General features: G+C 39.5%; 3 protein-coding genes, 2 long non-coding RNA genes and 2 pseudogenes across 26 annotated transcripts, besides 26 other annotated features; 4 read left to right on the top strand and 3 right to left on the bottom strand.

Annotated features, from left to right (window-relative positions):
• Positions 10,665-10,834: an enhancer, noted in NCBI's record as "experimental_86269 CRE fragment used in MPRA reporter constructs". NCBI's record gives its function as "activates a minimal promoter by MPRAs in K562 erythroleukemia cells, with activity observed for both the introgressed and non-introgressed 5:56285134 variant alleles {active_cell/tissue: K562}" and the evidence as "EXISTENCE:reporter gene assay evidence [ECO:0000049][PMID:34662402]".
• On the top strand, positions 23,780-24,572 carry LOC100130001 (small nuclear ribonucleoprotein polypeptide B2 pseudogene; annotated as a pseudogene).
• Positions 31,675-31,844: an enhancer, noted in NCBI's record as "experimental_86248 CRE fragment used in MPRA reporter constructs". NCBI's record gives its function as "activates a minimal promoter by MPRAs in K562 erythroleukemia cells, with activity observed for the non-introgressed 5:56264124 variant allele {active_cell/tissue: K562}" and the evidence as "EXISTENCE:reporter gene assay evidence [ECO:0000049][PMID:34662402]".
• Positions 47,652-48,071: a silencer, noted in NCBI's record as "silent region_16028". NCBI's record gives its function as "represses an Ori minimal core promoter by ATAC-STARR-seq in GM12878 lymphoblastoid cells {active_cell/tissue: GM12878}" and the evidence as "EXISTENCE:reporter gene assay evidence [ECO:0000049][PMID:35858748]".
• On the top strand, positions 47,847-80,453 carry MIER3 (MIER family member 3). 7 transcript variants are annotated; one of them, XM_047416840.1, is made up of 13 exons: positions 47,847-47,945; positions 49,404-49,428; positions 52,985-53,130; positions 61,039-61,173; positions 62,358-62,478; positions 64,305-64,390; positions 64,556-64,628; positions 66,658-66,809; positions 69,311-69,392; positions 71,195-71,289; positions 76,014-76,141; positions 76,223-76,365; positions 76,471-80,453. In XM_047416840.1, exons 3-13 carry the CDS (start codon positions 53,032-53,034, stop codon positions 76,926-76,928), a joined length of 1,572 nt encoding a protein of 523 aa, XP_047272796.1. In that variant the 5' UTR covers positions 47,847-47,945; positions 49,404-49,428; positions 52,985-53,031; the 3' UTR covers positions 76,929-80,453. The 7 variants fall into 7 exon arrangements, with proteins under 7 accessions (XP_047272796.1, NP_689835.3, NP_001284528.1 ...); NM_152622.5 differs by having other exon boundaries at positions 47,933-47,962; positions 71,198-71,289; NM_001297599.2 differs by having other exon boundaries at positions 47,933-47,962.
• Positions 48,102-48,211: a silencer, noted in NCBI's record as "silent region_16027". NCBI's record gives its function as "represses an Ori minimal core promoter by ATAC-STARR-seq in GM12878 lymphoblastoid cells {active_cell/tissue: GM12878}" and the evidence as "EXISTENCE:reporter gene assay evidence [ECO:0000049][PMID:35858748]".
• Positions 48,272-48,441: a silencer, noted in NCBI's record as "silent region_16026". NCBI's record gives its function as "represses an Ori minimal core promoter by ATAC-STARR-seq in GM12878 lymphoblastoid cells {active_cell/tissue: GM12878}" and the evidence as "EXISTENCE:reporter gene assay evidence [ECO:0000049][PMID:35858748]".
• Positions 49,012-49,101: an enhancer, noted in NCBI's record as "active region_22575". NCBI's record gives its function as "activates an Ori minimal core promoter by ATAC-STARR-seq in GM12878 lymphoblastoid cells {active_cell/tissue: GM12878}" and the evidence as "EXISTENCE:reporter gene assay evidence [ECO:0000049][PMID:35858748]".
• Positions 71,156-90,796, bottom strand: SETD9 (SET domain containing 9). Of its 13 annotated transcripts, none has more exons than NM_001171990.3 (6): positions 90,313-90,460; positions 88,520-88,887; positions 86,922-87,045; positions 86,067-86,182; positions 85,090-85,195; positions 71,156-74,723 (listed from the first exon to the last, which is right to left on the bottom strand). In NM_001171990.3, the coding sequence occupies exons 1-6, from the start codon at positions 90,408-90,410 to the stop codon at positions 74,720-74,722; spliced, it is 816 nt and encodes a 271-aa protein (NP_001165461.1). In that variant the 5' UTR covers positions 90,411-90,460; the 3' UTR covers positions 71,156-74,719. The 13 variants fall into 13 exon arrangements, 9 of the variants coding, with proteins under 9 accessions (NP_001165461.1, XP_005248483.1, XP_011541442.1 ...); XM_005248426.5 differs by lacking the exons at positions 71,156-74,723; positions 90,313-90,460 and adding exons at positions 82,708-83,241; positions 90,596-90,704 and having other exon boundaries at positions 87,798-88,887; XM_011543140.4 differs by lacking the exons at positions 71,156-74,723; positions 90,313-90,460 and adding exons at positions 82,708-83,241; positions 90,596-90,704.
• Positions 88,978-89,799: an enhancer, noted in NCBI's record as "H3K27ac hESC enhancer chr5:56206084-56206905 (GRCh37/hg19 assembly coordinates)". NCBI's record gives its function as "activates a minimal SCP1, AML or CMV promoter by ChIP-STARR-seq in naive H9 embryonic stem cells {active_cell/tissue: H9 hESC(naive)}" and the evidence as "EXISTENCE:reporter gene assay evidence [ECO:0000049][PMID:30033119]".
• Positions 89,895-89,944: an enhancer, noted in NCBI's record as "active region_22574". NCBI's record gives its function as "activates an Ori minimal core promoter by ATAC-STARR-seq in GM12878 lymphoblastoid cells {active_cell/tissue: GM12878}" and the evidence as "EXISTENCE:reporter gene assay evidence [ECO:0000049][PMID:35858748]".
• Positions 89,985-90,194: a silencer, noted in NCBI's record as "silent region_16025". NCBI's record gives its function as "represses an Ori minimal core promoter by ATAC-STARR-seq in GM12878 lymphoblastoid cells {active_cell/tissue: GM12878}" and the evidence as "EXISTENCE:reporter gene assay evidence [ECO:0000049][PMID:35858748]".
• Positions 90,375-90,584: a silencer, noted in NCBI's record as "silent region_16024". NCBI's record gives its function as "represses an Ori minimal core promoter by ATAC-STARR-seq in GM12878 lymphoblastoid cells {active_cell/tissue: GM12878}" and the evidence as "EXISTENCE:reporter gene assay evidence [ECO:0000049][PMID:35858748]".
• Positions 90,735-90,824: an enhancer, noted in NCBI's record as "active region_22573". NCBI's record gives its function as "activates an Ori minimal core promoter by ATAC-STARR-seq in GM12878 lymphoblastoid cells {active_cell/tissue: GM12878}" and the evidence as "EXISTENCE:reporter gene assay evidence [ECO:0000049][PMID:35858748]".
• Positions 99,990-103,619, top strand: LOC105378980 (uncharacterized). The gene is made up of 3 exons (XR_948347.4): positions 99,990-100,059; positions 101,760-101,806; positions 103,476-103,619. It is a non-coding gene; the product is annotated as an uncharacterized LOC105378980 (long non-coding RNA).
• Positions 100,152-100,321: an enhancer, noted in NCBI's record as "experimental_86245 CRE fragment used in MPRA reporter constructs". NCBI's record gives its function as "activates a minimal promoter by MPRAs in K562 erythroleukemia cells, with activity observed for both the introgressed and non-introgressed 5:56195647 variant alleles {active_cell/tissue: K562}" and the evidence as "EXISTENCE:reporter gene assay evidence [ECO:0000049][PMID:34662402]".
• On the bottom strand, positions 103,904-184,507 carry MAP3K1 (mitogen-activated protein kinase kinase kinase 1). Of its 4 annotated transcripts, none has more exons than XM_047417219.1 (21): positions 182,940-183,128; positions 179,240-179,823; positions 143,306-143,456; positions 140,141-140,341; positions 135,122-135,322; positions 134,600-134,716; positions 134,079-134,227; positions 128,025-128,146; positions 127,334-127,415; positions 127,051-127,231; positions 124,746-125,024; positions 120,955-121,076; positions 119,254-119,345; positions 118,784-118,973; positions 117,190-118,486; positions 116,377-116,529; positions 115,230-115,392; positions 113,993-114,124; positions 112,536-112,678; positions 111,699-111,830; positions 103,904-106,525 (listed from the first exon to the last, which is right to left on the bottom strand). In XM_047417219.1, exons 2-21 carry the CDS (start codon positions 179,308-179,310, stop codon positions 106,376-106,378), a joined length of 4,128 nt encoding a protein of 1,375 aa, XP_047273175.1. In that variant the 5' UTR covers positions 179,311-179,823; positions 182,940-183,128; the 3' UTR covers positions 103,904-106,375. The 4 variants fall into 4 exon arrangements, with proteins under 4 accessions (XP_047273175.1, XP_047273176.1, NP_005912.1 ...); XM_047417220.1 differs by having other exon boundaries at positions 179,240-179,330; NM_005921.2 differs by lacking the exons at positions 179,240-179,823; positions 182,940-183,128 and adding an exon at positions 184,001-184,507.
• Positions 116,495-117,694: an enhancer, noted in NCBI's record as "CDK7 strongly-dependent group 2 enhancer chr5:56178189-56179388 (GRCh37/hg19 assembly coordinates)". NCBI's record gives its function as "activates an origin of replication core promoter dependent on BRD2, BRD4, P300/CBP, MED14 and CDK7 cofactors, with strong dependence on CDK7, by STARR-seq in HCT116 cells {active_cell/tissue: HCT116}" and the evidence as "EXISTENCE:reporter gene assay evidence [ECO:0000049][PMID:35650434]".
• Positions 119,493-119,662: an enhancer, noted in NCBI's record as "experimental_86223 CRE fragment used in MPRA reporter constructs". NCBI's record gives its function as "activates a minimal promoter by MPRAs in K562 erythroleukemia cells, with activity observed for both the introgressed and non-introgressed 5:56176306 variant alleles {active_cell/tissue: K562}" and the evidence as "EXISTENCE:reporter gene assay evidence [ECO:0000049][PMID:34662402]".
• Positions 142,805-142,916, bottom strand: LOC124901214 (uncharacterized; annotated as a pseudogene).
• Positions 148,836-149,015: a silencer, noted in NCBI's record as "fragment chr5:56146868-56147047 (GRCh37/hg19 assembly coordinates)". NCBI's record gives its function as "represses an EF-1alpha promoter that drives an FKBP-Casp9 reporter gene in an ReSE screen in HepG2 liver carcinoma cells {active_cell/tissue: HepG2}" and the evidence as "EXISTENCE:reporter gene assay evidence [ECO:0000049][PMID:32094911]".
• Positions 155,733-155,975: a silencer, noted in NCBI's record as "fragment chr5:56139908-56140150 (GRCh37/hg19 assembly coordinates)". NCBI's record gives its function as "represses an EF-1alpha promoter that drives an FKBP-Casp9 reporter gene in an ReSE screen in K562 erythroleukemia cells {active_cell/tissue: K562}" and the evidence as "EXISTENCE:reporter gene assay evidence [ECO:0000049][PMID:32094911]".
• Positions 156,617-156,786: an enhancer, noted in NCBI's record as "experimental_86205 CRE fragment used in MPRA reporter constructs". NCBI's record gives its function as "activates a minimal promoter by MPRAs in K562 erythroleukemia cells, with activity observed for both the introgressed and non-introgressed 5:56139182 variant alleles {active_cell/tissue: K562}" and the evidence as "EXISTENCE:reporter gene assay evidence [ECO:0000049][PMID:34662402]".
• Positions 174,182-174,692: an enhancer, noted in NCBI's record as "NANOG hESC enhancer chr5:56121191-56121701 (GRCh37/hg19 assembly coordinates)". NCBI's record gives its function as "activates a minimal SCP1, AML or CMV promoter by ChIP-STARR-seq in naive H9 embryonic stem cells {active_cell/tissue: H9 hESC(naive)}" and the evidence as "EXISTENCE:reporter gene assay evidence [ECO:0000049][PMID:30033119]".
• Positions 179,320-179,614: a silencer, noted in NCBI's record as "tiled region #15646; HepG2 Repressive non-DNase unmatched - State 19:H4K20". NCBI's record gives its function as "represses a minimal TATA promoter and a strong SV40 promoter by Sharpr-MPRA in HepG2 cells {active_cell/tissue: HepG2}" and the evidence as "EXISTENCE:reporter gene assay evidence [ECO:0000049][PMID:27701403]".
• Positions 182,875-183,698: an enhancer, noted in NCBI's record as "OCT4-NANOG-H3K27ac hESC enhancer chr5:56112185-56113008 (GRCh37/hg19 assembly coordinates)". NCBI's record gives its function as "activates a minimal SCP1, AML or CMV promoter by ChIP-STARR-seq in naive and primed H9 embryonic stem cells {active_cell/tissue: H9 hESC(naive and primed)}" and the evidence as "EXISTENCE:reporter gene assay evidence [ECO:0000049][PMID:30033119]".
• Positions 183,410-183,649: a silencer, noted in NCBI's record as "silent region_16023". NCBI's record gives its function as "represses an Ori minimal core promoter by ATAC-STARR-seq in GM12878 lymphoblastoid cells {active_cell/tissue: GM12878}" and the evidence as "EXISTENCE:reporter gene assay evidence [ECO:0000049][PMID:35858748]".
• Positions 183,830-183,949: a silencer, noted in NCBI's record as "silent region_16022". NCBI's record gives its function as "represses an Ori minimal core promoter by ATAC-STARR-seq in GM12878 lymphoblastoid cells {active_cell/tissue: GM12878}" and the evidence as "EXISTENCE:reporter gene assay evidence [ECO:0000049][PMID:35858748]".
• Positions 184,020-184,789: a silencer, noted in NCBI's record as "silent region_16021". NCBI's record gives its function as "represses an Ori minimal core promoter by ATAC-STARR-seq in GM12878 lymphoblastoid cells {active_cell/tissue: GM12878}" and the evidence as "EXISTENCE:reporter gene assay evidence [ECO:0000049][PMID:35858748]".
• Positions 185,150-185,279: an enhancer, noted in NCBI's record as "active region_22572". NCBI's record gives its function as "activates an Ori minimal core promoter by ATAC-STARR-seq in GM12878 lymphoblastoid cells {active_cell/tissue: GM12878}" and the evidence as "EXISTENCE:reporter gene assay evidence [ECO:0000049][PMID:35858748]".
• On the top strand, positions 227,181-233,661 carry LOC105378979 (growth/differentiation factor 3). Its single transcript, NR_172721.1, has 3 exons — positions 227,181-227,283; positions 228,300-228,551; positions 228,904-233,661. It is a non-coding gene; the product is annotated as a growth/differentiation factor 3 (long non-coding RNA).
• Positions 242,843-243,344: an enhancer, noted in NCBI's record as "H3K4me1 hESC enhancer chr5:56052539-56053040 (GRCh37/hg19 assembly coordinates)". NCBI's record gives its function as "activates a minimal SCP1, AML or CMV promoter by ChIP-STARR-seq in primed H9 embryonic stem cells {active_cell/tissue: H9 hESC(primed)}" and the evidence as "EXISTENCE:reporter gene assay evidence [ECO:0000049][PMID:30033119]".
• Positions 263,422-263,471: an enhancer, noted in NCBI's record as "active region_22571". NCBI's record gives its function as "activates an Ori minimal core promoter by ATAC-STARR-seq in GM12878 lymphoblastoid cells {active_cell/tissue: GM12878}" and the evidence as "EXISTENCE:reporter gene assay evidence [ECO:0000049][PMID:35858748]".

Genomic DNA, 288,358 nt, shown 5'->3' with positions numbered 1-288,358 from the left:
GTTAGGTTAGCAAATCTTGCCTCCTAGCCTGTAGTTTATATCTTTTTATCCTCTTAACTAAATCTTTCCTGGAGCAAAAATTTTAAATTTCAATAAGGTTCAATTTACCCCCACTTTTTTTTTTAATGGGTTATGCTTTTGGTTGGCAAGCCCAAGAACTCTTTACCTAGCCTTAGATCCTGCAGATTTTCTCCTTAAAAAAAAAAAGTTTTACAATTCTGTCTGGGCTCACACCTGTAACCCCAGCATTTTGGGAGGCCAAGGTGGCTGAATCACCTGAGGTCAGCAGTTCAAGACAAGCCCGGCCACATGACAAAACTCCGTTTCTGCTAAAAATAGAAAAAATTAACCTGGAGTGGTGGTGGGCGCCCAGCTGCTTAGGAGGCTGAGGCAAAAGAATCTCTTGAACCCAGGAGGTGGAAGCTACAGTGGCCAAGATTGTGTCACTGCACTCCAGCCTGGGCAACAGAGCGAGACTCTGTCTCAAAAAAAAAAAGTTTTATAATTCTATATATATAGTATGTATAAGTCTATGATGCATTTTGAGTTAATTTTTACATAAGGTGTGAGGTTTGAGGTTAATTTTTTTTTTTTTTTTTTTTTTTGGTCTATGGATGTCAATTGCTCCAACACCATTTGTTGAACAACTATCTTTCCTCCACTGAATTGCTCTTGCACCTTTGTCAAAATTGGTTGGACATACTTGTGTGGGTCTGTTTCTGAGTTCTCTATTCTGTTCCATTGATTGATATGTCTATTCTTTCACTAATACAACACAGTCTTGATTACTATTGCTGTATAATAAGCCTTGAAATTGAGTAGACTGATTTCTCTCATATACTCTTCTTTTTTAAAAAAACTTTTAACTGTTCTAGTTGCTTTGCTTCTTTATATACATTTTAGAATAATCTATATTTACAAAAATCTTGCTGGGATGTTGAATAGAATTGCATTAAACCTGTATATCAATTTCAGCAGAATTGACATATTTACTATGTTGAGTTTTTCAATTCATGAACATGGGTATACCTCTCCATTCATCTAAATCTTCTTTAAATTCTTCCATCAGCACTTCATAGTTTTCAGCATACAAATCCTGTACATGTTTTGTTAGATTTATACCTAAGAATGTCATGGGTTTTTGAATAATTCTAAATGATATTGTATTTTTTCTTTCAGTGTCCATGTGGGTGTTGTGTGTGTGTGTTTTGTTTTTTTTTTTTTTTTTGCTGGTATTAATGTGTGTATGTTTTTCTTGTAGCCTGAGACTTTGATAAACTCACTTGTCAATTCTAAGTGGTCTTAAAATTTTTTTTGTGTATTTTCTATGTAGATAATCATGCAAATAGAAACGGTTTTATTTCTTTATAATATGGTTACCTTTTATTTCCTTTTCTGGCCTTACCACACTGACTGGAACTTCCAGTACTACATTGAATGAGAGTGATGAGAGCAGACATCTTTGCCTTGTTCCCAGTTGTAGGGGGAAAGCACTCAGTCTTTCATCACTTAGTGTAATGTTAGTTGTAGGTTTTTTGTAGGAGCTCTTTGTGAAGTTGAGGAAGTTCCTCTTTGTTCCTAGTACATTGAGAGTTTTTATCAATGGATAAAAGAGACTTTTTATGAATGGATGTTGAATTTTATCAATTTTTTTACTTGGCTGGGTGCAGTGGCTCACGCCTATAATCTCAACATTTTAGGTGGCTGAGGTAGAAGAATTGCTTGAGGCCAGGAATTCAAGACCAGCCCGGGCAACATAGCAAGACCCCATCTCTTAAAAAACTTTCATTCTTTATCAATGATATAATCATATACTTTTTATTTTTTAGCATGTTGATATGATGAATTACATGGTTTGATTTTCAAATGTTGAACCTACCTTGCATACCTGGAATAACTCCCATTTGGTCTTGGTGTACTATTCTTTCAATATGTTGTTGAATTTGATTTGCTAAAAATTTGTATCTAACATCTAGGTAAGTGTGTGTGTGTGTGTGTGTGTGTGTGTGTGTACATGTGTGTATTGGGGTGAGGGACATGGTTGTTTTTAATAAATATCCCAAGTGGTTCTAATGTCTTTGGTCCCCAGACCATACTTTGAAAGATGCTGTCCGGGCACAGTGGTTCATGCCTGTAATCCCAGCACTTTGGGAGGCTAAGGTGGGTGGATCACTTGAGGTCAAGAGTTCGAGACCAGCCTGGCCTACATGGTGAAACCCCATCTCTACTAAAAATACAAAAATTGGCTGGGTGTGGTGGTGCATGCCTGTAATTCCAGCTACTCAGGAGGCTGAGGTGGGAGAATCGCTTGAACCTGGGAGGCGGAGGTTGCAGTGAGCCAATATGGTGCCACTGCCCTCCAGCCTCGGTGACAGAGCAAGACTCCATCTCAAAAAAAAAAAAAAAAAAAAAAAGAAGAAAGATGCTGAGTTGAATTAGAACTAGAACCATCTCTAACAATCAACTAATGATTTAGGTCAAGTAAAAATAACAGAATTAAAATAACTAGCTCACGAACTAAGGCAGGATTTCCAGTGTCTAGAAGGCCTCATTCTATACAGGAGATGAAAGTGAAAAGTCTCAAGACCAGCTAGAATACACTCCTGCTCCAGAAAGAGACCAGGGCTGCCATACACTAGGTGTATGGTGCTTCTCAGTGCCAGACAGATGGGCTGGGAGCCTATAGAGAGAAAGGATTATAGGATTCTGGAAAAGATTTAGAAAACCATCTTATCTTACATAGTGACACCCCCAAACTGTCCTAAGCTCAGAGTTCTTGTACTTTGGCCTACCATCCAGTGAAACAGCATCGAAGAGAAGGACATGGTTCCTATGAACCCTGTAAGTTGTGCAAACAAACCAGTCTGGAGGTCCTCTAGTTACACTAGTATCAATAGCTTATTTTGTGTAAAAGAGCCTTTTTTTTTTTGAGACGGAGTCTTGCTCTGTCACCCAGGCTGGAGTGCAGTGGCATGATCTCGGCTCATTGCAGCCTCTGCCTCCCGGCTTCCAGCGATTCTCCTGCCTCACCTACTGAGTAGCTGGGATTACAGGTGCATGCCACCATACCCGGCTAATTTTTGTATTTTTAGTAGAGACGGGGTTTCACCATGTTGGCCAGGCTGGTCTCGAACTCCTGACCTTAGGTGATCCACCTGCCTCGGCCTCCCAAACTTCTGGGATTACAGGTGTGAGCCCCAGCACCTGGCCAAAAGAGAGCCTTTTTTTTTTTTTTTTTTTTTTTGAGATGGAGTCTCGCTCTGTAGCCCAGGCTGGAGTGCAATGGCATGATCTTGGCTCCCTGAAACCTCTGCCTCCGAGGTTCAAGTGATTCTCCTGCCTCAACCTCCTGAGTAGCTGGGATTACAGGCCTGCACCACTACGCCCGGCTAATTTTGTATTTTTATTTGTATTTTTAGTAGAGACAGGGTTTCACCATATTGGTCAGACTGGTCTCGAACTCCTAACCTCGTGATCCGCCTGCCTCGGCCTCCCAAAGTGCTGGGATTACAGGCGTGCACCACCGGACCCGGCCAAGAGGCCATTTTTTATAATCTCTACCAGACCACTTCAGCTCCGGTGAAACTAGAGAGAACTGAGTGCCCCTAGAGGCTAAGATTGGTATTGTCAGTAGCCCTCATATCCGGCAATTTTTATTTTGCTAGTGGTCCTGAGGAAGTTACACAGGTGAGAACTTTGCTGGGGCTGGAATCAGGGACACCTATAGCGGCTGACTCATTTCTTCTCAGAGAGACGCACTTCCCAAGGGCAGAGTGGTGGAGTGCTGGGAACCAGAACAACTGACAGATTAGCCTGGCAGGTGATAACAGAGACAACTTTTTCTATTACACTGCAGCTCAACATGGAAGAATACCAGCTGCAGGGTTAAAAACTATAAAATGCAAACATGAAATAAAAAAGAAAGTCTCTGCAAGTAGGCTCTGCAGTGTGGGGGCAGTAGAGAGAGCCCTTCACAATCATTGCCTAAGAAGGAATAATATTCACATCACTGCACCATCTTTGGTTTGTAAAATAATAACAGGTACCATATGGTAACTGCTTACTACATGCCAGGAGTAAACACTATATACATTGGGTAGTACACACTATATATATTATTGCTAGTCTTCACATCACAGGTAAAATAGCATGAGCATGTTAAACCAAAGTATTTGTTCTAAGTAATCCCTGGGGTGAAGTCATCCCATAGATACCATTGCCAGGCCACTCATGAGGCATTCAGAACATAGATGTTTACATCATAGTACAGAGTGGACGACACTCCCATCACATGGTTAGGCCATAAAGCCCTCTGCTCTAGCAAACCATCAACAAGGAGCACATAACTGAGAAAGTGAAAAGTTGAACTTCATACTTTTTGGTCTTAGCAGATTTTAAGGGGAAAAGGGGTCTATGAAAAGAAAAATAGAGACCTTTCTCTTCTTTATTCCTCAGGGCTGACACTTGGGATAGGGATTGAAACATCCAGTAGGTGGTAGAAAGATCCAGAGATCCAAAGAATGTCAGGGCTCTTCCTTCCCCAGGAATTTCCTGGGCTGGGATGCTTTCATCACCATGCCTGGGGAAGACTGTTGGGTGAGGAAGGCTACTACCCTGCAGGAAGGGAACTAGGGGAGTCATATCCCACTCTCACTCCCCTCCTTCCCTCTCATGGCCTTTCAGGCCTTCTCACTGGCCAAATACAACTGGAAGCCAGTAGACAAAGGAACCACTGAAGTAGTGCATTCAAGCCAGCTTAGGCTTGCAAAGAGCATGGTGGAGGAGAGTATAACTACAGGGGCAAATGGAGACACTTTTCATCTCTCTGTGGCCCTCCTACTTCCAACACACACAGACACACACACACACACTCATTTACTCTCACACACACACACACACGCAGTAACTCAGTCACTCTCAACCTAACTGTTTTTCACCTTGGATCATAGTCACTGTACTGTGGGGTTTGCGCATGTGCTTCCTTCTGTCAAAAACACTCTTTCTTTCACCTATATTCATCTTTTCAGTCTCAGTGTTGACATTGTTTCCTCCAGGGAGCCCTTCTTGGTTCCCAAGCCTGGGCTGGATGCCCTGACTCTGTGTCTCGCAATAGTAGTACTTAACATTTTTAAGTGTATACAGTGGCAGGGGCTGTTCTCAGTGACATCTAATGTGTGTTAATTCACTTATTCCTTACAACTTTATCAGAAAGGTACTATTGTTGTTTCCAATTTACAGACAAGAAAAATGAAGTACTGAACAGTTAATGATCAAGGTCACCCAAGTAATTAATGGTGCGATCTGGATTTGGGTTTGGACAGACAGAATCTAGAGCCCATGCTATTAGTTGCTGTGTTAAATTGCTTTCTGTTCCAAACTGTACTCATCCATAGACCATTCAGAGTGTCTGGTACATAGAAGGCACTCAGCAAATACTAGATTTAAATAGTTGGTTAATTAAGCTATGTAGGACTGGGGTCCTAAGTCAGTTTCTTAAGAACATTTGTGTGAGAAGGATTTGTTATCTAGCTTTTGCTTTGTCCTCATCAAATACTTACATGAGATTCTGTTTTAATGCAGAAGATCTGTCTAAGAACTTCTGGTACACCAGAATTTATTATCCTGGTTGCTATTGGGAGTTGAAGTATCCATGTGATTAAGGATTTGACAGCACAATTTCTGCAAAAACCATTAATGGTATCCACTTCAGCAATTATATTTATCATTTCCCACCTGGGAATTCAAGCCCTATCCTTTGCTCACATGGATGTGCAGTAACTTATGCATCTGATGCAGTGTCTGACGCCACAGTTTCTGCAAAAACCATTAGTGGTGTCTGCTTCAGCAATGAGGTACAGGAATCGGCTCTTGGAAGACATCAAAGAAAAGAAGAGGGTGGCTATGTAGATGAGTTGTGGGAAGATGGTGTAATGTACAGGAAGGAAACGGCTCTAAGGGGGAAAGAATGAAGAAGGCTTATTGGATTCCATTAGATGAAGAGTTAAACTGAGATAATACCAAAGTGAAGAGAGTCGAGAAACTAAAATTTTAGAGTGTACCTTTCATATGGCAGGCACTATCTTTTAAATAATGATTCCTTTAATCATTACAACAACCCAGAAGGATATTTTTCAGTTTACAGATGAAAAAACTGAAGGCCAAAGAGGTTAAGTACTTGCCCAACATTATCCGGAAAGTGGCCCTGCAGGGATTCAAAGCCTGTGTTCGTTCTGCAGCTCATAGCCCTCCTGATACACAGCTTAGAGCTCCAATGCCTGGTACAGAGGCCAAAACATCACTCACTCACTCACTTATTGGTTCATTCATTTATATACAAGTATTTACACAAGTGCTGGGGATATTACAGTGAAGAAGGCATATCCATGGCTTCAAGGATCACATTAATCATGGTGAAACCTGCAATGATAGGACGCTATGGTAGTGCCAGAGCATCTAACCCAGTCTTGGTGGAGGTGAAAAGAGACATTGACCTCAAGAAAGGCTTGCAAAGGAAACTCATTCAGTTGGATCCTTGAGAGACTGGGAATTAGCAAGGAAAGGAAGTGGAGCAATATATTCCAGAGAGAGGATACAGCTGGTGCAAAGGCCTGGAGATCTTCCAGAATTGCCAGTAGCTCCGCAGGAGGTAGGATGATGGCAAGAGATGAGACAGGGCAGATAAACAGGGTTCCAAATGTGTAAAGCCTTGTGTAATATATAAAGAATTTTGGACTTTTATCTTGAGAACCATGAGGAGCTAATGTAGGGATATTATTGGACTTGTGGTTTGGAAGTCTGGCTATGGTGTGAAGAACGAACTAAAGGAGAAAAAATGGAGGCAAGAATAACTTGAACTAACATAGTGGCACTGGGTTAAGGGGAGAGATTCAGAAAATATCAAGAAGGCAGAATCAACCAACAGGACTTAGTGATGAACTGGCCATGAGGAATAAGCGGGGGAAAAAAGAGTCAGTTACAACACCGTGGTTTTTGGTTTCTACACAGAAAGGTGAAATTGACGTTCACTGAAACAGAGTGCAGGAGGAGACACAAGCTTGGAACAGACTGCATTTACTTTAATTCCGGGACATTCAAATGGAAATGCCAGTGGGCAGTTTGTTATATGGGTCTGGACCTCAGGATGGAGACCTAGACTGAATAGAACAATTTCAGTTATCAGCATGAAGATCATTGTTACCACACTTGGTCAGGAATCAGAATTGCCTCTGGGGCTTTTTTTTCCTTTTGCAAATGAAGAGGTCTGATTTCATCCCAAACCAACTGAATCTCAAAGTTTTCAGGTGGCAGGATCTAGAAACGTAGGTTTTTAAAGAGCTCCATTGGGATTCTGTTGCCCTGTCAAGGTTAAAATTTTTTGATATGTGTGGTAGCCATGAAAGTGTACTGCTCACACCTTCAAAAGAACCTGCCTTGAGAAACACAGCCAGTCTCCCTTTGGATCCAGCACCACGTTAACACCAAGACAACACTTCCTGGCTGGCACAGGACGACTTAACAGGCAACTTGGGCTCCAGGATTCCAGATGGGCCTGACTGGAACTTTCTTAGAACTACCTGGAAATCTGAGACGCTTTTTACCCAGACCTCCTTTGTTCCCCCTCTTCTTTCACCTCTGTCAGAATAACATCATGATCTGAATGTTTTCCCAACCTACTCCTGCTCCCTCACCTTTATCCTTCATGGGTGCTTTCCCCAATAAATCTCTTGTGCGTCTTGATGGATGCTTCTTGGGAAGCCAGAACTGACACAATGTGGCTGATAATTGAAGGCATAGACATGGTAGAGATCATTCAGTAGAGAAGAGAAGGCCAGACAGAACCCTGAGGATCACCTACATTCCCAAGATAGGCAGCAGAAGAGGTTCCTAGAAAAAATGGAGATGAAGCAGCCAAAGAAGTAGGATGGAACGCAAGAGAACATGACCTCACAGAAGTCCTGGAAAGGGAGCTTCAGGCCGGGCGCGGTGGCTCATGCCTGTAATCCTAGCACTTTGGGAGGCTGAGGTGGGCGGATCACCCAAGGTCAGGAGTTCTAGACCAGCCAGGTCAACATGATGAAACCCCATCTCTATTAAAAATACCAAAAAAAAAAAAATTAGCCAGGCGTGGTGGTGTGTGCCTATAGTCCCAGCTACTCAGGAGGCTGAGGCAGGAGAATCACTTGAACCCAGGAGGCGGAGGTTGCAGTGAGCCTAGATTGGCCCCCTGCACTCCAGCCTGGGTGACAGAGTGAGACTCCATCTCAAAAAAAAAGAACTTCAAAGAGGCTGATATGGTTCATATAGTCACAGTGGTCAAATAAGGACTCAAAAGATTTAACAGTATGGGCTGGAGGTCTCAGTGACAGTGTCTTCAGTGGAATTAGAAACACAGATTGAAGTAGGCAAGGAATACAGTGTAGATGAGGAAGTGGAGATACTGAGGGCAGACATGCCTTTGCAGGGTCTTGTCTAAGAAAGGGAGAAAATAAGATAGGGTGGATTTGGATTTGAGAGTTTTTCTTTAATGAATTCTATACATTTCTTTTCATAAGATGGGAGATGCTAGGGCCTTTTTAAATGTCTCCAGGAAGGAGGTAGTATAAGGGCAAGAGTGAAGAGCAATGTTGAGAGATGGTGGAACCAGATGAGATCACTATGAGATAGAAAGAATAGACTAAGAGGCAGGACTCCTTTCTCATCTTGGCAATGCGGAAAAGAAGGAAGAAGAGCTACAGACACAAGTAAACTTGTGCATTGGGTTCCAGAAAGTTAAGCGAGTTTCCATATGATGGCTTCTATTTTCCTTGAGGTTAAGTCTCAAGTGAGAGGACAGTGAGCAGTGGTGGGATATAGGTAAAAAAAAAGGAGAGAGAAGTTAAAATAATTTCTGTAGAGAGTGAGAAGTGAGCTACCCAGACAACAGAAGGATTGTCAGGCAGCCACTGAAGACCTGGTTGGAGTCCATGAGTTCAGAGTGGCCTGACTACATGTGTTTGCATAGGTTTTTTTTTTTCCCATTAGACTATGTATGGGGCACAGAAGGCAGGTGGATCGGTTCTTCAAGCTTGGAGTGTTGCTGGGCAGGTGTGATGCAAGGACCATAGGGGAAGGCAGTGAAGGAAACTGGAGAGAAAGTGGTAGAAGTAATGGGCTATGAGGTCTAGATTCGATAGAAAAGGAAACAGAGAGGATGAAGAAAAAAGAAAGTCAAGAACAGACAATGGAAATTTTAGAGTAAGGGAAATAGAAGGATAGGAGATTTTGATCGTTAGCAGAATGTTTGAAGATTTTAGAGGTGGAATCATTTCAGGTGGTGGTGAGGTCTCAGGTATGGCAACTGGAGTAGGTGAATGTGATGGCATTTGGAGTTGAATAGGTAAAGAAATAAGGTGCAGAAGTGCTGGATGGGTCTTTCATACAGACACCGAAGAAACTATCAATGATAATAGATCTGGGGAATGACGGAGATGGTGGACAAGGAGTCAGGGTTTACAGGGAATGATGAGCCATAATGAGGAGGTCCACAAGTGAGAGGAAGGAGGAAAGAAGGGCAGCAAAGCCAGATTATGGTATGGGTCTTAAAGGAAAAAAAGGATGTAGTCAAGCGGGGAAGAATTGTTGAGGGAAGATTCTTTCAAGCTAATCTCTTACTTGAGGAGGACACATGGAGTACAGGAGAGCAAGAACCAAGTGGTCAGAGGGCTGCAGAACAAGCAATTTCCTTCAGAATGTCCGGGTTTCTCTTTAGGTGAGGAGATGCAGGAAATATTTTGTGATGTTGAAAATTCAGCAGAGTTAGTATCTGGGAAACAGGGTTTCACGGGAGCACCATGGGCAGATTTGGGAGAAAAAGGAAAGGCAGTGGGTTGCGGCAGGAGAAAGGAAGGACAACATAGTAGAGAAGAGAGTCTGGGAGAGAAGAGATGGCAAAGCAGTTTCATCTTGACTGGTGTTCAATGTTGACAGGAAGTAAACCAGGATGCACTCATAGCAGGGTTTCTGGAAGAAGTATCCCCACAATGCCTTCATGAATAGGAGGGCCTTGGGTTTCTGTCAGAAGTCCAAGCTCAGGTAGATTATATGTCTAAAAGAATTCTAGTGTAACGACCCCTTGAGCAATGACAGTATCATAGTTTCACCATTCTAAGATGATGTGAATTGTGAGGTCACCCAACTCAGAACAACTTTCAGGGGGTGAGAAGGGAAACAGTATGTTTATCATGCATCATGATTTCAGAAACGTTACCACATGAAACATTTATGACTTAGTCAAGAAAATACAAAAGGTGCTTCTGTATAACTTCATCATGTCCCTGGTTAATGGAGTGGAATGTACACTCTATTTCTTAAATGAATAAAGGAGAAAGGTGTTGAGAGATGGCCATTCAGAGAGAATAAGAGGAAATGAGATGAAAGAGCTGCCTGGGTGATGTTAGTGAGGATTTCCTAACAGCGATCATTCTAGTTTGGTCTAATCTTTGTTTATCACAAAACTGGGTTTACACAAAAAACAAGATTGTCTCCTCCCGAGGGACTTTAAATATGGTAGATTTCTCATTCCTTGGAAATGGGTTTCCCGGCTGTAAGCCAAAATCTAGATAATCTCTCAAATTATTTACCAAAGTGACTCTTCTGCCTCCTTCACCCCCATAATTCCCATTTGTGTCTTTACCCAGCCAGTTTAGACCCTTGCTTATATGTAGGGCAAAGTTCCATGTAAATAGGCTTTATTTAGTCTTTCTCTGAGACTTATTTCTTTAAATCCTAAAATAGAAAGTTAACAGAAGAATTTCCTAAGTTTTTCTCCACTCTATTTACATTTCAAAATGAGCATAATGCTGGAGTTTTTTGTATGCTCCAAGAGGCAAAACCAAACCCCTGGTTGGTGTAATTTACTTAAATGCCAGATTCTCCTGGGGAAACTGGGCTCTCTTTATAGGCCTTGATTCAAATAACTACTCTGATTCTCAATAGCTTTTTATGAAATTACCATGCAGAGCCTAAATTGGTGCAGCTGAATTAAATAAATATCGGAGTTTAACATTCTTAATCGCAAACCCTCAATTTAACCAACCATTTATTATAATCAAAAAGCAATCAATATGTTGATTGTGGTGACATGCAAAATGGAGGTAGAATTATTAGTAATTACCATATATTTGTGGTTCAATGTGATGGTGAAATAACTGGGAAAAAAATTTTAAAGCACACTACAGTTAAAGGACTGGTTGCTATGTTTTGGAGCAGCATGCTATATTGATTGTAGTCTTTAAATAAGTTGAGTAACATAGTTGCTGTCAAACATATGAATTATTCATGAAGCAAAGTTTGAGAACACTAAAGCAGCCCCTGTTTATGAATATTCGGACGTGTTAATATATAAACGACTGACCCAACACTAACCAATTCTTGCATGAAGAAAAGGTCTCAGAAACAAAATGGAAATCTATTAGGCAAACTCACTTGAGTCACTCGCTTGAAATGTAATCAGTCTGAGAGATGGGGAATAAAGACTGAGCTGCAAGTCAGGGAGGTATCAGGCCAAAGAGGGAGGCATGGGGACCTTCTTCGACTGGGATTGCTTGGTGATGCCAAAGTCTTTTTTGCAGGCTCCAGGGACCCTGGAATTTCTATGATCACATTTGCAAAGGTGTGGCCTTTGGATCCCTTCCTATCAATATTCGGAACTACATAGTAACACACCTCTGGTTTACTTTTTCAGCCCTATTTAGGAAAGGATGAAAGGAAATTTCAGAGCATTCCATATTTGAGAAAATCCTCACAATTTCTTTTCTCTAAATAAATTTCCACAATGGCCTGTAAGCTGTATGTTTTAATATTTACAAGGCCTCATTAGAAACACAATTCTTACTTCCCAAAAACTCTGGACATCACTGAGTCTTGGGACAATATATTTTAGTAAAAGATAAAATAGAGAATTTTTCTGAGGCCAGCAGATTACATAGATAAGAGTCTCATAGGGAGGCAGTGACTGGTGACCAATTAGGATGATGAACTGACCCAGTTTGCCTGGGTCTCAGAGGATTGCCAGGATATGGGAACTTCAGTTTTAAAACATAGAACAGTTTCAGACAAGCTGGGATGAGTTGATAACCCTACCAACCATCTCAGTATGATCAGAGGAATCTCTTAGAATGTGGAACTTCTAGTGGAAAAACTAGGAAAACCCTGGGCAAACAAGGAGGATTGGTCACCCTACCCAAACCACAAAATGAGAGGAACACATTTGGGAGGATCTACTTATGCTGATCAAGTTTCCAAAAGACTACTATACAAAACTAAAAGCTAATCTATTCATTCACAAAAGAGCGCACATTTTCCTCTGAGTGGAATTTTATGTACATCATCTAGGGGACTCCATTCCATTGTCAACACGACTAAATTTTTTGAGTAGAGTCTTCCAAGTGTGTGTGTTACCAGAGCTAATGGAAGAAATGTCTGGAGTATTAATTCCCAAACATCACTGCAGATCAATATCACCACAGGGGCTTGTTACGAAGAGGGACCCTTGGGCCTCACTCAGATTTTCATTTACTAGGGCCTGGGATGGAGCTTGGGAACTGTATTTTTTATAAGCTCCCCCAGAGGATACCAGTCAAGTTTAAGATAAGGAAAATATTTTACCCAGGCCAGGGTAGAACCTGATGAATCACTCTACCCAGCCACTTCTCAGGTGATCACAATTTTCATGTTGCACATGTTGCAATGAGTCCACATACTCTTAGGTTCTGGTATCCGACACTGTCCATTCTCTTCTGACTCTGCCACTTACAAACTAAAACTTGAGCGGTTCAGTTACACTCCCTGACCGTCAGTTTCCTCATCTGTCAAGATGAACCTCATCTATTTGCATACAACCTATTTCATTAAGTTGTTATGAAATTAAGTGATACAATGCATGTGACATGTTTAGAAGCCTGAGAGCCATCAAGTTCAATGAATATTAGCTAAAATTATGATTTAATGTCTCTCCCTGACTGGTGATGAATAGACTGATACATTCTTACTCTTAGCTTTTTTTTTTTTTTTTTTTTTTTACTAAACTCTCTGAAGGCCATCTCTTTCTGTTAATGCACTGTTTCTTCAGTCAGGGTGCCTCACACTATTAGATTTCAGGTTAATATATTTGACTACATGAATGTTTGATTGTCCCACAGCTTTGACCTGTTGATATAATCATGTTTCTGAAGATGAGATCTGAGTCACCCCAGTTCAGCCTGGGTGCTGTCAGCCATGTGCATTCACCCAGTCTGTTGGGGGCAGTCATGGATAGCATGAAGCTATTCCATTCTGGCAAGGTCATCATGAGTCGATGATTGAGAAAAGTGAGTCCTGCAATATAGGGCATGGTTGGGAATGCCTTCTTTTGCAATGTCCATTTAATTCTCTCCTGTTCACTGCTCCAGTAGGTGGGGATTAGATAAATTCCATGTATTTGCATTGGTTTCAGTTAGATTAAGTTTCATTTCCTCATTTTCTCGATCTCAGAAGGATGCTTACCCCTACTCTCCTGAACTAAGTAGAGTCACCATGTGGAAGTGTGGTTACACTAGTATGACTACAGTTGGCTAGTTGTTTACCATGTTATTTCCTTTTTCCTCGTAGACACATAACTAAATATTTATCAGTCTTCCTGTCAGTTAGATATGGTCATAGGACTGAGTTTCAGCCAATGGAATCAGGCAGAAGTATTGTGAGTTATTTCCAGGCTTGTCTGAGGAAACCTCCAATGCAATCCTCTAAATCCTCTTCCCTCACCTGCTGACTTAATGCACTAGATTCAGCGAAGCCACTAGATTGTAAGAGGCTTGGATCCTGGGTCACTGCTCAGAGAAGAGCTGCCCAAGAGAATGCCTGACTAGGAACAGCTAAAATAGACCCTTGCATTTGTGAAAACCAACCTCTAATTGGGATTAGTCACTGAGATGTAGGGTTTTTCTATTTCATCAGTTAGCTTGTCCTGACTTTTCAAGTAAGAAGGAGGAACTACCAATATCCACTGCAGACATTGGGCAAGTAGTATTTTTGGTCTCTGACATTTTAATTTTTAAAAAATAAAATATGCTTTTAAAAATAAAGTTATCCAAGTAAGTCTTTACATATTTATTCTAGAAAAATTAAAAACAAGGAAAAAAATTAAAGTAAGCCATAATTATATGATATATTCTTTTGGACTATGCATATCTAGATACATTTTCCCCATTAAAATTAGCTCATCTGCTTTTGGTATTTTAGAACTTTTTCCATTACTTAACATGTATTTATTTATTTATTTTTAGATAGGGTCTTCCTCTGTTGCCCGGGCTGGAGTGCAGTGGAGTCATCCTTGAACTCCTGGACTCAAGTGATCCTCCTGCCTCAGCCTTCTGAGTAGCTAGGACTACAGGTACACGCCATCATGCCTGACTAATTTTTTTATTTTTATTTTTTGTAGAGATGTGGTTTTGCTGTTTTACCCAGGCTAATCTCAAACTCCTGGCTTCAAGCGATCCTCCCACCTCAGCCTTCCAAACTACTGGGATTGCAAACAGAGCCACTGTGCCTGGCCCTTATTTAACTTTCAATGTAAACATTTTTTTTTCACCTGTATTATCATTTAAAAGGGAGGTACCACCATCTGTCTAATGCAGTTATTGAATATTAAGATTTTTCTCAATTTTTTTCCCACAAAATAAATACTTCTGTGAATTTTTCTGTATATTAATCTTTGCTCCCATCTTTATTCTCTTAAGATAAATTTGTTGAAGTGGAATTGCTAATTTGACATTTTATTCTTTTTTTTTTTTTTTTTTTTTTTTTTGAGATGGACTCTCAGTCTGTCACCAGGCTGGAGTGCAATGGTGTGATCTCGGCTGATTGCAACCTCCACCTCCCAGGTTCAAGCGATTCTCCTGACTCAGCTTGCCAAGTAGCTGGGACTACAGGCATGCGCCACCATGCCCAGCTTATTTTTGTATTTTTAGCAGAGACAGGGTTTCACCATGTTGGCCAGGATGGTCTCAATCTCTTGACCTTGTGATCCGCCCGCCTTGGCCTCCCAAAGTGCTGGGATTACAGGCGTGAGCCACCACGCCCAGCCTGACATTTTATTCTTATAACTAGTGTAGGGTTGCCTGGTTCCATTGGCCTTGACCAAAATCACAGCCATCTTTCAATTTCATAGATTGTAAGTGAGCCTGAGGAAGGATTTGCCAACATTTGTCATTATATGACAGGCAATTGAAGAAGAAAACATCAGGCCTCATAACTTGAATCACAATCTCTTGAAATAAAAGTTTCTTCCAAAGTTTGTTACAACTGAAATTCCTTAGAGAGTGAGATGTAAGCCCATCCTGGGGCAGACAGGCCCATTGCTGTTCTTCCACACTTTTCCATGTCTGAGGTCTGCAGGGCAGGATGTGGTTACACACTGAGATACAGATTAACCTAAGTGTTGCATTTAACATTCTGTAGAAACCATTCTGGTAAAGAGGCCTTTTATTTTCAGGTTTGTGCGAGTAATTATTTGGTTAAAAAAAAACCTCCTAAAAATTTGATTATTTCAACTAACACCAGAGTTAGATAAGAATATGAAGGATCAGGTATGATTTTATTTATTTATGATAAACTCATAGAACGTATACTGCAAGTTTTGCTATTTGGAGGTTTTAAAATCTTAGCAGACTGGTAGATTTCATATATCAGCTATCTTAGGGCAAACAAGGCAGTAGTTTACATTTTTTCATTTTGAAAACAACTCTCTACTCTCGTGGTAGCACCTTTTGGCCTCACTGACATTGTGCAACTGTGCAGGCCACACACAGTTGCAAAGACCCTTATCTTCTATCAGCAATGTGTGTTGTATTGTGATTAGACCAGCCCAACTCATGGATGACTGTGTATGCCATTGTCAAACAATCCTGTTTGGATGGGGCATAACCTTGTGATTAATGCCTTTCAACAGCTGGCTTCAAAGATGAAGAACAGTGCAGATGGTTGAAGGCACAGATAATACAGGTTATGCACTGATTTATTGGCATCTGCAAGAGATATTTTTGGAAATACTGTGGCTAAGAACATGCTGCTCTAAACACTTTTTATCAGGATTACACATAAATATTTTCAAAATAGTTTATATGGTAATGATTTTAGTTTAAGCCATTTGGATGGAGGGATAGAGTCTGAAGACAGGTCATTTAAGTACTTCATGGGGCCCAGTTTCATAAAGTGCTTTTAGTATCAGAAGGGTAACAAAATGACTGGGTCATTTGTTTGATAAAGTTGCACTCCCTCCACATCAGACTTCCCTTCCAGTTATGCAACTACCAAAGCACAGTGTGAGAAGATGATTATGCCTCATCAATGTCTTCTCTAGGAGGTCTCTTCATGGCCACATAGAAAGTATTACTCTTGGTAGGAAAGATATATAATTTGTTTGTTCATTTAAAACAGCAATCTACTTTCTAACAGCTGAAAGCCAAATCAATTTATTTATATATCTTCGGAGTGTGATGTATTACAAAGAACTTACCTGCAAGGTTTTTATTTTGGACTTTGCCCAATGAAAATGATGTCACTATTTCCATGCTGAATTATTTATTGGATCTTGACAATAGTAACAGGCAGCTTTTCCCCTAAAATTGGTAGCCGTGTTCATTACACTTTGCTGTTACTGCGTGAAAAGATGTTCTAATAGTCCTGAGGGTCTTCATCGTTGGGATTGTATGTTTCAAAACAGAATCTCATCTCAATCCTTCCTGATTGATGAACATCTTTCTCAGAATCTTTGAAGCACCTGGCACTGAGCTGGCACTCAGTGTTGGTTCCTTTTCTCCTGCTAAGGAGATGATACCTCTATGATAAACCATGCACATCTAGTACACTTTGTAAGCTTGGGGTTGTGAGACAAGGCTTAGTAGGCTGTAGGGCTTTTCAGAATGGGGATGGCAGAAACCCAATGGGACAGATTCATGGCCCATACCCCCTAACAGTGTGATTTTAGCATGTTTTTTCTTTTCCTTTCTATCGGATTGTGTGACCAATTTCCTAAAATTGCTGTTTTGCCCTTTGTAGAAAACAATTATTTTTACTGATTAATTTATAATTTTACGCCAACCACTCTAGCACTGGAATGCCTGGATCATGTGAGATTCTACAAATCTCCCTATGTGATCCTGGTATTTGCTTCCCTCCATCACTTGAGAATTTGATATTCACCCAGAAGAGGTCAGTCACAACAGGCCATTGGCAAACATTTTCCTCCCATAGATTGGTGTATTAGTCCCTTCTCATGCTGCTATGAAGAACTACCCAAGACTGGGTAATTTATAAAGAAAAGAGGTTTAATTGACACCCAGTTCTACATGGCTGGGGAGCCCTCAGGAAACTTACAATCGTGGTGGAAGGCATCTCTTCACAGGGCGAGAGGAGAGAGAATGAGTGCAAGCAGGGGAAATGCCAGACGCTTATAAAACCATCAAGTCTTGTAAGAGTCACTCATTCTCACGAGAACAGCATGGGGGAAACCACCCCCATGATCCAATTACCTCCACCTGGTCCCACCCTTGACACGTGGGGATTATTACAATTCAAGGTGAGATCTGGGTGGAGACACAGAGCCAAACCATATCAATTGGCTAGATGAAATCAAGCTGGAGGTCACCCAATTCTGTATAGCCACAGTTTTGCAACTCCACTGTACAGTGCATATAAAGTATTATTTTAGCCAATTCTGGGTCCCTAGTCTTTCAGAGGCACAGGATTTCATCTGCATTAATGCATTAGTTATATACTCTGTGAGTGACTCTTTCGTAGTGTCAGAGAGTAAACATTGAGACTTCTCAGAGAAAGGGCTGGTTGAGTGAAACATCCTTTGACTTGGGACCTTCTTACTCCATACCCTGTGGTTGGAGGGGGGAAGGGGAGGGTTAAACATGACAGCTGTCAGCTGTGAGGGTGCAGCTGCTATACAAGTCTGTTACCATTCTAGGGATGAGGGCTTCTGAGGCACTTTGGGGATTGTGACTCCTCCTTAGTTTGTCACCAATTCCTCTGTAAGAGCCAGAGTAATACTCTGTATACCTATTACACCCATCAATCCTTTGGCTCTTCCTCTTTCATACACACACATGCACACACTCATTATACCTGTGAACTGATGATGGTACATTGTCATTTTACTATCCTCATTGTTGATTTATCTTTCAGTCCATTGATTCTTTGATCATTCACTGATTTGTTCATTCAGCCATTCGTTACTTATTCATTCCTTTGTAGACTGGTGCTGAAAAGATTTATACACAACAGTGACTCAATCCTAACACAAGATGCCTTGGACAGCCTCCTGTATTTTCTCTCTATGCCACTTCATTTTCAGTGTCTGTGTTACGCCGTTCTTGCATTACTATAAAGAAATATCTGAGACTGGATGATTTATAAGAAAAGAGGTTTAATTGGCTCCTGGTTCTGAAGGCTGTACAGGAAGTATAACAGCATCTGCTTCTGGGGAGCTGTCAGGGAACTTTTATTCATGGCAAAAGGTGAAGCAGGAGCAGGCACTTGGCATGGCACAAGCAGGAGCAAGAAAGAGAGAGTGTGTTGCGGGGGAAGTTCCACACACTTTTAAATGACCGTATCTCCCAAGAACTCACCATCGTGAAGACAGCACCAAGCCATGGGGGATCCACCTCCATGATGCAAACACCTTTCACCAGGCCGGACTTCCAGCATTGGGGATTACAACTCAACATGAGATTTGGGTGGGGACAAATATCTAAACTACATTTGTGTCCTTCCATTTGAGACCTCTATAAGAGCTGATTCCTTCCCTCCCATATTCTTTTCCTCCCGTCCTCCCTCCCACTTTGATGTCCCTGATGGGCTTGTTCAAGGAGACTTCACCAGCATAGGAGGTCAAGGCTGGCTGCCTGGAAAGACCTCTGTGGGTGGGTGACAGGTGCCAGGTGGTACCAAGGAGCAAAAGAAGTTGACTAAAGATCAGTTGCTAAGAATACTATAAATATTTAGAATCTCAACCCAGAGAGTTTTCCAAATTTTCCTTTACCTCTCTAATAGTAGCTCTGTGATACCACCTATGAGGTTACTCCAGGAGCAGCATATGGGAAGAGAATGTTCCAGAGCCCAAGGATTACAGCATGCCTGGTACTGTGATCACTCTGGGGCCACAGAAACAATCAAGGATCCCACGGTCCACTGACCAGCACACTGACCATTGTTAGTCCACTGCCTTTTTTGTCCTGTCTGGAGCCTAGTTCTTTATTTTCCTTTTCCCACAGAACAGTCTTTCGGTTCCAGTTCAGCTACAGCCAACTCTCATAGAGATCCTTAAGCAAAGCCTACTTTGTTTTTGAAGTCTCAGTCTTCTTTCCCATGTCCCATTTCTTGCATCTGGGCTTCGGTCTTTGAGCCTATCCCCATTATTAACCTGGAAGGTATCCCCATATCCTCTTAGAACAGGAGCCTGCCTTTGTCTTGCCAGTCTCGCTCCCAGGGACCAGACCCACAACTATTGATACAGGAGTGCTGGGAAGGGAAGAGCGTGGTCCCTTTAAATGATACAGAACCGGGGAAGGGAAGTGCTGGGTAGAGGACTGCGTGGTCCCTGGGTAGGGCTCTACCCCCATGGACATAGATGAGGTCAGGCCCTTCTGCCTTTGGGCCCAAATGTTGCATTTTCCAAGACCGCCCTGGCTCACCACACCCCCACCATGGGCTAATAAAAACCTGAGACCCTAGCAAGGCAGAGACAGAAGCTGCTGGATGGCAAGAGGAACACATCAGTGGAAGAAAACACAAAAGGCTGGACGGCAAAAGGACGTCGGGACATCAAAGGGAGCACGCTAGCGGAAGAGCACACCGACAGAGGCCTGCAGGCCATCAACCGGCAGAACGACACGGAGTTTGGCCGGGACAGACAGAGGAGAGCCTGGGCTGCCGAGCAGCTGGATTCCAGGGGAAAACCACCTCCCTTCTGGCTCCCCCATCTGCTGAGAGCTACTTCCACTCAATAAAACCTTGCACTCATTCTCCAAGCCCAGGTGTGATCTGATTCTTCGGTACACCAAGGCAACAACCCGGGATACAGAAAGCCCTCTGTCCTTGTGACAAGATGGAGGGTCTAACTGAGCTGGTTAATACAAGCCACCTATAGACAGCAGAATTAAAGAGCAAAGCAAAACTAAAAGTGCACCCTGTAACACATGCCCACTGGGGCTTCAGGAGCAGTAAGCATGCCCCACAGACGCCCTGTCTGTATGCTCCCCTAGAGGTTTGAGCAGTGGGGCCCTGAAGAAGTGAGCCACACCCCCATCACATGCGCTGCGAGGGAGATAAGGGAACTTCAAGGGAACTTTTCCTGTTCCACTATCTCCACTCTTTTTTTTTGAGACGGAGTCTTGCTCTGTCGCTCAGGCTGGAGTGCAGTGGTGTGATCTCAGCTCACTCCACCTCCTGGGCTCAAGCAATTCTCCTGACTCAGCCTCCCAAGTAACTGGGATTACAGGTGCACACCACCACACCCGGCTAATTTTTGTATTTCTAGTAGAGACAGCATTTCACCATGTTGGCCAGGCTGGTCCTGAACTCCTGACCTCAAGTGATTCTCCCACCTCGGCCTCCCAAAGTGCTAGGATTACAGGCGTGAGCCACCATGCCAGGCCACTATCTCCACTCTTAATAGACTTCTGGCTTGGCGACCTGGACTCCTAAGGGTGATCCACCTCGAATGCCCCATTCCTGTGCTACATACACATCCTGGAACTCTTTTTCTCTCCTCAACTGCTTACTCAGACCTTCTGCAATTGCACTTGCCCTGTACCATGCACCAAACCAGAATTAATTGTAGCTGCAGCTGCATGGTTCCTTCTCTCTCCCTTGAGTTTTACCTCTGGGGACAGAGACACTTCCAAGTCTTGGTGTCTCCTCCCCTTCTGTCCATCTGTAAGTATCTCTAAGCCTGGCTGAATCCCAGAGTGGCACAGGCAACAGTCATGTGTGAATTAAAAGTTATGGCATTTGCTGTTCTGTAATTCATGCCACAGAAGGAAGAGCCAAAACTTGAATGAGCAGAGAAATTTCAGGGCCACATGCAAATTCTCTCCAAGTGCAACGTTTTAAAAAGGAAAAGACAAAATATTGTCTAGTTTTACTATTTCCCAATTTTACCTTCTGGAACGTGACTATTAAAATATCCTTAAGGCGTATGCTCTGCAGCTCCCCTTTATGCCAGACTTCCTTATAATGTGATTATTCCGTATTATTATTATTTAAATCATTTTTATGTGTCTTCAAAGGACCCGCTTAGTAGCAGGATATCATAGTGAAAAGAGCACAGGGTTGGGTCGTGGTCTTTGTCTCTCTAAAATGTACTAGCTATTTAAACCATGCAAAACACTAACCTTTGCAGGTTGCAGTTTTCCCATCTGGGATGTAGGAATAGCATTTCTCTACCTGTCTTGTAAGGTTGTGAAGATCAAAAGATAAAGCCTTTTATGAACTTTAAGCATTACGCAAATGTCAGATATGGCTGTTAGAGTACAATAGTGTTAAAGATATATAAAGTTGCTTTCTTCAACATTTTTCTTCATCACCAAAGATGTTTATTTATTTTTAAACCTTCCTGAAAATCACCCTTATATTATGATTTTATTACAAACCAGTTTGTGGAATAGGTTGAAAAGCATTATTGTTTTCATTCTATGGATGAGAAAACAGAGAGTTAAGAAAAGGCAAATATGGGATTTTACCTAAGATACTGCTGATAAACAGTAGAACAAAGGTGAGAAGCAAGTTCTGCTTCTTCTGCTTCCCTGGGCTAGGCTTCTTTTGTTCTCTTCACTTGGGGTCTCTCTCTAACCAGCTCTAACCCCCATTTAGAGGTGTCTAATCATCTCTGTGCCAGGGGTGAAGCTGAAGCAAGCACTTGGGTGCCAGGCAGGAGAGTGAGGACCTGAAGACTAGTGGATGGGTGGAGGGCCAGGCTGTGCAGAGCCGTGGGCCCAGGGGAATTGCAGGGTGGGAGCAAAGTTCAGGGATCAAGCCAGAGATCAGTTATCAAAAGAATTTAAAAATTCTGAGTGGGTAAATATGGCAGGCAAGAACAGTATAAACAGATCAGGATCCAGCCAATTGCAGTTGACCAGCTGTAACACATGGGAGCCAGGCTCAGGCACAGAGTGGTCTGGATCAATTTTCTGAGAAGGGTTCGTTTGCACCCCTTTGAAGTTCTGGGCCTCACTCTGCAGATGTGCCAGACTTGTCTTAGAGGCCTTCTACTCATTTAGTCAGTGTGCATGCATGCATCAACACAGACATTAAGGTTTTATTATGAACCATGAGATGCATTAGGTGCAAGAGATGCAATTATGAATAGGCACATATAAGGTTCATGTTCAGAAGCACTTAGATTAGTGCAGGGTTTTCAACCTGGGCACTAGTGACATTCTGATGAGGGGACTGTCCTGAATACTGTTAGATGTTTAGGATAGGCCTCTACCCACTAGATACTACTTCCACCTCTCCAGTTGTGACAACCAAAAATGTCTCCAGGCATTGCCAAATGTCCCCAAGGTGTGGGGGCACAGGAAAGGACAGATGACATCAATGTTAGGAATCACTGGTCTAGTGTTAATAATGATTAACAATTACTAAGCATTTACTAAGTGCCAGGCACAGAGTTTGACACAACCAGCCAAAAGGTTGATGATGGAAACTCTTAGCAGGCCCTACTTAAACATTTCACCAGATTCTCCAAGGCTCTCCATTTCCTCCACAACCCTAGCGACCAACTCCAAGGGCGTGTGGATCATTTGCAGCCAAGTGCTCTGGTTTGCCTGGGTGCTTCTGCTCAACATAACACATGTTGAGTATGTTGAGTCATATGCTTAAGAGAAAAAATTGTGTTTGTTACCAAACCCTTTGAGCCTATTGTACTTGTATAGTTGTACAATTTAAGAGTACATAAACTGATTAAACATAAGCGTAAAGAGTTGTTCCTAAGAAAATTAAGTGCAATGCTTTGGAAAGATATAATTAAAAAAACTTTCTGTTCAATTAAATCTGAATAAGAACAACTGTAAAAGGCAGAAAAAATTATAAAAATCTAGAAGATGTAAGGTCTTGCTACACTTTATCATTATTTTTAGAGATGGGGTCTCACTCTGTCACCCAGGCTGGAGTGCAGTGACATGATCATAGCTTACTGCAGCCTCAACCTCCTGAGCTCAAGCAGTCCTCCCACCTCAGCCTCCTGAGTAACCGGAACTACGGGCATGCACCATCCTGTGCAGCTTTGTTACACTTTAATGAATACCAAACAGGACAGGCATGGTGGTGCATGCCTATTGTAGTAGTCCCAGCTACTCAGGAGGCAGAAGCAGGAGGATCGCTTGAGCCTGGGAGTTTAAAACCAGCCTGAGCAACTTCATCTCTAAAACAATAGAAAATTAAAAAATAAAGAATCCCAAACTGAAAATTGTCACCAATGTACTATTAATCTAAATTAAGTAAGAGACAAATTGTGAAGTACAGTAAGCGGATCATTCTCAAAAAAAAGACCTAAGCCCTACATAAACATGTATAAATAAGTGAACATTTTTGTATGTTTTAAGTTGAAAGAAAATGTTTAACATATGTAGGGTATTTAATGATTATTTTTATCAGCCAACTACCTGTCTTCCCAGTTGCTTTAGATGAGTAGGATTCTCTCATATTGTCCTTGTTTTTGAGATGAAAAGTTGAAAGAGAGGGAACTTACTGAGGGCTTACTGGAGATGGTGCAGGCCTCAGGCTATTTGAACAATTGAATCCAAAACATGGATATCAGACCAAATTGCTTAATTTATATCAACAATATGAATGACAAAATTAAAGAAGAAGGATTGAAGAGATTCCCACACGCTCTGTTTTCTCAGTTTGGCCATGTGGTAAGTATTGTGGCTCTAAAGACCATGAAGATGGGTGCGGGACACTGGGCTCATCCACAAATGCCTTGAGACAGTTACAAGGATTTCCATTGTATGATAAACCAATGCAAATCCAGTAGGCAAAAACAGATTCTGATATAATTTCTAAGATGTGTGACACTTTTTCTGACAAAAGAAAAGAAAAAAGCCCAAACTGTGGAACAGATAGCAACAACCGCAAACAGAAAGCCTGGTCAGGAAACACTGAATTCAGCTGATACCCAAATCCTCAGGTTCTTACTACCCTCCGAATTCTGTTTTATTTTTAAGTTAATTTACCAGCAGAGACTCGTGAGATGATGTTATCTGTGCTATTTAATCGGTTCCCTGGTTTCAAGAAAGTACGTTTTGTACCTGGGAAGCATGGTATTGCTCTGGTTGAATTTGAAAATGGTAAGTAGGCTGGAGCTCTCAGGGCAGCTTTACAAGGATTTAAGGTCACTTTGTCCCACGCCATGAAAATCACCTGTGTCAAGAAGTAATACTTGGGATAGTCATCATTAAAGGACTCAATATTATTTATAGTGTTTGTTTTAGTAACATTTGGTCAGGTCATTCTAATAGTTAGGGATGGGGAAAGTCAAAGTGAAAAAAAACAGGGAAGTGACTGAACTAGGTAACATCAAGGACACGGTGAGCCAGGAATGAAGTCTGGGTGTGCCTGGCCATGGTTCAAGCTCTGGACCACAATGTGATGCACAAACAACCCGCTCCCCCGCCGCAATGATGCTGTCAATTACGCTAAAACTAAGAATTTCTGTTCAAAGCCATCATGAACAAAGTTATTAGATGGCAAATTGGGAGATGCCTGCAATGTCTAAAAACAACAAGGGATCATACAAAATTGAAAAAGAAGAATTGAAGAGATTCCCCCACACCCCGTTTTCTCAGTTTGGCCATGTGGTAGATACTGTGGCTCTTGTATGTAGAATATACAAAGAATTCCTAAAACTGAAAAGAAAGAGAAAGGAATGCAAACATAAAAATGACTAAAGTGGGCAAAGTAGGCAATTCCTTTGACAGAAAAGGAATCCCTAAAGACTAATATGTATAAGAAGTGATCAATAATTTTAGTAATCAAAGAAAAGGAATTTGAAACAGCTAAGAGGCACTCTATGCCTCTTAGGTGGGCATAAATTAGCAGCATAATGCCATGAATAGGCACAGATGCAAAGACGTGGGAACCCCATGCACTGCTGGTGAGAATCCAGGTGGGAGCAGCCACTCCAGGGGCAACCTGGCCCCACCCTATGACCCAGCAATTTCCCTCCTAGGTGTACATCCCCCAGAAACCGTTATACATCCTCCTCAGGGGATATGTACAAAGATGTTTGGTATAGCACTAGGGTTAGCATGGGTCGTCTAAGAAATAGATGCCAAGATGCAGATTAAACCAATTAAACGTACAAAGATTTTCTTAGACGGAATACCTGTGAGAGAAAATAGGGATGGATGGGAGAACTCATACCACAGTGAAGTCTGACCCCAAGTGAAGGAGAGGGAAGGAAGGTTGGTGGAAGCATCCTAAGAACCTGGTGGAAGGTTCTCCAAATCCACCAGGAAGTCCTCAAGCCCTAATCAGCCATGGGAGGAGTCCCCTGTCTCCCAGGAATGAGCCTGTCTTAGTCACCTGCTCTGCTCAGTCACTGGCTAGGAGCAGCCCACAGGAAGCAAGGCCTCAGGTGAAACCCAGAGATAGATTTCAGAGCTCAGAGCTAAGACTTAGGTCAATTACACTCCTGCAATTGGAGGTCTGTGAGGCATAGTCTCATGGGTTCCACATGTTATTCGGAGTACAGGGACAGGAAGGCAACGTGTATGCCAATCACAGGGATTGTGGATAGGTAATGTGCAATAGACACCACCAGTGAGCAGTTAGAAGCAAAGAAGTAGATGTATACCTAACAGCACAGATGGGTCTTTAAAACAAAGTATAGAGTGAAAAAGGAAGAAACAGAATGGGATATCCAATATAATAATATTTCCTAAATGTGAGATACATATACATGCATGCAAAATGGTTAACACTCAATATTCAAGCCTACACATGTAAACCAAAAGATTCCCACTATGCCGATTAGAATGGTTGCTAAGGTGGAATATGGAGGTAAACAGGACTAAATAAAGGAATATACAAAAAAAAAAGACTTGAACTGAGCCTGAGTAACTCAATCTCTTGACTCTGAGGGTCTAAATAAACAAATCAACATAGTGCTCACCTCATGCTTCCCCCATAGTCATGACACAGGAGCAGCCTCTCTGGAATTCTTTAATAGCAGCAACTATAAAAGCAGTCTTCTGTTGTAAAAACAGCAGCTCTTTGCACGGTAGATGTCTACAATATCCCTGCCCCTTTAAATTCAGCTGGCCCTATCAGTGCCTCACTTTGTGCAGCGCAGACCCAGCACAGCAGCAGCACAAAACAGCTAGCCTAGGAACCGCCTCAAGCTGCCTGCCTGCCTGCTCTCTCTGTCAACTTCTGCCTTCCAGCTAACGTCTGGGTTCTCCATTCCTGCCCCGGTCCCCTAGTTCTATTGTTTGTTTTCGTAATGGCTTTATTGAAATATAATTCACATGCCATACAATTCACACATTTAAAGTGTGCAATTCAATAGCTTTTCCTATAATTGGGTAGCCACTATTTCATAATATTTTCATCACCTTCAAAAGAAACATTGTACTCCTTATCCATCAACCCCTAGTCCCTCCATGCCTCCCCCACCCCCCAGTTCCAGGCAATCACTAATCTACTTTTTGTCTCTATAGATTTGCCTATTCTGGACATTTCATAGAAATGGAATCATACAATAAGTGGTTCTTTGTGACAGGCTTCTTTCATGTAGCCTAATGTTTTTGAGATTTATCTATCTTGTAACATGTATCCTTTTTAGGGTTGAATATTCCATTATAACGATGTATCTTTTTCTCTTTTTTAAAGAAAAGGTCTCACTGTTACCCAGGCTGGAGTGTAGTGATGTAACCGTGGCTCACTGTAGCCTCAACCTCTCAACCTCCCAGGCTCAAGCAATCCTCCCACCTCAGCCTCTTTAGTAGCTGGGACTACAGGTGTGTGCCACCACTCTTAGCTAATTTTTAAATTTTTTTTGAAGAAACGGGTCTCACTGTATTGCCAAGGCTGGTCACAAACTCCTGGATTCAAGCAATCCTCCTTCCCAAAGTGCTGGGATTTACAGGTGTGAGCTACCAGGTCCATACTTTCTTCATCCATTCTTTAGTTGATGGACATTTGGGTTGTTACCACTTTTTGGTGACTATGAATAATGCTGCTATGAAATTTGTGTATATGTTTTTGTGTAGACATATGTTTTCATTTATCTTGGGTGTATAACAAGGAGTGGAATTGCCGGGTTGTATACTAACTCTACTTTTAACCTTTTGAGAAACTATCAGACTGTTTTCCAAAGCAGCTGGATCATTTTGCATTCCCACCAGCAGTGCATGAGGGTTCCAATTATTTCATATCTTCACCTACTCTTGTTATCATCTGTCCTTTTGATTAGGATCCTTTGGTTTTTGCCATTGGCTCCCAGCTCCTCCTGAACTCGCTGACCTTAGCTGACCTGCACGCACTTGGCATCTTCCTTGGCTTCAGTGCTCTTCAGGATTCCCTGTGAAAGGCATCTTTCACTACACTGGCAGAATTAGCCCTTGGCTTCCTCCACTAGAAAATAGGGGTTGCAGATAATGGGGTTCTCAGATTCTGCCCCCAAAATAAAAGAATAGAGAAAGAGGAAAGCTTAATGTAGCTGACAGCTACCTTAGCCCTTGTGGTAGTTAATTTTATATATCAACTTGACAGAAGGGGTGCACAGTTAGGACGTAAAACATTATTTTTGGGTGTATCTATAAGGAGTTTCCAGAAGAGATTGGCATTTGGGTCTGTAGGCTGAGTAAAGGTTCACCCTTTCCAACGTGGGCAGCCATCATCCAACCCACTGAGGGCCAAATGGAACAAAAAGGCAGAGAAAGGGTGAATTATCTCTCTCTTCTGCAGCTGGAACATCTATCTTCTACTGCCTGCAAACATTGTAGCTCCTGGTTCTCAGGTCTTTGTACTTGGACTGAGTTGCATCACTGGCTTTTCTGTATCTCCAGCTCCCAGACAGCAGATCATGGGACTTTTTGACCTCCCTAATTGCATAAGCCAATTCCCATAATAAATCTCATCTTTATCTCTATTATCTATCTATCTATCTATCTATCTATCTATCTATCTATCTATCATCTATCATCTCCTCTTGGTTCTATTTTTATGGAGAATTCTGATTAATAGAGCCCTTTTCTTTTTCTTCTGCTCTAGTTGCTAGAATGACAAGCTGAGGAATCCAGGAGAGTCTGACCTAGGGACAGCAGCAATTCTGGAATTCCAACCTGAAAGTGACAAGAATGACAGCACAACCACAGCAATTACCAATTTAGAGGTAGGCTCTCATTTCCTTAAATCTTTTCGTTTTCTGCAAATGCAAAAATAAGAGAAAGAAGGGTCAGCATTGGGCATGGTAATAATGAATAAATCTCTGTTTTTACTGACAGTAATTTACAGTTGATAATGTTAATTGTTTCTGTTATCAACGACATCATTTTTATGGCTGTTTATTTAGTAACAACTCTTGGCAGTTGTACCATTTCTGTGTTTCAGGCTGAAGGGTCCTAGTTCAGGGTGAGACAGATTTGAAGATTATCATGGCTAAAGGAGAAATGCTGTCATCGCAGAGGAAAAAAAAATACCAGAAAAGTTATGGATTGTGTTTCTTTTTAACCCTCCATTTTGAGGCTGGGAGGCTGGGATCATTTAAGTAGAGGTTTATTCCTTTGGACAATTGACTTGAGTTTGGATTTCTCAAGTGTATTTGAATTTCACCCCAGGAAAGCAGGCTCAGTGAGGATGTTTTCCTAAGTAATGATTCTATGCATGACAGAGCCTTTACTTAACAATCATTTAAACTTGGGAATAGATTAAATCCATTAACTAGGCCAGTGTTTTCCCCCTTACTGTGGTCATTAACCAAATTGCTAGCTTTAGTTGGAACTCAGATAACTATTTAAAGATACCCTAGACCTATTGTTTTAGCATTTTTATTTCAACGGACATTACTAGAAGACTAATTTTCAATATTTAGTTTTACAGACTTCAAGTATAAACTTTCAAAGCATAAATTCTTTTTATTTTTATTTTTTTATTTTTAGACAGGGTCTCACTCTGTTGCCCAGGCTGGAGTGCAGTGGCATGATCGCAGTTCACTGCAACCTCTGCCTCCTGGGTTCAAGTAATTCTCCTGCCTCAGCCTCCCGAGTAGTTGGGATTACAGGTGTGTGCCACCATGCCTGTTTTTTTTTTTTTTTTGGATTTTTAGTAGAAATAGGGTGTTGCTATGTTGACCATGCTGGTCTCGAATGCCTACCCTCAAGTGATCCACCCGCCTCGGCCTCCCAAAGTGCTGGGATTACAGGCATGAGCTACCGCATTTGGCCTCAAAACATAAATTCTTTCTTTTTTTTTTTTTTTTTTTTAGATGGAGTCTTTTTCTGTCGCCCAGGCTGGAGTGCAGTGGCATGATCTTGGCTCACTGCAACCTCCACTTCCCAGGCCCAAGCGATTCTCCGGCCTCAGCCTCCCAAGTAGCTGGGATTACAGGCACCCACTACTACGCCTGGCTAATTTTTGTATTTTTAGTAGAGATGGGGTTTCACTATGTTGGCCAGGCTGGTCTCAAACTCCTAACCTCAAGTGATCCACCCGACTTGGCCTCCCAAAGTGTTGGAATTACAGGCATGAGCCATCACGCCTGGCCTCAAAACAGGAATTCTCTTGTTAAGTGTAATTCATATACATTTAAGTGCCCCTGTTTTAAGGGTACTGATTAATGAGTTATGCATTTGTGTAACTACTATCATAATCAAGATATAAAACATATATATTACCCTTTTCTTCTACCTTTTGCTGTCAATTCCTACCTATTTTCTGGCCCCATGAAGCCACTAATATACTTTTGTTACTAGATTAGTTTTGTCATTTTAAGAATTTAATATAAATGGAACCAGACGTTTTTGAAGTTCATCCATGTTGTTGCATGTATCAGTTTTTTTTCCTTTTTATTACTCAATATTATCTCATTGCATCCATATACCACAAGGATAAAGTTTACCCCAGGAATGAAAGCTTGGTTTAATGTTGAAAATCAATAATTATAATTCACTATATGACCAGAATACAGGTTAAAAAGCATATAATCATCACAATATATTTAGAAGAGTTACTTGACAAAATTTAGCACCCATTAATGATGAATACTGTCAGCAAACTAGTAATAGAAGGGAGTGTTCTCAATATGACAAGGGCTTCTACAGAAGATATGATACTTAATAGTTGCATTGGTTATCAATTGCTATGTAACAAATTACCCCAAAATTTAGCAGCTTAAACAATAAGTACTCATCATCTCACAATTTCTGGGGATTAGGAATTTGAGAGCCACTTAACTGGGTGAGTCTCACTGAAGTTCTCTCATGAGGTTGCAATCAAAATGTCAGCTAGGGCCACAGTCATCTGAAGGCATGAGTGGGGCTGGAAGATTTACTTCCGAGATTGCTCATTCACATAGCTGTTGGAGGAAGGCCTCAGTTCCTTAATTGTTATTTGTAGGAAGCCTCTTGTCCTTACCATATAGATCTTTTCATAAGGTTTCTCGAGTGTCCTCATGGCTTGGCACACAGCTTCCCCCAGAATAAGTGATCCGAAAGAAAGAAAAAGCAAGGAGGAAGCCACAGTGCCTTTTATCATCTAGTCTTTGGAGATCATATACCATCATTTCCACTAGAGTATATTCGTTAGAAGCAAGCCACTAACTGCAGCCCGCATTCAAGAAGAGGGGAATTAGGCTCCACTTTTTGAGGGAGGAATATTAGAGAAATTATGCATGTATTTCAAAACTACCACAATGTGAAAGATGGAATGTGTTTCCCCAGGAAGATCAGAACAAAGAAGGCTCTATAGATTCAGCACAGTCTAAATCAAAATACCCACAAACATTTTATAGAAACTGATGAGCTGATTCACCTAAAATTCATATGGAAATAATGAAGATGTTAAAAAGCCAAAATAATTTTGAAAAAGAACAAAGTTGAAGGGTTTTTGCCACTTGATCTCAAGGTTTATTGTAAATCTACAGTCATCAAGACAGTGTGGAATTGTTTTATGGACAGACATATAGAGTCATAAAACAAAATAAGGATTCCCCAAATATATGTATATAATATAAAATTAAAAATATGATAATAAAATTTATATATTATTTTTGACAAAGGCATCGAGTTAATGGAGAAAGTTTTTCAACAAATGGTGCTGGAACAACTGTATGTTTATATGGAAAAAATGGAACTTGACCCTTAACTAATACTATATATAAAAATTATTAATAATTCAAAATAGATCATAGACCTAAATGGTAAAGTTAAAACTGTAACATATCTTTTTAAATTTAACTTTATTTTATTTATGTATGTATTGTAGAGATGGGAATCTCGCTATGTTACCTAGGCTGATCTCAAATTCCTGGGTTCAAGCAATCCTCCTGCCTCGGCCTCTCAATGTGCTAGGACTACAGGTGTGAGCCAACATCCCCGGCCAAAACTATAGCATATCTTAAAAAAGATTGTATTAGCCAGGGTTCTTCAGAGAAACAGAACCAATAGGAGAGATATAGATACAGATATAAGAAGCAATTTATTATGAGAATGGGCTCACATGATTACAGAGACTGAGAAGTCCCATGATAGACCATCTGCAAGCTGGAGAACCAGGGAAGCAGGTGGCTTAGTCCCTGTCTAAAGGCTTTAGAACCTGGGGAACCAATGGTGTAACTCTTGGTTTCAGGCCAAAGGCCTGAGAACCTGGGGGCTGCTTGATACAAGTCACTAAGTCCAAAAGTCAGAGAATCTGGAGTTCTGATGTCCAAGAGCAGAAGCAGATGGATATCTTAGCTTCAGAAGAGGGAGTGAATTCATTTTTTCCTCTGCCTTTTTGTTCTATATTTGCCCTCAACCAATTGAATAATGCCTGCCCATCCTCAAATTGGGTGAGGGTGATCTTCCTTGTTCAGTCCACTGATTCAAATGACAATCTCTTCCAGAAACACCCTCACAGAGTTACCCAGAAATAATGCCTTACTAGCTATCTGGGCATCCCTTAATCCAGTCAACTTGACACCTAAAATTAACCATCACAAAGATGTAGGATAAAAATCTTTGAAAAATTGGATTAAGAAAAAATTATTATACATAGGCTACAAAAAGAAACCTTAAAAGAAAAAACACTGATACATTGAACTTCATGAAAGTTAAAATATTTTTTTCTTTAAGTATTACTTTAACTGAATAACAGAGCTTAGAGTAGAGAAGGCTGTGTGTAATCCAGGTATTAAGGTTCTGATTGATGAAGGGCACTGGCCAGGCAGTCATTAAGTGATAGTGATCAGGAATCGAGGCAGGATGAGAGAATGCTAGGATTCTTAGCAGATGAAGCATCCTGACTTAGTATCAAAGGAGCAAGACACAGCCCCTTCCTCCTGACCCTGAGGCTTGTGCAGTCTGAAAGGATGGTGTCCCAGGGCATCAAGGAGAAGAGGCAGATTTCAGTTAAGCCAGGCGGTGGAGGAAAATGCCCAGGGAAGAAGTCCAAGATGTAAGGGGCATATTGATCACAGAGTGTCCTTGTTTGGGCGACTATAGCAAAAAGACCATGGATTGGGTAGCTTTAAAAACAAACATTTATTTCTTATAGTTCTAGAGTCTAGGAAGTCCAAGATCAAGCCACTGGCAGATCCAGTGTTTGGTGAGGGCCCTTTTCCTGGTTCATAGATGGCCATCTTCTCCCTGTGTCCTCAAATGGTAGAAGGGACAAGGGAGTTCTCTCCGGTCTCTTTTCTTTTCTTTATAATAGAGATGGGCTCTTGCTGTGTTGACCAGGCTGGTCTCGAACTCCTGGCCTCAAACAATCCTCCTACCTTGGCCTCCCAAACTGCTGGGATTTCAGTCATGAGCCACCATGCCTGGCCAGGGGTCTCTTTTCTAAGGGCACAAATCCCATTCATGAGGGATCTATCCTTAGGATCTAGTCATCTCCTAACAACTTTGCCTCCTAATACTATCTATCACCTAGGGGATTAAGTTTCCAAATACAAATTTTGGGGGAATACAAACATTCAATCTCCAGCACAGAGTCTGACTTCTGAGGCTTTGGTGAAATGACTGGGAGGAAAGTGAGCCATCCTGGGAAGAGGAAGCCCTGAGGATAGAGGACTGGAGAGACAAGTTTTAAACCATGGCTGCCGGAAAGCAAGGACATAAGGCTAGGAAGACTTAGTCCTCTCAGTCTCCTAGAACAGTGGTCTTCAAATATTTTTGCTTGATTATTATCCCAAAATAATTTTGAAAAACCCTTTTGCTTTTAAAAAATTGAAATATAACTTATGTAAAGTACAAAAATCTTAAGTGTAAGGCTTAGTGAACTTTCATATATTTATACATGCATGTTACCACCACCAAGATTAAGGTATAGAACACTTCCAGCAGCTTGAGAGGTTCCTTCATGCTCCCTTCTTGTTGATACCTGCTCTCTCCTTCCCACAGGTAACCACTATTCTGATATGTATTTCCATCTCTCACATTTTTATGTTAACATGTAGGGCTGAGTGTGGTGGTTCGTGCCTGTAATCCCGACACTTTGGGAGGCCGAGGTGGGCAGATCACTTTAGGTCAGGAGTTTGAAGCCAGCCTGGCCAACATAGCAAAACCCTATCTCTACTAAAAATACAAAAATTAGCTGGGCGTGGTGGCAGGTGCCTGTAAACCCAGCTACTTGGGAGGCTAAGGCGTGAGAATTGCTTGAACCCAGGAGGCAGAGGTTGCAGTGAGCCGAGACTGTGCCACTGCACTACAGCATGGGCAACAGAGCCAGACTCTGTCTCAAAAAAAAAAAAGTTAACATGTAAAGATTTCTATTATAAATGTAAACGGTTGCAAAGGATGTAATCCCTGTCATATTTTATATATTATACCTTGCCCTGAAGATTTATCCAATTTGGTTTATAGAAATGTCTGGCATAAATCTTTTTTTTTTTTTTTCTAAGAGACAAGACTCCACTCTGTCACCCAGGCTAGAATACAATGGCACAATCAGAACTCATGGTGACCTGGAACCTCTAGGCTCAAAATGATCCTCCTGCCTCAGCCTCATGAGTAGCTGGGACTACAGGCATGCACCACCACACCTGGCTTGCCCTACAAGATTTTTTTTTTTTTTTTTTTTTTTTTTTGAGATGGAGTCTTGCTCTGTTGCCAGGCTGGAGTGCAGCAGTGGCACCATCTCAGCTCACTGCAACCACCGCCTCCCGGGTTCAAGTGATTCCCATGCCTCAGCCTCCCAAGTAGCTGGGGTTACGGGCACACACCACTACGCCTGGCTAATTTTTTGTATTTTAGTAGAGATGAGGTTTCACCATGTTAACAGGCCAAGATGGTCTCGATCTCCTGACCTCGTAATCTGCCCGCCTCGGCCTCCCAAAGTGCTGGGATTATAGGCGTGAGCCACCGCGACTGGCTGCCCTGCAAGATTTTTATACCCAGATAGTATATTTGGGGTTTGGAAGAGAGGTCACTGTGAAAAGGAGGTGGGAAAGTAGAACTTGCAGAGTGTGGTAAACCAAATTTAGGAGATGGTGCAAATGGAAATGGAAGACATGTTAACCAATCAGCTTAAAGTGACCAGTGCCCACTTGCCCCTGGGAAGCCTATGTGTACCCCTAGGGCAGGTTTTCTCAACCTCGGCACTATTGACCTTTTGGGTCAAATATTTCTTTGTTGTGAGGGCTGGTCTGTGCATTGTAGGATATTTAGCAACATCTCTGACCTCTATTTACCAGAAGCCAGTAGCATTCCTCCACTCAAGTTGTGACAACAAAAATGTCTTCAGACATTGCCAATGTCACCTGGGGGAGCAAAATTGCCCTGGGTTGAGCATCCTAGGGTACTCCAGTTTGAGGACTGTTGCCCTAGAAGATAGCAGCGTCACAGAGCTCCTCTGTTACCTGGGATGGGGGCCCACAATTGCAGTGTAGGACCCAGTTTCCCTTCTTTTGTTAGTCCACAGAAGTGGCACCTGAACCTTATTTCCCAGTATGCTGGCAGCGGCAGGAGTGGAAAGGCAGGAAGCACAGGAGTAAGGGCTGAGTGGTCCTCCTTGCAGGGGTGAGCAGAGTGGGGGCAGTGGTCTTCATCTTTCATTCTAGCCTTTGAAGCTAAGGAGAAGGTTGGAACCTTCTGTAAATATGGTTTGGCAACTTCGTCAGAGATAACCCTATGAGACCCCAAGAAATACTAAATAAGACTTGTGGAGGGCTGGGGATCTTTTAACAACAGAGAAGGGCAAGCATTAGAAAAATTCATTTTTAGTCTTAAGCCCATTTTTAAAACCCCATTCAAGTACGGTCTAGGGCAGTGCTGCTCAAAGTGTGTGTTTGTTAACTGTTTCCAGTCTCTGACTAGATAAAGACCTACTGCTAAAATACCAATCAACATACTGCTTCCTTCATTGAGACTGTCTTGCTATAAAAAAAAAAAAAAAGTCAGCTGAAATTAGTTTAGTACTTAATGACTTTAGGGCATAGTGACATCATTTATTTACAGTCTTGCTCAAGCTCCTTATCACTGCAGCAGTACACACTTGCAGTAGCTAGGACAATAAATTGAGGGTTTTTAGAGGGTCTTGAAATCAGTACTGGAAATTTCAATCTTTGTTTTAAAAAATCTAGCGACATAGAAAGATATTAGGGTGCATGCTGTTTCAAAAGAATAAGCATTATTTTAGAAAACTTTTGGTGTAAATGTGCACTATATAAACATTCATGTGTACTGTGTCACAATGTAAAAATATATTTCTAACTGTGGATATTGGTCAGAAAATTTTGAAAAGTATTGGTCTAGGGAAACAGGGAAGTACAACTGTGCTGATTTTAGGTGGGATCATAGCCCCCTATGATCCCAGATCTTTTTCAGCTATACAGCAGCAGTAGCTACTAGCAATAATTAATCTATATTCCTCAGTTTGCCCAGGTCCCCTGTGGGTGGCACCTGTACACACCTGGTTCTTACATCTTATTACCTAAGGGTGTTCTCTGGCTGAGACAGTAGGCTTAGCCCTCATGAAGGGCAGGCCGAAAGTGCCCAGGAGTTAATGCCAGGAGCAGCTTTTACTGTGAATGGGAATTGGCAGCTAAAATTCCAGCTATCTCACCCCTTTTAAAAACTTTACAATTCAAAGTTATTACACACCATTCCCTAAGAGGGTCCTCTGTGGGACTGAACCCTTGTTGTTCACAGTGGTACTCTCTTATTAATACACCATTTGTTGGCTTTCTTCCTTCTCTGTTTCAGTTTCCCATTCCCTTGCAATGGGATCATCCTCCAAATAAACTACTTCATCCAAATCTTTGCTTTTTGAAGAACCAGACTGTATTAGTCAATTTTCACACTACTGTAAAGAGATACACAAGACTAGGTTATTTATAAAGAAAAGAGGTTTAATTGACTCACAGTTCCACATGGCCAATAAGGCTTCAGGAAACCGACAATCACCGTGGAAGGGGAAGCAAGGAACTTCTTCATATGGTGGCAGGAGAGAGAGAAGTGCAAGCAGGGGAAATGCCAGATGCTTATAAAACCATCAGATCTCGTGAGAACTCACTATCACAAGAACAGCACGGGGGAAATTGTCCTGTGATCCAATCACCTCCCTCCCTCTCTCGACACATGGGGATTATAATTCAAGATGAGATTTGGGTGGGGACACAGAGTCAAACCATATCACAGACTAAGCCAACTAGATACTGGTCCCTTGTTATTATAAGAGTTGTCTTTCATTGATTACTTATTAGATGCCAGCTAATATGCTAAGCACTTTACATAAGTAATCTCATATAATCTTTACAACACAGATTAGGAAAGGAAACTGAGGTTCAGATAAATTAAATGACTCATCTAAGGTCACATGGCCAATAAATAGGGAAATCTTCCATTTGAACTCAGGTCTGTTTTATCCTGTTGCCTGCTGTGCTGTAACTGTGCTATTTTTTCTCCCATTGTACACTTCCTTGGCCCATAAAGTTATTGACTATCTAACAATTTCTCCAAGTTAGCCTATCTTGTTTAGTTAGCCTATCTTGTTTTTTGGACCAATCTTCAGCCTATGCTATTCCTTTCCATATCCTTCCCCTGAAGTGCTCTGAGTGACAGAGGTGCCAACTCCTGTAGGCTGCATTTCCCAGGCTCCTAGATCAACCAGCCTCTTCCTGCGTTCAGGCAATGGGAGATGCTGGCAAGAAACTGGAGGGAAGAAGAGAGAAGTCAGAATATTTCTCCCTCTCTCTGTGTCTCCAGTTGCATCTCTAGCATAGCTATATCTTCAGCTCTACCTAGTCAGGCATTCGATGGTTTGTTGCAACTTCCCCCAGTGGCTCTGGCAGCTGGTAACACTGATTCCTACTGTTATCTCTCCAGCTTAGGGGCGGTAGCAACTTTCTGCTTTTACAAATCTCTGGATTGCTTCACAGTCCTCTGTTTGGCATCTCAGCTCTTCCATGACCTGTGTAAACAATTCATGGATTAATTTCCTTTGTTTCAAATTCTTAGGATGGTTTCTGTTTTTCTAGTTAGAACTGACTGATACATTGTCTAGTCCTGTATTTCACAGAGTGATGATGATTCCTCTGATCTGATTATACATAATGCCGGAGTATGTCATTGATGAAATGATAGCTCAGAATCAGCCCCAAAATTGCTTGCCAGTGTTTGTAATGAATAAGGTGTTTCCGTTTTTTAAAAATTTTATTTTCCAGCTAGCAGTTATGCCAATGTTCTAGCCTGGGTTCTCTAGAAAGTAGAGCGTGAAGCAAGGACTGAGTGATGATGTTGTATCCAGGAGTATTTGGGAGGTACAAAGTCAGGGCAGCAAGCGCAAGGGAAAAGGGAACTTAAACAGGGGAAGATGGGAAACCATGCAAGGTGATGCTTACCCACACCGATCATTGCTTCACCACAAAGCCACAGGTGACAGCTGGTCTCTCAGCAGGTACATCTGCTCCCCTACACTATCTCAGGACAGGCTGTGTGGAGACACAGTGCCTCAGAGTCATCGATCCAAGGAATTTAACCACCTGCACCCCTCGGTCTCCATTTCCCTCATCATCAAAGTTTGCCTCGGAGAGTGTTAATGTCTTCACATTTCTCTTATAGCATCCAACCCTTTCAGACAGTCACTCAGGAAGCCTGGTACTATGCTTGGCAGGCTGGCATACTGTGTGAGTACAGAAGAAGCAGGAGAAGCCAGACTCTAGGACACAGCTGCCTGGACAGAGCTGTCATCCATGGTGGAGGCTGCGAGTCTGGGAGGCAGTTTGGATGGAAGGAATCTGAGGGGGCACATGTTATGGCTGGAATTCTGTCCCCCAAAATTCGTATGTTGAAGTCCAAACCCCTGGTACCTCAGAATGTCACTTTATTTGGAGGCAGGGTGTTTAAAAACGTCATTAAGTTAAAATGAGGTTAAAATTAAGATGGGTCCTAATCCAATCTGACTGATGTCCTATCAGAAGAGGAAATTCAGGCACGCAAAGAGACACAAAAGATGCAGACACAGAGGAAAAGACCATGTGAAGAGGCAGTAAGAGGGCAGCTGCCTGCAAGCCAAGGAGAGAGGCCTCAGAGGAATCCAGCCCTGCTGACACCTTCATCTTGGACTTCTACCCTCCAAAGCTGTGAGAAAATGAATTTTTGCTGTTCATGCCACCCAGCATGGTATTTTGTTGTGGTAGTCCAAGAAAACTAGTACAGCACAAAGGTTGTTTCTGAGATAAACAGTTCCTGAAATTCCTTCTTTCTATGTAGAGAGGTTCTTCCGAAGGATTGGCCTGTTCTTATACAACTTTGACATCATAATTTTGGAGAGAAATCCACCCAGTGGTGGGGTGGGTTTATTTGTATGAATATATAAATATTGGGGTTCTGTTATTTCAAAAGCTGTCACGGAAGTTGGTGAGTGAGGAGAGCTGCCTTGCAGCATAGCTGCACGATATATTCCCTTACAGATCCCAGCATAGTGAGCACAATATGTCCCTTTCTATCCCAGATGGAAAGGCCAGGTAGAGCTGAGGTGGCCAACATGGATCTTGTGTGGACCAAGCAAAACCTGCAGCTAGGGGTGAGTGGAGATGTTAGAAGTGACCCAATCATGTCCCAGAGAAAATGCTGAGAGTGAAAGCCTAAGAAGTGTATCCTAGTGAGTCAGACAAGTAAGGGGGCACCAAGGGGCACTGCTCTGTGAAGCAACATTAAGCAGTTAGGTATCGGAGATGGAGGAGGGAGAAGGGGATGAGAGCAAGTCAGAAGAGGTGAGCAGCAGGGCTGACTGCCCACTGAAGCTAGAGGACTAGTATCCATGGCTAGGCTTCCTGGTACATGTATCACATGGGCAGACCTAACCCAACAAAAGGCCAAGGAGAGAAATTATTTCTAAATAGATTAATAAGTGGATGACTGCTCCTGTATAACACTCTCCCTAAGGATGCATTAGGAAGCACTGCCTGTCCTCATCATCCATACCTTGGGTTATTTCTCTCCAAGGAAGTGACTGCTGTTGAACTAGATCCTGATGCATTCATTCAACAAACATTTACCAAGCACTGTGCTGGGTCAAGTGTATGCAAGGAGGGACTGAGATAGCTCTCTCTGCTTACCATCTTTCAAGAACTGTATAACTCTGATTATTTTTCCTAAATGTATTGTTGTTACAATAAAGTTGATCTGATACACATTTTTTAAAATCCAGTTTCACAGTTTATTCCAAAAGTTAGGATCTTTAGTTTAGTACATTTTTCCCCCAAATGAGATTGCTTTTTCTTATTCATAATCAAGATTTCACTTAAATGCTATCTTTTTGTTTTATAATGATTCCTGTTTTACTCATTAGCATCTTGATATTAAGAGAAGAGTCCAGGCTTTAAATTTAAGCAGACTTGGGTCCAAATTCAGCTTTATCATTTTTAAACTGGGTAAATTTTAATATCTTTGAGCCTTAGTTTCCTTATCTGTAAAATGGAGAGAATAACATTCACTTTGCAAGCTAGCTGGGAGATGGGAAATAATATGCATTTAATAGGTACTCAATAAATACTTATAACATGGAATTATATTGTATTTATGTTTAGTTCGTGCAAATTAAATGAAAAACAAAGAAAATGGCATACTTTTTGCTATTCCTGAAATATTTCATAATAATAATTTTTTTAAAAAATGAAACTTTAAAAAATGCCTTAGGAAAGTGCCACATTGAAAGTGAATATACAGCCTCCCAAAAAGTCCGATGCAGCCAATTTTCCTTCAGTATTGGGTGTTTCTTTAGTTGAACACCAGATGATGAAGTTGGCTTGTATTTACAGACCATGCTGTACCAAAAAAAAAAAAATGTGTATCTTTAAACACCAGAGTTACACTCAACGCAGCAAGATGTTCACACTAGGAGAAGCCAAACAAGAGTACAGAAGATTCAAGTCTGCCATCTCATGCTAAACCTGGAGCATATCCTTTGAATGGAATGGAGAACAGAGGCACTGGCATCCCGTAAGTTGTGCATTCTTTCTTCCAGATAATTTAAACAGCCGTAAAATAAGTCTAGTTCTGCTAATAGTTGCCTTGGAGGTACTAATAATCTTTCATTGAGAGAACTCCCTGTTTATCCTTGCCCTTTATACCCCAACTCAAACCCAGTAACCTGCGTTTGTTGCCCCCAGTTTCTTTGTGCTAAATTCTTAAAATTGTCAAGTGAAGCTTTTCCCAAATTCTCTCCAGCTTCCATTCTAATACAGTACAACACAGAACTATGAAGTAATTGTCAGTCTTTACGGTTGTTTGGCTCGAGCTTTTTGGTCAATCTTAGAGAAGTAAATCTTTTTTTACCATTAGAGTTAATGAGATATAAGAAGAAATCCTCAGAGAAGCTGTTTGCAAATACACTTTGAAATCAAGGAAATATAGTAAGGTTTTAGACCATATTTAATACATGTTAAATCTTCCTGTCTTACATATATTTTAGTCAAAGGTTAAGCATGGTGTGAGGAATGGGGTATTTTAGTTCTTGTTGAGATTTTCCAACATCAGATATATTATATTGAGTCATAAAGGTAGTAAAAAGGATAGCACTTTTCATTTAATGACTTCCTCTTAGCCTTTGTCAAATAATACATTGCTCTTGAAGAAGGGTTTGGAAAGAACAAAGTGAAGAACCCGGCATTGGTAAGAAATACTAATCACTATTGAAATCTAAGCAAGTATTTTCAACTAGTCTTCACACTCATCTGTAGGCCATAGTTTTGAAATGTTTTCGGACTTTCACATTTCCATGAACACTGGATAGAAGCCACAAATAAATATCCTTACATGATTTCTCTTGTAATATTAATATTTTTCCACTTCTTATAAAAAATAAAATGATAGGCCAACTCCTGGACTGATGATCTTTAGCAGCAGCATATTCCTTTTACTATCATCCAATACATGTATATAAGAAAAGTTTGAACATAAATACAATTAATGAAGTATTTCTGAATTTTTACTCATAATTCTTTTTATTCCAAAGCAAATATCAGATGTTCAGCAATACCAGATTCAAAAGCAAATACTGCACACATGTTGTCTTAGTCTGCATGGGCTTCCATAAAAAAAAAAAATCACAAACTGAGTGACTTAAACAACAGACATTTATTTTCTCATAGTTCTGGAGGCGAGAAGTTCATGATCAAGGTCCGGCAGAGTCAGTTTCTGGTGAGGGTTCTTTTCCTGGCTTGCAGACAGTTGTCTTCTCACCGTGTCCTCACACAGGTTTTCCTTGATGCATGTACGCAGAGAAAGAGAGAGAGAGAGGGAGAATGTGCACCTGTGAGAGAGCAAGCTTTCTAGTGTCCCTTCTTATAAGGACACTAATCCTATTGGACCAAGGTCACCCTTTTCCTGCTCTGCTCTGGCCCCTGGCATCCTGGAAAGCCTGTCTAAACTTCAGAGTTAATGGCAGGTGTTGTTTGCAGTACTCAAGAAGCAGTGGGCAAGGTCAGAGAACATCTGGGAAAGGCAAGTTCAAGGTGCTGCAGGTTTGCACAGTTAAGCCCCCAAAGTACCAGCTACCACTTAGGAGGGAGCTGAGAGCCAGAAAACAAAGACAACCCAGGAAGCAGGGGCCAAGAAAGTGGCCAAAGTTTGAATATAATGAGAGCAGCAAAGTCCAAGAAGGTAGCATGGGGATCTTAATTACTTCCTTAGAGGCCCCATCTCCAAATATAGCCACACTGGGGGTTAGGGCTTCTACATATGAATTTGGGGAGAACATAAATATTCAGTCCGTAACACTTGTTTACCAAAGAAATACCATGCCTTTTATCATATTCTTTGCAATATACATAACATTACTTGTAGCCACATGCTACATTGTATTATAACAAGCTAAGTGATGAACTGCGTATTGATTACTCTTTTTATAACTTATAAAATGAAAAAATTAATTCGGTTAGATCTGACATCATTTTAATCTTGAATTGCATGCTTTTAGTAATCTATCTTATAATACGTTTTGTAATTTATTTCTCAGTGGTTTAAAATATATCTCAAAATAAGAATTAATAGGCTTCTTAGAACTGAAAAATGAAATCAGACTTTTCAAGTCAGACTTGGCAGTTTGGTTTGACAAAAGGGACAGCGTTTGCTTGTTAGGTTATGTGGCAGACATTTTCCACAAGTGAAAGATTTAGGGCTCCAGTCCAAGGTTTTGACAAAAATGTATTTAAAACGTGTGATAAGATATAAACATTTTATTTAACAAAACTGTATTTGTAAGAGAGTCTTAAAATTAACACTGCTCCCATTTTCCTTCCCTTTTCTGAGCCTGTTGAGTTAAATAATTGCCTCTACGTGAAACAGTACAATTAACAGTCATTTGATAAGTCTTGGCAAAGGCTTTTTTGGTAATCTTCATCAAAATTGAAGTGAATTATAGTGATGAGCTATAATAGCTTTGTAAAAAATCCTCTTTCAAGTCAGGTAGCTTTTAACTCTTAGCTTTCAACAAAGTTGAAGGAACACATTTAAAACATCAGCGTATAGATCATTAAAAATAATGTTTGATAGAAGATCATAACATGATGTATTACTAAGGAGATATTACTAAGGAGATCAACAAATTGAGTGATGGTTTAGTAACAAAACCCTTCCATTTCTATCTATTTGTGTATGAATATGGTTTCTCAAACCTTACTTCTGTATAAATAAAGACTAAGAATAAAATTGATGTTAAACTCCCATTCTAGCATTAAGTAATATTCATCCATGGGTACATGAATTAATTTTTAAAGATCCTATTCATCTTATCAATAGATTGATTTCCAATGCAATTTTTGTTCAAAAAGCTTTACTCAAAACTTGTAATACATGTATATTGCTTAGATCAAATGTAAATTAGTAGTAATTGTACTGATAATTCAATCTGGAGGAAAATTATTTCTCTTTACTATCAATTTACAAGGATATTTTTGTTGCAGATAAAGATTGTAGGGTATCAACAAAAGACTTCTAAGCATAAAGCATATTACACTTCTTTGGAGAAAGTAGAATGGGAATATGAGTTCAAGGAGAAAAAGGAATCATGTAAAATTTCATACCATTCAAGAAACATGTTTATGTCTTTTTAAAAGAATAATGAAATATCAAATTGTTATGGTATTTAGATTCCATTGCATACATTTTAAGTGTTATATAATGGCTTTATTTTTAAATGACCATCATTACGAAAGGTAAGTACATCCTTTGCAGCCATTTAAATTTATAATGACAAAATTAGAAGTCAATTGGAATACATAAGAAGGGATAGAGTTATTACAAATTCTTTTGAGGATGTTCCTGCAATTTAAAGTCATTGACTTGGAAGTTCCAATTGGGTATGCTTGCACAGCTATGTCAGCCTGATGCATCCATCTCATTTTAAGAATGGCCCTGACTCACAGGCTGGATATATGTTCATGTATATGGACCAAGTTCCCTTCTTAGAAACGAACTGAAACCTTTTTTGAACTGTGAGAACTCTCTCTTTTTTAAAGTTACCATGCAGATCATCTTTCTTTTGTTAAGAATCTTTTGTTTAGGCAAAACTTACTATGATCAGTTAGCTTTCTCAGAGAGTGGCCATTCATTCCAACAAAAAATATTTAATTGAATATCACGCAGGAGAAGTAGATAAATTTAGAAAAATGCAAGTAGTTTGGCCTGATGCTGGGTCTAACTGTTGGCATTACAGTCTTACAAGCTATGCTGAGAAGTAACGCTAAGATGATGTTCTAGATCAGGTTCGCAAACTGGAAGCTCCCAGGCTAAATATGATTTACTTAACATGATTTATTTGATCTACACTGTGTTTAAATTTTTAAAAAATTAGTTGACAAAATTTTACGACCAGGAGATATAACATAAAAATTCAGTTTTCCAGCTGTTCTTGGAAAATTGAAACTGGAAACATTGGGCCAGTAAGCTGAAACTGACCCAAGTAGTGCATAGTGGTTTCCATCTTTAAGTAGGACACGTCTCCAAATTTGCTATTACTCCTGCGTTTGTCTACACTAGCCTGCTTCACTCATTCATTATGCCTGCCTGACTACTATGGGCATTTGAGATTGAGACATTAACTTTGGTTTATTAGTTTCCCATGGGTTAGATGGAATCTGCAGAAGCCTAAATATCTATGTTGCATTACTGTGGCCCCATTAACTGCTTTCAGTAGGTCATTCATATTGTGCTCTCAACTTTCATAGACAGTTACCAAAAGAATTTGTATATTTCTCCTACATTTGTATGCTTCTCCAATGAGAAGCAAGCAACTGATTACATTCACCTTTTTTGCTTTGGCTGCCAGAAAGCTCTACATTTATGGCTTAACTATTGTATTGTGTTAATACCTCATAACCTGCAGATCCTTGTCCTTACTTTTTCTTTGGTGTTAACCTCCTAGTCTAGTTAGTTTCGTTGGTCCTCATTTTTTTATATATGTTTTTTTATTTTATTGTATGAATTTACTGGAAGCCTCTAAAATTACATGTTTATAAATAAAGCTGTATTGATTTATTTCCTTTCTAAAGATGGTTGGAGGATCTATGACATTTTGGTTCTCCTTAGGAGGTTACTATGGTTTTTAGTTTTCCTTGCTCACATATCCATTTACCACCTATGGAAATTACTTAGATTGTAAGCTTTTGGGGGACAAGGACATTTTTATGGTGGTCCCACAGTGCCCAGCATCTAGCACTTTCTATATAATGCCCTGTATTGCATAGTTACAGGATAATAAAAGTAAAAAGTAATAGTATTTTAATTTAAACTCCTTGGGTCACAAGGATTTTTAATCTGTACTGACTCATGAAAGTCTTGTCAATCAGAAAGAATGAGAGCTCCATCTACATATAGACTTTACACACTTTATCATAAAGGAATGTGTTATGTAAGACTGAGTGATAAACTTTCTCTAGTGATCAGGTGGGGGAAAGTAGCTCTGCTACCTTCAACTGCTAATAAATTTAGCTTCATTTATCTTTGTCTGAATCCTTATTTAATACCATGGACTCAGACTTCCTACACTACGTTCTATAATAGGGAGCATATAACAATCAAAATTACAAATGCCTATACAAAATCTTTACAATTGAATATAAAGAAAGTCTACAGAAACATTACTAGATTCATGAAAGTGAATAAATCTGTGTATATTTCAGTTATGGCAAAACATATAATCTAAGACTACATTTATAGTTTGGATTAGCCAAGTTTGCTGGGAAGAAAATGTTTTTCCCAGTGTAATGTATGAGGCAGGTTGTTGGAGACACTTTCTTCACGTGGCTCAGACTGCGGTCCAGCTGCTCAGGGCACTGTTTCATGGTTCTGTCCACAGCGCGTGCTCACTGCGTCATTTCTAAAGTTATTCACTTGTACTTAATTTCAAGCCATTTTTTTTTACTTTGAAAACTCTGAACGCCTCATTGAGGACAGTACATACAATGTGTGCCAAGGTCTGGTTTCAAAGTTTAGCTGTTTTTGAGTTATTTGACTGGACAAAAGGTCGAAAGATATCTTTCACAGCAGGGAAAGTGTAATTTTCCATGTCTTTATGATGTTTAGAAATAGTTGGAGTGATTTTTCCCTAAAATTTCCATAAGTAAATAACTTTTACCCGTGGCATAAGCTTGATTTTGAGATGCCTTGGCAAAAAATTTGAAAATAACCCTCTCCCTACCTCCAGTCTCCAGCCTCATCCTCAGTATGCACTCCAGCAATAAGGGAATTGGAGGGACCCCAGGTTAAAATCAAGACCTTTCATGTTTGGATTAAAAGTATGACGTATGGAAAGTTTTAGCTTCTAAAAACTTGTCTTTATCATTTAATATTACGTATGTTTTAGAAAAAAGCTGGGAGAAGAGCTCTGGTGTCTGAGATCACTCTCTCCAAATTCCTGTAGGGTCCTGCTATAATTCCTGATGGTATTTGCATCTCACTTATTCATGTACCTTACAGCCGACTTTCTTTTCCACAGATAGAATTGGCCTCCCACTTTAGGACAATGTGTCCTCCAAATTTGCTAGGGCAACTCCATACCTTACTTTAACTTCTTGCAGGACCTAACTCTCCAATCAGTCGTTAGTGTATATTTTTGTGTACTTGGCTCAAAGTCTTTCAGTGTGGATGTGGACCTTCCGGAGAGTAATCTCCTCCAATGAAGAGCAAATGGTCATAAGGAACATGTACGAGCAGGTATTCCTGTTAAGCCTTATGCTCCGTCTTTCACCCATCCACTTGCACAGGGGACTAGTTTCCTTTTATGATCCTACCCAAACGTTTGGCCTTTTTGGAGAAGTGAGGGAAGTGAGGGGTAGAATTTTTGAGACTCAGTTCAGGGCCTTTGATATGCTGTTCCTGTCCTTCAACAGATGTATCAAGTATCTCTGGGTCATCCCCTAAGACACGTTGGTGATGAACAATTCCTAGAACTGGTCTAATTTTTTTTTTTTTTTTTTTGGATAACAGCACAGTTTATATTTTTTGGGCATCTTCTTGAACTGTACAAGTATATTCAGCATCATTTCTCTGCCCTGTCGATCTTTTGTCTTTTCTTCTGTGCTGTCAATAACCTGTTTGGCAAATGTCTACTTCCATTGTCCACTCCGTGAGCAGTGTACACCGGTCTCCATCTCCCATTCCTGCAGGTCCCTTCGTGGAAACGGCAAAGTGCCTGACTGTAGTCCTCTCATTCTGGACTGACTCTGCCATCCACCAGCCTCTTCTCCCATTTCCCAGGGCTTCCTCCCACATCTGTCTATTTCATAGATCGCCTCCTCCTCTTAGGGAAGTTGAGTCTGTCGAGTTCCCCTGCACATCGCCTGCCAGTCCAAGTCTCCTGCCCGCCTCCCGCACGCCCTCCCGCGCCGCGGTGTCTGTGGGTCGGTTCCCAGACGCGCCCGCCGGCTCTTGGGCCTCCACTGGCTGGACGTGGGTCTGTCCCGCGCCCGCGCGTCCGTCCGTCCCCCACTTGCCTCCAATTCGGCAGGAACTTTACACCAGCCAGGAGGAGAAGGACGGTGCGCGCGGGTGCGGGTCTGGCCGGCTGGGGCCGGCGCGGGGGCGGCGAGGGGCGCCGGGCGGCGTCGGCTTGCGAGCGGGCCGGGGGCGTCGCGGGCCGCCCTGCCCTATAAGGGGCCGTGCCGCCTCCGCCGCCGGGCGGGTGCCGGGCGGACCGCGGCGGTGGCGGCGGCGGCTGCGATTGGCTCAGGCGCCCCATCCGGGGACTGGGCTCGGCGCTGCTCGTTCGCCCTAAAGGTACCAATATGGCGGAGGTGAGCAGGGAAACCGGGCAGGAGCAGCCGGGCTGGAGCGGGCGCCCGGCGGCTCCCCGCGACCCCCGAGCCAGCCTGGGGGATCCGGGGCTCTTTCCGCTGCCCCATGAGGGGCGGCGTGGCGACGCGGGGGTCGCGGGGCGGCGACTGGCCGTGGCGGGGCTGGCCGGGGGGCGGGAGCGGGCGCGGGAGCGGTCTCCCTCCGGGACTAGGCCGCGGCGGCTCCGGCCCCGGTCGGGCCGGGCGACCGAGCCGGACGGAGGTGGCGGCCGGCTGCAGTGAGCCCTGCCCCAGGGACGAGGCAGTGCCGTGTCCCCGGTCGCTGACGCGGGCCGCCGGCGCCTCCGCGCCTCTTCCCCGGGCCCGGGTGGGTGGAAACCGGCGGAGCCCCCCCTCCGCGGCCGGATCGCAAAGAGGGGAGCGGGCTGCGCCACTGCCCTGCGGGAGTCGTGCGCTGTGCCCCCGGCCCACCGGGCCCGGGCTGCGGCGCGAAGGAGCCGCACGCTTCACTTTGCTGGGGGCGCGGAGAAGAGCGGGATGCGGGGCCACCGGGCTTCTCAGAAGAGCGGGACTCCCCACCCCGCAGCCCGGGAGGTGCGGGAGCCCCTGGGGTTAAAGGGCAGACCGAGACCCTCGACGCCCTCTCCAGGAGAGCGGCTTGATAGCTCCAGTTTTCTCTGGGCTGGAGGAAGGAAGGCTGGGCGAGCGAAGCTGCCCCGGCCATGTCCCCCGGGACTGGTGAGCTGGGGGGAGGGGGCGGTGTGGCAGGAGCCCCTGGGCTGGAGCTCGCTGGGGCGGGGGGCGCGCTGACGGTCCAGGGAGGGACTGAACACTCTGGAAGGAGCCAGCATCCCTGGAACTGAGAGGAGCTGCATCTCTGGACTCGAGAGAGAGGATGGGGGGCTCGCGCTTTGGTTTGGGGGCGAGTGTCCGATTCGAGCTGGCCTACGCTGCAGGGGAAGAGATCGGCTTCGGAGTTGGGGCTCCCGGGCCCCAGGGGCGAACTAGGTGCTCAGAACGCGAGTTCGTTCCAGAAAAGGGTGTTACGTTTCGAGTTGTTTGGGGCTTCGGAGAGCCGGGTGGGATTTGGAGGACTCCGGAGATGCCAGGGATGGGGGACTGATGGTGCCAGCCGACTGCTCTGGGTTTTGCTTCTCTGCTTGGAAACTTGCTGAGCTCCAAGAAGCGACTTGGAGTTGCCTCTCAGACTCCGGGCTTCGTCCCGGGTCTGTGAGTTTGTACACTTGGGACTCGGGGAGGAAGGCGAGGCAGCCAAGAGGGGGCCCGAAAGGGGCCGGGAGCGATTCGAGTGAAGCTACGTCTTGCACTTTTGGCAGCTGCGGAGGAGCGCTCGACTCCGCCTCCTCTGCGCCCTGTTGCCGGCGCTGCCTCTTTCCCTGGCTGTGCGATCTAACCTCACGTTTTCTTCTCTCTCTCCTAGGCTTCTTTTGGAAGTTCGAGCCCAGGTTTGTCCTATTTTCTTACGTCTTCGGTGGTTCCCAGTGGGTAATGTGGGCTCAAAGGTCTGTTGCTAAAGGATTCCCAATAGAAATGTATCCTGCAGGTTTTTCTTCATTGATTTTTAAGAGTTTCAGTGTGCATTTAGTAAAGTTTGGGGAAGAAACAGTTATACTGTTCTTTGTTTTCTCTTGCATGTTGAAAAAGTAACTGTTACAAAGTTGCTAAGACAAGCGTTCTTTTAAGGAATATGGCTTTAATTATTACATATCTTATTTTTCCTCCGAGCCTGAAACAGTTAATCCCAAATTAACTTGACACCAACTTTAGCAATTTAGATTTTAACTTCGGTTTCTTCTAGAGATTGAGTAATTTGTCAGAACTCTGGGACTACTTCACTAACTGTAACCCCTCATCTCCTCTTACGTTGTTTCTTTTTCATAATTAAATGTCTATGAGTTGTGTTAAAATTGGAAGTTGAGAGGTAAAGCTACCTTAATAAAAAAGACAGAACTTCCAAGTTTGGCACAGAAAAAGGGTGATTTTGACTTCTGAGCTGAGACGATCTTAGGTCATCTAGTACAGTGTTTCTTAACTTTCCTGAGGTCAGAAACCCCTGTCAGGATCTAATGAAAGCAAGGGATGTGTCCCAGAACTCTGCACATATGCATAATTACACACAATCTGGGGTTTGTAGAATCCCTGTAGCAGGTCCATAAGGACCTTTCCTCATGTGCTAATCATGTAAGGTATCTTTGTTTCAGTTTCTCATTTCCTTTCTAGCTTACCTCTTTGCTGTCTTCCCTCTCCTAGTCTACAGGAAAAGCACCTCTGAACTAGTCCAACTCCATTATTTTACAGTTGAGGAGACTTTTAAATAACTTTCGTTAGTGGTGGAGCACAGATGAGCTCCTAAATCTTCCATTACAACTTGTTTCCATAGAGTGAATAGTCAGTTTCCTTACACTATTACTTTTTGTATCTGCTCCACCTTCAGAGCCTCACTTGACTGTCATTTAAGGTATTATAACACCAAGTAGAAGAAATTTGCAGCTATTTTAAAAATAGCTGTCTATATCTTTAAAATTCTAAAAATTTTTGTTAATTTTGAGATGAACTTTTTTGTTATAACTGATTTTAGGAAAATATATACATGATGTCAAACAGCTGGATTAATGGAATTTTTCCATTTGGTATCACTGACTTCTTTTAAGAAGTTGCACTCTAAATAAGCCAAAAGACAGTGTAACCTGTTTTTAATCAATTAGCCTCTTTTTGTTTTTTGTTTGTTTGTTTGAGACGTTATGCAGGCTGGAGTGCAATGGGGCAATCTCACTGTAACCTCCGCCTTTGAGGTTCAAGCTGTTCTCCTGCCTCAGCCTCCCAGGTGGCTGGTACTACAGGGATGCGCCACCACACCTGGCTGATTTTTTTGTATTTTTAGTAGAGATGGGGTTTCACCATGCTGGCTAGGCTGATCTTGAACTCCTGACCTCAAGTGATCCGCCTGCCTCGGCCTCCCAAAGTGCTGGGATTAATTAGCCAGTTTTTTAAAAAGAGAATTTTAGAGTTGGAAGGGACTTTTGAGGTCCTTTCAGTCATCCCCATGTATTTTGCAAATGGAAGACAGGAGCTAGACCTAGAAAGTTTAAATGACTTCCTTTAGGTCCCAAAAAGCCAAGGACAAAGCTGGGAGTAGACCCTCAGGTCCTTCGATTTTTGACCCTTACTGAATACCTTCCATGTTAAAGGGGAGGCCTGTTGTGCCAAGTGATAGAAGAGTAACAGAAGAGCCCAGAGGAGCTCTGCTACCAAAGAGGTGAAAGAGTCAGCATCTATTTCATTTCTGCCTCTTTGGCATACCATGGAACTTGCCAAGAATTCCTCAAAAAAAGAAAATTTGTAATGGTGGATGTGAGCTAATTAATAAATATTCTTATTTCTTTTTTGTTGTTTTTTTGTTTTTTGAGATGGAGTCTTGCTCCATTGCTCAGGCTGGAGTGCAGTGGTGTGATCTTGGCTCACTACAGCCTCGACCTCCCAGGTTCAAGCGATTCTCCTGCCTCAGCCTCCCACGTAGCTGGTGGTATTACAGGTGCCCACCACCATGCCCGGCTAATTTTTTTGTATTGTTAGTAGAGACAGGGTTTCGCTATGTTGACCAGGCTGGTCTGGAACTCCTGACCTCAGGTGATCCCCCCACTTCGGCCTCCCAAAGTGCTGGGATTACAGGCATGAGCCACCACCCCGGCCTATATTTCTTTTTAAATTAAACCACATGTAAATCAACAAGTTTTTAAATGAGCAGATATTTTTCAACATTAAGGAAGATAACATAATGTAAACCTGCCAAAAAATAAAGTCCTGTAGAAATTGTATTTTTAGAACTAATTAGAGTTCTCTGAACCCAGAATCAAAAATAATGAATTATGTGTGTGGTTTTTCCATAGTGAAAAATCTTTGGCCCAGTTCAGTGTTTTGGTAATGATCTCACACTGTCCTGAAATGTTTGAAATTTTAAAATATTCAGTAGCTTGACTAAGAACAGATTAAACTTTTTATGTTGAGTATGCTTCCATCCACTTCTTCCTTCCCCCAACCTCAGTTTCTGATACTTTCCTTCCTTGCTCTGAGGGTTACGGGTCTAATTGAATTGGATACTAGAGTAAAACAAGTGGAGAAAATCCTGTTTTTTTATAAATTTGATTTCATTTCTTTGGGATTATGGATTTTAGTCATTTCTTCTCTTGGTTTTTGGAGTTTCCTATTGACTTCATATTTGCTATTAAAAGATATTATAGTTTTATAAACAAGTATGAATTATCCAAAACAACTTGCAATGGATATATCTTCCAAAACCTTCAGATGTGATTTTCTGTATTCCCTACACATAATCCTAAGAACTTTGTTAGTAATCCAAAGTAAAGCAAAGTCTTACAGTTTAATGCTTGTCTGATTAATGCTAGGGAACTTGAAGTACTGTTAGAGAAATGTAAAGTGATACAATGCTTTTAAAAGCTGAATGGCTGTATAGCTGCTTCACAGAAACTTATATTTGTTTTATAAAGCAGATTTTTGTTGTGTTTTCTGTCTTTATTTGAGGGTTAGAATTTGAGTAAAATTTATATTATCCTGAAGTGTGCATCTTAGTGTATAGTCGATTCTTGTGAAATCTTCCATTCATGGAAATTTAATCTTTCTGATATTTTGCTATTGCTTTTAGACAGATGTATTAAATGATAAGCAAGTTTGACTTTTTCTATTAGAATGTTTCTTTAAAACCATGCTGCTTAAATCACTTTGTTGTTATCATAAGTTGTTTTCTTGTGGACTAAACCCCTTATAAAAGTGTTTGTGAATAACTTTGCCTTGTTATTTTGCTGATTTAGACATATTTTCAGAATCATGGGGTCTTAATTTATAACCTATAAATTATATAGTAAATTCATTTAGTAAAACCCTCATATAAACATGAAAAGGGACTGGCAGAAGAACACAAATTTTTATTTTCTTTTGTTAATAGCCTTGTAAATGTGTAAAGTGATTCAGTTTGTTTTATTCCAGTTGGGTCTTTGTCTTCTGAGGATCATGATTTTGACCCCACTGCTGAGATGTTGGTCCATGACTATGATGATGAAAGAACTCTTGAAGAAGAGGAAATGATGGATGAGGGTAAAAACTTCAGTTCAGAAATTGAAGACTTAGAAAAGGTATAAGATTTACTTTAATATACAAACTTAACAAAGATTTTGAAATTCTGTTGTAATTTTAAAAATAATCTACCTGAAATAAAAATAGGATCATAATCCTTTTTTTTTTCACTCTTATTTTGGGGGATAGCCTAATAAGTATGCTTTCATTTAATTTTTCAAAATTATTTTGTATCTGTTAACTTAATTTTTAAGCTTATATCAACACAGTGAAGTAGGTACACGTAGGCATTTTACAGATGAGAAAATTGAGATACGGAAAACTATAAGCCCTAAGATTATTTCTGAATCCTAGTCTAGCCCTCTTTCCATTGTAACTACTATTCTGCTAAGGGTCAAACTTGAATTTGTATAAGTACTGTAGTAGATACAGAGAGAAGCCTTTTCCTTCAAATAACTCATAATCTAGTGGAATATTTTAAGAAAATTGAAAAAGATTTACTGTATTTTCAAATATAAATTGGTAATATCCCATCCCCTGCTCCTTTAAAAGTCATCTTTGAAAAGGTTGGCAAGAGTGAGTGTAGTTTGTAATTTTTTAAGCCCCAAGTCAATATAAATTCAAATGAACTGTATTTTCATGCATTTATACCAGGACTGTATATAGAGAGGTCCCTATAGGGGTCACCTTGAAAACGTGTAGGATTTATGCTTACTTAACCATATTTGAAAATTTCTTATCAGCCAGAATAACAAAAGCTTTCAGAAATGATACTTATCCCCTGAGTTTCTTATACCTCTTTTTCTTGAAAAGGGCAAGCACATTCTTATATATATCATCTCCTCTGCTTAGTAGCTTTGTGAGGCAGGAGTGGAGTATTATTTTATTTCCTTCTTCATGTTAATACACAGGGAAACAGAAGAGTGACTTAACTGCCCACTTGCTCTGATCTGTTGTTCTTATCTGTAGTGAAGTACAACTGTATACATGTGGTCTCTATTCTTTTTATTGATGTTTAATGAAACATGAAAATGAATAAAAGAAACAGTAGAGACACAAATATAAAGAGTAAGGATCAAGCTTTTAGAAGGAATTTTAAATTATGTTTTGATTATTTCTATATCACTTGAAATAGTGTATTCTCTTAATCTTTTTTAGTGGAATAGGGATTTAGGTATTGGTGCATGTTAACAGTCTTAGGGGATTGATGTTAATGTTCATTTTCAAGAATTATAAGTTTTTATGTTCATAGTAAATAAACTCAGTTGTGTGTTGACTGTAATGTGGCCCATATTTTGGTGTTTACAAATTTTTAGTACGTCGTGTTATGGAAAATAAGGTAAGTACTAAAGCAATTTTCTCGTAGTAGCACTTTGAGTATAGAATATGTGGCTAGATTTTAGTTACTAAACATACTAAAATAGGGTTTATGTAATATCTTTATATATTTTAATGTATGCATATTACTGCCATCTGAGAGCTTTTAATAGACCTAGATTTATAGGTAGAACTTTTTTTTTTTGAGACGAAGACTTGCTCCATTGCGCAGGCTGGAGTGCAGTGGCACAATCTCGGCTCACTGCAGCCTCTGCCTCCTGGGTTCAAGTGATTCTCCTGCCTCAGCCTCCCGAGTAGTTGGGATTACAGGCATCCACCACCACACCTGGCTACTTTTTGTATTTTTGGTAGAGACGGGGTTTTGCCATGTTGGCCAGGCTGGTCTTGAACTCCTGACCTCAGGCAGTCCACCTGCCTCGGCCTTCCAAAGTGCTGGGATTATAGCATGAGCCACCACACCTGGCTGGTAGAACTTTTTAAAGAGTTCTTATTTCTACTTTTATTAATACATAATTACCCCCTTGATGTTCACTGTGAGAAAAATTCAAAAATTCAGAAAAGCACAAATGAGAAAGTAAAATATCACTTTTTCTACCATTTAACTTTAGTATAGGTTTTTCCTTTTTTGTTAAAAGAAAAAAAGGCATTTAGGCTGGGGGCAGTGGCTCAGACATGTAATCTCAACACTTTGGGAGGCTGAAGTGGGATGATCGCTTGAGCCCAGGAGTCTGAGACCAGCCTGGGCCACATAGTGAGACCCTGTTTCTACCAAAAAAATTTAACAATTAGCTGGGTGTGATGGTGCATGCTAGTAGCCCCAGCTACTTGGGAGGCTGAGGTGGGAGGATCACTTGATCATCCCAGAAGTTCAAGGTTGCAGTGAGCTATGATTGTGCCACTGTATTCCAGAGTATGTGACAGACTGAGACCCTGTCTGGAAAAAAAAAGATCACCAGACATTTAAACAAATTATATGTATATAGTTTTGCAGCCTGTGCCTTAAGGTATCAGACAGGCGTTAGTTACTAACATTAAAATGCATCTCAGCCTCATTTGGTCCATCCAGTGATACCATCAGTTGTGTCAGATGAATACTGGCATTATTTTTCTAGGCTCAGAGGCCTTGTTGATTGTAGGATGTACTGTTGATTTCTTTTTTTTTTTTTGAGACGGAGTCTCGCTCTGTCGCCCAGGCTGGAGTGCAGTGGCGCAATCTTGGCTTACTGCAGGCTCCGCCTCCCGGATTCACGCCATTCTCCTGCCTCAGCTTCCTGAATAGCTGGGACTATAGGTGCCCGCCACCAAGCCTGGCTAATTTTTTTTGTATTTTTTTTTTTTTAGTAGAGACGGGGTTTCACCGTGTTAGCCAGGATGGTCTCGATCTCCTGACCTCGTGATCTGCCCTCCTCGGCCTCCCAAAGTGCTGGGATTACAGGCGTGAGCCACCGCGCCCAGCCTACTGTTGACTTCTAAACAGTGCAGGTGGTGGAGGAACGCTTGTATATGAAGTTTGCACTTTAGTATCAGGCTACATCCTGATTCTGATATGTGAGGGAGTGCATCATAGGATCAAGGAAATGATGGTATGTGAGGAAATGGAGGTGAGAGGGATTAGGTGATTTGTCCAAGATATTGGTTAGCAATTAGTGGATCTTTTGCCCTAAATCTGGTTCTCTTCCTGATATAAATCCTTTGACTTACAGAACAGTTCATTTATAAGTGTGACTAGACTCTACTGTGTCCCTTAAAATGTAAATAGGTTCAACAAAATACCCAAGAAGAGGAAGAGAAAAATCCTTATACCCGGGATAAGGTGATGGATCACACTTCTAAGCTGATTTAGCTACCACAGATCCTTACAGACTTTGAGACTTACTAATTCAATTTTGAAAAAATTGTTTTTATGTTTTAAAGGACTTAAGTGCTTTATTAATAGGCTCTCAAAGAGAGTTCATTTGTGAAGTGCTTCAGAGACTAGATTCACCTTTTCCAGTTTTGCTTTAAAAGTTTTGGTGCAAATGATGTGTGTTTTAGCATCAGCCCTCTGGCCACCCGTGTCATCCCTTGAACTTATTAATGCAGTTTCTACGGAGATGGTCATCTTGTCCCTCAACAGATGGTCATTCCTGTGTCTTTATAGAAAAGCGGGGTTTTCTTGAGTGGATGCTGGGAACCTCCTGTCTCCCTCACATGTACAAACTTTTATATTATTCTTTCCCTCCTGTCCTGCAAAGTATCTGTGATATCCCAGGCTAACCTCTAGATTCTATCCCTCCTGCCCTCAATTTATTCTTCTACCTTTTTTTTTTTTAAATTTCCACATAAGAATCCTACTAATGCAGATCCCACATTTGGAAGAAATTCTCTTTTGATCTTGTGTTGCCCTCAGTCACTCTCCTTTTGTAGCCAAGTCTCAAGTCATGTATGTACTTTCTTCCCTCCCGTTCAGTCTTTAGCTTGGCTTCTTCCACCATGCTATAAGGCCACCAATAATTACTTTTTTAGAGATGGTCTCACTCTGTCACCCAGGCTAGAGTGCAGCGGTATCATCATGCCAACTGCAGCCTTGACCTCCTGGGCTTAAGCAGTTTTCCCCCACTCAGCTTCCCAAAGCCCAGGGATTACTGGTGTATCCCACCACCCTGGCTAATTTAAAAAAAAATTTTTTTTATAGAGAAGGGGTCTTGCAATGCCCAGGCTGGTCTCCAACTCCTGGGCTCGAGCAATCCTACCTTGGCGTCCCAAAGTGCTGGGATTACAGGCAGCAGCTACCGCGCTTGTCCCAGGTCACCAATAATTCCTGATTGCCAGATACTAAGATTTCTTGTCTTTCTCTTGCTCAGTTTCTTTTTGGAATTTGACCCAAGTGACCATTCTTGATTATCCATACTTGTTTCTGCCTTAATTTAAGTAATCCTACTTTTTCCTCGTTCTATTTTCTGGCTTCTCCCTCTTTCTTATTTTATGATCTTTTCTTTCTTTGCCCGCATTTTAATTAACATTCTCCAGGGTTTTGGCTATTATCGTCTCACTCTGTGTGCCTTTTCTGGGTGTTCTCACTCAAACCCACTGCTTTAACTTTCACCTTAAACTCATCGTTACCATCCCATCCTTAAGTTTATCTTGTGCTTCTGTCTCATAGTGGTGCTATAGTTACCTAACTTCTCAGGCCAGAAATCTGGCAATCCATTTAGACTCCTGTGTTGCTTTCATTCCTTGTATCAAGTAACTCAAGAAAGGGATCTTTCCCTAAATTTCACTCAAATAATCCCCCTCCTTAGTTCAGGCTCTCATTCTACTTCCCTTACAACATTATTTCCAAAATACAAATCATGTTTAAGAATTTTCAGACATACCCATTGCCCATAGTGTAATACATCTGAAAGTTCTTCTGATAAGCATAGATCCCTTCCTCTTTTCTCTCTACCCTCTCCGTGGGTGAGCTCATCAACTTCTGTGGCTTTAAATATCATCTAGATGCTAATGAATGCCAGATTTATATCTTTAGCCCAGCCTGGTTCTCTGAGCTCCAGGCTCCTGGCCAACCTGACTTTTCTACTTGGATGTTTCATAGTCCTCTTAAACTTAACTGTGTCCTTTGCAGAACTCTTGTTGTTGTTGTTTTTTTCTTCAAAAACCTTTTATTCCTTTAGTATTCTTTATCTTGGCAGAAGTTACCACCATCTAGGCAATTGCTCAAATAGAAAACTGGGGAGTCCTCCTTCCCTTTCCCTCCCACGTCCAGTGACCCATTTGGTTCCACCTCAGAATATGTCTCTTCTCTTCACTTCTCTCCTCTTGTGTATCAGTACCCTCACCTAGCATGAGGCTTTTTAAGTGGTTTCCCTGCTTCTCTTGTATCTCTCCACCCTTCTTAACTTTTCTTCATGCAGGTGTTCAGTATTTTAAGAAGAAATAATGCCATGGTACTCCCTTTTTATGAGTCTCTAATGGCTCCTCATTGCCCTGGGAATGAAGTCCAAGTTCCTTTCCCTGGCCCTGAGGCCCTTTGCGATCTGTCCCTGCCTCTCTTTCCATTCTCTTGAGCCATTCTTCATTCTACTCACCAAACTTTGGCCACTTGGCTTAGCAGGGAACCACCTTCAGGCCTCACATATGTCTTTTTTTTTTGCCTGGAATACTCTTCATGGGACTGGCCTTCTCAGACTTCAGGCCTCCGCTGAAGATTGCTGACTGTCTTTCCCTGCTACCCTCTGGAAGTGGGCCCCGAGTGTTACTCTGTATCTCAGGGCTCTATTTGTTTGTTACACTCATCAAACTTGGCAGCCCTATATTTGTGTATTGTCAAAAGCCTTGTCATCTTTCAAGACTTAGCTCAGTCTTCACCCTCTGTGCATACCTCCATACTCCATACCAGTATTCTTGGGGTGTAGGTCTGCCCTTGTCTATAGTCACAATTGAATATTGAAGCCATCACATTGTATCATAATGGCTAACTCATCCTTACATCCTTACAGACTTTGAGACTTACTCCCACTAAGTTCCTCCCACTAAGACTGAATTCCTTGTGAGCAGGGATTCTTCAGTAAATTTCATTTGTATGTCCAGTAGCAAGTAGCTAGTAGCCCTCAGCCAAGCACTTAGAACTGAGTAAATGATGGGAAGGTGGACCATCAGTGCATAAAAGGTGAAAATTGCCACTCCCCATTTCAGGGAGAGAGTGTGAAACTGTGAGGTTCTGCGGAAATACTACTGACAGGTGCTTGGCAAAGGCTGCAACCCAGGCACCTCTTGTATTAGAACCAATATGAGCCAAAGGGAATGGGCTGCATGGACTCTGCAAGGAGCAAGATAGGACTGTAGAGAGACTCTAAATTTGAGTCTTGTTAGCTTCAATGGATTCTTTGGTTTGGAAGAAAAATAATTCATTGAAGTTTCCCCATGGTGTAGGTGAACTTCACCCTGTTCTGACCATCCAATTCAATTTATGCTGATTCCATGCTCCCAGAGGACTTTTGGTTGATTTAAATCCCAAGCTAAAAAAGATTTTCATGATCATTTATGGTCATTAGAAAGGCGTATGTCTACTACTGCAAATTTATAAATTAGTGTTCTATCATATACCTGTTTGTAAGTTCATTGAGCATAAATCTGTTTTAGTTAGACACAATAAATTATGTAAGTTCCATACCTGCAAAGGTGAAGGCCAAACTTTTGCATCCCCTGTGGGCCCTGTGGGCAGCCAGCTGGCCCTCTAAGGAATCATCACTGGCTCTTCTCAGGTCACTTTGTGATCAACTGTGGGCATGTTTTGCACACTCTGCTTTAGTGTTTTCATGTTGTTTGCTTTACGGATTATTTTATTTTAAAGGGAAAACTAAACCATAAGCAAATTTTAAAAATCTCTTAATTGATGGATACAGAAATCTTAAAAATGTTTAACAGATTAACTAGTTCGTGAGTATATTGTTTTGAGGTTATTTATTCGAATGATAAATAGTTCTTTTTTTGTATTTTTAGTAGAGACGGGGTTTCACCATGTTGGCCAGGCTGGTCTCGAACTCCTGACCTCAAGTGATCTGCCTGCCTCGGCCTCCCAAAATGCTAGGATTACAGGAGTGAGCCACTGCGACTGGCCTTGAATGATAAATAGTTCTATACACTTTAGTAGTTAAAACATAGTCATGTGTCACTGAACAAGGGAATACATTCTGAAAAAGGCGTCATTAGGCAGTTTCATTGCTGTGTGAACATCATAGAGTATGCTTAGACAAAAGTAGTTAATGTAGCCTACTACACACCTAGGCTATATGGTGTAGCATATTATTCCTACCACAGCTGTATGTGCATCCTGGCTGTATATGCAGTCTGCATGTACTGAATGTTACGTTGTGCATGGTAACACTTATTTTCACATGGATTCCTAGAGGGGAACAGTGACTTGGTGTCACTGTGAGGCATGGCGTAGGTATTCATAACATAGGCAGCACTGTAGCCAGGGTATGTAATTTTATTAAAGCAGTGCAGCCAGTGAGATAACTTGGGGAACTGGGATTCAAACCCAGAATTAAGCCACAGTTTTCTCACCTGTGAAATGGTGATAACAGTATAATCTTCCTCAGACAGTTGTTTTAAAAAAACTGGTATAAAGATAGGAGATGTAGTAAGAATATAAAAGGATAATTGTTCTTTGAACATAAATATTGCTGATGTTAGTAAACATTCAGCAAAGGTTTTCTACCAGGTGTCTTCTAATTAACATGAAGAATAAAGCAAGTGGTCAGCTGTTAAATGCAAGGAAAGAAGCTGTGAATTACAAGTTATTGATTGATTAATTGGAAATGTTTTCAGGGCAAATCTTTATGTTAACTTGAAAGCAAAAAAAAAGGCACTAAAGCAAATATTTGAGGAATTTTTAAAATAGTAAAATGCTTCTAGAAAATAAAAACTAAGGTGTTAATTGTTAGGCTGTTGTTTATACATTAATTATAGCTCCAGGTGTTTGGTCCTGTTTTCTGACAACAGCACAAAAAGAAAAACTGAAACTTGCCTTTGATTTGTTCTGCTGTTTTGATAATGTGCTTTCTGAACCTAAGGACAGTACAGTTTACCTGCAGTTCAGTATTGTGACATCTGCTGAGTCCGTGTTTATGCCCTGGCTTGAACAGGAAGGAACCATGCCTCTAGAAGATTTACTGGCATTCTATGGCTATGAACCTACAATTCCAGCAGTTGCAAATTCCAGTGCAAATAGTTCCCCAAGTGAACTGGCAGATGAACTACCAGACATGACACTAGACAAAGTAAGTGTGAGCATTTGAAAGAAAAATTCAGGGTCTGTTACCATTGACTGCTTTTACTTCCATTTAAAGTATTATTTAATAATTCTTAAATGTAAACTTCTTGTTGACCCATTGTGCTTATTTTGGTGGCTGATTTAAACTTTGTTTGGCTTTGATCACCCTATGTTAAGAGTAGTATTAATAGCAGCTTCATGGTACTTTGCATGCCTGAATATTCTCCCATAATGTTTTCATCTTTCCTGTGTAGACACATTGTATCTAAACTTAGATTTTGCCTTAACTTCTTTTGATCCTATAAACACATAAAAGCCTTGATTAATAAATCCCCCAGAAGCCTTCAAACCAAGCTGGCTTAGGCGTGGAGTGGTTGGAGAGAAGTTCTGTTTTCTTGGCTCTGGGAGTGACAGCGGCCGCAGCAGCCAAGACCGCGGTGATCCATCTCTAACGTAGGCTGGTTGTGGGGAGGCCTAGTCCCTGCTGAGGAAAATTCACACGGCCATGGCCTCTGCTAACAGATCCCTGGGAACCTTTCCTTGCCTTTCAGATCTCAGGCAGGGAGAGGAATCCACATCTTGGAACCTCTTCCTGTGAGTTATATTGTTCCCACTTTTAAGTCAATGTGATATTAATGTACCACAGACCTTAATGACCATAGTCATTCAACAAGTATTTATTGAGTGGCTACTTTGTGCTAGGCACAAGGATGACTGTATACTTACATAAAAATTAATTCAAACTTGTTTCTTTTAAAATTATGTCAGTAGTCAGTGCTGTTCATTAGTCGGACTTTTAAATTATTGGAAGAGTGGAGGTTGGAGGCATTTTTTCAGTTTTATTATTGACAGAAAATGAATATAATTGTTAACCACTTAAAAGTCAGACTGTTTTTGTTGTAAATTCACTAAAAATTAGCCTACAGCTTTAGATAAGCTCTCTGCATACCCACAAATTAGGCAATTGTTTTAGTATATGGTTGCACTGATTATCATTTAATAGTATATTATTGAATATTATATAATATATAATATTAAATATTTATGTACATGAAGTAAATCATAGGAGAATTTCATATTTCTCTCATAAGGTTCCAACTGCTTCTTAATGATATGTTATAAAAAGATAGTTTTCTTAATTAATGAGATGTAATCATTTCTAACTGTAGCACTGCCTTCTTATTCTTCCAGGAGGAAATAGCAAAAGACCTGTTGTCAGGTGATGACGAGGAAACTCAGTCTTCTGCGGATGATCTGACGCCATCTGTGACTTCCCATGAAACTTCTGATTTCTTCCCTAGGCCTTTACGATGTAAGAAACCCAGTGGATTACTGATAAATAGTAACATTGATACTGTAGCTTTAGTACATTTTATTGTGTTCAGTAATTTGTGTCAGAATATTCTAATATTTTATGTGGTTGAGATAAAATACTTCTATAATTTAAACAAGATTATAACCTTTCTTTTGGGATAGAGGTGAACTAATATGCCATTTAAAAATTGAAATATTTGGCCAGGTGCAGTGGCTCACACCTGTAATCCCAGCACTTTGGGAGGCCGAGGCAGACAGATCACTTGAGGCCAGGAGTTTGAGACCAGCCTAGCCAACATGGTGAAACCTGTTCTTTACTAGAAATACAAAAAATTAGCCAGGTGTGGTGGCATGCACTTGTAATCCCAGCTACTTGGGAGGCTGAGGCACGAGAATCACTTGAACCTTGGGGGTGAAGGTTGCAGCCAGCTGGAGATCATGCTACTGCACTGCAGCCTGGGTGACAGAGAGAGATTCTGTCTCAATAATAATAATAATAATAAGATAAAATAAAAATGGAAATATTGACTTTATTTTTACAAGGCCATTTTCCTTCTCAAGACTCATCTGTTGCTATGGTAATCATTCTTAGTTTGACCACAAAATTTTATAGACCTTTATTTGAATTTCTATTAAAAGGCTCCTGCTCTCCTGGTTTTGAAAACTTATCAGTGCTCAAAAGGTATTTTTACTTTTAATGATTCATCTTTTTCCTATTAGTTCTTGGTGTTACCTCTTAATGTTTATCAGTAATATTTAAAAGGTTTTGGGGTTGGTTGTGTGGTTGCAACACTTTGGGAGGCTGAGATGAGAGGATCACTTTAGGCCAGGAGTTCTAGACCACCCTGGGTAACATAGCAAGACCCTGTCTCTACAAAAAAATTTTCAAATAAAAAACTTAGCTGGGCATAGTGGCATGCACATGTAGTCCCAGCTATCTGGGAGGCTGAGGTAGGAGGATCACTGAAGCTCAGGACTTTGAGGTCACAGGGAGCCATGAACAGGCTACTGCTCTCCAGCCTGGGTGACAGAGTGAGACCCTGTTTCTAAAAATAAATAAATAAAATGTTTGGACTAAAATAATTTCTTAGATGCAATCTCACTTTTTTTTTTTAGGTATTTTTATGATAGAAGAACTGTTTGGTCAATAAGTTCAAATATCCATGCATTCGTGTGTGTACAAAAACAGTTTTGATGGACCTGATATGCAACTCTGTGTGTGTATCTCCTGGATTAGTATAATCAGAACTCCAGTGTTTTACTTTCTTTTTAAGGTGACCACAGTGGTTTCCTTTTACCTCCCAAACTATTTAATAGTATACCATAATAATTATCAGGATACTATACACTTTTTTTTTTGAGATGGAGTCTCACTCTGTTGCCCAGGCTGGAGTGCAATGGCGTGATCTTGGCTTACTGCCACCTTTGCCTCCCAGGTTCAGGCGATTCTCCTGCCTCAGCCTCCCGAGTAGCTGGGATGACAGGCACCCCCCACCACGCCCGGCTAATTTTTTTGTATTTTTAGTAGAGCCTGTCGGCCAGGCTGGTCTTAAACTCCTGACCTCAAGCGATCCACCCACCTCAGCCTCCCAAAGTGCTAGGATTACAGCCATGAGAGCCACTGCACCGGCCAGGATACTATACACTTTATTAGGATTTTCAGTGTCTCATTTTGACCAATGTCGATTGTGAGAAACATGCAGGTGGTTTAGTATACTTATGCTGATCTCACATATTTAACAACATTTTGTAAAATACAACAGGCATTCTTCCAGGTTCTGCAAAAATAGGCAGTAAAAACCTTTTTAATTTTTGTCTTTTAAGCAAATACTGCATGTGATGGTGATAAGGAATCAGAGGTTGAAGATGTTGAAACAGACAGTGGTAATTCACCTGAAGATTTGAGGAAGGTAAGCTGAGTTAATATAGTGGACTAAATTGGCTTTTAAAAATATTTCTGAAATGATTTATGATAATTTTGTTGTTTTGACTTGTAGAAACTGATTAATGATATGGGGCTTTTTTTCAGTATTTTTTTTTTAATAAGTTATTTTTACCTCTCAATTTTCCTGTAGGAAATAATGATTGGTTTACAATATCAGGCAGAGATTCCCCCTTATCTTGGAGAGTACGATGGTAATGAGAAAGGTAAGGAAAGCTTTTGATTTTGATAATGTTTGGTAGATAAGGTTACCACTTGATAAGTGTATTTAAATATCTGGCTTTATACCAGCCTTGGCAATAGATAGATAGATTTGGGAAACATGCAGAGTTAGGATTTTTAGGCCTGACTTAGGAAAAATGTATCAAAGTTAATCACTAGACTCAGAGTTTCCCCCCACCCCCAACCCTGCCCAAGGCACACATAGTGCTTATTAGCCAGTGTGCTCAGTGCCTGTTCGAATAATGGGGAGCCTCCCACGGTGCTGTACCTTGGCCTTCATCCTGCTTCAGTAGAAGTGGGTAGGATCTCATCACCTGAGATAATGAGAATGTTAAGATATAATCTTCTGGAAAGAAAACTCTTGAGGGAAAAAGAGACTGGAAGAAATTCTCCTTCCCCAGCCCCAAAAGAGCAGGAAGTGAAATGTAAGGATCTGCTTTCACTTGTATACTCCTAATTATGTGTAATCAGTTTTTCCTCATGTTTTTGGTGCATTCCAACTGTAGTTGGTTTTCAAAATATGGAGGGGATAAGGTAGTAGGATATAAAAATATAGGTAAACCTTCTTAGTTGAACTTGGGAATATTTCCATGGGTGTTTGGCCTTTTCCCTAAGTTGATTTATCCTTGTGAAGTCACAAGGGCAAAAGCAGCACCCAACACAATACTTCCTGAGTCCTTCTTTTTTCCTTTCCTCCATGCCAGGTCATCCTCCATTTAAAGGAGGGGAGGAGTGGTTACCCTGGGGTTGTTAGCCATGGCAGCCACTAGGAACACCGTTTTCCTAAACTGCTTTCAAAGTGTTAAAAGACAGTTATCCCAGGGGAAGCAAAACATAGCTGATGATGTTCAGATGTGCCAGCCTTCTCACCTCACCACCCAAATGCCACACTTGGCCTTTGAGCCAAGTACATACTCAGCAACTGTAGGTCCTTAGGTCACACATAGTAGAGGTGATATTCTGTCAGTGCTGCAGATTGGAGGGAAGGTGTACTTTCTCTGTCTTTTGAGGGAATAAACCCAAATTGTTTTACCTATTTCACTTGTGACCAAAGAGTAAAGAAAGTTCTAGGAACTTCTCTCAAAAGTCAAGTCTTACTGCTTCACAGGCACACTTTATTTTTAACTTTCCTTCTAACTGGCAATGACAATGCCTGCCTCCTACAGTTGGGATGATAATGCCCTTATCATGGTCCCTGGTATCTGGTAGTGTGTTCTCGGTAAATTATTTTTATTAGCTATAGTCAGTATTTATTATGCACTTGAAGAACAGATTGCACTTGAAGCACTGGACTAAATACTTGGGCCATTCATATTACTTTATAGTGTAAAGTAGAAGCTTTGAGTAAAGTGGCAGAGTGCATTAATAAAACATAAACTTGTTTTAATGACATTTTGTTCATTAATATATCAGTGTCTTTAAGAGATTGTGGAAAGTTTACTTTTCTTACTGTTTCTCCCTCTTCCCAAAAACCTCCCTAGGGAGGTTTGGTTAATCTATTTTCTCCTTTAAATAAAAGTTATCTTGTTGGGAGAAAAAGTATACCCTTCTTAGGTATTTCCTTATTACCAGATATTTTGGGTTTTATTTATTTGCAATTTTGAACCTCTAGAGATTTCATAGAGCAATTTAGGGATTTCAAGAGAAAAGTCCAATGAGGTTATTAGAGAATTTACACAGGTTATTTTTGCCCCTTCATTAGAAGAGTATAAGATAACCACTATGGGGTTTTATATTAGACTTTACTAGGCATGGAGAGCCTTCAGATTGGTCAGTATATCCAACCACCAAAAAAGCTACTTGCTTTGGCCCCTGGAATCCTTGGCCTATAATAAAGTTAAATTTTCGCTTGTGTGTGAAAGGCCCTACTTAACGGATAATCGGATTACTGGTGTCTTCAAAGTTATTTACTTGTCCCACTGGATAGCCAATCAAGGAAGACAAAGAATTGTTTGTGTACATCTTTGAGTGCGTTCATGATTTTTAATGTGTTAATGGGATTTTCTTTATCAGTATATGAAAACGAAGACCAGTTACTTTGGTGTCCTGATGTGGTTTTGGAGAGCAAAGTTAAGGAATACCTTGTTGAGACTTCATTAAGGACTGGCAGTGAAAAAATAATGGATAGGATTTCTGCAGGAACACACACAAGGGACAATGAACAGGTATACTTCAGCTTCTGTTGAAACAGCAGCCAGTTTACAGTATCTTCTTGATTTCTTATATTTGATACAGATATTTTTAACATGTGAGGTAGATATCTTTTCTGATAAGAGTTTTAAAATATGCAAAATACTGGTTTAAAAAACCATAACCTTGAGTTCTAGAGATAACTTCACTGTAGTTTTGTATCTTTTCTTCTGGTCTTTAAAAAAATACCTTTACATATGTCTTCCTTGAGATGCCATTTTATATCCTTTTAATTAATTAATCTTATTCTCCTTTGCCATTGAGAATTATTTAATACCTCATTCTTGATGTCTGTATAGTCTATCCTATACTTTTTAAAAAAAATTTTTCCCTAAATTTCAACATACTGTGTACTTATCCTATACTTGTAATTCATTTATTTAAACATTCTCTGTGGTTGGACTTTTAGATTTTATAAGTGTATTCTTTGAATTATTCTCAACTTTATTTAGGAAGTGATTAAAAAGTAATGTCTATTAAGACTATATAAATTTGACTTAGGAGCATTTGTTAAGCGCTTGTGTACCTGTAGATTCAGAATACTCTCCTGATCACATGTGGGATGGGGGATGGGAACATTGCCTATTAAGCTTTTCGAATACCCCTAAGTTTTGCCCCTCTGAGATCATTCTGCTTCTTTCATATGCTTTTATCACTGAGAATCACCAACCCTGACTAATAAGTATTCAGAGGTAGGCAGACACAAACTTGAATTCTGAAGTAACATAGGGAAGTCATACTAGCTGTCAAAAAGAAATCCCATTGGGTTTTTGTATTGATATTTCAAGTCTATATTAATTTTAGAAGAATTAAAACCTTTATAACATTAGAAACTCAAATGTTTTTGCTTTTTTGAATATCACATGCATCTCAGTAATACCTCAATATCTTTTATATGTGTGTGTATTCAATGCTATTAGAAAGGGGAGCTCTATTTTATTTATTTATTTATTTACTTTTCCAAGATGGAGTCTTGCTCTGTCACCCAGGCTGGAGTGCAGTGGCGCAATGTCAGCTCACTGCAACCTCCACCTCCCAGGTTCAAGCACTTCTTCTGCCTCAGCCTCCCGAGTAACTGGGATTAGAGGCACACATCACCATGCCTGGCTAATTTTTGTCGCCAGGCTGGTCTCAAACTCTTGACCTTGTGATATGTCTGCCTCAGCCTCCCAAAATGTTGGGATTACAGGCATGAGCCACCTTGCCTGGCCCTCTATTATATTTATAATTGTATATTGTTGATGTTGAGAAATATCAATTTTTTAAAAAATGTATCTTAAACTGTTGAAACTACTTGACTCTTTCAGGTGTTTCTCAGGTTTTCTAGTTTGCTTTTTAAAAAATTTATTGGTAATATAATTTTTGACACCTCATAATTGCATACATTTATGGAGTGGTTTTCTGGTTTTCGGGTCATTATTAAATTACACTTTTGTTCCTTCCTTACCATTATTATTCCTGCTTTATGTCTTAATGCATTAGCTGTAACTCTGAGATATTTGGTAATAACAGTGATTTGGTGCCTGCTTTTGGTGGAAGTAATACATCTAAGGTTTTTACATTAAGAATAATACTGATCCTTGGTTCTACTGTCTTTATTACAGCAAGATAATATCCATCTATTTATAACTATTATGGGTTTTTTCTTTTTAAAATTAGAAATGAATATCAGATACTTTTTAAGCAGCTGTTGATTTGATTTTTTTAAATTGAAATTTAATTATACATATTTAGGTACACAGTGATGTCTTGATACACATAATGTATAGTGATCAGATCAGGGTAATTAGCTCAGAGATGATTTTTTTAAATGTAGGCTATTGATATATTAAAAGTTTTCCTAATATTGAACCATCTTCACTTCCTTAAAACTTACTTGGGAAGGTAGATAGATTATTTAACTTTCAATTGAATTCTGTTATTCCTGTTTATTATGTTCATAATTCCAAGCAGATTTAATAGGAATATATTCTAATTTTGAAAAGTGGCACCTTTCATAGTAGATGGAAATAACGGAGACCGTTATAATCCTAGTCTGAAGTGCCATGCCTATTATTCCAGGCCTGCTGCTGTTCCCTTATATTAAAACTAAAAGAGACAGGGAGGAAATGACATCAAGGGACAGACTGTAACTAATTTTTCCAAACTAGAAAAAGAAACATCTAAAATAGGGGAAACTCTAATCTTAGACCTAGTGTTTTTATTTGTTTGTTTTTAAAAAAAAGTCAAGAATGATACAGGCAGGTGACTTCTGAGAGGTAGCATGAGGATGAACAAACTCACATGGTACCAGAGTCAATCTGCATGATAGTTATATAGACTAAATGCTTGGGCAAATATACCTTCAAATGCCCTGAAATTAGAGAGGATTTCAGTGTTTATCAAGACTCCAATATTTATCAAAACTCTTACACCTGTTTTTTAAAATGCTGTTAGGTATGAACTTTTAATACTTTTTATTGAATATCCATCCCAGGCATTATATGAACTTCTCAAGTGTAACCACAATATAAAGGAAGCAATCGAAAGATACTGCTGCAATGGAAAGGCCTCTCAAGGTAAGAAACACTTGGGTTTAAGAGAGGGACATGACAGGGATGGTCATTTGGGGATCAGAATAAGCAAAGTATCCTAAGGGACAGAGCAATCCTGTAACACTTTTGTAAGATCTGGTTCAGCTCCATAGCAAATAATTTTTCCTTTTCTTGCACTCTATTTTTAGATGTATCAGAGACTGTTCAAACACAAATTAGTCACCCCCCTGCCACCTCTACTTTCTGGAAGAAATAGTTACAGAACAAAGCAGACCCCAGACATGACAATATGTCCAAAGTAATTAAAAAGAATGGTTTTATGATTTCATTGAAAAAAAGATTTTTTCTTTTTTTTTTTCAGCCAGACAGGAAATGAAAAGGAGATTAAAGATTAAAAAAGAAACATGTATAATATATTCCGCTGAATTTATTTCAAGAATTGTATTTTTAGTAATCATGTAATAACATTTTATAGTTCTTATGTTTTGTGTGTGTCAAGGAAAATGGTTAACTTCTATTTCAGTATTTTTTGTCATTATATAAATGGATTGCATGCACCATAGCTTTCATTAAATATGTGTAGAATGAAAATAATACTTAGTAATATTACTAGATGACTTGGGAAGGTATTAAAACTAAAAATAATACATTTAAACTTATGAATTGAGATAGTCTATTAAAATGTCTCCCTTAGAAAAGCTGCTTCTTTGAAAAAAAATTATTTTAGGCTCTCAAAACTCTCAAAATACTGGTTTCTTCCTTAGTTCAAACTATTTTTCACCTTTATTACGGACTGCTATTAATGGCTTTGGGGACCTGGTCTCCCATGTCAAATGAGACACTTCAGAGATACAGATGAGTAATAACTAATCTTAAGTCTAGGCTGTGACTCTTTGAAGACCTTCCAGGTCTCTGCCCCAAGTAGATACGGAATTCACCAACATTAACATCTGCTGGGAAATTGAATGGGATTTATTATTTTGAGAGCATGGACTGTTTCTTATTTCCTTTATATTTCCAGAGTATAGCACTCCACACACCAATTTCAAATAAATATGTGTTGATTATGCTTTACTTATGGTCTCTAATTAAAGAACTTGTGGTTTTGTTTTTTGTCTTTTTTGAGACAGGGTCTCACTCTGTCTCCCAGGCTGGAGGGCAGTGGCATGATCACAGCTTAGTATAGCCTTGATCTCGTGGGCTCAGGTGATCCTCCCACCTCAGCTTCCCAAGTAGCCGGAACTATAGGTGCCCGCCACCACGCCTGGCTAGTTTGTTTTTTTGTAAAGACAGGGTTTTTCCATGTTGCCCATGCTGATTTCAAACTCCTGGGCTCAAGTGATCCTCCTGCGCTGGCCTCCCAAAGTGCTGGGATTACAGGCATGAGCCACCGCACCTGGCTAGAACTTGTGGTTTTGAAGTAAGACCAAAACAGAGCTTCTTTCCCCCAATAAAGGAGGTAGAGTTTTTTTTTCTAATTGAAAAATACGCTCATTGTTTAAAAAAATTTTTTTTAATCAGAAAAACAGGCATGTTATAGAAAACTTAAATTCTCATCCCATAATGTAGTGGAAAAAAAGCAGTGTTTATATTTTTGTATTCTAGACTTGAACTGTAGTATGCATGCTTTTGGTAATTCTAACTGAAATCTCCTGCATACAGAGAGAGAGAGAGAGAGAGAGTGTGTGTGTGTGTGAGAGAGAGAGTGTGTGTGTGTGAGAGAGAGAGAGAGTTTGTGACCTTTTACAGGGAAAACATACTGAAAATCAGTGATTCACATAAGAAAATTTGGGGGCCCATAAATTTTATTTTAAAATTTTTCTTAGAAGGAATGACTGCATGGACGGAAGAAGAATGCCGAAGCTTTGAACATGCACTCATGCTTTTTGGAAAAGATTTTCATCTTATACAGAAGAATAAGGTAAATTAGGCAGATTAGTACAGATAAATTACTAGTTACAGTGAATGTAAGCAACTAATTTATAAGTCACTTAAGTAGGAAAAAAGAACAACTTACTAATGTTCCCTTATAGCATTTCAGATATCATTCTAACATGACTAATTTGCTCAGAGATGCCACAGCCTGCTTATGGAATGGCTGATAGTATATTCACATATCTTTTCACATAAACAGTTGACACAGAAAGTGGACTCACTGTATTTTTTAGGAAGTCTCACTCTCATTTCTCCTTGACTTTCCTTTCTTATCAAGCCATTCAGAGGTTTGTGGCCTCAAAATAATTTCTCTTCAGCAGTGAGAGTAGCTGTTGCTGAAGGAAGAAACATTGTTACTAAAACAACTAGAAACATATTCTAACACCACCAAATGCTGGTAAGGATGGGAAGCAACAGGAACTCTTATTCATTGCCTGTAGGAATGCAAAGTGGTATGGCCACGTTGGAAGATAGCTTGGAAGTTTCTTATAATACCAACCATACTCTTACCGTATAATTAAATAATCCTGTTCCTTGGCATTTACCCAAATGCGTTGAAAACTTATGTCCACACAAAAGTGTTTATAGCAGCTTTCATCATAATTGCTAAAACTTGGAAGGAACCTGTATGTCCTTTGAGGTGAAAGGATAAACAAAGTGTGGCACCTCCAGAACTGGACTATTATTCAGCACTAAAAAAATTGAGCTAACAAGCCGCAAGGAGACATGTGAAATCCTAAATGCATATTATTAAGTGAAGGAAGCCAATCTGAAAAGACTCTATACTGTAGCTTTCCAAATATATGATATTCTGAAAAAAGCAAAACTATGGAAACAATAAAAAGATCACTGGTGCCAGGGCCGAGGCAGGAGGGAGAAGTGAATAGGCAGAGCACAGACCATTTTCAGGGCAATGAAACTACCCTGTATGATGATACTGTAATGATAGAGACATGTAATTACACATTTGTCAAAACCCATAGAATGTACATCATCAAGAGTAAACCCTAATGTAAACCATGGTCTTTGCGTGTTGATGTGTCAGTGTAGGTACATTGATTTTTTTAACAGATACACTACTCCAATGTAGGATGTTGAAAGTAGAACTTCAGGATATATAGGAACTCTCTACTTTCTGCTCAGTTCTGCTGTGAACCTCAAACTACTCTTAAAAACTAAAGTCTATTCAAAATACATATGTATGTTCATTAGAATAGTTTGGAATAATTCTCATTAAAATATGCTCTGTTTATTTCCTCTTTTCATCCTAAAGGAAGGCAGGGTTCTGAAGCATTTTGGTGGGTAGCTCAGTATTTTATGCTTTTATAAAAGCTAATGGACTTTAGTTTTTAGAGCAGTTTCAGGTTTACAGCAAAGTTAACCAGAAAGTATTGAGTTGCCTTATGTCCCTTCCACTCCTATAGTTATTATTATATCTTTTATTATTAATAGTGTGGTACATTTGTTAAAATTAATGAGCCAATATTGATACATTATTATTAATTAAAGTCCATAGTTTACATTAAGGTTCGCTCTTCATGTTGTACATTCCATTGATTTTGGCAAATATATAATGATACATATCCACCAGTACAGTATCATACAGAGTAGCTTCACTGACCTGAAAATCTCATGTTTTATTCTTCCCTCTGTCCCTTCCCCCTCCTCCCTAACAACTTCTAGCAGCCATTGATCTTTTTATTGTCTGTACTGTTGCCATTTCAGAATGTCATATAGTTGGAATTATACAGTATGCAGCCTTTTCAGATTGGCTTCTTTGACTTAGCAATATGCATTTAAGTTTTCACCATGGGGTTTTTTGTTTGTTTGTGTTTGTTTTGAGGCTTGATAGCTCATTCTTTTTTTTATCACTGAATAGTATTCCATTATATGGATGTACCAGTGTATTTATTCACTTACCTGTTAGAGGATACCTTGGTTGCTTCCAAGTTTTGGCAATTATCATTAAAGCTATAAATATTCATGTGCAGGTTTTTATGTGGATGTAGGTTTTCAATTCATTTGTCCAAATACGAAGGAGTAAGGATTACAGGATAGAATGGTGAAAATGTGTTTATTTTGCATGAAACTGCCAAACTGTCTTCCATTTAGTATTTCCAGCAGTAATGAATGAGTTCTATTGCTCTACATCTTCACCAGCATTTCGTGGTGTCAGTGTTTTGGATTTCACCACTGTAATAGTTTTTAATGCCATCTCTTTTTTGTTTTAATTTGTAATTCCCTCATGAGGATGATGTTGACCATCTTTTCTTATGCTTATTTGCCATTTGTGTGTTTTTTTTTCAGGTGTTCATTCAGATTTTTTGCCCAGATTTTAATTGGGTGGTTTGTATTCTTGTTGAGTTTAAGGAGTTATTTGTATATTTTGGATTCTAGTCCTTTATTAGATACATGTTTTGCAAATATTTTCTTCCATTTTGAGGCTTGTCTTTTTATTCCCTTGCCAGTGTGTTTGCAGAGTAAAAGTTTTTAATTTTAATTATGTCCAACTTAGAATTTCATCTGATTGTTCACACTTTTAGCATTTTATTTAAAAAAATCATTGCCAAACCTAAGGTCACCTAGATTTTCTACTGTTGTCTTCTAAGAGCTTTATAGTTTTGCATTTACATTTAGGTCTATAATCCATTTTGAGTTAATTTTTGAAAGGAGTAAGGTCTATGTCTAGATTCATTTCTCTTTTTTTTTATGTGGATGTCCAGTTGTACTAGCATCATTTGTGGAAAAGACATTCTTCCTCCATGGAATTGCCTTTGTTCTTTGGTTAAAGATCAGTTGACTGTACCCGTGGGGTGTATTTCTGGGCTCTCTCTTCTGTTCCTTTAATCTATTTGTCTTTCCCCACCCCCCCAATACCATACTGTCTTGATTACTATAGCTTTATAGTAAATCTTGAAGTTGGGGACTGTCAGTACTTTGATTTTATCTTTTCGTAATACTATGTTGGCTATTCTGGGTATTTTGCCTTTCCATATAAAATTAGTTTGTTGATACCCACAAAATAACTTGCTGGGATTTTGATTGGGTTTGTGCTAAATCGGTAGATCAAGCTAGGAAGAACTGACGTCTTAACAATGAAGTGTCTTCTTATCCATGAACATAGAATATTTCTTCGTTAAGTTCTTCTTTGATTTCTTTAATCAGAGTTTGGTAGTTTTTCTCATACAGATTTTGCATATATTTTGTTATATTTATACCCAAGTATTTTAATTTTGGGGTGCTAATGTAAATGGTCTTGTGTTTTAAATTTCAAATTTCAATCGTCATTGCTGTTATATAGGAAAGCAGTTGACTTTTGTGTATTAACCTTGTCTCCTGAAACTTTGCTGTAAGTGCTTATTAGTTACAGGCGATTTTTTGTTGATTCTTTGGAGTTTTCTACGTAGACAGTCATGTCACCTGTAAACAGAGACAGTTTTATTTCTTCCTTCCCAATCTGTATACTTTTTATTTCTTTTTCTTGTCTTACTGCATTAGCTAGACCTTCCAGTATTGATGTTGAAAATTTCACACTTTCTGTATGTTTGAAAATCTAATGTTTCTCAAAGATGAGATAAAGCGTATAATTTAAGACATTTTTAAAGAAGTCTGGATTGTCCTTTTAAGTAAAAAAAACCATCAGTTTTGTAATGACTTATGAAATTTACTCTATCCATTCATTCCGTAAACAGTTATGTCCTTCCACTTCACTTACCAGACATTGTTTTAGGCACTAGAGATACAACAGTGAATAAGACAGAAAAGGTCTGTAGCCCCACGAAGCCTGCATTCTCTGCGAAGACTTATAGTTAATGATGTTTATTGAAAGGTATACTGTATTTCTTGGTTTAAAAAGCTTATTCCCATATTAGTAATCTTATATCACAACTTACTCAGGAGTCAGGTTAGAGATACTGAAACTTCTTTATCGGGTACTGATTAAGCAAGGGAGAAAGCATTTATTGGATAAGGATGAAGAATTTTGTTCATACATCTGAATTCATATCTGTGGCTGTATGTGGTTAGAGGAACCCTGGTTTGGGTGTGGAGCCAAGGTGGTGAGGCTCAAATTTTATTGTTGTTGTTTCCAAAATCTGTTGGATCTAAAAACCAAACATACTGGAGGGAGAAAGCCCTGCCTTTAGCTAGCAAGTCATCTTAAATTCCAGATGCTGTAGACCGTTGGTCCATTTGCCAAGGGTTCTTAATCTCTTTTGGAAAGTGGAACTCAAATCTGATGAGGCTGCATTCCTTCTCTCCAGAAAAATATACCTAAATATAATTTTGTGAATTAATAGATCTCAATGAAATCCATTTATGGACCCCTCAGGGGTTAGTTAATCCAAAGTTAAGAACCCTCACTGTAGTCAAAATCACAGAGCTCAGTAAAGAAAAGTAAAGAATGCTAGTGTTTAAGATTTTCAGTGAAGGTGTAAGATAATTTCTGGATACACACTTGTTTTATAAACTAATACATTCTGATTTTTTTAAAAAAAAAACCTTGGGCTTTCGAAAATGGCCTCATTATTAAATGTAAAGGCATTCCACTAATCAAAGTGTTCAGAACTTTATAATTTATTAAAAGTGTTCAGAACTATATAATGGGAAAATAAGACCCATGGATTGAAGTTGTAGTGTTGTGGAAAAGAAAAGTTGCTTAAAAAAATGGTTGAGTTTGTTGGTTTTTTAAAAATTCAACTTTTTCATTAGGTGAGAACTAGGACAGTTGCTGAGTGTGTAGCATTCTACTATATGTGGAAGAAATCTGAACGTTATGATTACTTTGCTCAACAGACAAGATTTGGGAAAAAAAGATATAACCATCACCCTGGAGTTACGTAAGTACTGTGGCCTTGCCTTCAAAGACTTACTTTTAACTGTAATATATAGTCATAAAATTACTGGGGTGTGTTTTTCAGGGACTATATGGATCGTTTAGTAGATGAAACAGAAGCTTTGGGTGGGACGGTAAATGCTTCAGCCTTAACTTCTAACCGGCCTGAGCCTATTCCTGATCAACAGCTAAACATTCTCAACTCCTTCACTGCCAGTGACTTGACAGGTAAAATGAAGACCTTTCTGCATTTAGTACAGTTTGTTGCAAAATTGTGTCCTCTGTTTGATGTCATAGGACCACTTACTTAAACAATTTTCCATTCCTTTTTAGCTTTGACCAACAGTGTAGCAACCGTCTGCGACCCCACAGATGTGAATTGTTTGGATGATAGCTTTCCTCCACTGGGCAACACACCCCGTGGACAAGTTAATCATGTGCCTGTTGTAACAGAAGAGTTACTCACCCTGCCCAGCAATGGGGAAAGTGATTGTTTTAATTTATTTGAGACTGGATTTTATCACTCGGAGCTAAACCCTATGAACATGTGCAGTGAAGAGTCAGAGAGACCAGCAAAAAGATTGAAAATGGGCATTGCCGTCCCTGAATCCTTTATGAATGAAGTTTCTGTAAATAACCTGGGTGTGGACTTTGAAAATCACACACATCACATCACCAGTGCCAAAATGGCTGTTTCTGTGGCTGACTTTGGCAGTCTCTCTGCCAACGAGACCAATGGTTTCATCAGTGCCCATGCTCTGCATCAGCACGCGGCCCTACACTCTGAGTGACCTGAGTGAGGATCCCGGAACTGCGTGTGCAGCACCAGTAAACTTGAGGGGAGCTATCAGGTTTGCATAGTCTTTCACTGGAAGTTTGAACCTTTCTCACTATGACATCAGTGATGTCAGTATGTATAGAACTATATCTTGATTTATCAAGAGTATTTTCATTTTTCAATCCATAAATGTGGAAATGAACTATGATCAGCAGAGTTGGGAACTAAGATTGAACTCTGTGGTGCAGCTTTAAGCTCTGCTTCTCTCTTCCTCATCTCCCAATACCTCTTCCCCACTCCCTTCTTTTTCTATTCTTTTGTGTTCCCCACTGCCCTCACTCCCAATTTTAAAACCTGTAGACAGAGGCCACCAGCTCAAAACCAGCACAGATGTTCTGAACTGAATGGTGTGGCCTGTTTTTGTGTAAATTCCTTTTGCCGTAATGGATGCAGTGGAATAACAATGTTTACAGGTACCGATCCCGATCCCTGCTCAATGTAGCATTTTTTTGGTTTTATTTTCTTAATAAAAGCAGGGGTAGGTTTCTTTAAACTGCACAAACATGCAAGGATTTTTTAAAAATGGAAACTTCTCTCATGTTATTCAACTAGAGCACTTCAGTTTACAAAACAGCAAGTCCATCTTTATGGAAGCCAGCACAAGGAACTGTGTGCAAATAATGAAGACGCTTGCTTGGATCCTGTTTCAAAATTCTAGACCAGGGCTACCTTACACAGAATTGGTCATGTTACTGCCAGGAGATTTCTGTGTAACTTCATTTATTGGCTACAGTTTTGGCATTTGAAGATGTGGTACTCAGATGGGGTTTTGTCCACCATTGTCAAGATTGTAATCTTAAAAATCATACCAGTCATTGATAATTTAGTTTATCCTGAGGCAGTCGACTTGCAGAGGCACAGTCTACAAAGCCTAGGATGTTGCCACTCAATGGTTTACATTTTGGGACATCTTTTAAGTTGTTTGTAGCACTGCAGTTCAAAGTGTTAATATTTAGAGGGACTTCTAGATTTTATACCTAATGCAGTAGAACCTTGAAGTATATTTAAGCTTTTTTGTTAAGCTTGAACAGTTGGCAAGAATAATGTGAGTTCCTATCTGAAATAGAATGGTACATTACCACTTTTAAGTTTTAAAAATTGATAGATGTTCAGATGTATCTCAAACTCAGTTTTATTTTTATTCCAAATATTGTGAATGAGAAGCCATTGTCCTAAACTTTGGCCATTTTTGTGCTATAAACATGCATTTTTAAGTTATAAGGTGAATCAAACAATATGTAATACAGTATTAGGATGTAATCTTTGCTTTTGTAGTACTGTTAAAATAGAGAATTATGTTGTTTGCACCGTCTTAATTAAAATTCTTGATTTTTACTAGTTGCTTTGCAAAAAACAAATGTTTGGCTGCATTGCTAATATTTGTAAGTATAAGTTGCTTCAAGGTTGTGCTGATGAGTAGATAGGATGTAGTGATCTTAGTAGTGATTGAAAGGGAGGGTATTTATTATACAAACTGTGAACTGCAATGACATCCTTAGTTTTGGATGATGTGTATTCTTGTTTTTCTTTGCAGCATTTTAATGAAGATTGCTTTGAAGTGTTTACGCAGTAGCACATTAGTATAAAATTTAGTTTAGCACAGTGGACAAAAAGTAGTTAAATTAATAACTTAAAATCAGTCTCTAATTTATACATCTGAAGTATAGCATTCCTGTATGCACACAGTAAATAATGGGTAGCCTGGGCTCTGTGTTACTTTCTTGTATTTTTATCCAAGTTGTCAGCTTCTTATTGCTGTGTTGTTGTGCTAAACTTTGAACCTTATTTCTTTTATTAAAAATCAGTACACTTTCTATAATTTAGTAAGATACTGGCCATAATCTTCCATTGTTATAACCTTAATTTTCACTCTGGGTTTACAGTGGCTGGTCTGTATAAATAATTTACACAAAGATGACTGAATGCTAATACCAGTTGCACTTAAATGAACATGCCCATTCTCAGTAGCTGATGCAGTAATATATTCAGTTTATCTATGCATTGCTGGGGTCTTGATATAAGATGGAAACAGTGTTTCTTATCTAAAGTTTTGATTATCAGCAAGTTGAATGGACACTTTAGTTATTTAAATAAAGATTTTTGACCAAAATCCAGAAAATGGTATGAGAGAAAAATAAATTCCAGCTAGTTTAATAGATTTTTAAATGTCAATCTGATTTTAGCCTCTTAGAGAGTGCTAACTAGCTGGTAATGTTTACTTTTAATTCCTTGTTAAAATGAGGCAATAATTTGCAAGATTTTTGTATATAAGTGTAAATTCTTCATATCTTTTTAGATCTAATTCAATATTTTCTGACTACTTCTGCCATGTATAATACCATTTTTGTGCATGCTTGATGTGACATTCATAAATTGTACCACTATGACTTTATCCATGTAAAATAGCTATTTATTGAATTTTCTTTTAAAAGCTGGATTTACTGGGTTTTTTTTTTCTCTCAGTTTAAACATCTTAACAGAGAATTTGTTACTGTTTATTAAAAGAATTGCATTTGGAAGCAAGAAAACAACCGGATTTGCAATCATGTGAAGAAACAATAATGCCTTTATTATCAAGTGTTAAGCACAATTCTTATAACAAACTGTGATAAATTCTTTTTGTTTTTTTTTCCTTTGCCCCATTATTTTCTTATGAACAAACCAAAAATTCATGGTGAGCAGTTGCAGTGTTGGCTGATATATCTTTTATGTACAGGGAATTTGAAAAGGACAGTGGATTCATTTAGAAGTGTAACTGGTGCTGTGATTATAGCAATACATTTGTTAGTTGTACTTCATCTTTTTCATGCTAGCTTTTTAAATGTTTAGTTTTCCTCTTGTCATGGTCAGCTGCTGAATTTACTTGAAGGATGTAGAATACTGTTTAAAAAATACTAAAATTTGTACAATTAGATCAAAGAATTGTGCAATCATTTCCTTTTTAATTTTTAAAATGTTGAGGCTCATAAATATTTGAGAACATCAGATCTAATAGAGCATAGTGATACTATTTAATTTAACCAAAGTCTCTAGTGAATATTTCAACTTTGAATGTAAACTAACAAATAAACCTGACCACCAAGGAGATTGTTTGCCCAGAGTTTCAAAGCACATTGTCTACAAATGGAAATTGAAATAATTTATAAAATATTGACGTTACTATGTTTTTTAAAAAGTTCCTAATTTTTTCACTAAATGGAGGAAACTATTAGTTTTATTGTTAAATATGGTAGATATTAATATTCCTCTTAGATGACCAGTGATTCCAATTGTCCCAGTTTGAAATAAGTACCCTGTGAGTATGAGATAAATTAGTGACAATCAGAACAAGTTTCAGTATCAGATGTTCAAGAGGAAGTTGCTATTGCATTGATTTTAATATTTGTACATAAACACTGATTTTTTTGAGCATTATTTTGTATTTGTTGTACTTTAATACCTGGTGTACAGTTCCAGAAATAAAAATCTGGGAATCTTTTTTTCTTGGTTTGTGTGAATATTTGCCAAAAATACAGATATTTTATTTAATGAATCTTAAGCTACAGCAAATAGATAGATATTATACCACTGTTAAATTGGTTTTAGATGCAGTAAATAAGATATATGATAGATAGTGAAGTTGGTAGATTAAATATTTTCCTTAAATCCTCTATAATTTCCATCTATAATAAAAGTCCCCCTGTAATCCCAACACTTTGAGAGGCCGAGGCGGGCAGATCATGAGGTCAGGAGTTCAAGACCAGCCTGACCAACATAGTGAAACCCCGTCTCTACTAAAAATACAAAAATCAGCCGAGCGAGGTGGCGCATGCCTGTAACCCCAGCTACTCAGGAGGCTGAGGCAGGAAAATTGCTTGAACCCTGGGGGTGGTGGTTGCAGTGAGCTGAGATCCTGCCATTGCACTCCAGCCTGGACAACAGACTGAGACTCCATCTCAAAAAAAAAAAAAAAAAGAAGTCCCAAAGTAAGGATTATACTTTTAGTTTAATTCAGGAAACATTTATTATGTTTCAAACGCTGTTCTAGGTAACTGTCTTTTATGAAGACAGACAGATCTGAAATTTGGTCAAATATTATTATTATTTGACAGACTACATTTATGGTCAACTAGTCTTCCTTATCCATACGATTCATAGTTTGACCGTAGTCATATCTATCTTTCCTAAACATCTTTTTAAGCTAAAGCTCCTATCTTGCCATTATTTCACAAGTTTGTCCCCATATTTCATTTCCTCTGACCAGAGCTTTATGTAGTTCCATTTTTAAGATGCAGTGATCAGCTTGCCCATAATATCCAAAGTTTGTACAAGGCCAAGAAGGGGATAAAAGGAAAGCAAAAATCTTGACTCCTCTGCTTTGGTTACTTGACTAAAACCACATCCCTTCCTTGTCAGACACGAAAGGACCTTAGCACATAGGGCTCTGTGGTGGACACATGCACAGAAGTGCCTTCAGAGCAGGGACAAGCACACATATTCCGAATACAGCAAGAATGCAACAATGTGCCATGTGAGAGCTCAGAGTATTTTCAGGCTTTAGGAGACGGAAAAGCCTGTGGAAGCAGGATAATCTAGTACATCTGTTACTAGAAGTCATTTTGGCCATAATTTCCATCTATGGTACGCTTTTTGAGCTTGCTGGTGGTAAGTGCTAAAGAGAATGAGGAATATGTCAGGGTTGGGAGCAGTGAGGGATTGTAAATTTCAGTGGGGTGATGAGGCAACGCTCCTCACTGAGGTGACAGGAAGGGAGAGAACAAGCTATGTGGCTGTCTGGGGGAAGATGTTTACAGGCAGAGAGAACTAAGTGCAAAAGTCCTTGGTTGGGAATGTGCCTGGCAGGTTTGGGGAGTGGCCAGGAGGCAGGTGTGGGTTGGGATGGAGTGAGCAAGGGGAGAAAGGAGAGGAGCTCTTGAGGTCATGAGCAGGTTATGCATGTGAAGGACTTCAGCATTTACTCCATGATAGGGAGAGGGTTTTGAGCAGACGTATGTCAATACCTGACTTTCATTTAAAAGAATCACACTTGGTGATATGTTCTGTAAGGGGGACAGGAGTGGAAACAAGGAAGGCAATTGAGAGGCTACTGAAATTGCAATAAACTAGGTGAGTAAAGCTGGTGGTAAGGAAGTGAAGGTAATCAGAATCTGGTCATATAGGTTCCATGAATTTTTGAGGGATCCAGTAAAGAACACCCTCCTTCCTATCCAAGTTTGGAACTGAGAGAGCTGGAGTCAGGTCGATGGAGGTCAAAGTAACTATTGCTAATAAAACGGGAAGGTAGCTTCAGGGCTGCAGCCAGGTTGGCCTGCCAATATATTACACCTCTGGACTCACTCTGTCACTGGCTGGGCTGGCTACAGGCTATTCTCTGCACAAGGCAGAGAACTGCCAGGACACATTCTTTCTGCTGGCAGCCAGAGTCCACAGGGAAGGAACTAGAAGGGTATATAGGACATGGGTGCCTAGTTATTCTCCAAACATAATCAGGGAGTCAATCTCCCTCCAGTGGGTGGAGAGAGAGGCTAGGAACATTAACCAGTGGAAGCCCTCCACATGAAGACATGAGACACGGGGAATAAGTGTTCCTCCCACCAACACTATCTTGCACTTTTTTTCCACCTTTTCTTTGGTGTGAAAATGTTCAAAGAGTAAAGAAAATAGTAATAATGACCTCACATTTTCCCCTCAGCCAGCTAGAGCAATCTTTACATTATACATAGACACACCAATTTACTCATGGCAACACAATAGGTATTTTTTACTCAATTCTGTAAAAATAAAGTTTTTACAGAAGTTTGTACACATCAGCAGTACTACAAGAACTGCTGATGCCTGGCTACAATTTTATAAACCACCACAGAGCTTACAAAATAAACAAAAGAAAAATTGAAATTATAAGTTCAAAGAGTAGGTTTTAATTTAATAAGCTATTGTGTATTTAGGTGAAAACCAATTAAACTTGGAATTGCATTACAAATTTGAAATTGTAATGAAGCAAGTAGCTTTTATCATGAAATTGGAACATAAATATAATATCAACAAAAACATAAGAAATTCCTATTCCAATTAAGTCTCAAAATATTTGTTTTACAGGTAGAACTCAGAGAAGTGATTAACAAAAAACACTTAGAATTAATAGCTGAGTAGAAAACCTAATAATTTCTGATTCACAGAGTTAGCTGACAATTGTGTAGTAGTTTGAAAAAAGCTCTTCTCCTTGATTGATGTCCCTAAGTGCGACAAGAACAACACATCGAAGTGGGCTGAAAACAAAAAGATATACAAAAGGTAGAGCATTAACAAATATAAGCTCATATTTTTAATATAACCAAGATGGCTTTTATAGAGGTAACTTTACTCAGGTTCCTTCCATTTTAGTTTATGCATTTGATTTCCATGAGGAAATAGTTCTTATTCCTGATGCAGGTATTCTAAAGAGTATATCTATATCATTTAAAAAATCACAAATCAATGTTTATACAACTGACTACTTCTTCTGAAAACATTGTTTCTAAGTTTAGGCCCCCAAAACTAGTATCACAAAAAGGATTTTAAAATGACATTATAGTTTTTCTTGCATTCATTTGTATCTTATATCCTGAAAAATGAAAACATTACTTAAAATTAGTTGGAGTTTTAAAAAAATGCTTTTTTCTGGACATCATAAAATATTGTTTGTTTTTTTTGAGATGGAATCTCACTCTGTCACCCAGGCTGGTGTGCAGTGGTGTGACCTTGGCTCACTGCAACCTCTGCCTCCCGGGTTCAAGCGATTCTCCTGCCTCAGCCTCCTGAGTAGCTGGGATTACAGGTGCGTGCCACCACGCCTGACTAATTTTTGTATTTTTAGTAGAGATGAGGTTTCACCATGTTGGTCAGGCTGTTCTCAAACTCCTGACCTTGTGATCCGCCCGCCTCGGCCTCCCAAAGTGCTGGGATTACAGGCATGAGCCACCGCACCCAGCCTAGATATTGTTACATATATACATTCAAAGTTCTAATAACATCATGCCCCGGAGTATATGGCTAAGAAAAGCTAATAGTTAAACACACAAACATACACATGCAGAGAAGCAAAAGTTATCAAGTTTTTGGTTTTTGTTTTTTTCCTGTTTTGGGACAGGATCTGGCTCTGTCACCCAGGCTGCAGTGCAGTGGTGCCATCTCAGCTCAATGCAACATACACCTCCCAAGTCAAGGATCCTCCCACCTCAGCTTCCCAAGTAGCTGGGACTACAGGTACACACCACCACACCCAGCTAATTTTTGTATTTTTTGTAGAGAAGGGGTTTTGTCATGTTGTCTGGGCTGGTTTCGAATTCCTGTGCTCAAGCAATCCACCCACCTTGGCCTCCCAAAGTGCTGAGATTACAGGCTTGAGGTACCGTGTCTGGCCTCAAGTTTTAAGTATAAATAATAGTTCATGTTTTAAATGTCATTCATCTTAGAAGGACAATTTAATAGGTCCTATATAAAATAAAGTTTGCTAGCAACTCAACAAAATAATACAAAGATTGTATCTTCCTACAGCACTGTTAAGAAAGAACTCTTAGCTCTCCAGAATTACCTATATTTTAAAATTGTTATTTGAATATTCTCAGTAGACTTTCCACTGAATGAACAGGAAATAAATGCTATGTTAAAATATGTGTCTTCTGAATACAGTCCTTTTTTATTTAGTTTCATTATTAAGAACCTAATAGTGAAATTGGCAAAGGAATCATAGTGTAATTTGGCCTCTTTCTTCAATTGGATGCTTTCTTATAAGGTAGAGAACATGATATTATAAATGATTAAAGTAAAGATATATTTGAAGATTTTGTAGGTAGGAAAAACAACAGAATTATTTGAAAAAACTTTAAGGTGGATACTTATGAAGTATTGCCATAGAATAAAAATGGGTAAAAATAAACAGAATGAGCTAGTTTAAAGGAAAATTTTAAATTTCAAATAAGCCTACATTAACACGTTAAGGTGTGAACATAAAAATCTGAGTTATAATTTTTCACTAAAAAAAAAATTTTACCCCAAATTCTACATAGCTTTTTCTTCTATATTTTTTTAAGTACAGCATAAGCAGAAGATATGAAATGCTCTTTTAGCAAACGAACCTTTGTTTGTCATAGCTGTAGGCAATGTTTGGAAGATACTGCTTCAGTTCTATAGGGAAAACTGCAGGCACATCAAATTCCTGATAACAGACATTAGCTGCTCTGTCTAGGAACAAGCACATCATTTTTAGAAAAAGAGCCATTATACAAGGTCATGGAAAACAGAATTGAATTATGACACTCAATGTCTGTTTTTCTAAATTATCAAAACATGATCAAAATAATTACTACTATGTTCCAGGTACTGTCAGAGTTTATTTACGTATATATATTTGCAGATATATATGGTAAATCATAAATATATAAAATAAAATATTCAAAAAGACATATATAAAACATGTTTTATTACTTTTTGCATAAACAACATATATAATAACATATGTTTAGATAATATCTACCAACATACATAATAAACATATATGTATGTTTTATTGTTTACTTTTTATATATCAGGAAATAGAGGCTCAGAAATGTTAAAGGTTAAATACTAATAAAAGAGTCAGGCTTGGACTTCGTTTCTCACTAACGCCAAAGCCCATGTTAAATGTATTCAAACAATCAAACTTTTACCTATGGGAAAGTCAACTCCTAAAGAAGATATAGATAGGGACTCACAAACTTAGCAACAGAAAGCAGATACTAGTCTAGCCATTAATCTATAAGGCTATATTGAAGCACTGACATAATAATTTCTATTTTTAAAATGCTAAAATAATAATGATCAAAGGGGAGTTATCAATTGCCTATATTCACTGCAAAATCAGAAGAAAAATAGTAAATTAAACAATTCTAAATAATGTATATCAAGATTTCCCCTAATTCTCTCTAATATCATCCCCCAAAAGTGAGAGTTGCTTAAGGACTTGACTAGCTTATTATATGTTATACTCAACTGCCCTTGGCACTCAGTCATATGACAAAGGAGTAGAATTAGCCATTGATATATCTCATCTCACAGCCCCATGATGCCTTCTTACCATTGGAACAATTGTTGACATACTGTCCCACAGCCAGAGGGTTATGAATTTCTGACGTTAGCCATGTACTATCACTCATTTTTAAAGGGCCGAGTCGATCCCTCCCATTGCAAGATCTGAAACAAGTGAAAGCATTAGCTAATGGATCTGTATCTTAAAATAGAATCCTAAAATACAAAACCCTAGAATTACACCAGTGCATTTTTTCTTAAAAAAAAAAAAAAAAGACTTTAGTATAATCAGTAGGGCAACTGAGTTGTTACACAGCAGCTATCTAAACAGAATTTTATTCAAAGTATAAATGCTGGCCAGGCGCAGTGGCTCACGCCTGTAATCCCAATACTTTGGGAGGCTGAGGCAGGCAGATCACTTGAGGTCTAGAGTTCGAGACCAGCCTGGCCAACATGGTGAAACCCCAACTCTACTAAAAATACAAAAATTATCTGGGCCTGGTGGTGCACACCTGTAATCCCAGCTACTTGGGAGGCTGAGGCAGGAAAATCACTTGAACCCGGGAGGCAGAGGTTGCAGTGAGCAGAGACCGCACTGTTGCACTCCAGCCTGGGCGACAGAGCAAGACTCTGTCTCAAAAAAAAAAAAAAGTAAAAAAAATAATAAAATGAAGCATAAATGCTGAGCTGGGTGTGGTGGCTCAAGCCTGTAATCCCAGCACTTTGGAAGGCCGAGATGGGAGGGTCGCTTGAGGCCAGGAGTTCAAAACCAGCCTGGACAACATAGCAAGACCCCATCTCTTTATATAAAAAATAAATAAAGTACAAATGCTATTAGTCATAATCATTGTGGTAAGTGCGGTTCTGTCTCCTATAATTAAATTTGAACATGGGCATCACTTACCTGTACACAACTTTTGATATCCCTTTGTCATTCCCATCAATGAGTACCCCATCCAGGCATCTAAAAATAAACGGATTTCCAATGGACTGGAAAAAGATCGGCTCATACTTCTGATATACTGTACCTATTACACAACAAGACAAAGAAATATGATAACAACATGAAAAATCATAAACACTGCGATAAGAACCCTTCTTTGGAATATAATCACATTCTCTTTAGTTACTTTCTCCCTCTTAAAGCGTGAACGCCCAATAGCAGATGGAGCACAGAACCAACTCATCCACACAGCAAAACAGAATATGGCTATCTTGGTTAATGATAATATGAACATCACATTTTAGGCTCAGTTTTACAAAGTCATATATATACATATACACATTTATATGTATATGTGTATATATATACACACACACATATATATTTAAGTAGAATGTGATTTAACATCTAAAGAGTTTGAAGAAATTTATTTTGCTAATAATTAAATAATGTAGACACATATGGGAATAGATGAGTCTGACATTAAGGCTGTTTCTCCTTTCACTGGCAAAAGACGAAATGAGAAAATATTTACCGAGTGCTTCCTATGTTCCAGGCATGTTAATCTATTTATTAAACTTCTTTTAGTATTAATTTATTTATTCTATTTAGTCTTTACAAAATTAGATTACTCGTACAGCAGGAAACTGAAACTCCCTTGTTTGGGGATGTAAAATTAGAAAACAGGAGAATGAATTTTTAAAAACCTGGGTCTATCTGACTCAAATATTCACACACACACTTTCCACTATACCAAATAATATAATGTTAGTTTAACACATAACGTAGTCTATTTAGCATTCTAGTTAATGATCTTGTGCCAAGAAATTGCCTTACTTTCCAAGTGTAGAAAGGGCAGGAAGGTCTTCATTCGGTGACTTATGGGTTTAAATGTTGTCTTTTATGTTTTGATCCGTACGCTTTTTTTTTTTCTTTTTTTTGAGATGGAGCCTAGCACTGTCACCCAGGCTGGAGCGCAATGGCACAATCTCGGCTCACTGCAACCTCCGCCTCCCGGGTTCACGCCATTCTCCTGCCTCAACCTCCTGAATAGCTGGGATTACAGGTGCACACCACCACACCTGGCTAATTTCTTGTATTTTCAGTAGAGACAGGGTTTCACTATGTTGGCCAGACTGGTCTCAAACCCCTCGCGATCTGCCCGCCTCGGCCTCCCAAAGTGCTGGGATTACCGGCGTGAGCCTATCCATACCATTTTTATCCTTAGCTATCAATTAAACCAAACTGACATGTTTCTCTAGTGCTTTTTAAGTAATTTGTCAAAGTGGGTCATACTATGTTCTAAATTTAAACGTTGACAGGAAAGCTTTCCTTGAAAGAAAAAGTGCATTTATCCCAACAAATACTCCAGGATACTTTCTAACACAAAACAATTTACAAACAGTTAATTTCCGAATTAGAATTGCAAAAATCTATGGAAACTCGAGTTTCCAATTTAATCCCTTACTCTAAGGATTGCAAGGCTGGGTATGTTACTGAACTTATGTTTATCAATACGTAAGAAGCTTGGCAAAGTATAATATTAATCGTGCTGTTACCAGGATACATAGATACGACTGCGCCTTTTGGTACCAATCCTTTAGTAACGAAGACACCTTTTCCAGCAGAAATCAATGAGCTAGTTGCTTGGGCAACACTGAAACCCAAAGTCTTGTAAAGAATTTCTTCTGGTTTAAAGGTACTTTGCTGTTGATGTCTGTTTTCAAGCAGTTTCACCCCTTGATGTTCAACTGCCAGTAGGTCTTGATATTTTGATTTAACAGATTCTGGAAGCATAGACAAGATTTCTGATTGTTTATTGAAATCATTTAAGAATAGAGCCTGGAAAACTTTCAGTAATGTTCCTAGGACATCTTCATCTGAGATAACTTTGTCTTTGGATTCCTCTGGAACATATCGGAGGGTCCTGAAAATGGGAAAAGTTTCTATTCACTACCCTTCAACTGATAAAAGCCAAACTTACCTGCATAACTTCTGGGTTCCTGGCCTTAAGGAACTATAAGCTTATTCTCATGTGTGTGGAGGGCTGGAAACTAAGTTCAGAAAAGAATTGTTTGAGGGAGTTCTAGTTAGCTAACTCCCAACACTTCCCACCCAAGTAGTCAGTACTTATGAAAGGCCCATTCTATACCACATGCTGTGGGGTCCTTACATTATTCCATTTTTGCAGACAAGGAAAGCAAAATTGTTAGGGAACTTGTTCAAGGTCCCAAAGCCAGTAAGTGGGAGAGCCAGAGGCAGAAACGAAGTTCAGCTCTTTCCCGTACTACACCCAACAGCCAAGCTGAATGTCATCACAATGAGAATGAATGACCTCACATTCAATGGCTTTTTAAAAATGGCCTTGTAGTTTCAAAGACAAATTCAACATCGTATACTTTGTGACACTCCCTCCAGGACGACTAACGTCTTCAATGACTGCACCTCTTATTTCCATAATCATTATCTTTTTGTACTAACTGCATTATTTTTACTTGAACAAAAAGGTTGTAATTCCCGCCTCACGGTTCCGAGTCATGATACAACTGATCTCCTGTTTCCCTAGCATGCAACCTTCCGGAAACCGCTTTGTTTCCCTATTTGTCGGACACTGACTTCAGGGAGGCCCGGTCGGCCTCTTTGGTGAGCACGGTGTTGAGCTGATCACTGGTGCGCCCTTAATAACGCCGGCGGGACTCACCCCAATCCGAAACCCACCATCCCGACGTGCTTTTGAGTGGCGTTCTGCCCGTTCTTAACGCGCGAGCTACTGCACGCTATTCTCACAGCCGGGATGGGCTTCTTTAACCACGTGAAGTACTTGTATGAACTATGAAAATAAACCCTGGCTTGGCTTTTCTGAGGAAGTTCAAGCACCTAATTAACCCCTGGTGGAGAAAAAGCCACGCACTCTCACGCGGTAAGGGCAGTCTTTTTAAAAAGTTTCCATTTTTGCCCAGATACAAGCTCCCCAGTCAGTGCCGAACGCAACAGGGAAGAACAGGCGACACATCCGGCTGGCGAGCTCGGCCTCGCGGGCCCGGCAGCGCAGCGGACACTGGGAAAGAGGCCATAGGCCCCGCCCACCTGAAGCCACCGCCCACTTCAGGCTTCCAGCGGGCCTCGGACTCCACCAACCTCGGCCCCGCCCGCCTCTGGCCCGCGTTCCTTAAACCCCTCCGAGGCCTCAGTCCCCGCCCACCCGGCCCGCCCACCTCAGTCCCTGCCCACCCGGGCCCGCCCATCTCAGGCCGGCAGTCAGCCTCAGGCTCTCCGCTTTGCGTCCCGCCGCCGTGGTGGCGTCTGGGAACCGAAGGCAGGTGCCCCTCGTTCTGCCGTCCCGCCCTCTCACCTCGGGTTGTGGCTTAGGTTCAGTGCGATCCAGGGAACGAAGCGGTACTTGTAACGGCGCCATCGCTGCCACAGGCCCCGCAGCAGACGGCCAGGCATGGCTGCCCCGCGGGGCCGTGACCAGGACGGCGCGGGGAAGGCGGATCGAGGCCTCGGGCCCGCCCCGGCCCGGGAGGAGAGGGGGCCGCGCTCGGCCGCCTTCCCCTGGCTCCGCTCTCAGTGTTCCTGGCACCGCCTGACTTCTGTTGCTCTGGGGCTTCGTCCTTCCCCTTTCCTGACCTCACCTCTCTGAATGAGAGGCGCGTAGAGCTGGAAGGAGGTCCCCTTGACCACTTTTTCTTTCTCCGGTCGCTCGGGTGCTTCCGTGGGCGCACACAAGCGCTAGCCCTGGTTGCGGGCGAAGGGTCACCGGGCCTCAGGGGCGAACCCGCCCCCGAGACCGCGTCCCAGGAGCGGACCGCCTAGTTTCTCTGTCACGGCTGTCTGGCCTGCCCCTTTGTCCCGGCCGCGCTCTGTGTTCCATCCTCCGTCCACTTGAGCTCTGCCTCTTCCTCGACGTTCTCTCCCCTTCTCTCCGTGGCCCCAGAGCAGCCCGACTTCGGGAACCCGAGTTTCAGTCCTCCCCAGACAGCAGCCCTTCTTCTGCGTGAACCCGTGTTCCCAAAGTTACCAGTTTGGGCGTTTTGCGAATATTTACACGTAAAAAAACAAAGTGTCATGATTCCCTGTTTTCACTCGTTTTTCTCTTCATTGACCCAACCATTCAAAGGCAAAACTACATGGACAAATGTTTCTGAAAAACAGCTTTGTTGAGGAATGGTTGGGATACAATAAACTGCACATATTTAAAGTGAACAATTTGATAGGTTTTCGACACCACAGCCAAGATAGTAATCCAGCCCCTCCCCCAGTCCCCAAGCAACCACTGAGGTGCTTTTGTCCTTTTAATATGGTCTTCGCTTCAATTTGGAAACGTTTTGTCTAGAAGTTCTGCATCTGTGTTCGTGAGAGATATTGTTTCGTAGTTTTCTTGTAGTGTCTTAATCTGGCTTTGGTATTTAGGCTAATGTTGACTTCATAGGATGAGGTGGGAAGTAGTCCCCCATAGGTGAAATTTAAAAGGAACTTTACGACCGCTCCTCCCCAACACCCAGATGCATGCACACGCACACACATATTTAGAACAGGTTTGGACAAAGTTCAGTTTTAAGGGGGGCAAACTACAGGAATCCCTTAACCATATTCAAATCACCAAGTGTTTATTGACAGATAAATACGTTGGTATCATTTCCTCTATTCTTTGCCTGAGAGTGAGGTTGGATCCTAAACTATTGAAATTGAACGGCTCAGATCTAATAAAAACTCAGCCAAGGCCGGGCGCAGTGGCTCACGCCTGTAATCCCAGCACTTTGGGAGGCCGAGGCGGGTGGATCCCCTGAGGTCAGGAGTTCGGGACCAATCTGGCCAACATGGCGAAACCCCGTCTTTACTAAAAAAGAACAAATACAAAAATTAGCCGAGCGTTGGTGGCACGTGCCTGTAGTCCCAGCTACTCAGGAGGCTGAGGCAGAAGAATCGCTTGAACCTGAGAGACGGAGGTTGCAGGGAGCCGAGATCCGCCACTGCACTCCAGCCTGGGTGACAGAGTGAGATCCCGTCTCAAAAAAAAAAAAAATTCAGCCAATCGCCAGTAGCTGCGGGACTAATTTGTTCTATTCTGAAAGAAATAAAGAGAAAGAGTATCTACCAATGTCTCTATTTCGTTCATATCATATAGAATGTTAGCAAACTCTAGAGGCTTTCTCTCAGACTCTGTGTTTGTTTGATAATTTGGCATAATCTAGATTTACCTGACTTGCTAAATGGAGTCAATTCAGTTCCAGGATGTATTAATAAGTGGCATACAAGAAAGTTTCTTTATAGTCTCCAAACTTAACAAAGAACCCAAAAGAACTAGTTTAATCTTTACCTATGGTAATGTACTTGTCTAAAAAAAGAAAAAAATCAGTTTTTGTATATTTTTACAGTTTTTTTATATTTATGGTATTAAAATTAAATTTTGGTTAGCTAAGTAATTAATGAAAACCTTCTTTTTCTAGTTTCTTAAAGTAGGTTATTAGGTCACTAATTTTAATCTTTTCTTCTTTTCTAATGGAAGCATCTAAAGTTATACAAATAGAAACATGGTAGCTAAAGCTCAAGTCACCCTTAACCAAACACCGTACCTTGTACTTCCACCAATCCTGGTACTTGGCGCTTCTCAGAAGTTATCAGACGGGTGTGTTTTCTGCCAGTTTTATTTTTATGTATTTACATACCCGCGTATGTTTTTATAGAAAATACATAGTATTTTGTGTGAGTATTGTTAAAATATTATAAGGATCCACAACTTATTTGATTTCCTCAAAAATACATCTTGAAGATCTACCCATATTGGTTTAAGTCTACTGCATTCTTCTATTTTTGAGGTTTTGCCTTCAAGTTTAATATTTACTGTAGTTTTCTAGTAGGTATGTATACTTTATGAAGTTTTTTAAAGTTCTATTTTTGACTTTCCAAAAATTTTTATTGTTTTAAATTTTAAATGAATGATAAATATCAAATGCTTTTCTCTGCTTATTGAGATGACCATATAGTTTCTATTCATTTATTCATGTAGTGAATGATGACACATTGTCAAATGTTGACCGTCCTTGGATTTCTGACATAACTACTCAGTTATGAGTACCTCTTTGGTCAGATCCTGTAGGTTTTAATATATGCTATTGTCATCCCACATTTATTTTGAAGTATGTTTTAAAATTTTTTAGATAGAATTTGCCTGTGAAAACATCTGGGCTTGTAATTTTCTTTGATAATAAATTCAACTTATTTTAAAGATATAGGGCTATTCATAATGTCCGTTTCATCTTGTGTTGTTTGGTAAGTTATATTTTTATGGAATTTGTTCATTTTGTCTAAGTTGCCAAATATCTTGGTATAAAGTTGTTTATAAATACTGTCTTACTAACCTTTTAATGTCTGTATGATCTGTTGTAATAGCCCATTTTTGTTCCTGATTTTGGTGATTTGTGTTCTCTTCTTCATCATTGTAATTGAGGGTTTGTCAATCTTTTCAAAGAAACAGCTTTTGGCTTTATTACTTTTCCCTGCTTATTTTTTATTTTGTTGACCTCTGTTCTTATCTTTTTTCTCTCTTTTTTTATTTTTAGTGATGGGGTCTCACTGTGTTGCCTGAACTGGTCCCCAAGTGACCCAACTGCCTATGCCTTCCAAATAATTGGAATTACAGGCATAAGTCACCGTGACCAGTCATATTCTTATCTTTATTATTTTATGTTTTCTACTTAAACATAAAGTAGTTTATTTTTCTCTTCTTTTTCTAGTTTCTTAGAATAGAATATTAGGTCACTGATTTTGGTCTTTCCTTCATTTCTATAGAAGCATCTAAAGTTATAACTATCCTTCCAAACATTACTGTAGCCAAATCTCAGGAATTTTGATATGTTGTATTTTCATTATCATTCAGTACAAAATATTTTTAAAATTTCTTTGTTATTTATGTTTTTAATCCATGAAATATTTAGAAATGTGTTTTTAATTTCCAAATATTTGGGATTTCTAGATATCTTATTGTAACTGGTGTTTAGTTTAATTCTGTTGTGTCAGAAAACATGAATGATTTCAATTCTTTTAAATTTATTGACTTGTTTTGTGTCCCAGCATGCACTCTATCTTGGTGAATATACCGTGTTCAGTTGAAAGGAGTGTATATTCTGTAGTTGTTGGGTTTAGGGTTCTATAAATATTAAGTAGGTCATTGGTTCATAGTGTCTTTTAAATCATCTGTCTTTATTGATTTACATAACTTTTAAATACAGATGAATGAAGAATGACAATTTGACAGACAGTTTTATAATATATCATAGATAGCAAGCAAAAGATTGGCCACGATGGGCATGGAGATATGCTGCTATCCAAAATTACCCTCTTCTTCTGACTCTTTTTCCCACTTCCTGTTGTTTCCAGTTTCCCCAAATACTCTACCCAATTGAATATAAGAATGTATGTGCTGTGTTTTCCATTTAAAACCCATTTATGCTATAAATCACAAAACTACTGTGTAGGAAAAATGTTCTTTTTTGAGACAGGGTATAGCTCACTGCAGCCTCCAAACTCTTGGGTTCAAGCAATCCTCCCTCCTTATTCTCCCCAAGTAGCTGGGATTACAGGCATGCACCACCATGCCTGGCTAATTTTTTAATTTTTAATTTTGTAGAGATGGGGTCTCACTATGTTGCCCAGGCTTGTCTTGAACTCCTGAGCTCAATCGGTCCTCCTGCCTTGGCCTCCCAAAGTGCTGAGATTACAGACGTGAGGCACTGCACCTGGCTGGTAAAATCATCTTTAACATCAGTGTCCTAAATATTATAAATAAGGCATGTATGCCTGGACAGATTGTAACTTCCAGAGTTCAAAATGAGATTAACTTGATTTTTAAATAATTTATTGAACTTCTATTATGTCCCGAGCTCTAGTGCAGGAGACAGATACTAAGTAAACACATAAATAATGTCAGACAGTGATAAATGCAATAAAGAAAACAAGGCAGGATAATGAGAAGAGAGTGGGCTGGATATCTTATGTAGCCTGTCCAGATCCACTGTCCACACCCTGGGGGATTGACTGGCTTGCACATCAACAAGGTCCCTCATCTTCCTGCTTCCAAGTGGATTCAACCAGTGGAGAGCACTGGCAGGAAACTGCAAGAAGAGAGGAGAGTGAGGTGCTGGTCTCTGTGTACTGGCTGTATTCCAACCTAAGGTCCTCTCCATGTAGTCTTATGTGTTTCCGGGTTTCATTCAAGCCTATGGATGGTAACAGCACTCTATTATTGCCAACTCCACAGTTCTGTGTACTATCCTTGTGGTTTCCCTTCATTCTGTCCATGCTGTTACACAATTATTTTCAAATGTCTTAATTTGTGTGTGTCATCTGTTTCCTGCTGGGACCCCACTCTCTTTATGTGGGTCACATGGTGTGGGATTAGGGGTATCAATTTTCGATAGGGTGATGACATGAATGGCTGAGACCTGAATAAGAAGGCAACGAACTTGAAAATATCCACGGGGAGATTCTCCCAATGGGAAATGCAAAGGCACTGAGGTAGTGATATGGTTTGGATGTTTTTATCCCTCCAAATCTCATGTTAAAATGTGACCTCCAGTGTTGGAGATGTGCCTAGTGGGAGGTGTTTGGGTCATGAGGGCAGATCCCTCACCTATGGCCTGGTGCTGTCCTCACCTCAATGAGTGAGTTCTTGCTGTGTGAGTTCATGCGAGAGCTGGTTGTTGAAAAGAGCCTGGCATCTCCTCTCTCCCTTGCTCCCTCTCTCTGTATGTGATACACCAGCTCCCCCTTTGCCTTCGGCTATGATTGGAAGCTTCCTGAGGGCTTACCAGGAGCAGATGCTCCAGCGCCACACTTCTCATACAGTTGGCAGAACTGTGAGGCAAAATAAACCTCTTTTCTTTATAAATTATTCAGTCTCAGGTGTTCCTTATTGCAATGCAAATGGACAAGCATGGGTGGGGAGGAGCTTCACATGTTCAAGCAGGGAAAATAAGGTTATGGAACAGGGTAAGTAAGAAAAAGTGAAAGATGAAGTCAGGGAGAAAGAGAAGATGCCAAGTCCTGTAGGTCCTGGTGAGGAGTTGGGATTCTTAGTGTAATGGGAAGCCACTGGAGGGTTTTAAGCAGGAGGGTAATAGGATCTGATTCATGTTTTAAAAAGATCACTTTGGATATTATGTGGTGAAAAGGTGGGCAATCACCACACCGGTAAGGCCAATTAGGAGGTGAATACAGTAGTTTAGGCAGAGATGATGGTAGCTTAGACTAGAATGGTAACTGTGGAGATGGAGAGGGTGGATGGATTAGGATTCTATTTTGGAGGAACTCACAGGACTTGCCAATGGATTCGATATGGGAAGGTGAAGTTTTGAAATGCCTCCAAGAAATGTCAAGTATCTAGTTGAATATTGTCACATCTGGAGCTCCGAAGCCATAGCTGGTGATAGAGTCTTTAGCCAGAGCCCTGGATGAGATCACCTAGGAAGAAAAGGGGGATGGCAAAGAACATAGATTGAGCAGTGACCATGAAGTCACCTGTCAATAAATGCAGAACCCTCATAACTTGGTCAAAAGCAGTTTTGGTGATAGGTTTGAGTGTGTTTGAGTGCGTTGAGAAGCAAATGTGAGGTGAGGAATGGGAAACAAGTGTGTGTGTCTCTTTCAGTAAATTTTATGGAAAGAGAAGAAGAGAAATGGAGCCAAAGGCAGAGAATAATTCAGTAAGATAAAAGATCTCGTAGCATATTTGTGTGTTGATGGGAATGACCCAACACAGAGAAGGAAAATGTGGTGTGTGTGTGTGTGTGTTTATTGGGTGTCAGGGGGACAGAGGAAGTAGCAGGCACAACTTTGATTTCACAATTCTGTGCTGGAAGAGAGATAATAGTTAGAGATAGTGGATATTCTGTAGGCTATTTGAATAGCTATGTAGTCTAATGTGGGTAACATAACTGGCAAATATTTATTCATTGAAAACTGTATGCCTAGGTACAACTTTAAAAGATTACAGTCTACTTGGGAAAACATATAATTTCTAAAAATTAAATATTAATTACCATAGAATTTCAGTGTGAGCTACTGGAGTTGGGGAGTGCTTCAAGGAGAAATAAGTAGAAGAGAAGTGGAAGGGATTAACAGAAGCCAGCAATTCTCAAATGTGGCCTGGGGACCCTGGGGGTCCCTAGGATTTTTTCTGGGCTCTATGAGGTCAAAATTATTTTCTTAATCATACTAAGTTGTATTTGTCTTTACTCTCATTCTTTCTTGAGGGTACAGTGGAGTTTCCAGAGGTTACATGATGTGTGATAAAACAACAGATTGAATGCACAAGCAGATATGAGGATCCAACTGCCTTGTATTAAGTTAGAAATTACATAGATTTGGCCAGGCACAGTGGCTCACGCCTGTAATCCCAGCACTTTGGGAGGCCAAGGCGGGCGAATCCCTTGAGGTCAGGAGTTTGACACCAGCCTGGCCAACATGGTGAAAACCTGTCTCTATTAAAAATATAAAAATTAGCTGGGCATGATGGTGGGTGCCTGTAATCCCAGCTACTCGGGAGGCTGAGGCACGAGAATTGCTTGAACCCGGGAGGCAGAGGTTGCAGTGAGCTGAGATGGCGCCACTGCACTCTCGTCTGGGTGACAGAGTGAGACTCCCTCTCAAAAAAAAAAAAAATTATATAGATTTGAAAAAAATATAAAACATGCCACTCTTCCTATTTTTTGGGGGGTGAAATATAGCTATTTTCATAAAGATATGTTATCTGATTTAACATGTAATAAGTTTTAATAGTTATTTCTAGTGAATTAATGCATTTTTATGTATTTATCAGTTTTAATATTGATACAGTAAATAGCAGCTATTAACCACATGAACAAAAGGTCCTTGGGGGCTTCTGATAATTTTTAAAAGTGTAATGGGGTCTGAAGACAAAAATATTTGGGAAATTGAGTGTTAGAACCACATATTGTGATTCAAAATTTTGAGAAGGAAAGTATGTGACACTTCATTGAATGTTGTAGTTAATACCAGTTCTATGAATTATAGTAGTATGTTACATATTGATGATATTAGACAAAGTATTTTAAAATAATTTTGTGCTGCAGGACCTAAAATATTGCATAAAAAGGAGGAGAAAATGATCTCTGCTAGTCTTTGTATGAATTAGCAAAAGGCACCTTTTCCTTTGGCCACTTTACTGCCATCGACTGTAAAAAAATGTAATAAATATACAAATCTATTAGGACTATACTGTGCAGCATGCTCCATATAGGTATGTAGTACACCAGCTAGTTTTGGCAGTCTTGGGAATCGACTGGAAGGTTCTGTGGCAGCACTTCTTGACTGCTCTGAGAACAAAAAGTTTGAAAACCACTGGTGTGAGGGAAGGTGCAGAGGTGGGGTGGAACACAATGGATTCAGAGAGCAGGAATGTAACGAAAGGAGTAGAACAGAAATTTTGTATTACGGATAGTAGGAAATAAAGATTTAGGCAGAATAAGGTCAGACCATTAAAAAACATGGACATTTGAGGTAGTCAGCAGTAGATAGTCATTGAATGTTCTAGTAGCAGAGTACTAGCTGGAAATAGAGTTTGAAAAGCTCAGAGGAACAGTAGTTGGCAGGATGCATGGATGGATAGATGCATGGATGGATATGGATGGATGGATGGACAGATGGATGGATGGATGGATGGATGGATGGATGGATGGATGGATGGATGGTTGGATGGATGGATGGATGGATGAATGGATGGATGACCCAGCCAGCTGAGAGTAGAGTGGTTCTGAGAACAAGAGACCAGGAAAGGGCATCAAGTATCTTGCTACAGCCTCTCCTTTTGTTGTAGACTGTTAGGAGCGGGTAGAGGGACTAGGAATACCCTGTTATGCAATAGATAAGCATAGAATCTAGGTTTTAGAATGGAAAAATGCAACTCTTAGTGATAGTTTTGAGTTTTTTTCAGTATTCTAAGGGGGAACACTGAGATTTCTGCTCTATTCCTGAGGAAGGGGTGAGATAACCTTTGATTTTCAGATATCTGGCAGGCAGTGCAAATTAAAAGTTTTACTCTGCTGCCCTCTTCTGGAGGTTGCATAATTGCCCAAATAATTCTTCCACGTTGTTCCCTTCACTTTTGCTCCTAGACAGACTTCTGGACAAAGTAGGCTATGCACATCATCTCCATGACCATGCTTGCCCAGCTATGATCATGTTTCCTTCTAGTCGGCTTCACTGGAATGGTCCTTGCCATTCACCTTGTGAGACTTAAGTTCTTATCTTACCTGACGTCTGTGGCTTTTGAAATTACTGACCTTTCTTTAAAACATTCTCCTCTCTTGATTTCCCTGACCCTGTGCGTTTCTAGTTTCTGAAGATGAGCTCTTGTCTCCTTTATCTATTCTGCTTCTTGTCTATGCCTTAAATCTTGGTCTTCATCGGGGTTCTGGTCTTGGTTTTTCCTCACTGAACATATTCTCCTGAGTATTCTCCCCCGTTTCCCTTGTGACTCATTGTGGTAGATGCTGTAGAGTTGCCTGCTTGATGTCCATTCTTCTCAGACTTCCTTATAGCTAGGGAGTTCTAGTCAAATGAAATGTGAGTGAAAATCTCGTAAGCATTTTAAGGAAAGTTTCTGTCTTCCTGACACAGGCACTACCTTTTTATTCTCCTTTTTCTTTCCCTGATTGTAGATTGGAGATCAGAGTTGGAGCCTGAGGGTGAAAGCCTCATGCTGAGAAGAGTGGAGCGGGAAGATAAAGCATGGCAACATTGATGACACCCTAGGCCTAATACACCAGCCCTGACCTGCTTACCTTCTCTCATTTGTAGGCTATGTAGTCCAGTCACTTTTACGTGCAGCTGAGTACAACCCTAAATGATATATCAATCGCTTCAGTGACCATTTATATGTCAATAGCTTGCACATTTATTATTTGCAACCAAAGTATCTCTGGAGGTACTCATGTGCATATACAGTATTACTGGAAACTTCTACTTGGATATCCTCCAGGCAACTCGAATATTTTAACATGGCCAAAGCACATCTTGTCCTCCAACCTACTCCCCCTGTGATTTCCTTGTATCAGTAATGGCACCAGCGTTCACACAGGTGACCAAGCCTGGATAGCAGACGCATCCTCGATGTCATTCTCCATCCTCCGCATACCCTTCCCCCAAGATCATTTCTACAATCTTTCAATTCTGCTGTTTAATATCGCTCAGATTTGTCTCTTCCTCCTCATTCCCATGATGCTACCTTCACCTAGGTTCTGGATACTGCAATTGCCTTCTGACTTTCTCTCTGCCTTTTGTACTGGCCCATGTAATTCTTTCTTCAAGGTACTGCAAGGGTGCTCTTTCTAACGCACAAATATCGTCATGCCACTCTCTGCCAAAGATTTTTCAATATCTCCCCATCTTTTTATTTCTCCTCCTATCCTTTCTCTCCATTTCACCCTAGTTACAACCCTCATCCTCTCAGTATGTCTACATAGATGTTGAGAAATCTTATTAAGTAAATTGACCTTAAGGGAAGCTATCACTTAGTTATCTCAAAAATAAACTCTAACAGGAATCTCAGCATTGTGGGAAAAAGAATTTTGGGGCATGAAGGATTTATCCCTTGCCACATCAGCTTAGGCTGGTTTTACCTCTACAGATGTAATAAGTTACAACCTAGGGCCATGAGGCATGGGGTATAGAGATGTCAGGTTGCATACCAACTAATGAGACTGGCTTCAGTCATCGATGGAGTTCTTTTGGTAACGGACTGTGCAGACAGTTATCTATTGCAAAATAAGACCTACAAAGTTAACTCTAACATCGACAACATATTTGAATGCTACATATGCATATTAATATTTTGTAACATGATACTTGAGCTGTAGTGGTAAGCATTTCACATTAGTGTGTGTAGTTAAGACATTAATTTTCTCTTCAGAGGTAAGCTGTCTAGCATCTATAATCAGCATCTCCACTTTTGTTCATCTCACATCTTGGAAGACAAAAGTCTTGGCCGGGAATGGTGGCTCATGCCTATAACCCCAGCACTTTGGGAGGCTGAGGCGGGCAGATCACGACGTCAGGAGATCGAGACCATCCTGGCCAACATGGTGAAACCCCGTCTCTACTAAAAATACAAAAAAATTAGCTGGATGTGGTGGCACGTGCCTGTAATCCCACTACTTGGGAGGCCGAGGCAGGAAAATCACTTAAATCAGGGAGTTGGAGGTTGCAGTGAGCCGAGATCACACCACTGCACTCCAGCCTGGTCACAGAGTGAGATTCTGTCTCAAAAAAAAAAAAAAAAAAAAAAAAAAAAAAAGACAAAAGTCTTAGATCCAATTTCCCAAAGCTGAGATTCTCGTCTAATTTTCTACCTTTTTTGTTTTCTAAGCCTGGGCACAGATCAGAGGTCAAAAGGTAGTCAGCCACAGGACAGTAGTCTAGCCCAAATAATTTTTATAGTTCTTAATAAGGATTTAAATTAGTTTTTAATGTTTAAACATCAGGGAATTGCACCTAAAATCCAGATTTCCAGCTTCTCTTGAAAATTTAGAGGATTTGACAATACTGGGCTTTCATTCTGACATGGTAACTATGACCTCCCTTGTACATGAACTTGACGCAAACTCTTAGGTCCGCCACAAGCCTTGCTGGGGATCTAGTCCCATGGGTGGTTTGAGTCTGTGACCTTTGGGTCATTCATTCATAAAAACACATCTTGTGCATTCACTACATGCCAGATACTATTCTAGGCCATTTATATAGGCTCTCACTTCTCACGACACTGTCACTTTCATTTTATAGATGCAGAAATGGAGGTTCAGAAAGTCAAAATGGGGGTCACGTAGCAGGTAAGTGGCAGAACCAGATTTAACCCAGGTTGTATCTCAGGTCCTGTAGTCACTGCATCCGTCGTTACCTACTTTAAGAGGCCCGTCCTTTCCTTTTTAATCACAGCTCAACCTGGCATTTATGCTTATAGTATAATTTAAAACGGCCAAACCACGTCATGACATAGAAAGACAGCAATTTGTATAAGTTTCCATTAGTCAGTTTTCCCTCACTGTAGTTATTTCATGCATTGTTTTATAACAAATGACTTACATCAGCTCATAAATGCAATCATTGGCATTTCTATGAGCACAATACCCCAACATTTTTCTGGATTCTGACATGAAGACTGTCACCCATTTTATAAAATTATTAATATCATTTAAATAGAATTAAGGAGCAATAGAATTGGTTCTATTACTTCATCTGGAAAAAAAACTTTTCTCCAACTTAATATTTTTAAGTGACAGAAATGTACCCTTTTGCAAAAAATACCCAAAACCTATTTAAAAGACTTACATTTAAAATCAAATTATACTTTGGGAGGCCGAGGCAGGTGGTTCACCTGAGGTCAGGAATTCGAGACCAGCCTGGCCAACATGGTGAAACCTTGTCTCTACTAAAAATACAAGAATTAGACAGGCATGGTGGTGTCCACCTGTAATCCCAGCTACTCGGGAGGCTGAGGCAGGAGCATCCTTTGAACCTGGGAGGCAGAGCCTTTAGTGAGCTGAGATTGTGCCACTGCACTTCAACGTGGACAACAGAGTGAGACTGTCTCAAAAAAAAAAAAAAAAAAAAAAACAAAAAAAACAACAAATCAAATTATACAGAAACTTGAAACCAATGTAGAGAAACAAAATGGCTTCTGAACTCAGCAACATTAACCATTTTGCATGGAGATCGGTTACATGGGGGAGGGACATGAGGAAGAATTAAGCAAGTAAGTCAATATGTTGGGAATAATCAGTCATGATTCTCACTGCCTGAGAAGAAAGTTACAAATTTGGAAAAAGGGAAAGCTTGAATGAACCCTGTTGGTGTTGGATTGCAGTTGGAAGGTTGGTGTGAGCTCATGGTTTTTATGTATGTAGGTAGGTATATGTATGCGTACTTTGCAAGTGTGCACCGAACTGTGCATATTCATAAATACATTCTAGCTCTACCAAGACAGCCAAGGAGTGGTGACATCCAGTAGAATTGAGCCTATCTAGCACCCAGATGTTGGTTTTAAACATACCATTCTCTATCAAAGGAATCAGGGCTCTTTGGGAAAATGGCTGATTCCAGGGCCAAAGGAGACATTGCGTAAGATGGGGCTGAAAGTATGGAAGTGTTCAAAGAATAATGGTGGCTTGCCAAGGATAGAGAAGCTAGCTCTCAGACATTCCCACTGGGCAAATCCGCAACAAGTTGAGCAAATATATGATGATACATGATAAATAAATGGGAGAAGGGAAAGCTCTTCTTTGCAGCAAAATGTTGCAAAGAAAAAGTGAAGGAACTACATCACCATTTGGCAACCATCAGAGTAATATATTCAGGCAAAAAAGCTAAGAGCAGAGTTAAAACTGGGCAAGAAACATCATATTTATGTAGTCTCTAATATCACCCCCAAAGAATACTTCCAATTATAAAGGTGGATTTTAATTATAAAAGGAAAGACTAACTATACAGTGTTACTATCAGTTATCACCAGTGATGGGGCAAACGACCTCTATGCCTCCTGACATGACACACCGAGAGGAGCACAGCATCACCTCTGTGATGTTCCTGCCAAAAGTGCATACTCTGAATCTAATCAAGAAGCAGCACCAGACAAACTCAATTTGAAGAGCTTCTATAAAACAATAATCTGAAATCTTTAAAAAATTAAGGCCATTAAGGTCAAGGAAGAACTAAGGAATGGCCCTGGATTCAATGAGACTGAAGAAACATGACAACTGAGAGCAACATGTGATCCTGGTTTGGATCCTCTTGCTATAAAGGACATAAATGGGCAGCTGGTGAAACCTGACTGGGGTCTTTGGGTGAAGGGTATACAGAAGTTCTCTGTGGTATTCTTGCAACTTTTATATAAGTATGAAATTATTTCAAAATAAATAAAAGTAACAACATTTGTTCAAAAACTTTTATTTACTATAAAGACAAAAACACCAAAATAGGTACAAATACTATAAAATCGGTTCAATGGGGTAAAAATTTTAATTAAAATATCTCAATATATTTAAAATAACAAAGGATACATTTAAGCCAAATTTTCTTAACCCAGAGATTTTTTTTTTTTTTTTTTGTAACATTTGCTTACACAGTAAGGTGCTAATAGAAGTTAGCCCTTAAGCCCTGGAAATCTTAGGAATCATAGTCACACAGCAAATATAATTTCATTGTGAAAGTGAACTTTGGTAGAAGAAAAATCTATAGGACACCTGAGGTAGTAGAAACTGGAATAAACAGTAGTAGACGTTATTTACAACTTGAGTACCAAATAACATTAAGAACACAAAAATAATTACACGATACAATTTCCAGTCCAGCTTTGATCCAAAGAAAATAAGAATATTACATCACATTTGCATTGAAAACAAAACAAAAAACAAAACACCACAATTACCAGCAAGCTGAGGGAACTGCAAACAAACTCAAACACAATGGATTTTGAAATCTACAGATAGTTTGAGTTTGAAATGTGGTGGGCATGGTGATCTACAAAGTAATACTGATTAGCTGAGGTTCCTCAGTTTATACAGTTTACATTTTTGTCAGACACAGTATTCATCTGACCAATGATCTTCCAGTACATAAAATGGCAAGAGTGCATCCTTTAAAGCTTGCACATGAGAGACTTGGAAACAATCTTATTAGAATTGTGAAAATTCTAAGTAGTCAAAAAAAAAAAAAAACAAAATAAAAAAGAAAGTCAAGTACAACACATTTAGAGATACCAAACTTCACATTTCTGTACTATTTTTAACTCTTCAAATATCGCCAATCTTCCAAAACAAAGGAATGTAAAATTTCACTAAGAAACATATTCACATAAAAAACAAACTGCCTTTTAAAAATTGTAAGCAATATATCCCTGTAAACTTATCTTGTAACTTATTTTATTTCCAATTTGTGTTGTACATTTTAAATGTACTCTATATATAGCTTATTTAGTTTATCCTGAGTCTTTGAGAATAACCAATTCTATTTCACACTGGCTTCTGAAGAGTTAAAACTAAAATCTCAAAGTTGTACTTAATAGTTAATCAGTACTTGATTTAAAAGACTCACACACACACAAAAAGATTAAAAAGCTACCATTTTCCTTCAGGATTCCATGCATCTGAATTTAACTCCAGACTAAAACCGTTAGGTAACTGTGCAAAATCCAAGGAATTAGTGTATAAATGAAATTCAATTCCATTTTTCTTTCTGAACACATTTTCCAAGTTCAAAGCAAATGTACTGTTTAAAAACATTACTGATTGGTAGTTGAATAATCTTTTTAAAAAATGATCTGCCAGGCCTACTGTAAAGAGATGATGCATGGTAAAAGGAAAATGGCAGCTCTATGTTACTACCAGTAGTGAAGGTGAATGATGGATTGTTACATACAGAGTAAGACTTAAATGTTGTGAAGTTTCCTACAGTTTGACAACCAAAACATCTAAAAAATTCAAATAAATTTTAAGGTAATCTTGATCTTGGTTGTGAGTTGCACCAGAGAGGACAGTTTATTTTTAGTTAACTTGTACTTAACCTGCACAATAAGAGTGGTGACTGACTCAAATGTAGGTAGTACTTTATTGTATTCCAATTTAAAAAAACAAAATTAAGTCTATATTTTAAAAACTCTGACAATAGCAAGATATTTAATGAACTCTACTTCATATCTAGTTCATTTTTTTTTTCTGGTTTGAAAAAAAGATCAGCTTTCCCTGAATAAACAAAAATGAATGTAAATAAACATGAAAATACAAAACCATAATTTCCAAAAACGAAATGAATGGGCCAACAGTAAAATGCACAATGAGCCACAACTGCCCTGGTATTTAAGAAAATAAAGGTCAACTGTGGGTCATAAAGAAGTATCAACTTTTAAAAATATATGTATGTATTGCTACTCATAGCATACTCTGACCTAAAAGAGGCAGATACTGATTTTATAGCCAGTGACAAAAAATTTGAACGGAATTGCAGAACCCCCTGCTTGTGATCACTATATGAAATGGAAGAATAATTGAAATATTAAAATAGATCCTGAGCCCCTCAGCCGCTAATATTGCTGAAAAAGTGCTCCAAAAAAATAAAATTATGCTTCTGCAATTTAGTCATGCAAACTTCATTGTTTTCCTGTTCACCTAGGGCCAGTTCTTTGAAAGGCACAGTTTACAGTTTCTGCACTAGTTTGGGCTTTTGCATACTGAGCTTAGGTACAGATCATGATTTGTCAATCACATACTTAGGTAAGGGTTCCCCACTGGCCTCGTTCATAGCTGTTCAGTGGCATCATGGCCAGTAGAATATCAATGTGGTTCCCCACAAGTTTTTTTTCTCTTGTTGAGCATCCTGTTTCTACTGTAGTTGATCTGCATAATTGGCTACCATGTAGTACGAAAGACTGGATGCTTCAGTAGCTCTCTTGATGGAGGTCTGTCCTGAGGTTGAAGTTCTAAACAACGAAGAGCCACATCTCGTAAACCAGGAGACAAATGTGAAGGGATCGATGGAGCAGTAGTTGCACTAGCAATCTGTGGAGAAAAAGCCAGTGTTGAAGCTTTGCACAACTGTAACTTCTGATACAGAAACACATGTGCATAGACCTCATAACCCTTACATTTACATCCTGAACAGAGAGGAACTGAAGCAGAAGTGGGAGGATTTTCTGCTATCAAAAAGTCTATGAAAAAATTCATCCACTGGATGGGAGGTTTTCTCTAACAATCTTTCAAATTTTAGGATTTTAGGATTTGATCAAATATATCCTATTCCTTATTATTTACATCAACAAGGCTAAGTACATCAAAATGTTCAGGTAGATAAAGTATTCACTCAAATGAATTCTGCTGTCCTCATATTCAATCTCCGAGATGGTTTGTTCTTACTGCACGTTTTCTATTTCTTCAGCATACAGAGCTATTTAGATTAAGAAAGACTAAAACTGAAGAGTCAATTTAATACATAGAAAACACAACTGCATTGTTTTTTTCCTTCCGTGTTGGACAAATTCTGATTCTTAGTATCAAATACACTATGAAGAATAACTTTTTTATAAACAAATTGTAAGTCTGAATACTTTTTTTTTAAAAAAAAAGAAATTTTATTTGGTCTTATTTGTAGTTTTTCTAAAAAAATTCAAAATCTGATAATTATTTTTAAATTGTGATACACTCTTTACATTCTAAAATTTGTGCTGCAATAACCATATTTTAATTTCAAGTCATATATAAAAAAAAGTATTAGTTTTCTAACAATTTTTGAGCACCCATTATGAATCAGAGCTGACTCCAGGCAGAGATAGTGTCTTTCTTGCATATCTCCCTATTTGTGGTATCAATTTTCTTCTTCTTGAAATGCATTCCTAAAAATAATTTTTTTCAGTGAGTGTCTGCTGAAGGTAAACTTCCACAATTCTCATGTGTCTGAAAATATCTCTATTTCATTCTTATTTTTTGATGATCATTTAGCTAGCTATGAAATCCTAGGTTAACTGTTATTTTATTTCAATCACTAGAAGGTACAATTTGTCTTTTGAATTCTCTTGTTGCTGCTGTATTCTGTTATCCATATAATTGTTATCAATTTTTTTTCTTGTAATTTGTCTTTTCTCTTTGGTTCCTTCTTGTCTTTAGCATTCTTCAGTTTCATTAAGCTGATAAGCAACTTCAGCAAAGTCTCAGGATACAAAATCAATGTGCAAAAATCACAAGCATTCTTATACACCAATAACAGACAAACAGCCAAATCATGAGTGAACTCCCATTCACAATTGCTTCAAAGAGAATAAAATACCTAGGAATCCAACTTACAAGGGATGTGAAGGACCTCTTCAAGAACTACAAACCAGTGCTCAATGAAATAAAAGAGGACACAAACAAATGGAAGAACATTCCATGCTCATGGATAGGAAGAATCGATATCGTGAAAATGGCCATACTGCCCAAGGTAATTCATAGATTCAATGCCGTCCCCATCAAGCTACCAATGACTTTCTTCACAGAATTGGAAAAAACTACTTAAGTTCATATGGAACCAAAAAAGAGCCCACATTGCCAAGTCAATCCTAAGCCAAAAGAACAAAGCTGGAGGCATCATGCTACCTGACTTCAAACTATACTACAAGGCTACAGTAACCAAAACAGCATGGTACTGGTGCCAAAACAGAGATATAGACCAATGGAACAGAATAGGGCCCTCAGAAATAATCCCACACATCTACAACCATCTGATCTTTGACAAACCTGACAAAAACAAGAAATGGGGAAATGATTCCCTATTTAAGAAATGGTTCTGGGAAAACTGGCTAGCCATATGTAGAAAGCTGAAACTGGATCCCTTCCTTACACCTTATAAAAAAATTCAAGATGGATTAAAGACTTAAATGTTAGACCTAAAACCATAAAAACCCTAGAAGAAAACCTAGGCAATACCATTCAGGACATAGGCATGGGCAAGGACTTCATGTCTAAAACACCAAAAGCAATGGCAACAAAAGCCAAAATTGACAAATGGGATCTAATTAAACTAAAGCGCTTCTGCAGAGCAAAAGAAACTACCATCAGAGTGAACAGGCAACCTACAGAATGGGAGAAAATTTTTGCAATCTACTCATCTGACAAAGGGCTAATATCAAGTCTGAATACTTTAAACTCACCTATCCACTCCTAATCACAAGAAAACTCTCTTTTCCCTACCCCAGTAATTTCATAAATGCTTTGGGTTAAAAAATGCAAAGTAATATAAAGAAAAATCCTCTAAGGTCTGTGATCCTGTATCATGATATACTCAGCTGATATATACACATCTTACACACCACAAAAAGGAAAAATACAAAACAAAAAAAGTCCCTCTTCCTTCTTTTCCCCAAATGTAACTTACTGATGATTTGTGTGTGTGTGTGTGGGGGGGGGGGGTGTGTGTGTGTCTGTGTGTGTTTTGTGGAGGAAAAAAGGCCAATATATTCACAGACTTAAGATTTTCTAAAATGTCTACAAAAGAGAAAACTTAATTTAGAGACAGGGTCTCGCTCTCACTGTCACCCAGGCTGAAGTGCAGTGATATGAACATGGCTCACTGCAGCTTTGACCTCCTGGGCTCAAGCGATCCTCCCACCTCAACCTCCTGAGTACCCTGGAGCACAGGTGCGTCTCACTATGCCCAGCTAATTTTTTTTTTTTTTTGGTAGAGATGGGGTCTCGCTATGCCCAGGCTGCTCTCCAACTCCTGGGTTCAAGTTTTGTTCTTGCCTCAGCCTCCCAAAGTGCTGGGATTACAGGCATGAGCCACTGTGCTTGGCCAGGATCACTTTATATACCTTGCTCTTTTCACTTATTAATGTATCTTGTAGCACTTTGTAAATCAACACCAACAGCTTCATACTCGTTTAATTTCTGTATAGTGTGGATAATTTAATTACTTTCTTGAGTAGAGTGAATAATCCTGAACTTGGCACTTGGTACTTCTAGAGGTAATCTTGAGTAAATTCCTAACAATGGGCATAGCTGAGTCAAAGAATAAGTGCATTAAAAATTCTGGCAGATATTGCCAAATCACTCTCTAAAAAAACGTGCTATGGCAATTTATACTACCATAAACAGGGTATGGAAGTGTTTGAGAAAGCTTTGGGGTGCTTCCAAAAACCTCAAAGTATTTACTCCAAATTAAGGAAACTGAAAATGTTACAGTACAATTCTCTTTAAACTCTACCTAGGAAGGAGAATGCAATGAAATCTGTTAAAATATGAACTGTGCCAATTTGAAAATTATTTACAATTGTTTCCAGGGTCTCATCAAAACTCTTAAAATAACATCAAACTTTCAAATTGATCCTAGCCATGAGTATTTATTGAGCAACTTCTGTATAAGACTCTGGGAAGAAGAAAATGAATCAGACATGAATGGACCTCAAGGAGAATTAGTTTGAAAGAGGCAGCAAGATAGGAACATAACTAGCAAACAAGAAACAAAGTGTCAGAAACAAGTATGTACTAAAATGCTATGAGAATCTGGAATGAGTAAAAAGGGGGTGCCCAAGCAGGAGAAGCACAAAATGGGGGCCTTAAAGAGAATAAGAATTTGAACCACGTAGAGAACGGACATGGGACGTCTGAAAGAATAGAGGAAATGAGGTGATAATACAAAACAGGTATTGTCAGAGAGGTGACTGAGGAGGTTATATAATAAGTGTGGGGAGCACTGGAGGAGGTTATGGCAGGTGGAGCTGACTGTGTGGGCTGAGTGCTTGACTAAGGCCTAGGTATAATTTTGTTTATCTTCATAGTAATCCCACGAAGTACATGCTTCATGGGGTTCTTGCACCAATTTTACATGTGAGAAAATGGAGGGTAGACACAAAAAATAATTTTCCTATGATTACATGGCCATTAAGGGGTAGAGCCAGGGTTTAAAACTAGGTCAGTGTGACTCCAAAGCCCATGATTTCAACCATCACATCTACTGAAAAGCTAAGAATATCAACCATTACTTATTCTATGGTGGAAAAGGAGAGAATGGATTTGTGAGTTATAAAAAAGTAGGAAAGGCAGACAGGACTGAACTGACTTGGGTGTGAATTTTTAAAATATACAAAATAGTAAATTAGGCCAGGAGTGGTGGCTCACGCCTGTAATCCCAGTACTTTGGGAGGCTGAGGTGGGCTTGAGGTCAGGAGTTCGAGACCAGCCTGGCCAATATGGTGAAACTCCATCTCTACTAAAAATACAAAAATTAGCTGGGCATGGTGGCGCGTGCCTGTAGTCTCAGCTACCTGGGAGGCTGAGGCAGGAGAACTGCCTGAACCTGGGAAGCGGAGGCTATAGTGAGCTGAGATCGTGCCACTGCACTCCAGCCTGGGCACTGCAGCGAGACTCTGTCTCAAAAACAAAAACAAAAAACAAACGAACAAAAGAAAATGGTAAATTAGATTTTAAGATTTTTGAATTATGTAAAATGCATGAATTTCACGTTTTTAAAGTGATGGATGGATATATATACACACATACATATACATATAAACACACTACATATTTCTTCTAGAAGCAGTGTTTTAGTATTTGCTAATTCAATATTTGTAGCAACTTAACAGAGCATAACTACCTCAAATAACAAGAAGTGACTATGTATGTCACTAACATTGACAACACCATTGACAATATCAACTCCTGGAAATACACACATACACAGATGCTCTTCAACTTACGCTGAGGTTATGTCGTGATAAACCCCTTTTAAGTTGATGATATTTTTTTAAGTTGAAAATGCAGTTAATACACCTAACCTGCCAAACATTATAGCTTAGTCTGGCCTACCTTGAATGTGCTTATAATACCTACATTAGCCTACTGTTCCGCAAAATCATCTGACAACACAGTCCACTATAGAGTATTGGTTGTTCACTCTCGTGATTGTGTGGCTGACTGGGAGCTGTGACTCGCTGCCACTGCCTAGCATCACCAGTGTATCATAGCACATATTGCTAGCTCAGACAAAAATCAAAATTCAAAGTATGGTTTTTACCAAATTTGTATTGCTTTTGCACCATCTTAAAGTAAAAAACTTGTATATCAAATCCTCTCTGAATAAATATACAGACTATTTATTTACCTTCATGCTAGATTGTTAGGGAGAACCCATCAAAATTTGCCTCCTGCCAAATTCTGCTGTACTCCTTTTAGCACAAAGAAGTAATTTTTATCTCACAATTACCTTAAATATCAAAGCAAGATGATTGGAGTGTTTTTCTGCATTCCATGGTGGTTTTGCACAAGCCATTTCTATAATAGCACAGCCAACACTCCATACATCACAGCTCCTTCCATACTGTTGACCTCTTAGTACCTAAAATAAATCAGAGTTAATTTGGAAATAGGACTCATTTGAAAAAGAGAAGGCCATTTTGTAGTTATAGATTCTACTTCCTTACTTTAGGGAGAAAACTGGTACAAACAGGAATTCTGTGGACTACCTAATATCTAATTTATTTCATTAATGAGCTTAATTTTCCAGGTAGCACAAAAATATTTTGGAGAATTGTGAGATTCTGAAGCAGAGTCCCATCACAGAATTTTGCTCTTAGCAAACTATGTGGCAAGAGGACAACAGATCATTACTACATATGAACATGAAGAATTATGAACACGACAGAAGAAGCTGAGTCAGAAGAACAATGCTTAAACTCCTTCCACTACAGACAGGAGCTGCCTCTGTATGCTCATCTCCTTTTAGAATAGAGAGAGAATATTTTTAAAAATTTCTTATGTGCACTTTGAGTTTATTACAAAACAACTGCTATAAATTACCCCAGAATTCTTTATTAGTAACAGCCGTTAAGTAAATCTATTAAAACCTGTTTTTTGAATATTGCCAAGGCAAAGAAAGGTCGAGAATAAGGGTCTGAAAGATATTATTAAAACCGTATTTTAAGGGCCACGGACTTCTAGTTGGTAAGTACATACTGGATACCACTGCAAGATAATTTAGTATAATGCTGTTACACAGAATTCCAAAATATTTTCTGTCATCACACTCAAAGATGCTTCTCACCTCAGGTGCCATAAATGCAATTGTCCCCAGTAATTGTCCCTGAAACTCTCCTGCACCAGTTCCTTTTGATGCCAACCTGGCTGCAGCTCCAAAATCTGCAATTCTTAGTCTCTGACCAGTGCTGTCAATTAGCAAATTGGCACCTGTCAACAAACACAGCAAATGACCTTGTATGTTAAAAACAAAAATAAGGACAGATAAAAGCCCAGTACAATACTAATGAACTAGGACAATGACAAAAGAAAGAAGTGAACTACATGTCAGAGGTGCAAACAGTTATTCTCTTTTCCTTTCACTTCATTCTTGCTAAAGGCACACAGCTCTCTCTAGCGTACGCTAAATTCATAATTAGAGCTTAATTTAAAAAGTTATAAAATTACTTCAACACATTATGTCAAATACTAGCTAAAAAGACTAATGACAGAAAACCAAATTTGCTCTTGAGAAAAATAAACTGAGGCCAGGTACGGTGGCTGACGCCTGTAATCTCAGCACTGTGGGAGGCTGAGGCAAGCGGGTCGCTTGAGCCCAGGAGTTCAAGACCAGCCTGGGGGCAACATGGCAAAACCCCATCTCTACAAAAAATATAAAAAATTAGCCAGGCATGGTGGTGCACACCTGTTGTCCTAGCTACTTGGGAGGCTGAGGTGGGAGGATCACTTGAGCCCAGGAAATGAGTTACAGTGTGCCAAGTTTGCAACACTACACTCCAGCCTGAGTGACAGAGAACCTGTCTCCAAAAAAAAGAAAAGGATAAGGAAAATAATGGGACCTACAAAGGATTTGAAGGAATTTTTCTTAAAAGAAGTTGATGATATCCCAATATCCCAATTATTCAAAATAAAACCAGGAAAAGGAACTTTCTGGGAGTCAGCGTATCATGAGGCCAAGACAGGGAATCTGGAGACCTGTGTTGTATACTTTCTGCCATTAACTAGCAATAAAACTGTAGAAAAGGCACAGCCTCTCTTGTATTCAATGTACTTTTCTATTAAACGAGGAAGGCAGATTAAATGATCCCTAAGGCTCATTTCAGTTCTAATATTCTGAATTACTCAGAGAAAAAAATCCCACTGTTAGAAACTATCAACAAAGGTCCATTTTTTTGTTCTTCTTTGAGACAGAGTCTCACTCTGTCACCCAGGCTAGAGTGCAGTGGTGTGATCTCAGCTCACTTCAACCTCTGCCTTCCGGGTTCAAGCAATTCTCCTGTCTCAGCCTCCCAAATAGCCAGGATTACAGGCATGCGCCACCTTACCCTGTTAATTTTTGTATTTTTAGTAGAGACAGGGTTTCACCATGTTGGCCTGGCTGGTCTCGAGCTCCTGACCTCAAGTGATCCACCTGCCTTCACCTCCCAAAGTACTGGGATTACAGGTGTGAGCCACTGTGCCTGGCCCCAAATTTTAAAATTAATTTTTTTATTGTCACTAGATAATAATTAGAAGAATTCTCACCTTTGACATCTCTGTGAATGATTTGGTTTTCATGGAGATACGAAAGGCCACGGAGTAACTGTTCAGTGTAGTTAATAACTACTGATTCTTTGAAGGCTCCATATTTACTCAGCAAATGAGCCACCGATCCCCCTATAAGACAATAGAAATAATTATCATAAACTTAAGACAGAATTAAAAGTATTTATTACACTTTGGTTTCTAAAGTTTTCACTGCATGAACTCACATTCACATCTGAAACAGAAGAAAAACATTTCAAAACTAACATATTCCTGTATCATCTCAAAAACCTACTAATTAGGAGACATTTTCACAGAACCCACAGGGAAACCAGTTTATTGGAGAGTCAAGATTTCAGAAAGCTGTAAAAGTTAACAATTTCGGATTAAACTATTTCTGAAATGTACAATTCAATTCTCTGTCTTCTCAAAATACACAAAACAACTTTATTAATGACTAAAGTAAACAATGTTAACATATTATGTAGTAAAAGGTGGAAAGAATGGGAGGAGGAACAGAAAACCCAGAGTTAGGCGTCATATTCTACCATTTACTAGCTCTGACCTGGAACATGTCTCAAATTTAGCCGCTTTTAAAAGTGTTTATAGTAGTCAACCTATCTACTGTAGTGTAAATCTTTATTAAGACCAACCAACAGATAACATACTTAAGAACTGACTGGTAAAGAGAAATGCACTCTTAAATACACACACAAATCTAAGAAGTTAAACCAAACAATCTGTTCATCACATCAGGTCATTAATTTTATTGTATACATTGTATAATACAAAATAAAACTCAGTCTTCATTTATTTCAGCAGATGACAAGGTTCAACTTTATGCTTCAGTGCTAGTTTACTTGTAGTAAGTTTTCAAGTTATATGTTAATTTTGTTTGTATATTGTTATGTTAAAACACTTCCTCATCTGTCCAATTTATCATGGCTACCTGGAAATATACATATCTTATACATATCAAGTATTAAAAACAACAATGCTACACAATCATTTAAAAACACACTGGAAAAATTTAAAAGGTAGAGGTAGTCAATATTTCATTTATAGTAAATGAAATACAAAACGAAGTATTTGTGGTTCATACTAATATATTGGGGTGATTTGTTTTTAGAAACCCAAACTATTTGATAGAAATAAATTTTAATTAAACTGGTTTTTCCTAAATTGCAGAAAGTTAAATCCACGTACTACTATTTTGTAATTTAAAACATTAACATACCTGCCATCCATTCAATGAAGAGATTGTAATTGCTCTTCTCACACGTGGCTCCCAACATCCTAATGATGTTTGGATGATTCAGATGGCTCATCATTCTTATCTCTTCTCTTAGTGCTTCTACTACTTCTTCTTGCTCAGAAGATGTGTTTCTGACATAAGTCACCTGTTTCAAATAAACACGTTCACAAAGTTTTGCATATTTTCACTAGCAATCTGATCTAAAATGAACAAATGCAAACTAGCACTTTATTAGCAACAGATGGCATTTATGCTTATGGATGCAATGTACTTTAAACAAACCCAAGTCAAACTCTTTTAAACACTAAGAATCTAGCTTAAGCAGCAGTAAACATCAGAAAAATGACAAAAATATTGGGATATAGTCAATATTCCAATAGTCTCAGAGTAAAGATGAGAAAAGCCCAAATATGGGAGAAGAATCAACATGATTTAAAAATGAAAGTTTAATAATTTTCCTATCCTGATTAAGTATGCTCGTTATAATAAAAAGTAAACCACTGAAACCCCAAGATGGCACCGCACAAGTACACTGTTGAAAGAAGTACCTGAAAACCACCTCTACTACCTACAAAAAGCAAAACCAAAAAAACCTTTGTAAGGCCCATCTTGATATTGTAGTCTTACAATAATCATACTTCAACTTTTATTTATTTTTTTTTGAGACAGTCTTGCTCTGTTGCTCAGGCTGGAGTACAGTGGTGCGATCTCGGCTCACTGCAACCTCTACCTCCTGAGTTCAAGCAATTCTTCTGTCTCAGCCTCCTGAGTAGCTGGGACTACAGGTGCCTACCACCCTGCCCGGCCGATTTTTGTATTTTTAGTAGAGGTAGGGTTTCACCATGCTGGCCAGGCTGGTCTTGAACTCCTGGCCTCAAATGATCCAACCACCTTGGCCTCCCAAAGTGCTGGGATTACAGGTGTGAGCCACCACGCGTGGCCTCAACTTTTAACAATAACAGAATTCATGATGTTTCTGGTGCTTTAGAAACATCTACTTTGAAACTAAGTTTCTCAAAGTTTAAAGAACTAAAGTACACACACGTGGACATATCCTTTATTCTTTTTACTGAACATGCTTCATTTTGTGATTTGAGTCATTTCATTTATATGCTCACTAGATATTTACCTGTTTAACAGCCATTAAAGTTCCAGTTCCCACATCTTGAGCCTGATAACAAGAAGAAAATGCTCCAAGGCCTATCTGTTGACCTTTCAGCCATTCAGTGTCTTCTCTATACGGTTGTTTTGCTTTGGTATGTCCTGGTAGAGTCTCTGGTGTCTACATATTAAACGAAAGCAATCTTTTTACTGTTAAAGGAGTAAGATTTTGTGAAATTAGTCTGCAAGATATTATTCTTATTCAGTCTGGCTTCCCAAACCACCTATAAATGTGACCTCTGAATGGAAGGTATTTGTGACCGACAGCAAATGCAAAAGTAATCACCATTATACAATTAACCGGAAATGCCCATAGGCAAGAATTATTGCTGTTTAAACAGTACAAACATTATTGTTGTATAAGTAATAATTTTATGTGGAAAACTCTGCTTCTGAATGTTAGAAGCAGCATTTCTGAATTAGGTTTATTTTAGTATGGTCCAAGGAAGCTCTCTGTGAGACAGTGTCTTGCTCTGTCATTCAGGCTAGAGTACAATGGTGTAATCACAGCTCACTGTAGCCTCAAACTCCCAGGTTCAAGTGACCCTCCCCACCTCAGCTTCCTGAGTAGCTGGGACCCCAGGTGTACACTATCATGCCTGGCTAATTTTTAAAATTTTTTGTAGAGACAGGGTCTTGCTTTGTTGACCAGGCTAGTTTCGAACTCCTGTGCTCAAGCAATCCTTCGGCCTCAGCCTCCCCAAGTGCTGGAATTCCAGGTATGAGTCACTGTGCCCAGCCCCAAGGAAGTTTTCTAACCTCTTAAAGAATCTATACTTACATCCTGTTGAATAATGATGATATCTTCTCCATTTTCAACCTGCAGCTGAGGAACTATGGGGAGGGCATCCTGAGACGCTGACATTGCCATGGCAATTGCTAAAGCTTCTTCTTCTTCAGCTTCCATCTTCTCTTTGCACTTTTGATTATGATTCACATCATCTTTGTAGGTATCATCATTTTCAGCCTTTTCAGGAGACAGGACAGCAACTTCTGACTTAAAAGTTACTGTTGTATCACTTGAAGGCATAGATGCTTCAAGAAGGTCCTCAATACTGGAGTTGAGCTCTGTATTGACATCTAATCTGCATTTCTCCTCTACTGGGGTGAACACTGTCTCGTCACTGGGTATAACAGCATTACTACTATTGCTGCTACAGCCAAAGCTGTCATCACATTTGGAACTACTGTTCAGATCAAGTGTCATGCTATTTTTTGAGGGATCTCCCTGTTTACTTGTATTACCTGGGGTAGGTCTAGATGGCTTTGGCCTGTGTATGTTACTGGAGGGCAAGGGTCTTGACTGAGTAAAGACTGGGGAAAGTTTATCTGAGTCTTTGTTTTCAGGACAGTTTCTGTGGAATTGTAGAGAAAACTTGCGCTGTGTTTGAGGAGATGCAGAAGGTATTCTGCAGGGAATGAATCCCTGAAGTCTATGCTTAGAGACATCTGTTGCAGTGCCAGCTGGTACAGATGGGGTAGAAGAAGAAGGGGTTGACAAGGCTGGAAACATTAATTGGGAATGATGAGATAAAGGAGAGGAGTTCAAACACTGACTGTGGGGTCTGCCTTTTGTTTGAACCATTGGCTTTGGTTGCTCTGTTGTTGTTGTTGTTGTTGTTGTTGAACTAGAAGGTCCTACTGAAATGCTGGCCAGTCTCTCAGAAATGTCCTCTGAACTGGCACTCAATTTTGTAGCACATAATCCTTTTCCAGTTTTCTCTAAATGGACTGTGCACTCAGGGGAACTGTTCTCTGTGGTTTCCAGATAGTTGTTGGGAACAGATGCCTGCAAGAAGCTGTCCTGTTGACCATCCAAAGTGTCTTCTACGCCCAACTGGATGGCTTCGGCAATTTCCACCTCATCTGCAATAGCCATCAAACGGCGACGCATCCTGGTGAAGTGAGTGGAACTGGAAACACTCAGCATTTCTAACAGTTTTGAAAACACATGGGGTACTGTAGTAACCATTCTTGCAGAACTCAAGTAGATCCTTCTGGAAAGTTTGCCAACCATTGAGTGGGAATTATCAATGGACTGCAAAGCAAAGGTTAAGAGGGACAGCAGCTTCTTATACCTGAAAGAAAAAAACATTCATTACCATATAAGTTCCAATTACTGAAAAATACATGGAAACTTAAAAAATGGTAGTAATTTACAGCATGTATACTTCAAAAACCATTTCAGCATAAAGTATCTATGAATTTTTAATTAAAGAGCCCAGACTTTGGGTTTTCATATGTCAATCAAATATTAAGGTATCAGCAACCTATTCATGCTCTGAGTCTTTCAAAAATCTAAAATGTGTCATTCTTGAGGAGGGTGTAGGGAGGGTAGGAAGATACAAGTAATACATTTTCAGAAGAAAAATTACCTGATTTCAACAGGCTCAGCTTGTGAAACATCAGTACTGACAATATGAGGATAAAATTCAGCAGGAAATTCCAACAACAGTCTATCTATAAGACAAAGGCGGCCAAGAAGTTCTTGCCAATTGTTTGATTCAGTTTGGTTTCCAAGAATACAATTTAAGACATAATCAACACCACCAATACCAATGGATCCTACAAAAAGGAAAGTAAAAATAAATGATTAAAAAATAGTGATATTAAAATCTAAAACAAGACATGATTAAATGGTGTAAGGCCAACAAAAATATTCTGAACTATTTTAAAGAATTTCTCTCTCAGAGTAATTCACATTTCTAACTGTAACACAGTGAATCAATTTATAAAATTACTTCAAAATCCTGTAAACTGCCTCATGAGAGATTATGAGATTAGACAAGGCTGCTCAGGAACATGATAAAATATGCTATATTCCTTTTAAGTGAAAAGTTATTACCAGCTTTTAGTATTTCTCTGCCAACTGCCAACTCTCCTGCTTGGCCTTTGCACAGTTCCAACAGTGTTGATATGGACAGCTGACTTGTGCGGCTAAAAACAAAGGAAAAGCAACATCAATCCTGGATCTTGGCTAAAACACTATACAATATTAGAGGAGTAATGTAATGCCTTGTGAAAAAGTGGAGAAATAATGTTTTCAGGAGTGTTTACTTTTCCACCACTAAAATCATATTAACAATGTCACCATAAGTAGTAATATTCATTTATTAGGTCTAATTTCGTAAATTTAACATATCCCCTATGTTAAGCACAGAATTTTCAACAATGGCTCTTTGCAAGTACTGATTTAAATACCAAATCAGATAAAAGTCTTATATTTTGTTAAAAGAAAAAACAAGGACCTTGATATTTTGATTTCTGAACTTTCACTAAGAAGCTCTTGAATTAAAAACAAAACCTTCCTATCCAAAAACCCTCCATTTCCTTACATAGCCAAAATGAGGTCTGAATATTATAAAATCTCTCTACAGTATTTCTTATGTTCAGTCATTCAGGTGACCAGGTAAACAACCTAAGTTTGGAGTTTCAAAAAGTGAGCAGCATAACAAATACCATGAGAACACTGAATTCTCAGAAATATACCTATTCTAATATTTAAAAATGACATTTTTCCTATGCATTTTGCAAATTACTTGTTAATTTGCAATATTTTACAGATATACAATGTTTTCTCTAAGCAACAAGGAAACATCCAATATTTTCAATCTATAGAGAAAACAATAGAGGCAAAAGACAGACTTCATGATATGAGAAATTCGTTAAAGGTAGGTACCTAATTTTTGAGATCCTGTGCAAACTAAGTCATTATGACTTGCAGAGGAAGAGAAAGGTTGTACTGAGAGAACTCTAAATGGGTGAAATGGAAGAGGCAACAGAAGGGAGATTCAACACTTCTTGCTAACCAAGATCTGCTGGGATAGAAAGAAATAGGAACTACCAAATAACTGTTCACAGTAGCTGTGATTATTAAATGAAAATTGATCTTTTCCTCCTATTTTATGGAAGGGGAAAATAAAAGAGAACCATTGGTCTGAAAAAAGCATGGCTTGTACTCATCTTTACTGTCATTGTACCTCAATTCTCTACTTCATATTTTTCTTTCCAGTTAGGGTTATTCTTGTTCCCTGTCAATTTTTAAGGATATTGCAGGAATATAAAAAATCTAAAAATTTTTTGACAAAACTGTCATAAGTAGAGTAAAATTCCACTACACTGAAAATGAGATGGATTTGTTAATTTTTTATCCTGATAATAAGGCATATGCAGGTGTAATGATCTTACTGGTTCCTATTCTGTGTAACCCATACTCTAATATGAGATTATAACTTATAGATATAAATGTCAACTACTGTTCTTATCGACTGGTCTTCAGATTATGAATGTTACTAAAGAGAGTAAATCACAATACAATAATGTGGAGATCCATGCAGTTTGTTTGCCTGGCTTTTACTTGCCAGTAGTTCTTTCCGCCAGTCCTTAAGAGCTTTATGCTGCATTTTCATTTTAAATCTCACATTAAAAGACAATGTTCAAAGACTCATTTAATAAAATGTATCAGATATTCACACTAGGTGTGAGGCTTGCTGCGAGGCACTTTTAAGACAAGAGGGTTTGAAGTGATTCATCAATAAAGCCTTACCTATTGGCATCTGCACATTTGACTAGGATGGTGTCTACAACTGGCTGGAGAAGTCTCTGAAGTTTGATTCTTTCCGCTAAACTGTGGCAAGGAGTATATACCAGCATGGCTCTCAATGTTTTCTAAGGAAAAAAATCTGAAGGTCAGTTTATGTACACTTAAAAAGCATCAGAGATAATGGCCTAATTTGAGACAATTTGAGCAACAAAATAAGTAGACAGGAATGGATTATAACCCATAGAATAAAATAAGAATTCCATGCTTCTGTAATAATACAACTAACTAACAAAATAAATGAATGGGGCAGGAAGGAATTTTCTGAACTCTTTTCTCTGCAATTTTTAAAAGTCTGAATTCATTTCAAGATGAAAAGTTAAAAAAAATTATTTTAAAAAAGAAAATGAGAACAGGCGCCAACCTGAAAGAGCTCCCAATGGTCAAGGCTGGAATAATTAGAGCAACAAAACAAATGATGGTAGTACTGGGTTGCAACCCACAGAACAAAATGAATACCCAGGAGCCTACACCAATACAAATTAAAAATTGAATAGGTATATAAACAGAGAAGCTCTTCTTTATAGAATAATTCCAATTAATTAATGTAGAAGGAATGAGGAAAATAGAAAATCACCACTAGAACACCATTTTTTAAATTATACTTTAGTTGTGGGGTACATGTGCAGAACGTGCAGGTTTGTTACATAGGTACACACATGCCATGGTGGTTTGCTGCATCCATCGACCCGTCATCTACATTAGGTATTTCTTGTAATGCTATCCCTCCTCTACCTCCCGACCCCCGACAGACTCCAGTGTGTGATGCTCCCCTCCCTGTGCCCAAGAGAGCACCATTTTTAATGGTGTAGTAATAACTGCTATAGGCAAGATCCACAAATGCTTTTAAAATCAGTGGACAAAATTTTGAGGTGAAATAGGGTATTTGCATAATCTCAAAGTAACTCTCACAAGATATTTAGGAATATTAACTTTACAGCAGGGAAACTTGGTAGACATTACCTTAACTGACAGCATCACCAATAATAAAAGCCATGGGCATATGTACCCACTGATATGATGCACTAAGAAAGGCCTGTCACCTCTGTGGCGTTCTTGTGAAAAATACGTAACTTCCATCTAATCATGAGAAAACATCAGATAAACCCAAATTGAGGGATATTCTACAAAATAACTGGCCAGTAAACTTTGAAAGTATCTGTCAAGGTCATTAAAAACCAGGAAAGGCTGAGGAACTGTCATGGATGAGAAGACATTAAGGGGACATGGTGACTAAATGCACTGTGGGATCCTGGATTGGATCCTGGAACAGAAAAAAGACAACAGCAGAAAAACTGGTGAAATCTGAATAAAGTCTGCAGTTTAGCTATGAAGGGCACTGTTGGGCAACTGAAGAGATTTGAGTATGAACTTTATAGTACAAAACAGTATTGTGATTAATGTTAATGTGCTGACTGTATATGGAAGAATAAATGGAATTATGTATTTGGTTTTAAGAGACACATATTTAAGTGTCATGATGCTGCAAAAAACTCTCAAACGATTCAGCAAAAAAAAAAAAAAAAATTATATATGCAGAGGGAGGGAGAGGAAAAAAAGGAAGAGACAGAGGAAGGGGAGATAAGAGAAAGGGAAAGGGTGAGCCTTAACAGCAGGAGCCATTTCTGCCTCCATGGAGCCTGGTATCCTTTATACAATCTTTGTGCTCTAGGATCTCATAAGCTAGTTGGGAAACAGTCTGAACTTAAGAAGAAACAACCACAACAGTAAGGCAGTTACGGTGTGTACAAAAAGAGTAACACAGCAAAGGCTTTGCAGAAAAGGAACTAGCAAAAAGAGGATTTTATTTAGTCAAGTATGCCTGAAGGTTTGTGTTGGAAAATACTAAGTAAGAGGCAAAATATTGGGCCAATTGGTCTTTATTCTATAGTATGCTGGTCCCTCCAGATGCTACATGAAAAAACAAGGTGTAGCAAAATAACTCTGGGAAACAATGCATTCTATCCTTTGATCCTTTAGGTTCACAATGTACATTAGCTTACTGAAGGATCCTAGAAGCCTTTCAGTCAACAGACCTAGTTATCCTTGTGTAATCCAGTGTTCACCAATCTTAACTGAATACGGGATTCTTTCTTCAGGGAACTTTTCACAACCCTGCCAAACTTCCACAGAATATGCTTTAGGAATGTCAAAGAAACAGAAACCTCTAAAGGTTTCTAAATGATTTGGGGGATAATCCAAGTTGTGTTTAAGAAATAATGATAACTATTATATAATATTAAATGTTCTTACAATGTGCCAGGCATATGGTTGAAAGTTTCTACATAATCTAATTTCAAACCTAAAAGGTATTTTCATTATTTTATGGGTGAGAAAACTGAAGTTTATTTAAGAGAGGTTAAGTAACCTTCATAAAGCCATCGTGCTAGTAAAAGGGAGAACCAGAATTTGAATCCAGGTCTGTCTCTATGATCTTGATCATGTGTTCAGATTGCCTAGGCTAGTCCAACTTTAACCAGCACATTATGCAAGCATTGTGGTTGGAATGATAAATTATGAGATCACTCAATTGTGACTCCAAACCCATGTTCGTAACTGTCATGCTGTATTACCTGTCAAGAAGATTCATTAGGCCCAATCGGTAGAGGATGCATTAGAAAAAGACTGAGGGAGGAAGCCTACAGACTGCTCATGAATTTTAAGAACAGACTAGATAAGAATTAAAGTAGTGATTCTGAATTGGGGGCAGTTTTGACCACTGGAGACATTTGGCAATGCCTGGAGACATTCTTGGTTGTCATAACTGGGGGCATGATCGGGTGGGGGTGGGTTTGCTCCTGGTATCTAATGGGTAGAGGCCAGAGATGCTGCCACAGTACACACATGACAACATCCCTGGCCCTCCCCCCACCCTCCAACAAATAATTATCTAACAAATGTTAATAGTACTGAGGCTGAGAAGCCCTAAAGAGACATATACGCAGAATGGAGAAAGTCCAGTTAGTCTCCTAAATTACCTCCTTGTCACTCTATTCCACCCATGAAAGAACTTTTAACAGGTTAAACTGGAAAACAACTCAATGATCTATGTCATGGAACCCTTTTCTTTGAAAAGGCTTTTGAATCTCCACATGACAATGTTTATTAAAAATCAATCAAAATGTTTATTAAAAACATATCTTCCTTAATATCTGATAAATTTTTTAAAAAATCAGAATAACGTTGATGACTCTGCCATCCCAAAAAGCATTTTTAATTTGGTCATGTATAAGGTATCTGCTCAGAAAAATGTACAGATATGAACAGCAAGACATTAAAAAAATCTTTAAAAATTAGCAAGCTTGTCTAGCTCACCCTATTTGTTGTTGTTCTGTTTTGTTTTGTTTTGTTTTAGGCTTTAGCAGCCTGAAGCCATGGTTTTTAGTCTGTCTCTAGTGGTAAGTGGAAAAGGAGGATGAGGAAGGAGCTTTACTGGCCCAAACAGAAACTAAGAAACCATGACTATATTCTCTCCCTTGGATACCCCTGCAAAGCCTTTAAAACAATGAAACTAAAAAGTAAAACAGTTATATAAGAAACCTTGGACATCATAAAAATCAGTAAAATTCAAATAAACAAAACAAAAGCTGTAATTTCCTGGAATTATGGAATAAAAATAAAATTTGGATTTTCCAAAATTAGGTAAAGTAGCTTTATTGTATCTTAAAAACACTATCTACGAACCATCAAAAAACCCCAAACCCATAATGATATGATTATGGAATAAAGCTACTTACTAAAGCAGCAACGTACACTTTGTAGACAGGGTCAGCACAGACCATTGACAGAACGCTGCAGCATGCCTCCACCACATCTCCTGAGATACTGGTCTGGGAAGACCCACTGGTGGCTCCCCCACTCGGGCTGCTTCCACTGCTGCCCCCAGAATTTCCAGTGCTCTCCCCATTTGCCAACAGCAGGGCCCCACTGACATCATGGGAAAGACGCCTGAGGGCCATCTCTCTCACATTCCAGTTTCTAGAAAATAAGCAGCCAACGAGTTCCATTCCAAACACCTGTATCAAACACACACGATGAATTCAATGTAAAGAAAAGCTTATGGACCCAGAGCATTTTGAGTTTAGCATCATTTTTGATTACTACGTAAAAACTGGACATTTCTGAAATCTTTACCATCCTTCACAACTTCAAATATATCCAGCCACTTAAGCATCATAAGGAAGAATTTTATACTCAAGTTTAACTGATAATTATCCAAAGTCATTAATATTTATTAGCTCAGGTAAAATTAATAATAAGCTCCATTAAGTCACTAGATGGCTATACATACATTCTATGCCTCTACTGTCCCACATGCTTACCAAAACGCCAAAAAACTGTGAAAACCTCAACTCTGTATTCATATTAAGGTAGTTTAAAGAGAAAAACTGGAGCAAGATTAAGAAAACAAACAAACAAACAAAAAACAAATCAAAAAAAGCACCAGGAGAAGGTTTCAAGAGATATAGAGTATTTCTCTTACAGACAAGAGCAATAAGCAAAACACATTTAATTGGTTTTTGTCTGTATAAAAAGGTTTAAAAAACTAGACAAAACAGGTAGGACTGTAAAACGAATGGAGTGGACAAATCAAACAACTGAAGAAAAAATGCTTGTGTTCGAGTAAGCAAAGGATAAATGTAGACGTAGAATTATAGTATATGCTGTTATCGTCGTCAATACCATGCCCCAAAAGCCAGAGTCCCTACAGTGAGGAAAGGGTGAATGGTCTTGACATTATGGGCCAATTAGCTAAAAGTAAGCTTAATACCTAAGATAATTCATTATGTGAAAAATGCCTAAATATTAAAGATGAATAAACACAACTTTTGAAAAACAGATCATAACATACTTATTTACATATGTTTTGTTATAAAGGGATATTATGGGAGAATGAACCAACTAGAATATAGTGAGCTTCTGGTACTGTTAAGTAGTGTACCACTACCTATGTTTTAACTGTCTTACCTAACATGCTTAATAAAAAGCTAGGAATGTAGAGCCTAGTCTGACCTAAAGCTTAGGCAAAACAAACTAGACCATATGCTTGAAAGAATGAACTCTAACAGCTCAGAATCAACTTGAGAGTTCTTTGATGGGTCATGAAAGGGCAGGTGAGGGCCTATGTTCATTAATAGTTCATTAAATTTCATTAATGAACTAGGTACAAGAATGTGTTTAATATTTTTGCAGATTTTATTAGATTCATAAATGGGTTGCTAATATGCTAAGAGAATTCCAAAGCTGCAGGACTGTAATGGTCACAAAAGAAAAATGTAACAAATCCTAATGATATATAAGCTCAATGTGTTAATGCACCTGTTCACAAATTTAATTCAACAGAATTTAACAGATTATTGAAAATAATTATTTTACTTTATTATTGTCTACTGGAGACCCGTCTGGTTTTAGATCCTACATTTAAAAAATAATAGACTGAGCATTCAACAACCAAGAAAATCATTACAAACCAACTGACAAAAAAGCCCTACTTACTGAGGATGAAAAAACATTCAATCAGAAGAGATGGTAAAGGGATGGGAAACTGTTCTTACAAATAAAAATGATGAACTCAAGGTAACCATCACATATTTTTTTCTTATTCATCTCCTCTGCAATTATTAAGCACCCATTGTATGCCATTAGGATATGAAAAGAGAAATTAATTTTAAATGGCAGCAAATAAGAAACATGATAAAAATTCTTGGCAGGCACGGGGATTAAACATTGGGAAAAGTTAGCATTGAAGGGTTCTGGTTTCTATCCTTCTATCCTTGAATAACCCCGTATGTCCGTTAGTTCAGGAAGAGATGTTTCTAGATATGTGAAGTGAAACCACAAGAAGTTTTGAAGTTGAAGCTGTACAATAAGCAGTATAGTATTAATACCAAAAGTAACATTAAAATTTCCAGTGGAATGAAGGTCATGATGGAGGCAAGTAAAAGTGTTTTTTTAAATTATGAACAACTGAGGGAAGGAGACAAATACATTAATTGATCTATAAATATTTCTTTGAGAAATGAAAAACAAAGAACTACTTACCTGAATCCATGGCTCAGCTAAATCTTTGTAAGCAGGAGGGATTTGCTGAGTTCCATAATGAGTAAGGTTAAAATTGCTCTCTTGATTCCTTCGTGATCCAGCCAAAGGCTGCTGCTGTACGGTTTGCTGCTGTGCAGCTCTGAGGGAAGAAGGGGAATCCACAGGACTTGACAACTCGTGGCTAAAATGAAAAATAACAAAACTTGCTTTAAAAAAATTAAGACAAACCACACTGAGAAATTTTTAAAAATTAAACATATCCGTATCATTTCAAAATTATTACCTGTAGAAATCATGAGATCTCCACTTAGATCTACAAAGGGGACATATTAAAGGTTCTCTATTTCTTCTACACTCTTCTGCCCCTGAAAAATTACAGAAACAAAATCTTACAAAAATGTAAATGTTTAACATTATTTTTATTTCATAACTGTTTATAATTATAGAATTTATATAGAAGGAACCTCAAAAATAATCTAATTAAATGTTTATCTGAAAGCAAGTAAACACAGCAGGTTAAATGATTTTGATTTGCAAATGCTATTTTATTCATTCTGATAACATGTACTCTGCTTACTATTTTTCAAAACATTCTGCCCTGTTTGACTACCAGGTAAAGTCCTTCCAAACCTTACTTTGATGCTAGCCTTTCTGTAATGCCTGCCCAGGTCTTCTTCCACCTCCTTCCCTTCATGTATACCTTCCAGATTGAAATTGTTTCTAATTCTGTGCACTTCTTCCATTATCACATATGTCACACACACTTTATTGCATTTCTTTGCTCACACAGGTCATCTCCTAAAGATCCTACATTCCCATTTGTTGAAAACTTTTCACATAGGACTTAGGACTTAGATATACTTTTTTTATTCTCTCACCAATTTCCCCTCAAGCCATGTTACACTCTTAAATAACATAGTTAGCTCAGAGAGCAACTGTGTTGAGTAAGCATAGGGAGAAAAAGAGCCACATACAAATTGACATGCAGTGGTGGTGCAGCTTGTTCCTGCAGCCGTCTTCACACACTGTAAGACTTTCTTCATCAAGCATGCCCAACAAGCAAATAGGACACATCTGTTCCTCTTCATCCTTTATGCTATAGAAAAGGGGAAGAAAAAGTATTAAGCATAAAAGAATATAAAGTAGAACGGATATGCTAAAAACACTTTCTGCTTGCTTAGAATATAAATACATTAGAAATTCTTAAGAGCATCTTATATAACTAAGAGATACATATTTACACTATTAATATACAGTAATTTAAAATCAGATTAACACACGAGTATTTATAGATTGTAGGTGTGAGTTAACCTTCTTTGCTATGAAAACAATTCAATACACAGACTGCAATCTTAGAAAGAAACATTTGTATCCCCCAAATTCTGCTACTGTACCTTTTGAATAGACCAACAGGTTTGACTATGTATAAAAATACACTACATGGTACCAGTTTCAAGATTTTAAGTACTGGCGGACCTTAGAGCTCAAAGATTCCACATCCTAAATTTAAATGCCTATTTCAGAAATTTCTGGTGGCAGTATGAACTGATCCAACTTTCCCAGAAATGAATCTAGGAACACATCACATTTTAAGTGTACACAATCTTTCACCTAGACTTCTAGGAATGTATCGTAAGAAAATAAAAAGATAAATATATAGAGATATATGTATGAAAATGTCCACTGCAATATTATTTAGAATAACGAAAAGAAATCAAAACAACCAAATGAATGCCAAAAAGAGGCTAAACAAATTATGGCAAACCCAGACACCTTGAAGCCTTTAAAAAGGAACAGAGAAATCCATAAATGAGGTCAAAATAAAACTACCATGTATAGGATGATTCCATTTATGGCAAAATCGCAACATAATGGTTAATTATATTGCATATACTTGAGTATTTCTAACATACAAAGTACTTTTAAAAATCAGTTAGAAAAATACTAATAAATAGTACAATGGACAAAGGAAATAAAAAGGCAATTGGAATAAAAAATAATAGATTGGTAACATCTGGCCCTGATAATGGCACAGAAAACCAGGTTCTCATATAGACTGCTGGTAGGAGTAAAAACTAAAATCTCTGGAAGGAAATTTTGTTAGTATTTCTTAAAATACTACATGGTATATATTCATGACCTAAAAATCCTATTTTCTAGGATGTTATCGCTACATATTTTAAGTATGTAAACCAAAAAGTGGAGATGTACTTAATGTACATTAATTAAGGCAATGGCTAAATAAATTATGGTGTACCAACATAATCTTATACAGCCATGAAAAGAAAAAAGTATGTAATTTGGTGATGATGTGGAAAAATATTCTTGATATATAAAGTAAAAGTAAAAGAAAACTGCACACCAGAACATATGGCATGACTTTGTATTTGTTTAAAAACAGTAAGAAAGTTGAGAGAAACATGGATGGGGGAACGTGCGTGCATGTGTTTGCTGAAGTACGAAGTGTGCAAAGAAGAGTTTCATTCCTTGATTTATGTAATTTTTAAAAGTTGTATGAAATAGTTAACAGTAGTTATTTTGTGTGCAGCCAGGCTAAAGAGGGCTTTAGTTTTCTATTTCATAAATGTTTTTATTTAAACCTTCATGATGTGAGGGATGGCTTTTAAAATCAATAGCCGTATTTTCATTATAATATAAAGACAAGGCTCTGGGATGTTAAATAAGTTGCCTCAAATCATAAAATCAGTTTGTGGCAGATCTATCATTACACTTTTATCTGAGAAGAATATGCCATAAACTTACAACATCTATAAATTTCAGAGTCTGCTAAGCTAGGCCCAATATTGCACTTCTACTATCTTAAACTATTAGGTTGGTGCAAAAGTAATTGCGGTTTTTGCCATTACTTCTAATTTTTTTAATTCTAATTTTGCCATTAGAAGTAATGGCAAAAACAGTAACTACTTTTCCCTGAAAAACAGATCTGAGTAACTACCAGCAAAATAACCAGTTCCCCAAATGCACAAAAAGCTTTCCAAAAAGCTAGTCAAACAAGTCAGCAAAGTCATAATGCGTGATTCCTGTGATGAAGGCACACTTACTAGTCTGTCCCTCCTGATGTACCTGCCCATCTCTTTTCCTAATTATGGAGCTACTTAGGATGGGGAAAAACTGTCAAGACTATGCATGCATTAGTAACAAAGAATTAACAGCAGCATTACAGAAATGATGTATACAACTACCTATAATAAAAATATTCATGGCAAAAATAATCCAAGGTCAACTAACCCTTCAAATAATTATACCAAAATTAAGCTTATTCATAGAGGAAAATAAAGTTTCACAATTTAGTCAAATTATAAGTGCAACTTATTAAATACTTCTCTGACAACAAAAAGAATACCATTCCGGGGTATTTCCTGCCCATCTTTTTTCCAAGTACATATTTTGTAAGCATTGTTCAGATCATTTATGTATATATATGCACTATTTCATATTTTAAAAATTTTTATTATAAAATTGCACTTAAACTCTTCATATACATAATTCTTTTTTTTGTTGTGGCAACATATGCAAAACATAAAATTTACCATCTTAACCATTTTTAAGTGTACACGTGAGTGGTATTAAATGCCTTCACGCTGTGCAACCATCACCACTATGTGTCTCCAGTATCCTTTTCATCTTGTAAAACTGAAACCCTATACCCATTAAACACCATTTTCCATGATCTCCTTCCTCCAGCCTCTGGCAACCACCATTCTACATTTTTTTGAGACAGGTTCTTGCTCTGTCACCCAGACTGTAGTACAGCGGCACAAGTATAGCTCACTGCAGCCTTGAACTTCTGGGCTCAAGAGATCCTCCTGCCTCAGCCTCCTGAGTAGCTGGGACCACAGGGGCATGCCACCCATGCCTGGCTAATTTTTCTTTTCTTTCTTTTCTCTTTTTTTTTTTTGGTACAGACAGGGTCACACTATGTTGCCCAGGCTGGTCAACATATCCTCCCACCTAGGCTCATTCTACTTTCTGTCTCTATGGTTTTGACTAAGTATCTCATGTAAGTGCAATTATACAATATTTGTCTTTTTGTGACTGGCTTATTTTGCTTAGAATAATGTCCTAAAGGTTCATCCATGTTGTAGCACACTTCCTTCCTTTGTAAAGCTGAGTAATATTCCACTATGTGTATATACCACATTTTATCCATTCATTTATTGATGGACACCTGGGTTGCTTCCACCACATAATTTTTAATGCCATCATAATTTTCCACTGACTAGATAGATCCTGTTTTAAGTATCCATTAATGTTGGACATATAAGCTGTTTCCATATTTTTACATTTTAAGAAACCATTACGGCCGGGCGCGGTGGCTCACGCCTGTAATCCCAGCACTTTGGGAGGCTGAGACGGGCAGATCATGAGGTCAGGAGATCGAGACTATCCTGGTTAACATGGTGAAACCCTGTCACTACTAAAAATACAAAAAATTAGCTGGGCATGGTGGCAGGCGCCTGTAATCCCAGCTACTCGGGAGGCTGAGGCAGGAGAATGGCATGAACCCGGGAGGCAGAGCTTGCAGTGAGCCAAGATCACGCCACTGCACTCCAGCCTGGGTGACAGAGAGAGACTCCGTCTAAAAAAAGAGAAAAGAAAGAAAGAAACCATTACAAACATCTTTGTACTCATTTTTTTTTGACGTTTCAGATTTTTTTTAGCATAGTTTTTTCTGAAGCAAAATTACAAGTATAGAGCAGGGAGTAATGAACTTATAAGGAAAACAAATCAGCCTGTGGACTACTTGTGTAAATACAGTTTTACTGAACATAGCCATCCCGTTCATTTATATATCGTCTTTGGCTATTTTCAGGATATAAGGGCAGAGCTGAGTAGTTTTAAAAGAGACCAAATGGACCACAAAATATTTAAAGTTTAAAAAAAGTTACCCATAATAGCACCTCCTATTAATAACCAGTGAAGTTTTTATTCCTTCCGATTTTTACATACTTGTAATACCTTTTCTATATAAAACTGGGTTCATGCATAATATATTATTATAACCTAGATTTGGTTTTACTTATCGACATTTTCCCAGGCCATTCAACGTTCTCCAAAAGCATAATTTTAATGCCTACATGACATTTGTAACATGGGCATATGCTAATTTAATCATTCAATTGCTGTTGGATATTTAAACTGTTTCTACTTTTTCACCATAATACTATGAGAAACAGTCATATATGATATATGTGAGGCTTTTGCATTTCTCAGATTAAACTTTTACTTAAGAAGAACATTTACTGGATCAATGAATATAAATGTTTTTAAAAGCCATATTCCTTTTTTCTTCAAAAGGCTATACGGCTTTACATACGATCAAGCACATGCTTACAATAACTGAATTACATCATTTAAAAAGTCTTCATTATTTCGGTAAATAAAAACTGGTATCTTTTTTTAAAAAATGAACATTTCTTCGGTTATTAGGTTGACTGAACAGTTTTTGTGTTTCTTAGCCCCTTAAAATTCTTTTTTGGTGGATATTCTCTTTATGCCCTTCATTTTCAATTGAATTTTAAATTTGTTTATCCTAATTCTTTTATTATTGTTTTGGGCATAACATTTAAAATTGTATGTAATCAGACCTCCAGATAAATTTCCTCTGTATTTTCTTTTTATTGATCTTAGATATAAAAATAGTGGTTATACGAAACAAAAATCTATCTATGTATGTACAGTACAATCTCAGTAACCAAGATAACTTTTGTGATTCCCCCCATGGATATGCAAATCCAAATATATATATTTAACCTCAGAGAGAAACTTTCTATTTTGACTACTTGGTTTTAAGCATCTGTTATTTTTCTCCACAGTAAAAAGTTACAGAAATGTCACTCAAAAGGAAAAAGGAGCTGGGTGTGGTGGTTCACACTTGTAATCCCAGCACTTTGGGACGCTGAGGTGGGAGGAATGCTTGGGGCTAGGAGTTCAGGAGGCTGGAGAAATAAAGCTCATTTTTTTCATTTTATTTAGAAGAGATGAGGGGTAAAACAAAGATACCCAGGTTCTGGCTATACCTTTCCTCAAATGAGCTGCATAACCTCTTGGCTTCACTTATCGCTGTGTCACTGAGACATGCCAACTAGAAAATCTTCAATGTCTAAAAACTCGTAAAACTCTAGGATTCTAAAATTATTTCATTTAATCAAAATTAAGAAAATTCTTCAAACATTTACTTTTTCCACAGATGAAGAAAACCTCTCTTCTCTTCACTGCACCCTTGTTACGACCCTGTCACTTTTTCATTCTTCATGAATTTTGAGGTAGTTACAATACTTAACAGATTAATAGGATGAAGACAGGATTTAACCACTCAGAACAATGCTTCTCAAACTGGGCACTTCGGGAATAACATAGAAGGTGCCCTGGTAAGAGAAGCAGCACTCCTTTGTGGATTAATTTTTAAAAATCTAATTTTTACACTAAAACCAATAAAGCAATATACAGAACAGAAAGAAGATTCACATGAATGCTGTAGTTTTTAGCACAAAACGTCTATATACACACACACACTCACATGACCTTTAACATACATACATACATACAGACATACATACATACACACACCCACATATTTTTTAAGAGACAGGGTCTTGTTCTGTCACCTAGGCAGTGGTGCGATCATAGGTCACTGGAGACTTGAACTCCTGGGTTCAAGCGATCCTCCTGCCTTGGCCTCTCGAGTAACTGGGACTACAGGTATCACCACTCCCAGCTAATTATTTTACTTCTGTAGAGTTGGGGTATCCCTATGTTGCCCAGGCTGGTCTTGAACTCCTGGGCTCAAGCAATCCTTCTGCCTTAGTCTCCCAAGGTGCTGGGATTACAGGCACGAGCCACCATGCCCAGCGAACTTTTAGTATCTTCACCCTTGATTTTAACTTGAAAGCCAAGATTCAATAATTAAATCATTTTAGAGCAACTTAACAAGTAGATATAAAAAATTACCCCTAAAATTAAAAGTAACACTGGATTAATGTTTGAAATCCTTAAAAAGTACTAACCTGTTTTCTGAACTAGACGTAGAAGTACTAGATGATGACAATGTATGAGAATTTGACATGCGTGAAACAAACTTCTGGATGGTGTTACGAGATGGAGCTTTGATCCTTGAGCTACGCCTACTGTGATATTTCTGGAACAAACTCTCAACCTAACATTGGAAAAAGACAGTAACAATGATATTTGTGCCATAATTATACATATGAAGAGTTCTAGAGGCTGAATTATTTATCTTTAATTTGCATGTTTTTCATAAAGTTGATTTAAGAGCTTCAAAAATAAGAACACATTATAGTTTTTACTAAGGACAACATTCTTACAGCAGGTCAGTGTTTGTTTTTTTCAAGCTAGAAGAAAAAGTTTAGTAAATATCTCATGAGAACTATTTATAAGCATCAACTAATTCTTACATACCTTCACACCTTTAAAATGGTCACTGCCTAAATTTAGTGAAGGATAAATTTTAAGAATATATCCTAAGAATATGCTAACAATTTTACTCTAAGCATTTATTAAAAACTACCTCAAAATTCTTTAAAGTTTTTCTCCATAACATTGGGTCTGAAGGTTCTAGTTGAAACACCCGGAGCATCACAAATAGCAGATGAATACAGAATGTTCCACGTGCACAGCTGCAGTTCTAAAGAGTTAAAAAGAAAACCTATAGGTTAATACATCTGTGGTTCACAAGAACTTCTAAATTTATCACTTTTACAATATTTCCAACTTTTTATACTAAAGTTTCTATTAATTCATATTCTTCATTATCTTTGTATATAAGAAAAATCTACAGCTATTTCCATGATTTAATCTTTCATTTTCACTGAATTTATTAAATAGATCAAATTTCTATTCTATGGTATATTAAGATAGTAAAACCTCATAAATACATTAAAGAAAAATATTAGCCTAAAATACATTTTAAGTTTAACTTTGTTTACTATAGGGAATTAATTGATCTAAATTTAAGAACATTATAGTATATAAATTTGAGGTAGTACCATATACTACTACTAATAAAGTATAAAATGGTGACGAATCCTACCTGAGGCCCAATAAACACCCGGTATTTATTGTCTGGGCTGTCTCCTCCAATCAGGAAAGAGTTAGGCCCTATCTGCTGCAGTAAGTACAGTCTGGCCCGCATCACTTTGTTAACACGGCGGTTTGTTTCCTCAGGGCTATATGGTGAGAAGCCATCTGGTGAAGGGGCTCTTCGGGGTGGTGTGATTCTGCCACTCTGAAACTTCACAACATTTTTTTTTATTAGGTACGTTTCTCATTTCTTAATTAAGAAACTATTATCCGGTCAGGCATGGTGGCTCACGCCTGTAATCCCAGCACTTTGGGAGGCCGAGGAGGGCGGATCATGAGGTCAGGAGATCCAGACCATCCGGGTTAACATGGTGAAACCCATCTCTACTAAAAATACAAAAAATCAGCTGGGTGTGATGGCACATGCCTGTAATCCCAGCTACTCTGAGGCTGAGGCAGGAGAATCACTTGAACCTGGGATGGAGGTTGCAGTAAGCCGAGATTGTGCCACTGCACTCCAGCCTGGGCAACAGAGCGAGGCTCCATCTCAAAAAAAAAAAAAAAAAGAAACTATTATCCAAAGAAGATCATACAAGACAGTCATGTGGCAGATTATAGTCTGAAAAAATGTCAGATTTAAAATATTATGGAACAAAGGCTAAATGATTTTGTCTGACATACTCATCTCAGGTGAACTTTTAAAATCTCAGTCATCCCCATAAATGTTGATAAATATCTGGCTGAGAGAGACAACCATGTGGTAATTTTATAAATTATTCTATTAACATTTGAGTTCTTTGAAACATCTAATATAAACCAAAACAAAAAGCATAGAAAGTATATATCATAAGCAGGCAGAATGCTGTGTCTAGTAGTAAAAACTAAAAATCCAACTTCCTGGGATCTATTGAAGGCTTTATTAATCTTCTTTAACAGGAAATTTACAAACGCTGCCATGGAATGCCTCCCAACATACACTCTGCAGACTCTTCCTCAATAAAAACAAATTAGTGGAAGCTGACAAAAACGCTCCTAGGGTGAGGATAATATATAACACTCTCACTATACTAACTTTCCTAGAACTTGGTCTTTCCATCAATGTCCAGTGGAAATTCCAGTTTTTTGGATCCCTAATTAAATAGTTAAGGGTAATAAATGTTGGCAAGACCACAAAGCAATTAGAATTCTCATATAGTGCTGGCAGAATGTAAAATGTGCAGCTGGTTTGGAAAACAGTATAGCAGTTCCTCAAAATGTTAAACGTATTACCCAGCAATTCCATTCCTAGGTATAAACTCAAGAGAAATGAGAATATATGTCCACCTGAAAACTTGTACACAAATGTTCACAGTAGCATTATTCATAATAGCCACCAAACAGGAGCAGCTCAAATGTCCATCAACTAATAGATAAACAAAATGTGGTATATCCATACAATATTGCTCTGCAATTAAAAATGGAGTACTAACACATGCTATAGCATGGATGAACCTTGAAAATATGATACTAAGTGAAAGAAGCCAGTCATAAAAGATCACCTATTAAGTGATCCCATTTATATGAAATGTCCAGAATAGGCAAATTATATATATAGAGAAAATAGATTAGTGGTTGCCTAGGGTTGGGAGAGACTGTTGTTAAATGGAAAACTTTAGACAAAATAAATTTAACAGAGTTTATTTGAGCAAAGAATGATTCATGAACCAAGTGGTACTCAAAACCGCAAGTTCAGAGATCTCTGATCTAGCACCTTGAACAGCCAGCTTTTACAGGCTGAACACAAAGCAAAGCAAAGCAAAGGAATCAGCTGATTGGCTACAGCTAGGTGTTTGCCTTACTTGGGCATGGCATTATGCAAAGTCCCTAGTTATATAACAAATAGGCTGGCTGGCTGTTTGTGATTGGCTAAAGGTTGGTTTCATTTCCAGGTGTAGAAACAACCCCAGGCTACCTACTACCTATTTTGCTTTAATACTGCTAATAGGTCTAGGATATCTTATTGGGGTAATAAAGATGTTTAAAAACCGACCGTAATAATGGCTACACAACCCTGTGAATATACTATAAAACACTGAATTGTACAATCTAAACAGGTGAATTGTACAGTAGATGAATTACACATCAATAAAGCCATTATTTTTAAAAAAGCAGTTACTAAAAAGTAAAAACAAACAAAAAAAGCCAATTATGCATGCACACGTCATTTTGACCTGCTAGGTATCCAGCCTATGGATATGTTCACAGATACATGCTCACAGATGTACAAGATGACATACGTATAAAAATACTTTTGAAGCACTGTTTTCAGTAACAAAAGGTTAAAAAGATTATAAATGTTCATTAGTATATCATTCATTAAATAAACCATGATTTATCCAGCTAATGAAAGGCTATGTAACTGTTAAAAAGAATGAGGGGTAACTTTGTCTAGCATATATGCCCAAAGTGGGTTTTGGGGGTGGGGTGTGGGGAAGGAAGACAGTTCTGTTTATACTTGTTGTAAACTTTCATTTTGATGGCCCCCATGAACCATACCTCCCAGTATTTACATTCTTGTGTAGTTCCCTATCACATCAATTCTGGGTTTGGGCATGCAACTAGCTTTGGACAATAAGGCATTAGCAAACACAATGAAGTGGAGGCTTGAGAAGAGCCTGCATGTTGAGACTTGCCTCTCGAAACAATACTCTTTGCAACCCAGTCTTCGTGCTAGGAGGAAGAGATGCCAACAGCCCCCCAAGTGTTCCAGTATCCCAGCTGAAGCAATAGGCATGTGAGTGAAGAAGCAGTCTTGGACCTTTCATCTTCAGAGAATGTCACAAGGAACAGAGATAAGCCACCCCTGCTGAGCCCTGCCCAATCTGCAGATTCGTGAGCTAGTAACTGATTATTGTTTTAAGTTAACAAAAATTAATAGTTAATTTAAAGGTATTTTAACATAGAGCCAACAACTACTGTTGGGCATCAGGTTTTACTGTAAAATGTTTTTGCTTTAAATGTACTTTTTAACGAATTTATGTACCTTAATAACTCCAGATCTTAAAAAAAAACCCAAACTCCTCTTGTGGTCACTATCTCAACCATTTTTCCATTCAATCATTTGTTCTTCAAAGTTAGAAAGTGAGTCTTAACATGCATTTCCACTACTAGAAGTCTCTCTCTCACATGAATTTACCACCTATCTTTTTGCAAATTTCTTTGATGTTTAGCTTAATATACAAGACAGCTAAGATTCTCATAGCTGCTTCTGCATTCAATCTGCTGTGATATGATGTTTTGATTAAAGTATATGAAAGAAAGTTTGGCCTCATGCAGATACGTAGATGTAAAAGGAAGGAGTATTTTAATAGCCCCTTTTTTTTTTTTTTTTTTTTTTAGGAGTCTCACTCTGTCGCCCAGGCTGGAGAGCAGTGGCGTGATCTCGGCTCACTGCAACCTCTGCCTCCCGGGTTCAAGCCATTCTCTCTGCCTCAGCCTCCAAAGTAGCTGGGATTACAGGTGCCTGCCACCACGCCTGGCTAATTTTTGTATTTTTAGTAGAGACGGGGTTTCACCACGTTGGCCAGGCTGATCTTGAACTCCTGACCTCCAGTGATCCGCCCACCTTGGCCTCCCAAAGTGCTAGGATTATAGGTGTGAGCCACTGCCTGTTCAAATAATGATGAATATTCTTTGGTACTATACCAAAGCTCAAAAAATGGTTTCTTAAAGGCAGTTGTAATGTGGAATCTGAAACCACATCAACAAACTTTTCCTACTGGCACATTAAAAATCCAAATGGTGTATTTTACACTTTGAATGTATCTTTTACCTATGAATAATTTTGTTATTATCATACACTGATCACGTGGAAAATATTGGTTCCTTAAGTTACGCAGATCTTCCAAATGTTCACATATTTCATTATACAGCATGAAAATAATCACATTTGTTATCACCAATCTTATCAGAAAAGTCTAAGCACTGGGAGGCTGTCAAGCTCATAGTGGTGGATAGTAGCTTTCTAAAATTCTAATTTTTGTTTCGACATCTCAACTTTTAACACTAGTGAAAAAATACTTAAGTTGCTTTTCTTTTTTTCTTTTTTTTTTGAGATGGAGTTTCGCTGTTGTCGCCCAGGCTGGAGTGCAATGGTGTAATCTAGGCTCACTGCAACCTCTGCCTCCTGGGTTCAAGCGATTCTCCTGCCTCAGCCCCCCGAGTAGCTGGGATTACAGGCATCTGCCACCATGCCTGGCTAATTTCTGTATTTTTAGTAGAGATGAGGTTTCACCATGTTGGCCAAGCTGGTCTCGAACTCCTGACCTCAGGTGATCCGCCCACTTCGCCCTCCCAAAGTGGTGGGATTATAGATGTGAGCCACCGCTCCCAGCCTTAAGTTGCTTTCCTTGAAGTGACAGTCTCATTTAATTCACCTTAAGAAAAATGTCTTCCAAATACCCAAATCTAAATAATCATAGTTTGTTGGTCACTCATTTCATGTTCCATGAAAGAAATAACTAGTTCAGCTTGCAACTCTAACAACCGCACAAATACTTCTCCTTTAGAAACTACTGGATTTTGGTATGTAGAAGTGCTTTATGCATGCATCCCATTTCATCACACACAATATTACAAAGGCACGTATTTACTAAGAGTCAAGATTTAATAAAATTAATTTATATTTCCTTGTCAAAGGCATTATCAAGTGTAACTGGCATTTTTTTCTTTAATGGCTGATACATAGCAATAATGAATATAGTTTCTACAGTTGTAGCCTTAAATTGGGAAAAGGCACCAGTAGCTTTACCCACCACTGCAAATATCAATGCAGGGAAAGAGGCAAACAACATCCCAGTTTTATCACAAAATTAGTTTTGACCTAATAGACCCCAGAAAGGGTCTCAGGAACCACCCCCCCCATCCTCAGGGGTCTGCAGATCATATTTTGAAAACTGATGTTCTAACAGATGGCTGGCCAGTCTTTTCTTTGTTATAAATGAAGCTAAAAATTATAAAAACTAACATATTTGTTGTAACATTAACTTACAGGCACTGGGGAAACTCTTTTTCTCCTTACTCCTGGAGATTCTGATTTCACTGTGCGACCTGATGGGGAGTTGCCAGGAGAAGGACTGCGTCGGCCTTTGGAAGCTGGTGAAGCCGCACTTGCCTGGACCTCTCCTGGAGACTCAGCTGCTAAGTGATTCATTTCAGATCCATCTCCTTTAACTGGGATTGGTTTTACCACCTGAATCAAAGTATTCCAATATTTTGATTACTTAAAAATATAAAAGGTAAGTAAATGTAAATATCATAGACTAGGAAATACACTTAATGAGTTTTTGTTATGAAATATTATACCAGTATACCAGACAATATATCAACTTTTATTATTACTTTAAGCTATTAATGTAAAAGATTATTTTTACCTGCACAAATTTCAGTCATTTAGGATTTAACACTAGTTAAAACGCAACCTCCTCCCTTACAATTTTGTAATGCATACAAAACTGTAGAAATGGTATTATTTGTTATTATATACCCTAACTCATTTAACACTCAAAAGCAACAATCAAAGGTGATTAAACAAATGTGAAAAATAAGCACTCATAACTTCTACAGTCAACTTATTCAACTACTAGATCAAAGATCTAGGTACGTTTTTATTTGTTTTTACAAAATGTAGGACCTTGAAACAACACTGGGCATAATTTCAAATAGTTTGATCACTATGCAATCATTTTCCCTGCTTTGTGTGTGTGTTTCTTTACAATGTTATATTACAATAATAGGTTAGATGTGTATCTCAGAAAACCAAAAGAGACTAGAAGTTTAAAGATCAATTTCTCAAGCAGAAATGCAGTTTACAAGACCTGCCTTTTTTTTTTTTTTTTTTTAATTAAGGCTTTCAGACCTAATCTAGCCATGACCAAAGGCCAAACTCCACAGCTTTGTACAACTGAAGCTCAGCAGACCTTTCTGGACTTTCTCCCACTGCTCCTGTTCTATAGCCAGTTGCTGTGTTCACCAAACTTGCCTGACCCTTCCTCCTCCTGTGCTTTCACTCACTCTCCTCCTATTTTAATACTCATCTCCAGCCTGCAGCACCCCAGGCAGTACACCTTCACATGAGGAAAATTTACCCATCTTTCTACGCTGAGTTAAAATTCTTCCTTTTATGAAACTTCCCTGAAGTCTACCAGCAAGACATTCCTTCTCTTTCCTAAGTCCCTATTGCTCTTCTGCCCATCCCACACATTTGGCACCTAGTCACAAGTTGCTTTGTGATATTTCATGTATTACTCTATTTATTATGTATAAGTCTAATTTTCCCATTTGGAGATATTTACCCTTTATGTTTCAAGAATGATTTGACACAACTTACTTAAAGTATAAAAACAAACAAAATCAGACCTCCCAAGTAAACAGTAAACTTCCTAAGGATAATACGAAATCCGTAAATCATAAAATGTAGGGTGGCATAATTAAGCTTAAGGACTATGTGTTATGCATCTTATTCCACACATCTCCTCCCTCTTCACTCATGTCTTATATACAGACAAGGTACTTTGGTACTTGCTAGAAAGTGAACAGTATAAAAACCAAAATTTTGTTTTAGAGAACTGGATATTCTTAGTTCATGTATAATAAAGAACAAATAGCTGGCTCATTTTTAAAAAGTTGTGATTTATGCCCTACGGTATTCTCAAAAGATTTAGGCTGTTTGAACACCTCCATCTAAAGGAGCTCAGAAAGCAGCACATTCAAACTTCAGATGGCTCTGCTTGTTCAAAAGTTCTTTATATTGATTGAGTAGTAATATGCCCTTTTAACTGCCAACATTCTACAAGATGTTTCAATAGCACTTTCTCTTCTCTAAGATAAATCCTTAATTTCTTCATATTCACCTTCTGGCACGAATAGCTAAAATGGTGAGGGGTTCCCACCATACCACCTCACGTGAGTAATAAATGGAAGAAATGTAGAAACTTAGCTGTAAAGACAAGGACTCACGGGCCCATAATAACTTACCAAGTGCTGGTATGGAAAGGAACAATTAGATTTATTCTGTATAATTCCATCGGTTAGAATGAGAACCAGTGGGTAAAATATTCCTGACAGACTGCAGCTCAGTGATGAGGATATCGAAAGCCACAGGGATTATTGAGTTATTTAAGTCAGACACGAGTCAGTACTACACATCTAAGAGAGCTTTCTGAGGCAGTGAAAATGTGCTAAAACTGCACTGCCTAAAAGGTAGCCATTGGCCACATGTGGTTACTGAGCATTTGAAATGTAGTTGGTGAGACTGAGGAACTAAATTTTTACTTTTATTTACATCTAATTAATTTAAATGTAAACTTAAATAGGCATATGGGATGAATGTAGGGCAGACAATCACTTGGCAGGGGTGTATTTAGACCCTTGTCAAAGCTTAGATGAATTTTAAGTTGCCATATCTGTTTTAAAAGAACAAAATAAAAACTTGCTGAGAGAGATTAGTGCTAGGATACTGTAATACTTCTTCCTTTGTAAGAATGAAGACACACATTTCATGATGGTATTCTTATAAGAATATATATTCTTATACCTATAGCAAAGGACAGAGTATCCCTGCTTTTTAAAATCTAGGACTCTAGATTTTCTTTCATCAAACCCCACACATTTTTAATTTATCTTAATCCCCATAGGTCTATTAAACATTTTTTCATGTCAAATGAGGATAACATGCTGACACTGTAACAAAGTTGGAGAAACGCACATCTTATGCATGCATGTGAAAACCCAATCATTACACTTATGAATTACTGCAATTAAATGTTTTCTTTCCTAGAAGATTTCTGAAATTAAGATCCTTGGATCCTGTCTTAGAGATAAAACATCTAAAATAAACTGGAAAAATTCTTTTTAAAATTTACAAGTACAGTATAAAACTCCAATGAAAGGATTTTAGATACTGACATGAGAGGGCAGTCTTGGTTTAAGCATTTACCCCTCCACCAAACACAACAGTTAAGTTCCCAGAATAGTTTAAGTTGTTTAATGAGCACAGTTTTAATTATGGTTTCTTCCAAATGACCACAATATCAAGTAAAGAAAACTACTACATTTAAAATGAAGAAGAAAAGCTTACAAGAGGATCTATTTATGCTTACTTTTCCATTTCCTCCTATGCTTTCTTCCTTATAACTGGTAACCCATAGCCACTTACCACAGGCCCTCGCCTATTTCTCCTTTCCAACCATTCGTGCTTCCAGGCTGGCATACAGGTTGCCTTCAGTTTCTCCCTGATCATTCGTTCCTCTGGACGATCATCCATCTTGTGCAACCCTTTGAGAGTTTCTTTATTCTCCATCTCACGACTAAAATGCAGGCAGAAACAAATAAAATGAGAAATGTATATATGAAAAATAATTTCCAAGAACAAACAGAATGGATGGTTCTATTTTATACTTCCAACGGACATGTAATAAAAAAGATAACTGCTAAAAACCCCAAATGACTTAAAGCTTGAAAAGATTCTGAATTATATACTACTGACATATATCATGCAGACCTATGTTCCACTGTAGTTAACAAAATGAATCCCAAGACATTAAGCACTATATTAACAAATATATTCACTAAGACTGCATTGTTTTTAATTCTACCACCCAAATAACAAATATTTAGAAGGGTGTATTACTACACTTTTATCCCAGGATTTCCAATAAATTAAGTCAATACAGATAGAATCTGGTGGATATGCTGATTTATCTGAAATAAGCTCAATAAATATTTAATAAGTGAAGTGAAACTTAACTACATCATCTATGACCCCAAAACAATTTTTCATAGCCTACATGATTAAATTTTTATTTTCATAGAACAGTGACTTCATAACAAAGCACTTGGGGTACTCTATAAAGAATAAAAATTATCCAGTACAAACATTTGATCTTTACTCCATAAAATGGTGTGGATTTACCAGAATAAAACAATCTCTAAACTAAGAACGTTTGAGAATTAACTCTACAAAGCCTAACAGGCAAAGCATCAAGCTCACGAAAATCACTAATTTTAAAATATACCCATATCCACATGAGCATACATGCATACACGATATGCATAGATTTGAAAACCTGATTTATAAGGATGCAGTTAAAGCAACTGCACCTTGGGATTAGTAACAACTTTAAAAATACTAAGCTAATTTCAGTAACTATTTTGAAAAGTCTTTAAAGCTAGAGAACAGTTTTTCTACACTGATAGGAAAAGGAAATACTCAAGGAAATACCAAAAACAAGAACCTCAAGTTTACTACAAAGACAAATTCAAACTCCTCTAGGAATTTTCCAGCTAATCACAACTATGAAGTACGATCTTCAGAGAATCAGCCAAAGGAAGAAGAAACTACTTAAAAAAAAATATTCACTAGAAAGGAAACGGTTAACCCGTTTCACTGAAGCATCAAGACTGTGAGGAAAGTAGAAGGCAACATATTAAACATCTTTGTATCAGCAACTGGCCTAGACATTTTTAGAAATACAAAGAATACATAACATTTGGTTTGAAACTTGCAAATAGGCATTAAGACCACAGCGTAAAATATTTCCTTACACACACATACACACACAAATACTGTTATATAGAAGCAATATGAGACTTTCAAAAAGTATGAAAAAAGGAGGATTATCTAATTTACTTATATGTGCTTGGCTGCTTTTTATGCTGATTATAAAATATAAATATTAGGGGATGTGTAGAAGAAAGTAAGAGAGGGAGGGAGGAGAAAGAAGGAAAGAGGAAGGGGGGATGGAGAGAAGGGAAGAAGGCAGAGAAGAAAGGAGGAGGAGAAAAAGGAGGAGGGAGAGGAAGGCAGAGAAAGAGAGGTAGGGGTGAAGAACACAGGGGATAAAGTGTCTTCCAAAAAAGTCCATCCTGCTCAGTTGGTATTCCAGGAGGCTCAGCTTTGTAGGCAACTGAATTTATGTGGTGACTGCATAATAAAAATTCACTTCCAAGTCTTTAGTATTAAAAGCGCTTTCCCCCTCCAGTAACAATGTTGCAAGAGGTGGTTTGGTTCCCAGGCTAGTTCCAAAAAATAAGCCTCACAGTGGAACTGCAGTGCATTTTTATACCAGAAACTCCTGCACTCCTAGACCAAGGTGCTTGATAGTCTTTCCTCTGGTCCTAGCTATCTCTCTTCCCCCAAATCTGTTTCAGGAGTATCTCTTCTCTGCTATGGATTTTCAGTTTCTGTTCCTGGCCCTGAGTCAAACACACAAAGGATGTTCCTTGTCTAAACAAATCTTTCTGGATGGCATGGCCTCCTTAAAGTCTAATGTGTCTCTTTCCTTTCCACTTGTTTGAAAATACTGTCATCTTTTAGACCAATTTCTTTTATCATAAATAATAGGGATGAGCATTCTAGTAGCTGAACTTTTACACACATCTGAGATTCTTTTTTAAATTTCGTTTTACCTTATTTATGTTTAAGGACTATGAGATTATTTTTTTCTTTTTTCTTTCTTTTTTTTTTTTTTTTTTGAGATGGAGTTTAGCTCTTGTTGCCCAGACTGGAGTGCAATGGTGCAATAGGCTCACTGGCAACCTCCGCCTCCCAGGTTCAAGTGATTCTCCTGCCTCAGCCTTCCAAGTAGCTAGTATTACAGGCATGTGCCACCACGCCTGGCTAATTTTGTGTTTTTAGTAGAGATGAGGTTTCACCATGTTGGTCAGGCTGGTCTCGAACTCCTGACCTCAGGTGATCCACCCACCTCGGCCTCCCAAAGTGCTGGGATTACACCACATTTGGCCTAAATTATTTCTTTAGAATAAACACCTAGAAATGGAAATGCTGGGTTAAAAATGTACACAAATGAAGACTTTTGATAATATTGTCAAATAATCTTCTAAAAAATATGTCTTCCATTCACACGCCCATCCAGGTCAAGCTGCTCTTAAACCTGCTCTGAACTAGCAACAGGCTCCTAACGAGGCTTCTTTAACTTTGAATCTTACCCAGATTTCACAGTGCAGCCAGGGTTACTTCCTCCATTAAAATGCTCTAGTGGTTCCCCCCGGGCTTAGACTAAAATCCAAAATGTTTAGCCCAACCTAAGTGGCCCTGCACCTCGTGGTCTCACCTCAATTCCTGTCATCAGACCTGCAACCCCCCTTCTTCACTGCCTCAATAACCCCAAGATCTTTCCTACTCAGGGCTTCTGGACAGGCTGCTTCCTTCTCTGTCTACTTTTTACCTAATTTCTACCCACTCTCTAGATTTTCCTCAACTCCTCAGAGACTTTCCCAATTTCAATTAAGAACTCCCAGTTCCATTCTTTCACAGCACTTGTATTTTTCCTTTAACATGGTTAATGCAGTTTGCAAACTGTTCCTCTCTTATGAACTGTAAGCTCCATGAGTGAGGGGACCACGTGTTATCGCCATCTATACACCTAACATCTAAGCATGTCTGGCTCATAATAAGTATGAACATATATTAAGTGAATGATCACTTATTAACTCTGGCAGTCCTACAGCCTTCCCAGTTTTAAATTTTAATGACTATTCTTATTAACTTTTTTTATAATTCTGTATTTAATTAAGACTAAATTTGCAATTTAGATGTTGTTCAGAACAATTTTCACTGTTCCTAAATTAATCTGCAAATATAAACCAAAGTGTTTTTCCTAGTCTCTTTGTAATAATTACATGTCATTAATTTTAAAATGTGTATTTTTTCACATTTTAATATCTGAAATATGAATGCCTCTTGCAATCAAAAGTTATTATAATTTAACTGGCAGGTGTTATTTCCTTCATAGTATATAAAATAATGGTACAACTTACAACCACTGGGATCTTTGAATCAATGAAATATATAGTAAATCCTATTGTATTTGCCACGAATAAATCACATCTACTCTGTTTAATTTCTCTCTGAAACAGAACCAAACTGTGAAAAATTTTTTTACATACTTGTATTGTTTTTGTTATAATCCTAACATATAATCTTCCATAAGCCAGGCATATATAGGGTTTTCATTTTTACTAGATGAGTGTGTGTGTGTATGTATGTATGTATATAGCAGTGATTTATCATCCAATTAAGATATCACAGCCATAGCAGGAAAAAAATCTTTTTTTAACCAAAGCTAATCTAAACAGATAGCTGTGAAGTCACTGGGAGATGAGAGCCATCTCCAACTCATGTTGGTTAAACGTGAATGTTTCGGGGAGTTATTTTTGCCAAACATTACCCAGAAACATACCTATTTTAAATAATAGTGTATACACTTTTGACCTTAAAAAAATAACAGATTTCAGCTAAACAATGTGTTTTGAGAAACTACCTTGAAGACTTAAAAATAAATAAAATTGTGGTCAGAAAAATAAGAGAAACTTAAGCACTATTACAGATCAAGCTTTATCTTCATTTCCTGTTTATTTAGGAAACATGAGGTTTCTTGGTTTTGGTTTCTAGACATTCCTAAGAATGAATTTGTGACCTGACACAGAACTTCAAGAACGCTTACTCCCTGAGGTTAGGTTTCTAGTGCTAGACTCTTCCTAGACCTACAAAACTCACCTGTTAAAAACCAAGATGCTTCAAGGGTCCCTTCTCAGGGAAACTGTAGTCAGTCCTCCCCTTATAATGTGGTGTCAGCCACTGTTGATTGTGCTAACTCTCTTGTAGGTCTCTCCTCTACTCTTCTATGAGGTCTTTTTCTCCTGGTTCTATGTCTAATCATCTTCATCAGTACCATAAATTAGACCTTCTTCCTGGAGCCCCTTAAATACCAACTATGGCCCTCTTCTCATAGCACAAAAAAACTTCATAAATATACCATGATATTTTACTCCCGTCTCTGCAGATGACTTTTTTTTTTTTTTCCCTGCCAGGAATACCCTTTGCCATCTCAATATGGCTTCAATGAAGAATTTCCTACCACCATTCTACGGCAGTTAGCTGCTCTCCCGCTGCATGGTAAATATTAACTACAATATATCATAAAATTAAGTATATGTTTAAGTATCTGCTTCCCTCTCCACATTGTGAGCTCTTCCAGGACAAGTTCCCTCTTATTCATTGTTCTATCACACTGCCCAGTGACCTGACATACTGCCCCTTTCTGGGAAGCGAAGGGTCTGCCCAGTCCTAAGGGTGGTGGCTAATGCTTAAGGTGCTTTATACATCTGAATCCATCCCAGCTTCCACAGCTGCCTGGTCCAGGAATGTTCCTTGGTCCAATGACCTTCTGTACTGAACGGTATTGTACGCCTGAGTCAGCTCTCTCCCTGAGAGTTTGAAAGTAAAACACACAAATAGTGTTACTGCAGGAAGAGTGGCACTTAACACGGAAACAGAGCAAGGTAATAAGTAGAAACACTGAGACAGAAATAAGGGAGAAGAGAGAGAAATTAGAAGAAAGACAGGGATGCAGAAGCAACAAAAGTCAACCTAACAAGTTGTACACGGGTCCCCTGATAAGCTGTTAGATGATGACAGCCACTTTTATACCACCCCTGGATAATGAATGACTAGTTCTCCACGGGCCAAGTGTACATGCTGCAATGGAGGAAACTTCTTGGTGGATTCTTTAATTTGGAATGAAATAAATTTTAACCCATCTCTGTTCCCTGCAACCTCAAATAGTCTGACTAAAACACTAGTTCTGCACAATGCCTGGCACACAGGGGACATTTCATAAACACTCAAAAATAGAATCCTGGCCGGGCACGGTGGCTCATGCCTGTAATCCCAGCACTTTGAGAGGCCGAGGCAGGCAGATCAACTGAGGTTGGGAGTTCGAGACCAGCCTGACCAACATGGAGAAACCCCATCTCTACTAAAAATACAAAATTAGCCGGGCATAGTGGCGCATGCCTGTAATCCCAGCTAGTAGGGAAGTTGAGGCAGGAGAATCACTTGAACCCAGGAGGCTGAGGTTGCGGTGAGCTGAGATTGCGCCATTGCACTCCAGCCTGGGCAACAAGAGCAAAACTCCATGTCCAAAAAAATAAACAAACAAAAAGAATCCTACCAGTCTACTGTAATTTTTAAGTTATTTATTAAATGGCTCATCCTTAGGAAGGAAATATTATGTTTGTCAACAACCAGCGATATGGAGAAATAACTGCCAGAGTGTCATCACAGAAAAATTATATTACATGCCAGACAATGGATTAGGTGCTTTACATGTATGAATTTACTGCACCCTTCCAGCAACCCTGTGAGGTCTTTTCCATCGGAGGCTTGGGGAGGCTGGGTTATGCCCAGGGTAACACAGTTTGTAAGTGAGTGGCAGGGCCAGATTCAAACCCCCACAGGTTTGATTCAAGAGCTGTACTCTCTGCTGCTATGAGTGTTCACTGCCCAGTCTAAGTTTGTTTTTACAAGAAGTCAGCACCTGTGCTGATACCTATTTGATAATAATCCAAACAAGTTTTGTAAGTTTTTACAACAGTGACGATTTGATTAATTATAATAATTAAAGAAGCATATTAATTCTCTTCATTATTAGAGCATTTCACTGCAATAGAGGCAACTAAGACTATAACGATCGTAGAAAACCTTTCTGGAAATTAATGAGATTTAACCTTAGGTATAAATTAAGATTTCCGTATCTTGATTCTCTTGGTGTCCAAGGAACTTCAAGGAACCCTAGAAAATACATTATTTGGGATAGGCACAATTCAGAGCTAACTAATTAAGGTCCACCTGTGAAGCCTTCCTAGCAGAAGAAATTCACACACTACCAAACTCATAAGCCATATTACTGAGGAAGAGGACAGCAAGGGAGGAACGACCTTCCAAAACAATCCTAGTCCATTGTGGGACACTTAAAGTGTAAGGTTCCAGGTAAAGGACAAGAGCAGGAATGACTTAAACTGAGGATAGGGAGAGCATAATGAAACAGAAAGGCTGACAATTCCTTCCCAAGGATAGGGCTAACAGTCACATGGGTTACTCAGTCAATTCTCTTGAGACGCGGCTCTTACTACTCCATTTTACAGATGAGACAAAGGATATGGGAGGTTCAGTTACATGTTCAAGGTGATAAAGTCTATATGTAAAAAACACTATGACTTACACTCAGATGAGAGTGATTTCACAGTCTGTGTCTTCCAAGAACAAAAGGAAAATGAATATTTACAAGTACTTTTAATCTGTTGACCTAGATCTGAGGCATCTGCAAACAAAACCAAAACCAAAACCAAACCATCTTTATCTCAATACTAGGACAATTCTATTTTCCAGTAAGATAGTTTCTCCAGAGACATACTGTCTTTGCCAACTGTTGGCCTATTCCTTCTAAGCAAGGAAGATTAAATAAACCATTGGAAGGGCGAATCTTCCATCTTTATATGATACAACATTTATAACATAGGTAGGTTTACATAAGAAGTAACAATGTATAAAAATGGCTCACATTCTGAAAATTAGTTCCCACAAGATTTTATTCCAGATTTTATTCAGTAAAGTTTGACCCTGAGGACTAAAGACGGCACAACTGCTATTTATTTATAACAAGAAACAGGCACTACTACTTTTATCCCCCCATAGGGTAAATATCCTCTCTTTAGCACAACAAAGGATTGATTCTTTTTTTTTTTTTTTTTAAAGACAGAGAGGGTTTGGCTCTGACGCCCAGGCTGGAGTGCAGTGGCGCAATCTTGGCTCACTGCAACCTCCACTTCCCAATTCAAGCAATCCTCCAGCGTCAGCCTCCCGAGTAGCTGGGACCACAGGCACAAGCCACCATACCTGACTCATTTTTTTGTACTTTTTGTACAGATGGGGTTTCTCCATGTTGTCCGGGCTGGCCTTGAACTCCTGAGCTCAAAGCACTCTGCCCGCCCTGGCCTCCCAAAGTGCTAGAATTACAGGCATGAGCCACTGCACCCGGTTGAAATCAGTTTTATAGTATGTTGAATCTGTATCAGAAATCTTTATTAGTGGAAAAACTATTTTAAGTATTGTGTGCAAACATTCCTATTTAGGCCTTTGAGAGATATGGGCATAGAATTCACCCTCAAAAAGCTCATGTTCTGATTAACCACATCAACAGTTAAGTAATATGGAAGTCAAGTAACAAAGACAATAACACAACTAATTATAAACAAGACATATAAGCAGTTTAATACCACCTTAGTGATTCTGATTGACTCATATTGATAACATATTCCACATGGTCATGCACAATAACTCCATTTACCCTAAATCATGGATTAGTTTCCATCAAAACACCACTCCATTTGAGTTTTAAAATTAAAAGTATTCTCCAGCACAATTACAGGATTTTGAAAACCAGAACACAGTATAGAAACATAAAATATATATAAAATTAACCAAAATTAAAATAAGACAATGTATTAATAGATAATCATACTGTAAACACACAATCACTGGCTGAACTAGACAAGGAAAGGGTAAATTCTTTGAGGGCAGGGCCTTTTCCTTGTCCTGCAGCTAGGAACAAAGCACCCAGAACAACAGATGTCATGGGCTTGATAAACACTCCCTGATTCAGAGTCAGAGTAGCTGATTATCACTTCTAATCAACAAAGATCTAAGAAGTAACACCATGCAGATGTTACACCATCATTCATGATGGACAAACATAGCCCTTAACAACTTCTACCATAAACTAGTGCCTCTAGGGATATGTAAGTAACTTCAAAGAGAAAAGGTAAAGAACTTCAATGAGAAAAGGAAGAATATTCGAAAGTTTTTATTACTTCCAAATTAGTAAATTTGTAACAATCATCAGGCAACTAACTATAATAAGAGGGAATTTACAAAAGACAGAGAGCTACTAGTCAGTATCAAATCATTCTTAAAAGTGGCAACTCTGTATCAATTTTTTTTTTGCAGTCAATTACCTTTGACTCAGTCTATAAAGTACATGCCCAAATCTCCCTTTAGAGAAGAAAAGTGAATCAAAAAGAAAAATGTATATTAACTGTACAGTTCTCCTATACTAAATGTTCTTACATGCTCAAAATGTATGAATATATTTAAAGCAACTGATCCTCTATTGAATACTGAATAAACTTGAAGGGATTTCTAAGTAAATTATTACTGGTAACTCAAACTCAGTGTGCTATAAATTTCAGACACCACTGGAACATATAAAATAACGTCTGCATAAAATACTGACAACTGTAGACCAGGGCATTATTATGAGCAGAGAATACATTATTAAGTGAAGGAAAAGATTCTCATTTGTCTTCTTGCATGAAGTACATTTTTTAAAAACTCTATTCAAGATTATTTTATGATTAAAAGGCATCTTTCTTGACCACAAATAGTCATAAGAATATTCAAATATGAATTTGAGAAAACTGCCTTGCAGGAAAAGTGTTACTTTTTTTGTTGAGATCCAGTGTTACTCTGTCACCCAGGCTGGAGTACAGTGGCAGGATCTCAGCTCACTGCAGCCTCCACCTCCCAGGTTCAAGCAATTCTGCAGCCTCGCCTCCCTAGTAGCTGGGATTACAGACGCCCAACACAACGCCCAGCTAATTTTTGTATTTTTAGTAGAGATGGGGTTTCACCATGTTGGCCAGGCTGGTCTCAAACTCCTGACCTCAAGTGATCCACCCACTTCGGCCTCCCGAAGTACTGGGATTACAGGCATGAGCCACCACGCCCGACCAAGTCTTTTTTACTTTTAAACTAACATACAAACATTATGGATGTACTTCAACAGTCTCCAAAGTCACTGACATATTTAAGATAAAACACTAAGGCTAAACTTTCAGGTGGCCATGTTTAAATATGGATAAACATCATCAAACGAAAGGGGCTATATTCCTTGCAGCTGAAACCCAGATAAACACTAAGAAAAAGATAAAATGCAAAAAGGTTTTCTAAATCATCTCTTTACACCTGCCTAGTTCCAGAAAGAAAATAAGGCAGTAGTGTAAAAGCTTGGTTATGGTGTTTCTTTGGCACACTCATGTCTCTCAGAAATGTAGCTGGCAGATTCCATTAAAAACTACCACATTCAAGTTATTAATGTACCACAATAAATCAATCCAATACACATTACTAAGCACATCACTAATAGAATTGAGATGTTCTGTTCAAATTTGGAAAAAGAAAAGTTCTTTCTTCTAAATGTGTTAATAGATGAACAGAAAAATCAACAAATTTATACAATAATGAAACTAAATATGTACACTTTGTTAAGCCACGGAAACAATCATGAGCACTGACAGGTCAAGAAAACGTCAAACTGCAACGAAGTCAAAACTTGCCAGGAGGAAATATAATCCAAACAAGTCAAATACACATCAGAATTCGGAGAGGGGGACATGGAGATATAGCCATGCAGAAGTAATCAAGAATATGCAGTGACTCTTAAAATTGGTAGGGATTTTAAATAAATCTAAAAGAGATAAGACAAATCAAGTTAGTAAGCAAGTTAACTTGGTAGCAAATGAAAACTCTAGAAGACTAGCAATTTGAGTTAGCGAATGAAAATCCTAGAAGACTATCAATTTGAGTCAGGTACAATTATTTTTTAAAGAGCAGGTGAGGAGAAAAAGCAGGAGGTGAAGGAAGACTTGTTTTCAAGCGAACACCCTTGGTGTGTAGGCATAAAAGAAAACAAATTGGACTAGAATGAAGCCAATATGTTGTTAGTTCTATTGTGACCTAAGACTCAAGTTCAATGAAATCTGCTGACATATCACAAATTATGAACTATAATATGTGGGTAATATTTACATAGGCAAATGAAAATTGTAAAAATGGTCAGACCTGAACAGAAATATGAGTTTGGTGATTCTGTATGATTCATCATCTTAGAAAACATATAAAAACGTTAGTGACAGAAAAACAACATTGTTCTGCCATTTAAGACAACAAAACAAATGAATTGTAAAGTTACTGTCTGTCTTAGGAATATTTACTACTTAGACTAAATATTGCTTTAAAACACTTATATCACTCATCAGAGTAATCAGCTTTGTAACAGTACTTCTAAATACTAGGACTCTTTCACCTATCTCCCTGCGGGGAGAAACTCAGAACATCCATCAGGCTTAAGGTAAACTATGTTCTGAGCACCCAACAGAGGGAGTTTAAAATTAATATGGTCCCATTTCCCACTTGTTCCTTTCCAACAAAAACCCATAAAACCTTGTATTCTTTTGACATTCTGCGCTAAAAATTCCACTGTTTATTCTTTCCTTTGTTGTGTCCTTGGTACTTGAGGAAAAACCTTTAGAAACCTTTGGGGAAAAATGAAACATTGTGAGTATCCTCTTCCCTAATTGTTGAACACAGATCAGTAAGTAAGAAGGATGTTTTTAAAAACAAAACAAAACAGTTTTTGGCTAAACGTGTTTTTCCTTTTAAGAATCCCCCCTTGCTACTTGACAAATCTAGGGCTGGGAATGTCTACAAGACAACTGATGCATAAACCTAGAGAGACGTTACACTAGAGAAGTAGGTTGGAACTTCCTACACTACTACTGTGGGGGGAGGGGTGTTCTCAGCAAGGCCATGCATCCTGCCCTTATCTGGGGGCACTGGTACAGAATGCATGGCACAGTGAAATGAAAACCTCTGTTCCTTCACCATTTGGGTGTTCATTAAAAAGATCCCAAGTCAGTGTTACATGAAGGCTGCAGTGTATGTTTTCTCCTATGTTTACTTGTTACCTTTGGGGAAATGTGGCAGTGCAGTTTGAGTATACTTCTAAGTGGTCAACTCAACAGGGCTAGTACATACTTACGAAAGTGGTCTGTTAGTATATGTAGGTTATGGCATAATACAACTTACTATAATTCTTACCCCACTAACAAAATTTAAAGCTTCTGTATTTTAAGAAGTTATAGATATGTAATATTTTGAGTGAATACCTTCTATTTTAAAAAAGCCCTTAACTGTTTTTAATGCTCTGAGATTAAAGGAGAAGAGGGGATAACCCCGAATTAGCATACAAAGCCCTCTTACAGTCTTTGCTAGGAGAAGGATTTCTTTCAAAATTCTACAGAACAGCTAGTACTATACTATTTCCTTCCACCTGGTAAAAAGGCATGTTAACTGGGATGCTCAGAATGAGGAAGAATGACTTCCTGACAAATGCAGCTTTTCTTCTTTATGCTTTGAATGCTAGCAAACCACTCCGTTCAATGAATGCTGGCACACCTACCACAGATAAGCACTGGCCAGGCAGCAAAGAAGAAAAATTAAAAAACGAAAGATAAATAAAACAGGGTCTGTGTTCCTCCAATCATTCTGTCTCACAGAAGCAAGAAAACACAATGTCAACTCTGCTGTAATAAAAGTATTTAACATCCCATAAACAGTTGCGAAGGTGGAGTGATCTCCATCCTTAATTTTATCTAGGAGAGTCCTGAAAAGATCCACAGAGGAGGTGATGCCTGAATAATTTTAAAGAACAGAACTGGAAGAGAGAGTTGGTGAAGGCCAAAAGATGTTCCAAACAGAAGACATAGCTTTGGCAAAATAATATCCTAGGCCGGGCACGGTGGCTCACACCTGTAATCCCAGCACTTTGGGAGGCCAAGGCGGGCGGATCACGAGGTCAGGAGATCGAGACCATCCTGGCTAACACGGTGAAACCCCGTCTCTACTAAAAATACAAAAAAATAGCCGGGCATGGTGGCGGGCACCTGTAGTCCCAGCTACTCGGGAGGCTGAGGCTGGAGAATGGCATGAACCCAGGAGGCGGAGCTTGCAGTGAGCTGAGATCCCTCCAGCCTGGGCGACAGAGCGAGACTCTGTCTCAAAAAAAAAAAAAAAAAAAAAAAACCAAAAAAAACAATCCTATAATACTAAACATCTAATGATTCTGCAAATCAGGGAACACTTGATAAAAACAAGTTAGTTGGCTTTATTTATCACAGGACAGCACAGAGCCTCTAATAAGACCTACATGTGTCATTAATCTCCAAGGGGAAAAAGAAGGTATGTAGCATTCCTCACATTCACTTGCCATGGAAGTCCTTTTATGCAGAGCATCTTTGATAGCGCAGTGTTCCTTGGAACATACTCTAAGAAACCTGTACTGGCTCATCTCTACAGACCCTCTGGCTCCAGTAAGTCAATATTTCTAAGAAAATTGCAGAGAAAAAACTAACACCAGGAATCTTAATGTCTTAATACTACTTAAGCTATCACAAAATTTAGCATGTCTGTAGTGCAATTAAGGCTCCAATAATTCAAAATGAATATGGGGAGAAAAGATTATTTAGACAGCCAGCGAGATGGGTAGTCTCGTTGTATGAACCCACCCTAAGAGAAGGGGGCATCAGAAATTCAAGCCTGGCCCAATCCAACCACTAGCAGAGGCCAGAGTCTGTCACAAAGATTTGCCCCTGGTCCAGTCCACTCATTCTCTGCCAAGCTCTTAGGTCTGGGGTGAAAGCAAAAAAGCCATGAGAAACCAAACCAAACCAAACCAAAAAACCTTGGTAATTTATTTTCTCTAAAGGTCTCTATATGGTTACAAGTAAGTCCCAGAATACAAAATAAAATAAATGGGCCTGGGGAATGGTTCTCATTTCATTGTAAAGACCCTGGAACTCTGCACAGTGGGAACATTGTGCATCTTCAGCACTGATGGTGGTGTTACTGGCAGGACTGGTGGGTGAAGCAGGTCCGAGGGGGCGAGGCCAATGTGGCTGAAGGAGGTGATGGCAATGGCCAGAAAGCAGTGCTGACCAGAGACGGCTACTGGGTCACTGGCCAAATTCAGCACATGTAAGACCCACACTGGGGACTTCAGGAAGAACTGGTGGGTGGGGGGTGAAGAGACTGTTAAAGGTACTTATGGAGCAACAGCCACCCAAACGAATCAAATCCAGGTAGCTTCTATCAAAATGACCCCATTTTAACAGGCTGGGGTCACATGAGGAAACGTGTTGCATCTACAACAAAACCAGGAAGGACTTCTTAGTCAATAGAGATCATACCACCTGAAAGATATGTTCCTAGGACTGGATAGATAAGGTAAGAAGCCATACCACATACAGAAGAAGTATGGCACAGCGATCAGGGGCATGAGTTCTGGAGCGAGACTGCCTGGGTTAAGATATAAGCTCTGACACTACCTGTGCAATCTTGGTAGAAGTGCTTCTTTGTGCCTCAATTTCCTCACTATAAAATGGGGATAATAGTATCTACCATATAAAGTAGCGACCAGGATTAAATAAATTAATATATATGTAAAGTACTTAGAAGAAAGTTAACTTCTTAGAGTTCCTCCCATTATTCTCCTATAAATGGGGATAATAATAATAGCTAATACTTATGACCCACCTACTACCCGCCACACCTTGTTCTAAGTCTTTTACATATAGTTAATTCTTACCTCACTTTTTAAATGAACATGGATGAAGTACTTGCAATGGCACCAAGTGCATGGTAGCCCACAATAAACTGAATTACTACTATCACTACTACTACTATTAAAGCTAGCCTCTGCAGTGCCTCCTCTGTTCTAAGTACTACTCTAGGTATTGTCCATACAGTGGCTTTACATCTCACCAAAGCTACAAGGTAAGAGTCCTCATCTTCATTGGGCAGATGAAGAAACCTGCAGAAAGATTAAGTAGTTTGATTAACTCTCCATAGTCAGTGACAATTCTGAGTTTCAAAACCAGCTCTCTACGACTTTAAAGTCCTGTCCTCCTCCACTATGCTGTTATTATAACTTCTTTTAACAAGTTATTTGAAAAACAGATGACAGTAGCAAAATAAAACTTTTTTTCTGGTTTCAGAAGGTAACAATGTTGACTAGCAACATCTAGAATATGAAGACTGCTGTACAAGGCTGCTTCTGCTGGTATTGAGGGAGAGAAGAAGCTCTAGCCAGAAGACAAAGGAGGCTTCAACTGTTTAATATTAGTTCCTTTAAAAAATACACATCCAACTGCACTGCAGCAAGTACAATAAAATATTAACATTTATTAAATACAGGTGAAGGTTTTCTGGCTGTTTATTATACTATTATCTAATGTATTCCATCTGTATCTTTCTGTATGCTTGAAATATTTCCTTAAAAATAAACATGCACCACTGAACTACTACTCCACACTGTGGGAAGCTTCACGGAACTAAAGGAAAATGACAGGATTCAGGGGTCTGGAAATTCATAATCAAGTCCTGACTGTGCCATTAGCCATGACATGCTCTTAAGAAATTCACAACCTTTTTGGAACTTAAGAACCTATGAAATCACATCAGACTACAAGATGATAGCTTAGGGTCATTCAGTGTGAACATACAATTCATTTATCGCCACTGCCACATCAATATTATTCCTGTCAGGCAGATAGACACCATCAGAAGATAGAAAGCTCAATAGGACCACAAATTCCTTTTAATCGTTAAATCTGGAGAGTACTTCCCAAAATTTTTTTGAGTAAAATATTCTTTGTCATTCTATAATCCAGTGGCTCTCCATGTTTTTGAATGTGAAAATCCTTTCTTAAGGTATCATCACCATCTACGTGGTAGCTAAGTGGATCTGCAGACCCCTTGTACTAACTCAGGCAGTATATCAGTATGGGTGACATACTGTTACGAACTTTTAGACTCCTCCAATATTCACTATCATAGCAATTCAAACTTTATTACTAAGAGAGGCACGTATTATGTATAAGACTCTATCAAAGCTCTCAGAAAGTTCAGACAACTGTCAAGCAGAACATTCGAGAAAGTAGAGAGCACAAAGATTTTAAGATCGTTTTACATGAAAAATATTAACCTGTCTAGTTTTTTTTTTTTTTAAATCAATAAGCCATACATTTCTCTTCCTTAAAAGGCTTAACAATTTTGACCTCAGATGATCTGCCTGCCTTGGCCTCCCAAAGGGCTGGGATTACAGGTGTGAAACACCTTGCCCAGCCAATATGGCAAAACCCCATCTCTACTAAACACACACACAAATTAGCTGGGCGTGGTGGTGCATGCCTGTAATCCCAGCTACTCAGGAGGCTGAGGCAGGAGAATCGCTTGAACTCGGGAAGCGGAGGTTACAGTGAGCTGAGAACGTGCCACTGCACTCCAGCCTGGGTGACAGACAGAACAAGACTCCATCTTTAAAAAAAAAAAAAAAAAACCTTAACAATTTTGCATTTGCATATTTAAGTGCTGTAAGTCAAAAAGATGCAAAGTAGTAGCCTGAAATGAGACATGAAACATGGCGGCTCTCAGACCAAGTTTCAGTTCCAGTTGTTTTTACGTCCCAATGTGAATTCTATTAATAACTACTTCAGGCCAGAGCTCTCTGTAGCCACACAGCTGACTTTTCTCATAATCTGGAATAATGGTATCAGATACGCTTAATCTCAGTCAAGTTACAGAAGTTAGGGTTTTCTGTTTTTTAAAAGGAGAAAAGCTGGGATACAATATTAAAAGTCATACTAGTTTTCTGAGTGCAAATCTGAAAACACAGTTATTGCTAAAATATTTACAAGTTTTGTATTATTAAATAATGTTTTCAGAGAATACTTGCTATTCAGCCAATTAATACTCATTATTTGGCTGGACGCAGTGGCTCATGCCTGTAATCCCAGCACTTTAGGAGGCCGAGGCGGGTAGAACACCTCAAGTCTGGAGTTCAAGACCAGCCTGGCCAACATGGTGAAACCCTGCCTCTACTAAAAATACAAAAATTAGCCAGGTGTGGTGGCATGTGCCTGTAATCCCGGCTAACTGGGAGGCTGAGGCAGGAGAATCGTTTGAACTTGGGAGGCGGAGGTTGCAGTGAGCCGAGATCAGGGCACTGTACTCCGGCCTGGGTGACAGAGCAAGGCTCCATCTCAAAAAAACAAAAAACAAACAAACAAACAAAACGCTTATTTAAGTAACATGAGTAGATGTCAATGGCAAGTTACACAATAAGAGAAACTTTGACTTTAAAACCAACTTTACCATAGGCCAATTGATGTAAACAAGTGGGAAAGTTTCTATGGCATATTTCTGGTCACAAAAACATCACCAAACTTCTAGAGACCCCAAACACTTCTAACACTAAACACTGAAAAAATGTGAGCTGTAACATACATTTAAGAAACATTAATAAGATGATTATTTACCCACTTATTCCAGTTCAGGGTCACAGGTGGCCAGAGCCTGTCCCAACAATTCAGGGTGCCAGACTTGAACTAGCCCTGGGTAGGATGTCATCCCGTTGCAGGGTGCATTAACAAACACCCACATTCTCTCAGTCTGGGTCCTTGCAGACATGACAATGAACCTAACGTGCACATCTTTGGGGTGTCAGGGGGAAACCAGAGTACTGAGAGAAAATCCACCCAGAGATGGGGGGAGTATGCAAACTCCATACAGACAGTAGCCTCTGCCAGAAGAGATTTTTATCCTCATCAACTTTTTAGCAAAATTGTCCAAAATGTTCAACTAAATGACATTATTGAAGGATCTGCTATACTTTACACTGGAAAAATAAAAGGCAACTAACCATTGGTTAATATACCTGACACTATATATGTATTTTTTCACTTCAGGATCTTAATCTATCACCCCTCATGGATTATACCATTAATCTGTACACATAAGCAAGGATAAATCAATTTAGCATACAGTCCACCTCTTTTAAATACCACTCATGACTTGCATAATCCAATCGACAAGTGGAAAAAGCTGGAGATGGCTGATGCCTAGTAGTCAATTAAGCCACAACATCAAAAATGTCCCAATATACTAAAAATAATGACTATGCGAAATTCTCAAATGATGTCCTTTAATTCGGATACTGGTGTGTTTGCTGCTGTTCATGTACTCAACCTTTCACTAATGAGATACTATTGTTAGGAACTACAAAAAGAGCACCATATGGATTACTCTGAAGTAGGCCTTTGGATTCGCAACTTGACCTCAGGAATCCCTCCACTGACCTATGGCCAAGTTGTGATCAAGCAATCTCTGCACTAATATTATTCCCTAGGAAAACGAAGTCTCCCCAGAAGATCTCGACCAATGTCATATGCTCTTCAATCCCCTTCAATTATTTTTTGGAATAGTTCATTTCCTCCCAGCCATTTGCTCCTAGCTCAAAACAAAACAAAACAAAAAACCTTCTGGGCCAGTGAGTACATTAACATGATGGTAAGGTTTTGAGACTTGCCAAGTGCTGAATCATGTTTATGCTTAGGTTTTGTTTCTACACCTGGTTTTGGGGGCATAAACTCCCTCTAAGAATCCTAGCTACCCTAGTCAATCCACTGGAAGACGGGATCACTGCCCAGCAAATGCCACCCACTAAGGATTCAAAGTGAAACAAGATTCTTCGAATTGAATGGAAGAAAACAAAAGCTCTTCATTCAGTAGGTGGCACTCTTTCCTTAAAAATGTTAACTCAGGCAATCATTAATACCAAAGATGTCATCTGCCCACTAATCACTTGAAAGAGAAGGCACATTAACTCTAACATCCTGTCCTAAATATAGTCTGAATCATTACTGTCTTCCTAAATAATGTCTTCCTCATTTCAATGAGATCCTGGAGTTGTTCATAAATATGCCAATTTCTTTTCACTATAGCAAAAGCTACAATTTCATAGAACCAAATAATTGCATTTACTTTAAACTGGCAGGTTTTGACTTATGACTTTTCCTGCTATATGCTTCAAAAGACATTCATCATAACTGTTTTCTAATTTTAATGATTTCAGATATAAATGACAATTTGAATGGAAATGGGGCAAAGAACTGTACTTGTAACACAAATTGTATTACTCCATTTTAAAACAAGACAGCTCTTTTTCATAGGCATGCATATGAATATTCTTTTTAAAACAACAGCTTTGACTCAATTCATCATCACTCTGACTGATACCGGACCAAAGTTATCAACCTGAAAACTTTTAAACTGAAAAATGAAAACAGACTGACAGCTAATAAAATGTGAGTTTGCCTAGCATACAGAAGAAGCAAAAAATAAAAATAAAACCCTAGTTTATCTAGTTTTCCTTAGGCATATTTCCTGGTGTCAGTACTCTGTAGGGTTCACCTCATTAACTGAAGCTCTAGGGTCCCCTTGGAGAAACCATCCCAGGTGCTGCCTTCAGCCTCCCCCACTGGCCACGTCCCCTAAAACTCAGTGTGAAGAAATCTTCCTCAGTCCTCACTCAGCAAAGAGCACTGCTATAATGGCCTCTTATCTGTTTCCCACTCTTGACTTTGAGATCCGTGAGGACGGAAATGGGTCTCAAGCTTATGTCTCCTGCCCCAGCAGAAAGCCTGGCACAAGGGTGGTAGTCAATAAATATGTACTTAATAAAATAATGGATTAATCTTTTCCCCTTGGACTTTTACTTGAGAACAAAGCCTTTGTCTTACTCATCTTTCATCCAGACTCCCAAATGCCCAGTATTTGTACATAGGAAGCTGTGAGGAAGCAATGCCTTTCCAATATGAACTTCTACGCCAGAAAGATCTCCAAGATGTAAATAAGCTTCACTGAGGCCTTTGTGTATGCCAAGTATCCACTGTTAGTCCTGGGGCACTGCAGAAAGAGGGAAGAGCTCCCACACCACTCTTGGGAAAAATGACAGCTTTCAACCCCAGGAAAAGACTAAGAGATGGTCAGTAAAGAAGCTAAGAACCATGAGTCTAGACTCATATATATTTCAGTGAAAACCTAACTTAGGAACTTACCCATGTCTATAATTTTGTTAATGGCTGTTAATTTTTCCTGTGGTAAGTAGGAATAAAATGCCTTGAAGAAAACCCTCAGAGATTCAAAGATCTTGTGGCTGGGAGGGGAGATGCAAAAGCCATGAAGTGCATCCTATTAGGGAAGCAACCCAAGAGGAAGAAAGGGAACTAGCTCAGGGGGTCAGTGAATGGGCATGTCTGGGGGGCAGTGCTGGAATTCCGAATCCAAATTTCTCACACCTAGATTCTCCTAGCTTAAGGTGGGGGGATACTGCTGGCAGGATACATTTAAAACCACAGCATAAGCATAAAAAATGGAGCATCTGTTTTCTAGAGTGTCAATTTTATTCCAAGATTTCTGAGAGGAGTACCCTGTGATGGTTTTATGTCAAAGATACAAAGGTGGCTAAAATACAAAATTCAAATGGATTAAGGTAAATCAAAAGACTTGAGACTTGAATCGATTGTGTTCACTGTTCCAAGTAAGCATTACTAGGATGACAGTCTGCACAGACACTCCTGGGTCCCTTTCCTTCAGTCCCCTAAAAGAAGTATGCTGGATGGATAGGGCCAAAATGTTTGACAATAGGCTGAAGCAGCTGTTCTCAACAACTCTGCCATCATAATATGACAGTCACATACACAAGACAAAACTTCAATAAACTGTTTAGGGAGTGCCACACAACTAGCCTCATGTAAACAGTAACAAGTCACTCCCGACCCGAAGCAGAGACAAGATAAACCGCACAAATGCCCAAAGCGTTAATCACATCTCTACCACTTTCCCCATCCAAGAAAGCCTATCAGTATGCAAGAGAATAAGTAATATCTATATGGGTATTTCTAAATAGGTCCGAAATTAACTCTCTAAAAACTAATCACTTTAACACTCTGACATTATTACCAAAAAAAAGGTAATTCCTGAATTACCTTCCCACGTGCACTGCCACACCCATGTCACCAGCACCAAAATTTGACTGGCTGTAGTCAGGTACACATGCTGACCAAGTTGAAATATGGAGAGAGAGTATTTCTATGAGGTATTTAAAAGCGACAATTAGGAAGAGGGTAGACAAACACAAGAGCCACTCAGAGGGCTTGGACGGAAAACAATTCTCTGAACAACCTGGGATAGGGATGGTCCTTTACAGGAACTGCTCACATCAACCTCAGTCGAGTCCACAAACCAAGCAGAAATCATGAAATGGGTTCTGCGCACACTTACAAACACGTTTTTGTTAGAATATTATCTCTCTGAGAGCAGGGATTTGTGTCTGTTTCATTACTGCCATCTTCCTAGTATCTGCATACAGCCAATTCTTTACAAAATTTGATGAGTGAATGTTTTGTTATACCACAAGCTACAATTTAAACAAAGAGAACACAAACATTTCTAACTACAAATTTCCTATTTCAAAGGTATAGCTAGCTTTTCATTAGACTGGCTTCCTATTAACCATCAATTGACCCCCTCCAAGCCGCCATCTCCTTGAGAAATGACATTTCAGAAAAGCATGCTCACTACTTTAACCACAAATAAAACTTTTTCCTCTCTGTGCCATCTCTTCAGCTTGTAAAATTCCCCCCCTTTTTATCTTAAAACAAAAAACCACCAAACCCCAAAATGCTTCATCTTTGCAAACATTCTAGCTTCTATTTCTCTCCCATCTCCCTCCTTCTCCAGGTTTCTCCAGAGTAGCCTAAGATTCCGCACCTCTCCTTCATCCCTCAGTAAAGTACGTCCCACTCCCATCACTCCATTAACCCACGTCCTCTGTAGCCCTCAACCAGCAGCATCCCTACTGCGGACCACTGGCTCCTTGGAAAAAGTCCTCTTCCTACCTTCCTGTCTCCTCTTCCCTGCCTTCCTGTCTCCTCTTCCCTGCCTTCCTGTCAACTCTTCCCTGCCTCCTTGTCTCCTCTTCCCTGCCTTCCTGTCTCCTCTTCCCTGCCTTCCTGTCAACTCTTCCCTGCCTCCTTGTCTCCTCTTCCCTGCCTTCCTGTCTCCTCTTCCCTGCCTTCCTGTCTCCTAACCTGCAGTGGTCTCAGGCTCCTCCATAGGATCCTCTTCAGCTCTTTTCCAGGAAATACTGGCATTCTTCAGGGAGGAAGCTGAGCTAGTATTTCCCTGCTACCCTTTCTAAGGTATGGATGTGATCCTGGGCCTGCCCATCAAGGAATTAAGATTGCCAACAGAACTATCATTCACTTCTCAACCCTTAGCATCTGTGCCAGATTCTAAGCCATCCAAGGTTCAACGGAGCAAAGGTTCCATTGGAGAGAAACACTGGAGGCCATGAAACTTCAAGCCTGCAGGTGGAATTACCACTAATAAGTAATTAACTTGTATAAAATAAGATACTTAATTTTATATCTTATTACTTGTTAAGACTTATTATAATAATATCTAAAATTAAGTATCTTATTTTATACAAGTTATTCTCTTAAAAGCTGTATATAAGTAAAATATACACAACAAAATCATTTTCAGGAGCCTGACACCATCACCCTTATTCTGGCTGGGGTGTCAACTCACATTTTAATTTAAAAGGCTTTCTTAAAGCACAACAATATTTCTCTCATCTTTTTTCTTTCTTTGTTTTGAGATGGAGTCTTGCTCTGTTGCCCAGGCTGGAGTGCAGTGGCATCATCTCAGCTCACTGCAACATCCGCCTCTCGGGTTCAAGTGATTATCCTGCCTCAGCTTCCCGAGTAGCTGGGATTACAGGCACCTGCCACCATGCCCAGCTAATTTTTTGTACAGTACAGACGGGGTTTTACCATGTTGGCCAGGCTGGTCTCGAACTCCTGACCTCATGATCCACCCAAAAGCAAATTAACAGGCAGTATTCAACAAGCTGTCCTCATATCCAGGCATACACATAGAATCCTGTCACATCCAGGTAGAACCTACAACTACTCTTCAGTTTCCTCCAAGAGTTTCTTATGAAATTAGCTACAAGTAATCAATAACTAGCTAGAGAACACAAGAATTAAACTCTCTTTTTATCTCCCCTGGCTCCAGCATTTACCTAGGGCTCACTCAGTTCCTAGCACAGTACATACACATAGGAAAGTATGTCAATAAACAAGTGCTGAGCTAAAGTGACAGTGTTTAAGTTTCCAACCATAAGCAGTTCACATAAAAGACTTATGGGCCAGCAAACTACTACTGAAGAAAAAATAATGGCATGTCAGAGACACAGTTAAGGATAAAGATATTTATCTTGCCTTGAAGGAGATTTCAGTTTTACCTGAGTGACCTTTCTATAAACTAAAAGATAATCTCCTTTGTTGGGAAGGCATAGGGGTCAGGAAGATTACTGAATTCTCTCAGTCACTAAGCTCTTATAATTATCAAAGAAGGTGCCTGCTGAACACAAAATAAAGGCCCCACATGTGACAGGCAGGCATTCGTTAACTTATTTCACTAGTAAAGAACAACCACCAGTAACAGAATAAATGAACAGAAGTCCATCTAGGCATAACTTAATACTAGATGCTGGCCTTAGATATCATCTTTACTCAAATTAAAGGGCATTACCAACCAAGAATAATTAATTCTTTTAATTAAAACACATTAATTAAAAGAATGCTGAAGTGTGAAATAAGCCTAAATTTAAAATAACTGGAAATGAAAACCAGCTTTCCCCGCCCCCGCCAAGGCTCATTTGTAAACAGCTTTAACAAGTGTGTCTTGTTGTAAAGACACACGTTTCAGAATGCCTAAGGTACTGCAGGAAGCTCCCTGGGAGCATGCAGAGAGATACTCAGGTGTGAGCTGAGGCACTGTGGGGGAGGGAGTGTGTGCATAGACAGCAGGAGGTCATGAGTGTTCACTCTCCCCTTACTACTGTGCAAGGCTGCGTAGGCACCAAATGAGAAGCATGTCAGACAGTCTGGGCAGGCACTCTGTGAAGTACTCCAAAAGTGTTAACAATTACTGCTTTTAATGTATGTGCACACCAAGCATATCTCCAATTTTGCTGGCAAAAAAATGTATGTATTAACAAAGTTCAACCATATTTTTCCCTGAAGCCGCGTCTCTTCCCTGGCCTTGTAAAAACACTGAAATTTAAATGTATTTGTGTTTATAACTTGCTTTATTTTAGAAGAACTTCATATAAAAACAAAAAAATCATGGCAGAGCATGGTGGCTCACGCCTGTAATCCCAGCACTTTGGGAGGCTGAGGCAGGCGGATCACAAGGTCAGGAGATCAAGACCATCCTAGCCAACATGGTGAAACCCCATCTCTACTAAAAACACAAAAATTATCTGGGTGCGGTGATGCATGCCTGTAATCCCAGCTACTAGGGAGGCTGAGGCAGGAGAATCACTTGAACCCAGGAGGTGGAGGTTTCAGTGAGCTGAGATAGCCCCACTGCACTCCAGCCTGGTGACAGAGCGAGACTCCGTCTCAAAACAAAAACAAAACAAAACAAAAACTTAAAATGCTTCACTAATGTTTTCTGTATTTTTGGAAGACCTAAATAGATAATTTAATTTAAAAAGTCATCACTACATATGATTTTGACTTCATAATACACTATGTGAAGAATGAATAAAAGCTAAGACAAAGAAATGAATAATTTTTCCAAGATAATAAAATTTGTGCTCTGATTAAACAAACTTACCTCTTGATTTAAAAAAAATATGCAAAGATAATCATAAAGGTTAAGAACGCAGGCTTGAAGTCAAACTGCTAAGGTTCAGTTTCAGGCTTTGCCACCCACTAGCTGTGCTACCACCTTGCCAGGATACCTCACCTCTCACAGTCTCTGATTTCTCATATGTAAAATGGGAATCAAAATTCACAAGGATGATGTAAGACTTAAATGAGACAATTTATATAAGGCATCCAGTGTACCAAGCACAGAGGAAGTTAACTATTATTGCCATTTCAGATAAGTACAGTAGGAGAGTGACAGTGAACTAGGATGATTGAGGCTGGATCCCAGACCCAGCACTGTACTGAAGTAGGAAATCTCTCAACAATGGCTGAACCCCCTTTGCTTGCCACTTTTACTGCTTAGAGTCAGGAGGTTGTCCTTCCGAATTCTAAAATGCTATGACCATAAATCCTAGTATTTTATTTTTACCCTTCTGAAAGGGTAGGTTTTTATATTCATCATCTCATTTGCTCTTCCCAAATTCTCTAAGTATGAAGGGTATCATTATTTCTAATTCATAGATGAGGTCAAACTCAAAAGAGGTTAAATAAAGTAACTTTACTCAAAATCCTGCCAAAGTGTTAGGACAGTAATGGGGAACGGTCTCACAAGCCTGAGCCAGTGCTAACACTTCATCTACCACAATAAGCAGTCAGACAGCAGGTTAAATATCTTTCCACTAAAGACACCTGGCAATTCCCTCTCCAACAGCTAAAAGGGGAAAGAGGAAATCAAATATGCCCACAAGGAATGTCTAGACTCTTGAATTTCAACTGCAATTCAATTAGGTTTTTTACTTTAACAGACACAGTAAACTGTTTAGTATCAGAGTAATTTAGGTTTTCAAAGTATTATCTATAAAAATCTCACTTTCACATAAAGTAGGTCTCCTTAACTCTTGTGAGGTCAAAAAAGAATTCTCATGGAATTCATTTAATTTTTGCATTAGTCCTACATAAGCAATCATAAGTACCTTGAAATACATGAGAATACTCAAAAGGATTAATGTTTAATGTTCTAAAAGAAAAAGGAAATGATTCTGGATATCATTTAATAAATGTGTAAGTTTCAATTTTTGAAAGTGCAAACTAAATGCCTGCCTGATAGTTGGTCTGATTAAACTCGAATTACAAAATGAACAAATAGATAAACATTAGAAATCATGGGTTAAAAAAAAATTAGGGCTAGGTTTTTTGTGGTCTGTCTTCGTCTCTCATAGAATCTGCCTAGAAAGAAGCCTGATTAGGTTTTGGAGTTCACTGGTTTGCGATGGATTCTGCCACCTTCCCTTTTCTACCCCCTGCTCTCCCTCCCATTCCTAATCCTGCAGGTGGGAATCACAGGGGACACATATAATCACAGAGGACAGACAGTAATGGCTTTCAGGTCTCTGCAGTGACTGCAGTCTCTGAACCTCAAATTCACACACATGATCCTAAAAAAAAAAAAAAAAAACCCAACATTTTATCCCATTTTCACGGGTTAAAAAAAAGTTATAGAAGACAGAACTGGAATGCAGAAATAAAATTTCTAGGCTATTTTAATGCAAGAACACTGTACTTGAAAAGATCTGACACACATGACTACTTAAGCATATGGGAATGAATTAACATTTTAAATATATTATATTCCTTACGCAGAAACTTCTTACAAAACATTTACGTGCTGTTACCAATGCTTTTAATGTAGGCAATCTCTCATAGTGCATTACAAAAAAAAAAAATCAATCCTAGACTAGGTATTTAAAAAAAAAACAGTAAATGACAACATAAAATTTTCTGTCTTTGGGCAAAATTTTGTGACAGATTTTTAAACTCTTTAACCAATATAAGATTTAGCTCATGTGCTCTAAATACACACAAAATGATACAGCTGGGGCAGAAGTAACCCAATAGTATAAGGACAGGAAGTCAGACTAGGTGTAAAAAGTACAGTACAGGTAATCCAAAGTATAAAGCAGAAGGACAGCATCTGATTACACACACAAACCCTATCAATGCTCAATAAATGATTTATAAAATATTTATTTTTAAATAAAGAACTGAGAAATTTACAGGAAAATGTGTGTGTACCAGCACTATAGCAACTTTTCTATAGCACAGAACCCAGTGTAAGAGGCTTACTGAACCTGGAACACCAAGTCCCAAAACAACTTGGTCATGTGGAGTGAAAAGGCAGTAATTTAGAAAGACCTGTATATGCATGGGGGTGGGGTAGGTAGTATATGTATGTGTTTAAGAAAGAGAGAGGGAAAGTAAAACAAGAAACAGAGACGGAACTTGGGGAAAAAAAATTTCATTTTGGATTAGGTTATGGCCAACAGTATCTTCTACTCAGATAAGAAATGTCTACTAATTTGTTTTTAGTAATTAAAATATATGACATTTTAAATTTTAAATTCACAATTATAATCTGCAAAATCTGTGACATCTATCGGTATTCTGGGGCATCCTCAACAAGAAGAAAGCATTATATTACACAATATAATTCTGATAACATTTCTTTAGAAGGCTGCTGGATTCAGAGGTACTTCAGACACCAACGGTTTTGTATCTTATCACCAACACTTAGTCCAAGAAGTAAGAGGGAGAAGAAAAAGCAAGAAGTTCTTGAGCATAAACCTTTTCTCTTTAATGCCAAAACTGCTTTTTTGGACCTGAGCTCAAAAAGGGAAGGCTTTGTTCTCGTGTGTCTTCAGCACTATTTAAAACTCTCCTAGCAAATCATCTTGCAATGGAGGGAATGTCCTACTATCCACTTAAAAAACTGCAGGATGATTTCAGTTTGCATTGTGCAGATGACAGCTTAGCTGCCTTATTTACTGGTAACAAAACCTACAGCCAGTTATCACCATCAGTCACAACTACCTAGAGAATGGTGCTGAGGTGACCAAGATTCAAGACTTTGCTCTATTCCTGATCACAGCCTTATCTGGAAATCACGTGCTAGCAGCACAGAGTAAGTGCCCCAAATAAATATCTAATAACTGATCACAACAGTAAGAACTAGCATGGGTTGGGGCAGAAGCAGGAAGGATCAAGCATTCTTTACTACCAGGAATCCAAGACAAAAAATAATTACTGCTGAATGTCCGTGTGCTCTGCAATGAATTATGAACAGTTTCAGTTCAGTGTATAAAAAACAGCAATGCGGGCTCGGCATGGTGGCTCACACCTGTAAGCCTGGCATTCTGGGAGGCCAAGGCGGGTGGACTGCTTGAGCCCAGGAGTTGGAGACCGGCTTAGGCAACATGGCGAAACTCTGTCACTACAAAAAAAAAAAAAAAAAAATTTGCCGGGCACAGTGGCATGCACCTGTGGTCCCAGCTACGCAGGAGGCTGAAGTGAAAGGATACACTGAGCCCGCTAAGGTTGACGCTGCAGTGAGTCATGATCATGTCACTGCACTTCAGCCTGGGTGAAGGAGTGAGACCCTGTCTCAGAAAAAAGAGGAAAAAAAAAAAAAGAAGAAAAACAGCAATAGGCAAGGTGGTTTCTGTGAATACGATTCAAGTTGGTGCAATTACAATGATTAAATCAGTTAAACAGTCTTATTCCAAGTCTATTTGAAAGTCATAATTTTTTAGAACTTGAGCCCAAAATAATAGAATAGTGAAATGCAGTTGCATTTTCTAGTAGCTGTCAACTCTATCCAAATTACATGAAAAAACCCCCAAAATATAATTAAATGTAAATTTTCACAATTAGGAAGCAATATGATTGTTACCAAGCGATGCATTTTTAACTTAAAAAAAAAAGATGCATACATGTTTATTTACAAAAAGGTCTTTATAAATAAACACAAGAAGAAGTCAAAGAAGAAGCTTTTTTAGAGGTTATATCCAAAAATGTCCCTTCTTTATACAATTAACATTAAGAAGAAAAAGATAGCTTTTAATAGCAAAGTTGTCAAAAAATTAAAGTTACTTTAAAAACTGCCCCCTAAGGTAGTATTTGCTAAACACAAACATGCTAATGACTTTGACCTAATTTATTTTCTCCAATTTGCAAAATAATATTCTCCTAGCAGTTATTACGCTTTTTAAAAAACAGATTTTCTCATCACTTAATGTTGCTTGACAAACATGATTTCTTTTTTCTAAGCTTTTGTTGCTTTTCATTTGCATTTCTCTTTATAGTTGTTACCCAGGTTTAAAATTCCAAGAGTTTCTAAGTTCAAAAAACTAATTGTTGTTTCAATAATTACAGCTAAATTTAGCCACAAGAAGTAATTTCCAAGTTAAATTTTTGGAGAGTTGCTAGAGCTTGAATGGAACTGAGAGATTATGTAAACCAACCTTTTCTTTTCACAGATGAGAAAAGAAGACCAAGAAACCTGCATTAGGTCACAGAGATAAGAACCCTGAGGAGATGCTTTATCCCATATCACAGAATTTTGAAAGTTGCCATTTTCTATTTTTCTAGTAAATCATTTCAAAATAACAGGGGAAAATGTATTGTTATCAAGATGATGTATTATCTACACAAACCGCCTTTGCTAACCTAGTGATAAGTAGCACAGCAACCTTGGGGGAGGCTCTTAACCTCATTCTAAAAGGTTAAAGGTTTAAGTAGTGAGCATAGACAGTTACTTGCAAGAGTATTATCTACAGTTAGTATTAACTGAATACTTTTCTGGATCAAGAATGGTGCTTCATTATACCACCAACGACCCCATTTTAGAGACAAGAAATTCAAGGTTCAGAGAAGTGACTTCCCTGGGGTCCAAGTAGCTAACAGGTCTAATTCCTAGGGCCCAGGTTCTTTTTTTTTTTTGAGATGGAGTTTTCGTCATGTCACCCAGGCTGGAGAGCAGTGGCGCGATCTCAGCTCACTGCAACCTCTGCCTTCCAGTTTCAAGTGATTCTCCTGCCTCAGCCTCCCAAGAAGCTGGGATTACAGGCACACACCACCAAGCCCGGCTAATTTTTGTATTTTTAGTAGAGACGGGGTTTCACCATGTTGGCCTGGCTGGTCTCGAACTCCTGACTTCAGGTGATCCACCCGCCTCAGCCTCCCAAAGTACTGGGATTACGGGCGTGAGCCACGGCACCCAGCAAGGCCCAGGTTCTTAATCACTACAGTGCATGGTCTCTGAAATGGAAACATGTAGTTCCAAAACCACATTCAGGACCACAGTGGATGGAATTCATTTTGCCATGAGAACACTTCCCAATCTGTGAACCTCTGAAACTACATGGAGCTACTGAAGTACAAAAGCCACAGCTCCCAGATTTGTGACCCCAGACTGTCTTGTCCCAGCTCTGATGTAAATCCTTCTTGGGGCCTCCTGACCCACTTCCTAACACTCTGTGGTTACCTGTCAAATTACAAAGGCTTTTTTATTTTGTCCTAAGCGCTGAGATTCAAGGATTGGCCAGTGGGGGCAATACGAGGCAGAGAGCTCTGCGTGGCTCTCTCTCTGGCCAGAGCCAGAAATCGTGTCCCAGCTTGGTCCCTGGACCCTGCCTCCACTCTGGCCGAGTTACCTGAACTACACTTGCAGTCCTCCATGCCATCCTAAGACTGCTGATTTCTGGGCCTGTGTGTTCTCCACCCACCCCTAGGCCACAAAACCTCCTTGCAAGTTCCTTTCACCTGGTTCATTCCTCCACGTTTATCGGGACTTGGCTTGGTGCTCCACCTCACATTTCCCAAAAAAGCCTCCTGATGCCTCCCCGACTCACAGTGGACGGGGGCCTGCACTGTCTGTCATCAGGTAAGCTCCTCCACAGGCAAGTGATGGAGACTTCCCTCCTGCTGTGTCCCCAGCACCTTGGTGCCTGGCTGGCAGCTCTGAGTGTTTCTTGAAGGCATGGACATCTCCTCAGGAGTGACAGCAGGACTGAAGACACATGCTCTAGCATGCTTACTCATCTGCCCTTTCATTTCTCAGGAAAGAACATCCATTGATCCCACAAAAAGGGATGTGAGTGACCTGCACATCTAACGTGCTTGCTCACCTACAACCTGTCAGCTTGCTGGGACCCTGTCTGTGGAGGTCCAGCAGCTGACATAAATCTTGTGATGCTTACATCGTCATCAAGCTCTCTGCTTGAAGTATCTGAGCACATCTGTTGTCTGACCTGTGAAGGTCTCGGATTATTCTCAAGGACAGTAATATGTAGGTTGGCAGCAACATTTTTTCCCTGAGACCACATCTCTGAGCTTTTAACACAAAATAAGAAAATCTGATTCACTTTACAATAATGTGTGCTTTACAAACATCTCTTTGTGAACACTGTCGTTCAGAAAGACCTGACTACATGTACAATGATAGAGAAAAAAACTAAAAAGGCTTAAAAGTAGCAAATCTAACTCAGATATCGAGGAACTTGTTAAACCAGAGCTCGGCAGAATTCACAGTACAGCACTGATTTCTACAAAGCCACATTTATTTTTTAGTGGAATACCAATAATTCTTTATTGCAAAGAGAATAAAAACAAAACAAACAAAACCTCACCACGGAGCTGGAAAGAGTATTCTAGATAGAGGTAAGAGCATTGGGCACGCCGAGAAAGAAGGGTGATCAGCTGCAGGACAGAGCTGGAATTCAGCTGGTCAACAGTCCAACCAGAGAAGCCATTTCAAATGCCTTATCTATGTATTCATGCCAATACTTCTTATAAAATAAATTTTTAAATAAAAATTGTTTTCTTTAAAAAAAAAAAAGAAGAACGGTCAGTTGAGGGACTAAAACTGAGCACGATGCTGAAATGACGGGAGCAGACCATTCTGAGGGGCTGCTGAAAGTGAGCAGAAGCCTGAGTCCTAAGGGTTTCTGAACTGCATTATGGAGTCTGGACTTCATTCTGAGGGTGAAGAAAAGGTTGACAGTGGGTTGACAGTGGCCTGACCCTGGGTTAGCAGTCATGGCAGTGGAGGAAGTTGGATGGATTCTCAGGCTACTAGGAGAGTGGCAATAACAAGAACTGGTGACTGATTGGAAGCTGAAGGTGTGAAAGCCAGAAGAGTAAGAGCACAGCAATTAAAGAGACAATGGCAGTGTTTACCCTGATGGGCACCCTAAACCACATGGAGATCTGAATGCAAGGATGAAGAGGCTGAGCAGGGCAGAGATGCAGCCTGGACATGTGACTGCCACAGTGCCTGGCAGAGGGGTCCCTCCTGGAGGAACTATCCTGGAGAAAGTTGTATGCAGGATTCTGTCACAAAAGCCAAGATGTCTTAGGCACCACAGTATCAATGAGTCAGCAAAGATACGGCTGATAATCTCTTAACAAATCCTTTTCTTCCTGGTTAAAGACTAGCTTTCCTTCAATCTTTGTACAAAACTTGAAATTTGGTTATTTAAGAATCTAGACCTGGCCGGGCATGGTGGCTCACACCTGTAATCTCAGCACTTTGGGAAGCTGAGGCGGGTGGATTACCTGAGGTCAGGAGTTCAAGACCAGCCTGGCCAACATGGTGAAACCCTGTCTCTACTAAAAATACAAAAATTTAAAAAGTTGGAAGTGGTGGCAGGCGCCTGTAATCCCAGCTACTCAAGAGGCTGAGGCAGGAGAATTGCCTGAACCTGGGAGGCGGAGGTTGTGGTGAACCAAGATTGTGCCATTGCACTCCAGCCTGGGCAACAAGAGCGAAACTCCATCTCAACAACAACAAAAAAAGAAGAATCTAGACCCTTGGAGCAAGAAAAATATCTTTAAGACTCCGTCTCAAAAAAAAAAATAAAAATTTTTTTTAAAAAACCGGAAAAGATCAGTATATTAGTGGTAGTGGTGATTATTATGCATTTTAAAGAAACTGCAAGGTATAAAATGACTCAGGTCAACAATAACAAAAAAGATTTCTCCACACAGATAATAGATAAGACATTCGGTAAGCAGCATCCATTTTTATGTAATTCTAAAGTACATATTTATTCAGTATCATCAAGGCTACAGAAATACATCTTACAGAACAGTTAGAGGTTTACCACTTCAAAGATCAAGACACTTTCTATAACTATCTTGGATAGTAATTTTCCTTAATCTATATTACAAGCTTTCCAACTTCACTTCACTGAGTATATTTTTAAATGGCAGAGGCTGCCCTAGATGGAACTAATTGTACCAATGCTAGGTGGCCCCCGACTGCAATGTTTTGAGTCCTATTCTCCCTCTCTCCTCTCACTGTCAGGTGTGCCAACACTGCTGCCTTTGGGGAACCTGCCTCTTGCAGGACTCACACCGCCACCCCTTCTAACTGGCTGCTTCTAATTGCTGCATGTTAGGAACACCACATGAACAACACTGCATGAACAACATCTGAAATAAGTATCAATCCTGAGCAAATGCCCTGGGAACTCTACTAAGTGTAAAATCAAAGTGCTTCAAAGCACATATTTTGTTACAGGTCCTTTGGCTGCTTAGAGTATTTTTTCTTACTTCTTAGTGCTAACCCATGTTCTAGATAAGAGAGGCTGCTGGGTTTACTTACCAACAGTAAACTTTGAAATGTTTTGTTACATGGGTTCTTGGCTTCTGCAATCTCATGGAGTACTTGCCTAACAAATATTTTCTTCAATGGAAATGTGAACTTTTATTTATCCCAAGTTGAATTATGATCAAATTAATGAATTTTGGATGAAGTAGGGTTATCAGATAAGAATTCTAAAAATGATATCTTAAGTTTAGATGACATTCTGAGAACTTTAAAAATAAGAATAATTATATTAATGCATGACACCTTTATGTGTATATTTATTCACAGATGTATGTGTGAATATATAAATGCATATATATACACACACGCACTCTTAACTCCCTATTAAGTACAGAATAATTATATACACATAGCAGACTCTTCTTACCTATAAAGTTGTCATGCAGTATAGCTATTTGCTCTCTACTACATTAAGCTGTCCTATTTCACTCGAGCCACCAGGCACGTCTACAAGTCCAGGTACCTCTGAATGAGTCTATCACAAATCTACAGTGTTGAAACACCATAGTCTAGACTTTTGCCATTTAACACCTTTTCAGCTATGTCCTAAACTACGTCTGACTAAACAGGAAAAACAGTGGATCCACTAATTTGAACATGCCATGCCATTATCCCTCTCATTCATTTATTCAATAAATATTTATGCAGTGTCTACCCTATGCCAGGCATCCTGCTAGGTGCTAGGGGGAAGGCAGTCATTCATCAAATGAGGTAACAAATGTAAAAGCACAACACTGACAGTAGGGACACCCTGCTACAAAGCCAGTCTGGGTGGATGAGGGAAAGCTTCCCTGAGGAAGTGTCAATGAGTTAAGATTTTAACAACGAGGAGCTGACTTTATGGAAAAACAGTGTTCCTGGCAGAGGGAGCATGTGAGGGCCCTATAGAAGAAGGCAGTGAGTGAGTCTGAGGAAATGAAAGCACGCAACCCTGCCACGGAACAAGGGCAAGTGTGAGCTGAGATGGGCCTGGAGAAGCAGACAGGGGCCCAACCGGGCAGGGACTCGGTCAGGCATGTTAAAGATTTCCTGGTCTTTATCCAAATGGAAGCCATCTGAACATCTTAAAATTAAATTACATTTACTTTTCTGGAGGGAGGAAGTTATGATCAGATTTACATTTGGAAATGATCACTCTGGCCACCTAATACAGATTGGAACGGACAGCAAAGGAGAAAGGACACAGGGATCAGGCAAGGAGGCCACTAAGTTAGTGGAAATGAGAGACAATGGGCACCTGGCTAGGGGTGTGATAACAGGTCAAACTGCCAGCACCTAAGGATGGTCTGAATCTGACGAGGTGAGAGGAGGAGGTGTCAAGGGTGACTCCTGGGTTCTGGTTCTGCCATTTAATGAGCAGGGAACATGTTAGGAGAAGGTTTAGGGAAGATCTTTAATTTGGTTTTAGACATCTGACTGCGCAGAAGTCATGTAGCCAGGTGTAGGTCTGGACTTTAGGAGAGATCATGGTTAGGACAATAAACTCTGCAATCATTTGTAAATGGTCCATAACTGATCTAAGGGCATTAATAAGACTGGGGTGGGGATCGACAAGACAGAATGAGAGAAGGCCTAGGACCACCCTGGGAATCTTCCAGTATCAATGTTCAAGAGAATGAAGATGGGCGCCACGGAAGAAGTGTCATGGTTAAGTAGAAAATCAGGAGGGGCTTACCAATTAACGCAAATAATTAGACACTTTCAAATACCAGGAATTCAGTTTTCTCAATATTTGACAGTTTGAGCATGGCTCCAATTATTTTGTAACTACACTAATTATTAGAAGGCTCACATTACATAAAATTGGTCAATATTATCAATGACTGCTTGCTAAATGCCAACTACTGCTATTAAACATCAAGCAATGGTCTGGCCGCAGTGGCTCATTTCTGTAATCCCAGCACTTTGGGAGGCCAAGGTGGGTGGATCACTTGAGGTCAGGAGTTCAAGACCAGCCTGGCCAACATGGTGAAACCCTGTCTCTACAAAAAAATACAAAAATTAACTGGGCATAGTGGGGCATGCCTGTAATCCCAGCAAGCTACTCGGGAGGCTAGGCAGGAGAATTGCTTGAACCTAGGAGGCAGAGGCTGCAGTGAGCAAAGATTGCGCCACTGCACTCCAGCCTGGGCAACAGAGCAAGACTCCGTCTCAAAAATAAATAAATAAATACCAAACGATATACAAAAACTCCTAAAAAAAGACAGTTCTTGCCTTCAAAACTCGTCTTAAGCTAGATCATGATTAAAATCTCACTACAGTAAGTTAATCTTCAGATATACTAATTTAACCACTTTTGGAAAATTAATTCATGTTAACATTTCTGGGTACCTAATATTCATGGGTGCCAGACACTAGTCTAGATGCTGGGAGATGGTGCAAAGAATCAGATAAAGTTCCTGGTCTGTTAACAACTGATGTTTAGTATTCAGAATACCATAAGACCAGTTTGAAGATTATGTGTTAACATATAACTTAAATTATTGTTTAGGCAATGAAGAAAAGTAAAGCCAGACACAGTGGCTTGCACCCATAGTTCCAGCTATGTGGAAAGATCACCTGAGCCCAGGAGTTCGATTCCAGCCTGGGCAACATAGTGAGAACCCATTTCTAATTTAAAAATAAAAAAAGAAAAGTAATGATAACATCTGTCAAGAGCAAAGCTTCCACCTACACCCCAGTACTGACCCTGTTCTCACTCCATGTCTATCCATCATTATGCTTACAAGTGATGAACTTAGTTAACGTACTAACTACAGTACTGTGTAGGCTGTCCCATGTGGCTCCAAGCACTTTCTCCAGGCTTCAAGAGGTCTGGTGGCTTAGTAATTCCCAGGTGACAGATGTGTACTTGCAGAATTATACACTTGGTGAGTTTTAACAATTCCCCTTAGTATGCTACAACATCTCCACATCTCGATCAAATTAACATCTGCATCAAACCAGCCTGGTATTCCAAAGGACTCAATCACTAACAATACAGAACTCCCTTCCATACCAAACATAACTCAATCACCAATGACATGCCATAGAGTAAATAAAGACAAGGCTATCTTCTTGATCATCTTATGCCCTAAAGAATATTTTATATTTCTCCATGTTGTTTTCGTAACTAGTAGAGTTGCTGTTACTAATAATAAAGACAGAATTTCAGAACTAGCAGTAGCAGATGTTGAATTTCTTGCTCCCCGTATCTCCTTTTTAATTTTCCCTTGGAAGAAAAAAAAACATGCCTGAACATGCAGTGTTGTATATATTCTTATCAGAAAATAGGCAGAAATAGTTTGAAACTAATATGTTGTATCCCCTCTGTATCCCCATCTCTCTTATAGCACTTAACACGGTATTGTGAAACATGTTCATACTACAACCTACCGACAGAAACAGCTTGTGCACTCATGATCTTTTTCTCCACCACTCAAGACCACCACCTTGCAGAAGTTCATAAATGTTGAATGGATGAAATCTAAAACAATAACAAAGGGGTAGGGTCTAGCAATAGTAAAAGTTTCTCTTCCTGTGTGATTACCATGAATGAACCATATTAATTTCAGCTTATCTCCTTTCACTTATGATTTAATACAGCACAAATCAATAAATCTAAGAAACATTCAACACTAATGACTAACCCTCTTTGGCTGACATGATAGGGTGATCCAAATACAGTTTACTTGTATTACATATACAAGGCCAGGTTACAGAAACATACCTATTATATACATTAACAGGCAAACTTAGCACAGGGTAGAGACCTAGCTCATGGTCTATTAGAATGCCTGCAAAACAAATTTCTCCTTAAAAATAATCAATTAATTTGATTATTAATTTGAAAAAAGAAAATGGAAGAAGCAGAGTAGTGGAAAGAAATGGACTGTGGAGTCAGTCTGACTTGGGATTGAATCCTAGCTGTCTTCTAGTTGTGTAATCATGAGGTTTTACCATCTCAGATGAGTTTGCACCTACAGAAAACAGAAATTACACTATCTTAGGGGGCTGCAGTGATGATCAAATGAGATTATATATAAACATATATATAATACATATAATAGATATCATACACACACACAGAAGGCAAAAGAGTTGATTATGTAAAAGGTATCTAGGCATATCTATATGCTCAATGAGTATGTTTTAAGCCACAGATAAAATCCTAATATATTTTTGCAAACTGAAAAGAGTATCTGACTAATCTCATGCTTTGCAATGAACCATTTACTAATTCCGGCCCTGATTATTTCTTTCATGATTAAACATGTTCTTAAATAATTTCTTAAAGACAACTTTGGGTTACTCCTAATCTTACACATTTCCTCACATTAATAGTCTACCATTTACATGTTTAAGTTGCTTTAGCTTTTAACTTAGGATATAGAAAGAGGCAAGGACTAAGGAAAACAACCAAGTCTATACTTGATATATTTGATAGAAGCAAAGAATTCCAAGATTAGAGGTGTAATATACACGCAGTTCCTAAGCAGCCTCTAGAGACTACTACTTTTCCATGACACATTTTCCCATCGCCTTCTGTGTAACAGACAGCCCTCAACCCAAGAAGATGACTGGAGTACAAAATGCAAAAGAGGTGCTTTCTACCTGAGAGCATTTCTGAATGCCCCATATTTTTCCTCATGGTAATCCATTCCCCATTAACTACCTTGCCACCCCCTCATTTCTTCCTTTGGGATGCACACAGCCAGTGTCAAGGACTGATTAGCCGACTCAGCCTAGGCAAGCTGTAGCTGGTTTTTTTTTTGCTCTTGTTGAAAGCAAAAAAACACTCCTTTCTTCCCACATTTTGAAATCTGCAAGTTGACAAGTCAGTGGCCATTTCTAAAATATGCAACATATTATGCTCGAGGTGCTATGGAAGTTGTAAATGAATATCAATGAACAGGGCTACTTCCTGTTTTTCGTATCTAACAAAATGGAGTTTTAGTGCATTGGAAATCGTATATTAAGGAATGTTGGTTAACCAGTCACTCTTGCCAAAATCAGATATGAAAAGAAAATAAAAGTTGGCAACAATTCTAGCTCTTATATTTCTCTTCCAGAATTATATTAAGGTTCATCTTTGAAGAATGCATTAATTTTCTTATCTGATTTAAAATGAAACTGACACCATTCTTAACTAAAAACTTACAAATTCACGGAAGACTAACTTATGTGACTACCTTTATTTTTATAAAGTCACCCACTTAATATTTTAAGAGTAATTTTTAGGTAATAATGCTCTTATACCTCCTCTTTAGTAAAAGGTCACTAAATCATATTTTTAGCCTAATAGCTTTAAAAAGGAAGTGAAATCTGAGGGCTATATGAGGATATAAAAGCAGCCTGTGAAATACCTTTAGTTTTAAACAAAAACTAACATTAACAAGTACAGCATATCTTGTTCTTTCACGGGGCCAGCAAATTGATAGTTTGGTTTTTTAAGTTACAAAAATAGGATGGGGTAATTATATCTACCAAACTCACAATAGGCTGTTCAATGGAGAGTAACACTGTAATTTTTCTTCAAAGACAGTAAATAGGAAGAAAAAGCCCCTAAATTCTGTAATATAAGGAAAAATTCCAAACCCTTGGGCGCCACTTACAGGCACTTTCACTGATTTCAGCTATCACCCTGAAAAAGAGGGACAAACTTAAAATCTTCTATTTAAATACGAGTATTATTTATTTATATAAATTCTAATTCAAAGTATATTTTCTACATTCAAAGATCAGAAGGAAATTCTAAAATTAAAAAAAAGATCACAGAACTCTCAAATATTTCAAAATCTTAGATTTTCCTCTTGGAAGTATGAATGTAACTTAACTGTCAAAAAAAAGTAAAACATAAAGTTCAATTGATATTTTATTGAGTTGGCTATAATTAAGGGTTTTTTTTCCTAAAACTTTAAATGGTAAGTAATAGTGTAGCATAACCAACATGCAATACAAAATATACACACTCAAATAAGATACAAGCCCTTTCCCCACAAAGTTTTATACGAACAGATTCAAATGAATTTCAACCCAATTGTTAAGAAAAAAAAATTCACTATATTTCATAAGGTTAGGGAATCAACATTTTACTATAAATGAAATCTTTACGTATGACATTTGGGATAAACCAACAGCATTCTGACTCGTAAAAATAATTTCTTTAAAAAAGATTATCCTTACAAGCCCATTATTTTCTTATACTGTGCAATTATAATCTACACCTTAAGCAAAGGGGAAAAAACCTCGGTTACAAAACGCAAATACTAAGCATGGATTACTTAGTCCCTAAATTCTATCTGCCTCCACCTTAGTCCTCTTATTTTGTGTCAAGAGACAACATTAAACAATTTCAGTACATTATTTTTACAGTGGATGCTCTTCTACTATATTCACAGCTCATTAAGAGTACTAGAATGCTGACGTTTGCTAAATTATTTATTGTATCCAAAAAGTTAGGTCTCAATAGATACAATTTCTTAAATTTGGGGTTAAAAATTTTTATCTGGAATTCATTTAAAGTAGAAGTTGCCTTCAAAGAATTATTCCAGTTAAGTTTTAATACAATCTGCACAGAAATGGGAAAACTATAGAGGTACATAACTCTTGTAAGAATAAATTACATGTACAAGTGCACACAAAACTGTATCAGTCACAAATCTCCTTTGGTCTCAGTAGTGCCATGGTACAGTGCGAAGCATATTTTTTAGTTCTTGGGGAGAGGAAGGGGACTTCCAAATACTAAATGGATCGTGATTTTAAGCAAATAATCAAATGCACAAAAAATGCCAGATCACTTTAGATAATGAATCCAAACCAAGGACTCCTACTGTCAAATTCGTCTCACAAAATGACACGCTTTCTTCTCATAATAAAGGTCAGGGAATTCTACAGGGCCACGAGGGACTATCACAAAAACATTTCCAGCAACTCAAAATACCCATCAAGACTTTGTACTTTGCATACGTTAATCAGGTTTTTAAAAAACAAACAAACAAGGATGTAGCTGTCACACTTAAAAGAATTTCCTTTAACATAAAAATTTCCAGTAGCCAAAAATGGGCGAGGCCAATAAACCGCTGGTCTAAATTACCTTACACATACTGTACTTCATATGCACCAGAAGACGCATCTGAGCCGAAGCCCACCGCACTGCGGCCCCTGGAATTCAGCGGGCGGCCCGCGCCAGGGCACCGAGCAGGAAGCACTGCACCCGCGCCGCAGTCCCCGGGCCAAGCCGGAGGGGCTGCGGGGAGCAGTCACCACTGCTTTGAAACTGAATGGCTGACACATCCGGTCCTGGCTCTTACACCACTCCGCCAAATGCAAACTTCAAAGGCCAAATTCAAACTCCAAACAGAAGTCACTCAAGTGACTTAGCAGTGCAGTTCGCATTCCCAGGAACACTCAAAGCCCCTTGGGGGCTGCAATTAGACAAACCGCACTTCCTAAAAGACTGCAAGCCTCCGCGAGTGTGCAGCCTCCCGCCGCACGGCTTTGACAGGCGTTACCGAGCCGTCCTCCTGGAGCCCTGCGGCCGGCGCTGGGGGCGCGCCGCCTGCGTCCGGGCCCAGCCCGCGGTATCTGCCTAGGGACTCGAGTCCCGGGCGGGCCGAGGGGCTCTGCCTGTCACGGCCGCTGGGACCTGCTACTTTCTCTTCGGTCCTCTCAGTCTCCCACCCGACCTCGGGCTTCTCACCCACCCCGCCCCTCTTCCGACCACCGCCCGCCTCAGGCTCGGGCCTCGCCCCCCAGTGCCTTTGCCCCGGGGACACCCGTCCGGGGGCGCCGCCGCAGGGCCGTGCCCCGCCCCCGGGCTCCTCGGAGAGCCCCGATTCCAGGAGTCCCACAAAGCCAGCCGTGGCCCCCTACACCTTTTCGCAACGGTTCCCCGCAGAGAGGCTCGCACGCCTGTCACATGTCTGCAAACAATAACAAACTCTTCCGCACGTCCCCGTCCGGTCCCCCAGGCTGGGTCCGGGGCGCCGCCCGACTCCGAAGGGGTCGGGGGGTGCTCAGGGGCGTAGGTCCCGGCGAGCGGCGCGTAGCCTCGCTGCGCTGAACCCCGGGACGCCGTGCATGGTGCCCGGGGTTCATTCATTGCCCTCTGCCCGCTCTCCAAGTCCCCGCCGCGACCCCGGCCGTGCTGCTCACCCGGCGGGGGCCGCTGCAGGAGACGGCTCGGCGGCGGGCGCCCGCTTCTCCCCGGGCTCGGCCGCTGCGGGACTCGAGGCGCCGCTGTCCGGCGCCGCCACCGACTCGGTAAGGTGGGCGCCGCCGCGGCTCGCGGCTCCGTGGGGCGGCGGCACCGCCACAGGCTGGAAGCCGGTCCCACTCCCCGCTGCGTCCGCGGGCTCCGGCGACGGGGAAGTCGAGGAGGCCGGCGGTGAGGCGGCAAGGAAGAGCGGCTGCTCAGGCAGCTGGTCCAGCTCCACACTCCGCACTTTGCGCAGCTGCCGCCGCCGCCAGTCCGCCCGCTCGCGGCCCCCGCTGCCCGCCTCCCGCAGCAGTCCCGCGGCAGCCGCGGGCGCGCTGCTCGCCTTGAGGGCTCCTCCGCCGCCGCCTGCCTCAGGGCTCGTAGCCCTGGCGCCCGGGAATCCCGACGACGAGGCGCGATTCCCCGCCGCCGCCGCCATTTTCTCTCGCGGGCTACATTCGCTCGGCCCCTGCGAGGGAGGGAGGGGGCGGGGAGAGCGCAGGGGGCGGGCACTGCGCCGCCAGCGTAAGGCCTCCTGCGCCAACTGCGTGAGCGCGGCCCGCCGGGCGCCTGGCCTGGACTGACCGACGGGCGGGCGCACTGGGTCCGGCCTGCGGCAGAGGTGTGGGTGGAGGGCGGCCCGGCGGCCGCAGGTGGGAGGGAGTGGGCTGTGCTCTCCGCCGGGCGAGAGGGCGGGCGGGCGAGGTGGACTGGGAGGCGGAGGGGGCGGGGGCGGAGGCGGAGGCGTGGGCTCCCGGGACTCTGCGCGCTGCACGCGCCGCGCCGCCAGGTAGTCCCGGCCGCACCGGCGACAGGAGGAGCCTTGGCGGCAGCGCTGCGCCGCTTCCTCTCGGCAATCTCGGCCCGGCACCGCGGAGCTCGCGGGAGGGGAGTTGCACCTTCCGAAAGAAAGAATTAGTTCCAACTTGGGTTTCTGGTGCTTGAAGGGGACGCAGGCGAGAGGGTTTACAGTCTGTCATTCCCACTGCCCTTTGCAGTGGGCGTCGGGGGACCCGGGCGTGGACCAGCCTCCCACCGACGCGCAGGTGGCGCCCGGGACCGTCGCCTGCTGCAAAGCGAAAGCAAGTCAACGTTCAGCAGACAGGCTGCCGCGGACCAGAAAAATAAAGTTTTGTTTGTGTTTTCTTTTGAAAAGAAAACATTCCTTCTCTATTGTCCCACCCCTGTCCCTGTGCTACAGATAACAAAACTTCAAAGTTTTCTGTAATACCTTACATCCTGAAGCTGCTGATTTGGGACAACTACCCCCTACCCTCACCAAGTCCCCACAGCCTCTGAGAAACCGTTGGGGCGAGGAAGGGAGGCGGGTGTCCCCGTCGATCTTTAGTTTTTCCTTGGCTGTCTTTGGGAAAGGCAGTCCCGTACAGAACCACATATAGCGCGTTTGGGGAGGGGACCAGCGCTGTGCCAGGAAGTGCTCGGTAATGTCACCCTCGGCCAGGTCCCGGCCCTCCCCGAATCCGATGCTTCTCGCCGCACGTCCTTCTTCCCTGCAGGGTCGGGCCACCGGCCGGGTTCCCTCTGTCCCCACTCCTGCAGGGCCTGGCTGCCCATCGCTGCGTTGTGAGTCCTCCTAGTCCCTGGACTCTACGTGAGAAGGTGCTTTGGGATGGAAAAAGCAACATTTACACGTTAATGATTTTTGACCTTTTGTCAACTGAGGAGAACTTCTGTGTTGCGTTTATTTCTTCCTTCCTTTCCTTTCCTCCAGCTGGTTTGTTTAGGATGGGGAATCTCCCAAAACCCAGGAGGAACGTCTATAGATTTACTTTGTGAAACATGATTAAGGAGGGGGGAGGTTGGGGTGGGGGGGTGCGGATTCTCACGGAGATAGTCTTGTCAGTCTTCACATATTTAGACAAAAGCCTGAACTATTTACAGAATAATTCCATTGACTTCTGGAGACTAGGTAAAATGAAAGCCCCTTTCCCAGATACAATGTTAACTGCGTAACCAGGTTAGATCAGAGGGGTTTTAAAAAGTCCAGATTTCATATTAGCTCAATGATTTGAAAACTGCTGTAACATCTCCCATAAGATAGTTTTAGATCGTTACACCCAACGGTACAAATTTTGAAAGTTCAGATAAATCTGTTAAAAATTAAGTCTACATTTAGGCTATAATTATATGCTATTTTAATGGCAGTCAAATGTATCATTCAAACCAAACAGTGGTTATTTCTCAGGTCTTCCTGGGTTGCCACACCCACCAAATCCTAAACTGAAACGGATAAACTTTCCTTGTTCCTATTTTGATCTAAAGACTTTTACATTTGCACGCACATATTCAGGTACCTGTAAGTGAGAAAAGTAAGTGGAAGACTTTAGCCAGAGTAGCAGAGTAAAAAGGAGATTCCAGCAAAACTGATTTTTGACTGTTTGTACAGTGGTTGAAACTGGGGATCAAAGGGAGAGGGCTACCCAGCGCAGCACTATGAACTAGCTACAATTCTCTCACTTCCTCCATCCACCACGTATTACCATGGAGAAACCTAAGTGTTGGTATTTTCCCACAGTTTTTGTTGCTTTGAGTCATTTTTTTCTTTGTTTACGTAAATATTCAGGTTGTCATTATGCATCTGCATATGGACACACTGATTTCTTAAAGAGAGAATCAAAGGACATGCTTAACTGAAAAGGGTGTTCTCCCTCTGCCATATGTTAATAGAAGTTTCTGAGTCTAATGCGTGATTAAGACTCTAGCTGGTTTTGGTGCTCTTCAGTCCTGCTATGTTACTGCAGAGAGGTGGATGTCAAATATCAAGTACTGTAGGCTCTGAATTCTCTTAATATGATTTATTTAATAACATTCAGGAGACTTGTATTTCTTCCAAGGTTGTTTCTAGACTGAAAGCTCCAATTCCTGTTTCCAAGCTCTTCATTTCCATCCTCACTGGGACGTAAACCTTGCAATGATTTCACGCATGCAATTTCATGGCAATTTCATGACCATTTCAATAACCTTAATACCAGTGCATTACAGATCACTGCCTCCACATAGTGCTTCTGGAAACTGCCTACATCACACTTCAGTTCCTGCAGCATATTCACGTTGAGGATCCACTTTGACACTGGGCATTTCCTCACTGTACATAAATATCACAAATATTAGAATGAGCAGACATAATATACATTGGGAGAAATATTTCAGCCTGTACATCATTCATCATATATTTAGTAAGCACCTACTGTGCATATGCAGGAATTTTTCTTCTCTGAGGATATTGTTTGTTGTTTTTCATTTCTACAAAAATGAATAAACAAAATATTCCAATCTACAGATATTTTTATTAGTGGGTATTTATCAGGCTGACTGGTAGAATTCCAGATCCATCAGTATGTGAATGTATTCACATATTCATGGCTGTTTGTGAGATCTATACCTCAGATAAACATAAAAGAATAATATAACCTTGAGAATAGGGTAAAAGCTGGTGTTCTTTCAAGCTTACAAATATTTATTATGGAATACTTGCAGGAGTGCTGGGGCTAGAATTTGGTTTCTGCATGTTCTTTCCAGACAACATACTTCCCAGGTGTTTTCAGATGTTCTAAGTCAGAAAATCCTGTCATCAGTGGGATAATTGGTTCCCTACAAGGGCACTGTAAATGACATTATAGTAGAAGGTCTCTTAACCAGCCTCCATTTAGCTGACTCATCCAGTAACAGATACCAGCCATTACTGTGTGGTGTACAACATGCAGAGGGATGATACAGCACAATAAATGCTCAGGCCAGCGGCTGGTGTGCACCTGCATACTTCTGTTCCCACTAGGTGAGTTATGGGTCCCATGAGAATCCATTGTGCTTGTTCCCAAACTTGATTCCACCTATTACAATGTTCCTTGTGAAATTTAATTAAATATTACACAATTGATTATTAAATTTAAAAACATGAGTATGTGTGTGCGAAAAGAAAGTTGTTCCAGTGAAAATGAAGTGAAATGCTTTGAGAGAAAAGTGATTGAAACTGGGGATCAAAGTGAGGCAGTACCCAGTGCAACACTTATCAACTAGTTAACAATTCTCTAACTTCTTCCCAGCCACCGCATACCACCACGGGGAAACCTAAGTGCCAGTCTTTCCAATAGTTTTTGATGCTTCTAGTCATTTTTATTTTAATCACTTATGTGAATATTCAGGTTGTCATTATGCATTTGCATATGGACACACTGATTTTTTAAGAGAAAAATGATCAGAGGACATGCTTAATTGAAAGGGTGTTCTTCCTTTACCATATGTTAATAGGAAGTATTTGAGGCGAGGCACTGAAAAAATCTGTCAAATTAGTTGTGGGTATGACCATTATGAAAGATTGGGAAGAATTTACTTTGCAGGTATCTATCAGTAGTCACTTTAAAAAAACTAAAACTGAAAATTGTAGATGATGTGAAAGATACATGGAACTCTAAACGGTGAACCCACATTTTAAAGACTAAAGACTTACAGCCAAATATTGACCAAAAAAACCCCAAACCAACCAAAACAAAACACTGTTGTTTATATGTTTTAAGCTAAAGTAAAATACTTAAGAGATACGTATGATTCCCTCTTATTAATAAACCTTCTAAACATTTTGCATGTATTTGCATGTTCTTAAAATCAGAAATTAATTTTTGTAATAAATAATGAAAAGTACTTGGGATTTTATATTTAAGAACACAACTACAACTTATTAAATTTAATTTGCCTCAGAGTAAGCAAAATTCTTCTCACTTTACAATCTTGCACTGATTCTCTGAATTCTTTGAATGGCCATCGTAGTTGCTGTTTTTTGATGCATGCTGAGATACTCTTTTTCCATTTGACCTTTGTGGCTTAGTGAGGGCTATCATTTTTGCAAACAATATTTGAAGGGTTCATACATTTTCCCAAGATCCTCCTGTAATACTCAATTGCTTTTTTTAGACTAGTGTCCTTGTCAGTTTTTTCTTCCTTTTACCAACTTCCTGGTCCAACTCTGCTGAATCCTGCATTCACAAGGCTTTGCATGTGACCTGAGCAGTTCAGGACCACTTTCATTGGCTCTGTTCACTTCTGCATCTTTTGCAACATTTGCACCTTCACTTTGCAATTGATTTCCATTGTTTTATGGCCAAAGCTGCTATAAAGAGGTATACAAAGTTGGCATGGGGTTGGGCACAGTGGCTCACGCCTGTAATCCCAGCACTTTGGAAAGCCGAGACAGTAGGGTTACTTGAGGCCTGGAGTTTGAGGCCAGCCTGGGTGACATAGTGAGACCCTCATCTCTACAAAAATTAAAAAAAAAATTAGCTGGGCATGGTGGCACACACCTGTAGTCTCAGGTACTCAGGAAGCTGAGATGGGACGGTGGATTATGCCCCGGAGTTCCAGACTGCAAGGTGCATAATCACACCACTGCACTCCAGCCTGGGCCACAGAGCAACACCCTGTCTCTAAAAATAAATAAATAAATAAAAATTTTCAAAAATTATCATGCACTAGAAGAGTGCTGTCTAACAAAATATAGTGCAAGCCACATATATAATATTAAATTTTCTAGTAGATACATTTAAAACCAGGTGAAATTAATTTCAATAATGCATTTTATTTTACATAACGTATCCAAAAAATTATTTCCACGAGTAATCAATCAATGTATAACGTATTACGAATGAGATAGTTTCTCTTTTCTGGCGCTTTGAAATCTGGTGTGTGTTTTACACTGACCATTTCTAATATCTTAATTCAGACTAGCCACATTTTGAGTGCTCAAAGGTCACAGGTAGCTGACGTATTGGACAGTGCAGACCTAGAACTATAGTACCTAACACCAATGAGTTTTATGGATTGTTAAATGCTTGATTAGGTCAGGATTAATATATAAGAAAAATAATCCACATGTGTATGTTCAGGAAATAAGAAATGCAATGGATATAAATTATAGTCATGTGCTGCATAATGAGGGACCACATATATGATGGTGGTCCCAGAAGATTATAATGCCATGTTTTTACTGTACATTTTCTATGTTTAGATATATTTGGATACCCAAATACTTACCATTGTGTTACACTGCCTACAGTATTCAGCACAGTCACATGCTATATAGGTTTGTAGCCTAGGAGCAGTAAGCTATACCATATAGCTTATGTGTGTAGTAGGCTATACTATCCAGATTTGTGTACATACACTCTATGATGTTCACACAATGACAAAATCACCTAATGATGCATTTCTTGGAATGTATCAAATGTATTCCAGTCATTAAGTGGTGCATGACTGTAGTAACATATAACTAAGAAAATTAGTCTTTCCACCTCTCCTAGCTACCTTTTCAAATACATTTTAGCCACTATTGTTGGAGTTACCTTTCTCAACTACATTTCTGATTCTGTCCTCTCTCCTCAAACCCTTTAATGGTTCCACATTGCATAGAGTATGGAATCTACATTCTTTGATTCATTCAACAAATATCAAGTGCATTACCTCCTATGTGCTAGACACTGTACATACCCTAGAGATCAAAGTAGATATGACCTTTTACCCTCATGGAACTCTCAGTCTATCATCTCCCTTACTTTCCACCATTGACAGTTCAGTTCTCACCATAGTACATCCTGTCCTGAGGCCTGGGCTCCAGCCACAAATACCAGTTGCCCCTAGTTAGGAATATATCGTGCTCTCTTTCCTCTTCTCCTGAAAACACTTCCTTAAATCCACTTCACTCCTAAAACCCTCACTACACTACCCCTGGGCCAATCCCTTTCCTAACGTTTTCAGGGTTGGGGTGAGAATACAGATAGAGGCCCCTTACAACATTTTTAATTATTTAAAAGTTAAAATGTAAGCCAACAGTAAGTAAAATATGTTCTAGGTTCCCACTTTGATAAGTATACTTTTATAAAGACAAAATTGAATATTGTATGTAAAGTTATGGCTTTCATATGACTGATATGACAAAATATCAAAGACAGTTGTATTTAATTGCAGCCCATTAATGGGCTGACAATGTTTGGATGAGGAATAAAGACACGTAATTTGCAATTTTTTTATGAAATTAATTTTCTAGCTTTAATTTCAACAAAATTACTAATTATGTTGTTATATTAAGATATTTCACATAATTTGTGTTCAGTCACTTGAAACAATCCAATGATCTATCATTATTAAAAGGTAAAAATCAATTCAAAATACAAATTTGACAAACATCAAAATTTTAAATAAAAATGATTTAAATAAAGCTGAACTTCTAAAACTTTTGAAAATTTGATTATCAAATATTTTATTAAAATAAAACTATTTGAACTTCTAGCATTCAAGAGCCACATAGTTGCTAATGTATGGACAACATACTTTAAATGTTTTGTCAAATCTATATAAATACAAATCTAAGTCACACATAATGCTTAATACTGCAAAATATTCCTTAGTGTTCGTGTGCAAATGTTGTTAATATTGCCCATATATTGTGCCCATATATTTGACAAGTTAGCGGATTTCTCTCTTCTCTTACTGAACACTTCTACCTGTGAGGTCCTCCCTGTGTTCAAAGTGGTGTTGTTTCCAACATCAGTGGCAGCATCAACATCCACAAAACTTTTTGACATTTGAAGGCCCTGGGGCAAGGCATGTGAAGCTGCGCTTCCCTGGGGCTCACTAGTGTTGATCGCCAGAGCAGATGTTTGCCCAGCCACCACTGTGCACTAGATCCCAGTGATCAGGGCAGCTGTGTGTTCTTGAGTCTATTTCTATTTCCAAATTTGTGACACATCATGTACTCTAAAACACAGGGCCAGGGGTAGTCTCCTGCCCAGGTCCGAGGGAGGTACTGCTAAGCACCTGCTAAGGGGCAGGCCCTTTTCTGGGAGGCATAAGAGGTGCTGGGAGCAGAGAAAACAAGACAATGCCCTTTTCCTCTGGATATTTACAAAGCCTGCCTTGCATTGGAGCCACTTGTGTCTGTGTGCACATTTTCCAATTCCTATGAGACCCTGGAGCAGAGACCATTTCGTTTTCATCATCTCACCTCCACAGGGTCCCTACCTCGGTGCCTTGCATGCAGTAGATGCTCAGTGAACAGGAGTTGATTTAGATGGTTACGAAACACCAACTGTCTAAGAGTTCTTAGGATTTGACCTTTAATCACAACACTCCCTCCCTAACAGGGAGTTCCCCTTCCTTGAAATAAAACTACCTCATCTGCGAATTCAATTGTGCATTCATTTTAGAAAAAGATAAGAATTTATCTCTATTTATATTCTGAGTCTCTTACTGGGGGCAATTGGCGGGAATAGGGGATCAGGGAAACTGGGAATCTAAAAGGCAGAAAAATAGAATGGCAGAAAAGAAGCAGAAAGTTTTGCAACGAAGACTCAGGAAAGTTTAAGGAAAATGAGGGGTAGTAAACTCAGGTCTTAAAAGTGCACTTCAGGGGCCTCTGTGAGGGGAAGGGATTGTTGGTAGAGTGAGGGAAGAGGTGGACCCTTGAGGAGTAGACTGTGGTCAGGGTGGAGCTGGGGGTCATACAATTGAAAGGCATTGAATATTAGGATAGAAGCCCATAAAAGGAAAGCAAAATGTCTCTAGGTGTGTGTACCACCTGCAACACAAAACAAACCTGAAAGGTTTGGGGAAGAGGATCCTGGGAAGTTTCTGGAGAACAAAAGGTGTTTAAAATTATCATTAAATATAAACATATTAAACATTACTATGTGCCATTACAGTGATAAGTGCCTCATGTATATTAACTTATTTAATCAACACAATAACCCTGTGAGGTAGGCACTGTCGCCATCGCCATTTTCCAGGTGAAGAAACTGAAGCAGAGAGGTTAAGTAACTTAACCAAGACTATTCAGAGTCAGTAGGGGTGAGATTTGAACTTAGATATTCTGGGCCCACAGCCCATTCTTTTAACCTCAAAGCTGCAATGTGTATCCATCATGATAACATAATATATGTAAAATATCTTTGTTGTTTTTCTATGGTTAGCTGCTATTTTCTTAGTGAGAAACCTATTTATGAGTTCTTTCAGTGTTCTTGCTTCAATACAGCTTTCGTTCTCTAATGCCTTAAGCTTCTCAAGTGAAAATATTACCATGAAGGTCTTCACCAGTACATACCCCTTTGAATAGAGAAAGGGATACTACACTCTGCATTATTTTTGTAACTCAAAGTAGCAAGCTGTTTCAAATTTTATTTTTGAAAAATCTTCATAAACTAGACATAAAAATTTACCTTTGAATTACTATAGATATTAAAATTCATTATACAAAGAAATGGAAAACAATAATATCCTAAAGACTCTATGGGAAACTGTGATAGAGATGGTTAGCTGTCAACCAAAGTCCTTATCCCCAGCCATTGCCATGCAGCTGTAGTGGGGAAGCACTTGCCTAGCCAGTGGCTAAGTTTTCCAGCCTGCCTTGCAGCTACATATGGCCATGTGACTAGTTCTCATCAACAGCATGTGAGCCATAGATTTCAAGAAATGGCACAGCTGAATACAGATGACTATCATGGCCCAGAGGATGGCAGAGAAACAGAGTGAAAGGGTCCCTGAATGACTGGATGGAGGACAGTCCCCTAGATAATTCGAGTTCCCACCCACAAATATAATTCCTTTGTCTTAAGCCATTGCCTATTTAGATCTACTTGTTAGAGCAGAATAATTGACCCTAAGTAACACAATACAGTTTTATTTGTTCACTAAGGCATTGTGAGATGTACAGCTTTCTATAGGAGGAACAGCATGACACAGACTAGAAGGCTTTGCTATCAGCCAGGCCTGTGTTTGAATCTCAGCTCCTCCATGATTGTGTGACTTTTGGCAAGCCGTACACACTTTAGTCATCATTAATACGGGGATGTAGTAGTCACTGTTGGGGCCTTGCCCTTTTCCTTTCACCTTACCACTACCTTGGTGCACATAAGCCAGATTTCCACGGCAGCACCTGTATCTGTCTGGCTTGCGACACTCAATTTGCTGAGTATATGGCCGGCTAGAAGTGGGCTCTGCTCGTAATCCTAAGCAGTCCTTAGCCAATGATGCAAGTTGCAGATGGTGTGCTGGAGGTGGCTTCCATCAACTTGAGAGCCTAGAGTGCATCCCTCTTCCAAACTCTAAGTTCAACGATGTCACATTGGTGCTTGAAATTGGCCATGGTGGGAGCATTTACACTACAGAAACTGGCAAATGTTACAAATCAGAGCTCTCCCATCTTCTTCCAGAGCTGGCTGCTAAAAACTGACCAACATACTACCTCTCTTGCCCTTTGGGTAGGACAACTCGGGTATGTTCTACAAAGGCTTCTGGATTTTATTTTCCAGCAGGGTTAGGCTGTAGTTGCCCACAGTAGTAGCCAGTTTGGAAAAACACCTTTACTGGCTGCCTTCTCTGTCTCACTTTCCCACTCCCATGCAGTGTTTCCTTCACCTCCTGAGTCAACTATTTGAATTGGAATCCCATCTGAAGGTCCCCTTTTGGAGGAACTCAAAGTAGGACAGGGGATAGCAATAAATAAAGTTGAAATTCTCTAAAATGCATAGAATTTAGTAGATTCCTTGCAAATATTAGCTCTTCTCTAGCTGAAATAATATATGGCTGAAACAAACTCAACAGAGTTATTATAGGTTAACTAACCATAATAGGAGTTTAAATTATGCATTTAAAAGTCACTTGTCCTAAATATATGAATCACCTTCAATAACTTTTAACTTTCATTATTTTAAATAGTTTTATTATAATAAGTAAAAACTGTACATGTGAAAACTTAAGGTAAATCTCTAACATATCCAAAGAGACGAAGTTAACTCTGTAAGGTAGTCTTGTGAGATCTAGATGTCCAGGCTCCCTTATGCTGCTGGTAGGTATAGGCTTCTAAAAAATTTAAGATCTCTGACACTTTTTATTAATTGATTTTTTTTTTTTTGAGATGGAGTCTCACTCTGTCACCCAAGCTGGAATGCAGTGGTGGGATCTTGCAAGGCTCACTGCAATCTCTGCTTCCTGGGTTCAAGCTGTTCTCATGCCTCAGCCCCCCAAGTAGCTGGGATTACAAGCATGCGCCACCACACCCAGAGATGGGGTTTCACCATGTTGGCCAAACTGGTCTTGAACTCTTGATCTCAAGTGATCTGCTGCCTCGGCCTCCCAAAGTGCTGGGATTACAGAAATGAGCCACTGTGCCTGGCCTATTTATTGGTCTTGATTTTGTGTTAGCAACTCTCAGTTTTGTCTTGTGTATTTTAGATACTCATGCTGACCTCATATTTTATGTCACCTTTGAACTAGGATCCCAGTATTCCAGTAATAAATTGCAGTTTGGGACCCTTCAGAAAGCTCTCTCTGGAGCTCACCATAATAATGTTTCCTACAAAGATATCATGTCTCTGGATATTTTTCTTTAAAAAATCGTTCTTTGTGATGCCTTTATGGTGAAATTATAACATTTCTTATTTCAGTAGTAAATGTGGTCTTATAAGATACCACAAGTGAGGATGTTGTGGGAAAGCCAAATGATCAATTTCTGAAGAAAGGACAACATGGCTTAGCAGGAAAAGCACCAAAGAGTCAGGAGTTCCAGGCCAGGGCTACCCTTGTCTGTGTCACAGGTGGCAAGTCTCTCCATTACTTCTCTTCACTGGGTCTTAGTGTCTCCATTTTTCTAAGCCGGAATACTCAACTTGGTGATATTTAACATCTAGTCCGTCTCTAACAGTTTATGAAAGTCCGTCACATATAGACAAAGGCCCAAATTCAAATAATACCCATCATTTCCTGGTCCTGTCTTAACATTTCAAGAGCTATAAGGTAGTAGGAAAAGACTTCTGGTATGTTGTTTCCTTGGCACCATATTTGTCGTGTGAAAATCAGAAAGTAATACCTTCATCTGGGTTGGGGGAAGAGGCAACAAAGTATTGGTTTTTATCTTAGGAGAAACTACTGATTTTTTATTGTGGTTTACTTGTGATTTTTAAAAGTGTTTTCTCTTTCACTTACTAATAATCACACATGCAGATGAAAATGGTGACATTTATTTCCTGCCAGACTGAAAACACTTTAAAAAGTGGATAATGTCTGGTATTTGCTAAGGACAAAAGAAACAGTCACCATTGGTAGGAGTTTAATCTGTGTCCCTTGAAAGCAGATCCTGAGATGAGGAAACAGGAGTGAGGGAGGTGAAAACCAGGCCTGGGGGGCCTTATCCAGTTGATTTCCACCGTCATGGACGGTTGGGGCTCAGTCCCTCTGGGCCCATCTGGGGAGCTGTGTGGAAGGTGCCTCACATTATACACTGGAGAAATGGGAGAGGGTAGGGTAACATTTACCCTTCAGCTCCTGTCTTCAGTGGACAAGCTCTGGGCCAGGAGGTGTTACCCTTCCACGTTTCAAGCTTTGTGCCTGTGCAGAAGGCAATCGGCTTACCACTGGCACCTTCACCTGGGGCAGAAGTGAGCCATAACAGGGTGGGGCTAGAGAGAGATGCTGTGGGGCCACAGTGAGCTGCCGCCAGAGCAGAAGTAAAAGGTAGACCAAGAAGATGTGAGGTGCTAAGCTCAAAAAACAAACTGAAAACAACACATGAGATGAGAGAATCTTGGTTTTTGGTTTTAATTTAGTACTGCTCTGCACATCCTAAGACGATACTCATCATTGACTTCCATCTCAAATTACAAAGAAAAATAATTTCTAAGATGAAAAACTAAAAGTATCATTGCAGCAAAAGCTCTAAAACACAGGAAATCTCTGCAGAAAGCCTCCCCCTTCACAAATATTTATTGGCAATTGTGGGATCCATCTGTTGCTTCAGATGATTTAGTGGGCAGAGAATCTGCTGTGCCAACTGTAATAGAACATGGTAATCTGTGGAAGCTGAGACAGAAGCTCTTCACTCTGTTTCGTGGGCTACAGAGCAAGCCATATCCTATCCCAGTCTGAGAGAGGCAAAATAAACTAAGAATGATTTTTCTTTGAGGAGTGCTTCAAATGCTGGTAAAATCACAAGGCTATCTTCTTTATTTCTAAATAGATTAGTATAAAATCCATGAGTATTGTTGTTAGCTCATTAGTATATGTGAAAACATTGGGATGCCAACTCGTTTAAAGGGAAGAAACCATTGGGTTAGGCAAAGTAAGACCATGGAAATACAATTTTTCATGTTATTTTAAATCAATTTTGATATCTCAGAGGTTCCCTAAATTTTGTCTTAATGATTCACCTCCTCCATTAGAAGTAGGATATTGGCAAAATGAGTACAACCTAATTCCAGGAAGATTTAGGTTTTTAAAATTTGTTCAAATATTAACATGTTCAGGGGTGATATTCTATAGAAATGTTATTGGAAATAAAAAGCTTCTGAAATATAAGAACAATCCTAAGCTGATTTGTAAATGGCTATCTTTTTCTAAAAGCAGTTCTTTATCTTCCTGAAACAGCTAACTATATACCAGTACTTAGATTCTGAATTAATGGCTGAGGAGACCTAGGACATTTGCATTTTTCTATTCTCCAACTGCTTTGCAGGCTTGTTGGCTGGGACCAGTGCCCCTCCCTGCAGTTTCAGGCCCAGGCCCAGCTATTCCTATTCATGTGTCAGATGCTAATCATCATCTGGTCTGGCAGAAGGAAGGGGCAGCTCCCAAACTGCCTGGCCCATCGCATACTGGAGCTGTCAGTCTCCTGAGAGGCTGAGCATCTGTTTAGAGTAGCCCCTGCTAACTCAGCTGATTTTTGACCTCTTCGCTTGTATTTCTTCCTTATTCCTTGGATGCTGTTTTCATCTTATTTGAAGGGAAGTATCTCAGCACTTGTCATCCTTCTCATATTAATTTAATCAAGGATGATAATATGAGCTTAGGTAACTGTCAAGAGGCCATTCTTAATAAGAGGATGGCATAAAATTACAATGGGTTGGGTTCTCTCTGAAAGTCTGCAGTTGCCCTTATATACATAGGGAAGTTATTAACATTATTGGATTCACTGCCTTCCTTGACAATGTACACCAAAAAGTCTGGGCTGCTCTGTGAGCTTATTCATATCGCAAAGATTTTAATTCTTTTTATTGCCATTGCAATATTTAATATTCCTTTTATTCTTACTTGCTTCTTCTGTACTTTGCCCAAAATGAGTTGATTATTTTTGAAGGGAGGAGGACTACTCAATAATCCAGAAAACAAAATAAACGTATCAAATTTATTGATGGAAAGACTAAAATTAGAGATGAATTCCTTCCCGAGAATGAGTAATCTAGAATTCAATTCAACTAGCATTTGCTGAGAACTCTTGTGTGTCAGGCATTTTGCATACTGTCACTCCATTTAATTCTCCCACAACTCTTCTTCAAGGTAGACATAATTCTTCTCATTTTACAGACTTGAAAATAGAACCTTAGATTTTAAAAATATTTTCCCAAATCACTTAGCTGGCAAATTGGTAGGATAGGCTTCTAATTCTAAATTCAGTATTTTGTCACTACACACTGCTGCTTCCAGGAATAAATATATCCTTTGTACTATAATCAGGCACTGCTTAATCAGTCAATAAATATTTATCAAGTGCCTATCAGGTACCATGCAGTTGAAGGTCTTTTGGATAGCGATAGTGTAGTAATCACCCACAGTCTTCGACCAGTCCTATTTCAAGGAGTAGCATCAAATTTCCCAGCAGTTTGCTAGGGTTAGAACGTTAGTTGGTGGCAAAAGTGAATTTCTCTGAATGATCCTGAATAACTCAAACAGGGACCACAACTGCCATCTCTCCTCATTAGAATTATGTTTTAACGGGGCACTGGAGTTTCAACACAGATTTTTACCTATTTCACTAGAATTATTCAACATGTATAGTGTGTATTCAGGGTACTCAAATACTGATATAATACTTTCAGTTTTATATTTTCTCAGCTTTGCAAACTAAGTTCTTCACATCCACCTTCTTAGTAAATCTGTTTCAAAGTTTGGCTCCATCCTTTCCTCCTCCTTCTTCTAAAAATACTTGCATGGATAAGGAAGGAAAAAAAAATCTAACAAAGGTGCCAAGAAAACACTGCTTTATAAAGGCCTCGTAACTGAAGGAATGTTAATCAAACTTTCTCCCTAAATTAAATTTTGGGCTGACTCCAATATGGAGAGCTCCAGCTGCAAAGGATATAATCCCAGAAATTGTGAATACCTGAAAACAGGCAAGGATTTTACTTATTCTTTGTCTTTGATGCTAATCTTTCCTATTAGTTTCCAGTAGGGCTGATACAAGTCCTTCGGAGATGGACAAATGGTCAAAACTGAAAAAATATGGGAACAAAATGAGCTCATAAAAAAGCATTGTTTCATCATTAGTGAACAGTAGCAGATGAAAATCTCATTGTTCTTCAACTCTTAATTTTGGGAAAATCCTTGGTGAAATGTCACCTCTTCTTCCCCATGTGTCTCCTTTCACTGAGTAATTAAAAATTTAATTGAACTCAAAAGGACAGAATAGGCCTTCAGCATTTTACACTTGAAGTACAATCAGTATCTAACTTGTTTAAATGCATGGTGAAATGCAGAGATATACAATAGCACTTGGCATATGTTTTTTAAATCATTTTCCCCTCAGATACTTAACATGTTACTGAATTAGAAATTACATCATAAAATAGTGGTTCTAGCCAGATGACCCAAAAGCCAAGTCAGTACATCCCAAGTCTGGCTTTTCTTGAAATGATGATGAATCAACTTTACAGCACTTGAAAACCCACCATCAGAATCCATGTACAATTCTGTCTTTTCCTCCAGGGTCCCAGGGGGAAAAAAAGGGATAATGCAAATACAGCATCCCTGTCTTGTGCCAGTTTTCAAAGGGAATGCTTCCAGTTTTTGCCCATTCAGTATGATATTGGCTGTGGGTTTGTCATAGATAGCTCTTATTATTTTGAAATACGTCCCATCAATACCTAATTTATTGAGAGTTTTTAGCATGAAGGGTTGTTGAATTTTGTCAAAGGCTTTTTCTGCATCTATTGAGATAATCGTGTGGTTTTTGTCTTTGGCTCTGTTTATATGCTGGATTACATTTATTGATTTGCGTATATTGAACCAGCCTTGCATCCCAGGGATGAAGCCCACTTGATCATGGTGGATAAGCTTTTTGATGTGCTGCTGGATTCGTTTTGCCAGTATTTTATTGAGGATTTTTGCATCAATGTTCATCAAGGATATTGGTCTAAAATTCTCTTTTTTTTGTTGTGTCTCTGCCTGGCTTTGGTATCAGAATGATGCTGCCCTCATAAAATGAGTTAGGGAGGATTCCCTCTTTTTCTATTGATTGGAATAGTTTCAGAAGGAATGGTACCAGTTCCTCCTTGTACCTCTGGTAGAATTTGGCTGTGAATCCATCTGGTCCTGGACTCTTTTTGGTTGGTAAGCTATTGATTATTGCCACAATTTCAGCTCCTGTTATTGGTCTATTCAGAGATTCAACTTCTTCCTGGTTTAGTCTTGGGAGAGTGTATGTGTCCAGGAAGGATTGGTGACTTGATTCCAGGACAGGAGAGGAAGTGAGAAGCTTAAGATGGTGTTTGGTTTATTAGTTCAATAAGGAAAAGTGCAGCTCCTAAAGGTGGCAGATAGCAAGTTCTAGCAGTGGAGAGTGAAACAGGTAGATTTGGTAGAAAAGGAAAAGGACAATTAGTGAGGTATCTTAGGATCAAGGTATGTCCCTCCTAGCTCCTTAACCAGCCACCCGTCGGGCCATGGCAGGCATACCAGGGATCTGGAGCTGCAAGATCTCCCCACAGTCCCACAGCAGAATTTAGAGCAGCGCAGCACATTGCAGTGGAGAATTGTATCACAGAACACGAAATTGGAATTGCAATCATTATTTTCTCCAAAAGTGTTAAACATATGTTTGGTTCTATAGAAATATTGGCCTTCCACTATATAATCAAGTTTAAACAGGTTTGCTGTTATAAGGTTTTCTAAACTGCAGGTTTAAGCCAGTATTTTTTTTAAGAAAAGAAGAAAAGAAATACAATAGAAAGTATCAGAGTGCATTGTCTGAAGTAAGGACAATGTGATTCTTTTGTTTCATGTGTGTGTGTGTGTGTGTACATGCGTGCATGTGTGCATAGTTATGGTGTAAAGTGTATTCCTTACTGCAGGTTGCAGTAAAAAAGGATTCAAGATCATTGGGTTGGGGGCTGCAGAATGGAATCAGTGTTTACACATTTCAGTTCTAGATGTTGAAGCAGGCCCACATAGCAAAAATCAATTCATTGGCAGTGAGTTTGCCACAAGCCAGTTTAGCAAAAATCAATTCCACAAACTGATTTGCTGAGGCATCAATTTATCACATTAAGTGGAGACTTTCCCCACATTTTAGTTTCCTTAAAGCTTTATTATAGCACTGTAGCTAGAGATTTGTTAGACTCCTCAAATGTCTATCAATCTGGGCTACCAATCTCACAGTTTAGACACCTGTGTCCCTTTCTGCTCCTGGCTATGTGGATGTCTCTTGGGGTGACACTGCTACAAATGAATTTTCTGACAAATTTTAGCAAATTTGTCATTTGGCAAATTATTTGATAAATGGACTGTTAAACAGACCTATTGCCTGCTCATATTCTCTTTCCTTTGGAATTATTTCCCAATCATTTTCATTCATAGTGACTCTTTTCTAATCCCGTTCACATTCTCTCTCTGAACTGCACTGTCCATTGTGGTATGCTGTGCTATTCGCCAATTATGGATGCTACATAATGATCATGTTTATGATGTAGTTCATGAAAATGATAGCCCTGTACAAATAAAGTGCTAAATTCTACAGTTACACGATTAGAAAACAATGTAGTATATGATGCGCTGATTGCATGAGATTGTCAATTTGTGTGATATGTTAGTTTATTTTTCTCTAAATATATCCTATTCTCCCAATAAACTGACTTGAGACTTCAACCATCTCAGCATCTCTCCTCCACATTCAAGCACTAAATCTTTTCTGTGTTTCCTAAGAAACTCCTTTCAATTCCATTTTTCCCCATTCCATCCTTTTACCAAAGTTTAGTTGTTCCTGGATTATTCAGATAGTTTACTCATTTGTTGTCTCAATTCCTCTCCCCTCCCCTCTTGTTCTTCCTCCTTCTCCTTTTAAAAAGTTTTATCAATAAAAGTAGTTTAAGAACTCAAATGGTTCTGTAAGTTTTGATATAAAAAGTAGTGGTCTTCTGCTTCCCTTCCCACATTCCCACCTCACACCCCTACCAAAGAGATGACTGCTGTCATCTGCTCTCCTTTGGCTGCTTATTTTTAATGTTTATTTTTACGTATCTATTAATGTACAGTGTTACCACTTATTATTTCATTCCAGTAATTCTCTGTTGTCTTCTCACTAGAGTAGAAGAGGATCTAGTCCCCTTTCCTCCCTCCCTCCTTCCCTCCCTCCCTCCTCAAGATATTACCCCCATCCTCCCAGTAGAATTAAATTGTAATTTGAGTTGCATAAGGGATCAGTGTTTACATGTTTATGGCCACTATTCATCCATCAAAACAATTTTTTTCCCTAAAGTGTTAGCTGCGATATTGCTGTTTTCAATTTCTAAATGTCTTCATCCAGTTCTGCTCCTCTGTGGTTATTAATTCACTCCGTAGAAGCCAGGGTTTATTCCTAAACCCTCTATACACAGCAGGAGTTTTGTTCTTGGGAATGTGTATTTATCAAGATTACCCCTGTATCATAACATATCCTTTCCAATATTCATGACTGGCACTTTACACTGTTCTAAAGTGTCAAGTAAGTTAGTGACTTCATCTGTGCATTTGTACACTCAGAATTCCCAGGTGGTCTGTATCTGTAAATGTCCTTCTTTGTCCATTGGTGAAACCTATGGGGTGCTTTGCAAATCACAATGGCCCTGCCATCAGACAACCCCTTGAATGTGCTCTTCTTGGCCCTTCCATAAACCTGGAACAACTGCTCTCCACAACATGCCTCGGTGGCTACCTTCTGAAAATCTCGGCTTGTGTTCACACTGGCTCCCTATCCAAACTTCTTCAGACCCTTTTGCAGCTCCTCTGATGGGAGATGGAAAATTTGAGGAAGGTTATCTTGGACTGAAATGTGTGGGATTCTCAGGCAGGCTAGTAATTCAGCACTTTCCCAACAGGTATTATCTAAATATTTGGTCAATGCTCATCTAGTGAGCGTGTAAAAAAAAAAAAATCAATGTTATACTAATAAAAACTGAATACCTCAATTTATTTTCAAAATACTAGAAGGGCATTCATAAGTGGTATAAGGCAAGTGATTTATTATGGGCATAAATAGCATGTCTTTTGTTTAGAGTGTTGTCATGTCATGTCAGTTTTCTGTCACTGTTACCTGAAGAGCCTTGGCCACTCCCATTCACCAAAGATAGAGGTGACTTGCATTGACACTGTTACTCTGTTCAAAATAGGCAGAGGGAGCCTCTCCAAACACCATGATTTTTATGTGAGCAAAATGTTACTCACTTTTTTTCAGTTTTTTGGAAAGTATTTTTACCATTTTTTAAAAACATAATTTCTTGAGATATATATTGGATAGTTTAAAATTTTAGAAAACAACAAAGTCTCTCATTCCGGGTAAATCCACTCACCACACTTTACTTTGCTTTCAGAATTTTAGCTGACAATCACAAATGGTACCAGGCAACAGCTGGCCACTAGTCTCAGGATTGGTGGCATAGCCTTTGTGGTAGCACCAGGGAACCTGTGCTCCACAAGACACAAAAATAGTCAATAGAGATAACCTAGTGCCAAAAAACAGGTAAGGGACTGTTTGTTTGAAATTAAAATGTACACTCTGTGGGCGATCGAAATCAAATTTACATTTTGCCAGTTATGAAAGGAGTTGTATGTGGAAAACACATATACACACATATATATGTTTATGTCTCTCACAATATTATTTGCATAAAGTAAATATATATGTACATAGCAATATCATGATTTGTGCTCTTGTCTCTGTGTGCATTATATATATATATAAATTTTTTTTTTTGAGACAGAGTCTCTCTCTGTCACCCAGGCTGGAGTGCAGTGCCATGATCTCAGCTCACGGCAACCTCTGTCTCCTGGGTTCAAGCGATTCTCGTCCCTCAGCCTCCTGAGCAACTGGGATTACAGACGAGCACCACCATGACTGGGTAATTTTTGTATTTTTAGTAGAGGTGGGGTTTTGCCATGTTGCCCAGCCTGGTCTCAAACTCCTGGCCTCAAGCGATCTGCCCACCTTGGCCTCCCAAAGTGCTGGGATTACAGTCATGAGCCACCATGCCTGGCCATATATACATATAATTTTAATATATTCCAAAAAAGTCTATTATTAAGGCATTCACTGACTTTCAGTTTGAGCAGTTCAAATGGAATGATCAGAGACACAGCAATTGTCCCGAAGTTCTCAAGAGGTTTAACAAAATTCTATGTCTAAGATTTTAAAAAATTAAAAGTAAAAAAAACAATGCCAAGAGAAGGGACCTGGTTTAAGAACAGACTTTGAGGAAGAAGGAAGAACTGCCACCATCGCAGAAAGGGTTGTTCAAGAGTGTTGCCTCAGCCAGCTCTAGCAAGGGGACCTTTGGGTCTATGTCAATCCTGGAAAGAAAATGGCCAGAATATCTCTACAAAGAAGAAAAGGCGGTTTTTAAATACAATTATTACAGGGACTTTGATTTAAATCAACTGTAAAAAACACATGTGGTTAAAAAATAAAATATGTTATAAATCAAAATATATGCACCCAAACTATCTTGAAAAAGAAGAAAAATGTAGAAGACTCACACTTTCTGATTTCAAATCTTACAATCTTTCAAAGCAGTAATTAAGACAGGGTGGTACTGGCATAAAAACAGACATATAGATCAGTAGAATTGGGAATCCAGAAATAAACCTATATCTGACACTAAAGCCACAAGCAACAACAACAAAATAGACAAATTAGACTTCATCAAAATTTTAATAATTTGTGTTTCAAAGGACACTATTTGGAGATTGAAAAGACAATCCTGATAAAAGACTTCTATCTAGAATATACGAAGAATTCTTACAACTCAATAATAAAAAGATACAAACTCAATTTATAAATGGGCAAAAGATTGAAATGGACATTTTTCCAAAGAAGATGTACAAATGGAAATGAGCATGTGAAAAGATGCCCGACATTGTTACCTATCAGGCAAATACAAACCAAAAGCACAATGCAATACCATTCCATACCCACTATGATGGCTAGAAAAAAATGGACAGATAGTAAGTGTCCATCTCAGTGAGATTGTAAAGAAATTGCTGGTGTAAATCATCTAGCCCCTTTGGAAAACAGTTTGATGATTACTCAAATTATTAAATATAGAGTTACCATATGGCCCAGAAATTCCACTCCTAGGTATACACCCATGAGAATTGAAAACATATGCCTACACAAAAACTCGTATATGAATATTAATAGAAGCATTATTCATAATAGTCCAAAGGTAAAACAACTCAAATGTCCATTAACTGATGAATGGATAAAGTAAAATATGATAAATATATACAATAAAATATTATTCAGCCATAAAAAGGAATGAAGTACTAATAAATGCTATAACATGGATTAACCTTGAAAACTTGCTAAGTGAAAGGAGACAGACAGAAAAGACCACATGATATATGATTCCACTGATATGAAATGTCCAGAATAAGCAAATCCATAGAGCCAGAAAGCAGATTAGTGGTTGCCAGAGTTTAGGCAGAGGGGGGAATGGGGAGTGGCTCCTTAGTGAACACAAGGGTTTTTTTTTGCAATGATATAAATATTGTAAAATTGATTGTGGTGATGGTTGTGCAATTCTGGGAATACTGAATTACACACTTTTTAATTTTTTTTTTTTTTTTTTTTTTTGAGACGGAGTCTTGCTCTGTCGCCCAGGCTGGAGTGCAGTGGCGCGATCTCGGCTCACTGCAAGCTCCGCCTCCCGGGTTCACGCCATTCTCCTGCCTCAGCCTCCCGCGTAGCTGGGACTACAGGCGCCCGCTACCACGCCCGGCTAATTTTTTGTGTTTTTTAGTAGAGACGGGGTTTCACCGTGTTAGCCAGGATGGTCTCGATCTCCTGACCTCGTGATCCACCCACCTCAGCCTCCCAAAGTGCTGGGATTACAGGCGTGAGCCACCGCGCCCGGCCACTTTTTAATTTAATTTAATTAAACTGTACTGAATTGTATACTTTTTAATTTAACTTAATTTAATTTTGGAAACAGGGTCTCACTCTGTCTAGAGTCTGGGTCTCACCCAGGCTAGAGTGCAGTGGCTCGATCATAGCTCACGGCAACCTTGACCTCCTGGGGTCAAAGGATCTTCCCTCCCTAGCCTCCTGAATATCTGGGACTACAGGCACCCACCACCATACCTGGCTAATTTTTTTTTTTTTTTTTAAAGATGGCAGCTTGCTCTTTTGCCCAGGGTGGTCTCAAACTCCTGGGCTCAAGTGAGCCTCATACCTTGGCCTCCCAAAGTGCTGGGATTACAGGTGAGCATGCCTGGCCTGAACTGTACACTTTAAATGAGTGAATTAGGTAGTATGTAAATGATATCTTCATGAAGCTGCTACAAAAAATACAGGCAAAACAATAATATGCATTTTGTAAGAACATGGAAATGTCACCGTACATATTAAACACGGCAGAATGGCTGTCCATGAGGAAAGGGGGAACAGTGAGTGACACATGGGGATAAAAGGGAATAAGTAAATGAATACATAGAGAAACAAGGGCTCTTCCACCGTCTGAGGACTGTGTGGTGAGCTGAGGTGCATGATTAGCTCAGCTCTTGACACCTGTATTTAAAAAGCGAGGAAATAAATTTAAAACATTGAGTTCAATGTCACCATATTGTCAATATTTCAAATGATAGGTATTTTAGGTTCCCCAGAAACTGATTCTCTGATGTACCCCTTAATCTGCTCTCAGTTTTCATCTCTGTTTTTCTTCCTCCCATCTCCTGTTCTCAGGAAGGTGTGCAAGGTGCTCTCTGCATTTTGGTTTTTCAAGCGTAGCTTGTTTACCCCAATCATTCTTCAATTCATGATCTTAATTCGCTATCTGAAAGACGTGTAAATACCCAATAGTTTTGACCTACAAGTTTGGCCATAACATTGGAGCAAGGGAACACTCTTGCCAAACTGTTGTGAGGCTGCTGTGTTTGCCTCTTTCAGTGTTTCTTGGTTAAATAATGAAACTTTCACATACACAGTTTTGCTCTGCAATGATTTCTCTTCTGAAAGCATTATTTTTGTTTTTGAGACAGGGTCTTACTCTGTCACCCAGGCTGGAGTGTGAAGGCACAATCTCTGCTTACTGCAACCTCAACCTCCTGGATTCAAGCGATCCTCCCCACTCAACCTCCCAAGTAGTTGGGAATATAGGCACATGCCACCACGCCCAGCTAATTTTTGTATTTTTTGTAGAGACAGGGTTTCATCATGTTGCCCGGCCTGGTCTCAAACTCCTGAGATCAAGAGATCTGCCTGCCTCAGCCTCCCAAAGTGCTGGGATTATAGTCCTGAACCACCGTGCCCGGCCACATTATGTTTACTTAGTGTTTATATTACTGATTTGACCACTGGTCATCCATTTCTTCTGTCGCTTTTGTGTTGCTTTTCTATGTTGCAATTTATGTTTTAATGTACTTAAGCATTTCTTCCTGACCAAATTACAAACTAAGGGCAAAACCTATACCTTATGCTTTTTAATATTCTACTCAGCTGGGTGTGGTGGCTCACGCCTGTAATCCCAGCACTTTGGGAGGCCAAGGCGGGGGGACCACCTGAGGTCGGGAGTTCGAGACCAGCCTGACCAACATGGAGAAACCCCATCTCTACTAAAAATACAAAAAATTAGCTGGGCGTGGTGGCGCATGCCTATAATCCCAGTTACTCAGGAGGCTGAAGCAGGAGAATCGCTTGAACCCGGGAGGCCGAAGTTGCGGTGAGCTGAGATCATGCCATGGCACTCCAGCCTGGGCAACAAGAGTGAAACTCCATCTCAAAAAAAAAAAAAAAATATATATATATATATATATATACACACACATATATATATACACACACACATATATATATACACACATATATATATACACACACACATATATATATATACACATATATATATATACACATATATATATATATATACACACACACACATATATATATTCTCCTCGGTAACTGTCATGATTCTTTTCATATACGGTAGTTCCTTCTCATCTGCGCTTTTGCTTTCTGTGTGTGTGTTTTTTTAATCCACAGTAAACTGCAGTCCAAAAATATTAAATGAAAAATACCAGAAACCATTCACAGGTTTTCACTTGCATACCATTCTGAGTATCACAATGAAATCTCAAGCTGTCCTGCTCTATCTTATGTGGGATGTTTGACCTGTAGAGGCCCACCTGTTAGTCATTTAGGAGCTGTTTCACTGATCAGATCTGCTGTTTCAGTATTACAGTGCTTCTTGTGTTCAAGTCACCTTTATTTTACTTCATAATGGCCCCAAAGCTCAAGAGCAGTAACGCTGATATATTCCTATAATTGCTCTATTTTATTATTAGTTATTGTTGTTAATCTCTTACTGTGCCTGATTTATAAGTTAAACTTTATCATAGGTATGTATGTATACGAAAAGGCAGTATATACTGCATAGGGTACTATTTGGTACTATCCATGGTTTCAGGCATTTACTGGGGGTCTTGAAATGCATCCCTCAAGGATATGGGGGGACTACTGCAACAGGGATTGAAAACACAGATTGATAAATTGATTGATTGACAGTTCATGGATTTATCAAACCATCTTGGAGGCTCAAAATACTTTTGTAAAAAAGGCCTCAGCAAATACTTTTCATTTAGTATAATGTGATTCGTTTTTAAAAAAATCAGCGTATTGACCTTTTAGAATTACATAATTTTAACTCATATTTTTTTTTTTTTTTTTTTGGAGATGGAGTTTTGCTCTTCTTGCCCAGGCTGGAGTGCAATGGCACAGTCTTGGCTCACCGCAACCTCCACCTCCCAGGTTCAAGCGATTCTCCTGCCTCATCCTCCCGAGTAGCTGGGATTAAAGGCATGCGCCACCACGCCTAGCTAATTTTGTATTTTTAGTAGAGACCATGTTTCTCCATGTCGGTCAGGCTGGTCTCGAACCCTTGACCTGAGGTGATCCGCCCGCCTCAGCCTCGCAAAGTGCTGGGATTACAGGCAAGAGCCACTGTGCCTGGCCAGCTCATTTACTTTTGAACGTTTTTACCTGACTTGAAAACAAGTGACTTGTTATGATGTGCAATGTAACAACCAAATATTTATCTTGCCACCTCCTTGGGTTCTATATTAATCTATTTGTGGTGCTACAACAACATACCTAAAACTAGGTAATTTATAAAGAATAGGAATGTATTTTCTCACAGTTCTGGAGACTGGGAAGTTCAAGATAAAGATGCCAGCATCTGGTAGGGGCCTTTTTGCCGCATCCTTCTATGCAGAAGGCAAGAGAGGGCTGAATGCTGTGTGAAGCCTCTTTTATAAGCACCTTAATCCCATTCTTGAGGGAGGATCTATCACCTCTTAAAGGCCCCACCCCTTTTTAAAACAGGTTTTTGGGGAACACGTGGCGTTTGGTTACACGGATAAGTTCTTTAGTGGTGATTTCTGAGATTTTGGTACACCCATCACCCCAGCAGTGTACACTGTACCCAATGTGTAGTCTTTTATCCCGTGCCCCCTTCCCACCCTTCTCCACTAAGTACCCAAAGTCCATTGTGTCACTCTTAGGCCTTTGCATATTCATAGCTTAGGTCCCACTTATAAGTGAGAACATACGATGTTTTGTCTTCCATTCTTGAGTTACTTCACTTAGAAAAATGGTCTCAATTCCATCCAGGTTGCTGTGAATGCCATTATTTCTTTCCTTTTTATGGCTGAATAGTATTCCATGGTGTGTGTGTGTGTGTGTGTGTGTACACACATATATATATACACACACACATATATATACACACATAAATGTGGTATGTGTATATATGTATACATATATACACACATAAATGTGGTGTGTGTATACATATACTATATATGTATATACACATATATGTTGACTTTATCCATTCATTGACTAATGGGCATTTGGGCTGATTCCATATTTTTGCAATTGCAAATTGTGCTGCTATAAACATGCGTGTGCAAGTATCTTTTTTGTATAATGACTTCTTTTCTTCTGGGTAGATAACCAGTAGTGGGATTGCTGGATCAAATGGCAGATCTACTTTTAGTTCTTTAAGGAATCTCTGCACTGTTTTCCGTAGTGGTTGTACTAGTTTACATTCCCACCAGCAGTGTAAAGGTGTTCCCTTTTCACCACATACTATTTTTTTATTTTTAAATTATGGTAAAGGCCCCACGTCTTAATTCTGTTACATTGGCAACACTTGAATTTTGGAGGAGACACATTCAAACCATAGCAGGTATTGCATAGAATATCATAGAAAGACAGTTTCTGCCTGCAACAAGTTTGCTAAAACCAGTTCATAAAAATAGCCCTTTGGTAAGATTACATAGACTTAAAATTAATTGGTTTAAAGCTATACCCACTGGTACAACTAAATTTATTTCTGAAACATAAATGTTCATATTCTTACATGACCTTTATTTGCAAAGATATCTGTAGCATTGGCTGGGAAAAGTATTTCAGCAATTTTCTTTTAGTAACTGCATTTTATCAAACATAACAAAGACAGTCCTGAGGCTGTACGGTCTCTTTTAAAAAAGGGTTCATGTAGCATATTCAGAAGGTCACAGTTCGAAATTCCACTGATGTTGGCCAGTTGCTGTGGCTCATGCCTGTAATCCCAGTACTTTGGGAGGCCGAGGCGGGTGGATCACCTGAGGTCAGGAGTTCAAGACCAGCCTGGTCAACATGGTGAAACCCTATTTCTACTAAAAATATAAAAATTATTTGGGCATGGTGTCACACACCTGTAGTCCCAGCTACTCGGGAGGCTGAGGCAGGAGAATCGCTTGAAACTGGGAGGCAGAGGTTGCAGTGAGCTGAGAGTGCGCCACTGCATTCTAGCCTGGGGGACAGACCAAGACTCCATCTCAAAAAAGAAAGAAAACAAAATTCCACTGATGTCTTACATTCTAGTCTTGTGACAAAGAGTGGAAGAGTGTGAATGAACATTTCAGTGGTAGGCTTCAGCTCTGTAGTATTACTCAATTACTTGGATGTTTGCTGCTTCAGACTAGAATCTGAGTCTTGAAACCAGTGAGAAAACTTAGCAACCTTTAGTAGTCTTTCCTAGTCACCTGGTAGGTTTAAAATTATGGATTGCTTTAAAGAGCCCTTTAGCTCCCTAATTGATAGCTGAGCCAGTGCAAGATGCCCAACAGATTATGACATGTTCAGGGCACCAGCAAAGCAGGGGCACCCCCACCCTAAAAATAAACAAGTTAGCTTTGACAGATTTGTTCAGAACTTTGCACAAAAAATGTTGGAAGAAACTCTATTGATTTCAGCATGCATGGAAATTTTGCATCATAATAAAATGTTGAATTACCACTGGTGGGATGGTAGGACTCCATCATCTTTTCAATGTTTAGGGCCTCCCAAGGGTCTGGCTACAAGAAGCCACACACTATATGTATAAAGTCACATGAAAATTCTTTAGCTCTCAATACACAAGTTGAATCCAATTTTTGCAGGTATTATCTAAAATTAAGATAATGTTTTAGAGGCTGAAAGGAACTATGAGAAGTATACATGTGGAGAACTTTTCCTACCAGAAAGAAATCAATTGGAATTAGGGCCCAGATGTTTCTGAAAGCTGAACAACCACTTCTGTCTTTATTCAAGAACTGCCTCCTACATGGATTTTTGGGGGATAAATTACTGACCTCTTTTGTTCCTTTATAGCCTTTAAATCCATTTCTACACCCCTCACACCCCACCACCAAAAAATACAGGAAATCCTCTTCTTTTGTGTTTACCCTGCTCCATAATCAGCTAAAAGGTTTTGTTTGTACATTTTTTTGTTTTCATTTTCTTCATAATTTTATAGATATTTCATATCACAACGAAAGTTAAGAAAAATTAAGTTTTCTACTTTTTAAATTACTTTTTAAAGAATGCTTTTCTTGGCCAGGTGCAGTGGCTCACGCCTGTAATCCCAGCACTTTGGGAGGCCGAGGTAGGTGGATCACTTGAAGTCAGGAGTTTGAGACCGGCCTGGCCAACATGGTGAAACTGTGTCTCTACTAAAAATATAAAAATCACCCAGGCGTGGTGGTGCACACCTGTAATGCCAGCTACTCAGGAGGCTGAGGCATGAGAATCGCTTGAATCCAGGAGGTGGAGGTTGCAGTGAGCCGAGATCGTGCCATTGCACTCCTGCCTGGGTGACAAAGTGAGTCTCCGTCTCAAAAAAAAAGAAAAAAAAAAAGCTTTTCTCATATGTGCTTAAGGAAATGTACATTTAGTTGACTACTTGAAACAAAATTTTAGGAACACAGAAATAAATGAAACATTTTTTGTTTTTTGAGATGGAGTCTTGCTCTATCATCCAGGCTGGAGTGCAGTGGCACAATCTCAGCTCAGGCAACCTCCGTCTCCCGAGTTCAAGTGATTCTCCTGCCTCAGCCTCCCGAGTAGCTGGGACTACAGGTGTGTACCACCAAGCCCAGCTAAGTTTTGTAATTTTAGTAGAGATGGTGTTTCACTATGTTGGCCAGGATAGTCTTGATCTCTTGATCTCTTGACCTCGTGATTCACCCGCCTCAGCCTTACAAAGTGTGGGATTACAGGCGTGAGCCATGGTACCTGGCCAATATTTTATTTTTAATATTTTAAAATTATATAAAATTACAAAAAGTTGTGGCAGTAGTAGAGAGTTTGATACCAACTAGTTTTTATTTTATTTGATTTATCCAACTAGTTTTAATATGTGCTAATATTTTGCCACTCTTGCTTCAAAATTTTTTTGAATAAATAAAATAGATATGGATGAAGACCTCCCTTTCCTATTATCTATCCGATACCCAATGGTAATTGCCAGCCTGAAGTTGGTGTATATGCTTCTTGTCCACATCTTTTATGCTCTGACTATATTATGCTCCCAATACAAAATATTGCTTTATGATTTGTATATATTAATCTTGAAACATTGATTTTGAGATTTAATCACGTTGATGCAAGTAGTACTATCTCATATGTTTTAAGATTCTATAGTGTTTCACTGTGTAAATGCACTTAATTTATGTATTGATATATCAATTAAGATTTGAGTTATTTCCAGTTTTTCCCTAAAACAAAGGTTGCTACTGGGGAAGATCCTCAGATAGCTTTCCTATGATGATGCCCACAGGGACTCTAGCTCAGTTCCTAGAAGTAGAATTGCTAGTTTGTAGGGAATGAAAATTTATTTGACTAGATATTGCCAAGTTTTACAATTGACATTGGGGATGCTCATTTCTGTACACACTCCTCCATCAGACTTTAATTTTTCTGCCAGTCGTTGAAGTATCAAATAGTGTTTCATGTTGTTTTCATTTGCATTTCCCTGATTGCCGATGAGAAACAATCTTTTCACATACCATTCTTATGTGAACTATCTGTTCTTACTCTTTGCCTGTTTTTAAAAAATAGTTGTCTTCATGTTGATTTGTAGGATTTTAAGAAATTTATGCTAGGGATACTAGATTTTGAGAACTTTACATTGCATGTGTGTTCTCTTAGTATGTGATTTGTCTTTTAATTTTTTGTATGATGTCTCTTGTTGCCTAAACACTTAATTTTAGTGCAGTCAAATGTTTTATGTTTATTATTTATATTTATATATCTTTTTTTGTTGTTGTTTTTTGAGACAGAGTCTTGCTTTGTCACTCAGGCTGTAGTGCAGTGGTACAATCTCAGCTCACTGCAACTTTTGCTTCCCAGGTTCAAACGATTCTGGTGCCTCAGCCTCCCGAGTAGCTGGGATTACAGGCGCCCGCCATCACGCCTGGCTAATTTTTGTATTTTTAGTAGAGATGGGGTTCCGCCATGTTGGCCACGCTGGTCTCCAACCCCTGACCGCAAATGATCTGCCCGCCTTGGCCTCCCAAAGTGCTGGGATTACAGGCGTGAGCCACTGCGCCTGGCCCTATTTATACTTATATTTTTAATCAGCATAGATTTAAACGTGTAATATTGTGAGGTAAGCCCTAATTTATTGTTCCTGATTTAATACGGCCTAATTTACTGTTCCATATGGATTGCTAGTTAGAATAGTATACCCCTTCCTCCACTGATTGAGAGTTATCGTTACTGTGCTCTATAGAGACTGCAGTGGTTCTAACATTGTAACATATATCAGAATCACCTGAGGACTTGTTAAAAATGTAGATTTCTTGCCTCCACCCCAAGTTTTTGATTCAGTAGGTCTTGGGCTTGGGTGTGGTCTGAAAATTTGTTTCTCCAATAAATTCCCAGGGATGCTGATGCTGCTTGTCCTAGGACCACACTTTCAGAACCAGAGGAACCAACATGTTTTGTTAATATCTCTTGACATCAATGCCTTGAGGAAACTTAAATTTAAGCCTATTTTATAGATGAGGAACCTGGTGAGGCAATCAATTAGGTGATTTTCCAAGGTTTGTACTAACAAGTTAGAATTGGAGACTGCTGGCCGGGCACGGTGGTGCACACCTGTAATCCCAGAACTTTGGGAGGCTGAGGAGGGCAAATCACCAGGTCAGGAGTTCAAGACGAGCCTGAACAACATGGTGAAATCCCGTCTCTACTAAAAATACAAAAATTAGCCAGGCGTGGTTGCACACACTTGTAGTCCCAGCTATTCAGGAGGCTGAGGCAGGAGAATCACTTGAAACTGGGAGGCAGAGGTTGCAGTGAGCTGAGATGCACCACTGCACTTCAGCCTGGGCGACAAAGACAGACTCTGTCTCAAAATAAATAAATAAATAAATAAATAAATAAATAAATAAATAATTGAAGACTGCCGTAATTTCTTTACTTGGTTTTGTTTCCTACAACATGTAACTAGTATTAAATCATAACAAGATTTAAATTTTTTAAGAAAACACCAGTTTTTTCTTTACTTGAAAATTATATCTTTACGTATTTGGTTCTATCTCTTAAAAATAACTATTTCAAATGACGGTTGTCTGGCCTTAGGTAACATGACAAATAGAATGCATAAAATGAATACAAAGGTCGAATGTAAACATTATTGGAAAACAAATTGAAGTACTATGTTCATTAAATAGAAAAGGATAATAAACGGAAGTCTTATGGTCTATCTAAAGTCAAATAACTCAATCATAAAAGGATTAGTCATAGACTATGTGCTAAGTAAATCTTTATTTAACAACTACTTATCTTATTAAATCTCTTTGTTTTAGTCAGATACGTGGTAAGTGCGATATCATCATGGGCTCTTTCCCTAGGTCTTGCTACTCAGGAGGTGGCTTGAGGACTAGCTGTGTAGACATCACCTGTGAGCTCATCAAACTGCAGAATCTCGGGCCCCACCCCAGACCTCCTGAATCAGAATCTGCTTTTTAACATCCGCAGTTGGTTCAAATGCACATTAAAGTCTGAAAGTTCTGAGATTCTGCATTTCTAAGATGCTCTTAGGTGATGTCGATGCTGTGTTGAGGGTCCTCTTAACTACACTTAATGTGGCAGAACTCTGCCCTCCTCTCTACTCATTAAAACAAACAATATCTTTAAAGAATACTAACTTTGCTAAGTAGTTTAATAGTGAATCCCTTCAGTAAAGATTTATGGACACTACAGTGGATATTATCCCGAAGAGAGAAAAATAAAGACAAGACAGGCACAGCTCTCAGAGTGAAATAACAAGTTTGGTAGTCAGTGTTATAGAACAATGGTAATTGTATCTGATTGCTAAAAGAAAGTCCCAAAGAACAACACTAATCAGCTGAAATATAGTTATAACAAAGGAAGTCCAGAATTTGACTTCTATAGAACTGTTTTCCATTTGACAGAATATAAAGCAATGGAAAACAGATAAAATTATACATTATTTAGATGAAACCTATCACATTACATTGAGTACATCATTAGACTTGTAAAAGCAATTCTGCAGTTACTGTTTTGATTCAGAGGCTTTTGTATCTTAAGCTACACTAAGTACAGAAGCAATTGGTATGAAATATATACACTTTTTTTTTTTTTGAGACAAGGTTTTGCTCTATTGCCCAGGCTGGAGTGCTAGAGTGCAGTGGCATGATCTCTGCTCACTGCAGCCTCCACCTCCTGGGCTTAAGCAAGATACACATTTTAATAGAATGTGTATTTGAATCAAAGTGCCTTGAAGTTTTTCCAGCTTCAAATATAGGAGGAAACTTTTCAAGGTTTAGTTCCCATATCTCAGCGCTGATTTGTGCCACTCAAAATGAATAAAACATAGACTCTTGGTTTGAGTATAAACGTCCAACAGTCTTACAGTCTGGGTAGTTTGTGTTGTGACAAAGCATATTACTAATGCAACTGTTACCACATACAGTGGATTAAGACTGGATTAAAACCTGGATTCCACTTCAGAAAAGGCAAGTCTATTATCCATTCATTCATTCACTCATCTTTTTCTTCCCCTGGAGGTATCCAGGCTACATTTGTAATGAACTAGGTTTCCTGTTGATGCCAGAGCATAAGGCAGATTCTCTTTTTGTTTTGTTCTTTTTATGAGATAAAACACAAATTCCTGACAAGACGTATTATTTCCATAAACAACATTCCTTTCTTTTTCACCTTTTTTGGTTTCTGCAGGGTTTGAAATGCTCATGAGTGGGATAGTATTTCCTCCCTGAAAAGGCTTGGATAACATCAAGAGATAATTTTTTTTCTATATGTTGGTTAGCAAGAGAGAATTAGCTCATTAAGAAGAAAGTCTGTGAATATTTTTATTGTTAGGTGAGATTTTCATCCCTATTTCAAGGACATTCAAATTCCAATGGCTATCTAGTAAGTTGGGATAAATCCATCTATCCATCCATCCATTTTTAAAAATTGTTTTTTCTTTCATCCAACTATCCATCCAACAAGCGCCTACCACATACTTTTTAGGTACCAGGCACTGTGCTCAATACTGTTATGTAAATACAAAACTACTTCAGTCCTTGTTCTAAAGCAGTTTTCAGCTTAACAGGGGAGGCAAGTATTCAAAGCAACAATTACAATATAGTAAGATACATGCGATTATGCAGGTGTTATGGAAGCTAATGCATAGGCATCCTGATTACTTACTGATTAGCATGATAATACCTTGCCAGGCCTTCAGGTTTTAGATGAGCTAGATTCTAGCTCCAGACTGCCTAGGTTTAAATCCTACCCCTGATACTTGGTAATTGTGTAGCCGTGGACAAGTTAGGTGATCAGTCTGTACCTCAATTTCATCATCTGTGAAGTGGAGATAATAATTATACCTGTTGCATAAGGCTGATACCAAGGTAAAACAAGTTAATATATGTAAAGAACTGGAATTAGTAATATTTAGCAGTATTTACATACACTATGTAAATGTTAATTATAGAGGAGGTTCCAAGATGGCCAAATAGGAACAGCTCCAGTCTGCAGCTCCCAGCATGAGCGACGCAGAAGACTGGTGATTTCTGCATTTCCAACTGAGGTACCGGGTTCATCTCACTGGGGTTTGTCAGACAGTGCAGCCCACGGAGCAGGGCAGGGCATTGCCTCACCCAGGAAGTGCAAGGGATTGGGGAATTCCCTTTCCTGGTGAAGGGAAGCCGTGACAGACGGTACCTGGAAAATCAGGACACTCCCACCCTAATACTGCGCTTTTCCAATGGCCTTAGCAAATGGCACACCAGGAGATTATATCCCGCGCATGACTTGGAGGGTCCCACGCCCACGGAGCCTCGCTCACTGCTAGCACAGCAGTCTGAGATTGAACTGCAAGGTGGCAGTGAGGCTAGGGGAGGGGCGTCCACCATTGCTGAGGCATGAGTAGGTAAATAAAGCGGCTGGGAAGCTTGAACTGGGTGGAGCCCACCACAGCACAAGGATGCCTGCCTGCCTCTGTAGACTCCACCTCTGGGGGCAGGGCATAGCTGAACAAAAGGCAGCAGAAACTTCTGCAGACTTAAACGTCCTTGTCCGACAGCTTTGAAGAGAGTAGTGGTTCTCCCAGCACAGAGTTTGAGATCTGAGAAAGGACAGACTGCCTCCTCAAGTGGGTCCCTGACCCCTGAGTAGCCTAACTGGGAGAAGCCTCCCAGTAGGGGCCGACTGACACCTCATACAGCCTGTGCCCCTCTGAGATGAAGCTTCCAGAGGAAGGATCGGGCAGCAACATTCGCCATTCTGCAATATTTGCTGTTCGGCCACCTCGGCTGGTGATACCCAGGCAAACAGGGTCTGGAGTGGACCTCCAGCAAACTCCAACAGACCAGCAGCTGAGGGTCCTGATTGTTAAAAGGAAAACTAAGAAATAGAAAGGACACCCACACCAAAACCCCATCTGTACATCACCACCATCAAAGACCAAAGGTAGATAAAACCACAAAGATGGGGAGAAACCAGAGCAGAAAAGCTGAAAATTCTAAAAATCAGAGTGCCTCTTCTCCTCCAAAGGAACACAGCTCCTCACCAGCAACGGAACAAAGATGGACAGAGAATGACTTTGACGAGTTAAGAGAAGAAGGCTTCAGACGATCGGTAATAAGAAACTTCTCTGAGCTAAAGGAAGAGGTTCAAACCCATCACAAAGAAGCTAAAAACCTTGAAAAATGATTAGACAAATGGCTAGCTAGAATAAACAGTGGAGAGAAGTCCTTAAAGGACCTGATGGAGCTGAAAACCACGGCACAAGAACTACGTGACGTATGTACAAGCTTCAGTAGCTGATTTGATCAAGTGGAAGAAAGGGTATCAGTGATTGAAGATCAAATGAATGAAATGAAGTGAGAAGAGAAGTTTAGAGAAAAAAGAGTAAAAAGAAATGAACAAAGTCTCCAAGAAATACGGGACTATGTGAAAAGACCAAATCTACGTCTGATTGGCATACCTGAAAGTGACGGGGAGAATGCAAACAAGTTGGAAAACACTCTTCAGGATATTATCGCAGAGAACTTCCCCAACCTAGTGAGGCAGGCCAACATTCAAATTCAGGAAACACAGAGAATGCCACAAAGATACTCCTCGAGAAGAGCAACTCCAAGACACATAATTGTCAGATTCACCAAAGTTGAAATGAAGGAAAAAATGTTAAGGGCAGCCAGAAAGAAAGGTTGGGTTACCCAAAAAGGGAAGCCCATCAGACTAACATCAGATCTCTCAGCAGAAACTCTACAAGCCAGAAGAGAGTAGGGGCCAATATTCAACATTCTTAAAGAAAAGAATTTTCAACCCAGAATTTCATATCCAGCCAAACTAAGCTTCATAAGTGAAGGAGCAATAAAATCCTTTACAGACAAACAAATGCTGAGAGATTTTGTCACCACCAGGCCTGCCTTACAAGAGCTCCTGAAGGAAGCACTAAACATGGAAAGGAACAACCAGTACCAGCCACTGCAAAAACATGCCAAATTGTAAAGACCTTCAATGCTAGGAAGAAACTAACGAGCAAAACAACCAGCTAACATCATGACAGGATCAAATTCACACATAACAATATTAACCTTAAATGTAAATGGGCCAAATGCTCCAATTAAAAGACACAGACTGGCAAATTGGATAAAGAGTCAAGACCCATCAGTGTGCTGTATTCAGGAGACCCATCTCACGTGCAGAGACACACATAGACTCAAAATAAAGGGATGGAGGAAGATCTACCAAGCAAATGGAAAACCAAAAAAAAAAAAAAAAAAAAAAAGCAGGGGTAGCAATCCTAGTCTCTGATAAAACAGACTTTAAACCAACAAAGATCAAAAGAGACAGAGGAGGCCATTACATAATGGTAAAGGGATCAACTTAACAAGAAGAGCTAACTATCCTAAATATATATGCACCCAATACAGGAGCACCCAGATTCATAAAGCAAGTCCTTAGAGAACTACAAAGAGACTTAGACTCCCACACAATAATAATGGGAGATTTTAACACCCCACTGTCAACATTAGACAGACCCATGAGACAGAAAGTTAACAAAGACATCCAGGAATTGAACTCAGCTCTGCACCAAGTGGACCTAATAGACATCTACAGAACTCTCCACCCCAAATCAACAGAATATACATTCTTCTCAGCACCACACCACACTTATTCCAAAATTGACCACATAGTTGGAAGTAAAGCACTCCTCAGCAAATGTAAAAGAACAGAAATTATAACAAACTGTCTCTCAGACCACAGTGCAATCAAACTAGAACTCAGGATTAAGAAACTTACTCAAAACTACACAACTACATGGAAACTGAACAATCTGCTCCTGAATGACTACTGGGTACATAACGAAATGAAGGCAGAAATAAAGATGTTCTTTGAAACCAATGAGAACAAAGACACAACATACCAGAATCTCTGGGACACATTTAAAGCGGTGTGTAGAGGGAAATTTATAGCACTAAATGCCCACAAGAGAAAGCAGGAAAGATCTAAAATGGACACCCAAACATCACAATTGAAAGAACTAGAGAAGCAAGAGCAAACACATTCAAAAGCTAGCAGAAGGCAAGAAATAACTAAGATCAGAGAAGAACTGAAGGAGATAGAGACACAAAAAGCCCTTCAAAAAATCAATGAATCCAGGAGCTGGTTTTTTGAAAAGATCAACAAAATTGACAGACCACTAGCAAGACTAATAAAGAAGAAAAGAGAGAAGAATCAAATAGCTGCAATAAAAAATGATGAAGGGGATATCACCACCGATCCCACAGAAATACATACTACCATCAGAGAATACTATAAACACCTCTAAGCAAATAAACTAGAAAATCTGGAAGAAATCGATAAATTCCTGGACACATACACCCTCCCAAGACTAAACCAGGAAGAAGTTGAATCCCTGAATAGACCAATAAGAGGCTCTGAATTTGAGGCAATAATTAATAGCCTACCAACCAAAAAAAGTCCAGGACCAGACGGATTCACAGCCCAATTCTACCAGAGGTACAAAAAGGAGCTGGTACCATTCCTTCTGAAACTATTCCAATCAATAGAAAAAGAGGGAATCCTCACTAATTCATTTTATGAGGCCAACATCATCCTGATACCAAAGCCTGGCAGAGACACAACAAAAAAAGAGAATTTTAGACCAATATCCCTGATGAACAACAATGCAAAAATCCTCAATAAAATACTGGCAAACCGAATCCAGCAGCACATCAAAAAGCTTATCCACTATGATCAAGATGGCTTCATCCCTGGGATGCAAGGCTGGTTCAACATACGCAAATCAGTAAACATAATTCATCATATAAACAGAACCAAAGACAAAAACCACATGATTATCTCAATAGATGCAGAAAAGGCCTTTGACAAAATTCAACAGCCCTTCATGTTAAAAACTCTCAATAAACTAGGTATTGATGGGACGTATCTCAAAATAATAAGAGCTATTTATGACAGACCCACAGCCAATATCATACTGAATGGACAAAAACTGGAAGCATTCCCTTTGAAAACTGGCACAAGACAGGGATGCCCTCTCTCACCACTCCTATTCAATATAGTGTTGGAAGTTCTGGCCAGGGCAATCAGGCAAGAAAAAGAAATAAAAGGTATTCAATTAGGAAAAGAGGAAGTCAAATTGTCCCTGTTTGCAGATGACATGATTGTATACTTAGAAAACCCCATTGTCTCAGCCCAAAATCTCCTTAAGCTGATAAGCAACTTCAGCAAAGTCTCAGGATACAAAATCAATGTGCAAAAATCACAAGCATTCTTATACACCAATAACAGACAAACAGAGAGCCAACTCATGAGTGAACTCCCATTCACAATTGCTTCAAAGAGAACAAAATACCTAGGAATCCAACTTACAAGGGATGTGAAGGACCTCTTCAAGGAGAACGACAAATCACTGCTCAAAGAAATAAAAGAGGACACAAACAAATGGAAGAACATTCCATGCTCATGGATAGGAAGAATCGATATCGTGAAAATGGCCATACTGCCCAAGGTAATTTGTAGATTCAATGCCATCCCCATCAAGCTACCAATGACTTTCTTCACAGAATTGGAAAAAACTACTTTAAACTTCATATGGAACCAAAAAAGAGCCCGCATTGCCAAGTCAATCCTAAGCCAAAAGAACAAAGCTGAAGGCATCACGCTACCTGACTTCAAACTATACTACAAGGCTATAGTAACCAAAACAGCATGATACTGGTACCACAACAGAGATATGGACCAATGGAACAGAATAGAGCCCTCTGAAATAATACCACACATCTACAACCATCTGATCTTTGACAAACCTGACAAAAACAAGAAATGGGGAAAGGATTCCCTATTTAATGAATGGTGCTGGGAAAACTGGCTAGCCATAGGTAGAAAGCTGAAACTGGATCCCTTCCTTACACCTTATACGAAACTTAATTCAAGATGGATTAAAGACTTAAATGTTAGACCTAAAACCATAAAAACCCTAGAGGAAAACCTAGGCAATACCATTCAGGCCATAGGCATGGGCAAGGACTTCATGACTAAAACACCAAAAGCAATAGCAACAAAGCCAAAATTGACAAATGGGATCTAATTAAACTAAAGAGCTTCTGCACAGCGAAAGAAAATACCATCAGAGTGAACTGGCAACCTACGGAATGGGAGAAAATTTTTACAATCTACCCATCTGACAAAGAGCTAATATCCAGAATCTACAAAGAACTTAAACAAATTTACAAGAAAAAAATCAAACAACACCATCGAAAAGTGAGCAAAGGATATGAACAGACACTTCTCAAAAGAAGACATTTATGCAGCCAACAGACACATGAAAAAATGCTCATCATCACTGGCCATCAGAGAAATGCAAATTGAAACCACAATGAGATACCATCTCACACCACTTAGAATGGCGATCATTAAAAAGTCAGGAAACAACAGGGGCTGGAGAGGATGTGGAGAAATAGGAACACTTTTACACTGTTGGTGGGACTGTAAACGAGTTCAACCATTATGGAAGAAAGTGTGGCAATTCCTCAAGGATCTAGAATTAGCAATACCATTTGACCCAGCCATCCCATTACTGGGCATATACCCAAAGGATTATAAATCATGCTGCTATAAAGACACATTCACACGTATGTTTATTGAGGCACTATTCACAATAGCAAAGACTTGGAACCAACCCAAATGTCCATCAATGATAGACTGGATTAAGAAAAGGTGGCACATATACACCATGGAATACTATGCAGCCATTAAAAAGGATGAGTTCATGTCCTTTGTAGGGACATGGATGAAGCTGGAAACCATCATTCTGAGCAAACTATTGCAAGGACAGAAAACCAAACACTGCATGTTCTCACTCATAGGGGGGAATTGAACAATGAGAACACTTGGACACAGGGTGGGGAACATCACACACACCCCTGTCGAGGGGTGTGGGAAGGGGGAAGGGATAGCATTAGGAGATATACCTAATGTAAATGATGAGTTAATGGGTGCAGCACACCAACATGGCACATGTATACATATGTAACAAACCTGCAGGTTGTGCACATGTACCCTAGAACTTAAAGCATAATTTAAAAAATGTTAATTATAATTATCACCCCTACTTTTCAAAATGAACTTATCCATTAAAGCAGTAGTCTCCTAAGATGATCTGCTGGGAGCAGGAAAAAAATAGTAGAAATACTAGAAAATGAATTCCTACTTAGTTTTCCTTTTCTTTTTCTTTTTTTTTTTTTTTTTTTTTGTGACGGAATCTCGTTCTGTTGCCCAGGCTGGAGTGCAGTGGCTGGATCTCGGCTCACTGCAAGCTCAGCTTCCTGGATTCACGCCATTCTCCTGCCTCAGCCTCCCAAGTAGCTGGGACTACAGGTGCCCACCACCATGCCCCGCTAATTTTTTGTATTTTTAATAGAGATGGGGTTTCACCATGTTAGCCAGGATGGTCTCGATCTCCTGACCTCGTGATCTGCCTGCCTCTGCCTCCCAAGTGCTGGGATTACAGGTGTGAGCCACCACGCCCGGCCCCTCCTATTTAATTTTCATATCCTTTTTCAATCGCCATTTTTATGTATCTTATATGTATATATATGTGCATCTCATTAATATATATGTATATTAGTATACATATGTAGTTTATTAATGAATAAACCCATATGTAGACATTGGGGTAAAATGTTTATTTTATTTTATTTTTTTACTGTTAGGGCACTCAACAAAAAACTTAAAGATTATTGCATTAAATAAATATGTGATACCCTACCCACAGAAAGGACTTGCAATTTATAGTTTATGAGACACCTTTATGTATATTATCCCAAGTCTAAGAAGACACTGAGCATATTATCAACTATATACTTTTCATCTGCTTCTGATTCTTACCACATCTAAATTGACAGAGCTGAATGGTGAGGATACAGGCATACTAGAGTCAATGACTTGAGCAGTCAATGCTTCCTTCTTCCCTGATGAGGCACTTGATAGGTTTTGCAGGGCCTCAGAGAAGTTGGCTCATATTTTGCTAGCATGCATTTTCATCATACACACTCAATTGTAGCTTGGCAGTGACACATGAAATATAAAATCTATTGAAATATAAGCTGAACATATCATTGGCCAACATTTTCTCCAGTGTGATGGTTGATGAATGGTCTTTTTTGGTGTTTACTTTTCAACATCCTATGAGACGAGCATACAAAAACGTTTACTGTAGAGTGCAATCAGGTCTCTCCTGTCTGCATGATTCATTTTCAGATTTTCTTGTGTAAATGAAGCTGAAGATGCTAACAAAACAACAGCTGCTTAGCTATAAATTAGTAAAACAAGCTTCTCATCCAAGATTATTATTGAGGTTTTATTTAAAGCAATTTACAAATTCATGAAGGATTTTACTTAACACATTCACACTTGAAGCCGTTTAGGGAAGGCCTGGGGATTAGATGGGAACTGCCCCCTTTCCTCTTGCTGATAATTTGGAGATTAATTTATCTAAACAAAAAGGAAAGCCACATTTGCTAGAAATTCCATAAGCTCACTACATATTTAATTGGGGTTCCATAAGAACCTGCTCATTAAAAAGCAAAGAATATAAGCTCAAAAAAAAGTTATCATCAACCTCTCATTGATTAGAAAAATAACACAGACGAGGTAGGGATAATTAGTGGGAACCTTAGGCACACAAATTATTAGCTTTTAAAGAATTCTGTTCTCAACTTAAAAAAAAAAACCTATTCCTATTCCTTTTCCTTTTACCAAAGCTTGTTTTCCTAAATTGAATTATTTTATCCTTTGCTTTTGTTCTGTATTTCTTCGTATTTAAGGAACAAAAACCCAAAGGAATTGTCTTAACATAGAATCTATTCTGCACGGACAACTGACTCAGCCCTGCCGTGGGCAGGTCATTACTTACTCTTTCCTCAGTTTCCCCATCCACAAAACAAGAATAATCACACCTACCTCATAAGCTTGTTTCACTAACATTAACTAAAGAATTTACACAGCAAGCTTTCTAAAGATGGACTGTTCTGATTACCATTACTTATGGTGTACTTATTTACATAATTTGGGACATTGAATTTCTTAATGAGAATAAATAAACCTCAAGTTTAGAGAAACTAAACTTTTTTTTTTTGAGATGGAGTCTCACTCTGTTGTCTAGGCTGGAGTGCAGTGGCGCAATCTTGGCTCACTGCAACCTCTGCCTCCCTGGCTCAAGTGATTCCCCTGTTTCAGCCTCCTGAGTAGCAGGGATTACAGGTGCACACTACCACGCCTGGCTAATTTTTGTGTTTTTAGTAGAGACGGGGTTTCGCCATGTTGGTCAGGCTGCTCTTGAACTGCTGACCTTGTGATCTGCCCGCCTCAGCCTCTCAAAGTGGAGAAACTAAACTTTTATTGTACGTGTCAATGTGATTTGGTCTTTTAAGAAAAGCAAATATTGTGAAATGCAGGTTAATTTGTTAATGAAGGATGCCTTACTCTGTATGTTTAATGGACAGATTATTCCTACACTATATTTATATATAATATGCTCATAATAATTTGTTAAGTGTTAGGAAACATGAAGAAGACTATATTGGCTTCTCGTATATGTTATTTTTTGAAGATCTTGATTTGTACTCTCTGAAAAGAAAACAAAAGAATGTTGGGAGCATGAATCCCAAATGCTACTTTTCTTATGTTGGGTACTTCCCACATAAGAATCTGGTATTTTCAGATTTAGTGAATTTCATCCTTTTAACCTGAAGGAGTTTTTTTTGTTTGTTTGTTTCTGTTTAAAAAAATTTCAGAACCACAAACACACTAAGTATAGTGTATTATCAATGAATCAAAATACACTTATTGGGCATCTTCTATGTACTAGTTATGGCATAAGTAATGTGGATGAGTGATTTTCAAAGCGGTCTCAGAACCAGCATTATCAGCATCACCTGGCAACTTACTAGAGAGGTAAATTCTTGAACCTCATTTAAGACCTACTGAATCAGAAACTCTGGGAATGGGGCCTAGCAATCTATGTCTTAACAAATGCTCTAGGTGATTTCTGGTGTTAGCTAAAGTCTAAGAACACAAAGGTGAGTTAAATGGAGTGTTTGTAACTTGCAAACTGTGCATACTTGTCCTTGTTTCCAGCATTTGGACCAACACAGTCTGTCAGAGCGTGTCTTCCACATAAGTGCATCTATTCACTAATTATGTACTTGTGTTTTCGAGGTTGCATTTGAGAAACACAATCTGTATTATCACTTCTTGCACCTCCATTCTGTAAACAGGAGTTGGTATTGAAGTTGTTCTGGGAGTGAGAGTTTCTCTCACTTGAATTTAATTTCTCTTGAATGCGTGATCAGCTACAAGCTGTGGGGGGTTAGAATAGGGCCTACAGCTGGGCACGTGGATATTTAAAGACAGCGAAGGGGAAGCCCCGCTTCTGAGAGCAGGTATGTTGGAGGGTGGCTGTGGGAGAAGTGGCAGCTCCTGGCTCATTCCTGGGCTCTTGGCTCTGGGTCTTTGGTGCATGTGTTTGAGCTCAGTAGAGACGTTTGACTGTCCCAACCCGATGCTGCCTTCCCACATAAATGAGATTTTTTTCTGCCAGGCAACATGGTTTTACCCTCATATTCAAAAGTAAGTAGCTGGAGCGCTGGTCTTTGCCAGGGAAGGAGTGATCCAGAAGCTGCCTGGCAGCATTTTGTGGGGCTGGTCAGGGAATGGGGTGTAAATGACAACAGATATTAAGGGCTCTTGTGAGTAGAGCAAGGAGTTGGGTACAGAATATTCTTCAGCTGGTCTAGCAGAAATGGAATCTGCTTCCTGGTTTCAGCTCTGCAGGCTTGGTATGTAGGATGTCTTTAAGCTTTATGGCTGATGCCCTAAAGTTCTGTGTGTAAGGATGCTCTAAAGTGTGAAGTACACAGCTGCTGGGCTGGGCAACTATAGTGTTTTGGGAGATAAACAGGGCAAGTGGCTTGTCTTAGGTCATGGTGACTGGAATGATTTTCAGTACTAGGGCAATCATTCTGACTTAATTCCAGGGGTAGGGTGATGGGAGTTGAGGAACCTCAGTCCATCCCTGGCTGCTGTGGACTAAGCACTGACTTTGACAAGCTGAGACTGCTAAGTCTTTGTCCTGTCCTGCCCGGCTGGGTAGTGGGGAGTAAGAAGCTGAAAGGGAGGTGGGACTTTCCACGATAGTGGCCTCCTGGAGCTTCCACTCTTCTTTCCCTACAGGCTCATAGTTCCTACACAGCTACTGGCTTCTCTGTTTTGAGGCAGTTTCCTTCTTGGGGGTTTCCTTGATAAAGTTATGGGCTTGGGTGCCCATTGTCCCCCATGCCACTGAGCTTGTTCTAGAGTTCGAGGACCATAGAAGGGGCCTCCAAAGATTCCTTCTGGGATCTTTCCCCATTATCTTTTCATCCTACCAGTCAGAGGGAGGGTCATTATTGGATATCTACTGTTTACTCACGTATTGGATGGAGGTGGTGCCCACCCTCTTGGCAGAGACAAAGATTCCAGCCACTGATGTCGCTGATGCCAGCCTGAATGAATGTTCCAGTACCGAAAGGAAACAAGACGTAGTGTTGCTGTTCGTGACCTTGTCCCACACACAGCCACCTCTGTTTCACCTGCCTTATGTCCAGAAACCCTTAATCTCTAATGTGGAGCAGCTGATCCTGGGGATCCCGGGCCAGAATCGCCGGGAGATAGGCCATGGCCAGGATATCTTTCCAGCAGAGAAGCTCTGCCATCTGCAGGATCGCAAGGTGAACCTTCACAGAGCTGCCTGGGGCGAGTGTATTGTTGCACCCAAGACTCTCAGCTTCTCTTACTGTCAGGGGACCTGCCCGGCCCTCAACAGTGAGCTCCGTCATTCCAGCTTTGAGTGCTATAAGGTAAGACATGGAGCCTCGTTCTTTCTCTTCTGGGGTCATATTGGGATAGCACTAAGTGCTCAACTCTCTAGGCCTGGCTCCTTTTGAGTCAAGGAAGCCATTGAAGTTGGTAATTATGTAATCTAGCACTGATGCAGTGTGTAGCATCTTCCCCGCCCTGTGACCTTATCCCTTATCTTTATTCATAAGAAACATCAGCTTCCTAAAGATTGTTCTGAAACAGCCCTGATCCAGCAGCTTCTCCCCAGGCCCTCCTTCTCCCTTCCCATGTATCCCTGACAAGTCTACTGATGCCCTTAGATATGAGGCTGTGGCTATGAGGCACTCACCATTCTGCCATTTGTTTCTGCAGAGGGCAGTACCTACCTGTCCCTGGCTCTTCCAGACCTGCCGTCCCACCATGGTCAGACTCTTCTCCCTGATGGTCCAGGATGACGAACACAAGATGAGTGTGCACTATGTGAACACTTCCTTGGTGGAGAAGTGTGGCTGCTCTTGAGATACCCCAAAGCCTCCTACTGGCCTCAGGGCCACCTAAGTCTCAGGACTTTAGTAGGGGGTGGGATTACTTTTCATAGCAAGTAGAGCTCTTTGAAGGGAGGTGGGATTTGGTTTGTTTCTCAAAGCACAGCAAGAAGGTTGGCATTATGGCAGTAACCCCTCATAGATGCTTCTCTTTGATGTGGCAGGGGCCCCCTAGTGCTGTTCTCAGTCACTCCTACTACTGGGAAGCTGGGCCCATTGAGATGTCTGACTATCGCTGTCCTAGATTGTGAGTGGGCTGGGCTTAGTGCCACCTCTGGGATCATTTAGGTGGGGAAAGAGGAACTGGAATTGGACGCATGTCAGCTCTTGGGGTAGGGGTAAAATTGTTACCAGTGTTAAGCTGGCTTTGGACTCTTTCTGAGCCATTCAGCTGCTATCATCCTTCTCTGTACCATTGGCCTGGGGCTGGTCCAGAACTGACCTCAGCATGTACATTCCTCCTCACCTAACACTCCTGGCCTCTTTAGAGGGAGTGAAGACTCTGTGGAAGAAAGCATTCTGTCATGGGCTAGTCATGGGTAAAGGGCCCCAAGGCCTTCACAACCTGGTGTCAGATGGGAGCCTGAGAGTAGAGGATGTTGCTTGACTGACAGAGGGGGCCTCTGGCCTCATGGAAAGTTTGTCTCACTATCATTTAAGGAACTTGATATTAGCTTTTTCACTATCTTTAATAAAACTATAGGACCATTGTTGTGGGTCTCTTATGTTGGATATCTATTACTTAATGCCCTTGAGCCTCTGAATCAGAATGAGTAGATAGATGTTGGGTTTCAAATCCTATCGTCAAGGATCACAGGAAAGAAGCAACGCAATGCACTTTGAAACAAATATTCGGTCATTATAGCACTCACTCAATGACTCCTAGTTTTAGGTTCTAAAACTTACGTCCAAAGTAAGATATAAGGAAGTACTCCAACGCAGATATTAATACCAAAACTACTTGTTAGATTTCTTGAGGCAGAAGAGAAACAAAGTTAGATGACACTCAGAACCTTAGTAACATGTTATCTGTCCTATTGGGAGGAGGAGTATATCAGTTAAATTTACAATTTTAAAATGTGACTTTCTCAGTGGACATTCATAGTTCACATTAGCCTGCACCTTGCAGAGTATCCCTGTAGAATGATGGTCAGGGTGAGGGCTGAGCATAGAGGAGGGAGAGAGCCATCCCTGGCTCTAGACTTTCCCAAGCTCCGTCCTGGCTGTGTGGCGGATTTCAAGAAATAAGGATGAACTACTGTCTTTTTTTATTCCTTTCTCTATATCTCTGCAATGGAAGTTCTGACAAACTTATGAAAGTGGTTTGTGCTTTTAACTTTAATAGCAATGTATGCAATATGAGAAGCTGACTTTCCAGCCCCAATCCTAAACAAAGGTAGTGACTGTCAGGTTTGACATGTGCTCTGCCAGACTGCTTTCTTTGTATATGAACATAGCCTTAAAACGACCCTATAGCTCCTTAACAAGGTGTTGTGGAGACATTTCAAAATCCTAACACTTTTTTTTCCCCCATGGAAATTAGCTTGTATATAGTATTTAAACAGTTCAATACCCATTTAACTGATTCCCTTATTGATGGACATTCAAAGAGGGCATTTTAAAGTTACCCATTATTACAGTGCTGTGATCATCTTTGAATATAGATTCTTATATTTAGGTAGAATTGCTAAGAAAATGTCAGATGCAATTTGGTCTCCCCAAAAACTATGCCAGTTTACATTTCCCTCAACTGTGAGACCATTTTCCTCACACAGGGCAAGTCCTTTTGATAAGGGATACATTTCATTGTTAAGTTGCATCTTTAAAAATGAAAATTTGAACATATCAAATTAGCCAGTTGAATTCTTTGAGCTTATCAAGCATTTTTTGTCTTATAGAAACTCTTAATATAACAAAATGTGACAAATATATTTAAGTTTCTTTTCTACATGGGGGTATTATATGGATAAGTCCATCTCTGACTTTATTGGTTCTAGGTTTCATATTTGGTCATCCCCATAAAAAGATCATACACACTCTGCCTCTTGTAGTTCTTGTGTTCATGGTCTTATTTATACATTAATACTTCTGGGTAGGGAGAGCTGGAGGCGCCCAGGCCACTTGTGTCTAGGCCTGGCAGTGCCAATCTCTGGCCAGTCAAATGTAAGTGGGAGTCTGCAGGGTTTCCAAGAAGGCTTCTACTTTGGAGTTGAGGGCCTAGTTTACAGTAATAATGTACTACATTACTGGGGGCAATGTAACAAAGATGGCAAAGCTGGAAAGAGTACGGGTTCCTTAGGGCAGGGATTGGCAAGCTTTTTCTGTAAAGGGACAGATAGTAAATATCTTGGGCTTTGTAGGCCATACAACCTCTGTCTACTCAACTCTGGTGTTGAAGCATAGAAATGGCCATTGAGGAAATGTAAATGAGCATCTTTGTATTCCAGTAAAACTTTATTCACGGGCCCTAATATTTAAACTTAATGTAACTTGTCACAAAATATTCTTTTTTCCAACCATTTAAAATAGGTAAAGACCATTCTTCATTTTTGAGTTGTACAAAAGTGTAATGATTGGCCTGTGGGCTGTAGACTGTCAACTCACCTTAGAATATCATTGAGCAGGTGGGCCAATACTAGCAGAGACTTCTAATTTATGAGAAATTGTATCTCTAATTAGGCCACTGTTCGTTTGGTTTTTTGGTTACTTGCAGTCAAATACATTCTTATCTGATACAGGTCTTTTTTTTTTTTTAATAGCCCGCTGTTCTAACCTTTTATTGACTATTTGAACTTTCATCCACCTTCATTTGGGCACTATTTTTTAAATCACATGTTAAATTTCCTTAAGCCTAATAAGTTTTTTCTAACATTCTATTCTAATCCACTAATCTTTGTTCATTTTCATGTCCATATTAACTTAATTCCTATAGTTTTAATGTATACTTAGGATTCTGAAAGAATGTGTACCATACACTAAGTTGTTTTTCTCATGGAAGATGTCTGAATGTCTATATCTTCCCACCCATGAACATGATATAACTTTACATTTAATGGAGAAAAAGATCTGAATGAGTTACCTCACTTTTATTTCATTTAAGCCATGGCAATTTCTACTTGGATTATTTCTTGGTGATCTAGTTTACTGTTTTTAGTGTAAATGGAACTGTTAACTGGAATTACTTTTATGGCATCAGTCCACGTTACTCTTCCAATTCTGTAATGAAACCATGTAGATTCAGAGCATTGTTTTTTGTCCAACATGGAAGACCAACTCAGAGTTCAGTGCTTTCTGTCATTCTACTTAGTCTTTGGAAGGTGCTACTGGGCAGTTTTTTGTTCTGTTTGAATTAGGTGTTATTAAATGCTAGTGAGTCCTTAGACTTGACATCATCTAGAGCAGTAAAATGGTGTTATGTACAACTATTGGAAAGTGGATTGAACCTGGTTGCTGATACCGATCTAAGTGGTTTGGATTTGTGTATATTCTAAGCATCATGTTTTATGTCAATGGGAACCCAGAATGGAGGCTCAAAATAAGTTTAATCTGCATGTGCAGACAACTCCTAAAAGATAAAGAAACAGAGGTAGTAAGTGGCAAGACCTGGGCAAGAGGAGAATGCCAGAGCCTCATCTTCAGACTTACATTCCAACAGGAATGGACTCGTGATGACATGCATTTTGAGGAAGCATACTTTGTGCTTTGGTACTAGTTCTCAAAGGGGCTGAGGTCTGAGAGACAAACAGCCATCAAACCAGGTACAAAGAGGGTGCAGGCTGAGTGAAGCAGCACCCACAATGGCCTAGGGAGGAAAGAGTAGGAGACGGCTGTTCAGCTAAGCAGAGAAAGCTCAATAGAGCTGGCATGTGGGGTTTGCGGTGGGAGGAGTTGAGTGGGTGGGCAGTTTTACTCTTCTGGGCAGAGTCCACAGCATCATGTGAATTCAAATATGTAAATTGCTTTCCTTCATGTAAGATGAAAGATCACTTCTCTTTGGTGACTTGAATGTATTAATAAAAAGCAACAGGAATATCTACTAAAGCTGAATACATGCATACCCTATGTTCTATCAATTTCATTTCTAGCCACATATTTTACCAAAAGATATAGCAGCACTACATGTAAAAACCCCAAATTGAAAACTACCCAAATGCCCATCACCAGTAGAATACATTGTGGCATACTCACATAGGAGAGTACTATTTAACGAGGAGAAACAAAGTAGAACTCTAAATGAACTGATAAATCCCACAGACATGTTGAGGGAAAGAAGCTAGATACAGGGTAAAACATAGCTGTATGATTCTACTTAGGTAGAGAACAAAAATTGGCAAAAGTAGGACGAACACTTCAATTCCATTTATATTAAAGAATCCAGAGTGGTAAGATTCATAAAGACAAAGTAAAATGGTGGTTGCCAGGAGCTAGAGGGAGAGAGGAATAGGGAGATATTGCTGAGTGGGTATTGAGTCTCAGTTATGTGAGATGAAAAGAGTTTTGGAGACGGATGCTGGTGGTGGTTGTACAACAATGGGATTGCACTTAGTACGCTACTGAACTGTACACTTAAAAATGGTTAAGATGGGCTGGGCGTGGTGGCTCCTGCCTGTAATCCCAGCACTCAGAGAGGCCAAGGCGGGTGGATCACTAGGTTGAGATGGAGACCATCCTGGCCAACATGGTGAAACCCCGTCTCTACTAAAAATACAAAAATTAGCTGGGCGTGGTGGTGCACGCCTGTAGTCCCAGCTACTTGGGAGACTGAGGCAGGAGAATCACTTGAACCCAGGAGGCGGAGGTCGCAGTGAGCCAAGATCATGCCATGGTACTCCAGCCTGGCAAGAGAGCAACTCCGCCTAAAAAAAAAAAAAGATTCTAAGTTTTAGATATATTTTACCACAATAAATGTTTTACAAATGGCAAAGCAAATGTTGTTAGATTAACATTACTGTTAGCTGACGGTAGGGTGTGGGGTGCAAGTATAAAAGGAGCTCTTAAGTGTGGGGGATGTTCTGACCCTTAATCTGGGCAGAGGCCTCAAGGGTGTGTTCAGTTTGTGAAAATTCATCAAACCGTATACTTACGTGCATGTCTGCATGTATTTATATTTCAATAAAAGTTATCCTGGAAGGAAAAAGCAATGGGAAGCTTTAAAGTGAATTAATTTGTAATAGGTTACACTATTGAGTGTCTGGTGCAAGGCATTCTTCTATGCTCTTACTATCAGGAAGGTGCTGTCTTATGAAAGAGGAAACCGAGGAACAGTGGTTTATTGAGGTAAAAAGTAGCCATCTACAGATTCCTAGTAGGAGAAATCTCAAATGCTTCTATATACATCTCTAGAGAAACATTACCTACTCAGTTTACAATTTTTCCATCTTTAAAATAGAAGAATTCTAATTCTTAAAACTAGGCCCTGGCATTAAATTGCATGTCTCTTGGCTGGAAGGAAAAAAAAGACATTCTCTAATTTGAACTGGAATAATGAATTTTCTCACTTATGTTAATTTAAAGGTAAACTGAGATCATAGGATGCGTGTTAACTCTGGATAGTTCAAACGCAACCATGATAGGCTTATTTTTATCTTGGAAGTAAATTTTTAAAAGAAAATTTAGGCTGGGTGCGGTAGCTCACGCCTGTAATCCCAGCACTTTGGGAGGCCGAGGAGGGCAGATCACGAGGTCAGGAGTTCGAGATCAGTCTGGCCAACATAGTGAAACCCCATCTCTACTAAAAATACAAAAAATTAGCTGGGCGTGGTGGTGTGAACCTGTAATCCCAGCTACTTGGGAGGCTGAGGCAGGAGAATCACTTGAACCCGGGAGGCGGAGGTCGCAGTGAGCCGAGATTGCGCCATTGCATTCCAGCCCGGGTGACAGAGTGAGACTCCATCTCAAAAAAAAAAAAAAAAATGAAAATTTATCATAGCTTTAAAACTTAAGGTGTGGGAATCAAACTAGCAATGCATTTGAAATTTTTCAGTGTCCCAAATCATATTTCACACAGTTTTGGAAAAAATACATTTTTAAAATGCACTAAACATACTCTTTCCCTTTTCTTTCTTTCTTTTTTTTTTTTTGAGAGAGTCTCACTCTGTTCCCCAGGCTGGAGTGCAGTGGTGTGATCTCGGCTCACTGCAACCTCTGCCTCCCGGGTTCAAGTGATTCTCCTGCCTCAGCTTCCTGAGTAGCTGGTATTACAAGCATGTGTCACCATGCCTGGCTAATTTTTGTATTTTTAGTAGAGATGCAGTTTTACCATGTTGGCTAGGTGATCCTCCTGCCTCAGCCTCCCAAAGTGCTGGGATTATAGGCATGAGACATTGTGCCTGGCCACTAAACGTACTATTTTCTATCAAAATATGACCTTTTCTTTTCTTCATCTCTATTTATTTTACTGAGTGAAGAAACATTCTGCTAAATCTTTCCTGATGGATCCCTGCTCCCCTGTGCCTTTCTTTTGTGCTGCTGTCTTTATTCCCACATTTGTGTCTCTCACGCATGTTATCCTTCCTTGTTTAGTCTTATTGAGCTTTGTGACAATACCTGCATCCACCTTCAACCTCCACCACATCTAGTTGTCTCTGGCTGGCTGGTCAGAACTCAGAGCAGCCGTGGGTGGATCTGCTGCAGTACAGAGAGGCCTGTGGCCATGGCTGGCTGCCCAGAGCCCTGTTCTCTGTCACACCTGATCAGATTTTTGAGATACCACCTCGCCCCAGGGACTGGTTCTGGTTAAAATAAGATGCTCGGGAACACTCTTTCATAGAGAGTGGTTGTCAACGAGGTTGTGCAAGAAGGAGAGTCATCCTGGAAAAGATAAAGGGAAACAACAGGAAATGGAGAAGAAATGTGGTAAGGGATTAGTTCTTATCACAGTTAAACTAGTGCATCTTGCCACTGTATCATCGAAAATATCTCCTGTGACCAGCACTTTACAGGACATCTGCTGGTAACTGCCACTTATTTCACAATCCTGAATTCAAGGGTGCCCATGAGAGAAGAATACAGTATCTGTTGAAATAGACTCCCACATGAAGCCCGTTGTGCTGTCCCCATAATTTTCACTCGAGTCCAAGGCATGCTGACATATTTTAAATGGGAGATCTGTGTGCAACCTCATTCACTGCAGACTGCAGACAAGTCATTCTCCTGCTATGTGGAAATCTCTCATTTCCCTTCCCTACTGTGTCTTTGGTCAACAGTTATAAACTCTCCCTCAGACAGCTGGTTGTGTATTAAAGTCTATTTATAACAGTCAATGGACAACTGATTGTTTATGGGGAGTCGTGGCAATTTTTGCTTAGGAAAGACAATTGGGGCATTTCTTCTGTAGCAGAGCGGGTTCAGCCGCTGGACTCCACAAACATTGCCTCACTTGTCTCCTTACATTCTGTGGACTGAGGTTACCCCAGGTGCTAATGGTGAATTCAAACCCAGCAGACTGCTGGCTGGGTCTTCAGTCAAGGGTCTTGGGGGTTAGACAATAGAAAAAAATGAAACAGTAATACCTTGTGAGGAACAAAAAAATGCAAAAGTACCCATATCTATGAGGAACAGTATACCATACTCAAAATTTTCAGTAGTTTATGAAACTGTAGATTTCCATCCCCCTAACCACAGTTCTGGATTATGGGGTTTTTTGTTTTGTTTTGTTTTTGAGACAGAGCCTTGCTCTGTTGCCCAGGCTGGAGTGCAGTGGTGCAAAGTTGGCTCACTGCAACCTCTGCCTCCCGGGTTCAAGGGACTCTCCTGCCTCAGCCTCCCAAGTAGCTGAGATTACAAGTGTGTGCCATCATGCCCAGCTAATTTTTATATTTTTAGTAGGATGGGGGTTTTGCCATGTTGGCCAGGCTGCTCTGGAACTCCTGACCTCACCTGATTCTCCTGCCTCGCCTCCCAAAGTGCTAGGACTACAGGCATGAACCACCGTGCCTGGATGCCCCCTAACCACAGTTCTAACTAAAATATGATCATATGACAACTTTTTAGCATTGAGAAAACTTCCTATTCTGGTGGGTCTTGAGGTGCTTTTTATTTTTCTTTGTAATTTCAAAACTTTTTTTTCAACTAGGACAAAAACAGACAAAACTCATTTAAATCTCATCATTAATCGATAGTGAAATAAAAATGCTAATGGGAAAAAATGTGGATTTCTAGAAAATGTCTTGCACAATATTTTTCTACTAGCTCTGACTTTAGTAAGATGGTTTTGAACTCTTCCTTAATTTTTGGAAAAATGGAATGGGTGATATTTAATTTTTAAGTGATGTATTAGGTTTGTTAATATAAAAAAGAATATAGAAAAAATTAAAATGGTTTATACCCTCCCTGACTAGGTAACACTTGTTATGTTAGTTACTTGCTTATGATTAATAAGCTTAACTGAGCACAACATAAAAACTAAACATAATCATTATTCATATTACTAACCCAGAAAAAAATTGTGTGCAGATAGATATATCTATATCCATGGAGGAGTTTTAAACAAGTATATTTAAATGATACAATGACTTGGTCTACCTCTTGGTTTGCTTATTCTGATTCCAATTTATTCCATTTTATCTGTAAATCTTAGCATATCACATTTGTCTTATTCTGTCTTCTCCAGAAGATGTTAATGAATTACAATTCAAACATAATGTTATAGGTGATTTTTAATAGCTAAAAAGTTTGAGGATTTCAGAATTTTCAGTCACATTGTTTTCAAGTCAGTAAGTTACCCCTAAGTGACTAGTTATCTAATTTTTAGTGCTTTTGCTGCATTTAGTAACTTTCTGAAGTCCTGTTTGACCCATATTTTTCTACGTATTCTTTTTAGGGCCACTTTAGGAAAAAAGCAGTCTTGTGTTGCTGGAATAATTTGCTCATAATTCTGGATTAGTCTGAGACTGCTTTTTCATAAACAGCAGGTGAAGGCCCATCCATTTGGCTCAGGAGGTCCTCTCTGAGGAGATTTGGTCCTTGTGCATTTCTCTCTCGGTCTCTGCTCCAGCAAAAGGTAAATTAATAATGAGGTGCAGATGAATTGAGCCAAAGCCCTTTTAAGAGGAGCCTGAACAGCAATACCATGGTTTCAGTTCTTATATTCTGCTTAAAGTCTTAGATTCTTCTGGAATGTAAGACTACAAAAATGTTCTGTAGAGTCTGGAATCAGTTTCAGATTGTTCAGACAAGATCATCGTTCTTATTCCTGGTTCCCATCAGAGACAGAGCTGAAGGTTGAACTATTTAAAGCTTTCCTTGTGGCCACATTGACATTCAACTGTCAGAGATAGGAAGAGAGTACTGTCAATTCATCCCAAATAAAAGCCCTTTTCTCTGGGTTTATCAGTTAAAAGTAGTAAAAGTTTTGCGTTGATTGATGCCTCTGAGCTATTTGAGGTGTCGATAAACAACCAAAATGGGAAGTTGAAGACTTAAATAGGTCAAAAGAAGTTAGTATTTTCAGAATTGTATTCCATATGTGAATATAGAACACACAAGGGAGTAGTCAATATAAATAACTGGCACATAATTTTAAGCAAAAACCCTAGATAATCAGTTGGGGGCTACATTTTAATGTGGTTTTACCAGTGAACAAATCAGTGAGGTTTTCCCTTCCAGCAGTTAAAGTGCTTGAGATTTTAAGGAACTGAACTCTGAGCAAAAAGACCCACATAATACAAGTCTTCCACAGACCAAGTGTAATGTAACTTTTAGAAAACAAAAGCCTCAGCTCCTCAGGGCCAGCCGACCTCCAAGATACAGAATGACCCTCTCTCCAGAACACACTCTTCAAAAGCCAGCACAAATGTCTGCCAGGCATTTGGGGGGCAGGGGTATCTAAGTTTTCCTTCATTTATTCTTAAAATTCACTGATAGGGTAGGTTCCTAGGAACAATAAGTGTTTGATTTTTGGAAGTCCCTTTGTTTTCTTTTTTGTTTTCCTTTCCATTGTTTAAATCACTGAAGGAGTGGTTTCCCAAGCTCACTGAAACAAAGGAATGGAACATGCTTTCACTAAAGCCTTCTAGGAAGCTTTGGGACGGGGAGGAGGGTGGGTGGACCATTCAGGAAAGTGACTTAAGGTCACTGGTGACGGAGCAGAGTCAGCGAGGGTGAGAACGAGGGCAGACCTAAGACCAGAGCTGTAGGTGCTGGTGGATGGACTAAGAATTCCTGGGGAGGCAAAGGGCTGGGGAAACTACTTGAGTGTCCTTGGAAGCAGTGGGTGCCTCAGCACCATGGAGGCCAGTGCTGCTTCATCCTGGCTCGTTACACCCAATGGGCCCTTGGCCACTAGACTTAGTACATTAGAATCTCTGTGGAAAGGATTGGTATATTAAAAAATCCTGTCCAGGTAATTTTAACGAGTAGCAATGAAATCAGCTTCTGAGCAGGGAAATAATTATATGTGGGGTACAAGGGAATGAACTGAGAATTCCAACATTGAAACCCCCTGAGGTATTAACTTGGGTCATGTTGAAGGTAATACCTACTTTATGGAATTGCTAGGGAGATTATCCTTAGGGTTGAGCTCAGAGGTTTGGAATCAAACACACTGGCTTCAAATCTTAGTTCAGTCTATTTGACCATTTGTGTGTCCTTAAGCAAGTTACTTAATTTCTTTAAGCCCCAGTTTCTTCATTTGTAAAACAGGGGTAATAGTGCTTACAGGGAGGACTCAGTTCTGCAGCTGCCCTGAGCGTGCTGCTTGGCATATGGAAAGTATGCAAACATCAGAGCCGCACTTCATTTCTTCCCTTGTCCTCCTGTTCTTGCTGCTATTATATCTAATGCCTGACAAAATGTGTACAAACCTAAATGCTAATCTTTTATTTCCATTTCCAAACTTTGTTAATACTTATCATGGGATATAAATAGACTGTAGAACATTATTTATTATGATGTTATGGTATACTATGGTACAGTACTATATACTGTATAGTGGCTGCTGATCTTTTTTTCTTTTTCCTAAATTCAAGTATTTTAATACAAGGTATGCAGAATATGTGCAAAGACTAAATGCTGGTTGTCTGGGTGGGGTTCATGCCAAATCAAATGTGACAGCCTTTTCCGGAAAGAAAGAATAATGACATTGTTACCACCTAGATATTAACTGAATATGCTAAGCTCATCATATAGACTGCCCAAGTCGATCTGTACAACATCCTTTTGAGGTTGTTAGTAGAATTACCTGTTTTTTAGATAAGGAAATGGAAGCTTACAGTCATTTGCCCAAGGTCAGAGAACCAGTTAAGGAGGATTCCAACTCAGGCAGGCTGGCTCAGAGCCCTGCCTGTTACCATTATGCTTACCAGGCCTCACGGGCCCTGGCTGGGAGCTCAGGTTCAAGGATTCCTTTCCGGCAGGCCAGCTATCATAAGAGGAAAGGGAGTACCAGAAAGCTTTTTCTCTAATTTGCTAAATATCAACTTTCCTAATATATGAATTACTGCTTAGAGGCAGAGTTGTTATACTGTGTAATACATTTTGAAGTATGGTGTGTATGTTCCTGTGGTTGCATTTTTCGTGCATATACACACATCTCTGCAAACTTTATATGACAGGAGGGATAAAAGGCAATGAGATGTTTTCAGAAAAGTTACAATTATCTGTATTAAGATGTATTTTCTTTTGATTATAAAACAGGTACAAAAATCAGAATATAAAATAATATAGTATCCTAACATTAAAAAATGCACATTTATATTAATGTTAAATTCTAAATGTTAACATTCAAATGTTGACAGTGGTTATCTCTATAATGGTAGCCTTGGGTTGACTATCACTTTACCTTTCTGCCCTTTTGAATTGTCTGAATTTTTAAAATAATGGGCATGTATTACTTTTATGATAAGAAATCTAAAAACACAATCCTGTTCTAGAAAACTTAGAAAAGCCCAGAAAACTATAAAGAAGAATATAACAATCTTACCACCAGTTAAAAATGCTGACAACATTAGCAAACACACTTCCAATCATCTCTACTTGTATGTATATTATGTGGTAGAGATCATCTACAATTCATAATTTGGTGACTCATTTTCTTTTCTTTCTTTTTAAAAAGTCGAAAGCATTTTTATGATATTAAAGACTCTTCTTAAGTATTATTATTATTTGAGATGGAGTTTTGCTCTTGTTGCCCAGGCTGGAGTGCAATGGCATGATCTTGGCTCACTGCAACCTCCACCTCCCAGGTTCAAGCGATTCTCCTGCCTCAGCCTCCTGAGTAGCTGGGATTACAGGCCTTGCACCACCATGCCCGGCTAATTTTGTATTTTTAGTAGAGATGGGGTTTCTCCATGTTGGTCAGGCTGGTCTCAAACTCCCGACCTTAGGTGATCCACCCACCTTGGCCTCCCAAAGTGCTGGGATTACAGGCGTGAGCCACCGCCTGGCCTTAGCATTATTTACATTATTTAAATGTTACACAATAGATCATATGTACAATTTACTTAACCTTGCCCTATGTTTTTTCTCTTTTTTTTAATATGATCAACAATGATATGTATTAGATATCTTTATTCATGAATATTGGATTATATTTCGGATTATTTTCTAGATTCCTAGAATTAGTGGGTTAAAGTGAATGATCATAATTTATTTATTGCTACATAAAAAAATCCAAAACATGGTGACTTAATAATATATTATTGTTTTTCATGGTTCTGTGGGTTGAATGAGCTGAGCTCAGTAGTTCTTGTTTGGGAGTCTGGGGCTGAGCCATCTGGAAGCTTTACTGGTTGGACATTCAACATGGCTTCTTCATGCACATGCGTGATCCCTCTGTGTTCCTCCACGTGGCCTCTTTCCAGTACAGTGGCTGGATTTCTTCCGTGTCTCTCAGGGATCCAAGAGGCAAGAAGTGGAAACTGTCAGTCCTCTTAAAGACCAGGGCCTGGAGCTGGCACAATGTCACTTCCACCGTATCTTCTGTTGAGAGTAGTCACCGGCCAGCTGAGCTTCGAGGGTGTGCAGGAGCAGCCTCCCCTCTCCATGGAAGAGTGGCATGTGTCTACAAGAGGGCAGCAGTTGATGGCAACCATCTTTGTTTTTGTTTGTTTGTTTGTTTGTTTTTGTTTTTGTTTTTTGAGATGGTGTCTCGCTCTGTTGCCCAGGCTGGAGTGCAGTGGCGCGATCTCGGCTCACTGCAGGCTCCGCCTCCCGGGTTTATGCCATTCTCCTGCCTCAGCCTCCCTAGTAGCTGGGATTACAGGCACCCGCCACTTACGCCCGGCTAGTTTTTTGTATTTTTAGTAGAGATGGGGTTTCACCGTGCTAGCCGGAATGGTCTTGATCTCCTGACCTCGTGATCCACGCGTCTCGGCCTCCCAAAGTGCTGGGATTACAGGCGTGAGCCACCGCGCCCAGCCAAGGCAGCCAACTTTGAAGTCAGGCTACCACAGATCATTTTTGAAAATGGAATAAAATACAGTTTGGTACAGTTTTAAGCAAACTTGTGAAGTGACTGAATATTTACAAGTCTACAGAAAGACATTTCTGTCAGAAATAAATCTTGCTAAAGCCCCTTGAAGGAAGTGTGAGGGAAGAAAGTAGGCCAATGGAGGCTAGTCTCTTCAATAGGGCTAAATGTCCCCATGTCCCCTGGGAAGGTTTCTGCAGGGGGATGGAGTGCTAAGGAGCGAGAGTTAGTGACTGCTGAATGACTCGTTGTGCCTCAGGCAAACACTGAACTTTCCTGTTCCTTGAGGTTCAGCTCAGGCTGTCCCTGTCCAGTCCAGACCTCCGGGGCCAAACCACAGCCTGGGCAGAGGTGCCAGCCGGGAGGGTGTGGGGAATGCAGGGACAGCCCTGGAGGGAGAAGGGCAAGTCATTGCTGGGAAGTGATTTGAGATAGGGCTGTGAGGGGAAGGAAGAGGGAGGTGCGGGATGAGGTGACCAACTGAACACAGACATCTCCATCTCTGGCTTGAAGACACAACGGATCTACAGCACTTAGCAGTGAGGGGCACGCTTCAGACGGTACTGTTCTTTCTGGGAAGGGCCCAGTGACCCGAAATCTAGCATTCAGCCCCCATAGACACTCCAACGCAAGCTATTGTAAGGTTCTGTATTGCTTCAGGAACAGGAAAGAGGAGGACTACTGCTCACTCTTCATCCACCTCAGATGCTCCCCCACCCCCTCCCCACTGGAAATTCCACTTCCCACCCCACCTTCCCTCACCTGAGGGATCCCTCCATCCTTAGTTGTCCCAAACCTCCACAGAGGCTGAGGAGACAAGATTAGGAGTGAGGTTTTTGAGCTCACTGTTCAGGTTGGGATTCGGGCTTTACCACATTCTCTGAGTGACTTTTGGTTAGTTAGTAAGCTTCTTTGCATGTTGGTTCACTCATCTATAAAAGGGGGACTTAAATATAGTCTCACCTCATTCTGTTGTTGTAAGGATTGAATGAGTTAATTATGTAGAATTTTTTAGAACTCTGTGTGGCCCACAGTAAACACTCACAAAGCATTATTTTAACTTTCTATTACTTAAAAAAAGAGAATTTTTTTTTGGTTTAAATAGACTTTATCTTTTAGAAAGGTCTTAGGATCACAGCAAAATTGAGCAGAAAGTACAGAGATTTCCCATATGCATCCTGCCTGCATACACACATAAGCAGAGCCTTCCCCACCATCGGGATCCTGCACCCGGTAGTACATTTGTTGCAACTGATGAACATACTACAGTGACACATGATTATCACCGAAATCCATAGTTTACCTTACGGTTCACTTTTGGTGTTGTACATTCTATAGGTCTGGACAAATGTATAACGATATGCATCCACAATTCCAGCATCAGACAGAATTGTTTCACTGCCCTAAACATCCTCTTTTGTATTACTTTTAATTACAATTTGCCTTGAATTGTAGATAAGACATTCTTACATATCCTTTATTACTTCTTCTAAGCTAATCAAGCTGGGTTAGTTTATGTGAACTGTACAATATTACTTGTTCCACAGAGCCATGCATGAAACTTGGCAAATGGATAGTGAATTAGTGGTAGAAGAGGTGAGCAAATGAATGAATGAGACCTGTGGGTAGGGGTAAAAGACAAACTCAGGTGAGATTTTTGATTTTGATTTTTTATACTTTTTGAGTATTTTCTATATTTTCTCCAATGAGCATATTATGTTTATAGTCAGAAATAATAAAGATGATTTGTTTTAAACTTTTAAGTTTGGGGTACATGTGAAGGTTTGTTACTTAGGTAATCACGTGTCATGGGGGTTTGTTGTGCAGATTATTTCATTACCCAGGTATTAAGCCTAGTACCCATTAGATCCTCTCCCTCTTCCCATCCTTCACCCTCCAATGGGCCCTAGTGTGTGTTGTTCCCCTCTATGTGTTCATGTGTTCTCATCATTTAGCTCCCACTTACAAGTGAGAGCATGCAGTATTCGGTTTTCTGTTCCTGCATTAGTTTTCTAAGGATAATGGTCTCCAGCTCCATCCATGTCCTGTGTAAATGTACCATGGTGTAAATGTACCACATTTTCTTACATCCATGGTGTAAATGTACCACATTATCTAGTCTAGTACTGATGGGCATTTAGGTTGATCCCATATCTTTACTATTGTGAATAGTGATGCAATGAACATACACAGGCATGTAGAAAAATGCAAATCAAAACCACAATGAGATACCATCTCACACCAGTCAGAATGGCTATTATTAAAAAGTAAAAAAATAACAAATGCTGGTGAGGTTGTGGAGAAAAAGGAACCCCTATACATTCCTGGTGGGAGTGTAAATTAGTTCAACCATTGTTGAAGACAGTGTGGCAATTCCTTGGAGATCTGAAGACAGAAATATCATTCGACTCAGAAATCCCATTGCTGAGTATATGCCCAAAGGAATATAAATCGTTCTATTATAAAGACACATGCACATGCGTATGTGTGTGTGTTTTTAAAAAATACCTTAAACTTGCTTTCTGTTCCTCAGCTCCTTCTTTACCCATTGGTGCTTAGCTCTGGTTCCTCTGTTGCCAGCATACACCATGGAATCTATGCCAGGCAGCGTGGGGTTTGTCAGCTAGTGTTCATGTTGACCACAGTTAAGAGCACAGACTCTGGAGCCAGGTGCTTGGGTTCAAATTTGCGTTCCTCCCCTCCTAGCTGTGTGAACTTGGGCAAGTTAGTTACTTCTCTGTATCTGCCTTTCCTCATCTGTAAAATAGGTATGATGGCACATACCTCATAGGGATTTGTGAGGATTCTCTCAGTTAATACAGGTCAAGTGCTTAGGACAGTGACTGGCACATAATAAATATTTGCAGGTGTTAGCTCTTGTTTCTGTCATATACTGAAGCCTATTAGGACACAAAGAATCAGCCTAGAGAAGTTTCTGTTCTAATAAAGGACTGTTGAGGGCCTATTTAGACCCTGCCTTTTCTACTACCACAGCCACGTGCTGGTCTGAAGAAATATAGATAATTCTGGCAAAACAAGCTGCTTTTTAAATTTTTGTACAAATCTAACTTTCAAGCTCTGCTACCTTTGAACTAAAGCTCTCTTGTAATAAATGCATCAAGAAAATAATTAAAGAGTTAGAGATTTGGTTATAAGCTAAATAGTAACAAGGGAATCTGCTTGCTCCCTGGATCATCCTTTCACCCTTTAATGGCAACAGCAAAATGTAACAAGCAAGACTGGAACGAGAGTTGAGCCCCTGCTGAGAGTATCTGGTTAGAGGTGGTTCAGGTAGGTCTTGTCACTTTCGATCTCAGTTCATCTTGGCATGAGGTATGAGAATGTACATGGCTGGAGGATGTCACTTTCCCAGCCAAGGCATCAATCCCTAGAGTCTTTACCATTAGAAAATGTTCAATATTGTGACTTCTTCCAATGAATGTCAAGCCTAAAGTTAAGCCCAAATCCAAACCTCTTTGATTATTATTTTATTTTTTTATTATTATTATACTTTAAGTTTTAGGGTACATGTGCATAACGTGCAGGTTTGTTACATATGTATACATGTGCCATGTTGGTGTGCTGCACCCATTAACTCGTCACTTAGCATTAGGTATATCTCCTAATGCTATCCCTCCCCCCTCCCCCCACCCCACAACAGTCCCTGGTGTGTGATGTTCCCCTTCCTTTGTCCATGTGTTCTCGTTGTTCAATTCCCACCTATGAGTGAGAACATGTGGTATTTTGTGTTTTGTCCTTGCGATAGTTTGCTGAGAATGGTGGTTTCCAGCTTCATCCATGTCCCTACAAAGGACATGAACTCATCATTTTTTATGGCTGCATAGTATTCCATGGTGTATATGTGCCACATTTTCTTAATCCAGTCTATCACTGTTGGACTTTTGGGTTGGTTCCAAGTCTTTGCTATTGTGAATAGTGCCGCAATAAACATACGTGTGCATGTGTCTTTATAGCAGCATGATTTATGATTATTATTTTCAGTTATTATTATGCTTCTGCTAGCCTGAGGTTTCTTTAATATTCCTATACTGAGGGAGGTTTCATTTGGCCAGCATAAAAATCTCAAAACAATCCTATTTTCAAGAAATGGCTGATGTGTATGCAGATACAGCAGACTTCATTCATCCAACAGATACTATGAGCAGGTGCTAGGCTTCAGGCACTGAGCTAGGTGCTGGGGAGATGGTAATGAACAGGCCAATGAAGCTTCTTTCCTCATGGGGCTTCCTGTCTGGCCAAGGGTCAAAACTGACTTGTGGATCTGTAATGCCCAGTGCCTCAGCACTGAGAGAGGAAACAAAAGCCTCATACCCCTTGTCTTTTCTGTAAAGCGGCAGGATTGTTTCCTGTGATTCCAGGTCAAACCTCAACTAGGAGTATCTAATCAACTCTGTTTCCCCTCCCCTCTTTGCAAAGCCCACTCTCTCTGGATCTTTCTTTGCCGCACTAGCTTTCTGTTCAAAATCTGAGGATAGTACTTTTGAGAATAAGGTTTTCCAGAGAAACAGAGCCAGTAGGAATTATATATGTATATGTGTATGCACACACACGCACACACACACGCACATTAAGTAAAGAATTGGCCCACATGGTTATGGAGGACAAGAAGTCCCAGGATCTGCAGTGGGTAAGCTGGAGACCCAGGAGAGCTGATGGTATAGTTTCAGTCCAAAGCTGAAGGCCTGAGAACCAGGAGAGTTTATAGTATAAATTCCAGTCTAAGTCAGAAGACAGGACAAAACTAATGTCCCAGTTAAAAGTCAGGCAGAGTGAATTCTGTCTTACCTCATCTTTTTGTTCTATTCAGGCCTTCAATGGATTGGATGAGACCCACTCATCCTGGGGAGGGCAATCTGCTTTACTCTGTCTACTGATTTGAATGTTAATCTTATCCAGAAATGCCCTTGCAGACACACCTAGAATAACATTTGACTAAGTATCTGGGCACCTGTCATTCAGTCAGGTTGACACACAATTAGCCATTGCAGTGGAGTTTAGGCCATGTGCCCAAATTCTAGCTGCAAGGGAAGCTGGGAGAAATAAGTATCTGACCATTTAAGCTTATACAATGAAAGATGGGTTCTATATTTTAAGATGAGGGATTCTTCAAACCAGTAAAGAAAGGGTCAGATGCTGGGTTACTAAAGTGAATAATAAATGTTTCTTACAGACTAGAAGCCAGTTTTCCTGGTTCCAAGTCTAGTGCTTTCTTCATTACATTGCAGTTGCCACATTATTGGAAAATTTTTTTTTGTTTACTTTCAGAAAACAGGCTGATGGGGTGAGAGAGCACTGAGAATTCCATTCTTCAGTGTGTATTTAATTATTTCTACACTGGAGCAAATGCCGTGAACTGATTTTTTTTTTTTCATGGGAATTCAAGCCCCACTCTTTGGCAGGGAGTCCTAACTATTTTTGGAAGTTGGAAAAAAATTCAGAGAATCTGGTTCACTTTTGGTCATGTACAGTAATGTTATTTTTGTGTATCTAGGACAGTGACATGGTCAATGCTTATTTTTAATTGGCTTTCTGGGGACACAAGGTCAGGAACAAGGCAGAAGAGTCACTCACAATTGATTAGGATCCTGTCCTGTTGGTCTGTATTCACTGGCAGGAGCCCTCTTCTCCCTGAGTGCCGAAGTGGCTTCTCCTCAGAGCCTGCCAGGCCTCTTTCTGGTCTTATTATTGTCTTTTGATTATAGCTAGAGTGTTCTATAAGGGTTGGTGGAAAGTGCTTTAGTGCAAGAATCAGGACACTAGCATTTGAGTTGTAGCTCTGATACTTAATCAGACTGTAGAGCAAGTTATTTACTCACTCAGAGTCCTAGTTTCTGTATCTGTGAAACACAGATACTGGATTAGATAATCCCTAATATAGCAGCTTTTGGCTGCAAATCAGAATACCCATATAAAAATGTCTTTAAAAGTAAGGGATGTTATATAAAAATAAAAAACTCTGGACTCAGGGTTGTTTGAGGGATTAGTTCAACAGCTCAATGATGTAACAAAGGACACGGACCCTTTTGTCTTACTGTGTTGTATCATGTTCCTGATGTCTCTCTTTATGGTTGCTGGTGGCTACCATAGTTCTAGCACCAAGAATAGACAATGTGACATCAAAAAGATCACAGAAGATGAGGGGTTGCTTTCTTGTGAATCTTTTTATTGGGGAGGAAACCTTCCTGGGAAAGGCAGACTTCTCCTTAGGTCCCATGCCATAGTCCCAGAGGAAGGCGGGAAAACAATGATCAGGCATTTGAAGGCTCCACTGTGTGCATCAAACTCTACCAGTGAGAATAAAGACCTGCAAAGTCTTTCCCATGTCCAACATGCTATGATTCTATGGTTCCTTGATGGTCTTCATCAGTGAATATAAAGATCAGACTTTGGCACTGGTACTTGAGTGTTGAGTCTTACATGACTTTGGAAAGATAAAGAACAGTGGCTTCCTCCTATGAAAAGTACATGGAGTGGATATTGATGGTATACTTCATAACATTTTTCACGGGGAGATAATGAGTAGCCTGCTAGTGAGGGTAATTGCCCTTCTTAAAATAACGTCATGAGATAGACCCAATGTATGCTTCCTATCAAGTTTGTATTTTTACCCAATTTCTTTCTGTATTGCATTCTGGTCATGTGCAATATTGGAAGAATTCCATGTACCCCAATCACAGGTTGGGTTGTCTGGAAGCAGACACTGAGACAGAGGGGTTAACACCTGTAGTACTCTGTAGTGTAATTCTTCTGCTGAGACTTGCCATAAATTCTGCATGGCATCTTTTCCCATTACTGATTGCTATGGTTTAAATATAGCCCTTCCAAAATTTAGGTGTTGAAGCTCAATGGCTTGTGTGATGGTATTAAGAGGTAGGGCCTTTAAGGGATGATTATGTAGGCTGCTCCCTCATGAATGGGATTACAGCCTTTATAAAAAAGACTTCTTTATGTGGTGTTTGGCTATCTTGCCCTTCTACCATGTGAGGAAATGGTATTCCTCCCCTCCAGTGGATGCGGCAACAAGCGCCATCTTGGAAGGAGACAGCAGCCCTCACCAGACAACTGAACCTGCTGGCATCTTGATCTTAGATTCCCAGCCACCAGAACTGTGAGAAAATAAATTTCTGCTCTTTATGAATTACCAAGTCTGTGTTATTCTATTATAGCAGCACAAATGGACTGAGACACTGATACTTTCAACACCATAGTGACTGCCAGATCATATGGCCCAAGTGACAGGGATACTTATACTATAGCCTGAATATGCTGTAGAGTCCTTTTATTTTCTGGACCATGCAAAAGTCTTGTAGCCTTTTCTATCACCCAGTCTATGGGCTGGCAGAGTAACCCTAGATATGGGATATGCTGTCTCTAGAACTTCAAGAGGCTCACCAGGTATTGCGCTCTCTTCTTAATGATGTAGCATGGTCCTTACTTGTGGGGACTCATCACATCTTCAATGAGTGGGTTCTGGATCTGAAAACTGACTCAGGTCCAGAAACTGGGCAAGAAGTGTTCCTCTTTACTCGGGTGAGTGCTCTTAGCCGCTCAGCCATCTGTGAGCTCAGCCATATTTTTTTTTCCTGTAGTGCCCTTCTTGCTATCTATTATTTTTGCCCTTTTGGATGCTGTTTTCTGAGCTAGGCACTCTAGATTCTCACTCAGTCTTGCTGGTTCCTGTATTAATTGTAAGCCTCTGGCTTCTGGCAGTTAAAAGCTACAACCTGGACTTTATGGTTTGGAGTCCTATTATTCCCTTTGCTATCAGTAAGCCCAGTTCTATGATGGTATCTCCTGCCATCAGCCCTGGCCTACAGAGGGGAACCACCACCAAGTATTTTATTCTTCTTGGTAGTACGTTCCTTATGGCTTGAAAAATGGTGTGTCCTCTGGGCTTTGCTATGAACAATTATCTTCTGGTCATATATATAATAGTATATCCATTCAAGCATTCCTACTTCCCTGAGCCTCTTAATCCTTTTGTCCATCATCTATCATGGAAGTGCTGGAATGTTCACTTCACACTTAGTATGCCCAGTGCATTTTCCATACTTTTGGGAGCCATGATAGTAGTCAGTTTGCATGATCTCTTGGGGTCCTCTCCAGAATATTAAATTGCATATCTCAGAAAAACAATTCCAAGTCAACACACTATTTGCTGTGTCCCAGCCTCCTTGATCAAGACTCTGAGAATTCAGTCTCACACATCCTCTCCTGGATCCTGCTGGTCCATGCCAGGTTGGTCTTGGTGCTCTTTTGTGGTATTAGCCTCTTTCCTCCTTCTGAGCTTAGCAACAAAGGGTACTTGGGTGGCAAAACTGTGTGTCTCCCACAGTCCCAGGTGCTTATTATTCTAAATATCAAAGACAGACAATGAAAAAAAAATGGTTGCTGAAATTTGCTAAGAGTCCTGGAGCTTCTACTAAGGGACCTTATCAGTCAGAATGGGTGGGACTCCCGCTCTTTCACTGTCTGGTTCTAACTCTATGTTCCATCAAGTCTCAGCGAGGTGCCTCCTGAGGTCTAGGGCCCATAGAATGATTTGCAAGCTCATATGAAACTGCCTCCCTTTATGGATTCTCAAAATGACTGGAAAGGGGTGCACACTTCAGAGGGAGCAGCCAGACACCCTATGGGAGTATTAAAGGACTGGGAAACTGTAAGAACTTTTGAATATATTAATTTTTATCTTTTTTGTTTTACCATTTTAAGTCTTTATACTTTATAGAAATTCAGTTAAGTATTAAAATGTTTAGAATCAAAGGCATGAATTTGAGTCATAGCATAAATATCTGTTGGTAAATGAATCTCTTTTGGTAAGTTATTTACTCTTCTTGAGCTTGTTTGTTACTAAAATGGGGATAATAATACCTATCCAAATTGTTTGAGAGCAAATAAGACAATGTAACAATATCTTCAACATAATAAGCTTCAACAATGTCATACACATTATAATTATTATTATCTTCCCACCTCTATTTTAGGATTCCATGAGGTGGAGACAGGGCCATATTCATTTTTATATCTCCCACAGTGGTGAGCACAATGTCATGATCATTATAGGCACTGAATAAATGTTGGTTAAGATAATTTAAGATAGCTTTAGTAGTACTTTGATTTCTTTAGTGAAAACACCCTGTACAAATTCAAGACATAATAAGAATTACATGCACTTTAGATCATACTTTTGATTTTTCTATCAATAGTGTTTTGGGAGTTGGCAGAGCAGTGTTGGATTCTTATCAAGTCAACTCTGCTTGCTGAGGACTCTTTGTGAGTCTGTGGAAAGCTTAATGCAAGATGGTAAGCTGGGGCTGGGGATTAGTGGAGTGAAACCAATGAGATGTCAGCCATACATCTGAAATCTTGACCTCATTATCACAATGCTGTGATGAGGTGCTCAACAGTTGTCAATAATTCAAATATACATAATGAGGTAAACACCTGGGCAAGAGATGGAGGGTTCAGTAACAATGATGGCAGTAAGCAATGGCAGAAATATCAGTGTTCCAATAAAACATTTTACCCAATAGAAATGTTCTCTGCACTACAAGAAGCTTCTTAATATCATTTATACCTTTAATTGAATTAGGACTTAAGAACATTGGGGCTTGGGCTATGGTTCCGTCAGAATATATTTAGTACTGTAAATCAGGAGCCAAGAGAAACTCTTCTTACAGAACAAAGACAGGGAAAAGGCAACTGAGGTCACAGACCAATTCAAAATAGCAATTTTTTTCTATAAGTATTAAATTAGAGAACACTTTCTATAATACTCATATAGATTCAACAATCAAATTGAAAGAAATTAAAAGCTCTTCTTCCAAGCATTTATTAAAGGTGGTATCTACAGACCGCTGTGTAGGATAGGATGAGTCAACTAATACTCAATATTTATAAGAAGAACACAGTGCATATTTAGAATATATTCCTGTAACTAAAAGGCACCATGGAAAAGCTTTCCTGGTAAACTTTCACTTATTTTCTTTCTAGTTGCTGACTGATAATTTATTCATCATTCACTGTCACGATCACTCCTTAACTAACATCCCAGATGTTATCAGCAATAAGACTGAAAAAATTAGACTAATTTTTATTTTTGGGGGCTGTAGTGGGAGGTGGTGGTAGATAGGAAGGTAGGATATGAGCCTGGGTCCTCAAATTCCCCAGAATCGCTGGCCTAGGAAAAAACACATTGGGCAGAGAGTATTCAACTTTTACATTCGTCCACTGATTTAAGCCGTCACCTAAACCTTGGGTGCCTCAATTTCTTCATCTATAAAGTGGAATTACTTACAAATGTTAATAATATTACATTACAGATAAAATCATGTAGGGTATGCAGAAGAACTTTTTCACAGAGTCCCTTAAGTATTTTCTATACACAACACAAAAGACTTTGGATGACCCCTACTCCAGCTGTTGCTTCTTGTTACCAAAATAGCAACAAAGATCTCATCAGAATCAATGGAAAGAGAGATGCCACTTCTCAATAATAGGAGTTGTTAAAAATATAAAATAAGTGATTCACACCAAAAATAAAAATTGTAAGGTTGTACTCTGAACATGAATTCTTGGAGCCAAATTATGAGATGTTTATTGGAGATCTGGGAGTCCAATTTTGGGATGGAAAGGGACGAGCTGCTAATTAGTGCCTCTCTTGTAACCTCATGGTCAGTATGGGACTGGGGCATGGAGGTATGTGCTGAAAGGGATCTGGGGGAAAGAGAAAGATGCTGACAAAGAAGTCCTGCCAACTAAGCCACAGAGACAGGGAGGGGCCTTCAGTGGCCTCTGGCATAACAATGTCCTCATTGGAAATACCCAACTCACAGATGCCAACAACCTCTGCTCAAGCTCCCTCTTGCCTCAGGCCACCTAAAATGCCAGATATCAGGCCCTTCTTTCCTCCCAGTGGCTCCTGGCATTTCTAATGCCTGCCAGGTGTAGGGATTGGGCACTGGCTCCGAATCAACTAAGTCAGGTCTGTCATGGAAACTTCCTGGGTCCTTCCAATTATATCTGCCTGAGCTCCTGCTGCAGCTCCCCTCTCCTCACACTGATGGTTAGTATCATCTACCATGTGATGACATACAGGAGGAACAATACAATTTTTCAAGTGAAAATGGCATTTCAACACATAACATTTGATCCTTAGTCAAGAGTCTTCCTCCTTGTAGGCCATCTGCTCAGCTACCACATACTACAGAATTACAGAGCTACTGTCTCAAAAAGAACTCATTTTAGATTCGATCAGTTTTATGTGAACTATAATCTGTTCCAATGGTTCTCAAAGTGTGACCCACTAACCCCCGGGCATCTCTGAATCTCTGAGACCACTTCCAGGAGTCTACAGCATGAAAAACCACGTTTCTAATAAAAGACTCAACTCACCTTTTTAACTGTATAGTCATTTCCACTACTGGTACAAAAGCAATGATGGGTACGGCTGCTAATGCTTTCATGCAAATCAAGGCGGGGCGCCAAACTGTACTAGTTATCATTGTATTTTTCACCACCACACAGTTAGTGCAATTTTTAAATATTCTGTGCAATGATATGGGAAGTCCGCTTCATGAAGCACTTCTGCTGTCAATCAAAGTATATTGTCTTAAAAAAAGAATGTAAGCAAATTGTTTGAGTTAGAACTTTATTTTTGGAACAGCACTTTTATTTGAAGGAATAACTGACAAACCATAGATGTTCAAATTTGGGTATTGGCAGACATTTTCTCCAAAATGAACAAAGGAAGTGAACAATGTCACTTTGGGAAAAACAACTCACAGTGTTTTTATCAGTGTTAAAATCTAAGATTTCAAGCAAAAATTAGAATTTTAAAAACCTCGCATCCATCACCATGAGTTTGACACCTTCCCAATATTTAAAGATTTTTCTGAGATTAATGTTATATTAACAAATATGAATTTTATATGGTAGCATTATTTTTATATATCAACAAATGTAACCTTTTGTTATTGTTAAATTAATGTATCAACATTTGGAAGATTTTCATAACTAGCGAACTAAACACTTTCCAAATGACAGTGTATAGCATTACATGGACAACACGGGTAAAAGATTCGTTAGAAGTGCATAAGACTGATGGATTTTAATGGGACTATAAAAAGTTCATCAATACAATTTTAAATTACACATTGCAGCTAATCTTAAGGAAACTACTATCTATTGAGTTTTGCTATAGTATCAAAAAAGCTCACTTTTCTGTACCTTTAGGAAGCCTCTGGTCATCTTTCTCAAGTTAAATATATGTTTAGTGCCTTCAGGTCCTGATGGAAATTTGCTATGCAAATGCGGAGGTACAAGATAGCAATTTGGCCTTTGGCAAGCAAATTATGTCTGAATTACATTTTATTGAGAAATGTCTTTTTGAAATAGAGACATTGTCAGTAAAAGTTGTAATTTAAGACGGCAAATGGGATTGAAATACATTGGGCTTTCTGTTTCCTGACTCAATATGGTCAATATCTTTCAGCCTTTTCCTCCTTTGACCCACCCACAGTATGAGCTCTCCCAGCATTGCCACAGCAAATGGATAGATGAGTCTTGAGTCCATGTGAAAATAGCTCCTTTTGGGCTGTTAATATTTTGTACATACATAGAGCCTTTTTACTCATTAATGAAGTATCAGGCCTAGGAAGAGCCTAATTTTCATTGAGGGATGTAAGTAATTTGGAAGGGAATTCAACTGCCTTAGAAATAAAAAATGTGCTGATATTATTCAAGCCCCAGCTTTTTATAATCAAGCCTGCATTCCACTGAGCTATTCTTCAAAAAGAAACCTCAGCATACCCCTAGATTGTAGTCCTCCTGATATAAACTCCCCTAAGTAGCTAAAATGAACTGAAGGATTCAATAGAAGCATTAGTGTTCTTCCACTTGAATATTGCAGATTCTCTGCCAAATATGAAGTTTTTTTTTCTTGACAGTAATTAGCTAGCTGGCTCATATGTTTCTAATGACTACTCCTAGTGAGAGTGAATAAAGACATATTATAGAGGAGGATGCTTGCTAAGAAAGGGACATGCTTCCTCATTTACTGTAGCTCTATCAAGCAGTTAAGAACAGCCCTGTTTGACCCCATTTATGACTGGAATTAGCAATTATAATTAAAATTAGCAATTGAGTATCATGGCAAAGAACAGGGCTCTAGAGTCAGAAACTGCCACTTCGTGGCTTTGGATGTGTTTAATTTTCTGAGTCTTCATTTTTTTTTTTTTACTGTGAGTTGGAGATGATAATACCACTTATCTCACAGGGCTGTTGTAAGGATTCTATGAGATAATCCATTTAAAATGTGTAGAACAGGGCTTGGCACAGAGTTAGGGCACCATAGGTTTAGCTATATGTATTATTATAACTATGATTCTGTTTGGAAAAACAGGGTACAGATTCTAAAGAACCATTAACCTGGGACATATGTCAAAGTATTCTTTTTATTATTATGATTATTATTATACTTTAAGTTCTGGGATACATGTGCAGACGTGCAAGTTTGTTACTTACATAGGTATACATGTGCCATGGTGGTTTGCTGGACCCACCAACCCATCATCTACATTAGATATTTCTCCTAATGCTATCTGTCCCCTAGGCCCCTACCCATGGACAGACCCCGGTGTGTGATGTTCCCCTCCCTGTGTCCATGTGTTCTCATCGTTCAACTCCCACTTATGAGTGAGAACATGCGGTGTTTGGTTTTCTGTTTCTGTGTTAGTTTGCTGAGAATGATGGTTTCCAGCTTCATCCATGTCCCTGCAAAGGACATGAACTCATCCTTTTTTACAGCTGCATAGTATTCTGTGGTGTATAAGTGTCACATTTTCTTTATCGAGTCTATCGTTGATGGGCATTTGGGTTGGCTCCAAGTCTTTGCTGTTGTGAACAGTGCTGCAATAAACATACGTGGGCATACGTCTTTATAGTAGCATGATTTATAATCCTTTGGGTATATATCCAGTAATGGGATTGTTGGGTCAAATGGTATTTCTGGTTCTAGATCCTTGAGGAATCGCCACACTGTCTTCCACAATAGTTGAACTAATTTACACTCCCACAAACAGTGTAAAAGCGTTCCTATTTCTCTACATCCTTTCCAGCATTCTGTTGTTCCTGACTTTTTAATGATCACCATTTGAACTGGCATGAGATGGTATCTCATTGTAGTTTTGATTTGCATGTGTCTAATGACCAGTGATGTTGAGCTTTTTTTCATATAAAATTTTCAGTTTGGATTAAAGGCAATTCGTGCCTCTGAAATCACAAGCTGATGAAAGATTAATGAATGTTACAAATAGCCTTATGCTGTTTAAAACTTTGGTGGATGTTGGAGTAAAACAAGTTCAGCAGTGGAATAACTGTGGCAGAAATCCGCTTACTCTTAATCAACTATAGTCATTTGGAGAACCCTACCATTCAATTCTGAAGAGAGGTCTGGTGGTCTGGTAGTTAACTGGGGGATACAAAAGATTTCTCCTTTTTTGGCAATTAGTTGAGTCATGTTTAGGCCAATTATATGAACATTAGCATCCTGAAAACTTCAATTCAGAGAACTAGATTGGCACTTTGGGAGCCCATCAGACAGAACAGATTCTAAACAATTCTGACAAGAAATCTTCTCCCAGGAGCTTTTTCAATTTTAAGCAATTAATCAGTCACATTTTAGTAGGTGAAATTATTAGCTCCCGACCTTGGATTATTCTAGAATTAAGGAGAGTGAGGAGAGAGAGAGAGAGAGAAAGAAAAAGAAGAAAAGAAGAAGTTGAAGATGAAGAAGAAGAAGGAGAAGAAGAAGAAGGGGGGAGGGGAAGGGAGGGGAGGGGAGATCTTGTTCAAGGACCGTATCACTAATTAAGTAAAGTTAACTTTTCATCAGTGGAAATTTGTGCTATGGCAATTCCTATTTCAAAATTCATTTGGGGGAGTGGAATTAGTATGTCCCAAACTGCGTTTATTATGGATTCTGACAGCTGAATCCAAAGTTTCCATTAGGATTTTTAAAAGAGATGCAGTCATTATGAAATATTTTTAACAATGATTAGGGTTTAATTGTTTGTAATTTTGCCTTGTAGTCTTTATCAAACAAGTTATAAAATGATAGATTTTTCATTGAAGGGTAATCAAGGCTGGTTTCAGCCCTTTATCATCCAGTGGTACATAACTGAGAAGAAATTTCAGATGAAAAATGATATATGTGGATCTTTAGCTCCTCGATACTCACAATGCATCTATGAGCCAGTAGCATCTGCATCACCTAGGTGTCAGAGAACCTCAGGCCCCTCCCCAGACCAACGAAATTTCATTTTAACAAGATGTGAGAAGCGCTGTTTTAGGCCTCAAGAAATGAATCTTTTCATTAAAGAGACAACCTTCAGCCTTCGGTACCTTATCCCATGTTCTTACCTGACAGAGAAGGTCTGATGATTTTAAGAAAAACTTTTCTTCAAAACTTCTAACAATTAATAAAGAGTGTGCGGAGACGCGTCAAATACATAGAAAAGTATAGAACTAATAAACCATCAGTAAACCTACTACTGAATTTAAAGACATTTTAATTTTAACATTTTACCGTATTTGATTATCTTTCCCTTCCCTGATTGAAAAAAATATTTTTATTGCAAAAACATACATAACAAAAATTACCATTTTAAGTCTCTTTGAGTATACAACAGTACTATCAAGTACATTGAGATTGTTGTACAACATCATCACTATTTTTTTTTTTTTTTTTTTGAAATGGAGTCTCACTCTGTCACCCAGGCTGGAGTGCAATGGTTGGATCTTGGCTTATTGCAACCTCTGCCTCCTGAATTCAAGGGATTCTCCTGTCTCAGCCTCCCTAGTAGCTGGAATTCCAGGCGCCTGCCACCATGCCCGGCTAATTTTTATATTTTTAGTAGAGATGGGATTTCACCATGTTGGCTAGGCTGGTCTCGAACTCCTGACCTCAAATGATCCACCCACCTCGGCCTCCCAAAGTTCTAGGATTACAGGCATGAGCCACCATGCCTGGCCACCACTATTTATTTCCACAATTTTTTAAATCATCCCAGACTGAAACTCTGTAGCTGTTAGACAATTGCTTTTCATCCTCCTTGCAGCAACCCTTGGTAAACACTATTTTACTTTCTTGATAAATTTGGCTGTTCTAGGTACCCCATATAAGTGGAATCATACAATATTTGTTCTTTTGTGTCTCAGTTATTTCACTTAGCATAATGCTTTCAAGGTTTATCTATAATATGGCATGCATCAAAATATTTCCTTCCTTTTAAAGACTGAATAAAATTCTAAAGCATGCATGCATATACCACATTTTGTTTATCCATTCATCCATTGATAGGCATTTGTGTTGTCTTCACACTTTGGCTGTCGTCAATAATGTTGTTATGAATGCTGGTGTACAAATATCTGTTCGAGTCCTTGATTTCAATTTTTGGGTATAAACCTAGAAATGGAATTGCACAATCATACAGCAATTATATGCGTAACTTTTTGAGGAACCATCATACTGTCTTCCATAGTGGGGCACCATTTTACATTCCTACCAGCAATTCACAAGGTCTCTAATTTTTCTACATTGTCACCAACATTTGTTTTCTTCTCTCTCTCTATCTTGTTCTTTCTCTCTCAGAACCTAGCGGGTGTGAAATGGTATCTGATTTGTATTTCCTGAATTATCAGTGATGTTGAGCATCTTTTTCTGTGCTTCTTGCTGATATGTATATCTTCTTTGGAGGATATGTATTCAAGTCGTTTGCCCTGTTCTAAATTATGGAGTTATTTTGGTTTGTTTGTTTGTTTGTTTGTTTGTTTGTTTATTGCTGTTGAGCTGTAGTAGTTCTTTATATATTCTGGATAGTAATCCTTTATCAGATATATGATTTACAAATATTCTCCACTTCTGAGGGGTGTTGTTTTTTTTTAATACGCTGCTTCACGTTGATTCACAGTATTTAAATCCATTTCTAAAATGAGGGGCAGTTAGGTTGTCTACTTAAGAAGTTAATTGTTTCTAAGGTTTAAAAAATAAACAGCATGGCCACAAACATTTTTGTGCATGTCTCTCTCTCACACACACATTTTTCTAGGGTAGAAAACTAGAAGTGGAATTGCTGGTGTCATAGAGCAGATTGGAAAATGATAATGTTTAACAGTGTAACCTAAACATGACTGAGGTGTATAAGCAGCAAAGAGCTTATTATTGGAACTATCACTAGTTACTTGGTTACACTATATGTCTCATTTCCACTAGATAAATTCTAAGGGCTACTGTTTTTATTGTAAAAAAATATTGTGATGATGAATGAGTTTGACTGTCTAGTGTCGTCATTTGATCACATGGCTGAATTTCTAGGAAACAGGCCTTCTAATGGATCATTGCCAGCTTTAGCCTTAAAACATTCTCAAATTGTTTTGTCAGTGAAACTATTACATTCTGGAGCCAAATTGGTTCCAGGCACCTGCAATGACAAATAGAAAGGTATTTTTAATTTTTAAAAATAGTTTTTCATTTTTAATTGGGAATCTGAATTAGGATTGAGAGAGATAGGTTGTTAGAGAAGCAGATATCCCAGAGGCTGTTATTAACTGAAATCAGTTAATGTCTTATTTCTCCAAAAACATATGTGGCAGAGCACTGCATGAAGAAGGACCTTATTCTTAGCCTCTAACACCCAAGTTATTGATCTAGAAGGGGAGCCAACACACTAGGCTGTCCTTTCACCTAGATGCTGGTGCTCAAACAAATAAGAACTGATCAACTATAGACGCACCTTTAGAACTGGCCTAGACCGTAAGTAGTCTGCAAGATCTGCTTTAAACTTAAGTGTTTTCACGTTAAAATGAACATCACACTTTCTAACATTCCTAAATCAGCCAAAGACAACCAAAATAAAACCACAAAAAACCTGTTCTATTTAAAACATAATTTTTAGGGAACACTTATACACTGTTGATGAGAATGTAAATTAGCTCCACTCCTATGGAAAATAGTATGGAGATTTCTGAAAGAACTGAAAATAGAACTGAATAGTAATTCAACTCAGCAATCCCATTACTAGGTACCTAGCCAAAGGAAAAGAAATCATTTCATCAAAAAGACACCTGCACTGTTATGTTTATCAAAGCACTATTCAAAATATCAAAGGCTTGGAATCAATGTAAGTGTTCACCAGTGGTGGATTGGATTTAAAAAATGTGGTACATAGACCAAGCGTGGTGGCTCATGCCTGTAATCCCAGTACTTCAGGAGGCTGAGGCAGACAGATCACTGAGGTCAGGAGTTTGAGACCAGCCTGCCCAACATGGTAAAACCCCGTCTCTTCTAAAATACAAAAATTAGCCAGGCATGGTGGTGGGCACCTATAATCCCAGCTACTCAGGAGGCTGAGGCAGGAAAATTGCTTGAACCCAGGAGGCTGAGGTTGCAGTAGCCGAGATCGTGCCACTGCACTCCAGCCTGGGTGACAGAGCAAGACTCGCTCTCAAAAAGAAAAAAAAGAGAAAAAAATGTGGTATATATACACCATGGAATACTATGCAGCCATAAAAAGAATGAAATCATGTCCTTTGCAGCAACATAGGTACAACTGGAGGACATTATCCTAAGTGAATTAATGCAGAAATAGAAAACCAAGTACTATGTGTTCTCACTAATAAGTGGGAGCTAAACAATGGGTGCACATGGACATAAAGAGGTAAACAATAGACACTGGGGACTCCAAAAGGGGAGAGGGAGGAAGGGGAGAAGGGCTGGAAAAACTACCTATTTGGTACTAGGTTTACTACTTGGGTTCACCAGAACCCAACCCCAGAACTATGCAATACACCTATGTAACAAACCTGTACATGGAACCCCCGAATCTATAATTTAAATAAAATATGATTTTTGATAATATTGGTATTGGCTTTTATAATTCCATGGACTTGATCAAATTTTTAAGATGACTGTTATGCTCTGGGTCAATTGCAACAGAGAGTATAGTTTTATAGAACAAAATCTTTAGAGTGGTAAACTAGATATTCAAAATCTAAGTCATTGAGGTTGTCAGAATAGGTCATTGCTCACCCTCCCACCAGTCAGGTTGAATACTTGTCATCCCAGAAGTAGACAAACCTGTCTTTGATGCAAAAGGCTCTGAGTAGACGTCTTAGTTTAAACCAGAGGGCTGTTATATTAGCAAGATCACTGATTTGAGCCAGAAGGCCTGGGATGAAGTTCTCATTCTATCACTCACTGCTTGGATAGTCTCAGACGAGTCTCTGAGCTTGTCTAAATTCTCAATTTCCTCATCTACCATAGGATGATGACAAAACCATAGTTACTTCAAAGGGCTGTTCTGAGAATTTAATGAAACGGTCCATATCACAGTTGTTGAGGAACTGTAAAATCTGTAAATTGTCACGTAAACAGTGATGGAATGAAGGCCCACACCCTGAGCAAGAGCGTGGTTAATAATGACAGCCACTGGCAGAGCCGGTGCAGGGACATTTAGTTAAAACAAAACTAAACAAACAAAAAACCCCAATAAACTTCAGACAGAGTACTCAGTGGGGTTTTCTATTCAGCCATTACCAGAGAACTTCCAATTTAATATGCAATAAAAGGTGCTTAACACGCAATTAATATTTCATCACCTTTAGTTTTGCCAGGGGAAGTTTTGACCCCAAATAGTTTTAATATTTGCATGCCACAAATTTAATATATATGTATTGTTTGCATATCAATTTTGCCAACTGTGATATAAATCATGGCCCTAACCTGAATAGATTGGTAAGGGTTTATAGTACAACGGAAGCTATGACCTTGGAAGAACAACCTGTCTCAATGATGGGGGTTATTTATTATCTTTTTTCTTTTGGCTTAAGTTTGTTTCAGTAAAACATTCAAGAATTTTGAGATAAAAGCAGTTAAGAATCCCCAACTGTTCATCATATGAAGCTCAGATGTTCTTGTGTCTTAGTTAAGAGCTACGCTCAGCTTATGAGTCAGAGCAGTTTGTATCTAAGCACAGATCTTCATCCTGACAAATAAACATAAATTGTATTAATCCTGGAAGTTATTCATTAGATATTGATATGATTAACACAAAGTTCCTTTGAAATGAACATTACATTCATCCTACGAAATATGACAAAGATAAACTGCTCAGCGGGATAGCTACTTTGGAGAAACCAATTTTGCCAACCATTCTTCCCCGCCCCTCACCCACCAGCAAAGCTCTATGATTCAAACAGGATTTCCTGTATGCTACCAGAAGCATCCATGACTTTTTTTTTTTCCTTCCAGTACTTCTAAAGTTCCCCATTTTGGCCTTTCAATCTCTTACCCACATTTTTTCCTGGGCCCCCATGTATGGTATCATGCAAGCTGTGCCTTCTGGAAGATTACCTGGCTGAAGGGAAGAGCACAGGCTGACATCTAGCCATGCACTCTTGCATGGGTTTGTGTGTGCTCAGAGGAAGTGGTGCCTTTTTCTAACTTGTACGAAGGTGCTGTATGGGCTGGAAGAGGCCCTGCCCTGTCTTCCTCAATGTCTTTCTTATTCCTTTATCCTTCACCTCCACTTTTCCATTATTTGGACTTCAAATCGCCTCATCACCACCCATCAACTGGTCCCCTTCCTGTAACCCTTCTTGCCCTCTGCCCCTCTCTAGCCACCCCATGGGCCATTCCAAAGGTCTCTCACCCTTGTGTTTCCAAAGAACCTCTCCTAACTTGAATATCTTTTATAGGACATATCCAAATGCATGTTTTTATAGTGTCATTTAAGGCACATGAGATAAAATAAACTTTATTGGTTTGTTGCAGTTTCCTGAGTATTGAAAAAAGGATGAAGACTAGGTTGGGTTGAAACAAAATTATTAAAAGCAAAACAAGAAATGAATGTTTGCTCAGCTGATCATTTCCTATTGAGGGTTCTCTGTGCAATGTGGTCTATGAAGAGTTCACTGTTCAGCTTTAAACAGATTGAAATGATCCGTGGGGGGAAATAACACTAAACCCAAGGACTGTGTGGAAGCGATGCTCAATGCCGGCCCCCAGGCTGCTGTGGAAAGGCCGGCTGTGCAGGCGTACGTGTTCAAGTTGAAGGAAGCCTTTGAAAGCTATCTTTTAAACAGAATGAATGTGAAAAGCTACTGGGGAGGAAGAAAAAGGCAGCACAGAACTGCCACTTGAGCGTTGCTTCCTGTCCATGTGGCTCTAGCTCTTTGCTGACAGTTATTCTTAGGCCTTCTTTGGCTTCAAAGATTTCCTCTTTTCTATTTTTGGTAGCAGAATATGGATTTAGATCTGCATAACCCCTCTTGACTACTAATCTGTGCCCTGAAGTGAGTAGGGCTGTTGTTTTCTGTAGCTATCAGTTCTCTTTCTTTTCAGCACCTCCAAATGATTTTTAATATTAAGGACACAGATTTATGGGAAGGAGTCGTTGAGTTTTCAAACTGATTTGTAGTCTCTTAATTTGCACATGCCTTTCTCCAGCAGGGGCATCTCAGAGATCATCTCAAGTAATGGGGCCTGACTTGTGTGATGAGTGAAAGAATCCAGGTTGGTAAAACAGATGGCCATCGAATGACCAAAAAGTAAGCAAGGAAGATTTGCATTGGAGTGACATGTAATTGATTAAGCACAATTCTATTTTGGAAAGAAATAATTGATGCCTGTGTCCTCCAAAATTAGCTTAATCTATACAAACTGCACCACAAAGCTACAAGCCACCCCAGACTGGAATGCTAAGGACCCAGGCCCTAGCAGAGGAAAACACACTGCCCAAAGCGAAGCGTTTGTAGGGTGTTTCATTTCGTGCCCTCTAATTCTATGTTTTAAATCACTTCTGTTTTTTCTGATCTCATGGCCTGACTTTACTGGACCATTAGTAACAATAACCTTTCACAGATTCTTTTTCATCCAGGTACCTTAATTTTTTTTTTTTTAAAGAAATACTAAACCCTTGAGTCCTCTCATAAAAAATATGGGGCCGCCTACTTGGCTGACTGCAGAACCAGGGATCAGGAATGCTGCCCACCCAGCTCAGCTGCCTTTGCCACGTGGTCTTAATCAGGGTCTCCCTCTGTGGCTTTAAAAGGGTGACAATCTTATTCTTGAGAAGGATTACTGTGGGAATGTATAAACTGAAGCATCAAGGCTTGTCCCATCTTCCCAAGACCACTCAGCCAATTTCTGTCTGCCATAGCATCTGGTTTGACCTTCACAATCCTCTACAAACCATGAGCCCATACTCCATGAATATTCCATGTGTGCCATATTTTATTTTATTTTTATTTTGCAACGAACAAAATGAACAGAAGCATATTGGGAGAGGAACTTTGAGGATTAATCTAGGCACTTTGCAAATGGATGATTGGCAAGAAGAAACTCAAACTAGGTCATATATTGGGTTTCCAACACTGGAAGGTATCTTTTAATATATTTTACATAACGGTTTTAAGCAGCAGGCTGCATTATCTGTTCAGTGTTGACAGTGAGCTAAAAAGCTGCATAATCGAGTGCAAAAGAAAGCCCCCCTAAGTCTTCTCCAGAGCATTTTGACCCTGCTGAATTTTTCAGAGGTTGTTTTAAATGTGTCCCAATGTCAGACTTGTTCAGAAAGAGAGCATTGTATCTCCCAAGAGAATGATAATTTGCTCTTTCTTTTTAAAGTGGAGCAAAATGCTAACTTTTAATAGACGATCTAGACTTTTCTGCACTGAAAAAGTCCTCCTTCAGAATTCCTATGCAAATATTCAAACTCCCGGGTTGGGAAAAGGTTAAAAGGAACTGAAAAAGTCTATAGTGGCTCTTTCTGAGATGCACTCCAACACTTGGCAGGATGAGGTGTTCATAGCAGGTGCTGGATTTGCTATAAATGGACAATTTATAAACAGAGCTGACAACTGGGAAAACAGAGCAGTGGGGAATGCTGGCATTCCAGGGGCCAGTGGTTGATTTCCTATCAGATGGTCCTCAGCATGGAATTATTGATAGCTGCTGCTCTGAAAGAAAGCCAGTTGGCTGACGCATAAAAGGGCTGTACCTCAATTCATGCATGATCTGCTGCTAGATATTTTAAATAGGTCAGTGCAAATTAGCTTCTTCAGGTTGGTACTTCCTTAATTAGCAATTTAATTGCAAAGTCTTTTCCTCCCTCCTCAACCTTGACTGAATTTAACACTCTTCCCTCCATGTAATGCCAGAGGAATGGGACCTGGGAGAAATCTAGCTTAATAAATAAATGAGGACCTTGAGGGAGTGGGGGAGGAATCAGAGCAGCCTTCAGTGACTAAAGCCAATACAGAACCTGGCTAAGACAAGTCATGTGTGAGCAAGGGCAGCATTTTTGGCCGTGTCCTGGGGCAGAAAGGAGCAGGGCCTTTGTGCATGGAGCCCAGGGGGAGAAACAGAAATGTGTGGCAAAGGCATCTCATTTCTCTTTTGCCGTTTGTCAGGAGCTGCCAGTACACTAAGACATTCCTGAGGTCCCTTCAGGAAGGTTCTGCTTTCAAAGTATTCCCATGGGTGCACTCTAATGATCACATTCAAAGTTCCCATGGGTGCACTCTAATGATCACATTCAAAGTTTCCATCGTTTTTATTTATTTTTGGACAAGTTTTTCCCCTATAGAGATGTTTGATGGTGGTCCCTGGATAGACGGCATTGGATAGCATTCCAATGTCTCTATCAACAGCCTTGAATCAGTGCAGAGTTCTGCCCAGAGCTAGTGGAGTGACCATACCTGTTTGTTCTAGCTGCATGAGTGGTTTTTCCAGGAGACATTTGTTTGGCTGGGACTCTATTTTTCTCCTGACCACACCCTATTGTTTTTCTCTTCAGAGGAACAGACTGAAGACCAGACTGATTCTGGAAGGACCTTTGACTTCCTTACAGGGAGTGAAAATTGCACGGGTCTGAAGACTAGGGTGTTGAATTAGGTGCACGTTCAGCACAAGGGATGGTCTAGGCATGAGGGCTGTTGGAGGCAAAAACACAGGGCTTTGAGGGAATCCAGAGCAGGGACTTCCGGGTGCCACATAAGGGCAAAACCCACCCAGAGTAGAGAGGGACCTAAGGCATTGAGGGGGTGGGGACTTTTTGGTGGGAAGTCATGTCTGTAAGTGCAAACTCCTAAGGACCTCTCTTTCCTATGGGAATCTCAGGTTCATTAGTTGTGGTGAGCTCTTTGATAAATATGTGACAAATCTTACTGAGCATCTATTATTTGCAAAGAACTACACTAGGTAGAGGAGATACAAGGAAGTATAAGGTACAGTTCTACCACCAGAAGTTTATGATGGGATTAGGGAGAGACACCATATTCTCATGAAAAGGTGCTAAGTTGGGAGAAACATGGCATGTTAAAGCCATAGACAACGAGGAAATGCTCTAGAAGTGCCCAGGAAGAGTGGCGGCAGGTGGACCAGGAATGGCTTGAAGGACAAGACCGGACTGGAGCTGGGCCTGGAAGGGTGGGAGAATTTCAGTAATTGGATATGTGAAAGAGAGACTATTCCAGGCAGGGGGAAGCTGGGCTGAAAGCCCTGGTGAGGAGCTGACCCCTGTGCTTCGGAGGAGAAAAAAGAAGGTCCTGGGAGGTAAGGCTGAGGGATCACGCAGATCCACAGATCTGATGGCCACACAGAGTGTAGAGTTCATTTTGCAGGATATCTCTGATCAGGGCAGGGAGATGAGGAAAGCAGTATCTGAAGAAGACAAAACAAGAGTGGCAGTCACTGCAGGAGGCCCTCATAGTCCAATCGCGAAGTGGCCAAGGCTTAGGTCTGAAAAGGTTTTTATTTAGAGCGTGGGGTGTGTTCTGCACCACTCTGCATGTACGGAGCCCTCCTTCCCCAGCCTCCCTCTTCCTCACCCACTGCCCTTGTTTACTCTAGAAGACAGGGCTAAGCCTCTACTCACTGGAGTTTCCCCACAAACACACAGAGCCAAAGCAAAACAAAGGCTGATTTAAAAAAAAAAAAAACTTCATTGCTTGACTCTTATTCACTCACTCTTGTATTCCCATTGGTGTCACCCTGATTTATTTGAGGCCTTACTGGACTATTTGGACTGTTGCTTATTTCCATAGCTAACTCGGAAGGCCATCTTTGAGCTCTGGAAGTGTCTGCTCAACTTGACAGAAGGCTAAGGCAGAGCCACAGCTCTGCGGTGGGTGGGGTCTGCCCTGGTGAGGGAGGGCTCACCTGCTGAGAGCTCTGACACTTTTCCCATTCTCTAATACCTCGACATACGACATACGGCCTGCAGACAAACAGCTTGGGTATCATCTGGAGCTAGTTTAAAACACAAAATCTCCACCCAGACCTACTAGATCAGGATCTGCATGTTATGCAAGATTCGGAGGGATTCATATGCATGTTAGAGTTTGAGAGGCACTGCTTTCAACCTAGCTGGATGGAAGAATCACCTGCAGAGCATTAAAAACATTCCCTGACATACTCCCTACTCCAGACAAGTTAAGCCAGAATCTGTAAGGGTGGAGCCCTGGCACTGGTGTTTTTTTTTTTTTTTTATACTTTAAGTTCTAGGGTACATGTGCACAACGTGCAGGTTTGATACATAGGTATACATGTGCCATGTTGGTTTGCTGCCCCCATCAACTCATCATTTACATTAGGTATTTCTCCTAATGCTATCCCTCCCCCAGCCCCCCACCGCCCAACAGGCCCTGGTGTGTGATGTTCCACCCACTGTGTCAAAGTGATCTCATTGTTCAATTCCCACTTATGAGTGAGAACATGCGGTGTTTGGTTTTCTGTCCTTGTGATAGTTTGCTGAGAATGATGGTTTCCAGTTTCATCCATGTCCCTGCAAAGAACATGAACTCATCCTTTTTTATGGCAGCATAGTATTCCATGGTGTATATGTGCCACATTTCCTTAATCCAGTCTATCATTGATGGACATTTGGGTTGGTTTCAAGTCTTTGCTATTGTGAATAATGCCACAATAAACATATGCATGCATGTGTCTTTATAGTAGCATGATTTGTAATCCTTTGGGTATATACCCAGTAATGGGATTGCTGGGTCAAATGGTAATTCTAGTTCTAGGTCCTTGAGGAATCACCACATTGTCTTCCACAATGGTTGAACTAGTTTATACTCCCACCAACCGTGTAAAAGCCTTCCTATTTCTCCACATCCTCTCCAACATCCGTTGTTTCCTGACTTTTTAATGATTGCCATTCTAACTGGCGTGAGATGGAATCACAAAATCATTGTGGTTTTGATTTGCATTTCTCTGATGACCAGTGATGATGAGCATTTTTTCACGTGTCTGTTGGCTGCATAGATGTCTTCTTTTGAGAAGTGTCTGTTCATATCCTTTGCCCACTTTTTGATGGGGTTGTTTTTTTCTTGTAAATTTGTTTGAGTTATGTGTAGATTCTGGATATTAGCCCTTTGTCAGATGGATAGATTGCAAAAATTTTCTCCCATTCTGTAGGTTGCCTCTTCTCTTTGATGGTAGTTTCTTTTGCTGAGGCACTGGTATTTTTATAAAGAGTTTCCAGATGATTCTATGTGCAGAGTGAGTTGAAAACCACTGACCTATGGTCTGGGTTAGCCAACTAGTTTCCAAGGCACTGAATTCCCCTCACAGTGTAAAACAAAACACCAGGAACCATTTAGCCACAGACTCAGATGGACTTGGAGTAATGTTAATTAAGCATTTATCCAGGAGCTGGTTAGGAAAGTTCTGGCCAGAAGCAGATGCAACCACTGGCTTCACTGGAAAGTGTCAAGATGACCACTTGCTACAATTTCTGGTCTTCAGTATGCTCTTCTGGTTTTGGAGGGCACCTTCACATAGAACCGGGCCCCTAATATCCTTTATATCTAAAGACACAATATCCAGGCCTGGCCCCCGAGAAGTTATGTTCTCTACCTATTGACAGCAAAGACATACCGAGGGATTGAGTATTGTTTTTCACACAAGTGCTCACTTTCAGAAAACACAAAAGTGTTTAAAAGCAGTTTTCCACTGGTCCTTGGGCTAGGATAGAATGCCAAGGTTTAATAACTCTCATGGTTATTTCAATACATTTTCTTTCCCCCTGGGCCTTTCAGTTACTGAACGCCAGCATGCTGAGATCCTTCCCCAATCAACACATCTCAAGCCAGTCCCTGATTTCTCTCAGTGTCTCCAGCTCTACTAAAATATTGAGGAGATTTCCACCAATAGATCGGGTGCCTGAACCGATCTTGGTCAAGGCTTGGAGATAGTAGCAACTCTGTTTCTTCTTCCTGCCTTAGACTTGGCTCTCCATGCACCTGATGTAGCTGTGGCCCTGAGCATGGCTGCATGAGCAGTGGTCTTTCTCCTCTTTCCTTATTATTTATTATCCTCTTAGAACTAGGTTTAAAGCATACCTGAGACTCCTGCTTACCTGGAGTCTACCCGTGCTCCTTAATTCTTCCTAGAGACTTTTTTTTTTTAGGTTAGGATCCTGCTTAGACCCAAGACCTCCTAGAATTAGCATGCTGAACCTCATCTGTTTGGGGGTCCCCAGATGTTCTGTGCACTCAGCAACTCAGACCACCATATACACTGGACTGTGTTGAGGTTAGGCCACACTGTGGTTTGGACTGCTGGCCTCTCCTCTTAGGGGCTGCCTTCTTATGCGCCCACCTTGGCTCCTTCCTGTCTTGTTTTCTCTCCTTTTCCTTTGGCTTGGCATTAAGGTCTCAGATCACTTCTCCTACCCCCACCCAAAATAATACAGTGGCAGCATCTGCTCAAATGTAACCATGGGGACAATGTCATCATGACTGCTATTCTCAATAACAATGGTATCACCAGTTTTTGCTGATGAGGAAACAGATTTGGAGATAAACCAGACAGTGGTGGCGAGAAGACCCCAACTTTCTCACTTCTGGTTTTGAACACCCAAGGCTTCTTCAGTTCCACATCATCACATTGCAAGAAGACCATTAAGAAAAAATCTGAAAACCCAGACTGAAATATAAAAATGATGCTATACCAAAGTGACATTTGTGTTTGGCATATACTGAAAATGTAACCAGGGTGTTTCTGTAATAAGCACCCAGTCCAGAAATAAAGAGCCTTCCTTTTCACAGAAGGTGAAATTGTCCTAGGAGGCTTTTGGGCTGCTGGTCATGGTTGTTCCTTCAGGGATAACAGAACACTCACTACTCTCTGGAAGCAGATTCATGAGGAAGCTCAGAGGATTTCAGATGTTGTTGCTGTCTGTAAAAGAATTTATAATTTGCATCTTCCTGTGCTCAACTTGCTCCTAGGCACCATCCTCTGGTGCTTGAAGTTGGTATGCCTTCTGTCCGGACAAGTAGCTTCTTAGGCTATTAATTATGTAATTAAAAGTCTAAACCTTCTCATTTTAAATGATAATACAATGTTTAAAGGTATGTTGCTTGTAAACCTATTTGGTGGTTTTTTTTTTTTTTTTTTTTTTGCCTTTCCATTTATTGCCATTCCTTGCCTTTTATCGTGGGCTGGCTGGCTGGCTGGCCAAGCCAAGCTAATTACCACCCTATTGTTTTTGGAAGTCTAGGTGACACCCAAGACTATTAATGAGTCTATAAATTAGGGCTACAGAGGAGCCTGGCTGCTTTCCTCTTACCCCTTCTCTCATTAGGCATGTTGTTCTGCTTTGGATAAATCTGAGAAAATGGGCACATTGGAGTTGGCTGCTGATGAGACTGAGAGCATGAGTTGATCAAGAAAACAGCAATGAGTGGCAGAGACTCCAGGGTCCAGGAGAGTAAGAGAACCAGGGGGACCAATATAATAGGAAAAAGGAAAGGAGAAGAATTCTAAACTGAGAATTGCCACCCTGTATTACTAGAAAATTGTCTACCATGTGATCAAGACCCATGGCTTACCATGTTAATAATGTTAAGTTAATTCTTACATGAATACACTCCCCTGAACTGGAATGAAACCCAGCAGTTACATGATGTCTATGGACAAGGTACACGTTAAAGTGTCAGAGCAGGTGGCTATGTATCTCTTCTTTGTATGTTATCATTAAATCTAATCCATTCTTAAAGTGACTTAAAATCTAACAAAACTTTTTATTCAGGACTCCCACTGTTTTTAAACTTTATAAAATAAAGATTATTGTCTTTTTTGGAGGAATAATGCCTATCACATAATGGAACTTAACAAATTATGGAACAAATGAATTGTTACTTTCTTGACAAAACTCTATTTGCCCTAAAAGTTGTATGGAGTATACCTTTATTTTGTTCTTAGGTTTTTTTTCTTTTTTAAATAAAGTGTATTTTTTTCCATTGCAAAAGTACTATGGTAACTACAAAAGAGTAAAAAGAAAAAAAATCATCCCTGATTCCAAAGACCACCTCTATTAATATTTTTGTGTATTTTCATGCAGATTTTTCTATTAAGAGTTCTTTTGTTTGTTTGTCTGTTTTTGGTGGGCGGATGGAGTAGAATGTGGGATATAATATAAATAGTTAATTTAAATTTTTAATTCAATTAAAATTGATTTGGAGGCTTCTGCCCTTCTTTGGAATCACTGGGGACTTTTTGGCATATTAGAAATATCTGCTGTAAGAACTTAGAACAGAGCTGGCATGTTGCTAATAAAGAAGCTGAGATGTAGAACAATGCAACAGCTTGCTCTTAGTTACCCAGTTAGCTGGGTTTAGAACTACGACTCCCACCCCAGGCATCCTTTCTGTGTCTTTCAATAAGTATCCTCATAATGTAGTCACAGCAAGGGAAATAACCGGAGAAAATTAAGGATAGCCTGGAATTCCTGCAAAATATCTTAATGTGAAATAAGCCAGTTCCTTAAGAAAGAGAAAATGAATAGTCTAAGCGCAATGGACTGAAGTTTTTGTGTCTCCCTCAAATGTATATGTTGAAGTCCTAGCCCCCAAAGTGCTAGTATTAGTAAGTGGAGCCTTTGGAGGTACATAGGCCATGAGGGTAGAGCCCTTATGAATGGGACTAGTGCTTACAACAGAGGCCCCAGAAAGACTCCTCATCCCTTCTATCATCAAGAAGCAAGAAGGCACCATCTATGAACCAGAAAGGAGGCCCTCATTAGTCGCCTAATCTGCCAGTGCCTTGATCATGGACTTTCCAGCTTCCAGAACTGTAAGAAATAAATGTCTGTTGTTTATAAACCACCCAGTCCATGGTATCTTGTATAGCAACCCAAATGGACTAAGACGCTAAGTGACCTCAAGTAACCAAAATGTGTGGCTTCAGGGCAACAGTCCAGCTGCAAATACTGGGTCCACCAATTAAAAGCTGGCCTTGGGCAAGTTTCTTTAATAATTTCTTTATTCAGCAAATATTTACTGAGCACCAACTATATGCCAGGTACTCTCTGTGCTGGGAAAATAGCAGTGGGTAAAGCAAAATCAGTTTCCCCATGAAGCTTACGTGCTAGAAGGGTGAGATAACAATATAAAAGTGAATACATGTGTGTCAAATAGAAACAAGTGGCAAGAAGAAAAACAAAGCCATATGAGAGGAAGAGGGAGTGCCAAGGTCGTGCTGCTATTTCACAAAGGGAATACCTCCCAGATAAGGTGACATTTGAGTAGACATTCAGAGAAAGTTCTTGATATGTTCCAGCCTCAGTCTCCTCATCTCTAAATGGGATAATGATAGTATATCCCTCACAAGGTAGCACTGAGAATTCAATGAGAAAATACATTAAAGCAAAATGCTCCATTGATGGTCACTATAGTTGTTATCATTTGTTTCCTCTCCTGTCAAATGGAAAAATTCAGCAGATTTATAAAAAACCTTTCCAGCAATAACACCCCAGTGATTCTTACTCTTTGACTTGTATGATGACACGTGCTCTTAATGGAATCCTGGACCTAATTCTCAATCCTTGTTTATGCTTAGTTCTACCTGCCAAAACTGCCAACCCATCTGGCATCAGGTGGAAATATTAATGCATACCTGAAAACAACTAAGCTATATTGAAAAAATGAGAACTCAAAGTTTAACTCCCTATGCAATGCAACTTTTCACTGCAACCTTTAAACCAAGATTTTATCTAGCAGGGGAAAGTAAATGAGTCTCCTATGCTTAGATTCATAAGGATGTTTCTGTGGATATAAGATGCTCCCTTGCTTGAAGGGATAATATTAAAACTCATTAAACTTTGAGTAGACAAATGTACAATGGTGCTATTATAAAGAAGCTCAAAAACAGCTACGGGCTCCACCCAGTTGGCATTTCTAAAGTTAATGTATGTTACCTAAAAAACAGCTCTCACATTTCCACAATCCTACAAGGCTCTGGAGTCTTTGTATTTTTCACCCAGTGTCTGAGAAATGACTTGCTGTATTTGCAAATTGAATAAAATGACGAAATCTGTATGCAAATGTTCATGTACCAGGAAAAGTGTTTTTGAAAAACTGATGGGAAATTGATTTCTAAAGTAAGCATTTGGAGAATTCCTCTCATGAGTTCTGATGGTGTTTCTTCCTTTTGAATAAAAACTGCCTACTTTAAACCCTGTGTTTTGGAATCTCCCTCAGCAACATGGGTCTAGACCTCACTGACCAGGCACTGATAGCGGTGAGTGTTTTGACGTCCTCATTGCCATTATGATACAATTGTTTTGTTTTGTTTTACTTTTTAGATGACTTGATTCAAAATGAGAAGTGGTTCTCCGTGACATTTTGTCTGACAGACGAGACTCTTGCACACCCCTGAGGCCTCTTCATACTCTGAAGAGGATGCCGGCTTCAGAAACATTCCTGAGAGTCAAGTTGTCTCGATTCCTTTGGCTTAGCATTGCAGAACTCCTTTCTTTCTGGCTAATTCCAGATCTATGAATGGGTTCTTGCTTATGGAAGAATGTGATCTCTCTGTTTTAAAGACATTTCCCATTTTTTCTTTTTTTTTAAATTATACTTTAAGTTTTTAAATTTTTTAAAATTATACTTTAAGTTTTAAAATTATATTTAAAACATTTGCACTCAGATTTCATCATTTTATTCAATTTGCAAATACAGCAAGTCATTTCTCAGACATTGGGTGAAAAATACAGAGACTCCAGAACCTTGTAGGATTGTGGAAATGTGAGAACTGTTTTTTAGGTAACATACATTAACTTTAGAAATGCCAACCGGGTGGAGCCCTTAGCTGTTTTTGAGCTTTTCTGCACATACATGTGCAGAAAGTGCAGGTTTGTTACATAGGTATACATGTGCCATGGTGGTTTGCCGTACCCATCAACCCGTCACCTACATTAGGTATTTCTCCTAATGCTATCCCTCCCCTAGCCCCCTACTCACCGACAGGTCCCGGTGTATGATGTTCCCCTCCCTGTGTCCATGTGTTCTCATTGTTCAACTCCCACTTACGAGTGAGAACATGCGGTGTTTGGTTTTTTGTTCCTGTGTTAGTTTGCTGAGAGTGATGGTTTCCAGCTTCATCCATGTCCCTGCAAAGGACATGAACTCATCCTTGTTTATGGCTGCATAGTATTCCATGGTATATATGTGCCACATTTTCTTTATTTGGGTATGTTCCAAGTCTGGATTAAAGACTTAAACATAAGACCTAAAACCATAAAAACCCTAGAAGAAAACCTAGGCAATACCATTCAGGACACAGGCATGGGCAAAGACTTCATGACTTAAACACCAAAAGCAATGGCAACAAAAGTCAAAATTGACAAGTGAGATCTAATTAAGGAGTTTCTGCACAGCAAAATAAATGATCATCAGAGTGAACAGGCAACCTACAGAATGGGAGAAAATTTTTGTAATCCGTCTGACAAAGGGCTAATATTCCAGAATCTATAAGGATCTTGAATCTACAAGGATCTTAAATTTACAAGAAAAAAAAAACATCAAAAAGTGGGTGAAGGATATGAACAGACACTTCTCAAAAGAAGACATTTATGTGGCCAAAAAACATATGAAAAAAGTTCATCATCAGTTCATGTCTTTGCAGGGACATGGATGAAGCTGGAAACCATCATTCTCAGCAAACTATCACAAGGACAGAAAATCAAACACCGCATGTTCTCACTCATACGTGGGAATTGAACAATGAGATCATTTGGACACATTCGGGGGAACATGACACACCAGGGCCTGTCGGGCGGTGGGGGGCTGGGGGAGGGATAGCATTAGGAGAAATACCTAATGTAAATGATGAGTTGATGGGTGCAGCAAAACAACATGGCACATATATACCTATGTGTCAAACCTGCATGTTGTGCACATGTACCCTAGAACTTAAAGTATAATTAAGAAAAGAAAAAAAAAGCTTATCACTGGTCATTAGACAAATGCAAATCAAAACTACAAGGAGATACCATCTCACACCAGTTAGAATGGCGATCATTAAAAAGTTAGGAAACAACAGGTGCTGGAGAGGATGTGGAGAAATAGGAATGCTTTTACACTATTTGTGGCAGTGTAAATTAGTTCAACCATTGTGGAAGACAGTGTGGTGATACCTGAAGGATCTAGAACCAGAAATACCATTTGAGCCAGCAATCCCATTACTGGGTGCATACCCAAAGGGTTATAAATCATTCTACTGTAAAGACACAGGCACACGTATGTTTATTGCAGCACTATTCACAATGACATTTCCCATTTTAAAGGTACATGTTGGCTGTTGTTCCTTTTTCACTTCTGGCAAAGGTGCATTCTTGGTGATCTAAAGGATGAGTTGGATTGAAGGGGGCTGAGCCAACTTATCGGCAGTGTGTATAGGCTGTTCCATGGTCATCTTGTAGTTGACATGAGATTGTTTTAGGCTGCTAAGTCTCCTTATTATCTTTTCTTGAGCCTCTTCACTATAAAAATAAGCCTTCCTAGAACACCACAGGGTCTAAGGTAGGTAGCTAAAATGATTTGAATCTAAAAGTCCTTCACTCTATATTTGTAGAAATTCCTGCCAGGAGATGTAGGTCTCAATATGTTTGGGTTAACTTTTTTTTTTTAAACAAAAACTCAGAGAATCTAAGAGGGAAACAAGATAAGCATTAAATTTCAGTGGTAATAGGAATATCTGGCATGCCACTGTGTAAGTGTACCACATACTAAGTAAGAATCTCCAAAGACAGGCAATCCTGTGTGACACATATCAAAGAAAGAGGTAAGGTGGCTTTTTTTGGTTATTTGATCTTACCATTTGGTCCATTTTATAGATCAAAGTGCAGGTAAAGTAGCTTTCACTGTGAGGGCCTCTGAAATGTTGTCTTTCTTACATTAACTTTTGTGGCAGCAGCAGGTCCATAAGATACTTTCCTACTCAATGTACCTTAGTGTGGTCTCCTTGCCTTGGTCATGGTCTTCACACATACTGGATTTACAGATTCATAATAATGCCAGATTACTTTTCTAGCTTCACGAACATAGCCATTAATTACATAAACAGGCACGTGGCTAAGAACAGAGATAATCAGGAATGTCATTGTGAGGCCCGTTGTGCCTCAACAATTTTCATGAATTAACATGACTTTTTAGTATCTGTTGATTGAGAAATTACATAAGGTGAAAAAGAAGCTATTGTGAATTCAGTTACGTGGTCTCTGTTTAAATATAATTAAATATAACTATTGATTTTTAGTTATATAACTAATATACATCTACATTTTCATTGACTAAATTAGATGCAACCCATAAAGCTATAGCCTCTTCTCATTTCTTGACCTGAGTTCCAATTCTAAGCTCAACCTCTAGTACTACTACTATAGCATGTATCTATCCATACCTTTTCTCTGTTCTCATATACGTATATATGCACCTATAAAAATATTTGGTACTGCTTCTTATATGTATATATATGTGGGTATGTATCACACTATATGTATCATGCTGCAACTTCAAACTATGTCTTGGAAGTCATTATTACTTTTTAATCCCTGTATAATATAACATGGTTTATTTATCATTCTCCTACTGTATTTACTTCCATAAATGCAAAACCCAGAGTCATGAATGCCTGCTCCTTCAGTAAAAGAGAAATTTGAAAACCGCCCACTGGCCCAGGGAAGCTCTCAGGAAATGCAAGAATACCCTGGGTTTCGATGGAAAAAATACTTCCCATGATAAATGGAAACTTCACAAGTGTGCCATGCATGGGTGTGGAATCCAAATTTACCCTACGGGTATGTTGGGGAATCCCAAGCTGAGAAATTAATGTAGAAACTGACTATGGCCTGATGAAAACATGGGGGCTTCTTTTAGATGAAGTCTCAAAATCACTCTCTATGTCCTTTTTTACAATTCCCAACATACAAAATACACCCCACCCCATGCCACAGAACAAAATGATAGAACAAAAAGCAGAAAAGTTTATATCGCAAAACTTAGGCAATATGAAATGTAGAATGCTACAAAATAAATATGTTTAAAGTAAGAAAATAAGGGAAAATCATAATAATGGAACAGAATAATAAAAAAGAGAACAGGTTCAGGGGCAAAATATTACATAAAACTTTAGAGGCTGGGAGTGGTGGCTCACGCCTATAATCCCAGCACTTTGGGAGGCCGAGGCAGGCCGATCATGAGGTCAGGCGATTAAGACCATCCTGGCCAACATGGTGAAACCCCATCTCTACTAAAATGCAAACAATTAGCTGGGCGTAGTGGTGCACGCCTATAGTCCCAGCTACTGGGGAGGCTGAGGCAGGGGAATTGCTTGAACCTGGGAGGCAGGGGTCGCAGTGAGCCGAGATCGCACCACTGCACTCCAGCCTGGTGACAGAGCGAGACTCCATCTCAAAACAACAACAACAACAAAAAACACTTTAGAAAGAAAAACTATATCTATTGAAAATAATCGTGCCTTGTAAATAAACACTGATGAAAGGTAAAGGTTTGGTTATATAACTAATATACATCTACTTATTTCAAGATCTAATTATTAGTGATTAAATAGTGAAAGTGAAGCAATAGTGCATATTCCATGCCAGTATTCTATAAATGCATTGACTTGTCATGTTTTTCCATTCATCTAATTTTAAGAGCAAGTCCTCTTTATCCAAAATAACATAAGCCACATAAATAATTACCCAAGGCACAAAAAATATAAATGAAATCCAAGGTCTTCAGAAGTCTCTGGACTGAAGTCTTTTAGTCTTCTTTGACTTTTGACTTCTGTTTTAGGAAATAAATTTGCCTGTGGAAATTGAAGGACCATACCACGTAAGTATAAAATAGTTCTGAAGGCAAAAGGAAAGTGCCTGTAAAAGTCAAACTTTAAACCTCAGGAACATCTTGCGTCCCATTAGAGCAATGAAGAAAATCTTGTTTTGCTTCTGGGATTTGGCATTGCAATAGCCTGGGGAACTGGACACTGCTTCCCTTCAGAAATAAAGTTGTCCAATATGTTTAGACTGCAAAGAACTTCTAATTGATGGTGGTGCTAATGAAGCAGTTGCATATATTCTATGCTGAGGGGACAATTGAGCACAAGAATAGGTCCAAATAATTTTTCCTTTATAAGTAGGTGAGGTGCCTTTTTTTTTTTTTTTGCTGCCTTGCTGCTGTTAGGAACTGCATCCTCCTCCCAAGTCACTGCTGAGAGTCTGGATCTTTTGTGTACAATTGTCAAGGGTTTTCTTACGCTTTCAAAATAAGACTATCCCAAGAATACTCATATTTTTGTTTCTACAACATTTGGGATGCCAATTTCTAAACTGAGCGATAAAATGTAATCTGCTAAATATGAAGGAATCTTTATTAAGATATCAATTATTGTCTGAACTTCTAATCCATCTCTTCTGCTTAGGAATTTTTTTAATGAATATTATTTGTCAATGAGAATATCAAGTGTTAAATGATTTATTAAAATAAGACAATACAGCTCTAAGTTAATTACCATAGAAAAGGTAACTTTTCTAGAGATCACAGTGTATACAACTTAGATTTATTGGAAGGCTTTAGAGTATATAAACTTTTTATATGAACCATTTGAAAAACTGATATAAACAGCTAAAGGGAAAAGAAAGAAGCTATGAAATTTACAATTGGGTGATCCTGAAAGAGAAAAAAAAAATCCTGTTAAGTTTACATAAAAACAACAGAAAGTAAGACATGGCACCATTCCTTTTGGGAATAATAGAATCCACGTTTAAATCCTGACTTGTTTCTAGACTGTAGGCTTCAGTGGGATCCTGGAACCAAATTTGGAGCTTTACAGTGAAGTCTGGAGAAGGAGGAGTGGCTGCCTGGTTGGAAAGACTTAATTATAAAGAACTTCTTCTGAGCTTCTTTTGTTTTGGTAGAAACTAAAACATGCCCTGGTGGTGTGTGTATGATGCCAAAACATCTGAATGAAAATCAAATCGCAGCCCCAATTTACAGATGCATGCCTTACATCCATTCCAAATGCAGGGGCAGTCTTTGGAATGGAAGCCTATTTTTCTCAGGATCAGGGATGGGCAGTCAAGAAACAGGGCTACCCTCCCCTCGCAGCTGACACTCTTTGGGACTTCCTTCTGTCCTCCAATTGGTTGTTGGCTTTGCTCCTGAGAAGAATGGCATCCTCGCACTGCTCCACTTTTGTCCTTGTTTCTTACTTAACCTCCCTGAGTCTCATTCCCTCTTCTGCAAGAGACCAATTCTTGATCAATGACAAGAACTTGGGAAATGTTCATTCCCTTCTTAATGTACCTTCATTTTCATCCAGATGGTGGTGGCGATTATAATAGCAAAAGGGAGGAAAAGAAGACAGGAAGTTGATTCTTCCATAGGTTTTCTCCCTTTGCTACCTGTGAGGTCCTTAAGTGGAATTCCTAGTCTCTGCCTTTAGGGTCTGGCTCTTCTTTCTTTTTTTCTGGGGCTCCATATTCAGAGAGGTCATTGACATAGAATGTTCCTCTGAAATGCAGACGCATGTTTTTCTTTAGACCTCTATGTGCTGTAAGACCTGCCTTATTTCCTACTGTCATCCTTGTCTTTCCCTATAGAATATTACAATTATGAGTTGACTCAGGAGGGAGCTTTGAATTTTCTTTTCCCAGTTTCCTAGCAAGGTGCTTTTTTGAAAGCCTCAAAAAAGATTTTGAACTTGCTTTAAGAAAAGGATGGCTTAAGAGAATTGGGAAGTGGGTCAGGGTAGAGTGTGAAGCTTGAGGCATGTGAAAAGGTGATGATGGCAGAAAGTCGAAGCAGGTAGAGCCACCCTGAGGTGCTCAGAGAAGAGTGTCCAGAAGCTGACGGACACCAAGAGGGCCCCGAGGAGGAGGCAGATTTCCCTGGAACCTTCTTTTCCCAATTCTGCTTTTTGAGTTTTCCACGTTTCTCCTCTGGAATCCTCATTCCTGCTGCTGGCTAGCTGGGGTGAAAGGTGAGAAAGAGTCACTGATCCCACCAAAGTGTTTGGAATTCATTTTCTCCCAGAGTCATCACTGAGCTGTTGGATGGAACTCCTCGCATGGCATGTGATGCCTCAGGTTCCTTGTCAGCTGCCCACCTCTTAGAGCTCGTTTCTTTGGGAGAAAGTTTCCTAAGAGCTCCAAACAAGCTTGAAAGCAGATTTTGGGAATAGTACCTGTTCAAAAGTTAAGTCCTTCCAATAATGCAGTCAATTATCTAGATTTTTCTAAATGGCCGATGGTCTAATATTAAATGCCATCTATTGGGTTAAAAGGTTTCTGAATGTTTGGGAAGACACAGTGCCATCACCAGAAAATGAAACCAGCCTACTGTAGCACCTAAAATCATAACAAATAAGCAATCTCTTATTTATAGGAGGTGGACTTTGATTGTAGATAGATACAGCTGTTTTGCGAAATAACAGCTGGCTTAGGTTTCTTTAGTGGCTTATACCATCGGTAAATCTTTCCTGATGTGCTTAGTGTTTTCAATTTAATTGGCTGCACTTAAAGCGTCTGAACTTGCAAAAACAATAGAGAAGTACATTAAATGAGTGCAATCAAACACAAATGGCTTAAAGTTACATCAAAATGGAAAATATAGATACATTATTTTATTTAATGTACTGCACTCAGACTGTTAAAGCTTGAAAAGGAATAGTAATTATGTAGTCATTTAAAAAATGTGTTTTCAAAGAAACACATTTAATTGCTTGAGAATGTTTCCATTATAATAAGTGGAAAAAAGCAGATCACAAAACGATATTTTGGAAAATCCCAATTTTGTAAAATAACTATATATATATATATATATATATATATATATATATATATATGCGTGTGTGTGCATACACACACATATGAACATACACAAACATAATGAAAACTTAAAAGACTTGAAAATAATAAAGAAAAATTAAAATATTAACAGTGATCATCCAAATGGTAGAATTAGGTGTGATTTTAATTTTCTCTTTTGTATTTTTCCATATTTTCTATAAGGAGCAACTGTTAATTTTCATATAATGTTTTTAAAAGAAAAAACACAGAAGAAAAGAAAATTAAAATGAACATAACCTAACTTTAAAATCAAAATCCCACTGCAAAGGAAACATTTCTTTCAAGTAAGGAAAGAGATATGCTCCTGAACCAGCAGGAAAAAAGAGAAAGGAAGATTGTAACTGGGTCAAGTACATGTCCAGCTTTCTCTGCAAAGCTCAGGCATTTTTCTTTTTACAACTGCATCCAACCTCTCCAAAGCTGCTTTCTTTTAATCTCTGGAAGGCAAGTTTCTGAACTAATCGCAAGAAGAATCACGTTTACTCCTGGCGAAGGAGTCCGATTGGCATTGCATTGGAGAGGAGCGTTTGTTTCAGGGTTGCTGACTGTACAAGCTGCTTTCTGTGCCGCTGTTCGGTCCGCCTTCCTGAGCTGGGTTGGTGTGGAACTGCTGTTGGCTCTCCTGGCTTTCCCTGGTACACCTACAGACACCTGGAAAACCCAGGTCTAATTCTGTCATGACCCATGGCTGTCATATTAGGAGGATGGGTCTCTCTCCAGCCTGAATGGGCTTCTAAAGCTGACAATTGCTCCACATTAACCAGTTGTCAGGTTCTCCCTTTTTTTTTGTCCTCATATTCTCTGATTCAACTTACTCAGAACCTCAGCTTTCTTCCTGAGATCTAGGACTCCGGCCACATGGTGACAGTGCTCTAAGGTTGCCCCAAATGCTGATCCCCAAAGAGAAATGTTTACGTCTCCTGTCTGGGCATGCCAGCCACACCCAGTGAGGTCGGCCTCTTATGTAAAGGCTGGGTTTGCAGACAAGAGTGTGAAATTGAGACAAAGACAACTTTAAAGTTGAGTTTAGAGGACTGTGTTATGTTCTCTTGGCTTGTTTCTGAGCCAAGATTTTTTTCTTTTTTAAATCAGGGCTTACGAAGTAGCTGGTGAAGTAGCTATAATTATTTCGGTTAAATAATTTCTCCAAAAATAATAATCTCTATCATGGATTCTGTGCTGTAGGCATGAAAGTAACAAATCTTTGTTCCAAAAAGATTTTCAAAAGAGATAATGTGCATAAGCGCTCAGCCTGCACCGCAAGCACTCAGCAAATGTTAACTCCTTGTGGTTGTCTAAAGTCCTAGGGCTGTAAGCTGGGAGCACTGGGCCAGTGTCCCCTATGGTAGAGAACAATTTTCATTATGATATTGGTGCTTTTGTTTCCAAACTAGAAATTTGTCTCAACTCCAGCGCTTTTCTTTCATTCACATTTTGAGCTTTCTACAAAGCACATTTTCTCTTGGAGCAATGGGGGATGGGAAAGGATAGGAGACAAGTTGTGGTACATAGTGATCTCTCATCCTGCTATTTCTGCATTTTTTTTTTAACTTAAAGGAACGAATCAACTATACAACTACCTGGAGAGAATTTCTCTTAATTAAGAGATGGGCTTGGCCGGGCACGGTGGCTCACGCCTGTAATGCCAGCTCCTTGGGAGGCTGAGGTGGGCAGATCATGGGGTCAAGAGATCGAGACCATCCTGGCCAACATGGTGAAACCCCGTCTCTACTAAAAATTCAAAAATTAGCTGGGTGTGGTGACACAAGCCTGTAATCCCAGCTACTCGGGAGGCTGAGGCAGGAGAATCGCTTGAACCAGGGAGTTGGAGGTTGCAGTGAGCTGAGATTGCACCACTGCACTCCAGCCTGGTGACAGAGTGAGACTCCATCTCGAAAAAAAAAAAAAAAGAGAGAGATGGGGCTTAATTAAGAGATCTCCTCTAGATGGCCAGAGGAATGCGGCCAGTGGCCTGATGAGATGGACGTTTTGTTCCAAAAAAACCCTCTTGCCTACTCAGTAGGTTCTTTAATTTTTTGTGTTTGTTTTTTGCATATCAGACTTGGCGATGATCAATTGCAGACAAGGATCTGAGCACTGGGAGGATTGGAGGACTCCTATCTCTCTTGGAAAGAAGACACTTAATTCCACTCTGGGTGGAGGGGATTAGCATGATTAAGTTGGTAAACTCCTTCATTCATGTGGCTGTTATCTAGCAGTTGAAAAGCAAAATTCAAAAACTCTTACATCTTGGCCAACCTGCTTCTCTGAGGCTCTCCCCAAAGGCAGGAGGAACCTGCTTGGGGAGGCTCTCCCAAATCCATGAGATGTAGAGAAATGAGCAGACTCTCTTAGAGCTCTACCGCGGTATCCTGCTTGGCCTTGAAATGCACTCCTTTTCCTCCTTTCCTCTCTTACAACAGTTTCTTCCAACTAATGGAATTAGGGGCTCCTTCCTCCCTTTCTCTCCTCTTCCTTTTGTTCCTTTCTTATACATTTTTTGTTTTGTTTTTTCTTTTGAAGGAACACATTTTGCATTCATTCATTCTTTGCCTTTTTTTGTTTGTTTCAACATCTTCTCTGTGATAGCAGCGTATTTCTTTTTTTTTTTTTTTTTTTTTTTTTTTTGAGATGGAGTTTCGCTTTTGTTGCCCAGGCTGGAGTGCAATGGCTCGATCTCGGCTCACCGCAACCTCCGCCTCCCAGGTTCAAGCAATTCTCCTGCCTCAGCCTCCCGAGTAGCTGAGATTACAGGCATGCACCACTACGCCCGGCTAATTTTGTATTTTTAGTAGAGATGGGGTTTCCCCATGTTGAGGCTGGTCTCGAGCTCCTGACCTCAGGTGATCCGCCCGCCTCAGCCTCCCAAAGTGCTGGGATTACAGGCGTGAGCCACTGTGCCCGGCCCGATAGCAGCGTATTTCTAATCACATAGAACACACACAAAAAAAATCTGTCCTTTAAATCCCTTTAGTTCTGTGAATCAGAACGTGCCCACCCACTGCTGGAAAAGGCACATGCGGAGCAGCGACTATTCCACAGTGAACCTTTCTTTGGGGAAGATCTTCCCATCAGATTCTTTCACAGTTCTCTGAGGCCTCCCATGCTCTCTCTGTCATTGGAACAGGATATTCTCCAGGGAAAGAATCCACTGCATCTGAATGGCACCATGATTATGATAGCCAAAATATTTTTGTTTTCACCAAAAAAGCTTACTTTCACCAATAACTCAGAGCATTTGTGTGGTCACTGGTCACTCACTTTTTTTTTTTTTTTTTTTTTTTGAGACAGACTCTTGCTCTGTCGCCCAGGCTGGGGTACAGTGGCGCGATCTCAGCTCACTGCAACCTCCACCTCCTGGGTTCAAGCGATTCTCGTGCCTCAGCCTCCTGAATAGCTGGCATTACAGGCGTGCACCACCAAGCCCGGGTAATTTTTGTATTTTTAGTAGAGACAAGGTTTCACTATGTTGGCCAGGCCAGTCTCAAACTCCTGACCTCAAGTGATCCACCTGCCTCGGCTTCCTAAAGTGTTGGGATTACAGGCACTCAAAAATCTTTAAAAACACTCATCTTTTCAGATTGTACACATATTGTAATTATAGTCAGCACATGTTAGATAAGTGCCCAAGGGTCTTAATCTCCATATTATCAAAGCATAGCTTTTAGTAATAGTTGCCTGATTGCTTCCTGTGAATTTCTAGAATGATGATGATTTTGATAATTTTCTTACAGCAATAGCATTCAAAATTTGGATTGAGGATTTGACATCAATCTATTCATTTCAAAGCCTCAGTCCTGGGCCATTGTTGGGTTAATATCTGACTTTGCATTCATGTCAAGTGGTAGGAGACAGAAAGAAACTCTCCCTGCTAATTACAGAACAATGGGATGCAATTAGTACCATAAAAGGAGGAGCTGTAAAGAGCATGGGAATCGAGGTGAGGGAGCAAGGTTTTTGACCTGACAAGAACCTTAAGAGACAATTTTCTAGTCTATCAAAAACTTGTCTCACAAAGAGAAAGTTGGGGCTCAGAAATAGGAAGACTTCAATATCTTTATTTTCATGAAATGCCTTGAAAATCTACATCAAGATTTCTGTCCCCAACACAGGGACTTTGCAAATGATACTCTTTTTGTTGTTGTTCTTGTTGTTTTCTGTGTGTATATGTGTTTGTGTGTATTTTGGTATCCAAATGAAAAAAAGTGTAAAAATTATGACATTGTTTTGTTTAATTGTTCATTTTACATAGTTATTTAGCTTATCTGAAATACCTTGGCCACTGGGACAATCCTTATCTTGTGTTAACTTGGTGAGTTGTTTATATAGTTGTGTTGATGAGCACACATGCTTCTCAAAAACACAATTTCTCAGCCACTGGGGACCAGACCAGCAGAGCTACTGATTGAGTATAATAACTCAGATATCTGGTTTTACTTTCTGCAACCTCACTCCTTGCAGGAAAATAAATGCATTTGGGAAAGAATTTGGTCAGATTTTGGCCCATGGTATGTTTAAAATCTAGGTACCTAAAGCCAAACAACGATAGCAAACAAAATAAACAAAAATAAAGAATGGACACAAGAAAGAAATGTCTCTTCACACCTTCCACTTCTAAGTGTCTAGCAGTGCTGGCAATAGGCAAGAAAAAAATATCTCTCCATGCACCCACTTCTAAGTCTCTAGCAGTGCTGAATACAAGAAGGAAATATTTTTTTGAACAGCATTATTCCTACAGATAGATCTCAGTTGATTTCTGAGTAGGAGGCTACGAGAACAAGGCTACACAAAGATATAAGCAGGAATGGAAGGCTTCCTTCAGGGGTAATGTTTAAACAGTTACCAATTGTTAAATTGCTCTCCTGGCAAGCTCTAATCTAGGGCAGACAGAGAATAAAAGGTTTTAATGGATTATAGCAGAGCCCTTGGCCATATGACTTCTAAAACACAGACCAGGTAACAAAATTTAGCCTGGGTATAATGGACAACTACATGGTTTTGCTTAATCCATGTGTTAATGTTTAATTTGTGGTCAAAAATAAGGCAACTCAATCTGATAATTTTTATATGTTATTATAAATCATTCTATCATATTCAGGTAGTCTAATATAGTGATAAAGAGCACAGATGATGGAACCATATGCCTAGATGTAAACGCTAACTCTATAAATATTATCTCTGACACACTGGACAAGTTAACATCTTTGTGCCTCCATTTCCTCAGATGTAAAATAGGGATGATGACGATGATAATCATCATCGTCATCATCATCATTCTCTTAGGATTGTTGTGAAGACTGAATGAATCAGTCCACGTGAAGCACTTGGAAAGCTTTCAGCACATAATACAAACTTTAAGTGCTATCCATTATTTCTTTTACCAGGGTTAACTTGTAATTAACAGAAAACCTGATGAACAGTGGCTTAAGCCATAAGAACACATACTGGTCTTAAATTCATTTAGCTTTTTTTCTGAGCTGATGAGGTGGGGATAGGATCACTGAGAAATGGATAATAAGGGTCTGTCAACAAAGAAGTGGGAGAGACGTTGTTGATTGAAAATGAATAGTGCCAATACAATTGTGTTTAATGTTTTTGGGGAGAAAACATTTTGACATGCTTTATTGATTGAGGTATATTGACTCTCTTAGGTCTATGGAAACCAATAAGACTAGTAGGAAATTGACTTAAGGTGCTGACCCACCTCCCAAAGCTGGGAGTATCAGAGAGCTCAGAAGGACTATGAATCCACGGTCAGAAGAGTAGCTGGTGGGAAACAGAACATGCCCTTTTATTTTATTATTTATTTGTTTTGAGACAGAGTCTCACTCTGTGGCCCAGGCTGGAGTGCAGTGGCACGATCTCGGCTCACTGCAACCTCTGCCTGCCATGTGCAAGCGATTCTCCTACCTCAGCCTCCGGAGTAACCAGGATTACAGGCATGCACCACCACATTTGGCTAATTTTTGTGTTTTTGGTAGAGATGGGGTTTCACCATGTTGGCCAGGCTGGTCTCGAACTCCTGACCTCAGGTGATCCACCCATCTCAGCCTCCCAAAGTTCTAGGATTACAGGCATGAGCCCCCATGCCCGGCCTGAGAACATGCCCTTTTATAGTCACATATTAGGCTCTGCTCCTTTCTTTCTCTTGGTTGGAACTACCAGGGCAAGTCTAAAGCAGTGTGGGGTAAGGAAGTGGGTGGGGAAAACTCACCATTCAAAACACACGCCTTTCTTTAAAAAAATAATTTTGACTTTTATTTTAGATTCAGGGAGTACATGTGCAGATTTATTACATAGGTATATTGCATGATGCTGAGGTTTGGGATATGAATGACCCTGTCATTCAGGTAGTGAGCATAGTACCCAAGAGTCAGGTTTTCAACCCTTGCCCTCTTCCTTCTTCCCCCCTCTATATTAATCCCTAGTGTCTATTGTTTTCATCATTATATCCACGAATAATCAATGTTTAGCTCGCACTTATAAGTGAGAACATGTGGCATTTGGTTTTCTTTTCCTGTGTTAATTTGTTTATGATGATAATGGCCTCCAGCTGCATCCATGTTGCTGCAAAGGATATGATTTTGTTTTTTTTATGGCTGAGTGGTACATAATGTACATGTACCACATTTTCTTTATCCAATCCACTGCTG

The sequence above is a fragment of the Homo sapiens genome, chromosome 5, assembly GCF_000001405.40.
Source record: "Homo sapiens chromosome 5, GRCh38.p14 Primary Assembly".
NCBI classification, from domain to species: Eukaryota; Metazoa; Chordata; class Mammalia; order Primates; family Hominidae; genus Homo; species Homo sapiens.
Note: the sequence above shows the minus strand (reverse complement) of the source record. Positions and strands in the feature narration are given on the sequence as shown.

Bases quoted from the DNA above. Each gene is read 5' to 3' on its own strand.
- SETD9 (NM_153706.4), bottom strand. From the start codon at position 90,410: ATGCCTGGCCGTCTGCTGCGGGGCCTGTGGCAGCGATGGCGCCGTTAC. The intron at 88,888-90,312 runs GTGAGAGGGCGG...TCCCATTTTCAG, and splicing joins AACCTAAGCCACAACCCGAG to GACCCTCCGATATGTTCCAG. The intron at 86,183-86,921 runs GTAAGTGATGCC...CACTTGTTTCAG, and splicing joins ATATCAAAAGTTGTGTACAG to ATCTTGCAATGGGAGGGATC.
- MIER3 (XM_011543216.3), top strand. From the start codon at position 48,500: ATGCGGGGCCACCGGGCTTCTCAGAAGAGCGGGACTCCCCACCCCGCA. The intron at 62,479-64,304 runs GTAAGAAACCCA...TTGTCTTTTAAG, and splicing joins CTTCCCTAGGCCTTTACGAT to CAAATACTGCATGTGATGGT. The intron at 76,366-76,470 runs GTAAAATGAAGA...ATTCCTTTTTAG, and splicing joins CACTGCCAGTGACTTGACAG to CTTTGACCAACAGTGTAGCA.
- MAP3K1 (NM_005921.2), bottom strand. From the start codon at position 184,482: ATGGCGGCGGCGGCGGGGAATCGCGCCTCGTCGTCGGGATTCCCGGGC. The intron at 134,717-135,121 runs GTAGGATTCGTC...TTAACTCTTTAG, and splicing joins GGGTGTTTATTGGGCCTCAG to AACTGCAGCTGTGCACGTGG. The intron at 114,125-115,229 runs GTATGTTAATGT...ATTGTCTTATAG, and splicing joins CTTCATTGAATGGATGGCAG to GGGGATCGGTGGCTCATTTG.